Below are 243,793 nucleotides of genomic sequence, written 5' to 3'. Positions count from 1 at the left end.
GACCTGGTAGAAATCTATTGGTCCGACGGCCCGCAGAGTGCACGGCCACACAGATGGTGTGAGCTGGGGGGGGGGCAGTGCCGTGGGCTCGGGGGCGGCGTCCCTGGGCCCCTTATAGACCGGCCACCACTGCCTAACACTTTTCCTGTCCTAGGATGACAGTGCTGCCCACCCACAGAAATAGTATAGTGAGTGAGTATTGTCTCCCTAGAAAAAAAAACTGTGTTACTGGCAGGATCACCAGGTGAAAAAGGACATAAGGACTGGTAAGCAACAATATATTTCATTTTTTGTCCTTGAGTTTCAATATGTTTTAGCCAGTTAACCATTTAAACCTATGAATGTAAGTTTTTCTTTAAATCAACACCGCAAGCCTGCTTTATATTTGGTAGTCATAAATTCCTCTTCGGTGTGCCTTTCTAAAACTTGATTCACTTCATTACTAGGGCTCTAACCCCAGGTTCCAGCCCATCATCTTTCCCCTGTCCAATGAGGTTGTCTTCAATGAAGCACTCTAGTTGGACAGGGGGGTGACTTTTGGCATATTTAAACAAATTTCAGAGGGGCATTAAGTAAAGAGAGTTTTCACATGACATGTACACTTCAAGTGCAATGTAACCTTGTTTACATAATTGTTAATAATGCTGTCACCTTGGGCACAACTTCATTGTGTTAATCTTCCATTCACTCTACTGATGTGAACCATACATTTTATTTTTACCATATGGGGCAAAAATTATAGCAAAAAAAACGTCAACAGCAACAAACAGGTCTGACAGAACAGGATGGGGTGTTGTTGAGGACATGCATAAAATAAAACCGTCAGGATTGGCTCATTACATTTGTTGGAAATTCTTTTTAAAAAAATGCTCCAACAAAACAGAAATGATGACCTTAACCCTTCCAGTGCCAGAGTAGTTGGTGCGAAGATGACCCCCATCCTCCGACTGGGAAAGAGCTCACCACGTTTCCTTCTGCATCTTATACATGTAGGGTCAGGATGGGGGATTTGGCAGCTCTTCGGGAAGCCCAGAACGTAGATTGTTGAGTAAAATTCAGGTTTGTCTAACAAAAGATCGTATGTTTTCAGTTAATATGGGGTGTGTCATGTCTCCTCATTGAGTTTAGGCAAGAGCGGCTTTCTGTAAAAATCCCTGATTTAAGAATCCCAGCTCTTGCAGAGATAAATGTGCTTTTTATCCTCTAATAATATAAAACAGTCCCTAAAAAGGTGAGTTTGTTACTGTGAGGAGAAGGAAGGGATCAGTGCAAACAGGCAGGCAGTAAGAGGGATTGTCTGTTCCCTGGGAGAGATTACTCCATCCATTGACTGTTCGTGACACAAGGAGTGGGGTGTCTGTGATCCAAGTGTGGGCATAGGCCATTGGATGGGTCCTTTCTAGTGCTGGCATGGGTGGAGTCTCACATCCCCATCTAGATCACATTTTCAAACAGTTGCATGGACTTCATGATGTTTTCATCCTGCGGAAAGAAAGGTACACTTGATTGCCAGATTCACTAATTTATGTTCAAAATTGTAAAAATGTACAGTATCTAAATGAACCTTTCTACCATTAAGGAAACCTTGAAAAAATGTTGTGATCTTGGCGAATCAATCCCTGAAATAATTTTAACTTCAGCAACTTATGGTACATTAGTGTGATCATTGAGTTTTAGATATACTGATAAATAAAATAAAAATATTGTCTGGAGTGGAGCATACAATGTAGTAGGATGAATAGCTACAGTTAAAGAAGTTTCCAAGACTGTCAAGCAGCTATAGGCCACCTAGGAACCATTGGCCCTTAGCAACTTCCTGGACCACCCTTATCCTAATCTGCAACTTCTTGAAGGCTTAAATTTATTTTAGGATCTCAAACTAATACACATTGTTATTATTTATATACTGTAGCTCCAAATGCCTTCAACTCTCTTTTCTATAACTCTCACGCCTTTTTTAAAAATCTTTTTGAATAATGATAATGTAACCGCTGTACTAGTATTTACATGGGCCTTTCCTTTTGTCCTGCACTGCAGACTCAGAATAGTGGCATAGGCACTGGAGCCTAAAGCATATCGTTTGGTAAATGCCAATCCTCCAAGTGGTACTTAGTAGCAGTATCTTGCATAGCAAGACAACTAAAGCTAGAACCCTTAAGAATTTCCCAATGAACCCCAGTTTAGAATTCCTGATCTAAACATAAACACCTTTATTTAAGGCAGTTTACATTCCCCGAATCCCCACATCCAGGAAAAGAAACAAAAAGACTGAATTACAGGTGGCCATGGTACTAAACTGTGCAGGGAAATGATATAGAAAACAGTTCTACTGTTTTTAATGGTAAATCTGGCCCTACAAATTACAGTAAGCCCATAGCAACCAGTAAGCTTTGGGTTCACTACTGCCAGATTATTGAAAGATGAACTTTGTTGCTGTAAGATATTGCTTTTTGTTAACCTAATGTGAAATGCGTATGTTTACCATTATCATGTTTAATGCACAGAGAAGCAAAATAATATAGACAAACAGGGCCATAACAATAACCTACCTTTTGGCAAGTCTCCAGAAATTCATCAATGGTCACAACTCCATCATGGTTTCGATCCATCTTCTGTAAAATAGGTGATGTGGAGAGAAAATGACACATTATGTATGGGTTAGGAGGTTTTGTGTCATTTTTAGCAAAGCTATAGACACTTTTTTGTTACAAATAACCTTTAAAACACCTGTCTCCTCCCAGATGTAACATATGAGGTAATTGCTAGTTTTGGGACCAGTGTAGGCCTAGAAATGCCAAATGGACAAAAGTTTGTGGACACCTGGTCATCACATTATAAACTTGTTGGACATTCCATTCTAAAACCATATGTATTATAATGGAGCACCCCCTTTGTGACAGTAACAGCCTCTATTCTAAGAAGGCTTTCCAAACAAATTTGCAGTGTGTCTATGGAAAATTGGTGCCCATTCAGCCCAAAAAGTCTTGGTGATATTAGGTAGTGATGTTGCACAGAGAGACTTGCAATCAATGAGCCATTTCCTTCCAATAGGGTAAAGGTCAGGGCTTTGGGCAGGCCAGTTGAGTACCTCCATACCACACTCATTAAACAATATTTTTATGGACTAGACTTTGTGCATCTGAACTCAGTAATTTAAAGTGATTGTAAAGGTTTTTTTTGCTTTTTAAATAACAAACATGTCATACTTACCTGCTCTGTGCAATAGTTTTGCACAGAGCAACTCCGATCCTCCTATTCTGGGTCCCTCACTGGCGTTCCTGGTTCCTCCTGCCTTTCAAGTACTCCCCTAGCAAGCCACTTGCGGGGGGACTACTTGTGCCCTGCTTGCACCCAAGCTGCACTGTGTGCATCTATTGACACACAAAGTAAAGCTCAGCCCTGCCCCCCGCTCCCTTGTCACTAGAGTTGATTGGCAGCAACAGGTGTCAATGGCTCAACTGCTCTCACTGAGTCCAGTGAGGAAGGAGAGAGAACAGCACAATTGCTCTCTGGTTCAGCACTGGATGGAATTCAGGCTCGGGTAAATATTGGGGGGTAGGCCAGGAAGTGATGATATCCCACATAGTAAACTGAGAAGTGACGCATCATAAACCTGGGGAAGAATAGGAAGGGACTGCTAGTGGCCACAGCATAGGGAACAGATACCCTAGTACTCTTGATGTCAGCAAACAAGCGAATGTACCTTAGTGCAAGGCATAGCACTTATTAATGTGAGTAGGTAACGTGGAAGCGGTTTTATAAAAAAATAACGTTTTTTTAAGTTTGCACACTATGGTCTTTCCTCTATTTCTTCCTTATGTTGTTTGAACCTATATGATTATAACACCAGCAAGAGGAGAGAAAAGGAGTTGTTCCAGGTGGAAAGTGAACAGTGTTTAACCTCTGTGTAACAAGTGTTTTTTAACTTACCTGTAGTCGGTGGTCTGTGTTGGGGGTGGAATATCACTGGAATACTGCGTTATTTGTGAGTTATCACAAGAGCAGTTTTATGGGCTCCATGATATGGACACTGTTTTAACCGGTTCCCACCTGCCATATAATCAAAATGATGGCCGGGTGGGACAGCTCTAGTTCTGGGAGGATGTCACATCAGAGGCCGCCCATCAGTGCTACCTATTAGTGCAGCCTCATCAGTGCCGCCTCATCAGTGCCCATCAGTGCAGCCTATCGGTGCCACCTCATCAGTGTCCATTAGTGCTGACTACTAGTGCCCATCAGTGCAGCCTCATCAGCGCACATAAATAAAGGAGAAAAATTACCTGTTTGCAAAATTTTATAACAGAAACTAAGAAAAACTTTTTTATTTTCTCAATTTTTGGTATTTTTTGTTTGTTTAGTTAAAAAAAAAACAAAAAAAAAACAGTGGTGATTAAATACCACCAAAAAAAAGCTTATAGGTGTGAAACAAATTATAAAAATGTAATATGGTACAATGCTGCATGACCACGTAATTGTCATTCAAAGTGTAACAGCGCTGAAAATTGGCCAGGGCAGGAAGGAGGTAAAAGTACCCAGTAGGCAAGTGGTTAAGGGCATTGAGCCTGAATTTGATGGGGATATCTGCACTACTGCAATTTTTTTGGGGAGTTTTGATAAATGGACACTTTATTTTTGTACTTTATTGTATAATATATATTTATTTTTAAGTTGTATGCACATAGATTTGTATACTTGGACCAATAGCACTGTATAGAATTGTTTAATCTATGTACTAAGTACTTATGTTGCATTTTGGATACAGCAGCTTTTGTGTTAGATTCAAGCACTATTGGATGGTATTAGCGTTTGCACATAAAAGATGCAGAGAATGCATTAAAGTGGTTGTGAACCCTTTATAACCACTTTTTACTACAGGTAAGTCTATAAAAAGGCTTACCTGTAGCGACGTCATCGGCACATGCGCACTGAAGCAATGGCCCGTACGTACTGTACGTTAGTGTGCTGTTACCGGTGGCTCCCGTGAGCATGTGCAGGAGTGACGTCATTACTGCTCTGGCCAATCACAGCGCCTGAGCTGCGATACCCGGAAGTAACTCCGGGAATGATGTCGCCCGCCGGAGCGGTGTACAAGGACTGCTGCAGGGGATTCAATCTAAGGTAAGTAATTCATAATGAGCTAGTATGCTATGCATACTAGCTCATTATGCCTTTGTCTTGCAGTTTTTTTTTGTTTTGTTTTTTGTTAGTGGGTTTACAACCACTTTAAGGTAAAAAACCTTTAGCCAATAGAACTACTTTAAAGAGGTGTTCACATATTTTTGTTCATATACTAGTGTATATACCAGCTGCATATAAAGTCCATTTTTGTCTAATAAATACTTACCAGTCGCCATTAACAAAAGTGAATGATCCGTCACCTTTTTATATAAAGGTATTTTATATATTTAGTATAATAACAAGTTCCCATTAGATGTAAACGCCTAAGCAGAATTCTTATGGTTCTAGTGTTTATTCATGCTTTGCTGTATGTTGTAATATTGTATGCGTTGTATACCCTTGCCTGAAATATCAGCAAATGTTGGCTCTATATAAACAAATAATGATAATAATGCAAGGATGTAGTCAGAAATTGAAACTGGCATATAATGTCCTTTAGTGCTCTGACATGTCCGAGTCAGTGACTGTTTTTACAACATACACTGCTAATTATTGTGTAAAGCAAATCAATGGATGTTTGGTATCTTAATGTCAAATTTACCTGGAAGAATCTTTCCACATGCTCTATTGGTGCATCTTCTCTTAGCATTGGGTAAGTGTACCTCCCCATCATGTCATAGATAGACTTCATTATAGCCAGCATCTCCTAAATGTGGGAAAGACATAATATATCAGATTTAAGGAGGTTAAGGGTTTACTTTTTTAAAGTATATGTGAACTCTCACCTTGTAAGACAACAGTTTAAAATATGAAAGGCGAAACATTTGTGTATACATATAAAAGGTATTTATAAATAATGTTTTTTATATCACATACCCTCCTGTTCTTAGCTGCATAATGGGCTCAGGGAACTAGGAGAGGAGAAACAGCAGTACACTGGTCTTCCCAGTGAATGGCTGTGCCGGGGAGGGGGGGGGTCAGAACAACTCTGCTAATTGGAGGAGAGCAGGCTGAGTTCCCGGCACTGCCAGAAAAGTGATCACACTGTGCTCTTCTGCCCAGTGTGGTCAGTTTTTAACAGGAAAACAGAGGGACTGACAGGATCATCAAGTATTTCACACAAAGGAAGCAATACCAAGAGAACAGGATACATTTTCATACAAGTACATGGTACAGCGGACACGCCATTAAAGTTGTAAGGGCTAAAGGTTTTTTAACCTTCTGTGTGCAATCCCCCCCCCAGCCCCCCAATCCTTACCTAAACTCCCTCTGATCCAGCAATGTTCACGATAGACTCAGCTGTGCCTGGACTCTCCCTCCTCGTTGGCTGAGACAGCAGTGGGAGTCCATTGGCTCCCACTGCTGTCAATCACAGCCAGTGAGCCAATGAGGAGAGACCAGGGGTGGGGTCGAGCCATGGCTCTAAGTGTCTTATGGATGCATAGAGCAGCGGCTTGGGAGCGAGCATGCAGCGGTATCCCCAGGGCAAGCGGCTTTCTCTGGGGCACTGCTAGAGGGGGAGGAGCGTCGGTGAGGAACCCAAAAAGAAGGGGATCGGAGCTGCTCTGTGCAAAACCACTGCACAGAGCAGGTAAGTATAACATTTAAAAAAAAACACAAAAAGCTTTAATACCACTTTAATATGAAATGTTGGGGGTAACATATTCTTTAACCACCTGCTGACCGCTCACAATAAATATACTGCAAGTGGGCAGCAGGTACAGGCACAGTCACGTACTTGTATGTGACTGGCCTTCTTCTGGTTTTGGGGCACGCATGTGAGTGCCCCTTGCCGACCTATGCTGTGATTGGACACAGCATGAGTAGGCAGCAGATTTCAGCCAATGATTTCGGCTGAAAACTGCTGATCGGCCGTGTCCAATCACACACATATTTCTGTGTTTACAAACACACAGAACTCTGTGTGCATAGGAACAGTGATCTGGCTGTTTCTTCTTCCTGAAAAACAAGGAGAAAAAAACTGCCTAATCAGAAAATAAGCACACACATTACACACATTCTTAGGCACGCAGTTAGCACCTTGATTGCCCCTAGATGTTAACCCCTTCCCAGCCAGTGTCATTAGTGCAGTGTCAGTGTAATATTATCACCACTGTAATAGTGTCACTAGCAACATCAGTTAATGGCCCTCCCAGATAGTGTCTGTTAGTGCCAGATTGCCCGCTTCCCTATCGCAGTCGCTGATCACCACCATTACAGTGTAGCATCTATAGCTGCATGAATTACAGTATATATATATATATATATATATATATATATATATATATATATATATATATATATATATGTGTAGCGCTGACAACTGTTGTTTTTAGCCATATGTGTGTTATGCAGTACATAAGTTATTATAGTGCCATCTTGTGGATAATTGAAAAAGGTACAATACTTTTACGTTTCATGATTAAGTGAAGTGACATGGAAGTGATTGATTGTTTACTTCGGAACTTTAGCTGTGACCCACCCACAATGCTCCTGGACAAGAGGAGAACTGAATTGCATTGTGGGAGGATATAAAAGGGTAAGGAGCGGCCATCTTAGCTCTCTTGTTCCTGGGCGCGTGGCCTGCCAGCAGGATTCTGTGGGTGTGTGTGTCCCACAGGGTTGCGGCCTACTTTGAGAAGGAGCGGAGCAGCTTCAAGGATCCTGCCGTCGTATCACAGTGTGCTGGAGCCCCGTGGGGAGGTAACCTAGGACTCCTGGTCGTTAGTGAACGGAACAGTGTGACGGTGGTGCCTCCATACGGATTGAGAACTGCTGAAATGGAGACATCCATCTGCCTGGATCCTGTGTGGTGAGAGGGTTAACACCCGGAAGTTTGTTTAATACTACACACACACACGTAGAACTGTTACAGAGTGTTGCTGGGACTGATAGTCCCACAGAACAAGTTAAGTTGGAAAACAGTACATCTGCATAGACTTCAGTATTCAAGAGCGGATGCTAGATGTTTGTCTTCTTCATATGAGAACACTTAGTCAGTCTGCCGGATTATAACTGCCTTAGTGTATTACCTTACACTGCGCAAAACACCCAAGAGGAACCCCTTGTGGATTACAATTACAAGTTCCTAGCTAGCGAAGACTGAAGACGTCAAGACTATCTTTTTTTTTATTGCAGGGCTCTACATGTATTTACTAAGTATAGTGACTTTACAGTTTAGAGCAAGGGGAGCTCCCTGGTATAGATATATACAATTAGGTATATTTGTGTATGTTACCAATTGTTATAACTATTTACTATACTATTGCACTATGTTGGTGTGATAGTGTAGTCATTGTAATAACCCTTTATATAAATATACTACTTACTCAAAGAAATAAGTTATTTCTGGTTATTATTGAAGTTTGTGTGCAGTGTTGTTATTTATTCTGCAGGTGGAGCTACAGACACCCAGGTAGAGGTAATTATAAATATAAGTGTATATTGTGGGTTAAAGTCAATACTCATATCATTACAACACTGCACTACAGCTGTGCCAAGGGGATTGAACAATTTAAGAAGGGTAAAGAGATAAGAGGACAGGCCCGCTTTAAACCAGCAGCTCCACCGAGAGTTATTGCTACATGTAGGGGCTCGTCCGGGATAACTGTCACTCTGAAATCAAGCACCCCCTTAAGAACCATAGAATGGATCCCCCCCCACTGTGGCACAGTGGTGTGAGGCGGAAGGGACCCGTTTAGAAGTGAGCGTGGCCATGGAACTCTGGGGAGATATCTGGGAGAAAGAACACATTAACCGAGTGGTAAAGACACTATCCCCAGAACAAAGAGCCAAGGTGGTCGCAGTAAGACCCAATCATGAGACCTTCCGCACCTATGCACTATTGGAGTGGAGGAAGGGAGTTCCAGAAAATTTCAAGGGTGCAAGTGTTGAACTCGCTGACAAGACCAAATTTTATCCGAAATAAAAGAAACTTTGACCTCAAAGTGAGTATTCAAGATCTACAACCTGGTGACCGAGTTCTATTAAGGAATTTAGGCATTCCTGGGAAACACAAGCTAGCGAATTGCTTTAGGTCACAGCCATACATTGTTTGTAAACAGCTCCCAGGACTTCCAGTATTTGAAAATAGGCTAGAAGGAAGTACTGGACCAATCAAGACTTGGCATTAGAATCACCTTTTGCCCCTTACTGATGCAGTCAGGATAATCCCCGAGCAGGAGTTATCATCTACATCAGAAGTTGCACAACGGCCTGTAATTAGGTCCCAGTCTGGGCCTTTGACAACTGCAGACAGTGAGGAGAGAGAGATGGACATTAGCTGGTTGTGGTCATCTAATATACCTGAAGCTGAAGAGAGTGTTTCATCACCAACAACCAAAGAGGATAGTGAGGCCCTTAGGCCAGAAGCTTCAGAGTTTGTACCATTGTCCGAAAGAGTTGAGAAGTGTTTATCTCCCACTGAAGTAGAAGAGAATAGTGTCCATCCAGAAATAGAGGACACACCAAAAGAACAAAGGGGAAAGAGGAACATTCGCCCACCCAAGAGACTAACCTATGATACTTTGGGCGAGTGTTCTGAGACAACAAAGGTTACCATCAAAAGGAATGTGGATGAGCCTTGTTCCTCCTCAGTTAATCTGGACAATGAGAGCCCTGTTTCACCCCTTGGCACACCTGTATCTGATACTAAGGTGACAGTTGTGGGTACACAGAGTAGCTTTCCAACACCTGAGAATTGGTGGGAGGCTCCTCTGTCGGTCCTGTGCACTCGTTTAGAGGCTAAGATGTGTAGCAGGAACAAGGTCTTACATATCTTTGGGGACCAAAGATTTAAAGCAGGGGGAGTATGTAGCGCTGACAACTGTTGTTTTTAGCCATATGTGTGTTATGCAGTACATAAGTTGTTATAGTGCCATCTTGTGGATAATTGAAAAGGTACAATACTTTTACGTTTCATGATTAAGTGAAGTGACATGGAAGTGATTGATTGTTTACTTACGAACTTTAGCTGTGACCCACCCACAATGCTCCTGGACAAGAGGAGAACTGAATTGCATTGTGGGAGGATATAAAAGGGTAAGGAACGGCCATCTTAGCTCTCTTGTTCCTGGGACGCGTGGCCTGCCAGCAGGACTCTGTGGGTGTGTGTGCCCCACAGGGTTGCGGCCTACTTTGAGAAGGAGCGGAGTAGCTGCAAGCATCCTGCCGTCGTATCACAGTGTGCTGGAGCAGCAGAAGTGATCATTCCGGAGACCCGTGGGGAGGTAACCGAGGACTCCTGGTCGTTAGTGAATGGAACAGTATGACAGCGTGGTGGTGCCTCCATACGGACTGAGAACTGCTAAAACGGAGACATCCATCTGCCTGGATCCCGTGTGGTGAGAGGGTTAACACCCGGAAGTTTGTTTAATACTATACACACACACACACACTTAGAACTGTTACAGAGTGTTGCTGGGACTGATAGTCCCACAGAACAAGTTAAGTTGGAAAACAGTACATCTGCATAGACTTCAGTATTCAAGAGCGGATGGTAGATGTTTGTCTTCTTCATATGAGAACACTTAGTCATATAGATTCTAACTGCCTTAGTGTATTACCTTACACTGCGCAACACCCAAGAGGAACCCCTTGTGGATTACAGTTAGGCATGTGCATTTCGTTTCGTTCCGAATCGAAATTCGGATGAATTTTTCATTATTCGGAAATTCGGATGCATCCGAATTTCCGAATTACAAAAGTAGAGAATTTAAACGAATCCGAAAAAAAACGAACAAATTCGAAAACATATTCGAATCGAATTCGAAAACATATTAGAATCGAATTCGAAAACATATTAGAAACAAATTCGAAGACAAATTCGAATCGAATTCGAAAACATATTCGAATCGAATTCGAAGACAAATTCGAATCGAATTAGAAAAAAATAGAAAACGTTTTTCTAAAAAAAAACAATAGAATATAAAATAATAAAGCAATAGAATATATATATATATATATATATATATATATATATATATATATATATATATATATATATATATATATATATATATATATATATAATTTTTTTTTTATTATTCTCTTTTTTTTTTTTATGCTTTTCTTTTCTATTATTTTATATTCTATAATAGTCTTTTCAATTCAAATTCATTCTATACGAAATTCGAATTTCGGAACATGGCTTCTCAAGTTTGAATTTCGTATAGAATTAATTCAAATTTGAATAGAAAAGATTAGAACAGAAAATAATAGAAAAGAATAGACTAGAAAAACAATAGAACAGAATAGAAGAAAATATAATATATATATATTATAGTAATAAAAGTAAAAGTGAAATACAGCGCTAAAAATGATAACCAATGGTAAAAGGCACATTAGACATGGTGACCATTACCAATATATACATAGCTGAAACACATGAAGCATAATACCAAAAAATTGAATATTAGACGGGATATAGTTGATGCCCCTGTTGAAGTCCATGTGGACTAAACGCGTCAGACTTGTTGGGGCGGAGAATTCCCCCTCGGGCTTCTGAATGGACAGTTGTGACGTGGACCATAGAGGATAGATCCCCCTCGAGATTCGGGATTTCCAGGACCAACCATCGTCCAACCATCGTCCATTAAGGATCTCAGAACCTGTTTGATTCGGTGTCACCGGCATCCGAATCCACTCCTGCTGGTAAGCGTATTCCATCTATTCACTTCCCATGATCGTACAATTCATGATATACAAGAGAAGATTTCTACATCAGTCCAACATTTGTATTTAGCCTATGTTTGGGACTCTCTTGTATCAGATTCATAGCCATACATTGGGACTTTACTATATCCCGTCTAATATTCAATTTTTTGGTATTATGCTTCATGTGTTTCAGCTATGTATATATTGGTAATGGTCACCATGTCTGATGTGCCTTTTACCATTGGTTATCATTTTTAGCGCTGCATTTCACTTTTACTTCTGTTTATAATATTGGTCATATTTTATGTAGCTGCTTTTCACATTGGGTTAGCGCAGTGTTATTTATATTTTCTTTGATATATATATTATATTTTCTTCTATTCTGTTCTATTGTTTTTCTAGTCTATTCTTTTCTATTATTTTCTATTCTATTCTAATCTTTTATATTCAAATTTGATTTCGGTCTATATGAAATTCGAATTTTGGAAGATGTTTTATATATATATATATATATATATAATTTTTTTCTATTCTGTTTCATTGTTTTTCTATGCTATTATTTTCTATTCTATTCTAAACTTTTCTATTCGAATTTGAATTCATTCTATACGAAATTCGAATTTCGGAAGATGGCTTCTGAAAGTGGAATTTCGTATAGAATGAATTCGAATTTGAATAGAAAAGATTAGAATAGAAAATAATAGACTAGACAAACAATAGAACAGAACAGAATAAAATATAATATATATATTTTATTCTATTCCGTTCTATTGTTTTTCTAGTCTTTTCTCTTCTACTCTATTCATAATCTTTTATATTCAAATTCAAATTCATTTTATAAGAAATTAAAATTTCGGAAGATGGTTATATATATATATATATATATATATATATATATATATATATATATATATATTTTTATTTATTTTATTTTTTTTTATTTTATTTTTTTCTATGCTGGTCTATTGTTTTTCTATTCTTTTCTATTCTTTTCTATTTTATTCTAATCTTTTCTATTTGAATGCGAATTCATTCTATACAAAATTTGAATTTCTGAAAATGGTTATACAGAAACAGAATGAAATAGAATGAAATCGAATTCTAATAGAAAAGACTAGAACAGAAAAACAATAGAACAGAATCGAAAAAAAAAAAAAAAAATATATATATATATATATATATATATATATATATATATATATATATATATATATATAACCATCTTCCGAAATTGGAATTTGGTACAGAATGAATTCAAATAGAAATGATTAGAATAGAACAGAAAATAATATAAAAGAATAGCATAGAAAAACAATAGAACAGAATAGAAAAAAAATATAAAATATTCTATTCTAATCTTTTCTATTTCTACCAAATTCCAATTTTGGAAGATGGTTTATATATATATATATATATATATATATATATATATATATATATATATATATATATATATATATATATATATATATAATATTTCTTTCTATTCTGTTCTACTGTTCTATTGTTTTTCTATTCTATTCTTTTCTATTAGAATTTGATTTCATTCTATTTCTATATAACCATTTTCCGAAATTCGAATTTTGTATAGAATGAATTTGAATTCAAATAGAAAAGATTAGAATATAACAGAAAATAATAGAAAAACAATAGAACAGAATAGAAAAAAATATTTTATATATATATATATATATATATATATATATATATATATATATATATATATATATATATATATATATATATATATAAACCTTCTTCCGAAATTCGAATTTCGTATAAAATGAATTTGAATAGAAAAGATTAGAATAGAAAGAATAGACTAGAAAAACAATAGAACAGAATAGAATAAGATATAATATATATATATTATATTTTATTCTGTTCTGTTCTATTGTTTTTCTAGTCTATTCTTTTCTATTATTTTCTATTCAAATTCAAATTCATTCCATACGAAATTTGAATTTCAGAAGCCATCTTCCGAAATTCGAATTTCGTATAGAATGAATTCAAATTCGAATAGAAAAGTTTAGAATAGAATAAAAAAGAATAGCATAGAAAAACAATGAAACAGAAGAGAAAAAAATATAATATATATTATATTTTATTCTCTTCTGTTCTTTTGTTTTTCTAGTCTATTCTATTTCTATTATTTTCTATTCTAATCTTTTATATTCAAATTCGAATTCATTCTATACGAAATTCTAATTTTAGAAGCCATTAACTGAATTTGAAAAAGTAAATTATATATAACCATTTTGCGAAATTCGAATTTCGCATAGAATTAATTCAAATTTCGAATAGAAAAGTTTAGAATAGAATAGAAAAGAATAGCATAAAAAAACAATGGAACAGAATAGAAAAAAAATATAATATATATATAACCATCTTTCGAAATTGGAATTTGGTACAGAATGAATTCAAATTTGAATAGAAAAGATTAGAATACAATATATTATATTTTTTTCTATTCTGTTCTATTGTTTTTCTATGCTATTCTTTTATATTTTCTATTCTATCCTAATCTTTTCTATTGGAATTCGATTTCATTCTATACGAATTTCAAATTTTGCAAAAATGGTTATATATAATTTACCTTTTCATATTCATTTAATGATTTTTTCGAATGCGGTAGAATTTTTTCGAATTTGACAGTTTTTTTCGAATGTGGTAGAATTTTTTCGAATTTGATAGTTTTTTTCAAATGTGGTAGAATTTTTTCGAATTTGACAGTTTTTTTCGAATGTGGTAGAATTTTTTTCGAATTTGATAGTTTTTTTCGAATACGGTCGAATTTTTTCGAATGCGGACGAATTTTTTTCGAATTCGAATACGAAACTAAACGAATTCCGAAAACGAATGTAACGGATGCAATGAATTTAACTAAACGAATTTAGTTAAATAACGAATCGAAAAGACTGAAGATGTCCAGACCATCTTTTTTTTTTATTGCAGGGCTCTGCATTTATTTACTAAGTATAGTGACGTTAAAGTTTAGAGCAAGGGGAGCTCCCTGGTATAGATATATACAATTAGGTATATTTGTTTATGTTACCAATTGTTATAACTATTTACTATACTATTGCACTACGTTGGTGTGATAGTGTAGTCATTGTAATAACCCTTTATGTAAATATACTACTTACTCAAAGAAAGAAGTTATTTCTGGTTATTATTGAAGTTTGTGTGCAGTGTTGTTATTTCTCCTGCAGGTGGAGCTACAGACACCCAGGTAGAGGTAACTATAAATATAAGTGTATATTGTGGGTTAATGTCAATACTCATATCATTGCAACACTGCACTACAGCTGTGCCAAGGGGATTGAACAATTTGAGAGGGGTAAAGAGATAAGAGGACAGGCCCGCTTTAAACCAGCAGCTCCACCGAGAGTTATTGCTACATATATATCATAGTTTGTACAAACCAATTATTATATTCTTCTTAGGTTTTTATTTTACCAAAGACATGTAGCAGAATACATTTTACTCTAAACTTATGAAGAAATTTATTTTTTTTATTTTTTTATTGGATATGTTTTATAACAGAAAGAAGAAAATAAAGTGTTTTTATTAAATGTTCAGTCTTTTTTTTGTTTATAAAATAAAAAACCCAGTGGAGATCAAATTCCACCATAAGAAAGCTCTATTTGTGTGAAAAAAATGCTATAAATTTTATTTGTGTACAGCAGGGGTGTCCAAACTTTTTTCAAAGAGGGTCAGATTTGATAAAGTGAACATGCGTGAGGGCCGACCATTTTGTCTGACATTCTTTGAATCATTAAAATTAAATGTAAATGAACGAATACACTGCCCAATAAGAATTCTCTTGCCTTTGTGGCTGTGTGTGGTGAAGAGTCCAAGGATGAGCTCGGGCGTGTTATTTGGATATACCGTATTTATCGGCGTATAACACGCACCTTCGCTTTAAGAGGGAAGTTTGAGGAAAAAAAATTACATTTTTTAATAAAGAACTGTGAAGTAAAATAAGGGTCAGTGCCCATCAATGCAGCCTCACCATTGCCATGAATGCAGCCTCACCATTGCCATGAATGCAGCCTCACCATTGCCATGAATGCAGCCTCATCATTGCCACGAATGCAGCCTCACCATTGCCACGATTGCAGCCTCACCATTGCCATGAATGCAACCTCACCATTGCCAGCCATCAGTGCAGCCCATCTGCAGCCTCGGAGGGGACAGGGAGGGGGGCGGGACGAGCGCCAACAGATTACATACAGGAGAATCCCCTGTTCACTCAGTGGCCTCTTAATACAAAGTCCCACCTCCTATGATAGACAGAACAGTCGTCCAATGCCCGCCCAGGAGATGGAACTTCCTATTACAGGGGCCCCCAAGTAAACAGGAGATTCTCCTGTATGTAATCTGTCGGCACTCGTCCTGCCCGCTCCCTGTCCCCTCTGAGGCTGCCAGAACAATAAATGCGGTGCTTGGGGATTCGTTGGGGGGCCACAAAAGATGATCTATACAAATTACCAGTGGGGCCGCATTAAACTGGAACGCGGGCTGCAATTGGCCCGTGGCTGGACTTTGGACATGCCTGGTGTACAGTGTTGCATGTCCGTGCAATTGGCAAATAAATTAGCACAGTGCTGATAAGCAAAAAATACCCTGGTCATGAAGGGGGTAAAACTTTTCGGAGGTCAAGTGGGTAATTCAGCAATGTGTTTATTGATATAAAGTTAGTACACATCCCTTCTTTTATATTCGTTATACATAATTGTTTCTGTGCAGTTGATAAGAAACAGTCTCATGCATGCAATTTCCGAGACTCCCTTAGTGTCTTTCAGGTTTTTGAAGACGTATCCCAAAATGCTTCATTCATGTCCTCACCTGCAGCTATACAGCAGCTACACTTCTATAATAAGCATTTTATTCATATGCCTTAGTTCTGTTTCTAGGAAGCCACACACCTTCCCACTAAGTTCCGCTTCTGCTTTTTCCTTTGTTCTTGTTGATTTAGTTATTTTTTTCTTTTTTTTTATACATAACAGTTTTGATAGATTTTTTTTCCCATATAACAGCAAAAAAGATAAAGTATTAAACAAAGGACTACATATAAAGTTCTTACACAATCAGTAGTCTAATAAGGACACATAGCTAAATCACATGCATTAGTCATAGTGAACACATCAACTAGGAAAAGTAACAATGTGTTGAAGAAAAGAAGCACATCAGCTGATCTAACTACGTGATTTAGTTATCTTATGACCCATGGCTTTGGGCATGTGCCAATGGGCAGATGCTGCTTTCTTCCAGGTGCCACCCACTTGCATCATAACACAATCTGAGATGCTTCTGAGACCATTTACAGTTCATTAACGGGCGCATTTGACCTGTAGTTGACCTTCTTCTGACCTGCATGTGGCCTCCTAAACCACATCCATCTCCTCCAAACTGTTTATGCATTTCCATTGACTTGTTTGAGAGGCAGTACTGATGGGAATGAAAGACCCATCAGCTAGGGCTCTAAACCTCCTCTCCATAAGTAATGAAAAGGTGTACAACCCAATGTTGCTGCATACATGAAGGAGGTATGACCCTAAATGCCTCATGAATGTACAGATATGCAATAAATGTGTGAGTATGTTAGAGTGTCTGTGACTGTAATGCAATTGAGAAACAAAATTAAAGTGTCACTAAACCCACATCATAAAAAAACTATCAATAAATGCTATATGACATGCTGTTCATACTCACTCAGTCACTATGAAATACCTTTTCTGTATTCTACAAAAAACCTGGTTGATCTGGCTGTTCTTTACCCCCCTCCTGTCCATGTCCTCACTGCAGATAGGGATTTTGCAAAGCAGTGTTTGCAATTCTGCACATGCTCAGTTTTCAGTGAGTTTCTTTGCTGAGCATTTCCTCCCTTTCACATCTGAGCAGCTCATGTGACTATAGAGTCACACACGTGGGCAGGGGCAGACTGACCATTGAGCCACTGCCTGAGGGCCCTGGGCCACTAGGGGGCCCCATCAGGGTTGCCAGCTTCAGTAAAACCAGGGACAGTATGTATAAATCTGTGTTTTTTTTACATCTGTCTGTGTATACTGTGTGTACATGTATGTGTATACTGTGTGATTGTATACTGTGTGTGTGTATACTGTGTGGCCCCATAATCTCTGATTGCCTGGGGGCCCCATAATCTCCTATTGCCCGGGGGCCCCATGAGTTATCAGTCTGCCCCTGCATGTGGGTGTATACACAGTGGTAAATGACAGCCCACTCCTTGCCTCCTTCATGCCCACTAAACAGCTAAACACAATGGGGGTGGGATATTATATGTAGATTGATGGAGACATCACCTCCCTATTATTCTAAGACTAGAATTAGAAATCCCTACAGTTTTCTCTCCTCTTCGCCTGCGGTGACAGGACGGGCTGCACGGGTTCTGATTGGTCGGTGCCGCCCATGTGATGGCACCGACCAATTAGAATGCTCCTAAACTTACCTCCTTACAAGGTACGTTTTGGAGATTAAGCTGCAGGGGATTTCTAAGCCCCGGTCCGGTGAGGCGGTGACCCGATGTCTCCTAGCGGGTGATCGCCGCACTCCAGGTCAGTGGGACTCGGGGGAGTTGGGTGAGGAGGGGGTCCTGTGTAAGTTCACCTTACAAATTTTTCTGTAAAGGTGAACTTACCCTTTAAATATTTATTTTTACTCTGTATTCCAAAAAACTGTTTTTTTTTTTTAATTATTTTGAACATGTGACCAGCAGCAGAGGACTAGAAGCTCCTACTGCCACTGCCTACAGACAGGCTATGAAAGAGCTGGGTCATGTGCCAGCTGTATATTGAATAAGAAAAAAGTACAGTGCCATCATCTACATACAGAAATAGAAGGGACAATGTAAATTAAACAGTGTGTTTTTATTATCACTTTAAAGGACCTTGCTATTCTCCCTATAATTATCTCCAACTCATCTTGTATGATGTGTAGTTGTTCAGAATTTAAAAAAAGTACTAAGGCGTATTTTGAGGTATACTAGCATCATCACCTCTGTGGTGTTATTTGGGTGTCTCTGTTCTCATAAATATTTTTTTTATATAGGGAAAACTCTCGCAATCATAAATCACATTGACATAACATGACAAATTTACTCTGCTGATCCATTCAGGCTTAGTAAATCTGCCAAGAAAAGTTTTATTTCATTTTAGGATATTTAAGTTACTTAAAGTGACACTAAATTTGGGTTTAAAAAATATATACTGTTCAAGCATACTAGCACATTTTGCTATTGTCTTGCAAGTTTTTCTTTTTTTGAAGTCTATTTTTTCTATGTTTACTACCACTTTGAGAGCAGATGTTTTTAAGTAGCCTTGCAAGATTTGAAAGCAACCTTTCTTTTGAGTATGTATGCGCTATTCTCTGTGGCTTATTGGGGTAGACATCTGTCACACAAGTCGCACAGATGTCAGCCAAGTCGCACCTAATGTCGCACTGACACGCAGCTTTGAAGTGCAATTTCAAGTTAAGTCACACAATTTCAAAGTCGAATTCGGTGTTAATCAGGGCTTACTCTTGCTCACTCCTGAGATGGACAAGGGATTTTGAACTATGAGACTTGTAGTGTGCATAGACAAGTGCACATGACTGTATATAATGTGCACTGCTCATTCCAAACAAACAGGAATGAGGAGAAATAGCAGAGGTTCAGGAGCTCATGGAGGATGTTACAAAGAGGCAGAAAAACACAGTAAGGCCGACAAACATACATGGTTCGAATCTCAGCCGGTTCCTGATTCAAACTGTCAACTTGGGTACAACCAGCCTGCCAGATTCTCTTGTGATTATTGTTAGCAGCTGCTATAGATGCTAGCAATAATCACTGTCTTCTCTTCCCCTGTCCCCCTACTGGGAGAAGACAATTGCTGATTTGCCTATCAACACTGTCTGTGTTGATGGAGGAATCATGCAAATTTCTTTCCTGCAACCCGTGTTTGCAGGAAAGAAATGTGCACCATGTAAAAAATGTATTACAGGATCATAAAGTAGTGGATGTGTATGGATTATGGAGAATAAAGATGTTGTTTAGTGTCTCTTTAATAGAGATAACAAACAGTAATAGATAGATTTGCATCCTGACATTTCTTTTGCCTCACTTCTGTGGGTGGGAAGAACTGTACAGTATGAACATATCCCCCCAACCTTCCTAGATTAACCGGGAACGTCTTGGGATTTGATGTAAATCCCAGAGTCCCGGCAAATCAACCCTGAGTCCCGGATCGGAGCCCAGTGCCAAAACAAGCTCCAGCACTTGGCTCCAGAGGCTTGTCCAGCAGGCCCGCACTAGCCCGAGCACCAGTAACAGCTGGGGTCCTGCAGGCCGCATCCACTGCTCTTCATGGCAGCTGACATCTCTCATGGCCAGCTGCCTGTCCGGGTAGTGCAGAGCCCCATGAACCAGCCTCCTCCTCCTCCTTGGCTCTGATGTAAATAGACAGGAGGAGGAGGAGGTGGGAGGAGGGACAGGGCTCTGCACCCGCTTATCTGAGGTCTGTGAAAATTTCCATATGTTCATTAATGTACAGACACGTGGTACACAGTGCCCATGTCCGTATCCATGTGTGTATCCCCCCGTGTGCGTCCATGTCCGTGTGTGTGTCCATGTCGTGTGTGAGTGTCTGTCCGTATCCCTGTGTGTGTGCCCATGTCCATGTGTGTATGTGTCCATGTGTCTGTGTCTGTGTCCGTATCCCTGTGTGTGTGTGCGTCTGCCTGTGTGTGTGTGTTGGGGGGGTTTGGAGTGCACACACAACAAAGAACTATCATTGGAATGATTTTGGGAGGGGGGCGAGGATATGTGCTAGGGGTCACTATCAGAGGGAAGGATTTGTGCTAGAAGGGGGGGGTTGGATATGAAATATATCACCCCAGCAAATACCTTCTCCCCTCCAAATCAAAGATATGCTGACAGAGGGGACGATCGTGGCACCTGGGACCCCAGGCACCTGTCAGGGCTGGGCTCAGCCCTCCCTTCTCAGTGCTCAGCTGTCCGTTAATTGCCAGCACTCATCGTTCCACAGTGCCTCACCTGGTGATCATTTCCTGCTTGTCAGCCAGCCCCTTCTGGCTGTTTGAACTGCCTGGTTCATTTCTCCCATGCCTTCAACTTAGTCAACATATCTGAAGATTCTCTGCTGTTTTCCTGTTAAGACTTGCCTTGCTGACATCCCTTCTGGTTCCTGATCCTGTTTGCGGTCTCCAACTATGCTGATCTCTGGCTTCCTGATTTACTGGCTTGCACTGACTACCCGCTTTGATTACCAAACCCTGACTACGTTTTGATTACGTTTACTATTTGTACCATTTTTACCACTATATTAAAAGGTGTAATTTTTACTGCATTTTCTGTCTCCATCTGATTCATGGTTCCTGACAGCACCCCGCAAGAGATGCAGGGCAATTGCCCCAGGTGCCCAAGTTAGTGTCGCTCTGCCAAGCAAGTTAGTGGTATTTGTTCCGGTACTGGGCTCCAGGACTTAGGGCTGGTTCACACCATGGCTTGCATAAGAACGCACTGTGCGTTCTTGTGCAATTCACATGCGATACAGGTGCAGTGCAATTTCAACCCATTTATTTGAATAAACTGAAATTGCGCCAGACTGCACCAAATGTAGTGCATGCACTACTTTAAAAATCGCACAGCAACTGGATCACATGGTATTACTGTACCATGCGATTTGGTGCAGACAAACACACTGCATTTGCAACCTGCGTTTGGGGTGTTAAGTTAACAAGTTTATGTGCTGGGGGGATTTGGAGAGGGGAAACTGGGTGGGAGAGGATTTGTACTAGTTAGGGGGTTGTGCTGGGACAAAGTATTTAGGGCGTGGAAGAGGATTTATTCTGAGAGGGGTACTAGGGGGAGAAGGATTTGTGCTTTAAGGTGGAACTTCGTGTTAGGAGGGGGGATTTGTGTGGGAGAAATGATTTGTACTAAGGGGCATTAAGCGTGCAAATTATTCTTGAATTATTATTTTTTTTAGAGGGGGGGGGGTATTTTTTTTTTAGCTGAAAGGGTAATGTGGTATTGCTTGCAGGATAGGGGGATTTTGACCTCTCCTTACCCCTACTCTGTGCGATCCACACCCCTGACTGCTGCACTCTTTTTCTTTTTACTCCTGACTCTTACTATGCATTACACACTCCTGTCCCCTGCATTCTGTGCATTACACTCACGTCCCCTGCATTCTGTGCATTACATTCCTGTCCCCTGCTTTCTGTGCATTACATACTCCTGTCCCCTGCATTCTGTGCATTACACTCCTGTCCCCTGCATTCTGTGCATTACACTCCTGCCCCCTGCATTCTGTGCAATACATATTTCTGTACCCTGCATTCTGTGCATTACACATCTGCCCCCTGCATTCTGTGCAATACAAACTCCTGTCCTCTGCATTCTGTGCATTACACTTCTGTCACCTGCATTCTGTGCATCATACTCCTATCCCCTGCATTCTGTGCATTACACTCCCATCCCCATGCATTCTGTGCATTACTCTCCTGTCCCCTGCTTTCTGTGCATTACACTCCTGTCCCCTGCATTCTGTGCATTACACACCTGTCCTCTGCATTCTGTGCATTACACTCCCGTCTCCTGCATTCTGTGGATTACACTCCTGTCCCCTACATTCTGTGCGTTACATTCCTGTCCCCTGCTTTCTGTGCATTACATACTCCTGTCCCGCGAATTCTGTGCAATACATATTCCTGTCCCATGCATTCTGTGCATTACATATTCCTGTCCCCTGCATTCTGTGCATTACACTCCTGCTCCCTGCATTCTGTGCATTACACTCACGTCCCCTGCATTCTGTGCATTACACACTCCTGTCCCCTGCATTCTGTGCAATACATACTCCTGTCTCCTGCATTCTGTGCATTACACTTCTGTCACCTGTATTCTGTGCATTACACTCCTGTTCCCTGCATTCTGTGCATCATACTTTACTCCTGTCCCTTGCATTCTGTGCATTACACTCCCACCCCCTGCATTCTGTGCAGTACACTCACGTCCCCTGCATTCTGTGCATTACACACTCCTGTCCCCTGCATTCTGTGCATTACACTCCTGCCCCCTGCATTCTGTGCAATAAATATTCCTGTCCCCTGCATTCTGTGCATTACACTCCTGCCCCCTGCATTCTGTGCCATACATATTCCTGTCCCCTGCATTCTGTGCATTACATACTCCAGCCCCCTGCATTCTGTGCATTACACTCCCGTCCTCTGCATTCTGTGCATTTTTTTTTTTTTAGCTGAAAGGGTAATGTGGTATTGCTTGCGGGATAGGGGGATTTTGACCTCTCCTTACCCCTACTCTGTGCGATCCACACCCCTGACTGCTGCACTCTTTTTCTTTTTACTCCTGACTCTTACTATGCACTACACACGCCTGTCCCCTGCATTATGTGCATTACACTCACGTCCACTACATTCTGTGCGTTACATTCCTGTCCCCTGCTTTCTGTGCATTACATACTCCTGTCCCCCGAATTCTGTGCAATACATATTCCTGTCCCATGCATTCTGTGCATTACATATTCCCGTCCCCAGCATTCTGTGCATTACATATTCCTGTCCCCAGCATTCTGTGCATTACACTCCTGATCCCTGCATTCTGTGCATTACACTCACGTCCCCTGCATTCTGTGCATTACACACTCCTGTCCCCTGCATTCTGTGCATTACACTCCTGCATTCTGTGCAATACATACTCCTGTCCCCTGCATTCTGTGCATTACACTTCTGTCACCTGTATTCTGTGCATTACACTCCTGTCCCCTGCATTCTGTGCATCATACTTTACTCCTGTCCCTTGCATTCTGTGCATTACACTCCCACCCCCTGCATTCTGTGCATTACACTCACGTCCCCTGCATTCTGTGCATTACACACTCCTGTCCCCTGCATTCTGTGCATTACACTCCTGCCCCCTGCATTCTGTGCAATAAATATTTCTGTCCCCTGCATTCTGTGCATTACACTCCTGCCCCCTGCATTCTGTGCAATACATATTCCTGTCCCCTGCATTCTGTGCATTACATACTCCAGCCCCCTGCATTCTGTGCATTACACTCCCGTCCTCTGCATTCTGTGCATTACACGCCCATCCTTTGCATTCTGTGCATTACATACTTCTGTCCCCTGCATTCTGTGCATTACACCCTGTCCCCTGCATTTTGTGCATTACATACTCCTGTCCCCTGCATTCTGTGCATTACACTTCTGTCCCCTACATTCTGTGCATTACACTCCCGTCCCTTGCATTCTGTGCATTACATACTCCTGTCCCCTGCATTCTGTGCAATACATATTCCTGTCCCCTGCATTCTGTGCATTACACTCCTGCCCCCTGCATTCTGTGCAATACATACTCCTATCCCCTGCATTCTGTGAATTACACTTCTGTCACCTGCATTCTGTGCATCATACTCCTATCCCCTGCATTCTGTGCATTACACTCCCATCTCCTGCATTCTGTGCATTACATTCCTGTCCCCTGCTTTCTGTGCATTACACTCCTGTCCCCTGCATTCTGTGCATTACACGCCTGTCCCCTGCATTCTCTGCATTACACTCCCGTCTCCTGCTTTTTGTGCATTACACTCCTGTCCCCTGCATTCTGTGCATTACATTCCTGTCCCCTGCTTTCTGTGCATTACATACTCCTGTCCCCTGCTTTCTGTGCATTACATACTCCTGTCCCCTGCATTCTGTGCAATACATATTCCTGTCCCCTGCATTCTGAGCATTACACTCCTGCCCCCTGCATTCTGTGCAATACATACTCCTGTCCTCTGCATTCTGTGCATTACACTCCTGCCCCCTGCATTCTGTGCATTACACTCACGTCCCCTGCATTCTGTGCATTACACTTCTGTCACCTGCATTCTGTGTATCATACTCCTATCCCCTGCATTCTGTGCTTTACACTCCCATCTCCTGCATTCTGTGCATTACATTTCTGTCCTCTGCTTTCTGTGCATTACACTCCTGTCCCCTGCATTCTGTACATTACATTCCTGTCCCCTGCTTTCTGTGCATTACATACTCCTGCCCCCTGCATTCTGTGCATTACACTCCTGTCCCCTGCATTCTGTGCAATACATATTCCTGTCCCCTGCATTCTGTGCATTGCACTCCTGCCCCCTGCATTCTCTGCAATACATACTCCTGTCCCCTGCATTCTGTGCATTACACTCCTGCCCCCTGCATTCTGTGCATTACACACTCCTGCCCCCTGCATTCTGTGCATTACACACTCCTGTCCCCTGCATTCTGTGCATTACACTTCTGTCACCTGCATTCTGTGCATTACACTCCTGTCCCCTGCATTCTGTGCATCATGCTTTACTCCTGTCCCCTTCATTCTGTGCATTACACTCCCATCCCCTGCATTCTGTGCATAACACTCACGTCGCCTGCATTCTGTGCATTACACACTCCCGTCCCCTGCATTCTGTGCATTACACTCCTGCCCCCAGCATTCTGTGCAATACATATTCCTGTCCCCTGCATTCTGTGCATTACATACTCCTGCCCCCTGCATTCTGTGCATTACACTCCTGTCCTCTGCATTCTGTACATTACATTCCTGTCCCCTGCTTTCTGTGCATTACACACCTGTCCCCTGCATTCTCTGCATTACACTCCCATCTCCTGCATTCTGTGCATTACATTCCTGTCCCCTGCATTCTGTGCATTACATTCCTGTCCCCTGCTTTCTGTGCATTACATACTCCTGTCCCCTGCATTCTTTGCATTACACTCCTGTCCCTTGCATTCTGTGCAATGCATATTCCTGTCCCCTGCATTCTGTGCATTACGCTCCTGCCCCCTGCATTCTGTGCAATACATACTCCTGTCCCCTGCATTCTGTGCATTACACTCCTGTCCCCTGCATTCTGTGCATTACACTTCTGTCACCTGCATTCTGTGCATTACACGCCTGTCCCCTGCATTCTGTGCATCATACTTTACTCCCGTCCCTTGCATTCTGTGCATTACACTCCGGACCCTTGCATTCTGTGCATTACATACTCCCGTCCCCTGCATTCTGTGCATTACACTCCTGTCCCCTGCATTCTGTGCATTACACTCCCGTCCCTTGCATTCTGTGCATTACACTCCTGTCCCATGCATTCTGTGCATTACATACCCCTGTCCCCTGCATTCTGTGCATTACATACTCCTGTCCCCTGCATTCTGTACATTACACTTCTGTCCCCTGCATTCTGTGCATTACACTCCCATCCCTTGCATTCTGTGCATTACACTCCTGTCACTTGCATTCTGTGCATTACACTCCCGTCCCTTGCATTCTGTGCATTACACTCCTGTCCCCTACATTCTTTGCATTACACTCCCGTCCCTTGCATTCTGTGCATTACACTCCTGTCCCCTGCATTCTGTGCATTACACTCCTGTCCCCTGCATTCTGTGCATTGCACTCCTGTCCCCTGCATTCTGTGCATTACACTCACATCCCCTGCATTCTGTGCATTACACACTCCTGTCCCCTGCATTCTGTGCATTACACGCCTGTCCCCTGCATTCTCTGCATTACACTCCCGTCTCCTGCTTTTTGCGCATTACACTCCTGTCCCCTGCATTCTGTGCATTACACTCCTGTCCCCTGCTTTCTGTGCATTACATACTCCTGTCCCCTGCTTTCTGTGCATTACATACTCCTGTCCCCTGCATTCTGTGCAATACATATTCCTGTCCCCTGCATTCCTTTCATTACACTCCTTCCCCCTGCATTCTGTGCAATACATACTCCTGTCCTCTGCATTCTGTGCATTACACTCCTGCCCCCCTGCATTCTGTGCATTACACTCACGTCCCCTGCATTCTGTGCATTACACTTCTGTCACCTGCATTCTGTGTATCATACTCCCATCTCCTGCATTCTGTGCATTACATTTCTGTCCTCTGCTTTCTGTGCATTACACTCCTGTCCCCTGCATTCTGTACATTACATTCCTGTCCCCTGCTTTCTGTGCATTACATACTCCTGTCCCTGCATTCTGTGCATTACACTCCTGTCCCCTGCATTCTGTGCAATACATATTCCTGTCCCCTGCATTCTGTGCATTGCACTCCTGCCCCCTGCATTCTGTGCAATACATACTCCTGTCCCCTGCATTCTGTGCATTACACTCCTGCCCCCTGCTTTCTGTGCATTACACACTCCTGTCCCCTGCATTCTGTGCATTACACTCCCATCCCCTGCATTCTGTGCATTACACTCACGTCCCCTGCATTCTGTGCATTACACACTCCCGTCCCCTGCCTTCTGTGCATTACACTCCTGCCCCCAGCATTCTGTGCAATACATATTCCTGTCCCCTGCATTCTGTGCATTACATACTCCTGCCCCCTGCATTCTGTGCATTACACTCCTGTCCTCTGCATTCTGTACATTACATTCCTGTCCCCTGCTTTCTGTGCATTACACGCCTGTCCCCTGCATTCTCTGCATTACACTCCCATCTCCTGCATTCTGTGCATTACATTCCTGTCCCCTGCATTCTGTGCATTACATACTCCTGTCCCCTGCATTCTGTGCATTACACTCCTGTCCCTTGCATCCTGTGCAATGCATATTCCTGTCCCCTGCATTCTGTGCATTACACTCCTGCCCCCTGCATTCTGTGCAATACATACTCCTGTCCCCTGCATTCTGTGCATTACACTCCTGTCCCCTGCATTCTGTGCATTACACTTCTGTCACCTGCATTCTGTGCATTACACTCCTGTCCCCTGCATTCTGTGCATCATACTTTACTCCCGTCCCTTGCATTCTGTGCATTACACTCCGGACCCTTGCATTCTGTGCATTACATACTCCTGTCCTCTGCATTCTGTGCATTACACTCCTGTCCCCTGCATTCTGTGCATTACACTCCCGCCCCTTGCATTCTGTGCATTACACTCCTGTCCCATGCATTCTGTGCATTACATACCCCCGTCCCCTGCATTCTGTGCATTACATACTCCTGTCCCCTGCATTCTGTACATTACACTTCTGTCCCCTGCATTCTGTGCATTACACTCCCATCCCTTGCATTCTGTGCATTACACTCCCGCCACTTGCATTCTGTGCATTACATTCCCGTCCCTTGCATTCTGTGAATTACACTCCTGTCCCCTGCATTCTTTGCATTACACTCCCGTCCCTTGCATTCTGTGCATTACACTCCTGTCCCCTGCATTCTGTGCATTACACTCCTGTCCCCTGCATTCTGTGCATTACACTCACATCCCCTGCATTCTGTGCATTACACACTCCTGTCCCCTGCATTCTGTGCATTACACTCCTGTCCCCTGAATTCTGTGCAATACATATTCCTGTCCCCTGCATTATGTGCAATACATACTCCTGTCCCCTGCATTCTGTGCATTACACTCCTGTCCCCTGCATTCTGTGCATTACACTCCCGTCCCTTGCATTCTGTGCATTACACTCCTGTCCCCTGCATTCTGTGCATTACACTCCTGTCCCCTGCATTCTGTGCATTACACCCTGTTCCCTGCATTTTGTGCATTATATGATCCTGTCCCCTGCATTCTGTGCATTACACTTCTGTCCCCTGCATTCTGTGCATTACACTCCTGTCCCCTGAAATCTGTGCATTACATACTCCTGTACCCTGCATTCTGTGCATTACACTTCTGTCCCCTGCATTCTGTGCATTACAGTCCCGTCCCTTGCATTCTGTGCATTACATACTCCTGTCCCCTGCATTCTGTGCATTACACTCCTGTCCCCTGCATTCTGTGCATTACACTCCCATCCTTTGCATTCTGTGCATTACACTCCTGTCCCCTGAATTCAGTGCAATACATATTCCTGTCCCCTGCATTCTGTGCATTACACTCCTGTCCCCTGCATTCTGTACATTACACTCCTGTCCCCTGCATTCTGTGCATTACACTCCTGTCCCCTGCATTCTGTGCATTACATACTCCTGTCCCCTGCATTCTGTGCATTACACTCCTGTCCCCTGCATTCTGTGCATTACATTCCTGTCCCCTGCTTTCTGTGCATTACATACTCCTGTCCCCTGAATTCTGTGCATTACACTCCTGTCCCCTGCATTCTGTGCATTACACTCCTGTCCCCTGCATTCTGTGCAATACATATTCCTGTCCCCTGCATTCTGTGCATTACACTCCTGTCCCCTGCCTTCTGTGCAATACATACTCCTGTCCCCTGCATTCTGTGCATTACACTTCTGTGACCTGCATTCTGTGCATTACACTTCTGTGACCTGCATTCTGTGCATTACACTCCTGTCCCCTGCATTCTGTGCATCATACTCCTGTCCCCTGCATTCTGTGCATTACACTCCCATCCCCTGCATTCTGTGCATTACACACACGTCCCCTGCATTCTGTGCATTACACACTCCTGTCCCCTGCATTCTGTGCATTACACTCCTGCCCCCTGCATTCTGTGCAATACATATTCCTGTCCCCTGCATTCTGTGCATTACACTCCTGCCCCCTGCATTCTGTGCAATACATACTCCTGCCCCCTGCATTCTGTGCATTACACGCCTGTCCCCTGCATTCTGTGCATTACACCCTTTCCCCTGCATTCTTATACAAAGGTTTTTACTGAACATATCAATCAACATAGTGATACATATAGATACCGGAGGACACATCATGTATACAAATTTGCATAGATTATAAAGTTGCAAAGAATGGTAATCTAAAATAGCAGGATTTGCACTAGATTCCAAAATTACACTGAGAATCTTGTAAGATCAACATATACACATAGTATAACGAAATGCTAATTTCCACTAATTTTACAAATATATTTGCAGAACTTTATATAACCATTATGATAAAGAAAAAAAGAAAGATAAAAAGAAAGCTAAATGCAAAACATAACTCGTCAATGTGGAATTAAAGAAGGGCGAGATATGTTCGTAAGTTGGTTCTCATCATGTGTCCGAGCCCAGCAGGACGTAGCCTGTAGGCTAGTGAGACCTAGAAAAGGGAAGGTAAAAAGAAGGAATAAGAGGAGAGAGGACCAGAAGAAGGGTAAAAAAGGTGAGTGGGACAAAGAATATAGAGAATAATCAGGGAAAAGAAAAGGGGGGGGGGAGGTCCATGGGGTGAGAGGGGTGGAAACTTACTATAGAGAGAGTAATGCTGAGTCAAAACGGAAGGGTGGGAATATGCCACCCATGGTTGCCAGGTCCAAAGAAATTTATCATGCGTATCTGATAATACGGCCGTCAGTTTTTCATTAACCATGATCTCATTTACACGGTTTTTAACTGCCTCAAAGCTGAGAGTGGGAGTTTTCCAAGCCTTAGCTATTGTTAATTTAGTTGCAGTAAAAATGTGGGATGCCAATTGGCCTTCCGGTTTTAGTAATTTTGTGATCGGTTTTCCCAGGATAGCTTCAAAGGGGTCTCTCTTTATATTAGTATTGAAGAGGTTACGCAGCAATGCATATACTCTAACCCATAGTCTGCATACCTTGGGATGCTGCCACCAAATGTGTGCCATCGTACCCTCCCGAGAACACCCACGAAAACACAGGGGGGAATAGGTTGGGATAAAACTAGCTAATCTGGCCGGGGTGTAATACCATCTATAAAGCACTTTATAGGCATTTTCCAGGAAAAGAACATTCCTGGAGCATTTGGACAATGCAATAGTCATGACCTGCCAATCCTCCGGGTCCAACTGCTTCCCAAATTCCGCCTCCCACTGGAGATGGTATGATCTCAAGGGTGGTCTTTTGGAGTTAATTATAGCTGTATATATTAAAGAAATCAAACCCGAGGATTGAGGTTGTGATCTACAATGGCTTTCAAAGGGGGTTAACGTATAGGGGGTTGGTTGAGATTTTATAAGGGTTTGAAGGAAATGTCGGAGTTGTATATAGCTATAGTGCTCCCTAAGGGGGATATTATGGGAGGAGCGTAAGACTGCAAATGGGATGATCTTGGTAGGGGTAAGCATTGAGTGGATATCTACAAAACCACTCTCGGTCCACCACATAAATTGTAGTGGGTTATCGCAACCAGGAGGAAATAGTGGACACTGAAGAAGTCGAAGTAGGGGGAGGTGGGGAGAGATCAAGCCCGCGGAATATTTGACCGTGTCCCATAACCGAAGAGAGTGGGCCAAACATGGACCAATAGTGGTTGGGTGATAGGCTCGGGGGAGCCAGGGAAGGGAGGCTAATGGTATCGGGTGCAAGTCCATCAGATCAATAGTGGCCCATAGCGGCATTTGTTGTTTCTTATGAAGGTGAGATAGTGGAGCAATAGCAGCTGCCGTATAATAAGTGTGTAGATTGGGAACCGAGAGGCCACCATTGATCCTTCGGGCGTACAACACCTGCCATTTAATCCCAGGTTTTTTAGAACCCTATATAAATTGCATAATTTTACATTGGTATATGCGTAGTACAGAAGAGACCTGGACCGGCAAGACCCGAAAATAATATAGCAGCTTTAGTAGATAGGTCATACGGATGGTTGCAATCCTACCAAACCAGGACAATGGAAGGGTGGACCAGGAAGAGAGCATAGCCGTCAGCTTTCTAAACAATGAAGGAAAGTTAGCTTGATATAGGCCTGAGTATTTTGGGGTGAGCCGAATCCCAAGATAGGGTAATGACTCTAGCCATTGGAAGGGAAATGCAGATTGCAGGGCTCCCAACTCAGAGGAAGAGAGGTTGATTGACATTGCTTTGGATTTAGCGGGATTGACTGATAGGCCTGAAAAGGTGGCAAAAGTATCCAAAAGTGTGAGCAGGTTCGGGAGGGAGATTCTAGGTTTAGTGATGGATATCATCTGCGAATGATGATAACTTATGCGGAATACCCACTACCTCTACCCCCGCTATATCCGGATGAGATCGGATAGCCTCCGCCAAGGGTTCCAATGCCAGGATAAATAAGAGTGGGGAAAGTGGGCAACCTTGACGGGTACCCCTTTTAATAGGGAAGATAGGTGACTCGAACCCACAATATTTCACTTTGGCCTGAGGGGAATCGTAAATAGCTGAAACCCAACGCATAAAGGAAGCGCCAAATCCGTAGCATTTAAGTACCTGTGTCAGATAGGGCCATGACAACATGTCAAAAGCCTTGTTGATATCTAATGACAAAAACATTGTTTCTAGGGACCTATTATGGACTATGTGTTGTATTTGAAGGAGACGCCTGATGGCATCACCAGCCTGTCTCCTTGGGACAAAGCCCACCTGATCCTTTTTTATCAAGCGTGGTAGAAAGGAATTGAGGCAGTTGGCCAGGATTTTGGTTAAGATTTTCATATCGATGTTAATTAATGTGATTGGCCTGAAGTTAGCCCACGATGAATGATCCCTATGAGCTTTAGGGGTCATAACGACGTTGGCCGTCAGCAGGTTGGGTGTAAAGGGGAGACCTTCCTTAACTGGATTATACATATTTGTTAGGTGAGGAGCAATAATATCTGCTAATTTCCGATAATAATGCACTGGAGGACTTCTGAGACTTGTATGTCTCAGTCCATCAGAAATGTGTGGGATTCGGATAGGGAAGGCAGAGATAGATTTGTCAAAAAGGTGTCAAGGCCACGGGTGGATGAGTGATCAGGTGCAGAATACAATTTAGTAAGACGGTACCGGAACTCTTCCAGAACTCGCTGGGGATTGCCAGTAACAGTATTGTGACGAGTACGCAATGTAATGGGAGCAAATTTTGGGGCAAAAGTTTGCAATCTGTTGGCTAGCATTGCATGAGGTTTGTTGGCTTTGATGTACCAATTTTGCCAGGCCCAACGTAGGGTGCGTTCCTCCTCATCTGACAAACACAAATCTAGCTCTGTGCGGGCCTTATCTAGGAGTTTGCGATTAGCGGGGGTGGGGGATTGCTTGAATGTCCTTGCTACTGCTTCCAACTTTGACTCTAGCTCGTGGCGTGCCTGTGCCCTCTCCTTTTTGCGTTTAGATGCCAGGCGGATAACATGGCCTCGTAGAACTACTTTATATGCCTCCCATAATGTGACAGGTGACGAAACAGATCCTGAATTAAAACTAAAGTATTCCAGAGAAGCTTTATGGATGTCATTAAGAATCGCTTTGTAGGACAAGAGGGAGTTATTCATCACCCAGGGGGAGAATTGTGGTTTACTAAGCAGAGAATTACAAACCGCTAGGATGGGGTCGTGATCCGACCATGGGGCCGCCAGGATAGAAATTGATTCTATTAAAGGGAGATGCTTGTGTAGAACGAACATATGATCTATCCTAGAGTGGGAGTGGTGAAGGTGAGAATAGTAGGTGTAATCCCTACCCAGGGGATGAAATTGCTGCCAAATGTCTATTTAATCGTGATATTGCAGTGAATGTGAAAAAGTTTTAGCTGCTGGGGAAGGGAGTTTGTGATCCGAAGGGTAATTGTCTAGGGAGGGCTTCAATGTCACATTTGAGTCACCTGCCAGAAGGAGAGTACCTTTCTGATGGGACCTCAACAGGGCGCAGACATGGGTCAGGAAAGGCCCCGGATTTTTATTTGGGGCATAATAAGTCATAATCGTAACCTCGGTATCTTGAATATTACCCTGTAAAATTAGGTACCTACCATTTGGATCTGCTATTTGTTTACTGCAAGTAAATGGGACTGACTTGCGGAAGGCTATCAGAACACTCCTCTGTTTAGTGGGCCCATTATCCAAGTAAACACGGGGGTAATCCGCCGCAAAATATTTAGGATAAGAGGAGGAAGAAAAATGGGTTTCCTGGAGGCATGCGATATCTATTTTTTGTTGTCTGAGGTATTTGAAAACTTTGATCCGTTTCTGAGGGGAGTTCATGCCCTGAACATTCAAGGACAACCAATTGAGAGTCATTGAAATGGAGGGAAACTCCTATATAGTATTCCAGCCAAACACCCCATGGATCGGGAGGAAGGGAAGAAAGGACATGGAGATATAGAAACAAGAAGAGGGAAGGAGAAGGAAAGCAAGACAAAAAAAATAGGTGTGTTGAGAACTTGAAATAGAGCTAACCTTAAGAGTTTGAATGCATCTTTTTGTGGGTTACAGGGCCCACAGTAGGGTGGGACATTGGCCAAGAGAACCGTCTTAGCCAAGTGCCAACACATGAGGGGGAGCAGTGGTCCGTCGGTACCACCGGCCTATTGCATATCAATAAAGTCAAATACAGTTAATTGTGCACAGAGACTAAAAAAAAATAGAGAAGGTTTCTAATGAAACATTTAGGTAGAACCAGCTTAAACAGCGAAAATCAAATACATATAAAAAACCCTGTGAAGGTATAACTGTATGGAGCCTCCGAACGCCCGGCGATGGCAACCACCAGGCCGCCGCCTCCCAGGAACCAGGGGGACCTGCCCGACCTCACCGCAGCAGCAAATCCGCCAAACTCTCAAACAGAGGCAGAGAGCCATCGTGCAAAAGCAGAAGGCACAACCTGGTTATTAAACCAATAAAAAATACCCTTGCAAGGAATACATTGCCCCCCCCAACATCTTAAGAAAAAAAAAAAAAATTAAATTAAAAAAAAAAAAAAATTTCAGTAGACAGACTTCAGGTTGTCCTTTGTGTGGAGAGGGGTCAAAAGGTCCTGCCAGTGTCCATGCCTCTGGGTTGATCACAAGGATGATGAACAACACCCTCCACCGCCATCTCACAAATGGGGCGGCCTAAAGTAGAGCGTTCAAATATATCTACAGGGCAGGGGACCTAGAACAGAACATGGTGCAAGTAAATCGGGGGGGGCATTCCAAGAAGTTCCCAGATGATCTGGGTAGTAAACTAACGGGTAAATATGAATCCTCGGTTGTGGCATAAAGTCTAGCGATCGGAGATCACAAAAATGTAAACAAAGTACCTTCAACCATTATTGGACTTGTGGAAACGGTGAGCCTGTAGATCCTTCAGCGCCTGGGATCCTGGTTGGGAACGTTGGGAGGATTGTCGAGGAGGCCTAGAAGGTCCCGACCTGGAAGAGGAGGACATTGCGTCCACCGGGGACGAAGGGAGGTCCAACTGCAGATCCTGGAAGTGACGTTTCAAATCAGATGGGGAGGTAGCCTGAAACTGGCGGCCCAAGTGGGAAAAAGACAGTTTAAAGGGGAATCCTCATCTATATTTTATCCCCTGGGTTTGTAGAACCTGTAGGTAAGGTTTGAGGCCTCGCCGCCTGGCTATGGTGACCGGAGATAGATCAGCAAACAACTGGAGGGAATGACCTTGAAAAGAGAGGCTTTGCTGATCCCTTGCCGCTTGCAAAAGTTTCTCTTTAGTACGGTAATAATGAAATTTAATAATAACGTCCCTCGGGGGGGCCATCAGAGGGTTTGGGTGCCAGGGACCTGTGAATACGGTCGAACTCGAGCTTCTCCACTGGGATCTCGGGGGCCAGCTCTTGGAAGATTGTAGTGGCTGTACCTTGTAGATCAGTAATAACCTCTGGAATACCGCGTATGCGCAGATTTTCCCTGCGGCCCTATTCTCAGCGTCCTCCAATTTATCTTTTAGGGCCTCAATCTCAGCTGACATTTTATCCACCTCCTACTCGTGGCTCTCCAGCACCGTAGTAGCCAGGTCCATGCTTTGTTCCAGCTGATTGGTGCGGTGGCCTATCTCTTTAAGGCCCCAGACCAGGTCTGAGGTGAGTTTGCGGGAGGCTGCAGTAATCTCGTCCCTCACTATGCTGCGGAATTTATCCAGCAAATTATCAGAGTCCACAGGGAGAGGACTCTGCAGATCTGTGGGAAATTGATGCAGGCTATCTGCAGGAGACGCTGGATCCTCAGCAGAGAGCTGAGTGGCATCTTCTGACTCCAGAGGCTCAGGTGCCATCTTAGGTTTCGCTCTGCCAGGGCCTGGGAGAGGTTTATGGGGCTGCCGGTTCCTGGGCTTAGTTTTAATGGAGCGGTACATTACCAAACGCTTCCAGAGGTAATCCGGAGCCTGGGGAGGTGTGATAGCCGTGTCCCCGCTCGCTCTGTGCAGTGTCAGGCTGGTTTTCTGGTTCCGTTGTTGTGGAGCAGAGGAATCAGGTAGCCATCTCCGTCGCTCGCGCGCATGCGCCCCCCTGTCCCCTGCATTCTGTGCATTACTCTTCTGTCCCCTGCACTCTGTGCATTACACTCCCGTCCCTGGCATTCTGTGCATTACATACTCCTGCCCCCTGCATTCTGTGCATTACACTCCTGTCCCCTGCATTCTGTGCATTACACTTCCGTCCCTTGCATTCTGTGCTTTACACTCCTGTCCCCTGCATTCTGTGCATTACACTCCCGTCCCCTGCATTCTGTGCATTACACTTCTGTCCCCTGCATTCTGTCCATTACACTCCTGCCCCCTGCATTCTGTGCATTACACTCCTGTCCTCTGAATTCTGTGCAATACATATTCCTGTCGCCTGCATTCTGTGCAATACATACTCCTGCCCCCTGCATTCTGTGCATTAAACTCCCGTCCCTTGCATTCTGTGCATTACATACTCCTGTCCCCTGCATTCTGTGCATTACACTCCCGTCCCCTGCATTCTGTGCATTACATTCCTGTCCCCTGCATTCTGTGCATTACACTCCCGTCCCTTGCATTCTGTGCATTACACTCCCATCCCCTGCATTCTGTGCATTACACTTCTGTCCCCTGCATTCTGTGCATTACACTCCTGTCCCCTGCTTTCTGTGCATTACACTCACGTCCCCTGCATTCTGTGTATTACACACTCCTGTCCCCTGCATTCTGTGCATTACACACCTGTCCCCTGAATTCTGTGCATTACATACTCCTGTACCCTGCATTCTGTGCATTACACTCCCGTCCCCTGCATTCTGTGCATTACACTCCTGTCCCCTGCATTCTGTGCATTACACTCACGTCCCCTGCATTCTGTGCATTACACACTCCTGTCTCCTGCATTCTGTGCATTACACACCTGTCCCCTGAATTCTGTGCATTACATACTCCTGTACCCTGCATTCTGTGCATTACACTTCTGTCCCCTGCATTCTGTGCATTACACTCCCGTCCCTTGCATTCTGTGCATTACATACTCCTGTCCCCTGCATTCTGTGCATTACACTCCTGTCCCCTGCATTCTGTGCATTACACTCCCATCCTTTGCATTCTGTGCATTACACTCCTGTCCCCTGAATTCTGTGCAATACATATTCCTGTCCCCTGCATTCTGTGCATTACACTCCTGTCCCCTGCATTCTGTGCATTACATACTCCTGTCCCCTGCATTCTGTGCATTACATACTTCTGTCCCCTGCATTCTGTGCATTACACTCATGTCCCCTTTATTCTGTGCATTACACTGCCGTCCCATGCATTCTGTGCATTACATACTCCTGTCCTCTGCATTCTGTGCATTACACTCCTGTCCCCTGCATTCTGTGCACTACATTCCTGTCCCCTGCATTCTTTGCACTACACTCCTGTCCCCATGCATCCTGTGCATTACACTCCCGTCCCCTGCATTCTGTGCATTATTACACTCCCATCCCCTGCATTCTGTGCATTACACTCATGTCCTCTGCATTCTGTGAATTACATACTCCTGACCCCTGAATTCAGTGCATTATTCTCCTGTCCCCTGCATTCTGTGCATTACACTCCAGTGCCCTGCATTCTGTGCATTACACTCCCGTCCCCTGCATTCTGTGCATTACACCCTGTCCCCTGTATTCTGTGCATTACATGATCCTGCCCCCTGCATTCTGTGCATTACACTTCTGTCCCCTGCATTCTGTGCATTACAGTCCCGTCCCTTGCATTCTGTGCACTACATACTCCTGACCCCTGCATTCTGTGCATTAGACTCCTGTCCCCTGCATTGTGTGCAATACATACTCCTGAACCCTGCATTTTGTGCATTACACTCCCGTTCCCTGCATTCTGTGCATTACACTCTTGTCCCCTGAATTCTGTGCATTACACTCCCATCCCCTGCATTCCGTGCATTACATACTCCTGTCCCCTGTATTCTGTGCATTAAATACTCCTGTCCCCTGCATTATGTGCATTACATACTCCTGTCCCGTGCATTACATACTTCTGTCCCCTGCATTATGTGCATTATGTACTCCTGGACCCTGCTCTCTATGTGTCATACTCCTAAACCCGGCACTGACTGCAGCCTCTACCCAACCTCTTTGCTCTGCATTACAGACTCCTGCACGATATACACAGTACTGTACATTATATACTTCTCACCAAAGTGTTAATTGTTTCACGCCCTTAAGCCCCTCCCATTGTTAAGAGCTTGGCCACATCCACACATTGCCGCGGTGCACTGCATGCGCCGCAAGTCACTTCCTTCAGGTGTCCCTCATTCTGAAGTTCAAAAGTTGGGAGGTATGTATAAGACATGTCAGATACAACTAGGCATCATGTAGTTCCTATTTTATTCCAAATAGTAAAATATCTAAAAGAAAAAAAAGTAGTTTTATTTATTTATGAAATGCATTGAAAAATAAGCCGACATACCTCCTTGGTGATATATCCATCCTTATTTATATCATAGAGATTAAAAGCCCATTTTAATTTTTCATGGACAGTTCCTCGTAATAGAATAGACAGGCCAACCACAAAATCCTGTAGGTGACACAGGAAGATAAACAAATGTTATTATAAATGTAATATATTTTCTCAAATGTTGGCTGTTGCTCAGGGACGTGCAGTCAGGGGAGGCATGTTCATGCCATGAACATAAAAAACCCCAAAACAAAACAAAAAAAAATGATCAAGCTTCGAGGGCCATAGCTTGGCGACCTGGGGTCACAGAGACCCCAAATGGGGGGGGGATGTAGGTAGCTGAAGTCATACCCCGTCACTGGTCAAAACTTGGGGCTCCTACTAGGACCTATGGTTCCGAAGTTAGGGGGCTCCTTGTGCAGCCTGTCAGAATCTACATACAGAGCGTCCAGTTTAACTACAAGCTGGCAAACGCTGTTTTCAGTAGACTGAGAAGTTGAGCTCACAGTGCCTCTAACTTCTTTTATGCCGCGTACACACGGTCGGACTTTTCGTCTACAAAAGTCCGACAGCCTGTCCGACAGACTTCCGGCGGACTTCCGGCGGACTTTCCGCGGACTTGCAGCAGACTTTCTAACGAACGGACTTGCCTACACACGACCACACAAAAGTCCGACGGATTCGTACGTGATGACGTACACCGGACTAAAATAAGGAAGTTCATAGCCAGTAGCCAATAGGTGCCCTAGCATGGGTTTTTGTCCGTCGGACTAGCACACAGACGAGCGGATTTCGGGGTCCGTCGTAGTTACGACGTAAAGATTTGAAGCATGTTTCAAATCTAAAGTCCGTCGGATTTGAGGCTGAAAAAGTCTGCTGAAAGTCCGGAGAAGCCCACACACGATCGGATTACCAGCCAGCTTTAGTCCGTCGGCGTCCGTTGGACTTTTGTAGACGAAAAGTCCGACCGTGTGTACGCGGCATTAGAGGCACTGAGCTCAATGGAGAGCTTGGAGTCTTGGACCTATGGTAAAGTACCATTGCCCCAAGCTGTCCAATAAAAATGCTGTAGTGGAGGCACGCCTCTCACTGCAGTGTCATAGAAGGGGCATTTACTCACAATCCCATGTTTTTCTCACACAGTTAAGAGGGAAAATGAGAACCTGCTGCTGTTGAAAAGGTACTGTTTTAATCAAGCTAAATCATATATTTATATGCTATATGTTATAATATAATAATTTATTATTTACCTATTTACTGTGAAATTACTGGTTGGAAGTTATAACTTCAAACTTCAATAATTTGTCCATTAAGCCACCTGCTTGAGTACAGATTTTGAAAATATAGTAAATTACCTTAAAAACAATATATAATAATTATTTGCATATTACAAACTTATGGTAATTAAACCCTTGCTACCCAGGCCAATTCTGACACTTCTCTCTCATCATTTTTTTTCTAGAAAATTACTCAGAACCCCAAACACAATATAATTTTTTTTTTTTAGAAGACACCCTAGGAAATAAAATGGTGGTCGTTGCCACTTTTTTTGTCACACGGTATTTGTGCAGTAATTTTTCAAATGCCTTTTTTTTTGGAAAGAAACTATTTCATGAATAAAATAAAATAAAATAAAAAACAAAACACTGAAGTTAGCCTGATTTTTTTGTATAATTAGTATAATAGTTATTTCTGGGTTCGTGGGCTCCAGCGCTGTGATTGCCCGGAGCCACGATGACGTTACTCTACCAGTCATGGCACAGCTGCTAAAGAAATGGCACGAGCAAGCCGTTTCTTCAGTGTGCATGCGCCGATGACGTTAGCGCAAGCGTATATGGTAAATATCTCCTAAACCGTGTAGGTTTAGGAGATATTTACAGTACCTAGAGGTAAGCCTTATTATAGGCTTACCTGTAAGTACAAGTGGTGTAACTAGGTTTACAACCACTTTAATTTATTGTATTTATTTATTATTTATTTAGGATTATTTTTATTTATTTGTGTATTTCTTTTCCATTTGTTTATTCATGTATTATTATTATTATTATCATTATTATTATCATATTATTATTATTATATTATTAGTAGTAATAGTATTTTTTAACACCCTAACCCTAACAAAAATAAATACAAATAAATAAATAACAAAAAGATAATAAATAAAATATTAACCCCTAACCCAAACGCTACTCCCTAACCCCAATCCCAATCCTAATCCTAACCTAGCCTTAACTCTAAACCCTTACTCTAACAAAAAAAAAATGATCGAGCTTCGAGGGTCATAGCTCGGCGACCTGGGGTCACAAAGACCCCAAATGGGGGGGGGGGGTGTAGGTAGCTGTAGGTAGCTGAAGTCATACCCCGTCACTGGTCAAAACTTGGGGCTCCTACTAGGACCTATGGTTCCAGAGTTAGGGGACTCCTTGTGCAGCCTGTCAGAAGCTACATACAGAGCGGCCAGTTTAAATACAAGCTGGCACACGCTGTTTTCAGCAGACTGAGAAGTTGAGCTCACAGTGCCTCTCACTTCTTTTAGAGGCACTGAACTCAATGGAGAGCTTGGAGTCTTGGACCTATGGTAAAGTACCATTGGCCCAAGCTGTCCAATAAAAATGCTGTAATGGAGGCACGGCTCTCACTGCGGTGTTCTTCAGTGTGCATGCGCCAATGACGTCGGCACAAGCGTATATGGTAACCGTGTAGGTTTAGGAGATATTTACAGTACCTAGAGGTAAGCCTTATTATAGGCTTACCTGTAAGTACAAGTGGTGTAACTAGGTTTACAACCACTTTAATTTATTGTATTTATTTATTTATTATTTATTTAGGATTATTTTTATTTATTTGTGTATTTCTTTTCCATTTGTTTATTCATTTATTATTATCATTATTATTAGTAATAATAGTATCTTTTAACACCCTAACCCTAACAAAAATAAATACAAATAAATAAATAATAAAAAGATAATAAATAAAATATTAACCCCTAACCCAAATGCTACTCCCTAACCCTAACCCCAACCCCTAATCCTAACCTAACTTTAACTCTAAACCCTTAGAGTTCATATCTATGCATGTGCAGTTTAAGCGTTTTTGCGGCACATTTTTGAAGCATTTTCATGCTTCTGCTTTTTTTGGTAGGAGGAGACTGATTGTCTACCCTACAAAAATGCAACAAAACACATGTTTATGGATTTTTATGCATTTTTTATGCATTCCATTGAAGTCTATGGAGCCAAAAATGCACTTTGATGCATGTAAAAAAGTCCCTGCACCTTTTCCAAAAACGCACTGTAGGAAACTGCATAGATGTAAACAGGACCCATAGGAAATAATATTAAATGGGTTGTGGTGTGCTTCTGCAGATCTGAAAATGCACTAAAAACACACACATATGTGAATCTAACCTTTTACATAGTGTGCAAATGGAAACCTTCATTCTGTAACCCTTGGATTTATAAATAATTTCAACTTTGAGTGATAATCTGACCACATAAAATATACTAACACAATATGAGTTTAAAAAAATCTAGTATGGCTTTTTAGGTTGTGTACTTCCATGGGCCTGCCCTTGTTTTCCGTTTAGTTACCTCAAACTTGATTGCGCCACTTCTGTCCAGATCAAAGGCGTTAAATAGAAAATGCGCATACATTGTGGCATCTGCAGTTACAAGGAGAAAAAGTTATTAAACGAGTGCATACACTATACAGATATATAATATATATTATACATGTGGCGTCATCCCCGCCTGGCCAATGACAGCAGAGACATTAATGTAAAGTTTTTTTTCTTTGAGTTAATTCATTTTTTAGATCTTTTGTAAACAATTTAAGAAATCTTCATTGTAATTTTCTTTCAAGATCAAATCTATATTATTTTGATCCATTGCCGCAGGACCTTTAAATAGTGCGGGGCTCATAGGCCAGTGCCTACAATTTGGTATTCCAGCACTATATGTAGAAAACAACATTTCTGCTTTCATAGAGTTATGATCTGCGTCCTGGAGGTCAGAGACTTTGTAGAGCTATGGGTGGGATAAAGTCTCCATCCCTTGGTCTTACCTGTTATCTTACTTGTTAACCAGATCTTTTTAAAGTGAAGAAAGAGCCTAACTGTACCTGTTTTTAAATTTCCCGCCTATCCTGTCTAACCTGTATAAAAAAGATCAGTGTTCCACCCTATTTCAATCCCTCCAGTTTGATGACGTGATCCTGCAGCTCCATGTAAAGGAGCACCCAAGAACGGCTGTTAATTCCAGGAGCCATGATGTCACCCATAGGCTTCAATGGCCCAGTTGTTTTTACTCAGTTGTTTTTACTGCTCCTTCCTCTCCCCTGCAGCAGCTGCTCACAAACACAGCAGAGTCAGAGCTGCAGGATCATGTGACCAGAGCGGATTAAAAATAGGTAAGTATGCACTTTTTATTATACAGGTTTCGCTGGATAGATAGGAGGAAGGGGGGGAGACATTTTTAATAATAGGTATAGTTAGGTATTTCTTTCACTTTAACTATCCTTAAGCCGGGTACACATGGGTCGAATGTCGGGAGACAACGGCCGACTAAAAAAGAATGGCCAACACTCGGCCTGTGTGTTTGTCGGTCTGTCCGACATTAACTGGCCGGCCCGGCTTCTGTTGGACGTGCATGCTTGAAAACCAGCAGCCAACTGACTCCCGATAGGGTTTGTTCTGGCGGGGGGGGGGCATCCCCCTGTAAGAACACAACAGCTCAGCTGAACTAATCTCGCGGGGTTGAGCGAAAAAAAGAAATGAATAGTGCGTACCCAGCTTTAGCTCTGCACATGCCTCTTGATATGTGAGATGATTAAGACTCACATTGGGCTCTCTCACTGTTAAAGAAGCAGATGGTGGTGCAGAGTGCATTACGAAAATTGTCCCTGGAAGGTGATATTGAGGCCTACCTCAGCATATGTAAGAGAGATGTAAGAGAGAGTTGTTCAAAGATACTGCCCGAAGAGCAGTGGGCAGATATGCTAGCATCGCTTTTAAAGGCCTACTTTGACATGCAATCTCAGGATGCCAAGGAATATCCTAAGCTCAAAGAAGATATTCTATCAGACTTGGAGTTACCATGGCCATCCGAGTTAAGTATATGTGCTTGTGGACATATGACCTTAGTAACCAGATATATGATTTGTTCCGCCCTACAAGAGGTGCTCATGTCTTTGTAGATGGCGGAAAAAGTGGCCTGCAACCATTACATAATGGTCTTAGATCCCCAAAGTTAGCTGGTGTCCCTTGTAAAGTGACATAATACTGCTACCAAGGACTATTTCCAGGATCTGCCTCCCAAGCTGGTACCCTCTAAAAACAGGGAAACATCAGCCTTGGGTAAGACTTTAATTTTAACAAAGAGGTAAACAGGCTCTTAAAGTAAGGGGGTGAGACACTCATGGGAATGACAAGCCATGGGTTGCCTGTGATATAGTTTGATGAAGTTGTGTTTGTGGTGGCATTTGGGTGGCTTTCTTTGAGAGGCGAGCCATAGCAGAAGTACAAGAAGAATTGCTTAGTTCATTCGTTCTCTTTGGATGAATCACACGGCTGCAGAGGAGAGGAACCCTGTCCACTGTCACAGGGAGGCCCAGGGGATGAGGGGGCTGTTGAATTGTAACATGTTACATTTTACACCCTAAATATGGGTTACTAAATGTTACTAAAGGTGAATCTATCCTTTAAATGCCAAATTTTCATGTGTGACTTGAGTGCCTTGTGCCTTGGGTATCACAGCAGCTGATAGAGATGGAAAAAATGATTACCTTTTCAGAGGTCAGAAGTTAAAAGTCCCTTTAGTACATTAAAAGAAATCTTTTCACCAAAATACACTGTGATCATCTCAGACGTGCTGTTTCACAGTGTCCTTCTTTACCACATCTCACCTTATTGATCTGTCGTTTAAGAAGGAAAGAGCTTTTCGTTTTCTGCTTTCAATAATATCCCAGGCATTATTCCTCACCTCTGCTTATGGCCATTATTCTGAGTTCAAACACAAAAGCAAGCTAGGTCATGCACATTCACATTAATGCATAGAGGTCACTGCCACTATGTTGTCCATTAATGCAAAACAGGGCTATTTACTGTTGTGGGGCAAAGAGCAGACAGTGGCTGATTGTAAGTAGTATTGTGTCACTGAACTTTCATGTCATTTCTGTTAGTATGCTTTAAAGGGAGGTAACATTTTTTTTCATGTCATGTCATATTTTCTATATTGTTTCATTATTTGTTTAAAATTTTTATTTTTACAAATTCACTTTTAATACAGCACCTTTATGATACTTTTTTCTTCATAGCATGCTTATAAAAAACAAACACTGGCTCTGCATTCACTGACTGCAGATTGAAATTGTAGTGAGATACTATCCTTGTTAGCAGTGAGGTGTGTGTGCATCCACTGAGTCATTAACCTGTGTGTATGTGTAATCTTATATCCTGCTATTTATGTCTGTTTACAACACTATTTAAAATACAGTAATACCTCGAATTGCGAGTAACGTGGTTTACAAGCGTTTTGCAATACAAACTATTATTTTTATAAAATCCAGAGAGTTGTTTCGCAAGATGAGCCAGATTCAAGCCTCTGGGGTGTGCAGTACCGCATTTGGCCAGAGGTGCGGGGGCACCGGTGACACTCGAAGCCACTCAGAGCCGATCTGAGACGCTCGGAGCCACTCCGAAACACTCCTTTCCTGAGTGTCTCAGAGCATCTCCGAGTGTCTCCGAGTTCAGCAGAGCGGCTCTGATCGGTCTGCAAGTGTATCCAGGCGCCCCCGACCTCTGGCCACATGTGGTACTGCATACAATAGCAGTGGCTGTGGAACGGATTATCTGAGTTTCCATTATTTCCTATAGGAAAACTTGCTTTGATATAAGAGTGCTTTGGATTACAAGCATTCTTCTGGAACAAATTATGCTCGAAATCCAAGGTACCACTGTACAGTAACAAGTCAGCCTGGTGATTTATGTTGCCCCTGGCCTCCACCTGCTGGCTGCAAGTGGTAATTGCAAAATACCCACGTGGGGGGGGGGATCTTTCTATTCAAATCTGCCCATTTATAGGGGTAATGAAGACAGTATTGTCAGATAAAGTACACAGAAAACAAGGAACAAATCTAGGGATCAAAACAACTCCTTACAGTAATCAGTTGTAACAGCCAAACTAAACTAGACCAATCCTCTTTAATCAAATAGAGATACAACTAATAATGTGTCAATCAGCACTTACAGAGAGCTTCAGTCACACTATTTAGAATAAAATCTACCTTTAGCTTATCTGCACAGTGCTGCACGTGTATCAGAAGGAGCCCAGTATTATGAGCTCAGGAAAGACTGAGTTTGAGAAAGTACAGTGCCTTGAAAAAGTATTCATACCCCTTGACATTTTCCACATTTTGTCATGTTACAACCAACAACTTAAATGTATTTTGTTGGGATTTTATGTGATAGACCAAAACAAAATGGCACATAATTGTGAAGTGGAAGGAAAATGATAAATGTTTTTCAAATTTTTTTACAAATAAATATGTGAAAAGTATGGCGTGCATTTGTATTCAGCCCCCCTGAGTCAACACTTTGTAGAACCACCTTTCACTGCAATTACAGCTGCAAGTCTTTTTGGGGTATGTCTCTACCAGCTTTGCACATCTTCTTTGCAAAATAGCTTAAGCTCTGTCATATTGGATGGAGAGCGTCTGTGAACAGCAATTTTCAAGTCTTAACACAGATTCTCAATTGGATTTAGGTCTGGACTTTGACTGGGCCATTCTAACACATGAATATGCTTTGATCCAAGTAGCTCTGGCTGTATGTTTAGGGTCGTTGTCCTGCTGGAAGTTGAACCTCCACTCCAGTCTCAAGTCTTTTGCAGACTCTTAACAGGTTTTCTTCTAAGATTGCCCGGTATTTGGCTCCATCCATCTTCCCATCAACTCTGACCAGCTTCCCTGTTGTATCCCCCCAACATAATGCTGCCACCACCATGTTTCACAGTGAGGATGGTATGTTGAGGGTGATGTGCAGTGTTAGTTTTCCGCCACGCATAGCATTTTGCTTTTAGGCCAAAAAGTTAAATTTTGGTCTCATCTGACCGTAGCACCTTCTTCCACATGTTTGCTTTGTCCCCCACATGGCTTCTCACAAACTGCAAATGGGACATCTTGTGGCTTTCTTCAACAATGGCTTTCTTCTTGCCACTCTTCCATAAAGGCCAGATTTGTGGAGTGCACGACTAATAGTTGTCCTGTGGACAGATTCTCCCACCTGAGCTGTGGATCTCAGCAGCTCCTCCAGAGTTAACATGGGCCTTTTGGCTGCTTCTCTGATTAGTGCTCTCCTTGCCCGGGGTGGCAGTTTAGGTAGACAGCCATGTCTTGGTAGGTTTGCAGTTGTGCCATACTCTTTCCATTTTTGAATGATGGATTGAACAGTGCTCCGTGAGATGTTCAAAGCTTGGGATATTGTTTTACAACCTAACCCTGCTCTAAACTTCTCCACAACTTTATCCCTGACCTGTCTGGTGTTTTCCTTGGCATTCATGATGATGCTGTTTGTTCACTAAGGTTCTCTAACAAACCTCTGAGGGCTTCACAGAACAGCTTTATTTATACTGAGATTAAATTACACACAGGTGGACTCTATTTATTAATAAGGTGACTTCTGAAGGCAATTGGTTTCACTAGATTTTAGTTAGGGGTATCAGAGTAAAAGGGGCTGAATAAAAATGCATGCCACACTTTTCAGGTATTTATTTGTAAAAAAATTGGAAAACCATTTATCATTGTCATGTCCAACTTTGTGTTGGTCTATCACATAAAATCCCAATAAAATACATTTACAATTTTGGTTGTAAGATGACCAAATGTGGAAAATTTCAAGGGGTATGAGTACTTTTTCAAGACACTGTATGTATGACATTCATACTGATATGTCCGTTAGTAAATTAGTTCTGCACGAAGAGGCTAACAGGGTGAGCAGTGTGGTGGAGAGATAGGTCCTTACACATGGGCATCATCTGTTCTGTCACACTTTTGAATTCGGTTTACATCAGTTTATCCATCTTCCATTTAGTTCTGTGCCATTTACATACGTTTTAGCGAACTGCGGACTGCGGAAAAAATGGAACTTACTGGAAGCAGACCAAAAACTGATGTAAATGGACGTTGTCCATTTATATCTGTTTGCCCAAAGGAATGAGGAAATGGACAAATGGAATTCCCATGTGAAAGGGTTCCAAGGGGTTTTGAGCCTGTGTGTACAGTTTTTTGTCAAACAAGCATGCTGGAAAACCAGCATCTGATCAGTGCTCGCAGCCACTTGTGTTAGTATGGTGATCTGTAACTTTTTTTTCATTCAGCCTGCTGGGTTGAACAAAAAAAAAAAACATATGGTGTGTACCCTGCATAAGATTACGGAGTAGTGGCTATTGGTGTTAGCAGATAGTAAGTCATTCTTGACTTTTAGGAAGGCAGTTGCTCTGGAATATTGTTGGCAAAAGCCAAACTGAAAGTGGTCAAGAAGGTTGTTATCAGTGAGGTGGTAGCTCAGGTGGTTATAGACTATGGAAGCAGGGAGATGGATCCTAGATTGTTCAGACTGGTAGGGTCCATAGTAAACTTTTTTTGTGATGGGGTTGATCAGTGCATGTCTTAAAAGGTTGAGTCAAATGCCAGTACAGAAGGAGAGATTGAGGATTTAAGGTGGTAGTAAACTCCGACCCACCTCAGCTGAAATTTTTAGAAGGAGTTATAGTAAATCATTGTAAAACAATTGCACAGCAAATTCAAGCCCCATCGCATGTTTCTTACTTTTATTTTGTGTGTTATTTTCCTATGCTCATTTCCGGGTGCAGCCGCCGCCATCATAAATATTGTCTTCAGGGTCTGATGCGCTCCGGACTTCCGCCCTTTCTTCTTTCCCCGGTCTATAAACTAGCACATGCGCAGTAAATATTTAGCCAAGCCTCGTTTTAGTTGTGAAATTACCATGGCAACCATGTCCCCACGAATCAGAGCCGGCCTGCTTATGCTCACATGTGTGAATGGGAACTAAGGCTTACGGGATCTCAAAGCTGCCGCTGGAAAAAGGAAATTACGTAGCCCTGGCATATTAATGCAGGACTTACGGCAGGAAGAGCATGCCAGAAAAAATCAGACAAAATGCGCATGCGACGTTGATGTCATTGAAAAGAAAATGACGGATTACATGAAAACTAACAAGGTAGGAAGGATTCTACACAGAGCAATAAGTTAACTGCTTAATAATGCTTTAGATCAGTGGTCTCCAAACTGCGGCCCTGGGGCTGGATGCGGCCCTTTACTTGCTCTTATCCGGCTCTTGGGGCACTATTCCTCCGACTGATTTGAGACTCTATTCTGCCATCTGACACCAACAAATGGGCACCATTTCTCCCACTGACACCAATGATGAGGCACTATTCCTCCCAGTGATACCAACGATGGGACATTATTCCTCCCCCCAATACCAAATGTGGCGATGTTTACTTCCACTGATGCCAGGAAAAATTCCACACTAGCCACAATCCAGCCCTCCTAAAGTCTGAAGGACCATAAACTGGTCCTTTGTTTAGAAAGTTTGGAGACCCCTGCTTTAGATGGTGGAAAATTGACAGGATAGGTCAGGCATGTCCAATAGCGGCCCACGTTCCGGTTTCGGACGGCCCGCCTGGTAATTTTGACATATATCTTTTGTGGCTCCCAAGGAACCCCCGAGCATCGGGGGCCACGAAAGATAGATATGCTGGCTGCCTTGGAGGGGGCGGGATGAGTTCTGTGCATACAGGAGGGGAGTATTTACTGTTTACACGGCGTCCTGTGTAAAAGGAAGTCCCATCTCCTGCGCTGCTGAATTGTTTTGTCCATCATAGGAGGCGGGACTTTCAATTAAAGAGGCCGCCGATAAAAACAGGAGTTTCTCCTGTATGTCTGTTGGCGCTCGTCCCGCCCCCTCCCTGTCTCCTCCAAGGCTGCAGATGGACATGAATCAGGCTGCACTGACAGCAATGGTGAGTCTGCATTCATGTCAATGGAGTGGGTGCTGCATTCATGGCAATACGGTGGGTGCTGCATTCATGGTAATACAGTGGGTGCTCTATTCATGGCAATACGGTGGGGGCTGCATTCATGAGGATGGAGTGGGGGCTGCATTCATGGCAATGGAGTGGGGGCTGCATTCATGGCAATGGAGTGGGGGCTGCATTCATGGCAAAACGGTGGGTGCTGCATTCATGGCACTTGTGAGGCTGCAGATGGGCACTGATTAGGCTGCATTGATGGGCACTGACCCTTATTTTGCTTCACAGTTCTTTATTTAAATTTAAGATTTTTTTCCTGAAACTTCCTTTTTAAAGATAAGGTGCGTGTTATAAGCTGATAAATACGGTATATCCAAATAACACGCCCAAGCTCATCTATTCACCACCCACAGCACAAAGGCAAGAGAATTCTTGTTGGGCAGTGTATTAGTGCTTGGACGAACACACTTAGACCAAATTTTAATGGTTTAAAGAATGTCAGGCAAAATGGTCGGCCCTCAAGCATGTTCACTTCATCAAATCTGGCCCTCTTTGAAAAAAGTTTGGACACCCCTTGGCTAGGTTTTCTACCACCTTAAGTTAGAAAGTGTAGAAAACAGCAAGAGGATGGATGTAGTAGATATGAGAGATGATCGAGGTCCAGGGGGAAAATCTGTTTCCTCCTGGTTTTGAAAATGGGACCTTTCGCATGATAGGTGAATGTGATGGTCACTACACTATGGAAACTCTATGATGGGCTCTTCTAATGTGTAACAACTTTATATGGGATATGTGACTTTACTGTCACAGGAAGTAACAAAGGCTAAGTTCACCTTTTGGAGCACCTGTATTTAGGGTGTAACTCGAAACATGCTATCACTTACAGACTCTTCAGATCAATGTCCAACTTGACAGTGTCAGAACCTTTATGCCAACTCGGCAATAATGTAAGCATGTTCTCAAATTTGAGAACATGCTCCAAGTGAGTCACCAGGCCCTTCTGAGAGAGAAGCCTTCTTCCTGGCTCTCTCCAGCGAGGGTCCTACCCTGGGTCTCTTCAGTACACGTTAGGCCCCAAAACAGGTATTGGACCTAACAGCAGAGCTCTCTGCAGCAGCACCGTCCTAGGCCTCAGTCCAGGGGAAGAGAGAAAGCACATGGCCTGTCCCAAATTTTTAGATCCACCCCCAGCATGCACCAGTGGCATAAACCTCCTACTGGATTGGCAGATGGAAATATATATATTAGTAAGTTAGTTTTATTTGTGAATTCTCATACTATGAGCATTGACAGCTACTAGCAACAGTGAGAGGCAATTTAAGCTTAGGGAAAAACCAGGTGAAAAACTATACAATCAGTCTGAACTAACTACAGGCCAGCCAAACATTTAGTTGACATAGTAGCCTCTGTTTAGGACAAGGGGCTACAAGAAAAATAATGATTATTTCGATACAATGGCACCAGAAAGTGGCTGGGATACATTAGTCAACAAGTGAACATGTTGTCCCAAAAGCTGATATGTTGAAAGCAGAAAAATGGGCAAGCGTAAGGATTTGAGTGAGTTTGACAAGGGCCAAATTGTAATGGCTAGATGACTGGGTCACAGCAACAACAAAACTGTAGTTCTCGTGGGATTTTCCCAGTCTGCAGTGGTCAGGATCTACCAAAAGTGATCCAGGGAAAGAAACCGGTGAACTTGTAACAGAGCCTTGGGTGGCTAAGGCTCATTAATGCACATGTGGAGCAAAGGTTGGCCCATGTAGTCCGATCCAATAGAAGAGCTACTATAGCTTTAACTGCTGAAAAAGTACATGCTAGTTCTGATAGAAAGGTATCAGAACACACAGTGCATTGCAGTTTGTTCTAGCTTAGCCGTAGACCTGTCAGAGTGCCCATGTGGACCTTTGTCCACAACCAAATGTGCCTACAATGGGCATGTGAGTGTCAGAACTGGACCACCAGGAAGAAGGTAGCCTGGTCTGATGAATTCAAGAATGGTTTCAGGAACACAATGCGTTTGATGTTTTGACTTCCAATGAAGCCTCTGTGGGGTGTGTTGGAAAAACAAGTCTGATCCATGGAAACACCACCTCACATCTTAATGATATAAAAGATGATATAGACTTAATTTGCGTACAGTGCTGCAAGACCGAGCAATTACCAGTTAAAGTAGCACAGTGCTGAATAGCAAAAAATGCCCTTGTCATGAAGGGGGTAAAACCTTTCAGAGGTCAAGTGTTTAAAGGGCTTGTTGTGGGATTTTTTAATATGTTGTTGAGAATAACCAAAACCAAGAAACATTTTTAGACTCATGTCAACCCCCCCCCCCCCCCCGGCAAAGCTTTTTCTTTTCAGTTTTGAAAAGAGTTAGGTTAGATCCTCCTGGTCTTCTGTCAGATGTTTATTGCTGCTCAAATCCCTGCTGGACAGATTATCCCTTCACTACCTGTCTTGGTGACACACATACATGAATCACAGCAAACATAACATTCACCACTGTTGTCTCGTGGAGATTTTTCCTTAAAGTGCCACAACAAAAAATGTAAGATATTGCAGCTTACTAATCCTTAGATGTGGTGGCTGCATTCTTGTTTTTTTTTAGGCATTTTCCCCTCTGTTTTCACCTGGTGATCTGCTTGGTAACACACCTCCTGTATTAGAGTGCCTACACTGTGGATGAAGGAGCACAGGGGGCACATTTGAACAGCAGCATTTGCAATCTGGGGGGGGGGGGGGGGATAGGAGTGTTAGATGTACAGTACCAGCAGACAAATTGAAGCCAAACTCCGGCTAATACTTTATAATCAGTTACAGAAAACTGCTCTTATCCTTTTGTATAAAGATTTTACATACATAAATGAAAGCTGATCATGGAAAGCACCCCTGTCAAAGTTAAATGGTTTATCTCATCTGTGTAATTGATACATTCTGCTGGCAGCGTATTTTTTGAAAAACAACAGAATTTCTGGCAGGATCACCAGATGAAAATAGAAGAAAGAAAGCCTAGAAAAGAAAACTAATGCAAGCCATTGGAAAACTGCAATATAATAAATGTTTGCTTTTGGATTTAACCACTTGACCTTCATGACCGGCCATTTTTTGTGATACGGCACTACGTTAATTTAGCTGACAACTGCGCAAGTTGTGCGACACTGTAGTAAAATTGATGTCCTTTTTTTCCCCACAAATAGAGCTTTTTTTTGGTGGTATTTGATTACCTCTGCGGTTTTTATTTTTTGCGCTATAAACGACCAACATTTTGAAAAAAAATTATATATATTTTTTTACTTTCTGCTATAAAACACATCCAAAAAAAAAAAAATCTAATTTCTTTATCAATTTAGGCTAATATGTATTCTGTATACATATTTTTGGTAAAATAAAATCTCAATAAGCGTATATTGATTGGTTTCCACAAAAGTTGTAGTGTCTACAAACTACGTCATATATTTATGGATTTTTATTTATTAATTTTTTACTAGTAATGGCAGCAATCAGCGACTTATAGGGACTGTGATATTGCGGCAGACATTTGGACACTAACTGACACTTTTGGCTCTTTTTTGGGGACCAGTGACACTAATACAGTGATCAGTGCTAAAAATATGCACTGTCACTGTACTAATGACATTGGCTGGGAAGGGGTTAACATCAGGGGCGATCAAAGGGTTAACTGTGCCTAGCCAGGGCTTCTGTACTGTGTGATAGGTGCTTTTACTAGGGGAAGGCATCGATCCCTGCTCCTGCTTTGCAGGAACACAGGATTAATCCCTTCTCTACTGACAGAACGGCGATCTGCCTTGTTTACATAGGCAGATCACCGCTCTGGCTCTCTGCCTAATGATCGGCGGGTGCTGGCGGGCATCAAGTCCACGCCACCCACAGATCAGCTCCCGCTGCATATAATCACAGTGGGAGCGAGACGCTGGTGGCCCAAAGGCACGCCCCAGACCTGGAAGTGCAGGATCACGTACCAGGTGCATGATCCTGCGTAGCAGTGCCACCATGCCACTGTATATGTCATATATATGGTCAGCAAGCGGTTAATATCACTTTAATTCCTACCTGATGATGTGATGTAAACGACCATTACTGCAGGTTAGGAGACATCTCACCATCGGTGCCACAATGCAGCAACAAATGACAGAGGTTCTAACCCTTCCCTACTCTGTCCACAGCTAAAATGCAATATTTTGCCTGAATTTTGACTTTGAATGCAATCAAATGAGATTTACACAGACATTACTAGCTGACCATGCCAAAAAAGGCACAAGTCACCAAATAATGTTGTCTTAAGATGAGCTAATCATGAGATAGAAGAACAGGAAATGCTTTGTATGAATTAAAGTGGTTCTAAAGACAGAAGGTTTTTTATCTTAATGCATTCTATGCATTAAGATAAAAAACCTTCTGTGTGCAGCAGCCCCCCTCAGCCCCCTTAATACTTACCTGAGTCCCATTTCGATCCAGCGATGTTGTACAAGAGACTCAGCTGTCCGAGACTCTCCCTCCTCATTGGCTGAGACACAGCAGCGGACACCATAGGCTCCTGCTGCTGTCAATCAAAGTCAGTGAGACAATAAGGAGAGAGAGGGGGCGGGGCCGAGCCGCAGCTCCGTGTGTGAATGCACACACGGAGCAGCGGCTCGGGTGTCCCCATAGCAAGCTGCTTGCTGTGGGGGCACTCGGCAGGAGGGAGGGGCCAGCAGCGTCGGCAAGGCACCCGAGAAGTGGAGGATCGGGGCCGCTCTGTGCCAAACCACTATAACGGAGCAGGTGAGTATAACATGTTTGTTATTTTTAACCAAAAAAGTCTTTAGTATCACTTAAATTTCTAATAATCTATAAACTATAGTATCCAAAAATTTTATATAAAACTTTATATAAAACAGAAACAATAGAAATTCACTGACCTCCTTGAGGAAAAAACTGAGCATATATGAGCTTGAATGTATCCTCATCTACCAATCCACTGGGGCACTCCTAAAAAAAAATAACAGAAAAAAGAGGCTACATTTATTATTTTTGTCACAGAAGGAATATTAGGAAAGTAGAACTAATTCAAATACCCCAATATAAAGACACACAGGCCACAGGATTCCAATGTAGGTGAAAACGCACACACTCCAATGACCACCAACATAATGGGGCACTTAATCCTGACTGCTGCAATTACAGTCTTGATCCTTGCTCTATGACTGCTGTATGTTCTACATATAGTATAGTATAGTCCTGAACACTGCACTCTTTATACTACATACAGTAGTTCTCACTGTTGCATTGTATACACTCTGGCCATACATTATACAATTTTCTTACTCATTTTTCTTTAGATTTACCTTCAATTATGTAGTGCAAGGGTGGGCCTGCCTGATTGAAATGCAAGTGTTTAGGTTTGACCTCATATTATAAGGTTTTGGTGAATCTAAAGGAAAATTGTACACAAAAATTGTATAATGTATGGCCAGCCATAGTGTTGTACATTACGTGTTCCTAACCTGTGCACTGTATAAACTATGTAGTCCTGGCCACTGCACTGTATGTAACATATTTATTGACTTGCTACCAAAAAGCTTGATTTTGGTCTCATCTGACCACAACACTTTCACCCAGTTCTCCTATGAATCATTCAGATGTTCATTAGCAAATTTCAGACGGGCCTGTACATCTGCTTTTTTGAGCAGAGGGACCTTGCGGGCGCTGGAGGATTTCATTCCTTCACTGCATAGTGTGTTACCAATTGTTTTATTGGTAACTAAGGTCCCAGCTACCTTGAGATCATTGACAAGATTCTCTTGTGTATTTCTGGGCCAATTCCTCACCGTTCCCATGATCATTGAAACTCCACGAAGTGAGATCTTGCATGGAGCCCCAGACCGAGGGAGATTGAGTGTTATTTTGTGTTTCTCCCATTTGCGAATAATTGCACCAACTGTTGTCACCCTCTCACCAAGCTTCTTGGCGATGGCCTCATAGCCCATTCCAGCCTTGTGAAGGTCTACTGACATCCTTGGACAGGACATCCTTTGGTCTTGGCCATGGTGGAGAGATTGGAATCTGATTGATTGCTTCTGTGGACAGGTGTCTTTTATACAGGTAACAAGCTGAGATTAGGAGCACTACCTTTAAGAGAGTGCTCCTAATCTCAGCTCATTACCTGAATAGAAGACACCCGGGAGCCAGAAATCTTGCTGATTGATAGGGGGATCAAATACTTGATTCACTCATTAAAATGCAAATCAATTTATAACTTTTTTGAAATGCATTTTTCTGGATATTTTTGTTGCTATTCTGTCTCTGACTGTTAAAATAAACCTACCATTAAAATTATAGACTGATAATTTCTTTGTCATTGGGCAAACGTACAAAATCAGCAGGGGTTCAAATACTTTTTCCCTCACTGTATGGCAAATAGCTTTAGGTCTACTTATCCATTCCTCTTTAAGTCACTCCCACTGTTAGGCATGTTCCACGCCCACCATTTGCCATGGCATGCTACACACAGTGTCTTGGGTCTTTTACAATCCTAACAATGTCATTGTAAAAGCTAAAGGCATTTTACATTAATGCATTCTCTGCATTAAAGTGGATGTAAACCCCCCAATTTTTTTTTTTTTTTTTTTATATCATACTGACATCATATAAGATTTCCTATCATTTGAGCCCAGTCTTGCCACACAGACGGACAGAAGTTAATCCATCTCTGAGCAATCCTCTTTTATTGTTCAGTGAGAAAAATCTTGACAAACTGAGAAAAACTTTGTCAAATCCTCCTCCTTGCTGTGAGTGACAGGTGATTTACATATCTCGTGCACTAGCCTAAGACACAGGCATTATTTTTTAATTCCCTCCCCCACTCCTTTCTTCAGCAGCTCTGCCAGGATTGGCTGTTCCACACCTCAGCATTATTTGGCATGCTGAAGTCATGTGGTTACTTTCCTGTCTTTTCACTGGATGTTAGAGATCATAGCAGAAGTTCAGCAGAAGTTCAATGTTAGAAATACACAGGAGAAAAATGCATATTGACAAGGGGAGTGTAGAGGTGGGCGGGGAGTCTACTGACATCACGACTCCACCCACCGAGCTCCAGACAACAAACCCACCCACAGAATCTGCAGTTTTTCGGGTCTAATAACAGACAGAGGGGAGACATTTGACAGGTATAGATACATGCAGGAGGCATGTATATCCTTATAGATAACCCCCATGGCAGTAGTTTAGAAAGGATGACATTGGGTTTACATCCACTTTAAGGTAAAAAACCTTCCATGTTCAGTTCCCCCAGACCCCTCCTCTCCCTAAAATATTTACTTATCTACCTATCTAATACTTTCTTATTTTGATCCAGCGGTGTGCCTGAGAGTGGTTGTTGGTCGGACACTTTGGTTTACATGGACGTCACTTCCGGTTTTTACTGGAAGTGCGTCATTAACATGGGGGAATATCCGGTGCTGATCCAGCTTTGGCTCCTTGTCAGTGATGTACACGCTGGACGTAGGGTGCATAAATAGCCCCCTGTGTGGTGTTTTGTGTTGGCGTTGCCATTTTTAGATTCCAGGACGATCCGGTGGCACTTGTTGCGAGTCTGGCTGCATACAGGGGTGAGTGTTGTAATGTACTTCATGGGTTATACATCTTTCTGATCCTATTGCTATATATAACCCGGTCGGTTTGCTTTCTATTTATAACTTCTTGTTTTTGGAGTGGTTTATTTTCCCCTTTCAATATAGCTGGTGTTTTTGGTTGACCCATCCAGGATTGACCCAATCTTGGATGGATTGTGACTATTATCCTCTTCTTTTACATTATCCTGGCTTACAGGGTTTAAACTGGACTACCCTTACGTGTTTTACTTGGTAAGTTTTTTTTTCTTTGTTTTTTTTGGGGGATATTTGTACAGTATGTATCACTTTTCTCTTCATTTTCTGGGCCAGTGTATTATATATATATTTTTTTGTTTCTCCTACTATTTGGATGGATATCATCCGGTTCATATGATTACTGAGAACTAGCCTCCCCATCATTTTCCTGTGTTATTCGTCATCTTGGGGCGAGTGTCCTATACAGGGGCGTAACTGCCACCATAGTGACCCATGCGGGCGCTATGGGGCCCGCAGCCAAGTGGGGCCCAGTGAGGATGAGAGCACCGCCGGCACAGTCTCCCAGCCAGGGGAAGAGAGAGGAGAGGAAGAGGCAAGCTGTGACCTGTGCCCAATGCAGCGTGACCTGTGCCTAATACAGCGTTATCTGTGCCCAATACAGCCTGGTCTGCCTGTGCCCCATACAGCCTCACCTGTGCAGAGGAAGAGGCAAGCCACCCGGATCAGCAGAGAGCTGAATTGCCCGATGTAATAGCTTTCATTAGAACTTCCAGTGTTCCCGGGGCTCACGTCACATAGCTCCACCTCTTGGCCCGGCGCCTTTGATAGACAGAACGCCAATCCAATGCGGGACGTGTGATGTCATCAAAGGCATCAGGCCAAGAGGTGGGGCTATGTGACGATGAGCCCCGGGAAGACGGGAAATTCAAATGAAAGCTATTACAGCGGGCAATCCCGCTCTCTGCTGATCCGGGTGGCTTGCCTCTTCCTCTGCATAGGTGAGGCTGTATGGGGCACAGGCAATGCTGTATTGGGCACAGGTCACGCTGCATCGGGCACAGGTCACACTGTATGGGGCACAGGTCACGCTGCATTGGGCACAGGTCACGCTGCATTGGGCACAGGTCACGTTGTATGGGGCACAGGTCACGCTGTATGGGGCACAGGTCACGCTGCATTGGGCACAGGTCACGCTGTATGGGGCACAGGTCACATTGTATGGGGCACAGGTCACGCTGCATTGGGCACAGGTCACGCTGTATGAGGCACAGATCACACTGTATGGGGCACAGGTCACGCTGTATGGGGCACAGGTCACGCTGCATTGGGCACAGGTCACGCTGTATGGGGCACAGGTCACGCTGCATTGGGCACAGGTCACGATGCATTGGGCACAGGTCATGCTGCATTGGGCACAGGTCACACTGTATGGGGCACAGGTCACGCTGTATGGGGCACAGGTCACGCTGTATGGGGCACAGGTCATGCTGCATTGGGCACAGGTCATGCTGCATTGGGCACAGGTCACGTTGCATTGGGCACAGGTCACGTTTTTTGGGGCACAGGTCACGCTGCATTGTGCACAGGTCACGCTGCATTGTGCACAGGTCACGCTGCATTGGGCACAGGTCACGCTGCATTGTGCACAGGTCACGCTATATGTGGCACAGGTCACGCTGCATTGACACTAGGGCAGCTGTGGGGGGGGGGGGGCTGTTTGCAGGTGGGCCCCATACAACATTTTGCTATGGGGCCCTGCTATTTCTAGTTACGCCCCTGGTCCTATAGTATTATGTGCTCTGATTTTCTGCCACTGTCCCCCCAATCTATTGATCCTGCATGCTATCTCCAGAGACGCTCATATGTATTTTCCTTTACCTCTTGCTTTCTTTTCTTTTTTTTCCCCCCTCTCATTTTTGTGGGTTTTGTTGGTGTTATAGTATATTTTGTTTTCAGTCTTATTTTTGGTTATTATATGAAATGTATACAGCAATCTTCAGGCATACCATGTAAAATAATGTACTGTTTGTATCATTTATTAGTTAATACATTGTGAATATCAAGTGGATCCTGAAGAAGCCCAATTTGGGTGAAACGCATCATCGCCTTTGACTCTGTTGGTTGTATAACAAACATGGCAGCATTTTTCATGGTTTTAGATTGTACTCTCAGATTTTTGTCTGTGTATAATAAATATTGTTGTTTTTAAGCATATTGTTTTTTGTGTGCTATTTTGCCAGTCACGTAAAACAATTCCCCACATACCTGTATCTCTCTTTGTGGGAGAGTCGGGGACATTTTGTTATTTCAACTAGAAGCACTACTCTCTCTCATTTCACAGGATTCCGAGGCAGCAACAGAAGCCATTGGCTTCCGCTGCTTTCAATCAAATGCTATAAGAAAGGGAGCAGGGGCAGGGCTGAACCAGGCTGTGTGTCTATAGACGCACACAGCCTGGCTCTGGACCAAGCCTGCACAAGTGCCCCCATTGTATGAGGCTTGCTATGGGGGCACATGGAACGGAGGAGAGCGATGGTGGGGATCATAGAAGAGGAGGTTTAAAAAACCATTGCACAGATCAGGTAAGTATAACACCTATATTATTTTAGGAAAAAAATTATGTGATTACATTTAGAATCAAAATGGTAAGTATTTAAAATCTTGTGATTGTTTTTTTTTTTGTACATAACTCCCAGTGCTCTTACATCCCGTCCTCCATCAGTCATAAGCAGCTAAAGACTGCTGCTCTCTGTGTGAGATCAGCAGTCCCTCTGCAGAGGTCCAACCAACATGCTCCCGGATTAGTCAGACCTTTCAGCTATTTCGAAAGTGGTCACATTACAAAAAAATTACAGATCGATCATTTTTTTTCATATTTTCATAAGCACATACTCTTATAAGGTAGATAGTCTCTGCTTCCACAATAAATATTGCCATCTCTGATGCTCACATTTTTAAATCCTCGGTAGAGAGACTGAAGTTCCTTCTTTGTAAATTTGGTGACAGCCTGCAGCTGTTCCAGTCCTTCTGGCTGGTGACGCACCGTTGTTAACTCCAGTTCACTGTCACTGCTATCTGCAAGACATGAACATATTGTCACTCCTATTATATTTGATTGTAACAATAATCCATACATTTATATATTTATATATATATATTATATATAGTGTATGTCTGTCTTCATGTCTGTCTCTCTCTTTATTAATATTATATGAAATATATACAATATATATATATATATATATATATATATATATATATATATATATATATATATATATAATATGAAAGTGGATTATTGCACTGTACATATATTTATGGACTATTGTAATATATATATTATAATATAATATATTCTAGTAAATATATATTTTTGGCATATTACACAATGCTTAAAGCCATTCTTACTAGTCTGTAGCCAGGACAGAGAAAGTACAAAGACATGGGGAAGCATGGACTGTGTATTTCAAGAAATAAACCTCACTGCTTCAACATTTTTTGTATAGATTCTTTATTTAGGGAAGGCAGCAAGAGGAACATACAACTGTGTTAAAGTAATACCAAACACGCACCATTTAATTTAGATTATCCCTTCTCTTGCTGTATTGGATGATGGCACTGTAACTATTTAAAATATAATATAAAAATAAAGAAAATCTAGGTAACTTTTTTCCTAATCGATGCACAGCTGTTATATGAACCAGCTCTTTCCCACCCTGTCTGCTGGGAAACAGGGGCAGCAGGAGCTTCTAGTTCTCCGCTGCTGGTCACATATTCAAAATACAAAAGATACAAAAAAAAATCAGCCTTTGAAATACAGAGTAAAAATAAATAATTAATATCAATAAACTGTTTATTTTAAATTGTCATACAAATATATATTTGAAATTAAACTTTTATTATTTTTTGGCAATAGAATGGGGTTGGCGGCTTTCTGCCTGTCACAGACTGTGTCACGCCCCTCCAGCCTGTGTCTTAGAATAAGTGGGAGGTGACTTACCAGAGTGTATACGCCCACATGTGTGAATCTATAGTCACATGGGCTGCTTAGATGATAGGGAGGAAATACTCAGGACAGAAAATACACTAAAAACTGAGCATGTGCACTAGCTGCCAACACTGCTCTGCAAAATCCTCAACTGCAGTGGGGACTTGGACCAGAAGGGGAGATAGAGAATAGCAGAATCAGCTAGGTGTTTTGCAGAATACAGAAAACAAAGTATGTATGAACAGCATGTAATACAGCATTTTTTGATAGATTTTAATGATGCGGATTTAATGACACTTTAAAGCATGAAAATTGATTCTTAGCACAACTAGCAATTTAATCAATACTCTACATTTTCACCATATGTATGTACAGTGCCTTGAAAAGGTATTCATACCCTTGAAATGCTCCACATTTTGTCATGTTACAACCAAAAAATGTAAATGTATTTTATTGGGATTTTATGTGATAGACCAACACAGAGTGGCACATAATTGTGAAGTGGAAAGGAAATTATAAATGGTTTTCAATTTTTTAACAAATACTCTAAATATTTGAAAAGTGTGGCGTGCATTTGTATTCAACCCCCTTTACTCTGATACCCCTGAGCCTCGGTTCACACCAGAGGCGGCACGACTTGCAGGTCGCCTCACCGAGGCGACCTGCACACGACTGCCGGGGCGACTTGCAGGACGACTTCTGTATAGAAGTCTATGCAAGTCGCCCCCAAAGTAGTGCAGGAACCTTTCTTCTAAGTCGGAGCGACTTGCGTCGCTCCGATTAGAACGGTTCCATAGCACAGAACGGGAGGCGACTTGTCAGGCGGCTAGGTCGCCTGACAAGTCGCCCCCGTGTGAACCGAGCCTAACTAAAATCTAGTGGAACCAATTGCCTTCAGAAGTCACCTAATTAGTAAAAAGAGTCCACCTGTGTGTAATTTAATCTCAGTATAAATGCAGCTGTTCTGTGAAGCCATCAGATGTTTGTTGGAGAACCTTAGTGAACAAACAGCATTATGAAGGCCAAGGAACACACCAGACAGCTCTGGGATAAAGTTGTGGAGAATTTGAAAGCAGCGTTAGGTTTAGAAAAATATCCCAAGCTGTGAACATCTCACAGAGCATTGTTCAATCCATCATCCGAAAACGGAAAGAGTATGGCACAACTGCAAATCTACCAAGACATGGCCGTCTACCTAAACTGACAGGCCGGGCAAGGAGAGCATTAATCAGAGAAGCAGCCAAGAGGCCCATGGTAACTTTGGAGTAGCTGCAGAGATCCACAGCTCATTTGGGAGAATCTGTCCGCATGTCAACTATTAGTCGTGCACTCCACAAATCTGGGCTTTATGGAAGAGTGGCAAGAAGAAAGCCATTGTGGAAAGAAAGCCATAAGAAGTCCAGTTTGCGAGAAGCCATGTGGGGGACACAGCAAACATGTGGAAGAAGGTGCTCTGGTCAGATGAGATCAAAATGTAACTTTTTGGCCTAAAAGCAAAATGCTATGTGTGACGGAAAACTAACACTGCACATCACTCTGAACACACCATCCCCATCGTGAAACATGGTGGTAGCAGCATCATGTTGTGGGGATGCTTTTCTTCAGCAGGGACTTGGAAGCTGGTCAGAGTTGATGGGAAGATGGATGGAGCCATATACAGGGCAATCTTAGAAGAAAACCTGTTAAAGCCTGCAAAAGACTTGAGGCCGGGGCGGAGGTTTACCTTTCAGCAGGACAATGACCCTAAACATACAGCCAGAGCTACAATGGAATGGTTTAGATCAAAGCATATTCATGTGTTAGAATGGCCCAAAGTCCAGATCTAAATCCAATTGAGAATGTGTGCCAAGACTTGAAAATTGCTGTTCCCAGATGCTCTCCATCCAATCTGACAGAGCTTGAGCTATTTTGCAAAGAGGAATGGGCAAAATTTTCACTCTCTAGATGTGCAAAGCTGGTAGAGACATACCCAGAAAGACTTGCAGCTGTAATTGCAGTGAAAGTAATACTGACACATAATCACACACATAGGTTGGACTTGATGGACTTGTGTCTTTTTTCAACCTCGCCTATTATGTAACTATGTAACTATGTGGTTCTACAAAGTATTGACTCATGGGGGCTGAATACAAATGCACGCCACACTTTTCACATATTTATTTGTAAAAAAATTTAAAAAACATTTCTCATTTTCCTTCCACTTCACAATTATGTGCTACTTTGTGTTGGTCTATCACATAAAATCACAATAAAATACATTTACGTTTTTGCTTGTAACATGACAAAATGTGGAAAATGTCAAGGGGTATGAATATTTTTTTTAAGGCACTGTATTATCTAACCATGATGTACTCCAACATTTTGATGGGTGGGTTGAATAGTGAGCTATTCATTAATGAGTATAGAGTAAAGACCCTGAAGACCACCATTATGGGGCTCAACACTCTAGAATCCTAGTCTGACATGTTAAAATAGTCAAATAGCTTTTGAGCGGCAAAAAAAGAGAACACTGGCTTATTTGTATAATCAAAAAAAAAGAGGACAGGGCCACTTGTCATGCATGCACCAGAAAAATGTAATCACCACAGTTATAATAACACTGTTTTTTTTTTTTTGCTTGTGTGAGGAAGCATCTGTAGGTACACTTCACAAACACAAGAAGGAAATTCAAACTTCATGCAATCGGTGGCTTGATTAAACTTGAACCCAGACCTCTTCAGCCCTTCTAGACAAAAGTGGTCTCCACAGGACTTAGATTCCATACTGTTCCCTGGTGTTTTTTAGTTCAACCACTTCAGCTAAAATAAAATAGTATAGGTGTTTTCTTGACCCGTCATTTTGGACACCTTTGGAAAACGAAATGTGTCCTCCTTTAATTTTATATAAATAATATTGTAGTATGACATGTAATTTGTAATGTATTGTGCTTGTTTATCGCTTGTAATTTGAAAATAGGTCAAGTGTTTGATTGTTATATAGCATGTATAGGACATCATTTTCATAGCCTATCTGTAATAGGTGCATTGCAGTGTTATTTCATATCAGTTATGCAGTGCAGCTCAGACATGGTTCTGGTATCATATATGCCTGTGAGTGTACTATGTCTGTTAAACTGAGTAACTTTGCTTAGTACATAAGTGGTATTTGTTTTGCTAGAGATCCATTTACTACTTTAGTTCTCTTCTAGTGCACCCTATAATGCATCAAATTACCTCTGAGCCAACATACTCATCCCAGCTGTCCTATAATCTTTCCATTTCATGGCATGTCATGTCTGGCACAATTTATTATCAAGCTTACACTATGTTTATTCCTAGCATCTTCAACCTCATTAAAGGTATTTGTTTCCATCGCACATATGGGGATTTTGTTCCCAAGTGATTTGTATTAACATGCTGAGTAAACACTGATGTAAAGTTGTATCTATTTGTTTGCGATATTATAATATATGCTTTTATAGCACAGTCACATGCCACTTTATTGTACAGAGCAGAGCCATTTTTAAGGCAGGGCAAAAGGGGCAGCTACCCTGGACCCCATCATTGTTGTGGGGCCCAAAGAGCCTGCCTTATACTTATACTTGCCAACTATCCCAGTTTAAATTCCCTTATCCCTTGAAGTTTTAGTCCCGTGCTGTGTCCCGATATCTCAGTGTGCTGCTACTAATGCTTCCCAGATCTGCCCTATTGTTGTGTACAGATGACTCACCTGCAGCCACTGTGTTTACATGTAAATAACCTGCATTGATATGTAAATAAAGGTGGCATTCATATGTAAATAGCCACGGACCAGTGGCATTTATATATAAATAAAGGCGGCATTCATATGTATATCATATCCACCATCACCTATACTGAATGCTGCCCACTGGGGAGGTAAAGGGGCATGTATAAAAGTCCTGCCTGCAACTGTGGTCAGTAAGCCTAACATCAGCCTGTTCTGCAAAGCTAGGCAAACTGGTGGTGGGGGGGTAACCTCTAGCAACCAGTCAATAAGCGGTAATGATGCACTGTAACCTCTGGCAACCAATCGCAATCGCTGCCTGATCTGATTCAGTAAATTGATTTTGAGTCTAGCTGCTATTTATTGTATATCTCAGAGCAGGTGGAGAGTGAAATTGCATGGGGGGGTCCAGGGTCCAATCAATATTAAAGACGGCCCTGGTACAGAGTGTGCACATCAGTCCTTGCCCCAAGGGATTAAGGGCGGCAAAGGGGCAAATACCCTCTGGGCCAATCCTACTCAAGCAAATAAAGCTCTGGCAATGATTGGGTGAAATGGCTGCCTTGTGTGTTTAAAAGACAGCAGAAGTCCAGGGCAAAAGTTATAAAGTATGTAAAAAAAATTCTAAATAAAATGCAAGCAAGAAACCAAACCATGTACATATACCGTTTATTGTTTCATTCTTGCACTTTGTTGAATGTGATTTATTTAATGGTGCACTGTGTTTGTTATCTTTTGTAGATTTTAATGACGCAGTTGCGAATATTCCACAGTTTATCTCCCATCATTGCTATACTTTTGATTTATAAAGAAGGACAAACACCCACAGCTTTTACAATTGTTTCTAGATAAATAGACATATGCTTCTTTTACAGGATTTGAAGGTCAGTTCTACAAAAAGCAATCTTATAAACCCTCTTTCCTCATATGAGCATCCAAAGTGTTGAGATAAAAATAGGAAGCAGACAACTAAATATTTGATGGTTAAAGTAAACCTGCCATAAGAGAAATGCAGGAGCCGACATTGCTGTTTTTCTGCTGAAAATGCTAGTTGCCTGGCCTTTATGCTGAGTCATTGACTTTGATATATGTTAAGTCATTAACGCAGAATAAGTATACAAGTCAGGTAAGTCAAAGGAAAAAAAGCATTTTTAGAGTGAGAGAGGTTAACAATAGTAGCCTTCATGTTTCTCTCAAGGCAGGCTTCATTTAAAAAATGTGTAAAGGAATTTAAATATGTAGAATCCAGTTTACACGAGGAGAAAGTCAGTAAACCTATAAGCAAAAGCCAATTTCAGCCCCCACGTGAATTTTTTTTATATATATATATTTTTTATATTTTTTATGTGTAAATATTTTTATTCTTTATATTTCAACGGATGTACCAGGTTGAGCATCAATTAAAAGGTAATGGATACATTAAGAGGAACATTTTTGTTTGGTATATTTGTTATGTTTCTAAAGCTCACTAACTGTAGAGCGCTGCGTTTTGTGTAGATAAAACGGGGTTAGGGGGAGAAGAGGAAGGGAAAGTCTCAAAAGTTTCCATAGGGCTGAAATCTGGAGGTAGAGATAAAGGGTTTCCTCAATGATGGTGTTAGAAAATGTTAAAAACAAACATAGGGGGTGGAATACAAAAGCAGTAGCAATGGTTTAATGAGCCCATTGGGTATTGGGAAGGAGAATAGAGAGCCTCTAAGGGGTATACCTAGATTTTGGGCTGGAGTATAAAAGTAAGATGGGGATAGAATGGGTGTTAGGTCTTCTAGACCTTCCTATGTATATTTTATGCTTTTTATGACTTGTCAAACAGGGTCCTTTTATCACTTCTTCTCTAGCATTTGGCATTCAGAAAGTACTGCTCTCTGCATCATTGCACTGCAATTACAGGGCCTATGCTGATGCAGCTAGTACCACTTCCTGAGGGAGGAGTTCCACATTTTACTGTTCTAACAGTAAAGAACCCTGTCCTCAATAAATAGCTCTGGACTGGCCCAGATGCACCTGATCTGACTTCGGGAATATGCTGTGTGGGCTTTTTCAGATTAACTGACTCTTCTGTCACAAGAATCGGTTTATCAAGTGTATCATCCTGCTTCAAGGTCGCTGGCTTTAATGACTTGGCTGTCAAACCCCAGGACTTGAGGGACAGGGACTTTTCTAACTCAGTGAGCCCCATAATGTTAAAAGCCAGAAAACCCATTATGTAAATGAACATGGAAGCCATACCTGGCTTGGTGCAAGGAAAGACACTTTTATCCCAACCTTATCCTAACTTTTTTACAATCAGACCCGGATCAACGGCTACTCATTCTCTGATTAAAGCGGGGGTCCACCTATCTATCGTTTTTTTTTTTTTTTTTTTAGTTCATTCACAAACTTTTCTTCTCAGCATTACATACTCACATATTGTGTGTAATATGTCCGCCTGTGTCAGATTTCGTCGGAAAGAATAACTTATATTATTCACTGCAGGCGGTTTCCATCTTCATTGTGGGCATTTGAAGCCCACAAGCATTTATTTCCTGGATGCGGTGAATGCTGTGCTCCCAGCATTCACCGCTCGTTCCCACACATGCTCAGTGGCATCCTGGGAAGCCTGAGACTAGCTCCCAGGAGACTGTGCGGAGTCTGGGAGAGGCTAGAAACACCCCTACTCCCACGGGAGGAGAACCAGGAAGTGCAAAGAAGAATAGAAAAATAAAAGGTAATTACTGCGATTTACATTTTTTTAAACGGCATGTCAGCATCTAGGCAAGGAAGAGAATACATACAGATATTGTTCAAAATTTGGGTGGAACCCCGCTTTAAGACCTTTGTACAGGGGTTTTCTTACATAGCACCCCTTGCGTGCACACCTGTGGTATATGAATTTTGTTTTCTTGGCATATCCAGGATATTCAACTTTCTAAGCTAACTCACAAGGTTGTTTCCTTGGTGCCATCACCTCTGCAATGTGTGTGTCTGAACTAGAGGCTTTGTGGCCTTCCACAATGACAAGGAAGCATTGAGAACTAGCGCCGTCTTCCTTCCCAAGGTGGTTTGGGCCTTTCACCTTAACCAGGACATTGTGCTCCTGTCCTTCTGTCTGACCCCAGTACATCACAAGGAGATTTATCTTCATTGCCTGGATGCAGTTCAAACTCAGGTGTGCATGTGTATTTCCCAGCTACTGCCTCTAATGGAAGACTGACTCTCCCTTTGTCATTCCTGAGGGTCTCAGTGAGCCTGCGTTTCATTCCACCATTTCTCCATGGCTTGAAAAAGCATCATTTATGCTTATCCATCAAATTCCATCTATTTTGTCTCTACTGCAAAAAGCACTTATCTACATCCTTGCAAACTTCATTGCAGTAGCAATCCTGGCATCTGCTGGTTGCGGGGATGAATTAACTGCACATGCATGGGATTTGTATTATTCTGCCCCAGCCAATCAGGATAGATTGGCGCAAATTGGATCTTTTTTTTTTGCTGTCTCTGGATCAACTGTGGGTATAGAAGGTATATGGTGGTTTTCTAATTATTTATTTAAATTTTGGCATTAACTGAACTAGATGGACTTGTGTCTTTTTTTAAACTGACTAATTATGTAACTACAGTGCCTTGAAAAAGTATTCATACCCCATTGAAATGTTCCACATTTTGTTACAACAAAAAACCTAAATGTATTTTATTGGGATTTTATGTGATAGACCAACATAAAGTGGCACATGATTGTGAAATGGAAGGAAAATGATAGGAAGGAAAATGATAAATGGTTTTCAAAATATTTTACAAAAAAAAAAAAAAAGTGTGATGTGCATTTGTATTCAGCCCACTTTACTCTGATACCCCTAACTAAAATCTAGTGGAACCAATTGCCTTCAGAAGTCACCTAATTAGTAAATAGAGCCCACCTGTGTGTAATTTAATCCCAGTATAAATACAGCTGTTCTGTGAAGCCCTCAGAGGTTTGTTAGAGAACCTTAGCAAACAAACAGCATCATGAAAGCCAAGGAACACACAAGACAGGTCAGGGATAAAGTTGTGGGGAAGTTTAAAGCAGGGTTAGGTTATAAAAAAATAGCCCAAGCTTTGAACATCTTCACAGAACAGCTGTATTTATACTGGGATTAAATTACACATAGGTAGGGCTCTATTTACTAATTAGGTGTTCAATCCATCATGCAAAAATGCACAGAGTATGGCACAACTGCAAACCTACCAAGATATAGCCATCCACCTAAACTGACAGGCCGGGCAAGGAGAGCATTACAGCGGTAGTAAACTACGACCCTCCTCAGCTGAATTTTTTACAAGGAGTTATAGTAAATCATTGTAAACAATTGCACAGCAAATTCAAGCCCCTTCACATTTTTCTTACTTTTATTTTGTGTGTTTTATTCCTATGCTCATTTCCAGGTGCAGCCGCCATCATAAATATTGTCTTTGGCATCCGATACGCTCCGGACTTCCGCCCTTTCTTCTTTCCCCGGTCTATAGACTCACACATGTGCAGTGAATATTTAGCCAAGCCTCATTTTCGTGGCAGGATTACCACCAAACTTGTCCCCCCGAATCAGAGCCGACATGCTTATGCTCACGTGTGTGAATGGGAACTAAGTTTCATGGGATCTCAGGGCTGCCACTGGAAAAAGTAAATTACGTAGCCCTGGCATATTAATGCAGGACTTACGGCAGGAAGATTACATGAAAACTAACAAAGTAGGAAGGATTCTACACAGAGCAATAAGTAAACTGCTTAATAATGCTTTAGATGGCAGAAAATTGACAGGTTAGGTTTACTACCACTTTATTCAGAAAAAGCAGCCAAGATGCCCATGGTAACTCTGGAGGTTGCTGCAGAGATCCACAGCTCAGGTGGGAGAATCTGTCCACAGGACAACTATTAGTAGTGCACTCCACAAATCTGGACTTTATGGAGGAGTGGCAAGAGGAAAGCCATTGTTGAAAGAAAGCCATAAGAAGTCCCATTTGCAGTTTGCGAGAAGCCATGTGGGGGACACAACTAACATATGGAAGAAGGTGCTCTGATCAGATGAGACCAAAATGTAACTTTTTGTCCTAAAAGCAAAACGCTATGTGTGGCAGAAAACTAACACAGCACATCACCCTGAACACACCATCCCCACCGTGAAACATAGTGGTAGTAGCATCATAATGTGGGGATGCTTTTCTTCAGCAGGGACAGGGAAGCTGAAGGGAGTTGATGGGAATGGAGCTAAATACAGGGCAATCTTAGAAGAAAAATTGTTATGCCGCGTACACACGAGCAGAATGTCCAACAGAAAAAGTCAGATGGAAGCTTTTCATTGTCTATTCTGATTGTGTGTATACCTCATTGGACTTTTTCTTTTGAAAATTCTGACGGACCTAGAAATGGAACATGTTATAAATATTTCCAACGGAACCAATTCCTTTCGAGTAACCTGCTCGTCTGTATGCTGTTCCGACGGACCAAAAACGACACATGCTCTGAAGCAAGTATGAGACGGAAGCTATTGGCTACTGGCTATTGCACTTCCTTTTTCTAGTCCCGTCGTACATGTTGTACGTTACCGCGTTCTGGACGGTCGGACTTTGGTGTGGCCATGTGTAGGCAAGACCGCTTGAGCGGAATTCCGTCGGAGTTCCGTCGGAGAAACCTTCGGAGTTTATTCCGACGGCAAAACCGGTCGTGTGTACAGGGCATTAGAGTCTGCAAAAGATTTGAGACTGGGGCAGAGGTTCACCTTCCAGCAGGACAAGGACCCTAAACATACAGCCAGAGCTACAATGGAATGGTTTAGATTGAAGCATATTCATGTGTTAGAATGGCCCAAAGTCCAGACCTAAATCCAATTGAGAATCTGTGGCAAGACTTGCTGTTCACAGATGCTCTCCATCCAATCTGACAGAGCGTGAGCTATTTTCCTTCTACTTCACAATTATGTGCCACTTTATGCTGGTCTATCACATAAAATCCCAATAAAATACATTTACGTTTTTGGTTGTAACATGACAAAATGTGGAAAATTTCAAGGGATATGAATACTTTTACAAGGCAGTGTATGTAACAGTGTTATCTCTCTGCCAAAATGCTGCATGAAGAATATCATATACGAAATTGATCACAGAGATAGGGATACATACCATATAGTATGTGTATAAATTACTGTGCTACCAATGTGAGAAAAAGCTGCTGACACAACAATAAGACTAATTGTATAAAGATGTGAACAAAATGTGTAGCGCTAATAAGGCATATAAGCCCCAACTATAAACCTAGGGAACAATGAACATTGACCCCAAGGGTTGTGCAAACATTATGATGGTGATAAAGCCAAAAAGTTAAATGAGTCATACAGGCATGGATGGAACCTTGGATTGCAGGTTACAATCTCCTTGAGTAGACAAGCTGGAAGCACACACCCACACACACACGTCTCAAAAAAAGTTGGGACAAGGCAACAAAAAGCTGGCAAAGTAAGTGGTACTAACAAGAAAGAGCAACATTTTACAAAAAACTAGGTTGATTGGCAACAGGTCAGTATGATTGGGTATAAAAAGAGCATCTTAGAAAGTGTCTCAGAAGTAAAAATGGGCAGAGGTTCACCAATCTGTGAAAAGCTGTGTCTAAAAATTGTCAAACAATTTCAGAAAAATGTTCCTCGATGTAAATTTGCAATGACTTTATATAAATCATCATTATCAGTACATAATATCATCAAAAGATTCTGAGAATTTGGAGAAATCTCTTTGCGTAAGGGACATGGCCAAAACGTTATTTTGGATGCCGCAGCCTGTCATCTTTGGGCCCCCAGAAAACAAGCATTATTCTGTGATAGACATCATTTCATGGGCTCAGGAATACATAAAAAAACACTGTCTGTGAACACAGTTCACTGCGCCATCCAAAAATGCAAGTTAAAGCTCTGTCTGCAAAGAATAAGCCATATCTGGATATGAGCCAGAAACGCAGCTGTCTTCTTTGGGCCAAAGCTCATAAAAAATAGTCTGCTGCAAACTGTTCCATGGTCAGAGGAATCGAAATTTGACATTCTTTTTGACAATTATGGGTGCTACGTCCTGCGGACTGAAGAGGAGAGGGACCTTCCGGCTTGTTATCAGTGCTCAGTTCAAAAGCATACATCTGTGATGGTACGGGGGTGCATTAGAAGACATGGAATGGGCAGCTTAAACATCTAGAAAGCCACCATCAATGCTGAAAGATATATCCAAGTTTTAGAGCAGCATATGCTACCATCCAGGCGATGTCTGTTTCAGGAAAGGCCTTGCATATTTCAGCAGTACAATGCTTAACCGCATACTGCATGGTTTCAGTAGAAGTGTCCAGGTGCTTAACTGGCCTGCATGCTCATGCTGTCCAGACCTTTTACCAATTGTAAATATTTGGCGCATCTTGATATGAAAAATACGACAAAACGACCCAGGACTGTTGAGCAATTAGAATTCTATATCAGGAAAGAACGGGACAACATTCCTCTCCCAAACCTCCAGCAACTGTCTCCTCAGTTCCCAGTAGGGCCGCTGATAAGGCAGACGTCTGGTAGAAGGAGTATCGAAAACACCTCCCTCGCTGCTAGAGGCAGTTCCACCTATAACAGGCATACCTCATCAACAGGCTGCTTTTTACACTTTCGTTACTCTAGGTAACCACGTGTGTCTTCACATTACTCCACTTCACACTGACGTCTTCATACCACAAAGTGCTAAGAACTACATGGTGAACCATATGTGTGCCAGTTACTTACAATACACCTCTTTAGTAGCTTGAGACCAGGTAAGGACAATGTATTAATGCTTTACTTGGAGAAAGTGCAAAAATAGACATTTCACAGTCCGACAGGCAAGATGTGATACTTTCCTAATTCTCTAACTATAACTATGGGCCTGTATACTGCCCCGCCATGCCTGCAAATGTGTAGTCCAGTAATCGTAGTCCTCTCCAGTTCTGGTATGTTCATGGGGAACCCCAAGTTAAGTTTCTACTTATGGGCGGCAGTGAGCGTCAGTCTCCTGCTTCTATGGGTCTCATCTTCCGTCTCCCTCCCCTACGGGTCTCTCAATCCACCGCAGTGCTGGAACTCTATCAAACACGGCAGATTTTCCCTTCCCCAACTATCTCTGGGGTATGACCTCTCTCACTGGACCGATGTTCAGAACACATGGACTGGACCTAGAGCAAAACCCACCAAAAAGACCAAGGAACCCCCATAGAATTAACTCCTACCTTTCTGGTCGGGACAGCACCTAACTAACTGGTTCAGCCTGCCCACGCTTACCTTGTGTGCCAATTTACCAACAGCTGAATCTCAAATGAGCGATCATTACCAAACAACCAGACAGATAACTCAAACAATGAGTGGACTCGCACCTGAACATACCCACAGTGTCTAGCCATGTACATTGACTTTTACTGAACTAAAACAGGGAGATAGGAGATAGTACATTACCAAATGTGGATGTCTTCCTGGCCACAAACTGATCCCCCAGAGACAGTATCCTCTTTAATTCAATATCACCCTGTAACATGGATAAGTACCTGCGTATAGAACATATAACCTGAATAAACTCCATACTATACCAGGTCACAAAAGATATCAATTGGGAATAACACATCTTGCATCTCCTCTTACTCCTACTACTATAATCTTGATCAGCTCTAGAGATGTACTTAGTTGACTGATATGCCTTTTTTATAATTGACTTATTGTAGTCCCTTTAAAGCAGTTGTAAACCGCAGGTAATTAAAAAAAAAAAGATTCCGTGCAAGGCAATGTCATAATGATAATAGACTTACCTGAGAATGAAGCCCTCCAGTACCGCAATGTCACCACTGAGACGGCTGATATCTTCCCCCATCTTCCTTCTGGGTTCGCTGCCTCCGACTACATGAGTGGCTGGGGGCGCAATGACATCACTCCCACACATGCGCATGGGAGCCCATGTTTCCGGCATAGGCTCTGAAGATCCAGCACTGTAAGCCAGACCTTCAGAGCGCATGCGCCGATAATGTCATTGGTTGCATGCCCTCTGAATATCTCCTAAACTGTGCAAGTTTAGGAGATATTTACAGTACCTACAAGTAAACCTTATTATGGGCTTGTCTGTAGGTACAAGTGGTAGTACAGAGCTTACTACCACTTTAACTCAAAACCTTCCAGTGATGAACAGTTACACCGAGCGCCAATAAGTTGGCATTTAGGTAAGGCTTTCTTAAAATGGGCTTTATGGCAACTATTAACCTGGAGAAGAAAATTTCTTGACTTTGGCTTACAGTAAGCCTGTACATCGGTCCTCAAAACACCCACACGGAGTTCAATCTAAATAAGCGCTTCTTGCCCAGCCACAGTACATCTATGGTTGCGTGGGACAAGCGATGTTCTAGCTGTCATTCATGACACTATTGTTTACTACTGTGATCTCTGTGATTAGTCACTACGATCACATGGTACCAGGGCCAGTCACAGCAGTCCTGTACCATGTGATAGCTGTGGCCAATCATAGCTATCATAGTAGTACCTAGTAACATCATGGCTGTATAAGCAATCACAGTATAAACACATTTTAAAAATCCTAATCAACCCCCCCACGCAGAGCAGTACAGTGTCATTATGGTGACAGTATGTAACAAACTAAAATTGTAAAAAAAAATATACAAATATACATAACTTCTCCGCAGGATGTGGAAACCTTGCAAGAAGATCTGAACAAATTAATGGGGTGGGCAACTACATGGCAAATGAGGTTTAATGTAGAAAAATTTAAAATAATGCATTTGGGTGGCAAAAATATGAATGCAACCTATACACTAGGGGGAGAACCTCTGGGGGGAATCTAGGATGGAAAAGGACCTGGGGGTCCTAGTAGATGATAGGCTCAGCAATGGCATGCCATGCCAAGCTGCTGCTAACAAAACAGAATATTGGCATGCATTAAAAAAGGGATTAACTCCAGGGATAAAGCGATAATTCTCCCGCTCTACAAGACTCTGGTCCAGCCGCACCTGGAGTATGCTGTCCAGTTCGGGGCACCAGTTCTCAGCAAGGATGTACTGGAAATGGAGCGAGTATAAAGAAGATCAACAAAGCTAATAAAGGGTCTGGAGGATTTTAGTTAAGAAGAAAGGTTGCGAGCACTGAACTTATTCTCTCTGGAGAAGAGACGCTTGAGAGGGGATATGATTTCAATTTACAAATACCATACTGGTGACCCCACAATAGGGATACAACTTTTTCGCGGAAGGGGGTTTAACAAGATACGTGGCCACTCATTAAAATTAGAAGAAAAGAGGTTTAATCTTAAACTACGTAGAGGGTTCTTTACTGTAAGAGCGGCAAGGATATGGAATTCCCTTCCACAGGCGGTAGTCTCAGCGGGGGGCATCAATAGTTTCAAAAAACTATTAGATAAGCACCTGAACGACCACAACATACAGGGATATACAAGGTAATACTGTGACATATAATCACACACATAGGTTGGACTTGATGGACTTTTTCAACCTTACCTACTATGTAACTATGTAACTACTCCTTTCAACCATAGCAGAAAGAACTCGCTGCACCCAGGGCAGCCGCACCTTCTGCCCAGCCCTTGTCCTGGCCCTGCCTAGTGTCCCTGATCACTGCCACACCAGTTCCAGTGCCCCTGGTCACTGCCACACCAATTCCAGTGCCGCTTATCACAGCCACACCAGTCCCAGTGTCCCCGATAAGTACTGCACCAGCCCCAGTGTCCCTGATCACCACCACACCTGTTCCAGTGCCCCTGATCACCACCACACCTGTCCCAGTTGCCCTGATCACTGCTACACCAGTCCCAGTTTTCCTGATCACTGCCACACCAGTTCCAGTGCCCCTGATCACAGCCACACCAGTCTGAATTGCCCTGATCACTGCCACACCAGTCCCAGTGTCCCGATCACTACCACACCAGTCCCAGTGTCCCTGATCACTGCCACACCAGTCATCACCAGTGTCCCCATAAGGATTTGTTACATTTGCGATGCTCTCTGAAGAGCCATTTGTGTTCAGATGGCTCTTTAGAGAGCAGGCAGTGAGAAGGTGTTGTATCGCCTCCTTACCACCTGCTTTAATTCCTTGAACCCCTCACAAACACCCTCATTCACTTTTATGGGTCACAATCAGCGGGCATACAGCGGTAAAATTCCTGCCAAAGCTGTAAAGCAAAGTATTGCAGACGTGCCATGTGTATACCCCCCGGCCGCTGCCTCCGCAGCTAAAGGAGGGAGCAATTGGGAGATGGTAAAACCAATGCTCAACCATAATGTTTTACACCTCCCCCCAACCTCATGTTTAAATGAGCCCTAATAGTGCAGTCAGTCACAATTCTATCACCACCACACCAGCCACAGTGTTGCCAGACCAGTGTAGCTAGAACCCATGTTCGTAGTTGCCACCATTCCAGACCAAAACAGCAAGCAGTTTTGCTGAATACCACTACACCAGTCCCAGTGTCACCAGCACAGTATATGCCAACAACAGTGTTCCTTATCACTGCCAAACCAGTTGCAGTGTCCCCATACCAGTGTGTCCCTGAACATAAATGGTGTCCCTGATTGTCACCACACCAGTCCCAGTGTCACCACTCATCAGTAAATCAGCAGCAGTTTCCGGATTGCTGCCACACCAGTACCCAGTATCACCAGTTTAGTGTAAGCCAGCAACAGTGTTCCTGATCGCCACTACACAAGTCCCACTGTCCCTTGTGGACAACTGTGCTCCTTGATCCACAGGGAGTTCTTTTGCTCTGCCTTTCTTCATCCTCTTGTACTTTCTAGCCAGTGAACATAGCATTCCTGGGAGCAGCCAAGTACAAGTAGGATAGGCATGCTTGGCTTATAGGAACTGGGACTGCTATAGGTGATGCTACACTAAGCTATATTCCCTGACCACTTGTACAGAGGTGACCATTACAGTTCATTGATTTTGACACAATTGATTGATTTGTGTGATACACAAGATTCAATATCTGAAAAAGTCGCTCATATGTGGCATCACCATACTCTGGAGGAGTATTAGAATATGTTTTGGGTTGTAATTCCAAGTATGACCACGTTAGTTATGAGAAATATCTTAATAAATTCATAGCTTTGTGTAAAAAAAAAAAAAAATAATTTTCATTCTCTTTACGCATTTTTCAAAAACTTGTGGTTGAAAATGTTGTCTTTAAAAGACTCACCATGCCTCTTAGAAAATACCTTGTGGTGTTTACTTTCCAAAATGTGGTCATTTTGTGGGTATTTTTTACTGCCCTGGTACTCCAGGGACTCCAAAAATGTGATAGGTAGTCCCCTAGAAAGCCTGAAGATGCTCTATGGATTTTGAGCCTCTCTATGTGGTTAGGCTGTGAAAAAAGTATCAAACATGTGGTATTGCCATACTCAAGAGGAGTAGCAGAATGTGTATGTATGCCTATGCTGTAGGTTAGAAATATCTTAGTAATTTACATTTTTGTGTAATAAAATACATTTTCATTTTCTTTCCAAAAACTTGTGGCAAAAAATATATTTTTAACCGCTTGCCGCCCACCTGCTGTGATATGACGGCGAGGCGGCGCGGCTCTCATTCTGGGAGGGCGTCATATGACGCCCTCGCCTTCCCTACCCACCAGGGGGCGCGCGCGCCGCTGACGGCAATCGCGCGCGCCCGCCGTGTCACTGGGCACCCGATGCGCGTGCCCGGCGGCCGCGATGTCCGCTGGGCACACGCGACTGCCCGGTAACACGGCAGGACGTGGATCTGTGTGTGTAAACACACAGATCCACGTCCTGTCAGAGAGGAGAGATGACCGATCTGTGTTCTCAGTACAGAGCAACACAGATCGGTCTCCTCCCCTTGTCAGTCCCCTCCCCCCTCAGTTAGAAACATTCCCTAGGAACACAGTTAACCCCTCGATCACCCCCTAGTGTTAACCCCTTCCCTGCCAGTCACATTTATACAGTAATCAGTGCATTTTTATAGCACGGATCGCTGTATAAATGTGAATGGTCCCAAAAATGTGTCAAAAGTGTCCGATGTGTCCGCAATATCACAGTCACAATAAAAATCGCAGATCGCCGCCAAAATAATAAAAATGCTATAAATCTATCCCCTATTTTGTAGACGCTATAACTTTTGCGCAAACCAATCAATATACGCTTATTGCGATTTTTTTTTTACCATAAATATGTAGAAATATAAGTATCGGCCTAAACTGAGGAAAAAATTTGTTTAAAAAAAAAAAATGGATATTTATTATAACAAAAAGTAAAAAATATTGTGTTTTTTTCAAACTTGTCCCTTTGTTTATAGTGCAAAAAATAAAAAACGCAGATGTGATCAAATACCACCAAAAGAAAGCTCTATTTGTGGGAAAAAATAATAAAAATTTCATTTGGGTACAGTGTTGTATGACCGCGCAATTGTCATTCAAAGTGTGACAGCGCTGAAAGCTGAAAAATGGCTTGGGCAGGAAGGGGGTTAAAATGCACTGTAATGAGATGGTTAAAAGACTCACTATGCCTTTGTGAAAATACCTTGAAATGTTTTCTTTCAAAAATTGGGTCATTTTGTAGGTATTTTCACTGTCCTGGTGTGCTTCAGGACCTCCAAAAATGTGATAGGTAGTAGGTGTAGAAGTATTCCTCTGTGTGTGAGAAATTACAACTTTGTGAAAAAAAAATTGCTTCAATTTCTTCATTTTACCAAAAAATGTGACAAAAACTACAAATTCAATAAAACTCATAATGCCCCTTACTAATTTGGACTTCCCAAAAAGGTAATGGGGGGGGGGGGGGTATTGGTGCTGTCCTGGCATTTTAAGACCTAAAGTAATGAGATAGGCAGAAAGTACATCAGGTTGATCCATTTTCCAACATACAGTATCTCACAAAAGTGAGTACACCCCTCTCATTTTTGTAAATATTTGTTTATATCTTGTCATGTGACAACACTGAAGAAATTACACTTTTCTACAATGTAAAGTAGTGAGTGTACAGTTTGTATAACAGTGTAAATTTTCTGTCCCCTCAAAATAACTTAACACAAAGCCATTCATGTCTAAACCACTGGCAACAAAAGTGAGTACACCCCTAAGTGAAAATGTCCAAATTGGGGCCAAAGTGTCAATATTTAATCTGAGTGGAACCTGTCCTGTTAAACCGCTGTATGGTCTTAGCCACTGTGCTGCAGCTCAGTTTCAGGGTCTTGGCAATCTTCTTATAGCCTAGGCCATCTTTATGTACAGCAACAATTCTTTTTTTTCAGATCCTCAGAGAGTTCTTTGCCATGAGGTGCCATGTTGAACTTCCAGTGACCAGTATGAGAGAGTGAGAGTGATAACACTAAATTTAACACACTTGCTCCCCATTCACACCTGAGACCTTGTAACACTAACGAATCACATGAAAAAGAAAGGAAAAATGGCTATTTGGGCCCAATTTGGACATTTTCACTTAGGGGTGTACTCGCTTTTGTTGCCAGCGGTTTGGACATTATCAATATACAGAGAAAAGAATGTAATAAAATCTCTTTAGAGGTTAGTATCTCCAAAGACGTGGTTCTCTTCCCACTACTCCATGTACAGCTTGGCATAGGTGGGCACATACTTGGCAACCATTGAGGAGCCGTATTGTGACAGACCTAGTCAGGATAAAGGCTTTTGGAGGGGACTGAATGCTAGCCTCTTGCCTACCAATCATGGGCCCTGGCATTTGGGGGAACGGTGCTCTTTGTGAGCTGTATGCCTGGGGACCCTTGAGGTGGTGTTTCTTTGGATTCAGGTCCATATCCCCCCAAGACACACACAGACTCTGGGAACCCTGTATATACCATATTATAAATAGTGACCGATTCATAATGTTAAAGCTCATAGAAGATGCTGATGTCATCAACTACAGCCACCTGTCTGTTGTCTGCTATAATGTGTTTATTGTAAGTAAGGCTAGTGTGGGCTCTGAGAGTCTTTCACCCATTGTTGTTTGTGTTAATTAACTCTGCTATTGTGAGAAGGTTTTCTGTGTTTCTATTTATGATAATGTTGATTGTGTCTTCTGAGCTAAAAAACGGCAAGTTTGTCCTAAAGGTCATGCCTCTGAGTCACCTATTCTGGGTAAATGATTTAGTAAACTAGCTCATGTTAATTAGGTTTCTGGTTACAGGTGTATTGTTAGAGTAATATAAGCAGGAGGTAGGAACCTCCTCTTCTACTGTATATAAGACTGTATTCTGGTTCTAATAAAGAAGAGTCCATGTTCAGCAATCAAATGAGTATCATCTTGTTTGTTGTTGATAGCGGTTGGAATATCTGATATCTATATTCAGACTGGGAGGACATGGTATATGACGAAAGCACTCAAGCGGAGTGTAGGGACGTTCCGTTACACATATCTTTGGAGATATCTTTGGAGATATTAGATAGTGTTGTAGGGCCCTCAGCCTTAAGCTTAAGATGGAACAGAGGAACACAGGATCTGTGATGAAGCCTGTATTAGATGAAACTTTAGAAGGGGCAGTCTTGGGGGGGGGGGGGGCACTGCATTGTGCTCTGTTGGAATTTAATGAAGTTGGGTGTGACCTGTCATCGATGTGCAACTTCCTGCTTTCCGATACAGTAGTTAATGTGCATGTAAAGGCAAAACTTTCCTTTTTAAATTAAAGCAGGGAAGGGTTAAAACCTCCGTCAAGTTATGTTGTTGGTGCCTGTATCCCACTTGTGAGATTTCTGCTTACTTCCTGTAATGGAGACACAACAGGAAATTCCCATCTTAGAGATATGTCATAGGAACATTTTCAAAATCCAAAATTTTGGATTTCCCATCACTTTCTGTTAATGTCACAAAGGTGACAGCAATAAAAACTTGACACCACTTTAACTGAAACGAAAAAAAAATATGCTTTTACACACACTTTAAAATTTGGCTTTACAAAAATACCCACTATGGTGTCCCACATGCAACATAGTGTGCTAAACCTACCTGCCAGCTAGGGCTTCCTTTATGTTTAAACAATGAAGTCCACAACTGCATTAAGAAGAAACCTCTTGAAGTCTTCAGTTATTGTAGGAACAGAGCTGCCGTTGGAACCAGCGCTTCCTAGTGCCTTTGGAGGAAGAGCTGTCCTGTTCTTTTGGGCCACACATGCACAGTGTGTACTTTTGTTGGGGCAGCCACTGAGCTCATCACATGTGACAGGAGAGAATACACACAGTGCATTTGTGGGGGGCACTGGTGCCAAGGCTGCTCCATTCCTCAGGAATGATCCATTTCCCGCTGCAAAAGATTTGAAGAAGCCTTTTATAAATGTGGTCGTGGACTTTAAAGCCCCAACTGGTAGGTAGAATTAGCATACTATATTTATATGGGGAGTAGCTCGAGCTGATACAGCAAATACAGCTGTCTTCTGGGCACTGTACTGCGTGATTGGCCCTCTGCATACTAGCCACAGGGGTCACTCATTTGGCGCAGCTGCTCTTCTGAGAATGCATTGCATTTTTCTCAAAGAATGTACGTTGTTCTTTGGTTGGGCAAGGTGGAAATCGACATCACTGCCCCTCCTCTCCACTTCGTCCAATGAAAATAAATCTGACTTGTATCTTAGGGCAAACTTCTGGAAAAATTAGTGCGCCGATCACACAAACAGGAAATAAATGCCTCCAGGTTGTCATATTACATTGAATTTTACACAAAATGACAGTGATGCAGATTGAAAGGAAATTGGAATTTATAATAACATTAAATTACAACATGGCTTGTATCTCAATTGTATATGCTATATTATTTTTTTTATTCTGTATATTTTTTCTCAAAAAAATGTAGTTACTCTTTAGTGTTAAAAATTACCTTTCCATTTCAATCTGCAGCGCTGTAATTTTCTGTAAAAGTAAATACAATATGGCAACCTAGAGATGTTATATAGATGGTGCACAGATCGCCTCCAAAAATGTAATTTCCTGCTTATACAGTATACTGTATGTCTTTGCTTATGTTGGGGTATGTATTTGGCTGGATGTACTATATGTGTGCTTATGGGGGACTGTATATTTGTGAGCATGCATACATAGGGTGAAGCACTTTAACTGCTTCAGCCCCAGACCATTTGGCTGGCCAAAGACCAGAGCACTTTTTGTGATTCGGCACTGCATCGCTTTAACTGACAATTGTGCGGTCGTGCGACGTGGCTCCCAAACAAAATTGACGTCCTTTTTCCCCACAAATAGAGCTTTCTTTTGGTGGTATTTGATTACCTCTGCGGTTTTTATTCTTTGCGCTATAAACAAAGAAAGAGTGACAATTTTGAAAAAACACATTATTTTTTATTTTTTGCTATAATAAATATCCCCAAAAAATATATAAAAAAACATTTTTTTCCTCAGTTTAGGCCGATACGTATTCTTCTACATATTTTTGGTAAAGAAAAAATCACAATACGCTTATATTGATTGATTTGCGCAAAAGTTATAGCATCTACAAAATAGGGGATAGTTTAATAGCATTTTTAATAATATTTTTTTTTTACTAGTAATGGTGGCGATCAGCTATTTTTATCGTGGCTGCGACATTATAGCGGACATGTCGGACAATTTTGACACATTTTTGGGACCATTGATTACTGTAAAAATGTCACTGGCAGTGAAGGGATTAATGTGTGTCCTAGTTTGTGTTCTAACTGAGGGGGGATGGGTACTGTGCAAGGAAACTAACAGATCGCTGTTCATACTCTGTATGAACAGACGATCTGTCAGTTCTCCCCTCAGAGAACCGGAAACTGTGTGTTTACACACACAGTTCCGGGTTCTCCGTGTACCCCGAGCGATCGCGGGAGCCCGGTGCTGGTCGAGACCGCCGGGCACTCGCATCAGCTCGGGGAGCGAGCGGGGGGCCACAGGGCAAAGCGACGTTACATAACGTCGTTTCGCCCAGCCGTGCCAATCTTCCGCAGTACAACTGCGGCGGCTGGTCGGCATGTGGTTAAGCAAGTTTATTGAAGCACGTGTGCACTTTATTTTTCACAGTGTTGGAGCATACACAAGACGATTTGTTCACATATGATTATTATGGACATTTTTGATGGTTTATTTTATTGTGTGCTTTATTAATCAGGTACACATTGTATATTATTAATGTGATATTTGATTTTTGTATTGTTTCCTTTGCGCCCTTTATATATATTATTCTTGCATTGTTATTAGTTCCCACTAATTTTAGGTGCAGCATTGGTATATAATCTATAAATAGTTTTTTTGTATTGTGGCGCCGACACCCCACACTTTCCCCCATGCACACATAGATGAATGGAGGTAAATATGTAAATGTGGATATATGACAGTACGAGTGGGTGATTATATGGAGTTGATTTACTAAAGGCAAATAGACTGTTCACTTTGCAAAGTGTAGTTGCACTCTGTAAGTGCAGCTGCTCCTGAGCTTAGTAAAGGAGGTAAAGATTCACTTTGCAAAGAATACCCATTTACATGCAAGCAAAATAAATGAAAACAGCATTTTTGCTTGCACATAATTGGATGATAGAAGTCAACAGAACTTCTGCTCATTTATTAAGCTCTGGAGCAACTGCACTTTGCAAAGTGCACAGTCTATTTAGTAAATCAACCTCATTGTGTGTATGCATTTCTCTGTATGTAACCAAGTTCATTGATGTGAATGTGTATAGAAGCTTTCATGTATGTTAATGTGTCTCAAATCAGTACATTTATGTTTGTATATTGTATGTACTGTATAATTGGATGTGTTGCTGTACAGATTCACAAATAAATATTAGGATGTGTACAGGTAGGTATGTATACATGTATGTATAGGTGTATGTATGGACCTAGAAAGGCTTTTTATTTTTACTTTCTTCTTAATGAGCTGTAACATTGCATTATGATTGTAACTTAAGAAATATCTGTAACTCATAATCACTGCTTATCTCTCCCACCTTTATATAATAATGACTTTCTAATGGCTTACTAATGTACATAAGTTTACTTTTTTTCAACTCCTATTTTTCCATTAATGTGCACTTGTACAATAGTTTGTAATAGAAATCATAACACTGAGAAGAAGGATGGCGGGGGAATGTCCCTGTTCTCTTAGTAATAAAAGTTTCAGTGTACATAGAAGTGTCTTGTTTATTGCAGGGTATGCATTAAGGTACGGTATGTGCTGTCTTTGGAACCACTTTAATATAGGGTGGCATAATCCAATATGAGGGCATAAATAGGATGTAAAATGGGTGTCATGGTGTACATAGCCCAGTAGAGTAATCAGAGAGCATATAGCTGTATCCACTCGTCATTATAGATCAGCCCCTAAGTCTTTGAGTAGAAGGCTGGAGCTGTGAAAAGAACAACCAATACGTGCAGCCATATTTCTTTCCTTCCACTCTCTGACGGTGGGATTAGAGGATAGGAAGCACTCTGATGACAGCAATGCAAGTCATGGGATGGCCAGTAATTCTCCATATAACACAAATCTTACAAATGTGCATATACTGTATATATACTGTATATCACACACACAAGAATACACACATATGCACTACAGGATTGCCCCTGTCTTCCCCAATATTATTCTTATTACTGCCCCCTATTCATTAGCCCCCAATAGTATTACATTAAATATAGAGGCACATCAGGACTAACTATCATCAACCCTAATATGAGCTACTGCTGTGCTGTACCCAAATGGAACTGAGCCTGCGTGCACTGCTATAAGCTAGCTAAATAAGACAAGCGGCAGTGAAGACCAACTAGAAAGCAGCAGTGCTGTCAACCACTCGGGGAACCACCCCTGCATGACAAATAGTCACATGACTGTTGGGGGCACACCTAGCAATCAATAGGATTCATTTGCATTATGCACTATACATATATTATATTTCAAAAAGTATTGGGGCGCCTGCCTTTACATGCACATGAACTTTAATGACATCCCAGTCTTAGTCCTAAGGGTTCAATATTGAGTTGGCCCAACCTTTGCAGCTAAAACAGCTTCAACTTTTCTCGGAAGGCTGTCCACAAGGTTTAGGAGTTTGTCATTGGGAATGTTTGACCATGCTTCCATGAGCACATTTGTGAGGTCAGGCACTGATGTTGGACGAGAAGACCTGACTCATCGTCTCCACTCTAATTCATCCCAAAGGTGTTCTATTGGGTTGAGGTCAGGACTCTATACAGGACAGTCAAGTTCCTCCAGCCCAAGCTCACTCATCCATGTCTTTATGGACCTTACTTGTGCACTGGTGCACAGTCATGTTTTAACAGGAAGGGGCCATCCCCAAACTGTTACCACAAAGTTGGGAGCATGAAATTGTTAATAATGTCTTGGTATACTGACGCCTTAAGAGTTCCCTTCACTGGAACTAAGAGGCCAAGCCCAACCCCTGAAAACAACCCCACACTATAATCCCCCCTCCACCAAATGATTTGGACCAGTACACAAAGCAGGGTCCATGAAGACATGGATGAGCAAGTCTGGGGTGGAGGAACTTGACTGGCCTGCACAGAGTCCTGATCTGAACCCGATAGAACACATTTGGGATAAATTAGATTAGAGACTGACCTCACAAATGTGCTTCTGGAAGAATGGTCAAACATTCCTATAGACACACTCCTAAATCTTGTGGACAGCCTTCCCAGAAGAGTTGAAGCTGTTATAGCTACAAAGGGTGGGCCAACTAAATATTAAACCCTAATGCCCTGTACACACGGTCGGACATTGATCGGACAAATTCGACAACTAAATCCATGGATTTTTTCTGACGGATGTTGGCTCGAACTTGTCTTGCATACACACGGTCACACAAAGTTGTCGGAAAATCTGATCGCTCTGAACGTTGTGACGTAAACCACGTACATCGGACTATAAACAGAGCAGTAGCCAATAGCTTTCGTTTCTTAATTTATTCTGAGAATGCGTGGCACTTTGTGTGTCGGATTTGTGTACACACAATCGGAATTTCCGACAACGGATTTTGTTGTCGGAAAATTTTATAGCAAGCTCTCAAACTTTGTGTGTCGGAAATTCCTATGGAAAATGTGTGATGGAGCCTACACACAGTCGGAATTTCCGACAACAAGGTCCTATCACACATTTTCCATCGGAAAATCCTATCGTGTGTACAGGGCATAAGACCGGGATGCCATTAAAGTTCATGTGCGTGTAAAGGCAGGTGTCCCAATACTTTTGGTGATATGGTGTATGTTAACATTAGCACAAACATCACAAGCGTACAAGGTACAGACAAGATTTTGCGTAAAATTACATGCCCGGGTGCATGAGAACTTACTTTGCCTGACTTATCCACTGCCTGAATTTACATAGTAGGCACTAATGCATGGTTATCTGCCACTAAAGAAATTTTGAGAGAGACATATGACTGCTATTTTCAGCTGTCCTTAAGGCAACTAGAAATCATTATAGCCTAGTGAATTTAATTTTAATTTGATTTGAATATTAAATTTGATAGGCAGCATCTTTCCCAGCAATTCCACCAACCTCTAAAAACAAACCACACTCCAAAACACTTATTTTCTAGCAGCACTCTTGGGGCTTGGGTCAGTGGGCAAATGCAGCACAATTTCAGGTACATCTGAGTTTAGATTGAGATGCTTCTAAGTTCATTCACAGATGAATTTGACCAGCAGTCGACCTTTTAAGCTGCTTCAAGGTGCTTTTGCATTCCCATTGATTCGCATGGAGGGAAATACAGTTCTGAAGCAAACAATGGTGTGTGTCTACGTAGGCCCTCACCCCCTGCATTACATTGGGCTCAGAGGCTTCCAGTAATCCCCAGATATGTTAATGTATATTTGCATGTAGCGGTACATGTCAATAACTATTGTTTTGTAATGATATCAGGTGTATGGTCCATTAATTGTTTTCATACTGGCTTGGGCAAAACACAAATAAACCCAAGGCTCACTGTGAATCTTTTGCATGGGGTCGACCAGATTTCCCGCAATTGCTTGGCGAGACCTACAGACAGTACCACTCAGAGACACTCTGGAAGTAATCCAGCCTGGCTTAACCAGAACCTAGGACCTCTACATCCAGCCCATTCTCTCTGTCAAATATGATCTCAACTAGTCCCTAGACAAAATAAACACGCTCAAGAGTAGTTCCCCTCTAGTAAAGAATATATCCATGCTCAAGAGTAGTTCCCCAATAGTATATAATAAACAGAGGTCTCAATGAGTTCCTTAAAACAGTTACTAAACTACTAGGTAACAACAATCGTACATAAAAAGACAGCACAAGCTTGAACAAGTTACATATGTTATAGCTGTTCCTTACCAGGACAGTGAGTGTGAAAGTAAGACCTGCACCCACATGGTTTAGTCATTATTTTCCCACCTTTCCTCAATTAAGGAAAACATGCAGCCTTATGTCCCAGCAGGGAGTTGCCAGGCGAAGGGAAGCATGTATTATGGTGTCCTGAACCTACATGGTAAAGGGTCCCAACACAGACAAGTAAACTCTGAACTTCAGACTGCTTCCAGTCCCCAGGTCTCCTTCCAGTCCTCCTATATCTTCTCTTCTGATTCCAGGACACTCAAGAGAGGATCCCTTGTTTTAAAAGGGGCTTTTATCTTAAACGGGCCTACACCCTGACATACTATCTACTACCAGGTTAGCCCTCAACTGCCTCTCATTCTATACCCTCTTTTTCAGTCCAAAAGGGAGAAGGTTTGGTCTGTAAAAGATTTAGAAGTCACTACATGGGGGGACTATGCTGTCAATCAGCCTGTATTGGTGGTAGGAGAAAGGGATAAGTGCTAATATCACTGGACAGATCCAATTCCTGTACACACTGTTAGGCATTGTAGCAAATGAAGTGTCAGAATCACTGCCATTTTATTATGCTTCCACCAGTACAGCCCAGATTAGGACCAAACTTTAGTACCTGATCTATCAAGAATGCTGGCTTCAGAGCAATAACACAAAGTCCAAGGTGCATTGTATAGGGCTAAGTATTGCTACACATGAGAAGAAAAACAATGTTGTTTTGCCTTAATATTTTAATTAAAATGAAGAACATTATGCAGTAACCCAAAGCAGCCAATCAGATTTTAGCCTTTACCAATCCATGAAATGTTTTTTTTTTCATTAGTTGCTGAACTTTGCAAGTAATGGCCAGTATTTCCATCATGTGTTGGGATTACCCTTGTGTGAACAGCCCCCTCGCTCTGCATGATACTCTAACATCCCCTGTATTATTGTGCTGACTGCAAAGTGTCATCTTTCAGCATGCCCTCCCTGCAAGATCTCTACTTTCCTGCAAATCCTAACCCCTCCTAAAAATAGACCCGGCTGCCGGCTGGGAATAGGCATATGCTGCAAATGCAGGCTCAGGATAGAGTTTCTTTTGTAAAATGACGCATTGTTAGAGGAGGTATTAATATTGAGGGATACCCTGTGGGAATTAACTGCTTCCTCTCCATGTACTGTTTATCCTTCTATTGTATAGGCTGAGAAAATAAACTCTGCTGTAAAACTTGCAGAGTCTTTTTTAAACAAAGCTGCCACATGCCAGTATGTGGACCAGCAATAAGTTGGGCTCAGTACTAGTATAAAATAGGGTTCATAAAACATCACGTCTGGATAATAATACCATCAAGCACAAATCTAAAATGAAATACATGGAAGGACTACATGAATACCAAGAATTAGAAATGTATTAAATCTCTGCTTCGACACACACACTGGGTTATCATGTGTCTATGTAACTATGTAACATCACGTCTAAAGTTAAAAAGAAAAACATCTTATTTTTTGTTAAGTAACTAGAGGCAAAGTGGCATACATGGAGATACAGAACAGCTGGAATTGTAGATTCGTTGGTTGTACAATGACTGCATGAAAACTGGAGAGTGCAAAATCTGATGCAACTCTGCATAGAAACCAATCAGCTTCCAGGTTTTATTGGCAAAGCTTAAAGTGATACTAAAGCTTTTTTTTTTTTTTAAATAACAAACATATCATACTTACCTCCGCTGTGCAGCTCCTTTTGCACAGAGTGGCCCCAAACATACTCTTCTGGGGTCCCTTGGTGGCTCTCGTGGCTCCTCCCTGCATTAGATAACTCTCTAGGAGAAGCGCTTTCCTGAGGGGGTTACCTTTCAGGCGCGCTCCCGAGTCATTCATTCGGCATCCATAGAAGCCGAATGTATGACTCGGCCCCGCCCCCCAGCGCCCAGGTCATTGGATTTGATTGACAGCAGCGGGAGCCAATTGCTGCGCTGCTATCAATCTATCCAATCAAAGCTGGGACTCCGTGGAGAGAAGGACGGCACGTCCCCGCCGAAGAAGATGAAGGGGCTCAGGTAAGTAAAATAGGGGGGCTAGGGGGCCGTTGACTGCCAAGTGTTTTTTCACCTTAATGCATAGGATACATTAAGGTGAAAAAACACGTACCTTTACAATCCCTTTAATTGAACAAGCTGATGTTAGAAGCTGATTGGCTACCCTTCATAGCTGCACCAGGTTCTAAGTGCTCCTGTTTTAGAAAAATCTACCCCCATGTGTCATTGTATCCCAGTTCTGTCCTTCCCCATACAATCTGGAAGTTCAGCGCAGAAAAAAGTTAGTTCAAGTTTTTTGAAAATCAGAACCCACATTTCTGGCTATATCTGGTTAAAATCCAGCAGCTATATGAATAGTTATGGGGCAGTGAACAAATAAGATTGTGTATGGAAGCCTTTTCCCATACAACAGTGATAAAAAAAAAGTCCAGACTATTCTGTATTGCGCAAAAAAAAAAAAATATAAACAATAGTACCTCTATAGATCTGACAATTTACATGCACTATACGAGCTATGAAATGGAAAGACTAAGAAAATAAGCATTACGTATCTCTGCTGTAAAACTGTGTTTTTACAGTAGGTGCTGACTTGCCAATAAGAGGAAATGGAACACCAGAACAGAAGACTCAGTACCAGGACATTGTGTGCTCTAAAGTACAAACATTTGAAGAAAAAAAAGTCTGTTTAACATTTGTGTGTAAAACAGGAATAAATACTATTATAGTATAGCAGAAAATATGCAGTAAATGCAAAAACAATAGCACTCCTAATATGCTTGAGATGTATTCCGTCTCATCTAATCAGCTAAAAAAAGTACCTTCTGTCACCCACCTGCCCCCGTATTTCAATTGTTATATACTTGTTTTGTCTGGGGGACAAGAAATATGCATCATTACATATCTTATTCTGTCTGCAGTCCCATAAAGTTGGTTTTCTGCACCACTCGATCAGTAATGACCTCTCCAATGTCATGACGTACAAAGTCACGAGTCCAATCGTGACTCGTTATACACGCTAATATCAGGCTGCTTTATAGCTGCTGTTTATATATGGATATATGGCCCAATAATTACAAATGTTGTGACCAATTAAAGCATAGCTAGGTGTTATGATTAAGCACAAAGTTTGTGTGAATTGCGTCACCTAGCAACAGCTCCCAAATGTCCTTGCCGGGGCCCTTCCCTCTGAGCCGAGTTTTTATTTATTTTTTTTATCCATTTTTTTTTTAATATTATTTTTTTAATAATTTTTTTACCATTTTTTAGGAGAGCCGTTGGAGCTTTGGTGAGATATCAGGGGTGTAAACAGACCTCTGATGTTCCACCTTTTACAAAGAGAAAGGAGATTGAGGACAAGGCCCTCAATCTCCTTCTCTGCAGCCCCAGCTGCAGAGAATGAATAGGCAAGAATGCCTTTGTACAAAGGTACCCCTTCATTCACAAACTGATGCATTCAATAATGAATGGACAGAGTCAGTGATCGGTGTGGATCACTGACTCTCCATTCAGAAAAGGAAGAAGCTGATAAAATACACATTTACCAGCCCCTTCCCCGCTCTCCATTCTGACAGATCCCCCCGCAGCAGCAGGCAGGAGAGGGCAGGGGGGAACCCGGCAGAGCTGCGGGGGACAGGGGGGGGCAGAAAAGAGCACAGAGGCTGGAGAGCAAGGGGGGGCAGAAGCAACCTGGACAGGAGGAGCGACCCCTATACAGTAACTCACAAAAGTGAGTACACCCCTCACATTTTTGTAAATATTTTATTTTATCTTTTCATGTGACAACACTAAAGAAATTACACTTTTCTATGTAAAGTAGTGAGTGTACAGCTTGTATAACAGTGTAAATTTGCTGTCCTGTCAAATCAACTCAACACACAGCCATTAATGTCTAAACCACTGGCAACAAAAGTGAGTACACCCCTAAGTGAAAATGTCCAAATTAGGTCCAATTAGCCATTTTCCATCCCTAGTGTCATGTGACTCGTTAGTGTTACAAGGTCTCAGGTGTGAATGGGGAGTAGGTGTGTTAAATTTGGTCTCACTCTCTCATACTGGATTACTGGAACCATGTCCTGTGGTCTGATGATTCCAAAATAAACGTATTTGTTTCAGAAGGTGTCAAGCGTGTGTGGCAGCAACCAGGTGAGGAGCACAAAGACAAGTGTGTTTTGCCTACAGTCAAGCATGGTGGTGGGAGTGTCATGGTCTGGAGCTGCATGAGTGCTGCTGGCAATGGGGAGCTACAGTTCATTGAGGGAACTATGAATGCCAACATGTAATGTGACATACTGAAGCAGAGCACGATCCCCTCTCTTCGGAGACTGGGCCGCAGGGCAGTATTCCAACATGATAACGACCCCAAACACACCTCCAAGATGACCACTGCCTTGCTAAAGAAGCTGAAGGTAAAGGTGATGGACTGGCCAAGCATGTCTCCAGACCTAAACCCTATTGAGCATCTGTTAGGCATCCTCAAACAGAAGGTGGAGGAGCACAAGGTCTCTAACATCCACCAGCTCCGCAATGTCATCATGCAGGAGTGGAAGAGGACTCCAGTGGCAACCTGTGAAGCTCTGGTGAACTCCTTACCCAAGAGGGTTAAGGCAGTGCTGGAAAATAATGGTGGCCACCCAATATATTGACACTTTGGGACCAATTTGGACATTTTCACTTAGGGGTGTACTCACTTTTGTTGCCAGCGGTTTGAACATTAATGGCTGTGTTGCGTTCTTTTTGAGGGGACAGCAAATTTACACCGTTATACAAGCTGTACACTCACTACTTTACATTGTGGCAAAGGGTCATTTCTTCAGTGTTGTCACTTGAAAAGATATAATTAAATATTTACAAAAATGTAAGGGGTGTACTCACTTTTGTGAGATACTGTAGGTACGTCCCCGATAGCTAGGTTCCCGTCCCTGATAGCTGATTAGGTAGACAAGGGTTTAGAGTTTATGCTGCCTGTGTCCCACTGGGCAGATTTCTCTTCACTTCCTGTCCTGAAGATGAGATAGAAAATAAGAAGTATTCTCTCCAAAGTGAACCAAATTCCTGTTCTAGTGCATTGTCACAGGAACAGGTGTCCCCTAAGGAGGAGTTTCTCCTTACATTCTGTCTCTGCGACAATGGTCACCAAGGCAAAGCCATAAAAACAAGCAATAAAAACTTGACTAAGGATCTAACCCTGCCCAACTCTATCCAAAACTAAAAATTGTTTTACTTCTATATACACTGTAAGATATAAGCAGTAGCAGGCATGGATGAGAATTAAAATAACTTGTTATCATTTGCCATTCTCAACCTGCCTATAGTAAGCCGAAATGATATGTACATATAGCCAAAATCTGCCAAATCCAAACCCTGAGCACCAGAGCTGGTCTTCTCATTCATATAAGCAATAAAAGTAGTCTGACATCTTTACAGTTGTACAGAGACAGTATACATAGGTACATATTTTTCAGACAAGGAATCGTCTTTTTCCTGAATCTTTGCCATACATTAGATTAGCGTCACCTTTATAAAAGGTATGTAATGTTTTTTTATAGTGCTTACATCTGAACGCACAGAAATGTTTTTTGCCATTCTAGATCAAGTTTGAAAAGTAATATATTCTGAAAAGGTCAATCCATCGAAAATTATTTTAGTTTTTGGTAGATGCTGGAAAGGTAAACCACCTGATAATTTATTTTATCGCTCAATGACCGTATTAGTGAGATTTCTGTGCTTCAGTTCCTGGGCGTTCATACCTTGTGTGTCCATTATTAGGGTGTTTCCACATTCCTTACTGGACTTTATATTAAATAGAATACAACAGAGGTGCTTACAACATGCAAAGATGGTCAAAAGCACGCTTAACTTCCAGGTGGAAAGGAAAAAAGTTGGGCACAAGTGTTGGCGTATGCAAGACATGTAAGATGGCAGGGGTGACTCAGCCTTCCAGGCATTTTTTGTTTTACTAAAATATAAATTTGTGTGGACTGACCCTTTAAATAACCAGGTAATTTAAAACCAGGGAGTCACTGATGTCTGCATTGTGTAACAAGTTTATTCTCTTTGCTATTGCTCACCATTGCTGTATTGTTTTTTCATAAACTCTATATGGGTAATATTTATGGACACCTGGCTATCACACCTACATGAGCTTTTTCGATATCCCATTTTAAACCAATAGACAAGAATATGCCCCCCCCCTTTGACAGTAACAGCCTCCGCCTTTCTGGGAAGGCGCAATTTTGGATTGTGGCCAGAGTTGGGGTCAGGGCTCTGTTCAGGCTTATCAAACTTGTCATACTATGTCTTCATGGACCTGGCATTGTGCACTTGAGCACAATCATGCTGGAACTGAAAGGGGTATCCCTCAAACTTTTGTCACACATTTGAAAGTGCACAATTATTCTACCATGGGTGAAAAAAAAGCATTTGAATAATTTATAATAGCAAGTGAAACCTTACATGTAATGACAAAATAACAGTCATGTGGCTAGCCATTGTTATAGCAAATAACTTAGGAACAGTGTAGCAAACTAGCTTTTTTTTCTCTTGTGTAAAATATATGTTCTCTAGTACATCCTTATTTTTGCTTTTCTCACAAAATCTATCATTACAGAGATTATGACTGAAAATTCGCAGATTGGCTCTACCAACTGATTCAGTATTTAAAGGATACTGCATGAAACTCCAACAAGTGATTAGTGGAGATATGAAAGTGAAGGTAAATCATGAAAACAACTGCTCCTCTACTCTAATACCTGAAAGTCCTGGTGTGACCAAGATCCAGGTGCGGATAGCTCCTATATATACAGAATATCTTTATAAGGTGGCATGCTCAAAGATATCAATAGAAATCTGTAACACCTAAAAATATGGACTTATGGGACCTGAAATTCTCCTAGAGCCTGGACCAGAGAAAAGAGAACAAAGGTTAGAGTGTAGACTACCCATTGCATCAATGGACGGAACAATTAGTTCTGTTGTTACTAAGGCAATCAAAGGTCACCCGAAGACTACAGTTTGCTAGGTCTTTCAGACTTAAGGTGACCTCTTACACACTAGTGGCAGGCTCAGGAATATGTAAAGCTGAATATACGGGAACTATTAATCTTTCATAGATGATTCTGCACACTTGTAATAGCTGCAAACTGACCATTTAGATTTCTCCATTAGCCCAATCATAATTGCTTCTCTTTAAGCATCTCTAAATGCACAGTTGTTTTGCTTCAATGTGATCTATTTATAACAGAACTTTTCTGCCCATTTTTCTTTTGAGAATAGATTAAACCAGCAGCAGTCTTTAGACCTATCCTAAATATCAGCATAGTCACTCTTTTCCAACACAATCTGCAGATTCTTACAGTCAGCACTGGTGAAAAAAAACGAAATAAAAACTATTAGGAATGTTATTAATAAACAACAGACGCTTTAGGGTGGTTTTCCATGGTGGAGGAAGGATCGGGACCTCCTTTGATCCCCTGAGCATTGACCATTGGCAGGGTGGTTCCTGCTCTGCTCCACCACTGTCCTGGTCATTCAGCGATACTTTGTCAACTGGAGCTGCTGGCCTTTATTGATGTGTCTAACAGTTAGGGGTTTCCTACAAAAAAACAGCTTTATGTAATAAGATTAAATAAGATGTATTTTTTGTTTTTATATTTTTATATTTTCGGCAATATGATTTCTCATTAAGAAAATAAGAAACGTTTCCGTTCTGAATTCAGAAGTTACAAACATAACATATTTTATACTAATGCTAATGACTGTCATTACGCAAGTTTATAACATATTATCCTACTAGAAAGAAAGTTCACCACGTTTGCTCTGTTTGGGATGTGAACTTAGTAAATTATTTTTTTTTCCGAAACAAGGTATAGATCCAGATATACTCTGTAATATACAACCTGTGATGTAGGTTTTGTTGATCAATAATTACACATTGTTTAATGTGCATCAGATGTATCTTTTACACACGGATCTTATTTTGCATTGAGTAATTCTTGTGCTCTGCAGTTGGGCCTCATTTAAAGCACAGTATAAACTGTGTCCTGAATTCATCCACTCTGCTGATTCACATCCCTCATCCACACAGATTGATCTACATAAAAAGCTTTAAGACAGATGCCAGCTCTCAGTGTTTCCTGTCTCTTCCATTTAGAAGTTATTATTTAAGTGCAAGGGAGAAAAACAACTTATTCGGTTTTCTGGCATCACATGTTCTTAAAACGTAATTTACAAAAAAGCATTTATGTTTTTTTCAGTGCAAAATTATTTATACATATAGCAAAGCAAATTAACTACAAGCTCTAAAACTATTATAGTTATTGTTGCAGAGTATATTTATTAGTTCAGGGAAATAAACATATGCATGCTATAGTATATTTGCAAGGGTAATGTAAATGATGCAGTTTATTACCTTCCATTGACATGGGTTCCAGAATCCCAAATTGCTTGAGGACAGCTATAAACAGTACAATAACCACAGCAATGGCAAATAGCTCCATACCATGGATCCCCATGGCTGGCCAGCTTCCCCCAGCACGGGGTCCTTGGCACTGGGCATGCAAATCACGCTGGTCTCCAGCTCTTCTGATGCACAAGTAAAAATCCTCTATGAGAAATACGGTATTATGGCTCCAGAGTTGACCAATGCAAAAATTCCAGGTGGAGAAGAAAGGTTCTAGGGTGGGTACTAAGACCCCCCAAACTTCCAGGTTGTAAGCGAATTGCGCCAGAGTGCCAAGCTTACAACTTTATCAACTGTGCTAATTACTTCAGGTCAGCATTTCTGTGCTTGGGTGAACTTGCATTAGCCACTGAAAAGCTCCTCAAGTGATCAGAAGTGGTCAGTTTTGCTAGGTTATAGACAGGCTACAGGGCATCACTATCTACAGTGTTGTGCAGTAGGAGTCAGCTCAACAACGTCCCATTGGACGCTGAATAACTAGCTGGCTCTGATCAACTTCTCCCCCTCCCTTCCCTATGCATCCCTCTCTCTGATGTGGGATGGGGTGGAGAACAGAGGAGTACCACTCTCCCGTTACTTGCATTGATTGAGATAAAGGTTTCCATAGAGACAACGGAGTGATGGTCTTTAGACAGAAAAAGACTTACCTCAGCAAGCCCGCGGTTTTGAAAAGTGAGCTGCAGAATTTTTCAGCTTTGCACGTGAAGTAATGTGTATGAGAAGAGGTGGTAAAGGAGAGAGGGAGAGAGAGAGAGAGAGAGAGAGAGAGAAGGAGGGAGGAAGAAACAAATCTGTTCTGCTCTTTTCTAAGGTCAAATGCAGCTAGTGATGTAAGCAGGACATATTGTATTCAAATTAATAAAATACTCAGGCATGTCCTGCAGTACTACTCTTTGATAGAATCTCTTTTATTCTTTTTACTGTTACAATTTAAAATGTTATTGTATTTCATTTTAATTGCATTTGTTTCTTGAACCAGTGCAGTTCTACTGTGCACAAACTCAAAGAGATTCATAAACTGGTATGTTTGAAAGCAGTATCAAAAGGAAACTCTCATGTACAGAAGAGTTTCAAAATTAACATTATTCCTTACAAATTGGCACCACAAGATTTGTTCCTGGATCCATTAAGCATTCTTTTATAGATATTGCATATTTAGTAATGCCGCGTACACACGATTAGAATTTCCGTCAAAAAAAAACTTGGATGGTTTTTCCAACAAAATTCCGCTCAAGCTTGCCTTGCATACACACGGTCAATCATAAGTTCTCTGAACTTTCGACCATCAAGAACGCGGTGACGTACAACACTATGACGAGACAAGAAAATTAAGTTCAATGCTTCCGAGCATGCGTCGAATTGTTTCCGAGCATGCGTGATTTTTTGCGCATCCAAATTGCATACAGACGAACGCATTTTCGGATAGGAACTTTTCCCGACTGAAAAATAGAAAACATGCTCCCAATCTTTTTTCTGGCTGGAGTTCCGCCAGCAATAGACCAATGGAGCATACACACGGTCGCATTTTCCGACAAAAAGCTTGCATCAGAGTTTTGCTGGCGGCATTTCCAATCGTGTGTACGCGGCATAAGTTGTCCATGGCAGCCCATAGTGACCTGCCTATGGGATAGTGGGATGGTAGGAATGCCTTGAGTTGTAGACCAATGCAGGTGAGTGTTCTGAGGTTAGATTTGTTATGGGGCTCACCAAAATGAATAGCTGAAAACTCTAGGAACTTATTAAGAACACATTCTGTCAACTGTTATGCCGTGTACACACAATCACATTTTCCGATGGGAAATGTTGGATGTGAGCTTGTTGGTGGTAAGTCTGACCGTGTGTATGCTCCTTTGGACATTTGTTGTCGGACTTTCCGCCAACAAATGCTGGCTAACAGGTTCTCAAATTTTCCGCCAACAAATGTTTGTTGTTGGACTTTCCGATTGTGTGTACACAAGTCCGTCCCACAAAAGTCCACGCATGCTCGGAATCAAGAACGAGCCTTGTCAAACTAGCATTCGTAATGGAGATATCACGTACGTTTTGTACGTCATTATGTTCATAATTGTTGGCCAACATTTGTGTGACTGTGTGTATGCAAGACAAGTTGAAGCCAACACCCTTCGAACAAAAATCCACGTTTTTTTTGTTGGAAAGTCCGATCGTGTGTACGGGACATTAGGGTACAACATTAGTCAAGCAACTTGTTATATATAACAGGCAGCATTCATGAAAACATGTAATGGGTTTTTAATATTATTATTTTTTTTAAACGGAGATGGCTTACATAGGATAAAACAATATTTTCCAACACATGCTGATTTCCTGATCACTAGGCTGTTGGAAGAAAAACATTGTCACTGTGCTTGATGCACACACATGAGTGGTTTAGGGTGTTTTTACACATAAGATGGAACCTTTAGTTAAACTTGCATTCAATCTATTATTTGCTGTGTTTGTAGATGAACTTAGGTCTACAACAGCAAGCCTAAGCTAAGTTTCATCCTAGACTTGCCATTTGCTCTGGCCTTTCTTCAAAAGCTGGTAGGGGGTCAGATGGGGAATTTTAATGGGCATAAGACTGGGTATTTAACTTTAGTCCACTTTTTAAAAGCCTTGATATGCATACCCAGAATCTAGCCTGTTTGCCCATGAACCAGGTATAGCTGTACATCACCAGTCCATTCCACTGATTAACAAAACCTTCTGTATTAATTGTTACTGAAATACCAGTTGCCAGGCGATTTGGATGTATACACAAATAGTCAGAAAGGAAGATAGGATATAGAGTAAGTAAACAGGAAGGCAAATTACATAGAATTAACTCTTGTGACATCAGATCATGACAGATGAAAGCTGTAATACATGTTGCTAAACCCAGGACCCTGCATTCACTATATCTGGTCTCCCACAGTACACAGTACATGGAAATTAGATTATTTTATTAAATATAAACTGCTAAATACCTTTTCTCATTAGCAGTATATAGCAGTCTTGACTTCTATCAGTGTCTGGTTAAAGCTTGTAGGAGGAGTTTTCATTCTACTCTGACTGTCCTATGAGGCTGAAGGACCCCTGCCTTTCTGTCTGGACAGTGCTGATTGGCTCTGTGCTGATCACATGCACCCCCCGAAGAAAAAAAAAACTCTCCAACAATTTACACCAAACTGAGCATGTGCAGAGTGACTCCAAAGGCTCTGTCTTATCAGGAGCTGGATTGAGGACAGTGGAAGAAGGGGAGGATAGGGGAGGATCAATGAAGACAGGATCAAACACTCTTTTTTACACAATGCAGAGGATTAACACCTTAGGCTCAACAGTGAGTATAACAAGCATGCTTTACTGCATATACAGACTGATTTTACTGTTGTGGGTTTTGTAACATTATAAACTGGCCAAATAGAACCAGTGCAGTTTCGGAAAAACAGCATGTCAAGTCTAAACAATGAAAAAGCTCAATTCACGTGATACATCAAGAGTTTCTCTTAGTCTCTAGTATGTAAGCTGTTGGCTGGCATTATTTTGTGGAAGGCAGCAGACAAAACAGTTTTCAGAGTGTGACAGTGGACTCTATATTAGCTACTCACTTTCTGCAGTATGCAAGGACAGGATGTAGAAGCTAGGATCAGCATGAATACCCCAGTGTCTACAACTTTAAAAAAGAAATCACCAGTTTCAGGCCCCACATCTCTATGCTGACAGATTGCTCTTTTGGCAAATTAGGAGATTTTTCTGACTGAAATATAATTACAACTTTTTCTGGATAGTATTAGGAGGTCACTAATTGAGATCACATCTAGAGTTGTGGAGAACTACATGTAGGCAGGTAGCCTACTGTATAGTTAGTTAGCACCCAGCTGCCCAGGTATTTGCTGCCTTTTCCTGCTGTGTTCACAGGCTTTTTCTAGGGTCCAGCCTCCCTCCCATGTTCTATAAAAGGGAAGAATTCTGCATTCTAAGGGGGCTCTGGGGAACGCTTTGGAAAAACGCACGGGTAACATATGTGACTAGAGACTTGCTGGGACCTGTGGTCCACTTTGGAACACAGATTCACCGGAAGACCCCAACAACATGGAATTCTCTGTTGAAGCATTGCTATGCATTGACTTTTCTCTAAGAGACTTCACCTGTGCAGGCAATCTGGGGAAGCCATCATTAGGTTTAGTTAGGAACAAGACATTATTGCATGTTTTAGATGTTGCCAATAAGAATGAGGCTGCAGTTTGAGTCGAACGTAAGTTAAACTCGAACATCAAGTGTTAGGTGACAGGTTCTCCGGTAGCAAGGGGGTCAGTGCTTTAACTCTAGCTGTCCATCTCTGCTGGTAATCGGGAGTGGACTAGCGTTACAGAGATCTATGGCCTGTTCAGTTGGTACGGGAAGAGAACAGTTAAGTGAGAGCATGGATGAGGTTCACACTATGTGCTCGGCGGGACCTCATTCTGTTACTGGGAGTGAGGTAACAGAGGTATGCTGACTGGTGGAGTGGGCAGAGGCTCAGCCTGTCCCTCTGAATGCAACACATACCGCAGGTAATAACAGAAGTCTATGGCTCAGTGCAGGTAACCTGCAGGTGCACCTACGGATCAGTTTGAAAGCAGCCCAGAGTAACTAGTGCAGAATTATTTATTTATTTATTATTTATTTCAGGTACTTATATAGCGCCATCAATTTACGCAGCGCTTTACATATATATATTATACATTCACATCAGTCCCTATACCCTCAAGGAGCTTACAATCTAAGGTCCCTAACTCACATTCATACCTATACTAGGGCCAATTTAGACAGGATCCAATTAACCTACCAGCATGTCTTTGGAGTGTGGGAGGAAACCGGAGTACCCGGAGGAAACCCACGCAGACACAGGGAGAACATGCAAACTCCAGGCAGGTAGTGTCGTGGTCGGGATTCGAACCAGCAACCCTTCTTACTGCTAGGCGAGAGTGCTACCCACTGCGCCACTGAATTAGAACAGATATGCCCATTGCTATGTGAGTTTAACTTTTAAAAACACTCTTCACTTCAGGAGTTACCCTACAGGTATTGTCGGCTGTTGCTGTCTCAGGTGGAGTGCATTTGGTATCACTCTGCCTGTGACAGGAGTCGGCGCTATACAGGAAGCATCAGCTCTGCTCTGTACTACAGCCGCTTGCTTCCTCTATGGCCAGCTTAATTCCCAACATTGATACTCTGGGATGGCAGGTCAGGAACCCAGGATCTGTACTTGCTGACCTGCCATCCTAGAGCAGGAAGTCACGGGCCACATCAGAGGGCTCAGGAATCAGTTCAGGGATCAGTTGGGCACCCCTGGTGTAGGGCATGGGGCGAAGCAGCTTAAGGAGGAACTCCGTTCTTTGTGTACTGCACACATGTGGTTCATCTCTGAGTTGGGAGGCTACCTTAAATGTTTCAGAAAAATATCCAAAATTACCGCGCTTCCCAATAAATTAAGCTGCAGTTCTAGTTGTAGGCATACAAAAATACATAAATCAAAATAATCAAAAGAACCGCGCTACAAAATTAATTATATAAATATGAGTAAAATGTAAAGATTAATGGAAAATAATCAATAAGTGTGACCAAACAATATTATAAATCCAAAACGGTGTATTAATAAGTCCCAACCAAGTCGTGGAAAAATGAAAATCAACAGTGACTTGAAAATACAAAAATAATAATAAATGACGATGACTTAAAAATAATGACTCAAGAAAGTTGGATCCCTGAGGCCAAATAAGTGCACCAATGGTGATTAATAAAAGTTCATCAATAAGCACCCAGTGAAAAATCCGCCACCTGTAAAAATGCGCGCTTACCAAAGGCAAGCTTTATATCAGCTTATATGTGGAATTCCACTCAGTGGGGACAACACCTTCCATCTCTTCACAGAGGGAGAACAACAGGAACTCTCCGTCCGGTGAATCAAAATGGTCAGCAGGGGGAACCCAGAGAGATAAAAGATACAATCTCCATAGTGTGAATTACCTTAAATGTTTGACTTTTTTATTCTGTATTGCATTCAAATTCACATTTTAAAACACATTGTCTTTGGGGATTCCATGGAGCTCCTGTAAGCTCTGCCATTTGGAATGGACAAACTCAGTCCTCCACATGAATATAGGCCTATTCAGGAACAATATTCAATTGCTGCTCTCAAAGGTTTAGGTTTTAGTGTAAGAAGAGGATCATATAACATAAAAGGGCCAGTATGACTTTTAATGAAAGCAACTGACCTCCCGTATTCTTCCTCCTGCACCACCACAGGATTCCAAGTAAGATCTATAGGAGATTAATTTTGCCTCTACTGATCACAGCTGTGAAAAGCTGCATCCCACTGCTCTGAAAGCAGACACAGCCACCGTTGGTGGCTGTCTGGTTAAAAAAAGTAGCCGATATTGATGTGATGGAGGACTTGGTGGCCACAGAGAAGGGCCTTCGAGAGAAGTGTAAAAAAAAAAAAATGGTTTTATTGGCACGAGTGTGTTTATGCTGAGGAACATGCAGAGTTGGTGACTTAATCCCCCTTGGTGTGGGAATAAATGTGTGGGCTCCTCAGGCCTGGAAGGAGTGACTGGCGGGTGGTCCCCCCTCCTTCCCCCCCTCAACCCCCTCTTTCTTCTCTTTTCTTATTCTCTTTTGCTGTTAGGCCCTTAGGGTCATTCCCGCTCTTTATACATCACAATAAAACAGTAAATACCGTCTAAAATGCAGTCCGGGATGCAGGGACTTCCTAGACCCTAAAGTACATTATCTTTCCTGTAGTTACTTGTTATTTATATACATCAGTGTTTGGGTTTCTGTATTACCGTATGCCTTATTTAAATAAACAATTGGAAAAAAATGCTAGTTATTAATACTCACCCTTCTTGCTGTTTTCCCCGTGCCTCACAATTTAATATTTCTAAAAATGTTGTATTCTTGGCTCTACCCTAAGTTCTGCAGTTCTACTTGCCAGCTCTATATCAATACTGTATCCTGTAGCGGCATAGGGTCCGGCAGGAGAAACCACAGAGTGTTGTGGAGGAACAGGAAATTGATACTCCCAGAAATTTTCGATTCTGAAGATTCTTCAGCTGGTGATTCCTCTTCAATACAGTGGAGATTGGTGGTGTCAGCAAAAATGAGACTAAGCTATCTTTGCAATGGGTCATTTATTTCATATTTTTATTTTAGCCTAAGAAGTCCTTGTTTAAGTTAACCTGTCTGGATAAAAATATACAAGCTGTAATTTCTTGACTTGGATTTGAAGGTGCTAGCTTTGGGCTTTCATTATTATCCTTGCATCAGTACTTGGTGAGTCACTGAACAAGAACTAAACAATATACAGCCAGATAAGCGTTGGAACAAGCTTGATCATGATCAGTCACTCCACAAGGCAAGGATAAGGATGACAGCCTTAGCTGCACCTTCAGAAATAAATTAGCAACCATGTTTCTCTCTTGACAGGCCCCTTTAATGAATTCCTTTTTTTTTCTTATTCCCCACTAAACATTGCTGGTGTTTGTGCCTTTCTAATACTCTCTTTATAGTTTGCGTTATATTTATGACTTCCTTTTTTCCTTGCTCAAAGTCTCTTGGTCATCCCGCTCGTCTTTCCCCTCACCATCATATATTTTTTGCCTTCTCTGAATTTCTCTCTCAGCAATTCTGCCAGTGCTGTTATCTGAGCCCCAGAATGAGAGCTAAGATACAGCGGAGATTGATTCCTCTTTCTTTCAATGTAAAATATTAAAGATGTTTAAATGGATAAAAGCTCTAGACAGTGGAATCTATTCTGCATTATACAAATAGGATCCCTGCTCCATTAAAAGCAATACCTTATGTCTAAATGCTGAGAAAGGGAAATAGTTTGTAGGGGACACTACTGTTTACACATTACACAGCATGATAATACAAGTGATTTATATGAGGAAGCAGAGTGGGAGTGGGAGTGGGAGTATGGGTATAAGAGTAAAAGCTTCTTGGGGCAGCAGAAAAACAAACAATGCAGAGGGTAAAAAAGATAATGTGGATGGATATTGTAGATAAATATTAACTTTGTAGGTAAACTACTTAAACACACGATTTCTGTATGTGGTCACACTACAAATTAGAACTAGATCAAAATTAGATTACAAAATTTTCTTTATTTTTGTCCCTCTGTCTAACTCTGGATATTGATAGATTCAGTGACAGAACTGTAGAGATAATTGGGTGCAGGGGGTGTTGAAAGTAGTCATTAGACTCTATAGTTCAAGAAACAAGATCTCTCCATTACCTTGTCTGATGCCCTGTACAGGTGAAAAGCAACCATGTATATTGGATGGACCTTTTGCCACCTTACATAGCTAAGTCAAGCCAGGCTTGCACCAAAAAGCATCATCATTCAGGTTTGCCTAGAACAGCATGCATACAGCACTGACTATGGCCAATAAACCCAATCAGATAAGAGGGTGATGGAAATGGGCATCCTTTATGGTACTTCATGAAGTGGTTTCTTTTGAAAGTCAACATGTAGGCAGGTTGCCTACAGGGGGAATGTTTTATGTTAGCAAATAAGAGAGGCTACCCACACTTGGGAAGGGGGTAAACTTGTCTCTGCAGTTTCCAGTCATTTTGAGCTCTGCCCTCTCCCCTGTGCTGTAAATAAAAGAGGAAAAGGCTCTGCACACAGAGAGTTGCTGCATGGGAAGAAGACACAGACAAGCCTGAAGATGTAATCTCCACCTAGGAGAAGGACTGCTGCACCTTGCTGTCCGCTAAAGGCACTGGGTTTTCTGGAGGACATCCAAGCCATGGAGAATACCATCATGGACTATCACCTCATGGAGGTATGCCTGGGCAGCCACACAACCGTAGTTAGGATTAGGAATTTGACTTTTTCATGTTGGATTGTAATGTTGAAGTATCTTCAGTAAAGTTACATTAACTGTTCCAAGCCTGGTCTGAAGTTCTTCAAAAGGGTACATGTTGGTTCTGGTGTATCTACAAGGGAGTGAAGAACGGTACGGGAGAGAAGAAGTTGACAAGTGCACACATGAGGTCCACGCTATGTACACGGCCGGACCCCATTCTGTTACTGGGAGTGAGGTAACAGAGGTACGCTGGATTGGTGGTGCGTGGGCACAGGCTCAGCTTACAGTGCGTAGTGCCATGGGAAAAGACTGAGTTTTTTTCAGAGGAACTCTGCAGTTTAAATACTGCACACAGTGAAGGCTCATCTTTAAGTCGGGGAACTGCCTTAATGTTAGATTCTTCACATGACCACAGTTTCCGCCTGGTCCTGGGCATTGATGAACGTGCACCACATGAAAGGTACCCCCATGTGCAGGAGGAGCAGGCCCCACCCCCAAGCATTTATGTTATAGCTGAAAACAAAGTTTCCATTTTTTTAAATCCTGCCCATGAAGAAAGGTGCAATATACATTACTGGACCAAATGAAGTTTAGTTTTTTAGTAGAGAGGGGTTACATCCTTGGTCAGGTTTTTAATTATTATCTGTTCTCCCGTTTGGGAGATTCTCTTCCACTAGGAACTGTCTGTGTGAGGGGAACTAAGCTGAAATTTCATCAACAGGTACAATAACAGCAGTGCAGACCCCAAAAGAGCTTCTATATCAAGATAAAACTTTTTTATTTAATTTTTATCTCCGTTTCAGAGATTTTCCCTCAATTAGTGTCCTGATAAAACTAATGGAAATCATCTTCTGAGCTAGGGAAAAAAATGGACATTCACCACTGTAAATGAAAAGAACATCTGAATGTAATCTGAACAGTCTTTTATTGAATCAGACTGCAGTTCTCCTTCCTAATTAATTTTTGACCCGACATATGTTTGGTAGACCAGTATGAAATTCTTGTAGCATTGGGTACAGTGTTGCCAACCGCCCGTATTTTTACGGGCAGCCCGTAAAAACAGGGCATTTTTTACCGCCCGTAATTGTCCGTAGCACGGGAAAAGTGCCAGTAAAAATGGCTGTGACCAGCTCAGCTTGGAATTGCGCATGCGCAATTCCCGGAGATGCCCGAGAGCCAGCTGCCGAGACAATCCGATCTGCACCTCGGAGAATTGCTCCGCCCACCACCGCCTCTCAGCCAATCAGCATCACTGTAACCAGCCCTCCTCCTGCAGCCCACCACATTTGACAAGAAGATGTGGCCAGCCGAAAGTGTGGCTGTGCTGTATTGAGGCGGGTGGGAGTCTGCTCTGCTCCCTGCACTTCATATTACCAGCCCAGGCAATGGCATCACCCTCGCTTGTTCTCCTGGCCACACTGTGACAGAGGAGAGGCACGGCTGTGGGCTGCATGTTCTAGAGAGCCTGCTTCTCCTCTGTCAGGACCGGAGCAGCTGTGAGTCTGTGACAAGGAGTGAGCCAGAGCAGGCTCTCTGTGATGTCCTCCCCCCGCCCCTCCTCCCCCTTCTCCGGTCAGCAGAACGAGCACGGAGATCAAGGACACACAGACAGGGCTGTGTGCATTCTTCCTCACCCTTCTACCAGCAGTGGGGGTGGACAGTAATGTACAGTAACCGAATGCTGGAGAGTAATGTACAGTAACCGAATGGTGGGCAGTATTGTACAGTAACCGAATGGTGGGCAGTATTGTACAGTAACCAAATGCTGGAGAGTAATGTACAGTAACCAAATGGTGGGCAGTATTGTACAGTAACCAAATGGTGGGCAGTATTGTACAGTAACCAAATGCTGGAGAGTAATGTACAGTAACCGAATGGTGGACAGTAATGTACAGTAACCGAATGCTGGAGAGTAATGTACAGTAACCGAATGGTGGGCAGTAATGTACAGTAACCGAATGGTGGGCAGTAATGTACAGTAACCGAATGCTGGAGAGTAATGTACAGTAACTGAATGTGGGAGCATTCTCTCTCTCTCTCTCGTTCTCTTTGGGGACAAAAATTAAGGGGAAATCTCTCCAGTTTGACATAGGTGACAAAATACTGATGGGTTACAATAATCCGCCTTTACGATACTCAAAATAAGAAATATGTTTTTCGACCTAATATCTACCTTAAATCACATTGCTAATTGCACATGTAACTTGTTTGTTGCCTAAACACTGAAATTCACACTTAAAACTGTAATTTTTTACACTTTTGGAAGTGCCAGTAAAAACGTGGCGGTGCCAGTAAATTTTAGGTGTTGTGCCAGTAAATTTCAATCTGGTAGGTTGGCAACACTGATTGGGTATTGCACAAAGGCCTTTTTTAGGTCAGGCAAAAAAGCAATCAGTATCTGAGAAAGAAATGATAGGGAAACTTAGACTTCAGTGGAGACAGGAGCACATAATGATGTCTCCAGTGTGCTCTTTGAAATAGTGAAGATGTGCCAGCAGGTTGCATGAGCACCCTCAAACATCTGTAAGAGGGTGGGAAGAAGAAGATGTAAAGGATCAATTTGTAATTGGGCTGTGGAAAGTGAGAAGCTTCCAGAGGTTTGGTACAGGCGGGGATGGCAATTCATGCCCTTTTCTTACATGCATTAAATGACACTGCAACATTATCAGCCAGTAGAATATAGCAGGAAAACTGAGCGGGGTGTAGTGGGAAGGGCAGAAGCTTTGTGTCACCAGCCATAACATTTATACATTTTTTTCTGATATTAATTTGGGCTTAGTGATCTTGCTCAGCTAGACGAAAAGCTTTACAGTGGTGTTGACAAAATGAGGTTACCTGTCTGTGACAGGGACATGCGGTGAGGTCAGTAGCTGGTGAGGCACTGGTTAGTATCAGAGCCAGATACACACAGGTTACATACGCCGTTATGGTTAGAGCGAGAGCAATAATTCTAGCACTAGACCTCCTCTGTAACTCTAAACATGTAACCTGTAAAAAAATGTAAAGTGTCTCCTATGGAGATTTACTGTATAAGTACTGAAGTTTGGCACCATTCCACAAGTATGTGCAATTTTAAAGTGAGACATGTTAGGTATCTATTTACTCGGCGTAACATCATCTTTCACAGTTTTTTTTTTAATTCATGAAACTGTTTTTTCCCCCAAAAAAACACGTTTAAAAAAAAATGTATGCGTAACTACCATGACATAAAAAGTTGCAACGACCACCATTTTATTCCATAGGGTGTCTGCTAAAAAATATATATAATGTTTGGGGGTTCTGAGTAATTTTCTATAAAAAAAAAATGTTTACAAGTAGGAGAGAAGTGTCAGAATTGGCCTGGGTGTCAAGGGGTTAATTACCATAAGTAATATAAAAATAATTATTATATATTTTTTTTAAGGTAATTTACTATATTTTTAAAATCTGTATTCCAAGCAGGTGGCTTAACGGACAAATTACTGAAGTTTGAAGTTATAACTTCCAACCAGTAATTTCACAGTAAATAGATAAATAATAAATTATTATGTTATAACATATAGCATATAAATATATAATTTAACTTGAATATAACAGTACCTTTTCAGCAGGCAGCAGATTCTCATTCTCCCTCTTAACTGTGTGAGAAAAACATGGGATTGTGGTTAAATCTTATACACATAAACACGTTATTTCCTTCTGTTTAAAAGGGCTGGGCTGGAAGGGAGCATTTGTCTTTTAGACACATGCCCCCTTCTATGACACTGCAGTGAGAGGCGTGCCTCCAATGCACCTTTTTTTTTGGACAGCTGGGAACAATGATACGTTGCCATTGGTCCATGACTCCAAGCAGTTTATTGAGCTCAGTGCCTCTGACAAGAAATGAGAGGCACTGTGAGCTCAACCTCTCAGTCTACTGCAGAGTGTGTCAGCTTGTATTTAAAGTGGCCGCTCTGTATTTAGCTTCTGACAGGCTGCGCAAGCAGCCCCATACCTCTGGAATCATAGGAGCCCCAAATTTTTACCAGTGGTGGGGTAGCACTTGGGCTACACACCCCTAAGTATGTATCTATGACCCCAGGTCGCAGAGGTATGAACCTCAAAGCTCAATTTTGTTATTTATTTATTTTTAATGTTCATGGCCCTGCCTCACCTGCCTCCCCTGACTGCGCGTCCCTGGTCTGTGAAGCTTTTCATTTATACAGTGAGGTTTGAATGGCTATTAAAGGTAACCATCCTCACCTGTGATCTGTTTGCTTGTAATTAGTGTGTGTGTATAAAAGGTTAATGAGTTTCTGGACTCCTGACAGACCCTTGCATCTTTCATCCAGTGCTGCACTGACGTTTCTGGAGTCTGAGTCATGGGGAAAGCAATATAATTGTCAAAGGATCTGCGGGAAAAGGTAGTTGAACTGTATCAAACAGGAAAGGGATTTAAAAAGATATCCAAGAAATTGAGAATGCCAATAATCAGTGTTCAAACTCTAATCAAGTGGAAAATGAAAGGTTCTGTTGAAACCAAACCACGGTCAGGTAGACCAACTAAAATTTCAGCCACAACTGTCAGGAAAATTGTTTGGGATGCAAAGAAAAACCCACAAATAACTTCAGGTGAAATACAGGACTCTCTGAAAACATGTGGTGTGGCTGTTTCAAGATGCACAATAAGGAGGCACTTGAAGAAAGATGGTCGAGTCGCCAGAAGAAAGCCATTACTAAGCAAATGCCACAAAGTATCCCACTTACAATATACCAAAGAGCACAGAGACAAGCCTCAAACCTTCTGGCACAAAGTCATTTGGAGTGATAAGACCAAAATTGAGATTTTTGGCCACAATCATAAACACTACATTTGGAGAGTAGTCAACAAGGCCTATGATGAAAGGTACACCATTCCTACTTTGAAACACGGATGTCGAACGGTGATGTTTTGGGGATGGGTGAGCTACAAAGGCACAGGAAATTTGATCAAAATTCATGGCAAGATGAATGCAGTTTGTTATCAAAAAAATACTGGAGGAACATTTGCATTCATCAGCCAGGAAGCTGCGCATGGGATGTACTTGGACATTTCAACATGACAATGATCCAAAACACAAGGCCAAGTTGATCTGTCATTGGCTACAGCAGAATAAAGTGAAGGTTCTGGAGTGGCCATCTTAGTTTCTTGACCTCAATATCAAGGAGCCACACTGGGGAGATCTCAAATGTGCAGTTCATGCAATACAGACCAATAATTTACAGGAACTGGAGGCATTTTGCCAAGAGGAATGGGCAGCTTTACCATCTGAGAAGATAAAGAGTCTCATCCACAAATACCACAAAAGACTTCAAGCTGTCATTGATGTTAAAGGGGGCAATACACGGTATTAAGAACTGGGGTATGTAAACTTTTAATCAGGGTCATTTGGGTAGTTTCTGTTGTCATTATGATTTAAAAAGAGTAAACACAGTTGATTGATAATAGATGACTTCAGCCAAACACTAACCATGAGTGAAAGAAATGTTTTTGTGTTATCATTCATATTCTCTGAAAAATAAGAAATCATAAATTCTGCCAGGGTATGTAAACATATGAGCACAACTGTGTATATATATATATATATATATATATATATATATATATATATATATATATATATATATTACTGAGCAACAGTTTTAGGCAGGTGTGAAAAATGCTGTAAATAATGCTTTCAGAAATAGAAGTGTTAATTGTTTATTTTTATAAATGAACAAAATAGACAGTAAATGAACAGAAGAGCAATCCAAATCAATAATTGATGTGACTACACTTTGCCTTCAAAACAGCATAAATTCTTCAAGATACACTTGCACACGGTTTTGGAGGGAAGTCGGAAGGTAGGTTGTTCCAAATATCTTGGAGAATTAACTACAGATCCTCTATGGATGTAGGCTGCCTCAAATCCTTCTGTCTCTTCATGTAATCCCAGGCAGTCGATGATGTTGAGATCAGGGATCTGTGAGTGCCATCACCAACACAGGACCAGGACTTTGGGGCCAATCACACGCCTCCCTGATGGTATAGCATGATCATGAAGTATTTTACTATTGAGGACACCATTGATCCTCAGCAAATCTGCAACTCCGTGTGCAGAAATGCAGTCTCTAACTTGCAAGAAACCTCTTTGTTTCACTGTTGTCTGCAGACACTTATTATTGTACTGCACTCCAGCCCTTCAACAAACAAACAGCCTCCTGCTACAGCCAAATATTTCACAGTTTGGCTTATCAGTCCGGAGCACCTGCTGCCAAGTTTTGCATCCCAGTTCCTATTTTTTTTGTGCATAGTTGAATCCACGAAGACCACTTCTGGCAAGATTGCGCCAGACCGTAGATGGGTTTATCTGGGTCCCACTGGTTTCTGCCAGTTTTGTGCTGATGACACTGCTGGATATCTTCTGATGCAAAAGGGAAGTAAGCATGATGTGTCTTTCATCTGCTGCATTAAGTGTCCTTGGCCGACCACTGCGTCTACAGTCCCCAACATTGCCTGTTTATTTGTGCTTCTTCAAAAGAGCTTGAACAGCACATCTTGAAACCCCAATCTGCTTTGAAGTCTTTGGCTAGGGGAGACCCTGCTGATGCAGTATAACTACCTTGTGTCTTGCTTCTGTGTTCAGTCTTGCCATGGTGTATGACCTGTGACACAAAACTGTCTTCCACAATCTCACCTTAGTAGCAGAGTTTGGCTGTTCCTCACCCAGTTTTAAGCCTCCTACACAGCTGTTTCTGTTTCAGTTAAAGCGGAAGTAAACCCATCCATAAAACAGCTTCACTTCCGGCACATGCCGGAAATGTAACACTCCCATTGGTTGTGCTCTCAACCAAACTGTCAAACCATCCAATGGCTGGTGTCATAACTGATTACTTGTACAGCATCATGGCAGTTGTAGATTAAACAGAGGCAAAGATGGCAGCTTCCTTGGCTGAAAACGATAGGGGGGTTTACTTTTACTTTAATGACTGTGCTTCAACCTACATATAAAAATTGATGATCATTAACATCTACTTACCTGACTCAGCTCTGCACTGCCACCAGCCCTTCCATCGCTGCAGAAGTTTACACAGGATGTGGAAACAGAGGCTCTTTTCTTTATATGATGTGCATGTTTCTATCAACTATCTTGTAAGTTTTTATCACCGATGTTTTAATAAATGCTTTTAATCTACTGCACTTAGATGGCGCTTACCTTTTTTCTGTGTTGGTATAATTGGTCAATCATACACCTGATTCAAGAAGCCAGTTAACCTATTAGGAGTTAAAATAAGTCTGGGTTTTAGGATAAAGACCTAGGATTTTTTGAGGTCCTAAAATATAAGGTCAGTATAGGGACATTTATTTCCTATGTGGGAAACACAGCATAATTAGGGATTACCCTTATCCAATGGATTATATTAACCGCAGAACTCTCTAGAGAGCACGTATTATAATAACTGACAACAATCTATCTGATCTGACATAGGCAGGAAATTCCCATCACTGACTAACTGGGTAAATCTATACAAGCCTACACGTGTAACAGTGAAAGCAAATGGCTAAAAAAAATACTTTGTTTTATACCTTTTTATTTTTAACAAAGCCCTAAATAGCAGTAAAACACTTTAATAAGGTAGAACAAAAAAGAATGGCTATTGCACAATAAAACGATCATAAATCATCTTTCATTTGTCTTTTTATACAAGACTGCTGGGAGATAAAATGTAATTGGCTGCTATACATCACTGCTCCTTGCACTGCAGATTATGTCCATGGTGTGGGGTAAGAGAAGGAAAAACAAGGAGTTGGAGGGTGGGGGAAAGAAGGTGAAGGGCAATAGGGAACACTGGGAGCAGTGTGGGAAGAAAAGTTTCTGCAATATGTTATTAAATAAAAACCGGTGTGTGAATTAATTAAATCCTTTGAACTTAAATGACATGTTGTCTCTCCTTTGAATTCTCTTACTGTAATAATCTCTGCTACCTGGCTTGAAAATCCCTTACGTTAGTCTAGCATCCTTTTTGCTAAATCATTAACTACATGCCCTGATTTCTAATTATATAAATGTTTCCTGCACGTCTCCTCTTAATATAATCTCTGCTCCTTTACTTGTCCTACAAAAGGAATATGATACATCTGATTCTTTATCCCTGCACAGCTACAGGGAGAGAGAGTTCAAGAAACCACAGTTTGAGGTCATTTAGCCAATCATTTATGCAGTTATTTTGGGACTGCTAAGTGATGAGTAGCCCTTTAAATATTCTGGATAATTCACTGATAAGCATGGTATGGGTAGGCACAGTAGATTGGACCACAGATCAATGACAATGGATGGATAATTAGGGTGGTGAAGAAGGAGGAGGCCGATGTCCATTAATAAAATGAGAGGTACTTTCTGCATAGGTCTATGGCAGACGCATTTCCAGCAATGAGCACATAAACATTACAGGGGAATCCCGCAGTTTAGGCCCTTAAATTATTATTAATCATTTGAATGTCTCAGAGTGTGTTAATTAAGGAAACATCATTGTTACAGCCATGGGATCTCCCTAAAATGTCTCCTTTTTTAAGTGCATCTGATCTAGATTTTCTGGGGGACTCTGTTAATATTTTTCATTTAGTTCTATTATTTACCTCCTTAAAAAGATCCATGGGTGTCAATTTTTTTTTTTTTCAGACAGGTCCCTTTGGTAAGGCAGCAAGGGTTTGTGTCGATTGGCAAGTGTAATGCTTTTAAGAGCATTACTCTTACTTGTCTTTCAGATCAGTTTGAGATGCTTCTGAGATTATTCAAATTTTTTTAAAAGGTGCATCTGACCCCCTTCTGATCCACAATTGACCTTCTTTTAAGCTGCATCAACCTGTTTCAAGCTGCTTTTTCATTCCTGTTCAATTGTATGGGGAAAGAAGCAGTTCTGACACAAACAAAAGCCTGGTTACACAGGCTCTAATGACAGTAAGATGTATTAGCCAATAGCAACCAATTAGAAATCGCCATTCAATGGTTTACTACAGTAAACTGATATTCTATCTGATATTCTATAGGTTGCTACTAGTGAGTCTTTCTTTTATGGGTTGTTTTACAGGTTGTTTTTTTAAGAAAAGCAGTTACAATTTGTTATGCATTTAAAATATACACGCTTTTACAAAGTTTAGACCAGCTCGTATTAAAAAAGGATGAACTATGCATATGCTGTACCCGCGGTATCCCCGTGGAAGCTGGAAATCACTAAAGTAGACACCACTTTTCTTCATGGTCTTGTTCTGAGTGGCAGCCCTGCCGCATTCTTTCTGAACATAGCAGGTTGGTCGCTCTGCACATGTGCCATTGCGAAACTGTGTTCCATCTTCTGAAGTAATGCAAGGTGTTCACTGATTGGAAGATGACCCCCCGCCTCTCCACCTTGTCCAATCAGAGAACGCTTTGCATTAATTCAGAAAATGCTGAATAGTGTTAGTGCCAAGCAGCCAACATCCTGTTTTGGGAATGCAGCAGGGCTGCCACTCAACACAGGATGCTGAAGCTAGTGGAGATCACTGAAGTATCGGTATTTAGCGGTATCTACTTCAGTGATTTCCAGCTTTCAGGGAGATCTGGCAGGTATACTATATGCATAGTTAGATTGATCCGAACTGGATCAATGTAACTATGTATAAAATATCCATACCTGGAATTCTTCTTTAAGTTTGTGGGGAGGTGCAGTGGGGTGCGGCGGCAGTAAGTTTGGTTGCACATACAGAACTGTATTGGCGTTAAAGTTCAACAAAGCACAACTACCTAGTGGGAAGACAACCTGACTGGGCGCACTGACAGAATGTTGTAGCAAAGTTTGTAACAGTAGGTCTCAAGGTGAAACAGCGTCAGTCTCGAGGGATGGAATGCAGCCTTGCAGGTTTAGGCCAAAACCAGGAGGCTTCCGAGAAGGATGGCATATCCCTGCTCTTTCCCTACTCAACTGGAACCTCTCCCTGCCGCTAATACTGTCCCTGAGAGACTAGTGACCTTTCCCTACACTACCCACATCCAGAATTCTCACCAAGCCTGGGAGCCATGGTCTTAAATAGACTTTGCCTGACCCAAGATGATCACCAGAGTCACATGGGACGGCAGCATCCAATCAGATAGCTCCCCCAGTGACTGAGTAAACCATAGATGAACCATGTTCCTCTTGACTTTCCTTCCAATTGCAATGCCACTGTGATTGAGAGCCACCTGCAGTAGGGAAAGTAGACTGCACCTGCCTACAAGCTTATTACTGTTTTTTCTGCTAAATCCTCCAGTGCAGTATTCGCAGGATGTTTTGTACACATTTTTGTGGCCTCCATTAGCATTGGTAGCAGGAAGGTGGGCAAACCTGTACACAGGGACCGAATATAAATACTCATTGACTAAAGTTTTCAGTTTTGAAACCATTACCATTCAGTAATGACACTGCAAATCAAAATACATTTAAGTATCTGCCCTATGAGCAGCTTAGTGTGAGCATACATATGAATTGTCAGCTGTGATGGCTGGGGCCGGGCCCGGCGACATCACGCGCCAATTGGCATTATGGGTGGCGCTGGGCAGGAGCCCCATATGTATGGGGAAAATTGCGTATTTCCTCTGCTGCTGCAGCCCTGAGACAGATCCTCTCTGGAGATAGATGCCTTTTTGAAGGGTAGGTAATAAGGTTTTTTCTTCATGGACCTGTGATATCGCTATACCTACTGTGGCCACAACCTGTAACAATGGTATATTTTTGCCTTTAGGGAGGGGTATATGAGACACATGCTGGCTACCAGTTTGATTGTTTTCAAGTTCTGCATCCCAAGCTCTGTTCTTGCATTCTCATTTGCATGCTTCCACTTACTCTATCAGGTGAGCAGTGTATGCAGATGTCTTTATTATTGCTGACATTATGTACATGTAGCAAGTTACATATGTGCACTATATCTAATATGGTATTGGACAATGCACATTCCTGGCCATATATTATGTGTCAGATACCGTACATTCTTTGCTATGTGTATTTGATTATGTATCTTAGGCTTCATGTACATGGCCTGCTGGATCTGTGTAGTATGTGTTTTCTAAAACAATACACACTTTTTGTCTATCTATTCCGGATATAGCTGATAAGATATTATGATGTAGGAATCCGTTAAAGCTATAGATATATCCATATTCTGCCACTCATCCCCTATAAGGTAAATTATGTAGTCATCACTTTATGTAACCTGGAAGTTGCAGCCCATGAATGGTATTTACATACAGATGGTATTTACTATATTTTTGCAGCTTACTACTGCTGGATAGAATTCACATACCATGATCAAGTTCTACTCTGAGAGGATCTGTCTCAGATGACGTGAATCTGTTACTACGGTGTGTTACAATTTATACCCATATAAAAACCGTTTGCACATGCTCAGGTTTTCTATCACTTCAATTTATCATCTTTACCTCTCCCCTGCTAGACGGAAGACTATGTACCCCCTAATGTAAGACTCCCATATTCGCCGGGAATGACTTGTACTCCCATTTGGGTTTCCCGCAGTTGATAGCATTCTGGGTAAGATAGCATGCACGGGATTCTGCCATACGGTATCTCACAAAAGTGAGTACACCCCTCACATTTTTGTAAATATTTTATTTATCTTTTCATGTGGCAACACTGAAGAATTGACACTTTTCTACAATGTAGTAGTAAAGTAGTGAGTATACAGTTTCTATAAAGGTGTAAATTTGCTGTCCCCTCAAAATAACTCAACACACAGCCATTAATGTCTAAACCTCTGGCAACAAAAGTGAGTACAAGTCAAGTTACCTAAGTGAAAATGTCCATATTGGGCATAATTTGCCATTTTCCCTCCCGGTGTCATGGCACTCGTTAGTGTTACAAGGTCTCAGGTGTGAATTGGGAGCATGTGTGTAAAATGTACTTACATACTGGTCACTGGAAGTTCAACATGGCACCTCATGGCAAAGAACTCTCTGAGGATCTGAAAAAAAGAATTGTTGCTCTACATAAAGATGGCCTAGGCTATAAGAAGATTGTCAAGATCCTGAAACTGAGCTGCAGCACGGTGGCCAAGATTATACAGCGGTTTAACAGAACAAGTTCCACTCAGAACAGGCCTCGCCATGGTCAACCAAAGAAGTTGAGTGCACGTGCCCAGCGTCATATCCAGAGGTTGTCTTTGGGAAATAGACGTATGAGTGCTGCCAGCATTGCTGCAGAGGTTGAAGGGGTTTGGAGTCAGCCTGTCAGTGCTCAGACCATATGCCACACACGGCATCAAATTGGCCTGCGTGGCTGTTGTCTCAGAAGGAAGCCTCTTCTAAAGATGATGCACAAGAAAGCCTGCAAAGAGTTTGCTGAGGACAAGTAGACTAAGGCAGGGTTTCTCAACTCCAGTCCTCAAGGCGCCCCAACAGGTCATGTTTTCAGGATTTCCCTCAGATGAAATGGCCGTGGTAATTACTAAGGAAGTGAAACTAATCAAATCACCTGTGCAAAATAATGGAGAGCCTGAAAACATGACCTGTTGGGGCGCCTTGAGGACTGGAGTTGAGAAACACAGGACTAAGGACATGAATTACTGGAACCATGTCCTGTGGTCTGATGAAACCAAAATAAATGTATTTGGTTCAGATGGTGTCAAGCGTGTGTGGTGGCAACCAGGTGAGGAGTACAAAGACAAGTTTGTCTTGACTACAGTCAAGCATGAGGGTGGGAATGTCATGGTCTGGGGCTGCATGAGTGTTGCTGGCACTGGGGAGCTACAGTTCATTGAGGGAACCATGAATGCCAACATGTACTGTGACATACTGAAGCAGAGCATGATCCCCTCCCTTCCGAGACTGGGCCGCAAGGCAGTATTCCAACATTATAATGACCCCAAACACACCTCCAAAACAACCACTGCCTTGCTAAACAAGCTGAGGGAAAAGGTGATGGACTGGCCAAGCATGTCTCCAGACCTAAACCCGATTGAGCATCTGTGGGACATCCTCAAACAGAAGGGGGAGGAGCACAAGGTCTCCAACATCCACCAGCTCCGTGATGTCATCATGGAGGAGTGGAAGAGGACTCCAGTGGCAATCTGTGAAGCCCTGGAGAACTGCATGCCCAAGAGGGTTAAGGCAGTGCTGGAAAATAATGGTGGACACACAAAATATTGACACTTTGGGCCCAGTTTGGACATTTTCACTTAGGGGTGTACTCACTTTTGTTGCCAGCGGTTTAGACATTTCTGGCTGTGTGTTCAGTTATTTTGAAGGGACAGCAAATTTACACTGTTATACAAGCTGTACACTTACTACATTGTAGCAAAGTGTAATTTCTTCAGTATTGTCACATAAAAAGGTATAATAAAATATTTACAAAAATGTGAGGGGTGTACTCACTTTTGTGAGATACTGTATATGTATTCTACATTATATTAGAACCATGCAATAAATTTTCTCTTTTCTATTTTTTTTATTATAGCATTAAAATGATGATGTTTGCTCTATAATACTATTGTACTACAAGCTCCTGAAGAAGCGGTGGTGTTCCCTGCGAAACATGTTGAGTGCCCAATATACAGGTGGTATATATTTTAGTTGACAACTGTCATCTTCTACCGTCTTCCAGGCCAGCCTATACGTTTTAGATGCTCTGTATGTTTTTAAAGATACGTTTGAAATTTGTACGATACCATGAAAGTCAATAATAGCCTCAAACCATTTCCTCTTCCTGTCAGCTGTGATGGTTTGTTTAATGTATTTTGCATAAAGATAAAAACTAGCTTCAACTAACAAAAACATTGGGGAAATCCACTTTATCTAGATTTGCAAACACTTGCAAAACAATCGTTCATGTATAAGACCACTCTAATGCTTTGTAATCTCTGAACAAAGCAGAACTTTAGTTAATATGGGCCTCTTGCCATATTGTTCAAGTAAGCACATCATACCTACATATTATAGCACACTTACCTCCTAAAGTGCTGTCCTTTGGTGATGCAACATCTGTTCTGTCCCTCGTTGCTCAATGGCCACCACTGACATCTTGTCCTGGTCTGTTTCTGGGTTTGAAGTCTTCTGTCTTCTGCATTGGCCAGTATGAGTGTACTGCCCCAACAGGGCATAGAATTTATATAGATTGTTTCCCTGAACCATTTTTCCATGGACGTTTAAGTTTAGTTCATATGCTGCCATCTAGTGACCTTTTATGGTAATGCACCTGTTTTACATGTCTTTTCTTTGATGTATGACACACTTCCTTTGTATGTAATGCTCCACCCTTCTTGCTGTGTTTTGTACTTTCCATGTCATCAATGCATCTACAAGCTACATGTAGCAGGGCACATGTATTCTGCATAGTAAGCTACAGACAATATCATCTTTTGACCGCATAAATACTACAACCTATTCATCTGTTTGTATCCTGTCATCTGCTGTAACCTGATGTTCAGAATAAAAGCATCTTGTGGATGGGATCGGTATTTGGTGAGTTCAAACTATCTGATGAGGATTGTCCTCAGTGATTATATCTTATACAGGCCAGGCATAGAGGTCTCACAAGGGATAGTCGCTTCACAACAATCAGAGTCAGAATAGTCAAAAGATGTATAGAATTCCCAGAGCCTGCTGTATATATGTGTGCACCTGATCTGCAATCAAGCTCAGTGCTATCCGCCATCTTGTGAAGCACATGGTCGCATGAGTTTACTTCACCTCATGTGAATGTTAAGAAACTGTTTCTCTACATTGAACTGCGTTACCCCAACTGTCTAAGCTGCCGTTCGTCTTCTTAAAGAGACGGTACCATTTTTTGCAAAAACGTGACAAATGTCTAGACAAGTCTCCGAAAACCCTTTTGTGGCTGAACCAACGCAGATTCATCATGCCTCTGAACCCGCAGATGTACAGGGAGCTGATTCTGAAGTTATTGCCAAACAGAGTGTAAGACCCAAACGTACAATAAAACCTACACAGAAACTCAGAGAAAACTATGAAACCACTAGAGAAGAGTTCTCCAGCAATCTGTCAGACTTATGGGACAGAACTTCACACTGCATGTTAGTTTTGTCACACTTTAATGATCAACCAGCTGAACTAAGAGACTCTATAGATCGCTTATCTGCCGCGTACGAACGCTAAATACACAGCTTTCTTGCAGGACTGTAATATAGAGGACTCCTCAGCAGAACTGACCAGAGCTGATGCACTAAACCAACAAGGGGATCTCTTAGTGCAAAAAGCGCAGTGTAAGGCAGAACTCCGCATTGCTCAACTGCAGGAGACCAGATCTCACAGATCCACATCAACCAAGCACACTGCACGTTCTTCTAGATCCTCTTGCTCCAGAAGTTCAACATTAAGCCATAAGAAATAGAGGCCCGCGCTCATGTGGAATCAAAAAGAGTGCAAAGCTCCTTTACCAGAAAGGAAGCAGAAGTAGAAACACAAAAGGCAACTCGCCATGCAAAGATGGTAACTCACCAAGCAGAGATGGAAGCTCACCAAGCAGGGATGAAAGCTCAACAAGCAGAGATGGAAGCTCAACAAGCAGAGGCAGATTCCAAAATAAAGATTCTGCAAATGGAAAAGGAAGAAGCAGCTGCCCTAGCAAGGCTGAGATTTCTCGAACAAGCGATGGGGGAAAGTGCTAACTCAGACTGGTCCATACCAGCGGAACTGCAAGCCCCAGTTGAACGCACCAGTGAATATGTACTAAAGCATAATACTTGCAATGATACAGAGTTATCTCCTGTACGTCTTACTAACAACACTGTTCTGACTCTCAACACAGACACCTCTCAGCTCCAAATGCCTAAGCCTCTTCAAGTCTACAACACAAGGGCATCTATGCAACAAACCGCATCACCTCTTGCTGACAACAAGGTGATTTCTAGTGACAAGCCGCAGCTCAAGCCACAGCCAGCACAAGCCTTAGGGACTACACCACGCTCTTGCAACATCATTTCATCGTGGTAAACCTCACCCTACTTCACCAGAGAACTTTCACACTCGAGGGGTTCCACAAGTTACTTTGGCACCGAAGAGTGAGAGATCAGACTTGAATGACTTTGCCAGATATATGGTACGCCATGAGCTCATTAACACTGCCCTGTCAAAGTTCGATGACGGTCCGGAGAGCTACAGGGCCTGGAGATCAACCTTCAAAGCTGCTATTGCTGATCTCAACCTTACTACCAAGAAGGAGCTTGATTTACTCATAAAGTGGCTGGGGCCAGAATCTGCAGATCGTGTTAAAAGACTGAGAACAGTGCACATTGACCACCCAGATGCAGGTCTTGTTGCTGCGTAGGCAAGACTTGAGCAAGCCTATGGTAGTTCTGAAGCCATAGAAAGCGCTCTATTCAAGAGACTGCAAAACTTCCCAAAAATAGGGAACAAAGAAAATCGCAAGCTCCAAGATCTGAGTGATCTTCTCATGGAGCTGGAGTTGGCAAAGACAAACCTGCGTCTACCTGGACTAAGCTTCCTGGACACTGCTCATGGCGGCAATCCAGTGGTGTCTAAACTGCCATACGGCCTGCAAAAGAAATGGGCACAACAGGGCTCAGGGTACAAAAGAGACTATAACGTATCTTTTCCTCCATTCGCAAATTTTTGCAGGTTCATCAATGATCAAGTCTGGATGAGAAACGATCCCAGCTTCAGCTTCATTGAACCCAACTTGCCTGCTTCATCATCTTCATCAAGGTATGATAACATAGCAGCTAAACGTAGAGACTTTAATAGAGCAATATCTGTTAAAAGGACAGACATCTCACACCCGTATCCTCTCCTGCTCACCACAGCGATTCGGGTGACAGAGATAAAGACCCTAATCGTCAGTGCCCTATTCACAAGAAGCCTCACCCCCTAAAGAAATGTCGTGGGCTTAGGGCAAAGACGTTACAAGAGCGCAGGGAGATTCTTCAGAAACTTGGAATATGCTACAGGTGCTGTGCTTGTTATGGACATTTTGCTAAAGACTGTAAAGTTGTCATCAAGTGCACAGAATGCAGTAGCGACAGACATGTTACAGGTATGCATCCGGGCCCACCCTCAGACAATTCACAGCAACCTCCTACCTCCGGTCCTGTCTCAAGTCATGGCGGGGAGCAACAAGGTCATGCTCCAGCTACAGCTAACGTTTCTTCTTCATGCACAGAAGTCTGTGGAGAAGGCTTAGAACACAAATACTGTGCTAAGATATGCCTAGTCAAGATATACCCAAAGGGTCAACCTAAGGAAGCTATTAGGATGTATGCCATAATAGATGAACAGAGCAACAGATCCCTGATTAAGCCTAAATTCTTTGAGATCTTTGGTATAGAGGGACACGCATCACCGTATACTCTCAGAACCTGTTTTGGCCGTGAAGAGACCTTTGGCAGAAGGGCCGATGGATTCATGGTCTCTCATATCAATAAGGGAGAGGGCATACCCCTACCAACATTAGTCAAGTGTGACCAGATACCAGACGAAAGGGAAGAAATTCCTACTCAAGAGGCTGCATATCACCATGTTCACTTGAGGCACCTTGTTAATGAAATTCCTGCAATGGACAAGAATGCTGAAATTTTGATCTTGCTAGGAAGAGGCATTCTCAGAGTATGCAAGCAGTGCAATGGACCTGATGATGCCCCCTACGCACAAAAACTTGATCTAGGCTGGGTAATCGTGGGCGTTTGGATACAATGCGTACGTCATCCAAGATCCACTCCTTCAAAACGTACATGTTAGGAAACGGACATGCATCCCACTTCAAACAGTGCCTTCTCCATTATGAAGTAAAAGAGAAGCCTCTTGACATCATCCAAGTACCTGATGTCACTCCTAACCTTTGTGAAGACAACCTAGGTACCACAGTGTTTTGTACTACAAGCTATGACAACAAAATAGCCTTGTCAGTCGAAGACAGAGCATTCATCAAAATAATGGACAAACAATTCTTCCAGGATGAGTCTAACAGCTGGGTTGAATTACCTCTTCGTGCTGCAAGGGTTAAACTCCCAACCAATCGTGAACAGCCTCTATCCAGATTCAACTCACTTCAACGAACACTAAAGAACAGGCCTGAAATGAAGGACCATTTCATCGCCTTTATGAAAAGGATCTTTGGCAATGATCACGCCGAAACGACTCCATTACCAATAGACCAGCTTTCAAAGTGGGAGTCCTGGAAACAATCTCTACATGCCTTAGATGGAATCCATATACCACGCTGCTATACTTTTGCCTCCCTTGCCACAAGTAAAAGGAAAGAGCTTCACATCTTCTCAGATGCATCTACTGAGGCCATAGCAGCTGTCGCTTACCTCAAGGTAAGAGATTCTTCTAATCAAGCCCACATAGGGTTTCTGTTTGGGAAAGCTAAGTTAGCACCTAAGCCTGAATACACGATTCCCAGGCTTGAACTTTGTGGGACTGTGCTAGCTGTAGAAATAGCAGATTTCATACTGCGTGAGCTAGACATTCAGATAGATGACATCACATTCTACACAGACAGCAAAGTTGTTCTGGGCTACATATACAACCAGGCTAAACGTTTCTATGTCTATGTCAGCAACCATGTAGAGAGACTCAGGAAATCATCTAAACCTGAACAATGGCATTATGTTCCATCTGAAATTAACCCTGCAGTTCATGCCACCAGGCCAGTGTCTGCAAGTGTCTTTGCAAATTCTTCTTGGTTAACAGGGCCTGAATTCCTGCTGGATCATCCAGAAGAAACCACAGCTGAAGTCTTCAGTCTTCTAGAACCTGACAAGGATCCAGAGATTTGTCCTGAAGTTAAAACCCTTGTCACCAGAACTGAAAAAAGGCTCGCTTGGGCTGTCAACGTGTTGAACTTTTCTCCAAGTGGAGAAGGCTTGTACACACCATCGCAAGGTTAGTTAATATTTCAGATTGCTTCCACACAAAGCCCACAGGTGCTCACTGTCAAGGTTGGCACGTGTGCCAAAAGCTTCTTTTTGCAAAAGACATTGCTGAAGGTGAACTGATCATAATACAGTGTACAACAGAGTGTCTTTGGCTCAGAAATTAAATGTATCTATGACAAGAGGGACATTGCAAAAAACAGACCGATTGCCAACCTGAATCCATTCATTGACAATCATGGTATGTTAAGGGTTGGTGGACGTTTAAACAAGGCTGAGTTAAGTGAGCAAGAACAGAATCCTCTCATTATACCTGCTCGCCATCACATCAACACTTTGCTCATATGGCACTACTATGAAGGGGTTAAGCACCAAGGTAGACACTTCACAGAGGGTGCCAAAAGAGCTGCAGGCCTTTGGATTATAGGAGCAAAGAGACAGATCACAGCTACACTGCACAGGTGTGTTCAGTGTCACAAACTGAGAGGGAAACACCAGCAACAGCAAATGTCAGATTTGCCAGTTGGCAGGTTAAGTACTGACCCACCTTTCACTCATGTTGGTCTGGATGTCTTTGAGCCATGGATGGTAACAGCCCACAGAACTCAAGGTGGCCAAGAAAATAGCAAACGATGGGCAGTGCTGTTCACTTGTTCACTTGTATGAGTGTGCGTGCAGTACATATTGAAGTAATAGAATCTATGGATGCTTCAAATGTCATCAATGCTTTAAGACGATTCCTAGCCATCAGAAGACCAGTCAAGACACTGATCTGACTGTGAACTAATTTTGTTGGAGCCTGTCGAGAGTTACAGCACTACTCTAGGCCAATCCAAGACTTTTTAGCTGAAAAAAGGCTGTACATGGATTTTCAATCCTCCTCATTCTTCCCACATGGGTGGCTCATGGGAGAGAATGATAGGTATCACACGTAAAATATTGGACTCTAGGCTTATGGACTTTAACTCCACAAGACTTACCCACGAGATTCTAACCACCTTCCTGGCAGAAGCATCTGCCATAATCAATTCAAGACCAATTGTTCCAGTGTCCAAAGATCCAGAGACCCCAACTATCCTTACCCCAGCTACTCTTCTTACCTTTGGCTTGGGTCTGTTCCTGTTCCACCTGCAAACTTTAAAGCAGGAAATCTGTGCTATGACCAGTGGAAGCGAGTACAACACCTTGCCATGCATTATATGCATGTTCTTTTTAAGTCTTTCAGGTCTTTAAGACATCTAGCAAATTACACTGTTTGTTATTTACCATGCCAGACGGGGAGTGTGCTGCCCCAACAGGGCATAGAATTTATATAGATTGTTTCCCTGAACCATTTTTCCATGGACATTTAAGTTTAGTTCACATGCTGCCATCTAGTGACCTTTGATGGTAATGCATCTGTTTTACATGTCTTTTCTTTGATGTATGACAAACTTCCTTTGTATGTAATGCTCCACCCTTCTTCTTGTGTTTTGTACTTCCTGTGTCATCAATGCATCTACAAGCCACATGTAGCAGGGCACATATATTCTGCATAGTAAGCTACAGACAATATCATCTTTTGACCGCATAAGTACTACAACCTATTCATCTGCTTGTATCCTGTCATCTGCTGTAACCTGATGTTCAGAATAAAAGCATCTTGTGGATGGAATTTGGTATTTGGTCAAACTACCTGATGAGGATTGTCCTCAGTGATTATATCTTATACAGGCCAGGCATAGAGGTCTCACAAGGGATAGTTGCTTCACAACAATCGGAGTAAGAATAATGAGTCAAAATGTGTTGCACTTCAATAACTTTTATTATAAAGCTTGGTTAAATCTTTTTATTGTTTCTGCATTGGCCAACCAGGGATGACTTAACTGCCTTGCAAGGGCTTCATTTTGTTCTAATTTTAACTCCTGGAATCTTACAAATGCTGGGATTGTACCCTGAGTTGTACATGCACTGTAGTTAGTGTGCAAAGAGGAATATTATAAACAAGCAATGAAAGAGGTTTTTATTGCAGAAGAGACATGGATGGGTTGATTTACAAAAGGCAAATAGACTGCTCACTTTCCAAGTGAAGTTGCAGTTTGCAAGAGAGTTTAGTGGAGGTGAAGCTCTGCTGACTTGCATCATACAATCAGGTGCAAGCAAAAATACTGTTTTTTTTCTTGTATGTAATTGGGTATTTTTTGTGAAGTGAAATCTCACCTCATTTACTAAACTTTCAACGTACATATTCCCTTGCAAAGTGAACAGCCTATGTGCTTTTAGTAATTCAAGCCCATACAATTTTTAACGTTAAGTATCCTGAATGTAGAGGATATAACTGGCTTTCCTAAGATTCAGAGTAAGCTGTGTCACAAGGTTCTAACAACACCATATTATTTGATGATGAATTAGAACTTAAAGTGGATGTAAACCTGATTCATGAAAATTGAGCTGGGCACATATATCTGCAGTGTTTTGTTATCTCTCTTCAAAGCACTATGTCCCGTAGTTGTCTCCTGCTCCATTCTCCTGTTATCAGCCTGATAACTCCTGACAAGTCCCCCTGTCACATATGATAAAAGCAGCCGGAATTTTGTGTTGAGGAGGATGCTATAAATAGATTAGCACAGAGCTGAACGATTCAACAAACAAAGCTGAAAGTCTCTACTTATGAGGAGAGGGGGTGTGTGCCTTTCCTTCAATCAGCTGTCTTGGCTGTATGCCCAGGCTTCACTGCAGTGTTAACCAGGAAGAGAAAATCTACTAACATGATGTGCACTTTCTAAACAGTATATAAAGGTGAAGACAGCAGATATACACATAAAACTTATGTAGGGAGATTTGTTTAATCTCCGTGCATCATCTGAGGCTGTTCACTTCACTGGGTATATGGAGGGTTTAGATCCACTTTAAACGCCAACACCTGCCTAGCTCCAACTTACCATTACTTTCGCCTAACTGGCATTACTGATACTGGAGATTACAATCAGTTACAAATTGTATGTCAAAGTGATCATTGTATCCAAAGATATAGGCTGCTGAACTTTTCTGCAAATGTGGTCATTTAGACCCCTTTCACACTGAGACGTTTTTCAAGTGCTAAAGGGCTAAAAATAGTGCCTGTAAAGCGCCTGAAAAATGCCTCCCCTGCCACCCCGATGTGAAAGCCTGAATGCTTTCACACTGGGGCGCTGCGCTGGCAGGACGTTAAAAAAAGTCCTGCAAGCAGCATCTTTGGGGTATACACCGCTCCTGCACCACCCCTGCCCATTGAAATGAATGGGCACCACTGCCAAAGCGCCTGCAAATCGCTTCGGCAGCGGCGTTACATGGACGCATTTAACCCTTTCTTTGGTCACTAGCGGGGGTTAAAAGTGCCCCACTAGCGGCCGAATAGCGACGCTAAAACGGCGGTAAAGCTCTGTTACAGTGGCAATGGGGGTTATTTACTAAAGGCAAAACCACTTTGCACTACAAGTGCACTTGTAGTGCAAAGTGGATTTGCCTTTAGTAAATACCCCCCGTTGCCACTGTAACTACACCAACTTACTAAAAAAACTGGTATTGAGCATTGAAAGAAGAAGCCACACATTGTTGAGAGTAAAACATTTTACTCAAAGCACATTCACATGTGCGTTATAAAAGGGTTTTTTAACAAACCAACATCTTTAGTGTATAACCACTTCAGTCCCGGACCATTTGGCTGGCAAAAGACCAGAGCACTTTTTGCGATTCGACACTGCGTCACTTTAACTGACAATTGCGCGGTCGTGCGATGTGGCTCCCAAACAAAATTAACGTCCTTTTTTCCCCACAAATAGAGCTTTCTTATGGTGGTATTTGATCACCTCTGCGGTTTTTATTTTTTGTGCTATAAAAAAAAATATCAACAATTTTGAAAAAAACGCATTATTTTTTACTTTTAGCTATAATACATATCCCCAAAAAATATATAAAAAAAAACATTTTTCCTCAGTTTAGGCCAGTACATATTCTTCTACATATTTTTGGTAAAAAAAAATCGCAATTGATTGGTTTACGCAAAAGTTATAGCATCTACAAAATAGGGGATAGTTTTATGGCATTTATATTAATAAATTTTTTTTACTAGTAATGGCGGCGATCAGCGATTTTTATCGTGACTGCGACATTATGGCGCACAGATCGGACACTTTGGCGCTATTTTGGGACCATTCACATTTATACAGTGATCAGTGCGGTTAAAAATGCATTGATTTCTGTGTAAATGTGACTGGCAGTTAAGGGGTTAACCACTAGGGGGCGCTGTAGGGGTTAAGTGTGTCCTAGGGAGTGATTCTAACTGTGGGGGGGATGGGCTGTGTGTGACATGACACTGATCACCACTCCAGATTTCAGGGAGCTGTGATCAGTGTCCTTGTCACTAGGCAGAACAGGGAAATGCTTGTTTACATTAGCATTTCCCCGTTCTTCCTCCGTGAGACGATCGTGGGTATCCCCACGGACATCGAGTCCGCGGGACCTGCGATCACACTCACGGAGCTCGCGGCGGGCGCGCACGCCCGCAAGCCGCTTCTTGAAGGGCAACGTACAGGTGCGTTACTATGCCTCTACGTGCCCTTCTGCCGACATATATCAACGTGAGCCGGTCGGCAAGCGGTTAACATGTATGTTTGACAGTATATAGCCTTTTTGGTGGCTAAACAGGCATGTTTAAAACCAGAACATGCACATCCCCAACTCAAGAACTTACAAAGTTCAACTTTGCTAAAGTGAAGGCCATATGAGATATTAGTATGTCAAAACTGTGTTGATTTTGCCTTCATCAGATGGGGTGATCTCACAACTGTAAAAGCCAAATTTTGAAGATGCATACAAATTGTGACTCAAAATTTGCATTTCCCTCATGATCCCATGCCTAAAATGTGTGTATTTTTCCTACATCTATTTTGCTAAAGTCACAAAACACACAATGGGGGTTATTTACGAAAGGATACTCCACTTTGCACTACAAGTGCAAAGTGCACCTGAAATTGCACTGAAAGTGCACTTGGAAGTGCAGTCCCTGTAAATCTGAGGGGTAGATCTGAAATGAGGGGAAGCTCTGCTGATTTTAAAATCCAATCATGTGCAAGCTAAAATGCTGTTTTTTATTTTCCTTGCATGTCCCCCTCGGATCTACAGCGACTGCACTTCCAAGTGCACTTTCAAGTGCACTTTGCACTTGTAGTTTGCACTTGTAGTGCAAAGTCGATTTGCCTTTCTAAATAACCCCCAGTGTGTCAACATGTGCTGTCATCATGGGATATCAATGTACACGTTTTGTGGGTGCAACCACTTCCTCCGAACTAAAGTAGGTGAGAGGAAGGGGTTGCACCCCTGAAACACGTCCATTGATCCCCCATGATGGGAGCTAGCACATATTGACACACTGGGCCTTATTTCAGAAAGGACAATCTACTTTGCCCTACAAGTCCACTTTCAAGTGCATTTCAATTGCACTTGTAGTGCGAAGTGGTTTTGCTTTTTTAAATAAGCCACAGTGTGTCAACATGTGCTAGCTCCCATCATGGGGGATCAATGAACGTGTTTCGGGGGTGCAACCTCTATCTCTCACCTACTTTAGTTTGGAGGAAGGGGTTGTACCCACAAAACGCGTACATTGATATCCCATGATGGCAGATAGCACATGTTGACACACTGTGTGCATCTTCAAAATTTGGCTTTGCAATTACTTTAAAACTTTAAAAAAAGTATAATAACGACAAAATTTGCATTTTTTTGGGATTAGTTTTTGCCCAAAACATCAATGATGTTGGTCAGGCTTTTTTGAACATCATTGATATTTTGCTTGACCTTTTCTGAATCCAGATTGCACACCATGATCTCACTGATGAGTACTTGTGCACTTGCACTGTTGAAGTGAGTTTCTTCTTCCACAACATCCACATCACCTAAAAAGAAAAAAACACACCATTTATTATACAGTAAATATGCAGGCATCCATCTATTACCTCAAGCTGTGGTCTCAGACACTGACCTGTTGTGGACACCATTTCGACCACTTCCTGAACCTCTGCATCCACATCCATAGTTTCAAACACATCTAGACAACAATGTAATAAACGTCTTTTAATACAAATAGGGATGAACAAATGTAGTTAACCTGCATCTGCCAAAAACGTTGTATTAGTGGTCGAACGAACGATGTTTAATACGAACGATTACTGTGCCCACGAACCTCAAACTTGACATTTTAAACTGTACAACAGTAAAGAAATGCACATGGACCAGCACGAAAGTAATAATAATAATATGAACACACGACAAATACTTTTTTTGCAGCACTTTCCTGATCCTTCTGTACTGATCCTTCTCCCTCAATTTCAGGTCTGACCAGCGTTTCCTCAATAGCTCCTTGGATCTTCGTACCCCAAAAGTCCTGTGCAGACTTCTCACAACTTTAGTCATGATCTTGGCCTTACTCACATTTGGGTTTCTGTATGGTCCATGATTCCCATCATAGTCTGTCCTCTTCAAGATGTCCACCATCGCCACCATCTCTTCAAAGGACATATTTGAGGCCTTATATCTCTGCCTTATTCCAGGCTTTCCTCGTCTTTGCTGAGAACAGCACACACCTACTGTGTCTTCGCCATGTGCTTTCCCACTGCCCCAAAAGAGAAGAGGCGGGGAATACACTAGAAAGAAGGACAGGGGCGGAGTTTGGCGCATGCGCAGTGTATATAGAGCATAACATGTGGGCGATGTACGTACGATTTGTGAGTGGAGAGCAGAGGATCATTAGCGCTGATCGTTCAAACAAAAATACAATTGTAACTTGGGGCATCAGTGGTTAGTGGCCTATACTGCTTAGAGATTGAGGCCTATATTGGGACAAGATTAGGAGAGTTTAGCCTGACATTAGGGTTTGTCTTGTGTTGTATCTTGCAGATAAAATGGAGGATAAATTCACAGACCCTGACTTCCTGCCCAACTTCATAGACAAGTACAGAGAGCAGCCATGTCTCTGGCAAGTCCAATGCAGGGACTATTCGAACAAGCAAAAGAGGAAGGCAGCGCTGGATAAACTGTTGGAATTGGTGAAGCCTGTGTATCCCACAGCAGACATCAACTATTTGAAGGCCAAAATTTGTAGCCTGAGGAGCACATATAAAAAGGTCCAGGATTCCATGAGATCCGGAGCAGCAGCAAATGACGTATATGTCCCCAGGCTGTGGTACTATGACAGACTGCGTTTTTTGTCCGACCAGACGGAACCCAGGCCATCACTATCGACACTTCCTTCAACACTTCCTTCCACATCAGCTGAGGCTCCTAAAGTCCCAGCTGGGCCTTCCACCCAGGAAGGAGCCCAGCTTGACCCAGGTATAGCATTGTTGAACATATTTCTTGTCAAAAATTGAATGATGTTAACTAGATGTTATTGATCACTAATTTCAAATTTAACAAAGTGGTTTACATATCAATAGACAATAGTAGCCAAAAATAATTGGGACAAGAATGAAAAATTCTGGGGTCAGAATGATAGTCTTTTCTATTTGTTAACATTCAATTTGCAACAGTCATGAGCTCAAAATTGGGTGTGATTGATGCCCAAAAACCTAAAACTATGTACCATTTTCATACACAGGAAAGTCTGAGCCAGGAGGAGGCTGTGGAAAGCAGCCTGACGGAATCCCAGTTTCCGCCCCTCCGCCCTCCAACCAAAAGGACCAGAAAGGCAAGGAATCTTGAGGAGTCCGTGGCTGCTTTCTTAGAACAGGCTAATGCGGCACTTAACATGACCCCTGGTGGCCACGAGGCATTTGGATGTGTCATTGCAAGGAAACTAGAACACATGGAGAAGGGCCAAGGCATGATCTGTGAAGAAATAATTTTGTAGGCCCTAAACAAGTAGACGAGGGGCGAACTCACAACTCAAACAGACCTGTGTAAGTTGGACAATACTCCTCCACCACCTCCGGCAATACCACCAATAGGGATGAGCTTCATGTTCGAGTCGAACCCATGTTCGACTCGAACATCGGCTGTTCGATCGTTCGCCGAATTGCGAACGATATGGGCTGTGATGCGCCACACATCGCAGTGCATTGCTGGCTGATGATTGGCCAAGCATACACTATGACCCGCATGCTTGGCCAATCACAGCACCGTCTGTAGAGAGAGCTGTAATTGGCCAAAGCCAGGGTGGCTTTGGCCAATTATGGCTCAGGGGGTTTAGAACACGTCCCACACTATATAAGGCCGCCTGCACGGCAGCCCTGTGTAGTAGACATGTGCATTTGTTTTCGTTCAAATGCATTTTCGTTCAAATTTCAGGTATTTTCGTTATTGTTTTAACAAGCGATAACGAAAGTGCAGAGTCCGAAATGCTTTATTTTCGTTTTCATTGCTACAACAGTTCGATATAGATAGGAGATTCGACATGATGATGACAATAACAATCTGTGTCCATCAAACCTATGGTCGAATGTGCCTAACCTTAACTCTATTAGTCCAAGATTATTCTACATAGAGAGAAAAGATTCGACATAGAGAGGAAAGATTCGACGTAGGGGAGGAAAGATTTGACGTAGGGGAGAAAAGATTCGACGTAGGGGAGAAAAGATTCAACGTAGGGGAGAAAAGATTAATAAAAATAATGATGATGATGAATGTTATTGGCTGATTGTAACCAAAGAGGAGGAGCAGTAAAATAGCTAGAACTAAGTACACACGTACTTTGGCTTATGGTGTCTGTTGAAAGTTCTAAGAAGATTCGATGGAGCAGGTAAACTATACGGTGTCGTACAGTTTAGGTGCTCCGTCGAATCTTCTTTGAACATTCGACAGACAGCATAAGCCTTCAATGACAGATTCGACCTTAATTTGGATTTTCGGACAAATGCAATTTTTAACGAAAAATAAATAAATAAAAACGAATTTCGGGAGTAACTAAATAAATTTATTTTTCAGACGAAAACTAAATTCCAAAACGAAATATTTCAGTGTGCACATGTCTACTGTGTAGTGTGTTCCGGCTTGACAGAGAGCTAGACAGAGAGAGAGACAGTGTCATTTGACTTAAGTTAGATAGATTAGGCAGGACAGTCAGTCAGTTAGCTGCACTTACAGTGTATTGTGTATATATATGCATCCCAGGTGTTGTATATATATATATATATATATATACACACACTGTATTCAGTTTAGCTAGATCCGTTCCTGTTATCTTCCTACTGACAGGCAGGCTTGTGTTGTTACAGTATTTAGAGCTACCTGAAGAAAATTGCTGATGTTCTTTTGATCCTATTAGTACCACAGTCAGGCAGCTAGAATATTTACAGTTAGTGTAGTGCGTCCTCCTCAAAGTGTTCAGCTAAAGCTACAAGTTAGTTTAGTGTGACCTCTGCACAGTGTTCAGCTAAATCTAAAAGTTAGTGTAGTGCGTCCTCCTCACAGTGTTCAGCTAAAGCTACAAGTTAGTTTAGTGTGACCTCTGTACATTGTTCAGCTAAAGCTACAAGTTAGTGTAGTGCGTCCTCCTCACAGTGTTCAGCTAAAGCTACAAGTTAGTGTAGTGCGTCCTCTGAACAGTGTTCAGCTAAAGCTACAAGTTAGTGTAGTGCACAGTGTTCAGCTAAAGCTACAAGTTAGTGTAGTGCATCCTCCTCACAGTGTTCAGCTAAAGCTACAAGTTAGTTTAGTGTGCCCTCCTCACAGTGTTCAGCTAAAACTACAAGTTAGTGTAGTGCGTCCTCTGAACAGTGTTCAGCTAAAGCTACAAGTTAGTGTAGTGCGACCTCTGCACAGTGTTCAGCTAAAGTTACAAGTTAGTGTAGTGTGTCCTCTGAACAGTGCTCAGCTAAAGCTACAAGTTATAGTGCGTCCTCACAGTGTTCAGCTAAAGCTACAAGTTAGTTTAGTGTGACCTCTGCACAGTGTTCAGCCAAAGCTACAAGTTAGTGTAGTGCGTCCTCCTCACAGTGTTCAGCTAAAGCCACAAGTTAGTGTAGTGCGTCCTCTGAACTGTGTTCAACTAAAGCTACAAGTTAGTTTAGTGTGACCTCCTCACAGTGTTCAGCTAAAACTACAAGTTAGTGTAGTGCGTCCTCTGAACCGTGTTCAGCTAAAGCTACAAGTTAGTTTAGTGTGACCTCCTCACAGTGTTCAGCTAAAGCTAAAATTTTGTGTAGTGCGACCTCTGCACAGTGTTCAGCTAAAGCTACAAGTTAGTGTAGTGCGTCCTCTGAACAGTGTTCAGCTAAAGCTACAAGTTAGTTTAGTGTGACCTCCTCACAGTGTTCAGCTAAAGCTAAAATTTTGTGTAGTGCGACCTCTGCACAGTGTTCAGCTAAAGCTACAAGTTAGTGTAGTGCGTCCTCTGAACAGTGTTCAGCTAAAGCTACAACTTAGTGTAGTGTGTCCTCCTCACAGTGTTCAGCTAAAGCTACAAGTTAGTTTATTGTGACCTCTGCACAGTGTTCAGCTAAAGCTACAAGTTAGTGTAGTGCATCCTCCTCACAGTGTTCAGCTAAAGCTACAAGGTAGTGTAGTGCGTCCTCTGAACAGTGTTCAGCTAAAGCTACAAGTTAGTGTGGTGCACAGTGTTCAGCTAAAGCTACAAGTTAGTGTAGTGCGTCCTCCTCACAGTGTTCAGCTAAAGCTACAAGTTAGTGTAGTGTGTCCTCTGAACAGTGTTCAGCTAAAGCTACAAGTTAGTGTAGCGCGTCCTCCTCACAGTGTTCAGCTAAAGCTACAAGTTAGTGTAGTGCGTCCTCTGAACAGTGTTCAGCTAAAGCTACAAGTTAGTTTAGTGTGACTTCTGCACAGTGTTCAGCTAAAGCTACAAGTTAGTGTAGTGCGTCCTCCTCACAGTGTTCAGCTAAAGCTACAAGTTAGTGTAGTGCGTCCTCTGAACTGTGTTCAGCTAAAGCTACAAGTTAGTTTAGTGTGACCTCCTCACAGTGTTCAACTAAAGCTACAAGTTAGTGTTGTATGACCTCTGCACAGTGTTCAGCTAAAGCTACAAGTTAGTGTAATGTGTCCTCCTCACAGTGTTCAGCTAAAGCTACAAGTTAGTGTAATGCGTCCTCCTCACAGTGTTCAGATAAAGCTACAAGTTAGTGCAGTGTGTCCTCTGAACAGTGTTCAGCTAAAGCTACAAGTTAGTTTAGTGTGACCTCTGCACAGTGTTCAGCTAAAGCTACAATTTAGTGTAGTGCGTCCACCTCACAGTGTTCAGCTAAAGCTACAAGTTAGTGTAGTGCGTCCTCTGAACAGTGTTCAGCTAAAGCTACAAGTTAGTTTAGTGCGTCCTCCTCACAGTGTTCAGCTAAAGCCACAAGTTAGTGTAGTGCGTCCTCTGAACTGTGTTCAACTAAAGCTACAAGTTAGTTTAGTGTGACCTCCTCACAGTGTTCAGCTAAAACTACAAGTTAGTGTAGTGCGTCCTCTGAACCGTGTTCAGCTAAAGCTACAAGTTAGTTTAGTGTGACCTCCTCACAGTGTTCAGCTAAAGCTAAAATTTTGTGTAGTGCGACCTCTGCACAGTGTTCAGCTAAAGCTACAAGTTAGTGTAGTGCGTCCTCTGAACAGTGTTCAGCTAAAGCTACAACTTAGTGTAGTGTGTCCTCCTCACAGTGTTCAGCTAAAGCTACAAGTTAGTTTATTGTGACCTCTGCACAGTGTTCAGCTAAAGCTACAAGTTAGTGTAGTGCATCCTCCTCACAGTGTTCAGCTAAAGCTACAAGGTAGTGTAGTGCGTCCTCTGAACAGTGTTCAGCTAAAGCTACAAGTTAGTGTGGTGCACAGTGTTCAGCTAAAGCTACAAGTTAGTGTAGTGCGTCCTCCTCACAGTGTTCAGCTAAAGCTACAAGTTAGTGTAGTGTGTCCTCTGAACAGTGTTCAGCTAAAGCTACAAGTTAGTGTAGCGCGTCCTCCTCACAGTGTTCAGCTAAAGCTACAAGTTAGTGTAGTGCGTCCTCTGAACAGTGTTCAGCTAAAGCTACAAGTTAGTTTAGTGTGACTTCTGCACAGTGTTCAGCTAAAGCTACAAGTTAGTGTAGTGCGTCCTCCTCACAGTGTTCAGCTAAAGCTACAAGTTAGTGTAGTGCGTCCTCTGAACTGTGTTCAGCTAAAGCTACAAGTTAGTTTAGTGTGACCTCCTCACAGTGTTCAGCTAAAGCTACAAGTTAGTGTTGTATGACCTCTGCACAGTGTTCAGCTAAAGCTACAAGTTAGTGTAATGTGTCCTCCTCACAGTGTTCAGCTAAAGCTACAAGTTAGTGTAATGCGTCCTCCTCACAGTGTTCAGATAAAGCTACAAGTTAGTGCAGTGTGTCCTCTGAACAGTGTTCAGCTAAAGCTACAAGTTAGTTTAGTGTGACCTCTGCACAGTGTTCAGCTAAAGCTACAATTTAGTGTAGTGCGTCCACCTCACAGTGTTCAGCTAAAGCTACAAGTTAGTGTAGTGCGTCCTCTGAACAGTGTTCAGCTAAAGCTACAAGTTAGTTTAGTGTGACCTCTGCACAGTGTTCAGCTAAAGCTACAAGTTAGTGTTGTGCGTCCTCCTCACAGTGTTCAGCTAAAGCTACAAGTTAGTGTAGTGCACAGTGTTCAGCTAAAGCTACAAGTTAGTGTAGTGCGTCCTCCTCACAGTGTTCAGCTAAGGCTACAATTTAGGGTAGTGCGACCTCTGCACAGTGTTCAGCTAAAGCTACAAGTTAGTGTAGTGCGTCCTCTGAACAGTGTTCAGCTAAAGCTACAAGTTAGTGTAGTGCGACCTCTGCACAGTGTTCAGCTAAAGCTACAAGTTAGTGTAGTGCACAGTGTTCAGCTAAAGCTACAAGTTAGTGTTGTGCATCCTTCTCACAGTGTTTAGCTAAAGCTACAAGTTAGTGTAGTGCACAGTGTTCAGTTAAAACTACAAGTTAGTGTAGTGCTTCCTCCTCACAGTGTTCAGCTAAAGCTACAAGTTAGTGTAGTGCGTCCTCCTGACAGTGTTCAGCTAAAGCTACAAGTTAGTGCAGTGCGTCCTCTGAACAGTGTTCAGCTAAAGCTACAAGTTAGTGTAGTGCGACCTCTGCACAGTGTTCAGCTAAAGCTACAAATTAGTGTAGTGCAACCTCTGCACAGTGTTCAGCTAAAGATACAAGTTAGTGTAGTGCACAGTGTTCAGCTAAAGCTACAAGTTAGTGTTGTGCGTCCTTCTCACAGTGTTCAGCTAAAGCTACAAGTTAGTGTAGTGCACAGTGTTCAGCTAAAACTACAAGTTAGTGTAGTGCTTCCTCCTCACAGTGTTCAGCTAAAGCTACAAGTTAGTGTAGTGCGTCCTCTGAACAGTGTTCAGCTAAAGCTACAAGTTAGTGTAGTGCGTCCTCTGAACAGTGTTCAGCTAAAGCTACAAGTTAGTGTACTGTGACCTCTGCACAGTGTTCAGCTAAAGCTACAAGTTAGTGTAGTGCGTCCTCCTCACAGTGTTCAGCTAAAGCTACAAGTTAGTATAGTGCACAGTGTTCAGCTAAAGCTACAAGTTAGTGTAGTGCGTCCTCCTCACAATGTTCAGCTAAAGCTTCAAGTTAGTGTAGTGCGACCTCTGCACAGTGTTCAGCTAAAGCTACAAGTTAGTGTAGTGCGTCCTCTGAACAGTGTTCAGCTAAAGCTACAAGTTAGTATAGTGCACAGTGTTCAGCTAAAGCTACAAGTTAGTGTAGTGCGTCCTCCTCACAGTGTTCAGCTAAAGCTACAAGTTAGTGTAGTGCGACCTCTGCACAGTGTTCAGCTAAAGCTACAAGTTAGTGTAGTGCATCCTCTGAACAGTGTTCAGCTAAAGCTACAAGTTAGTGTAGTGCGACTTCTGCACAGTGTTCAGCTAAAGCTACAAGTTAGTGTAGTGCAACCTCTGCACAGTGTTCAGCTAAAGATACAAGTTAGTGTAGTGCACAGTGTTCAGCTAAAGCTACAAGTTAGTGTTGTGCGTCCTTCTCACAGTGTTCAGCTAAAGCTACAAGTTAGTGTAGTGCACAGTGTTCAGCTAAAACTACAAGTTAGTGTAGTGCTTCCTCCTCACAGTGTTCAGCTAAAGCTACAAGTTAGTGTAGTGCGTCCTCTGAACAGTGTTCAGCTAAAGCTACAAGTTAGTGTAGTGCGTCCTCTGGACAGTGTTCAGCTAAAGCTACAAGTTAGTGTACTGTGGCCTCTGCACAGTGTTCAGCTAAAGCTACAAGTTAGTGTAGTGCGTCCTCCTCACAATGTTCAGCTAAAGCTACAAGTTAGTATAGTGCACAGTGTTCAGCTAAAGCTACAAGTTAGTGAAGTGCGTCCTCCTCACAGTGTTCAGCTAAAGCTACAAGTTAGTATAGCGCACAGTGTTCAGCTAAAGATACAAGTTAGTGTAGTGCGTCCTCACAGTGTTCAGCTAAAGCTACAAGTTAGTGTAGTGCGACCTCTGCACAGTGTTCAGCTAAAGCTACAAGTTAGTGTAGTGCACAGTGTTCAGCTAAATCTACAAGTTAGTGTAGTGCGTCCTTCTCACAGTGTTCAGCTAAAGCTACAAGTTAGTGTAGTGCATAGTGTTCAGGTAAAACTACAAGTTAGTGTAGTGCTTCCTCCTCAAAGTGTTCAGCTAAAGCTACAAGTTAGTGTAGTGCGTCCTCCTCACAGTGTTCAGGTAAAGCTACAAGTTAGTGTAGTGCATCCTCTGAACAGTGTTCAGCTAAAGCTACAAGTTAGTATAGTGCACAGTGTTCAGCTAAAGCTACAAGTTAGTGTAGTGCGTCCTCTGAACAGTGTTCAGCTAAAGCTACAAGTTAGTGTAGTGCGTCCTCTGAACAGTGTTCAGCTAAAGCTACAAGTTAGTGTAGTGCGACCTCTGCACAGTGTTCAGCTAAAGCTACAAGTTAGTGTAGTGCACAGTGTTCAGCTAAAACTACAAGCTAGTGTAGTGCTTCCTCCTCACAGTGTTCAGCTAAAGCTACAAGTTAGTGTAGTGCATCCTCCTCACAGTGTTCAGCTAAAGCTATAAGTTAGTGTAGTGTGACCTCTGCACAGTGTTCAGCTAAAGCTACAAGTTAATGTAGTGCGTCCTCTGAACAGTGTTCAGCTAAAGCTACAAGTTAGTGTAGTGCGACCTCTGCACAGTGTTCAGCTAAAGCTACAAGTTAGTGTAGTGCGACCTCTGCACAGTGTTCAGCTAAAGCTACAAGTTAGTGTAGTGCACAGTGTTCAGCTAAAACTACAAGTTAGTGTAGTGCGTCCTCCTCACAGTGTTCAGCTAAAGCTACAAGTTAGTGTAGTGCATCCTCCTCACAGTGTTCAGCTAAAGCTACAAGTTAGTGTAATGCGTCCTCCTCACAGTGTTCAGCTAAAGCTACAAGTTAGTGTAGTGCGACCTCTGCACAGTGTTCAGCTAAAGCTACAAGTTAGTGTAGTGCACAGTGTTCAGCTAAAACTACAAGTTAGTGTAGTGCATCCTCCTCACAGTGTTCAGCTAAAGCTACAAGTTAGTGAGGTGCACAGTGTTCATCTAAAACTACAAGTTAGTGTAGTGCGTCCTCCTCACAGTGTTCAGCTAAAACTACAAGTTAGTGTAGTGCGTCCTCCTCACAGTGTTCAGCTAAAGCTACAAGTTAGTGTAGTACATCCTCCTCACAGTGTTCAGCTAAAGCTACAAATTAGTGTAGTGCGTCCTCCTCACAGTGTTCAGCTAAAGCTACAAATTAGTGTAGTGCGACCTCTGCACAATGTTCAGCTAAAGCTACAAGTTAGTGTAGTGCGACCTCTGCACAGTTTTCAGCTAAAGCTACCTGTAGAAGGTTGGTGGTGTTTTCCTGATCCTATCACTACCGCATGCAGCTACATTATTTACACGTTAGTCTAGTGCGTCCTCTTCACAGTGTTCAGCTAAAGCTATCTGTAGAAGGTTGGTGGTGTTTTCCTGATCCTATCACTACCGCAAGCAGCTACATTATTTTAACGTTAGTGTAGTGCATACTCTGTACAGTGTTCAGCTAAAGCTATCTGTAGAAGGTTGGTGGTGTTTTCCTGATCCTATCACTACCGCAGACAGCTACATTATTTACACGTTAGTCTAGTGCGACCTCTGCACAGTGTTCAGATAAAGCTATCTGTAGAAGGTTGGTGGTGTTTTCCTGATCCTATCACTACCGCAGGCAGCTACATTTTTTTAACGTTAGTGTAGTGCGTTCTCTTCACAGTGTTCAGCTAAAGCTACAAGTTAGTGTAGTGTGACCTCTGCACAGTGTTCAGCTAAAGCTACAAGTTAATGTAAACCATAAACAATACCGCGCTAACATAAAGGTAGTTCTACTAATGATTAGCAGAGTGAAATAAATATTAAGCTGCAATCTTATCGTGAGGCGTGCACACAAACATAAGAAGAAAAAATCAAAAAAAGACTGCGCTAAGACAAAAGGCAACAATCATGTGATATGACTAATCAGAACATATGAATATGTTTAAAATTGAGTTTTTCAAAATTAATATTTATGAATAAAAAACACCAGAGCTTTCTTAAAAAAGTGACTGAAAATATATAATAACCAAATAAAGATATAAAAAGTCCCAAATGAAGGTAAGAAAAAGTGACTGGCGTCACAAAAACACACAGTCGCTGGAGCCAAGGTAAATGCAAACAAAGATCTTGGACATGTAACGCAATCCTTGGAGCCAAGGTAGATGTATTCAGTGTACATAGACGTAAAAGGTAGATGTATTCAGTGTACATAGACGTAAAACACCCAGTGAAAAATCCTCCACCTAATAAGATGTCCGCTTACCAGAGGTAAGCTGTGAATCAGCTTAGTATTAACCTCTCCACAGGGAAGATCAGCTCCTCAGGTCTCCAACCAAGGAAGGGGGTGGGCAGGATCTTACGATGTGTTTAGCTCAATCCACACAGTAGGAGGACCCACTTTGTTTCTGTGAAGCTCTGAGGTCCCGGTGACCAAGCAATGGTCACCGGGACCTCAGAGCTTCACAGAAACAAAGTGGGTCCTCCTACTGTGTGGATTGAGCTAAACACATCGTAAGATCCTGCCCACCCCCTTCCTTGGTTGGAGACCTGAGGAGCTGATCTTCCCTGTGGAGAGGTTAATACTAAGCTGATTCACAGCTTACCTCTGGTAAGCGGACATCTTATTAGGTGGAGGATTTTTCACTGGGTGTTTTACGTCTATGTACACTGAATACATCTACCTTTTACGTCTATGTACACTGAATACATCTACCTTGGCTCCAAGGATTGCGTTACATGTCCAAGATCATTGTTTGCATTTACCTTGGCTCCAGGGACTGTGTGTTTTTGTGACGCCAGTCACTTTTTCTTACCTTCATTTGGGACTTTTTATATCTTTATTTGGTTATTATATATTTTCAGTCACTTTTTTAAGAAAGCTCTGGTGTTTTTTATTCATAAATATTAATTTTGAAAAACTCAATTTTAAACATATTCATATGTTCTGATTAGTCATATCACATGATTGTTGCCTTTTGTCTTAGCGCAGTCTTTTTTTGATTTTTTCTACAAGTTAATGTAGTGCGTCCTCTGAACAGTGTTCAGCTAAAGCTACAAGTTAGTGTAGTGCGACCTCTGCACAGTGTTCAGCTAAAGCTACAGGTTAGTGTAGTGCGACCTCTGCACAGTGTTCAGCTAAAGCTACAAGTTAGTGTAGTGCACAGTGTTCAGCTAAAACTACAAGTTAGTGTAGTGCGTCCTCCTCACAGTGTTCAGCTAAAGCTACAAGTTAGTGTAGTGCATCCTCCTCACAGTGTTCAGCTAAAGCTACAAGTTAGTGTAATGCGTCCTCCTCACAGTGTTCAGCTAAAGCTACAAGTTAGTGTAGTGCGACCTCTGCACAGTGTTCAGCTAAAGCTACAAGTTAGTGTAGTGCACAGTGTTCAGCTAAAACTACAAGTTAGTGTAGTGCATCCTCCTCACAGTGTTCAGCTAAAGCTACAAGTTAGTGTAGTGCACAGTGTTCAGCTAAAACTACAAGTTAGTGTAGTGCGTCCTCCTCACAGTGTTCAGCTAAAGCTACAAGTTAGTGTAGTGCATCCTCCTCACAGTGTTCAGCTAAAGCTACAAGTTAGTGTAATGCGTCCTCCTCACAGTGTTCAGCTAAAGCTACAAGTTAGTGTAGTGCGACCTCTGCACAGTGTTCAGCTAAAGCTACAAGTTAGTGTAGTGCACAGTGTTCAGCTAAAACTACAAGTTAGTGTAGTGCATCCTCCTCACAGTGTTCAGCTAAAGCTACAAGTTAGTGTAGTGCACAGTGTTCAACTAAAACTACAAGTTAGTGTAGTGCGTCCTCCTCACAGTGTTCAGCTAAAACTACAAGTTAGTGTAGTGTGCCCTCCTCACAGTGTTCAGCTAAAGCTACAAGTTAGTGTAGTACATCCTCCTCACAATGTTCAGCTAAAGCTACAAATTAGTGTAGTGCGTCCTCCTCACAGTGTTCAGCTAAAGCTACAAGTTAGTGTAGTGCGACCTCCGCACAATGTTCAGCTAAAAGCTACAAGTTAGTGTAGTGCGACCTCTGCACAGTTTTCAGCTAAAGCTACCTGTAGAAGGTTGGTGGTGTTTTCCTGATCCTATCACTACCGCATGCAGCTACATTATTTACACGTTAGTCTAGTGCGTCCTCTTCACAGTGTTCAGCTAAAGCTATCTGTAGAAGGTTGGTGGTGTTTTCCTGATCCTATCACTACCGCAAGCAGCTACATTATTTTAACGTTAGTGTAGTTCATCCTCTGTACAGTGTTCAGCTAAAGCTATCTGTAGAAGGTTGGTGGTGTTTTCCTGATCCTATCACTACCGCAGACAGCTACATTATTTACACGTTAGTCTAGTGCGACCTCTGCACAGTGTTCAGATAAAGCTATCTGTAGAAGGTTGGTGGTGTTTTCCTGATCCTATCACTACCGCAGGCAGCTACATTTTTTTAACGTTAGTGTAGTGCGTTCTCTTCACAGTGTTCAGCTAAAGCTATCTGTAGAAGGTTGGTGGTGTTTTCCTGATCCTATCACTACCGCAGGCAGCTACATTATTTTAACGTTAGTGTAGTGCGTCCTCTTCACAGTGTTCAGCTAAAGCTATCTGTAGAAGGTTGGTGGTGTTTTCCTGATCCTATTACTACCGCAGGCAGCTACATTATTTTAACGTTAGTGTAGTGCGTCCTCTTCACAGTGTTCAGCTAAAGCTATCTGTAGAAGGTTGGTGGTGTTTTCCTGATCCTATCACTACCGCAGGCAGCTACATTATTTTAACTTTGGTGTAGTGCCTCCTCTGCACAGTGTTCAGCTAAAGCTACAAGTTAGTGTAGTGCGACCTCTGCACAGTGTTCATCTAAAGCTATCTGTAGAAGATTGGCGGTGTTCTCATACTACAGGCAGGCAGTTGATTTTGCTAGCTGCAGTATCAGTATATATATATATATATATATATATATATATATATATATATATATATCCCAGCTTAGTGCAGCTACATCTTACTGCAGGCCATTAGTATGTCTGGAAGGCCAACAAGGAGAGGCAGACAGTCACAAGCCAATAAAAGAGGGCAAGCAGGCTTTGTGTCTCCAGGCAACAGTGCTGGTCATGGAGACGGTGCATCCTCATCAGCACATGGCCGTGGGACACGCTTGGCCTTTTTTTCGGCAGCTGGCCTTGTTGAGCCGCAACATGCGGAAGACTTGGTCGAGTGGATGACCAAGCCGTCCTTATCCTCCTCATCCTCTCTCACCCATGCTCAGGGTACTTTGTCTGGCAAAGCAGCTGCCAACGCGGCCTCTTCCCTCGGCTCAATGCCATCAGTGACTCCTTCCCTAGCCCCACCATGTCCTCCTGAGGAGTCCCTCGAACTGTTTGACCACAGTGTTGGGTACATGCTCCAGGAGGATGCCCAGCGTTTAGAAGGCTCTAATGATGATACTGAGCTAGATGAAGGCAGTAACGTGAGCACAGACAGAGGGGGTGCCCAAGAAAGAAAACAATCTGGCAGTCATGCTCCCTCTGCTGCAGCATACTGCCAGGTTTTCTCCAGTGATGAGGAGGGAGGGGATGATGAGGTCACTGACTCAAGTGGGTGCCTGATAGGAGGAGGAGGAGGCACATCACCAACAAGGCAGGATGCCCTCCAGAGGCCAGCCTAAGGGCAGCACACTGACTGCATCACACCGCAAAGCTCTGCATGTGCAGAGCGCTGCTGTCTCTGTGCGTTATTCCAAAAGTTCTTTGGTGTGGGCCTTTTTTGAGACGAGTGCATCAGATTGCACTGCTGCTATTTGCAACATATGTCTCAAGCGTATCTCCTGTGGCCAAAACATCTCCCGCTTGGGCACCACATGCTTGACCAGACATATGTTGACCTGCCATGGCAAGCGTATCTAAAACACCCACACCAAAGAACAAAGAGGACCTCTCCTTGCTCCTCATCAGCTGAGATCTCCAACCCCACTATACCTTCAGTCCTCTCTGAGACCTGCACTGAGAGGAATGAAGGTGTAGAATTAGGTGTGTCACAGCCAAGGACTTGTGGGCAATCTGCTTTCGGTACACCGACGTCAGATTGTACCAGGCAAATTTCCCTGCCCCAGCTGCTGCCCCGCCGAGAGAAGTTCACTCCTAGCCATCCACATGCCCAGCGGTTGAATTCTAGCTTGGCACAATTGCTAGAACTTCAACTGCTACCTTTTCAGTTGGTAGACTCTGCCCCCTTCCGTGAGTTTGTGGAATGTGCGGTTCCTCAGTGGCAGGTACCCAAACGCCACTTTTTCTCACGGAAGGCGATTCCGGCTCTCTACTGGCATGTGGAAGGCAATGTCTTGGCCTCGCTGGACAGGGTGGTCAGCGGTAAGGTGCATATTACTGCTGACTCATGGACCAGCAGGCATGGACAGGGACGTTACCTAAGTTTCACGGCACATTGGGTCACTCTGCTGGCAGCTGGGAAGGATGCAGGACAAGGTGCAGTAGTGTTGGAGGTTGTTCCGCCACCAGGACTCCAAAATGCCACTACTAATGATTGTCACACACCTCTCTCCTCCACCCCCTCCTCTTCTTCTTCCTCGATGGCCTCTTCCTGTGCTTTGTACTCAGAACCAGCGGTGCTCCGTAGGCGTTCAAGGGGCTATACAAGTACACAGGCCAAAAGATGCGATGCAGTGCTTGAGCTTGGGTGTGCTTGGGAGACAGGAGCCACACTGGGGCAGAGGTTCTGTCAGCTCTGCAGGGGCAGGTTCAGAGGTGGTTGACGCCACGCCAACTTAAGGCAGGAATGGTGGTTTGCGACAATGGCACCAACCTCCTCTCCGCCCTCCGACAGGGACAACTGACCCATGTGCCCTGTTTGGCTCACGTCTTTAACTTGGTGGTGCAGCGGTTCTTGGGCAGGTACCCGGGCTTACAGGATGTCCTGAGGCAGGCCAGGAAAGTCTGTGTGCATTTCCGCCGGTCATATAATGCTAGTGCTCGGCTGGCAGATCTCCAAAAGGAGTTTAACCTGCACAAGAACTACCTAGTCTGTGACATGCCCACCAGGTGGAACTCAACGTTGGCCATGCTGCAGTGGCTGCACACATAGCAGAGGGCCATCAATGAGTACCTGTGCGACTATGGCACCAGGACAGGGTCAGGGGAGCTTGTTTTTTTTTCCCCACGCCAGTGGGCTATGATCAGGGATGCATGTACTGTCCTGTCACCATTTGAGGAGGCCACGAGGATGGTGAGCAGTGACAGTGCATGCATCAGTGACACTGTCCCCCTTGTCCACCTGTTGGAGCACACGCTGCGTGGAATAATGGACAGGGCACTTGAGGCAGAACAGAGGCAGGAAGAGAAGGACTTCCTTAGCTCTCAAGGCCCCCTTTATCCAGACAGTGTTCCTGCGTGCCCGCCGATCACACAGGAAGAGGACGAGGAGGATTGTGTCAGTATGGAGGTGGAGCCTGGCACTCAGCATCATCAGCAGTCTTTAAGGGATCAGTCCCAAGAAACACATGGACTTGTACATGGCTGGGAGGAGGTGGCTGTGGACCATGTCGTCCTTAGTGACTCAGAGGACTATTACAGCAAACCTACGCTGCATAGCCTCCCTGATCCTGCAAAGCCTGCGTAAGGATCCTCGTATTCGTGGTATCAAGGAGAAGGACCAATACTGGCTGGCAACCCTCCTTGATCCACGTTACAAGGGTAAGGTTGCGGACCTTATCTTGCTGTCGCAGGGGGAGCAGAGGATGAAACATCTTCGGGAGGCCTTGCAGAAAGGCCTGTGCAATGCGTTCCCAGAGACTGGGAGGTTACAAACTCCTGTTTCTGGACAACGTGTTGCTGAGGCTTCGGTCAGTCAAAGAAGGAGCGGTGGAGAAGGTGGCCGTCTGACCGAAGCGTTCAGACAATTTTCTAGTCCGCAGCCCCAAGGTATGATCGGTTCCAGCAACCATTGCCAGTGTCTGTTTTACATGGTGCAGGAATACCTAGGGGCAAGATCTGACTTGGACACCTTTCCCACTGAAAATCCTCTGGGTTACTGGGTCTTGAGGATGGATCACTGGCCAGAGCTTGCACAGTATGCAATTGAGCTACTGGCCTGTCCTGCATCCAGCGTTCTTTCGGAACGCACATTCAGTGCTGCTGGAGGCTTTGTAACCGATCACAGGGTGCATCTGTCCACCGACTCAGTCGATCGACTGACCTTTATAAAAATGAATCAGTCTTGGATCACATCCAGCTACCAAGCACCTGGTGCTGATGTAACCGAATAATTTTTTTTGAAATGTCAGATCCCTTCAAAGACTGCCTATGCTGATGCTGAGTGACTATCCTCTTATGCTGAGTAATTATCCTCTTCCTCCTCAATGATCATGCTGATAGCTTGTAAGAACATTTTTGGTTCTGGGCGCCGCCACCAGTGCCTAAGGCCCAATTTTTCAGCCCCTGTTTAACAGGGGCATGTAATTACAATTTTTGATGCAATTTTTTTCAGCAGGGCTAGTTCCTGCGCTCCAACTAGGGTATCTGTGAGGGGTTGCAGTGTTGTGGCACCAGCACCAGTGACTAAGGCCCAACAGGGGCATGTAATTACAATTTTTGATGCAATACTTTGCAGCAGGGCTCTTTCCTGCGTTCCAACTAGAGTATCTGTGAGGGGTTGCAGTGTTGTGGCACCAGCACCAGTGCCTAAGGCCCAATTTTTCAGCCCCTGTTCAACAGGGACATGTAATTACAATTCTTGATTGAATATTTCACAGCAGGGCCTGTTTCTGCGTGCACCAAGATTAACTGTGAGGATTACAGTGTTGTGGCACCAGCACCACCACCACCAACACCACCAAAGGCCCAATTTTTCAGCCCCTGTTCAACAGGGGCATGTAATTACAATTCTTGATCTAATATTTCACAGCAGGGCCCTGTGAGGGCTTACAGTGTTGAGGCCACAACAACACCTAAGGCCCAAATTTCTGCTGAGTATATAGGGCAGGCCCCTACTTTCAAACATCCAACTTACAAATGACTCCTACTTGCAAACGGAAGGAGACAACAGGAAGTGAGATGAAATCTACCCCATAGGAAGGGAAAATCTCTCCTGTAAGAGTTAATATGGGAAAAACTTTTCTCCTTTCCACTGATGCTTTATCTCCAATCCTTGTTTCACTAAAAACCCCAAATTTTCAAAAAACATTTGTCATTGGGACAAAAAGTGAGGTGAAATCTTCTGAAGAGGAGCACAGACAGCAAAACAAATGTCACAGGGGTGATAACCGTTCCCTAAGTTTTCCAAAAAGCTTAAAAACAGATTTTTTGGCTGGTGCTACACTTTAAAAATGTACCAGTTCAAAATTACAAACAGATTCTACTTAACAACAAACCTACAGTCCCTGTCTTGTTTGCACCGCCTGTATACTGCTGTTCAGAGTATATAGGGCCTGGGGGCCCCACGCCTTTCCTTTTTTTAATTTGGGTGCGGGGTTCCCCTTAATATCCATACAGGACCCAAAGGGCCTGGTAATGGACTGGAGGGTACCCATGTCGTTTGTCTCACTGATTTTCATCCATATTGCCAGGACCCGACATTACATTAAAGCAGTTTTAAATTACTTTTTTTCCTTTAAAAATGTCATTTTGTGCAGGGACTGTTCTAAGCACAGGAAACACGCGACACTTTACAGGCATACTATAGACACCCCCCAGGTACGATATTTAAAGGAATATTTCATTTTTTTTTACTTTAAGCATCATTAAAATCACTGCTCCCGAAAAAAACACGGCCGTTTTTAAAAGTTTTTTTTGCATTAACACATGTCCCCTGGGGCAGGACCCGGGTCCCCAAACCCTTTTTAGGACAATACCATGAAAATTAGCCTTTAAAATTAGCACTTTTGATTTCGAACGTTCGAGTTCCATAGATGTCAATGGGGTTCTAACGTTCGTGCAAATTTTGGTCCGTTCGCAGGTTCTGGTGCGAACCGAACCGGGGGGTGTTCGGCTCATCCCTAACCACCAACACCACAGCCACCCAACCCACCACAGGAGCATGGAAGGAAGCATGGAAGGAAGTGTTGAGAGCGATGGCCTGGGTTTGGTGTGGTCTGGCAGAAAACGCAGGCTGTTGTAAGACCACAGCCTCGGGACATATATGTCATCTTCTGCTGCTCCCGATCTCTCGGATTCCTGGATCGTATTGTGCTCCCTATTAAATAGACTCCTCAGGTTACCAATTTTGACAGTCAAATAATTGATGTCTGCCCTGGAGTACAAAGGCTTCACCAATTCCAACTGTTTCTCCAGCATTACCTTCCTCTTTATTTTGTTATGACCTTGTGCTCCCTATTAAATTTCAAATTTTTGTTTAGATAAATACTTGGCTACGTGTTTTACTTCAAAAAGGATAGTTTGTTTGAGAGTAGGCAGGTACATTTCAAAAATACAATGTGAAATTAACAAGGGACACCAACATAGTTGTATCTTTGAGGTTAAAAAATACAAGATAATAATGGTGTTGTGGTAACTTGACACACAAAATGAAAAAAAAAATTATGGAGACTGCTAGAAAAAAAAAAAGTTTATTCTGGAGATCACGAGAAAAAAATTAAAATAAGATTATTCTGGAGATCACAAGAAAAAAAAATTATGGAGATCACTAGAAAAAAAAAAAAGAGTATTTTGGAGATCACGAGAAAAAAAAACAACAAAAACAAATATTATTCAGGAGATCACTATAAAGAATAAAAAATATGTTTGTCAGAACTCTGTGAATATCTGCAACAAAGCAATTTCATTATTATAGCATTATAAAGAAGACGAGAATACGCTGCATTGAGAGATTTCATAATTTGCCGCGTGATAAATGTGATATCTCCATTACGAATGCTAGTTTTACAAGACTGATCGCTTCCGGCTCGTACTTGATTCCGAGTATGCATGAACTTTTGTGCGCGGACTTGTGTACACATGATCAGACTTTCTGACACCAAAGTTTTGTTGGCGGAAAATTTGGGAACCTGCTAGCCAACATTTGTTGGCGGAAAGTCCGACAGCAAATGTTTCATGGAGCATACACACGGTCGGACTTTCAGCCAACAAGCTCACATCCAACATTTCCCACCGGAAAATCCAACTGTGTGTATGTGGCATAAGTCTGTTAACGTGTTGCACATTTGTAGACTTGCAGAGCACTAGAAGTTCTAGTCGATGCTTTTCCAAATCGTAGCAAATTTGCATGGTAAGTCTTTTGCAACCGGTGAGTCTACACTCTACAGCAAGAGCTCTGCAAGTCTATAGCATGAAAATTCAGCCACAGTGACCCCTGTGGTGGGATGACTATTGCACAACATAACTGAACCAGAACTTGTAGCTGACTTGAAGAATGTTTGCAAAGAAAGTTTACCTGGAGTCATGCAATGCGGACTTACTGCAATTGTGCAACAAAATTGTAAAGCCTGGCAAGTCTAGCAATAGCTTAGCAAGCAATTTCCAAACTTACAGCTCAATTGCTTGCTATCCGAGAATTCTGTGGCCAGGCTGGTTTCCAGGAAAATATATATCGTAAGTCTGAGAATTTTGGGACCTCCAGACTCTCAAACCCTATTTGCAGTACCGACCCACAATTGGTGCACTTTGCATAGAGCAGAGCATAGAACATACAAATTAAATGGCATATTTTCACACACAAAAAGAGAAGTGGCACTATGCAATATTACCATAAGCCATAGACATTTCTTCATATAATTAAAATTGGGGCCATGCAATTCGTAAACAGAAAAAATTGGGATTGGCACAGACTATAACAACAACTGTGTTTTCTGTCTATGGTAGAAACTATAGTATACTGAGACTTGGTTGTTGAACTTTGTGAGAATATAGCTTAGTGCTCTTTAATGACAGGATCTCCTTTTTGGGCAGTAGGGGAAGTAGTGAGGGACGGATATAGAGTTGGAGAGTGGGGAGGACAATCTGCCTGCTCTGCCATTTCATACTCTGTATTTTAAAACAATTAGTGTTGTGAATTATTAAAGACAAAAGAGGCCTGCCTGTAATAAACTATGAGTAAGCAAGTGCCTTATCGCTGTGGTAAGCAGTAGCCAAATCAATAAATCCACCTGATTTAGGCCTCATTTTAATGGCTGTAAATATTTTCATTTTATCGTTGTGTATTTGGCTCTATCACTGGGCTGGGGCCAGCCGTGTACTTAGCACTGTCATCAGCACTGAGATCAATAATCATGGCAGAACAGGAGATAGAAAGTCACGTACAGCATCAACATGTAAGCATGGGTTCTGATCGATCTATCTATCTAACTATCTATCTATCTATCTATCTATCTATCTATCTATCTATCTATCTATCTATCTATCTATCTATCTATCTATCTATCTATCTATCTATCTATCTATCTATCTATCTATCATTCTGTCTGTCATGTTTGTGTATCTGTCTGAAGCTATCTTTCTCTTCTGCCCATATACTACCTATCTAATCAGAATTGAATTTGCAGAAAGCTAGATTTCACTTTAAGGATAATTTGCCCTCACTTTTTGAACTGATAATGGGTACCACAGAGACAGTAAGCAATGAGCGGTCTCTCATGTGGACATACAACATGAGATAAGAAATTCTGTACATAAGTAAAAGAAGATATTTGTTTTTTGAGTTGGCCATGAAATACTATTTTCACTATTTTTAGACGTCGATACTTGCTACATTGTGTGATAATGGCCATGATTTGTCAAAAATGGAATAACACATAATAATGTGTAACTATGGCTAAATCAAAAATGGCATATGTGATACAGTCTGTCACTAGAATTACCAAAGCAGTCTTAGTTAGAGCACCCCCCCCCCCATAGCTTATTACCTGATGATCTGGACAGTAAGTTTGAGACAAACTATTTGCCACTGAAAGGGATGCTTACAATGGTCAGTGTTTATTCATTTATATAAAACATTTATCCCTACCAAAAAACAAAACAAACTATTGCTGTAACTGCCTGATAAGTGTTAGCTGGAGTTCAGCTTATAATTGTTAATCTGTATGTAAAGTTCATATACATATTCTGGTTCATCTATCACCTTGTCACAGTCGAGCACTAGAAACGGCCAATACTGAAACTCCACAAACTGAAGTAATAGCAATTAGAAAACATAGCCTTTGAGAGCAACTAAGGGAATATCTTGGATGGGTTCAAATGGAAATTTCTGCAATACAGAAAGTACCAACTTGAGGTCCCAGGGAGTCAACAGAGTCTTAACCAGTGGAAAAGTACATGTGACCCCTTGTACAAAAGGTACACACCAAGAAATGAGAAGCAATAGGTCTCTGAAAGAGAACCCGTCAAGGCCAAAATCTGACCCTTGACTGTACTCAAGGCCAGTCCCTGATTGGCGAAACATCAGGGTGTAGTCCATGACATACTTATAAGGATGAAGTCCCTGAGATTCACACTAGGCAAAATAAGTCCTGTGGTAATCTTCCTGACACCAGCAGAGTAGAAATGACCGAATCAGAGACTCTCCTGTCTCTTAGGACCCTAGCTTTAACAGTCATGCCGTTAAAACCAGTAACGGAAAAGCAGGATGGAAAATTGGACCTTGTGACAGGAGGTTGGATCAGTCTGGAAGGGTCCATGGTTTGTCAACAGACAAGTTTACAATGTTAGAGTACCATGTTCTCCAGGGCCAGGCTGGGGTGATCAGAATCGCCAGATTGCCTTCCACTGGAATCCTGCAAAGCAGATGAGGTAGATACTGTAACGATGGAAAGGTATGCATTATGAAGAACTGATCCCACGACACCACCAGAGCATCTACTTCTGCACGGTGGTCCCTAATTCTGCATATGAATCTGTCTAGCTTCACATTGAACTTGGATGCCAGAAGATGAACATTCAGGGTTCCCCACCTTCTGCAGAGTTTTTCAAACACTTCTGGGTGAACAGCCCACTCCCCTGAAGTCAGTCGTTGACAGCTGAGAACCTGACTATTTTCCATGTTGGGAATGTGGATGGCGGATAGTGCGGAGACATGAAGTTCCACCCAAGACAGGATGAGATCCTCTTCCTCCTGAGCAGCCAGATATCTGGTGCCTTTCTTATGATGTGTGTACATCTTCACTGTGGTGTTCGATTAAATGCTTAGAGCAGTGGTTCTCAGCTCCTGTACTCAGGACCCACTAACAGGTCAGGTTTGCAAGATAACTGAAATACATCACAGGTGATACATTTGCTGCTCAGTGATTGCCGTATTTCAGTCTGCAATGCCCCCAGGTAATACTTAAAATGTGGCCTGTTAGTGGGTCCTGAGGATAAGAGTTGAGAACCACTTTCTTAGAGAGAGGCCATTCAGCTGCACCAACCAATGCAGCAGTATAAGATGAATAGCCCTCAATTCCAGGATCTTGATGGACACACACCCACTGGACACTCATTCTGGGGTGAAACCACTTCAGGGAGTCCAACATCTATGTTCCCTTGTACCATGTTGACAAGACACTCAATCAGAAGGGCCTGGAATGAAACTGGGCAAACTGAATTCCCTCAGAAGTGATTACGATTTATCCCACAACCCTCATGCAAAGTGAAATCAAGGGATTTATCAAAGTTTGAAGCAACTCCACCTGAGTTCTCATAGCAAGGCGTTTGTCGTGGGGTAGGAGCACTCTCGACTAAATAGTTTCCACTATTCAGCCTAAATATTTCAACCTTTGGGTTGGTACTATGGCTGACTTCTGGAAACCATCCAAACCTTTCCAGAATCTGCACCATTTAACCCCTTGCCGTCCGCCTCACGCCTATATACGTCGGCAAAGTGGCACATTCCTGCAAATCGCCATACGGGTACTTGGGCTCCTTTAACCACTTTAATACCAGGCACTTAGACCCAGGCCAATTTTCAGCTTTCAGCGCTGTTGCAATTTGAAAGACAATTGCGCGGTCATGCTACACTGTACCCAAACAATTTTTTTATCATTTTGTTCACACAAATAGAGCTTTCTTTTGGTGGTATTTGATCACCTCTGCAGTTTTTATTTTTTGCGCAACAAATAAAAAAAGACCGAAAATTTTGAAAAAAAAAAGTTTTTCTTTGTTTCTTTTAAAAATGTTTGTAAATAAGTACGTTTTCTTCTTCAATCACAGGCACTGATATGGCTGCACTGACGGGCACTGATACGGCGGCACTGATGGGCACCGATGAGGTGGCACTGATGAGGTGGCACTGATGGGCACTGATGATGGGCACTGATAGGCGGCACTGATGGGCACTGATAGGTGGCACTGATGGGCACTGATAGGTGGCACTGGTATGCGGCACTGATGGGCACTACATTACTAGTACTAGCATTTTAAAAAGTGCACAATGAACACCAAAGCAAGGGGGCACACTGAACAACTCATTTTTCAGTCAGCGCACCCCACACTGTATATGCTACATAGTACTGACCTCTTCACTCTATAGGTTATGTTGTATATTGCACAATGAAGGGGTACAATGATTGCTATGCTGCTTGGGGTTATTTGTTGTGCAATTTTGGGGGTTATTTTAATGAGCACTGTTGGGAGATAATTACTCTAATGTGTGGGTTAATTATTGTGTAATGTTGGTATATAATTATTGTGCATTGCTGGAAATTAATTATTGTGCAGTGCTGGGGGATAATTGCTGTACAATGCTAGGGGATAATTGTTGTGCTATGCTGAGGGTTAACTATTGTGCAGTGTTGGTGTTTAAAGAGGAAGTAAACCCTGATGGGTTTTACTTCCTCTTTTGCTCCCTGCAAAGCCAAAGCCTGCAAATTAAAAGCATAAAGGGCTAGTATGCATCACATACTAGCCCATTATGTGACACTTACCTGCAAACGAATCCATCGCTGTCCCCTGTGCAAGCTGTGTCCATCTTCGCCCCTCTTTCTTCCGGGGGCCGTGGACTCCGGCTCTGTCAGTATAGGCAAGCGCTGGGGAAGAAACGGCATGGGGGTCCGTTTCTTCACAGCGCATGTGCCGATTACATCAACGGTGCACTGCTAGTGAAATATCTCCTAAACGGCGCACGTTTAGGAGATATTTCCACTACCTATAGGTAAGCCTTATTCTAGGCTTACCTATAGTTAAAAGTCAGGAGGGAGGGTTTACAACCACTTTAATTATTGTGCAGTTCTGGGTTAATTGTTGTGCAATGCTGGGGGCTAATTAATGTGCTTTGCTGGGAGGTACTGGGGGTTATTGCTGAATTATCATTGCTGACCTTGACATTTACTGGGAATTATCATTGCTGGCCCTTTACTTACTAGGGGTTGTCATTACTGGCCCAGACATTTGCTGGGAGTTATCATTGTTGGCCCCAAAGGAGCTTATTTTACTCCCACATTCTCTTTAGTGTACCTCCATTTTTGTCTATACAAAGAGGGAAAAGTGGCACACTACAAGCCCACTTTAGTCATACCCACTTTTGGCTACACTGCCTTGTGCTGTCAGCACCAGCACAGGATCAGCACAGAACCCCCCAAAAATTGTCTGGAGCCACCTCTAGATCTAGTACTCTGAGCTTTTTGATTTTTGTCTGCGCACGTATCTGTAGGTGGGTTTGGTCCCTTGTATGCATGTCTATGTATCCTCTCTTATCAGCAGCATATTCATTTTAAGCTTCCAGCTTGGTAGTTCTGGTTTGTCAGGTTAGCAACTAAAAATGTTGATAAAACATTGGTTTATCATATATGCTTTCTTACTTTTTTCTTTTTCAGAGACTGTTTTGCTGTAATTCTGAGCTGCATCTGTAGCAGTATTTTGTACTTTGGCTGTAGCTGGGCCCATAACCTGTTGGAAAGCTGCTGCAAATTGTATTGCACTGTACAAGGATTAAACATAACACATACTACCACCTAGTGGCAGAACTAGTATTTACAGTAAAATATATAAGAATAAGGTTGTTGCACCTAAGTCTGTACAAACAGCATGTTCACGCATATACTTTAAGTGCTACTGATGCTGGAGCAATTAAGACCAATGCCTCTAGATTCATTAAAGAGATTGCTGCCATTATTAATTCATTACTTTTTTATTTTGCAATATTAGGACCTAATTCACAAAACGTTTTCTTCTGAGAAAAAACAAAGCATAGTTGTCAGCCTCTCTATGTTGTTTACAAAAATATTTAAGAAATGGTGCCTCCCCAAAAATACCAGACAACCAAACCAAAAAGAAGGCAGGAATTTGAGGTTGCAGGAAGGAAATCTGCACAATTCCACCATCAACACAGACAGTGCTGACAGGGAAATCACTCCTGCCAAGCCTGGGCTGTTTTCAGTTAATGCCACAACTGCCCCCCCCCTCCCCTAGTTTATTAGAATCATGCATGGTAATATGCATATAACAGCAAAGAATCTTAGTGGCAGAAAGCATACTTTATGTAAATAGGGGTTGACCTAATGAAGATGTGAACCTTCTGCTCATGAAACATCCATGAAGTATTTAAAGTAGTGCTAAACACTCAGCATTTATTTACTTAATGCACTGTTATTAAAGAGGAACTGCAGTCTGCTCACATAATTTGTAATAAAAACATCTTTGCCATTCTGAAGCTTCCCTCCAACCACTTTGCATATTATTTTATACATACAATACTGCGATTCTTTACTTGCCAAATATGCTGTAGAAATCTTCCTCCTCTGAGTCTGGCTGCAACCATTTTAACTGTGGGCAGCTGAAGCTGCTGCCTGTTCACTTCCTGGATTTACACAGACACACCTCCAGCTCTGCAGCTCTCATTGGCCCTCTTATGACTCATCCCCCCTCCCTTCCTGGCAAACTCTCACGAGAGTGAGAGAGAGAGCTGTGCATGATGTCGTAAGCCTAGGCTTTTTTCCAGACAAGAAACAGGAAGTGGGCTGTATAAAGTATTTACTGGCAGAAAAAAAAGTGTTTTACTATCCAAAGTTAAAACAACAAGGGCATAAGATGTAATAGATGGAAAGATGGAAAAATGACTGAAGGTCTACTTTAAGTAGTGACACGTGCCCAGTACATCTTAACGAGGTTGTATACCCTCCTGTATGCTTTGTAGCTAGAGTTAAGCCTAGAATAAGGCTTACCTCTAGGTACTGTAAGTATATTGTAAACATGCACCGTTTAGGAGATATTTACTGCACCGATGATGTCATTGGCCCATGCACTCTGAAGGAACGGCCACCTGTGCCGCTTCTTCAGGAGCGCATGCCATGAACGGCAGCTCCTGCCCGCACATGCGGGAGTGACGTCACGCGGCTCCGGGCGGTCACACAGCCGGAGTCCACGGCCCCTGAAGGAAGACGGACGAAGATGGATGCGGCCTGCATTGGGACGACGCTGGCTTCATTTGCAGGTAAGTGTCACATAATGTGCTAGTATGCGATGCAGAGGTCATCTCTGTCCTCCCTAAACTCCACCCCTTCTAACCCCAAAGAAAACTTTTCACTCAAAATTGGAGTTAAATGGCTGTAAGGCCTTTTATTATAAAAGAAAAAAATAAAAATAAATAAATAACCAACCATAACTTTATATATTTAATAAGGTCCTTGAAGGTACCATGTAAAAAAAACTAAGTAATGCCCCTAGCCGAAAAACACAGCCACAAGGGCAATCCCAGCTGACCTCAGACACCTTACTACTATTAATTGACCGGACCAACTAGAAGACACCATTCCTAAGATGGGTTCCCACTTTTTTCCCAAAACACCAGATTTCAACCACCTTCAAGAATGCTATACTTCCCCCACTATCCTAATCCCGGCTACCATAACCATAGCCAAATCAATCAGGGCGGGAGGGAGCGGACGTTAATCCGACAACTTCTACTCTCCAACTAGATCTGTAACACTACTCCCTGCAAACCTTCCTCCTATACTACTTCCCATCCACATATGACCACATATTTTTCTTAAATGTAGCAACCAATGTCATGTAAATAGTATGCTTTTGAAAGCCAATCATGTAACTACTTTCTACTTTCCTCACTCTTTTTTTAAACACTTAACTCCACACTACCTGGTTCCCCTTCCACTCTGTCATGTCTGCCCTGCACTCAATTCATTTTGTTCCTACCCCTAGGCTTGCCTATACTGTCACTGTAAAAGGATGTGTAAGGCCTCATGCACACTGAATGTTTTTAAAGCTGCTGTTGTTGGTTTCAGGCATTTTTTCTACTGTCAGTAAACTCCCCAGCATGTTATCCTATGTGTCCATAGGCTTTTATCAGTGTTTTTTGGCAAAGGTGTTTTTTGGCTGAAACACCCCCCACCCACCCCCACCCCACCCCCCAGAACTAGTGGGTTTTCAGAGGAGTTTTTCAGCTATAAAAACACTCTAATGCCCTGTACACACGGTCGGACATTGATCGGACATTCCAACAACAAAATCCATGCATTTTTTCTGACGGATGTTGGCTCAAACTTGTCTTGCATACACACGGTCACACAAAGTTGTCGGAAAATCCGATCATTCTGAACGCGGTGACGTAAAACACGTACATCGGGACTATAAATGGGGCAGTAGCCAATAGCTTTCATCTCTTTATTTATTCTGAGTATGCGTGGCACTTTGTGTGTCGGATTTGTGTACACACGATCGGAAATTCCAACAACGGATTTTGTTGTCGGAAAATTTTATAGCCTGCTCTCAAACTTTGTGTGTCGGAAAATCAGATGGAAAATGTGTGATGGAGCCCACACACGGTCGGAATTTCCGACAACAAGGTCCTATCACATATTTTCCGTCAGAAAATCCGACCGTGTGTACGGGGTATTACTCTGATAAAAGCTTAAAAATGATGAAAAATGCATAAAACGCGGTTACTCTGCATCTATCAGTGTTTTTGAGCCATAAGCTTTTGTGGGAGTATAGATTTGCTAAAAAAAAAGCTAAAGAACGCTACAGCTATAAATGCTTAAAACCACTAAAAAACTGAAAAACCCTAGTGCAAAAATGCTGCAAAACTCATTCTACAGCTACATCTTTCTACAGCTTAACACTACTGGCGTTTTTATAGCGTTCAGTGTGCTTGAGGCCTAAGATGTAAGATGTGTAGAGTATGCTGTCCAGTTCTGGGCACCAGTCCTCAGGAAGGATGTACTGGAAATGGAGAGAGTACAGAGAAGGGCAACAAAGCTAATAAAGGGTCTGGAGGATGTTAGTTATGAGGAAAGGTTGCAAGCACTGAACTTATTCTCTCTGGAGAAGAGACGCTTGAGAGAGGATAGGATTTCAATTTTCAAATACCATACTGGTGACCCCACAATAAGGATAAAACTTTTTTGCAGAAGGGAGTTTAACAAGACACGTGGCCACTCATTAAAATTAGAAGAAAAGAGGTTTAACCTTAAACTACATAGAGGGTTCTTTACTTTAAGAGGAACAAGGATGTGGAATTCCCTTCCACAGGGGGTGGAGCATCAATAGTTTCAAGAAACTATTAGATAAGACCCTGAATGACCACAACATACAGGGATATACAATGTAATACTGACATATAATCACACACATAGGTTGGACTTAATGGACTTGTGTCTTTTTTCGACCTCACTTACTATGCAACTATGTAAGATGTGTCAGTTATGACATAATCTGTCAAATCCTGTTCTATTGGTGCAAGAATGTCAGTCACTGAGTTGTCAGTGTGAGAATTTTGACATCCTCTTGTGCCATGCATGACCGAAAAGAATGGTAACATGCATCATCTCTGCTGCATACTGTAGGCCAGCCATCCCCTGTTGCTAATGTCCATACACAGATGATGTAGGGACTGATCAGAGGAACAAATGCCCCATTATGTTGTGCACTACTCGGCTTTGTGATGGTGGATTTACAATTCAAATCAAGCATCTCTGTGTAATAACACTACATGGTGATAATGGGAATTTAAATCCTGTAGATGATAAATCCAATAGTACAGCTGGCTGCTACTGAAACACTAGGGAATTTCCACTTGTAAATACTTCAATCCTCTAAGGGTTCAAAGCAGTGTACTGATGGTTCTATCTTGATTGCAGCAGACACCGTTATGGTCACCAGTTGACCCCCCCCCCCCCCCCCCAACCTTCCTATTGATAAATTCTGAATCCCTGCTCAGAACATGTGTGCAAAACATGAGTTTTATACTGCAGTTTACATTAGATGTGACAGCTGCATTCGTTTTCTTTTTTTTTTCCCTTCTGTTTTCACCTGGTAATCTGGCCAGTAACACATCTCCTCTGTTACAGTGCTCCCACTCTGTATTAAGGAGCACAGGGGCACCTTAGATGGATTGGCAGATTGTTAGATGGATTAGCAGATTTTTATGGACTAACAAATTGAAATCAGACTCCAGATAACACTCTTTAAAGCGGTTGTTCACTCTGGATTTTTTTTTTTTTAAGTCAGCAAGTACTGTAGCTGCTGACTTTTAATAAAATGACACTTACCTGTTCAGGGATCAGCGATGTTCTCACCCTGGCTAGTTCTTCACTAGCCTTCAGGTTTCTTGGCGACGACATCCTAACAGTGGGAAGCTGTCTATGCCGCTTTCGGCTTCACAGCTGGCTGCCCACTGCACATGTGCCAGCTACACTACTATTTGTGAATGGTCCCACAGTCTTCTGGGACGTGTCACAGAAGACTTAGTGGAAGTAGGGGGGTAGGAGAACTTATGCTCTGATCACCTAGGAAGTGGGAATGGGTATCTGTCAAAACTAGATACCCGCTCACCACCCCAAAAAATGTCATGTCAAATATGGGAAAGAAGGGGTGCAGGAAAACTTAAAGCAGAACTTCCCTTTTGGGTGGAGTTCCGCTTTATGCAGTTACAGCAACAGTTTTTTCCTTTTGAGATAAAAGTTTTACTTAAATAAATACAAACTGATCATTGTAATCACTGGTGTCAGTAGTAAATGGTTTGTCTCAAAACTCTAACGGCTAGATCTGCAGGACAGCTTGTTCTGATGAAAAATAACAGACTTACTGGCTGAATCATCGTGTGAGAATTAAGGAAAGAAAGCCTAAAAGAGAAAACAAATGCAGCCATCACATCTAAGAATTGGTAAGCTGCAATATAAGAAATGTTTGCTTTTGGGCTTATCTCCACATTTATTCTGACTTTGCGGATCTGCATGCTTTTTTTAGGACAGTGACTGAGAAAGTATTGAAGCCAGACAATTAAATAACTAGCATTTTAAGAAGGAGGTAAGGGATGGCAGCATTTATATGTCAGGACAGGTTTCCTTAAACCAGTAAATTCATCTCATGTCTTATTCCCTGTACACACGGTCGGACATTGATCGGATATTCCGACAACAAAATCCATGGATTTTTTCCGACGAATGTTGGCTCAAACTTGTCTTGCATACACACGGTCGCACAAAGTTGTCGTAAAATCCGATCAGTCTGAACGTGGTGACGTAAAACACATACGTCGGGACTATAAACGGGGCAGTAGCCAATGGCATTGTTCTCTTAATTTATTCTGAGCATGCGTGGCACTTTGTGCGTCGGATTTGTGTACACACGATCGGAATTTCCGACAACGGATTTTGTTGTCGGAAAATTTTATAGCCTGCTCTCAAACCTTGTGTGTCGGAAATTCCGATGGAAAAAGTCTGATGGAGCCCACACACGATCGGAATTTCCGACAACACAATCTGATCGCACTTTTTCCGTCGGAAAACCGTGTGTACAGGGCATAAGGGTCTCTGTTAGTATTTAGTATGTGTAAGTGCTGATATATCATGGCAGCAGATATACACAAATACACTCCAGAAGATAGTTGTAATAGAAAAACAGAAATGTCACCTGCTGCCCGATGTCTCTCCTGGGTTGTCCTCTGTAGAAGGCTCATCCTTCTCTTCTGATTTCTGTGCACTTTCATGAGGCTCATGCTTGCCCCCATCAGTTCCTGCAACTCTGCTTAGTATGATCTCTGGGTAGAAGCCACTTTCTAGGTTGTTACATGCGAGACTCTTACATTTATAGGCCTTCCCCTTTGAAAATGCTAACACCTTCCTCTTTCACGCAGAGATCTGAAAACACCTTTGTGTTTTTCTTCTTTCTTCTATAACTTCAAAAGGCCGGAGAACTTCAAAGGACAATTCTGTCACATGGACTGGCCTGAGCTCTCCACTGTATTATTATTTTTTTTATTACCATGTACTATTGTACTATTGTGTGCAAAATAGTGGACACGCTGCAAGATTTTAAGGGGTTCACATAAGGAACCCAGCATTTCTAAATGGCAGTACATGCAATACCTTTTTCATTTTGCTTAGAAATAAATGAACAAAAGTAAAAGGACAGGGGTGCCAGATGTAGCAGCTATTATGTTGAGGATCACTACAGAGTTCCAACTCTAAACATTTGACCGCACAAATAATTTGTAAAGGGATCCACCCACTCCTGCTGCTTAATGTAGCATATTTGGGCTATGCATCACTCGCTTTTCTCCTGCCAGCTGGAAATACTGATAAAAACACAATGGGCGTTCCTGCATTCATAGTGTTTACTTTCCTTTATTCATCCTTTCATCAGTGACAACTTTAGCCAATTCCACTAGCTATAAATGTGTATATAGACTACACTGCCAAAAATGTGAATCAAGATTATTAAAATTTTTACCACATATAAATGTGCAAAAAAAATAAATAAATGAACAGCACCAAAAAATATAACTAATGCCCAATCTATCAATAAGTCCCATTCAAATGATAGTTACTTAAAAAACAAAAGGTAAGTGAACAGGTGCTGGTACATTGGTAACAGATAAGCACCTAACCACTTCCAGGTACTCCAGGTGACCCCACATGGGTGTAAACTCACCACAATGGATGGACCTTCTATTACTAGATATGTCTCACTGCGCTTTTTTTGGTTGTATCCAGTGTGTGGACCCAACTTGACCATTCATATGCACCAGGATATGATTCCTTCCAATGCCATACACCACCACTCAAAAAACAGTATCAGGGAAAAGGTTCATTGCGCAAACCAGCTGACTTTTTTAAACCATATAAAACCTTACAATTGCACTGCACTCACGTGTATATGTTCTTAAGGACTAGCACTAGATACTGTACATACAGGGCTTATGGTTAAGATGGCTGCAGCCACCCTAAAACCGGAAGCTGGCTTTCACTCCAGGGATGAGATGTAACACAATAGCTGGGGAACATTGCCTCAACTAGTTTCATCTGTAATTGGATGTCTTAGGGAAGCTTAGTCTCGGGACAGTGGCAATCATCTTAATCATAAGCGCTATTTAATATTACAGAGCAACTAACACCACCTTTGATACTTCGTAATAATTGAAGCCACCTAGCTTGATGAGACCAACATAAACTTATTGCATTCAGATGGTGTCAAGCGTGTGTAGTGGCAACCAGGTGAGGAGTACAAAGATAAGTCTGTCTTGCCTACAGTCAAGCATGATGGTGGGAGTGTCATGGTCTGGGGCTGCATGAGTGCTGCCGGCACTGGGGAGCTACAGTTCATTGAGGGAACCATGAATGCCAACATTTACTGTGACATACTGAAGCAGAGCATGATCCCCTTCCTTTGGAGACTGTGCCGCAGGGCAGTATTCCAGCATGATAACGACCCCAAACACACCTCCAAGACTATTACTGCCTTGCTAAAGAAGCTGAGGGTAAAAATGATGGACTGGCTATTAGCATGTCTCCAGACATAAACCCTATTGAGCATCTGTGGGGCAGGTAGAGAAGCGCAAGGTCTCTAACATCCACCAGCTCCGTGATGTTGTCATGGAGGAGTGGAAGAGGACTCCAGTGGCAACCTGTGAAGCTCTGGTGAACTCCATGCCCAAGAGGGTTAAGGCCCCATTCACACTAGCGCGTTTTTTTATGCATTTTGCATTTTGCAGAAATGCACGGGAATTTTTTAACATGGGTTCCTATGGAACATGTTCACATCAATGCTTTTTTGTATCTCTGCGTTTTTGGAAAGGGTCGGGGACTTTTTTTCATGCAAAAAGCAGCGTTTTGCATGTAATGGTTTTCAATGGACAAGCATCAAAAACGCAAGTGCACCGTTTTTGCAGCGTTTTTGATGCGTTTTTGGTGCGTTTTTGGTGCGTTTTTGCCGTTTTTTTTTTTTTTTTTTTTTAATTTATTTTTTTTTGTAATTTTTTTTAAGACTGTAAAAAAAAAAGAAAAAAAAAAAAAAAACGCAAAACGCAAATCGCGGCAAAAACGCGGCAAAAACGCCGCAAAAACGCGGCAAAAACGCGGCTCAAAAACGTGGCAAGCATGAAAAAAAAACCTCCAAAAACACTCAAAAGCAACATGCATAGGTGTGAATCGAGCCTTAGGCAGTGCTCGAAAATAATGGTGGCCACACAAAATATTGAGGCTTTGGGCCCAATTTGGACATTTTCACTTAGGGGTGTACTCACTTTTGTTGCCAACACTTTAGACATTAATGGCTGTGTGTTGAGTTATTTTGAGGGGACAGCAAATTTACACTGTTATACAAGCTGTACACTCACTACTATACATTGTAGCAAAGTGTCATTTCTTCAGTGTTGTCACACGAAAATATATAATAAAATAATTACAAAAATGTGAGGGGGTGCACTCACTTTTGTGAGATACTGTATATATAGCATACCTGTATGTCAATACAGGTAAGCCATACATACAGTATTTAATTTTTTTTGTTGTTTATATGTATATGCTGCGCTGATTTATTTAGTCCTGTTGTACATTCAATACCCAGAGGACCATGAATCCCTTTGTTCCCCAACAAGATGTTTTTTCCAAGCTGGATTATAGAATATTTTATTGTATTTTTAAATACAGTTCTTCAATAACTATTAGCATTAAAAGCTCTGAGAACACCAAGAAATGAATAATACAGAGAAATAGGGACCAGATCGATATTGACAGATAAGGAGATTTCCTGGAACAAACAATTCCAGGCAATGGTTAAATAAAACTATCATAGACCCTGGGTTGTAAGTCAAGTTGTGGGCCTCTTAGAACCAATCAAGCAACAGAAGTAACTGTAATCCTATATCTACTTATTGTATAAGTTATGTATAAGATGATCCTAAAATCTAGCCTCTCATTCAGTGTTATGTAAACCCCAAGGACTACTTCTATCAAACTTCAGGGTACTTCTGTTTTATATACTAAATTCTACATTAGTATAGGAAACAATACATAACATATAAAGCAAAGTCAGTGTAAGAGCTATTTAAAAGGTCAGTACATCCAAAACTGATATTTTAGTTTTTTGTAAAAGTTAAAACCTCACATTCTTTATATAATTCGGTTACTCTATTGGTGAGATTTCTGCACTTCAGAGGTCATTGCTGTCACACTTTCTGTTTCCATGAGGACTTTCCACAGTTCTTGTTGGACTATTAATAATTGTATATTATGGTGAATATGACCAGAGCTAGAACACACAAAGGTGGATGGGAAAACTAAGAACCTTCAGTAGGACAGGAACAATCAGGAATTTCGACAGGGCATTAGTGAGATCTCTGCAAATGAGTTCCTGGATCTACATACCTGCTGTGGCTATAATGAGGTGCTGCTACTGTCTGCATTGGACTTTTGTATACTACTGAAAATGAAAGAGGATCTGAAACAATGGAAGGTGAGTGGGAACATCAACAATTTCCATCGGATCAAGTTTGAAATAGGCCATAATGCCGCGTACACGCGATCGGAAATTCAGCCAGCAAAAGACCGATGTGAGCTTTTGGTCAGAAAATGCGACCGTGTGTATGCTCCATTGGACTTTTGCTAGCGGAATTGCGATCGTCTGTACAAATTCCGACGCGCAAAATTCCTACGCATGCTCGGAAACAATTCGACGCATGCTCAGAAGCATTGAATTCATTTTCATTTTCTTGGCTCGTTGTAGTGTTGTACGTCACCGTGTTCTTGACGGTCAAAAGTTCAGGGAACTTTTGTGTGACCGTGTGTATGCAAGGCAAGCTTGAGCAGAATTCCGTCGGAAAAACCATCCAAGTTTTTTCCAACGGAAAATCCGCTTGTGTGTAGGCGGCATTACACTTTCATAGTGCTTGTGACCAATGGGTGCAGCTGGGAAATCACAGAAGAAAAACGGCTGCCAGAGAGATAATTAACCCACTGGAGTCTACACAGACTGAAAATGTAAAATTTGTGTCATCTAAAGTCTCTTAAAGAGAAGTAAGGGTTTTTTTTTTTTCCAGTATCATACTTACCTAGGTGGATGCTGCATCTGTCCCCTGCCGCCTCTGCACTGAGAGCCGAGCGATCGAACATCACCAAAGGCTCTGTTCTCACAGCTCCCCAAGCAGAGAGCCGCTGACTGTCAATCAGCAGCTCTCCGCTCTGCCCCCCCCCCCGCTCACTGGAGCGCTGAGCTGTGGAGGAGGCAGAGCAGCAGTCTCAGGCTCTCAGCGGCTCGCTGAGAGGCTGAGATGGGTATCAGTCCAGAGTCCAGGCATCTGGCGGATCCAGACTTTACTGTCGTGATGACGCGGAGCCTGTACTGATTCCTGTGAAGTCAGCGTCTCTGCTGAAAACCGGTCACAGGAGTGCAAAACGAATTGCACTCCTGTGACCCGTAGGAGAAGCCCAGCCAAACGAGCTCAGGCTGGACTTTAAAGGAGAAATGCAGAAAGTGAAAAAACATAAACGCATACATACTCACCTATATGGCTGCAACATCAGTCCAATGCTGTAGCTGCCCCTGCGGCTCTAAGCCTGAGAACTTAGTAAACACATGACCACTGATCACTCTTGGGTGCGCACTGAGGACAGAGTGGTTACTGCCAGTCACCAATGTGTGCTCTGCCAGTCACCACTTTGTGCTCTGCCCCTCCAGTGCTCACTTTTTAAAGTATAACAAGAGGTTAAACTTTTTACAATTTTGGATAGACTGGAGAGGGTTTGGATCACCTGTCATGTTTTTATTGCTGTCTGTTGCCGCATTAGGGAGGTTCAGCCTCTCTATTTGTCCTGGTGACCATTATTACTGAAAGTGAAAGAAAATCTCAACTTTTAGGTTGTCATCAGAACAGGAACAGATGGGAAATCTTCCAAGGATTACATTAGTTCCCACTGCTTGTTTTTGATATGGGACAGGAAGTGGAGGTAAATCTCCCCAATCGGACACAGATGTCAAAAAACTGACAGGAGTTATAAACCTCTCTAACTGTATGCATTTTTTTTTTTAATTGCCTTTAGTTTGCCTTTTACCAAAATATCATACTTCAGTAAACCTATCGTTCAGCTTAAAATTATTGCTTTTATCTTGAAAAGCTACTTTAATGGAATGGCAGTGGTGAAAAAAAGCACTTGTGGGTTTAGTAGGTTAGCCACCTGTCCGGGATTCACCTGGATAGTTTGGGTTTGGAGCCTTGCATCCGGGTTTCAGACTGCCTGAAACCCGGACACATTGTTCAGACTGGACTAGGGCTTCCCAGCAGGGTTGCTGGCTGCAGTTGTCTAAGCTGAGAGTGTCTGTTACACTCTCTTTCACACTGCCCAAAGCCAACACTAACAATCCCCCCCCCCAAACACACACACAGACGGGAAAGGAGAGAGGGCTCAATCTGCACCTCTTACTCCTGCCCCTACACCTCTGTGTCTGCCCACACTCCATTCCTTGGCACTGTGCCTCAGTGGGGGCTGGAAAATTGAAGTACACCAGCCTCAGATACACCTGGATGAGAGGTGCTGACTGCCAAGGGGTGAGTGAGCTCACCATCCATCCCTGTCTGTGACTGAAGTCTCCCCCCTTCTCCTGCCTCTGAGAGAGTACACTAAGGTAAATCAGGGTTCTCAGAGCACCCCTTACATCAGAGTTCCCCTTTACACCAAAGGGCACAGTGTTCCCCCTTACATCAAAGTCCTCTCCGTACATCAGAGTTCTCAGTGTTCCCCCTTAATTCAGGGTTCCCAGAGAATCCCTTATGTTAGAGTCCCCAGAGTTCTCCCTTACATCAGAGTCTGCAGAGTTCCCCCTTACAGTGAAAGGGAACTCTGCAAGTTCAGATGTAAAAGGGGAACTCTGTGGACTCTGATGTAAAGGGGAACTCTGTGGACTCCGATGTAAAGGGGAACTCTGTGGACTCTGATGTAAAGGGGAACTCTTGTTATTAACTTCATATGATTAGAAATGTTATTTAATAGCACAATATATGTATAGTTTGTACTATAAAAAAAAATTGCTATGCGCCGCTAAAGTGTTCGGGTTTGACTTGAAGAAAAGGTGGCAGCCCTAGGGTTTAGCCAATCATGCCTACATATTCTATGCTATAACGTATCCCTCTTTCTCACCTCAGAAAGTTGGGAGGCATGCATACCTAATTGGCAAACAGCATTTCTAGCTCATTGCAGCTATAACTTTCATGAGCTGGTGCCTCAAGGCCAACCTCTTTAACATTACACTAAACACTATCATTTATTTAACATGTTGATAATGTTTAACTTCATTGCCCAGCAGAGCGCACGGTGGGGAGACAATAAAACTCAAATGTCTGCACATTACTTTCACCCAGTGGAGGTGGCAGCGCTACATTATTTAACCCAGTTAGAGCATCCAGCCTTGTCAAACGCTATTCACTGTGTGCAATAGCTTCCAGGTAAAAGCCATTACAGGACGTGGAAATGTGATCAGTGCAGCAGTTCTACACCATATTGTTTTATACAACACTGCATACAGAGATAGGTAAATGTATCCATGGACATTAGGTGATGGTTGATGATGTCATGACCAGGCAATAACTGACATGTCTACAGGCCATTTCAGACCGTGGCCTGTAGACACTTTGGTCAATGGAGCGTGAGGAAAAAGTCTGCTGAACAGTTTGGATCATTTTGGCTGACAGATATAACATGGTTGGTAGGAATTCAAAGAAGTCACTTTTTAGAAAATAAAATAATAAATGAACATTTTTTTGCAGGTAAAAAAAATGTGCATTTATTGTTTATTTTTTGGAGCCTGTGAAGCATCTGCTGGTCGCTGGTGCCATGCAGGTCTCTTGCAAATCTGTCAGCGTATCTGTGTGCCTGTACATCCCATATGGGCAAGCAGAAAGTTCATTGAGGACTACAAACTGACAGCCACAAAGGATGTTGGGGCTTGTAGTTCTTTCACACACAGAGCTGCATGAATGAATGACGCGGCTGTCTGGGTAAACTTAGGCCTCATGCCCACGGACGTTTTTACAGCCACTTTTTTGAGCATTTTTTGCAGCTTAAAAACGCCTCTCCATCTTAGCCTATTGCCTCATGCCCACCATGGCATTTTTGAGCTGTAAGTGCCATAGGCATTTTTAAGCTCCAAATAAAAAAACAGGACCAGTGAGTTCTAAGGCTCCAGCGCTAGAGCTGTAAAAATGCCAGACACCGGTAAAAGGTGTTAAACGCGATTTAACGAGGCTTAACGTTGTATTTGTATACACAGCGTTATGCACCGTCCCACGTTTCTCTGTCTCTATTCAAAATCAATGGTTCCCTACGGGAGCCCATTGATTTGAGTAGAAGTCTCACCAGAAGTTGGATCAAGATGATCCGACTTGCGGTGCGATTTGTATGCTGAGAATCTTGAAGGGGAACCCTGACAAAATTTTTCGTGAGGTTCCCCCCAAGATTCATACCAGACCCTGGCATGAATGCAGATGCAGCCCGGCAGGTCAGGAAAGGGGGGGGGGGGGGGAGAGCGAGCGCCCTCCCCCCTCCTCCTGGACCATACCAGGCCACATGCCCTCAACATGGGGGGTGGGTGCTTTGGATCAGAGGGGGCCCCTGCGCCCCCCCCCCCCCACCCAAAAGCACCTTGTCCCCATGTTGATGAGAACAAGGGTCTCTTCCCGACAACCCTTGCCTGGTGGTTGTCGGGGTTTGCGGGCAGGGACTTATAGTGATCTGGAAGCCCACTTTAACAAAGGGCCATCCAGATCACGGCCCCCCACCTTAGGTGAATGAGTATGGGGTATATCGTACCCCTACCCATTCACTGAAATAAAAAAGTGTCAAAAATAAACACACTACACAGGTTTTTAAAGTATTTTAAAACCACACCACCATTATCCTGTAGTTTTTAAGATCAAAGATACAACTATGTTGGTGTCCCTTGTCAATTTTACATTGTATTTTTTAAATGTAATTGCCTACTTCCAAACTGTCATTTGAAGTAAAGCACATAGCCAAGTATTATTCTACACAATTTTTTTTATTCTGCATTAAAAAAAGAAAACAAATAAAATTAGACATGCTATCTGCCATTAGAACTTACCAAAAAAGTGAAACTTGTCTTGCATACACACGGCACACAATTGTTGCCCAAAAATCACGAACGTAGTGACGTACTATATGGTTTTTCAGCTCTTTACCGCCACCCTTTGGGCTCCTTCTGCTAATTTCGTGTTAGTAGAAGTTTGGTGAGTGTTGATTCGCGCTTTTCATTTCGTGCTTTTCAGTCAACCAGACTCGTTGCAGAATCGGAGATGATAACGTGTTATTTATTATTGGCCTTGGAGTTATTGTTTGACATAATTTTTTTGGTTGAATAATGATTTGATTTGAATAATGATTTGATTTGGTATATTTTCTATATTTTTGGATGCATAGAATTCACTTTTTAGTTAAGTTCTAATGGCAGATAGCATGTCTAATTTTATTTGTTTTCTTTTTTTTAATGCAGAATAAAAAAATTGTGGAGAATAATACTGGGCTATGTGTTTTACTACAAATGACAGTTTAGGAGTAGGCAGTTACATTTAAAAAAAATACAATGCAAAATTGACAAGGGACACCAACATAGTTGTATCTTTGATCTTAAAAACTACGGGATAATGGTGTTGTGGTAACTTGCAATAACTGCATCAGTACCACCAGCAAAGCAGCTTCATTATTATCCCAATAAAGAAGAAGAAAATGAGCGCTGCATTTCGAGATTTCATAATTTACCACGTCACAAATTTTAATTCTCCATTGCGAACATTAGTTTACAAGACCGACCGCTTCTGGCTCGTCCTTGCTTCAGAGCATGTGTGTTTGTACTTTGAACTTTTGTCAGACGGACTTGTGTACACACGCTAGGAAAATTCAACAACAGACATTTGTCAGTGGAAAATTTTAAAACCTGCTATCCAACATTTGTCCACGGAAAATCTAACAACAATTGTCCGATGGAGCATACACACGGTCGGATTTTCCGCCAACAGCCTGTCATCACACATTTCCCGTCGGAAAATCCGATCGTGTGTAGGAGGCTTTAGAGAGTACTTGCAATCTCTACACTTAACTACTCTTTCCCAGTCTAAATTTGGAGTTCTTGGAGAAGGATTTTACGGCTGAGGAAATAGAGGCGGCTATTCGTTCATTTTCCAGTGGTAAAACACCTGGGCCAGACGGCCTCCCTGGTGAATGGTACAGAGCGTATGCAACCTTAATTGCACCTAAACTATTGCAGCTATACGCTGATTGCAAAGAACGCTTATCCTTAACCTCTTCTATGAGCCAGGCACATATTGTTCTCATCCCCAAACCTGGTCTTATAGGCAGATTTCCTTGCTAAATTATGACTTCAAGATATTGACCAAGATTCTGGCCACCAGGTTACAGAAGATTCTTCCATCAGCAGTCAATATCAATCAAACTGGTTTCGTACAAGGGAAGTCAGTGGATATTAATTTACGCAAGGTTTTCACACATATACATTTGCCTCCATCTGAGACCTCCAGCGGAGTACTGGTCGCATTAGACATCGAGAAGGCATTCGACTTGGTGGCCTGGTCTTATATGTTATTCGTTCTGGAAACTATGGAATTTGGGATAGAATTTCGCAGATGGATTGACATCTTGTATAGGTCCCCAATGGCGCAGATTAAACTGGGCGGTGCCCTCTCGTCCCCCTTCGCCATTGGATGGGGGATGAGACAGGGTTGCCCACTGTCACCAGCCCTCTTTGCTTTGGTGATGGAGCCACTTGCTTCTGCCATTAGACAGTTTAACATAGTCAGGAGCTTCTAGGTCAGCTCCATACTTGAAAAACTGGCTATGTATGCTGACGACCCTCTAAATGATCCAGGTCCTTCCCTTCAGGAGACCCTGGACATTCTTTCTGATTTCACTGCTCAGGTCTTAAAGTTAACTGGGATAAGTGCCAAATATTGCCAATTGACAATGCAGCAAGATCCCAGGTGGACCCCACTCTTCCCTTGGTATGGACAGGTCAGATTAAATATCTTGGTATCCAGATCTCTCAATCCCCTGCAGACTACTACATGCAAAATTTAGCTCCATTGGTGCAAACTATGAATAAGTAATAATAATAAAAAAATGTATTCAAGATGAAGCTATTGCCTGTTTTTCTTTATGTTCTTAGATATTCCTCGGTGTGGATACCCAAAAAAGTGTTCCGCTTAATAAATACAACTTTGCTCTCTTTTCTCTGGGGCACGAGCCAGCCAAGATTCAAGCTGACGGTGCTACAGAGGCCCTGGAGCGAGGGGGGGTCTGGCTTGTCCAGATCTGTACAAATATTATTTGACTGGCCAGTTGACACACGCGCACAATTGGCTGATATCAGACGAGTCCAATGCAGGGGTGGTTTTGGAAGCAGCTTGTCTGGGCTCCTATGAGGCACTGCGGAATGTACTTTACCGTTGAATTTGAGCGCCTTATCCCCTGACACTGGCTAGGAAGGCTGTCCTGAAAGCATGGTGTGTGGCTCTTTCCTTGCGCCCTGTCCCCTCTGGACATATCTCACCACATAACCCCCTCTAGCTCAACCCGGCTTTACCAGAGTTTATGTCCATACCTGACCCGAATGTCTGGGCACTAAATATGTGGATCAGATATGCACGGGGTGGTCATCTTCGGACTTTTGACGAGTTGAAGCAAAAGTATGATTTATCAAACTTGCATCTGTTTAGATTTCTGCAACTTAGGTATGCTTTTAATACTCAGTTCGAGAACTTGCAAGTGGCTTTCTATACTTCGAATCTGGAGGACTTGCTCAGAGACAAATATATGGTTAAGCCTTTGCCACTATATACAGTGCATTACTACCTAATGTACATGAGGGACTTGAAACCCTCAGGGCTAGATGGGGCGAGGACTTCCCTACAATGGATTCAGAGGATTGGGAGGAGGTGTGCACATACCCCTTCTCACAATTGTTCTCCACAAGGGACAGATTGATTCAATTTAAAATTATACATAGAGTGTATTTCACACCCGCACGACTATATAAAATATACCCAAATATTCCAGATTCCTGTTGCCTATGTGCCGCACCCAGGGCCGGCCCACGACATTGTGCTGCCTGGTACCAAGAATGAAATGCTGCCCCACCCCCCCCAAAAAAAATCACGCCCACCAAAATGCCCCCACATCCATTATTTTATATCATAATAATTAAAGAGGACCTGTCATGGCAGTATACATGTATATAGGAGTATAAAGAGGACCTGTCATGGCTCTATACATGTATATGAGTATAAAGAGGACCTGTCATGGCTCTATACATGTATATAGGAGTATAAAGAGAACCTGTCATGGCTCTATACATGTATATAGGCGTATAAAGAGGACCTGTCATGGCACTATACATGTATATAGGAGTATAGAGAGGACATGTCATGTTTTTTTTACATGTATAGGAGTATAAAGAGGACCTCTCATGGCTCTATACATGTATATAGGAGTATAAAGAGGACCTGTCATGGCTCTATACATGTATGCAGGAGTATAAAGAGGACCTGTCATGGATCTATACATGTATATAAAAGAATAAAGAGGACCAGTCATGGCTCTATACATGTATATAGGAGAATAAAGAGGACCTGTCATGGCTCTATACATGTATATAGGAGAATAAACAGGACCTGTCATGGCTCTATACATGTATATAGGAGTATAAAGAGGACCTGTCATGGCTCTATACATGTACATAGGAGTATAAAGAGGGCCTGTCATGGCTCTATACATGTATATAGGGGAATAAAGAGGACCTGTCATCGCTCTATACATGTATATAGGAGTGTAAAGAGGACCTGTCATTAGACAATACATGTATATAGGAGTATAAAAGGACCTGTCAGGGCTCTATACATGTGTATAGGAGTGTAAAAGGACGTGTCATGGCTCAATACATGTATGTAGAAATATAAGAGGACCTGTCATGGTTGTTTACATGTATAAGAGTATAAAGAGGACCTGTCATGGCTCTATACATGTATATAGGAGAATAAAGAGGACCTGTCATGGCTCTATACATGTATAAAGGAGTATAAAGAGGACCGGTCATTGCACTATACGTGTATATACAGGTGTAAAGAAGACCCCTCATGGCTCTATACATGTATATAGGGGTAGAAAGAGAACCTGTCATGGCTTTATACATGTATAGGAGTATAAAGAGGACCTGTCATGACTCTATACATGTATATAGGAGTATAAAGAGGACCTGTCATGGCTCTATACATGTATATAGGAGAATAAAGAGGACCTGAAATCGCTCTATACATGAATATAGGAGTATAAAGAGGACCTGTCATGGCTCTATACATGTATGTAGGAGTTTAAAAGGACCTGTGCATGGCCGGCAGCTGCGTCAGCCAGCCACCCACGATCGCTCCACAGAGAGCCAGATCTGTCAATGTAAACAGACAGATCCCCATTCTGACAGGGGAAGAGAGACAGATCTGCTGTTCCTAGTGATTAGGAACAGAGATCTCTCTCCTCCTCCAGTCAGTACCACCCCCCCCCCCCATTGGAAACACCTCCCAGGGAACACGTTTAACCCCTTCCCTGCCAGTGACATTTGCACAGTCATCAGAGCATTTTTATAGCACAGATCGCTGTATAAATGTCAGTGGTCCCCAAAAATGTGTCAAAAGTGTCCGATCTGTCCACCGCAATGTCACAGTCTTGCTAAAAATCGCAGATCGCCACCATTACTAGTAAAAAAAAAAATAATAATTAAGATGCCATAAATCTATCCCCTATTTTGTAGATGCTAAAACTTTTGTGCAAACTAATCAATGTACGCTTATTGCGTTTTTTTTTACCAAACATATGTAGAAGAATACATATTGGCCTAAACTGATGAAGAATTTTTTTTGGGGGGGATATTTATTATAGCAAAAAGTAAAAAAATATTGTTTTGTTTTTTTTTCCAAATTGTCGCTCTTTTTTTGTTTATAGTGGAAAAAAGAAAAACCGCAGAAGTGATCAAATACCACCAAAAGAAAGCTCTATTTGTGGGGAAAAAAAGGACATAAATTTTGTTTGTGTACAACATTACACGCCTGCGCAATTGTCAGTTAAATCGATGCAGTGCCGTATCACAAAAAAGAATGATTGAAGTGCATTATTTCTATTATTACATTGTTATATAAAATAAAATAGTTCAACTCACCATAATGCAGAATCAGTGGAAGTCCTGAGCGTGTCACTTGTCAACGTCACCTGCCACCAGATGCGGATTGTCACTTATCACGACGTCACCTGCCACACATTGCAGCTTGACACTTGCCACAATGTCACCTGCCACACGTTGCGGATTGTCACTTGCCACAACGTCACCTGCTACACATTGCGGATTGTCACTTGCAACAATGTCACCTGCCACACATTGCAGATTGTCACTTGCCACACATTGCGGATTGTTACTTGCCACGATGTCACCTGCCACACATTGCGGATTGTCACTTGCCACGACATCACCTGCCACACATTGTGGATTGTCACTTGCCACAACGTCACCTGCTACACATTGTGGATTGTCACTTGCCACGATGTCACCGGCTACACATTGCAGATTGTCACTTGCCACGATGTCACCTGCCACACATTGCAGATTGTCACTTGCCACAACGTCACCTGCCACATTTTGCAGATTGTCACTTGCCACAACATCACCTGCCACACTTTGCTGATTGTCACTTGCTGTGTCTCAGAGTGAAGGCAGGCAGCAGAGAGATGAAGTAATCTCTCTGCTGCCCGCGGCTGCACAGTGAGGGCGGAACTGCAGTGATGCACGGTAGGCGGTGAGAGTTGATGTCATCTCTCTGCTCCCCCGCCGGCCCACTGATTGGCCAGCACCTGCCGACTGGCCCACCCGCTCACTCAGCCACCGACCCTCCCGCTGACTAATCCACTGTTCTGCCCGCACGCTCCTGTCACCTTGGCGTCGGGCTCCTCCATGCTCCACCTCGGCGCCGTGGGATAAGTAGCGGAGCGTCAGAACGGGCTGGCTGGCGGGTGGAAATTTGCCGCCCCCCTGAAAGTGCCGCCTGGGACCAATGGTACTTCATGCATGTTTTCTGGATCTGTCCACAAGTAAATTCCTTTTGGAATGAGGTCACCACATTTATTCTAACAGTTACCGTTAGCCAAGTCCCGCTGAAGGTGGAGGCGTGCCTGTTGGAACTTGTAGAACCTCTGGCCAATCGCCGGGTGGTCCGAACCCTTCTAGGATTACTACTATATTATGCCGGCAAGGCCATTGTTCTCAAGTGGAAATCCCATATTGCACCATCCACTAGTTTCTGGAAACATTTAATTAATGCAGCTATACCATTGTACAAGGCCACTTATCTGTCTAGGAGCTCATCCACGACAGTGCCTGACCTCACAAATGCGCTTCTGGAAGAATGGTCAAACATTCCCATAGACACACTCCTAAACCTTGTGGACAGCCTGACAGAGGTTCTGATCTTTACCCATCATCCTTACAGCTAAAAAAAAAAAAAAAAGGTTTGGCTGGAGTTGGGCTTTAAACCTAAGTCTCTGGGCTTGATTTACTAAAGAATAAAAGAAGAAAAGACTGTGCACTTTGCAAAGTGCAGTTGTTCCAGAGCTTAGTAAATGAGCAGAAGCTCTGCTAACCTCCATCATCCAACCATGTGCAAGCAAAAAGGCAGTTTTTTTTATTTTCCTTGCATGTGATTGAGTACTCCTTGCAAAGTGAAGCCTTACATCATTTACTAAGCTCTGGAGCAACTGCACTTTGCAAAGTGCACAGTCTATTTGTCTTTAGTAAATCAACCCCTCTGTGTCTGAGAGAGTCAGTACTATTTCATGACAGTAATGCATTATAAAATTTAAATGAAATTAATGAAATTTTACCTCAGAAGCACTTTATGGAACAGTTAAGCTAAGCTACTCAATATAAGTTATTAATGCAATGCTTATGTTAAAATAATTTTTATGTGACTTTCATATTTTGTAAATGCTTGACATGTAAATTTTGGAGTTGCATTTAAAGTGGATGTAAACCCAACGTCATCCTTTCTAAACTACTGCCATAGGGGTTATCTATAAGGATATACATGCCTCCTGCATGTATCTTTACCTGTCAAATGTCTCCCCTCTGTCTGTTATTAGACCCGAAAAACTGCATATTCTGTGGGTCTGTTGTCTGGAGCTTGGTGGGTGGAGTCGTGATGTCATTAGACTCCCCGCCCACCTCTACACTCCCCTTGTCAACATGCATTTTCTCCTGTGTATTTCTTACACTGAACTTCTGCTATGATCTCTAACATCCATTGAAAAGACAGGAAAGTAACCACATGACTTCAGCATGCCAAATCGTGCTGAGGTGTGGAACAGCCAATCCTTGCAGAGTTGCTGAAAAGTGGGGGTGGGAATTAAAAAATAATGCATGTCTTAGGCTAGTGCATGAGATATGTAAATCACCTGTCACTCACAGCAAGGAGGAGGATTTGACAAAGTTTTTCTCAGTTTGTCAAGTTTTATCTCACTGAACAATAAAAGAGGATTGCTCAGAGATGGATTAACTCTGTGTGGCAAGACTGGGCTCAAATGATAGGAAGTCTTATACTCTACATTATGACATCAAAAAAAAAAAAAAAAAAAAATTTCGGGTTTACATCCACTTTAACTTAGAGATTTGTAGACTGACCACTAGAGGGAGCTTTGTATTTGCAACTGTTTGAGACACAGTGGGGGTTATTTACTAAAACTGAAGAGTGCAATATCTGGTGCAGCTCTGCATTGAAACCAATCAGCTTCCAGGTTTTATTACCAAAGCTTAAAGGGGTTATAAACCTTTGTGTTTTTTCACCTTAATTGCATAGGAAAAAACACCCAGGCAACCACAGCCCCCCCAGCCTCCCCATTGCTTCTCCTAGGGGGTTATCTGATGCGGGGAGGAGCCGCGAGAGCCGCCGGGGGACCCCAGAAGAGGATGATCGGGGGCCACCCTGTAAAAAATGAGATGTACAATGGAGGTATGACATGTTTGTTATTTAAAAAAAATAAAAAAATAAAAAACAACACTTTACAATCACTTTAATTGAACAAGCTGAGGTTAAAAGCTGATCGGCTGCCATGCTCAGCTGTGCCAGATTCTGAGTGCACCAGCTTTAGTAAATCTCCTCCAGTATATACCATACAGGGAGTGCATTGTTTTTAAGTCATGTCAACCATGTTTACAGATTGGCCATTGTTTTAAATGGTGTTAGATGACATCCCTTTTTTCATGTATCAACAAGCATTATGGGGTTGGTTTACTAATGGCAAATAGACTTTGGGGGTTATTTACGAAAGGCAAATCCACTTTGCACTGCAAGTGCACATGGAAGTGCAGTCACTCTAAATCTAAGGGGTAGATCTGAAATGAGGGGAAGCTCTGCTGATTTTATCATCCAATCATGTGCAAGCTAAAATGCCGTTTTTTATTTTCCTTGCATGACCCCCTCAGATCTACAGTGACTTTACTTCCAAGTGCACTTTCAAGTGCACTTGCAGTACAAAGTGGATTTTCCTTTGGTAAATAACCCCCAATGTACTTTGCAAAGTGCAGTTGCCCCAGCGCTTAGTAAATGAGCAGAAGCTCTACTGACTTCCATCATCCAATCACGTGCAAGCAAAAATGCTGTTTGTGTGTTCAGTCAGTTTAGTGCAGTCAGTGTAGTGTAGTGTTGTGATGAATAACACAGTGTAGTGGTTCCACTGAAATGTTGGTGTGTCACCCCACTGATCGTTTTTTTCTTGTTTACTTTTTTTTGCAGCATCAGGTTTACCTCCTGGTGGGTTCCTTTAAAAGGGGGGGTGGCAAACAATGCACCCACAGACACCCCCCCTGGTTGGGTCACCCGCAACCAACTCCCCCATTGGTCGGTCGGTCGATCCTGCGCTTACCCGAGGCGACGGGCGGCGGCTTCTCGTGTGTCTCCTCATGCAGGCGTGCGTCTCCTCCTTCCTCCTCTCTCCTCCTCCCTCCTCCTCTTAGGCCAATAGGATCGTTTCTCCTTTCGGCCAATCAGGAAACAGGTTTTAAGACCCGCTTCCTGAGTGGCCGGGAGGAGAATCAGTGTGACAATAGCGAATGTTCATTTGCTGTTGCAGGAGGCATTAAAACAAAGTTGGAGTAAACTTCCATACATGATTTTTACCTAAGGCTTACCTATAGCTACTGTAAATATCTCCTAAACGTGCACCGCATAGGAGATATTTACTGTACATGGAGCTGGTGACGTCACCGGTGAATGCGCTCTGAAGGAACGACACATCCTGTGCCGTAAATGGCGGTTCCCGCGCGCATGCGGCCACTCACACTGCCGGAGTCCGCGAACCTGGAAGGAAGACCGGTTGAAGATGGAAGTGCCTTCAGGAGTAACAACACGCCGCTGGAGGACTTCATTCTAAGGAGTTTCACTAATGTGCTAGTATGCAATGCATTCTAGCACATTATGACATTGCCTTGCAAGTTAAAAAAAAAAAAAAGCAGTTTACTACCGCTTTAATATGCAATGCAGCACCTGCAACAAGAAATGTGTGCCTGTAATCCCACACTTCACTATTTTATGCTAACAGGACAATTAATGACAGCTATTCTCAACCAGGGTTTCTTGAGACCCTGAGGTTCCTCTGAAAGTTGCTAAGTGTTCCTTGAGCTGTAGCTGATAAACTTTCCATTTGATGGTGCCTGCATAGTTCCAGGCCCAACAGTAACTGGCAGAGCCAGCTGCATTACACCAATGATATTTTCAGCTGTCCTTAAACTGGAGGTAAACTCCACTTTTGAACTTGTACCTACAGGTAAGCCTATAATAAGGACTCATGCACACAGGATATTTTTACAGCTGCTGTTAGTGGCATCTGATGTTTTTTTAACTGCTTCTAAATGCCCCTCTATGTTAGCCTATGTGTCCATGCACACATAAACTGTCAGAGGCAATTGGCATAAGCATTTAGGGACAGTAGAATAAAACGTAAGTCTGTGCATTCAGGAGCCGAGGCTGTTGAGTAGGGATGAGCCGAACACCCCCCTGTTCGGTTCGCACCAGAACTTGCGAACAGGTAAAAAATTTGTTCGAACATGCGAACACCGTTAAAGTCTATGGGACACGAACATGAATAATCAAAAGTGCTAATTTTAAAGGCTTATATGCAAGTTATTGTCATAAAAAGTGTTTGGGGACCTGGGTCCTGCCCCAGGGGACATGGATCAATGCAAAAAAAAGTTTTAAAAACGGCTGTTTTTTCGGGAGCAGTGATTTTAATAATGCTTAAAGTGAAACAATAAAAGTGTAATATCCCTTTAAATTTCGTACCTGGGGGGTGTCTATAGTATGCCTGTAAAGGGGCGCATGTTTCCCGTGTTTAGAACAGTCTGACAGCAAAATGACATTTCAAAGGAAAAAAGTCATTTAAAACTACTCGCGGCTATTAATGAATTGCCGGTCCGACAATACACATAAAAATTCATTGATAAAAACGGCATGGGAATTCCCCACAGGGGAACCCCGAACCAAAATTAAAAAAAAAAAAATGACGTGGGGGGTCCCACTAAATTCCATACCAGGCCTTTTAGGTCTGGTATGGATATTAAGGAAAACCCCGGCCAAAATTTTTTAAAAAAATGGCGTGGGGTCCCCCTCAAAATCTATACCAGACCCTTCAGGTCTGGTATGGATTTTAAGGGGAACCCCGCGCCAAAATTAAAAAAAAAAAATGGCGTGGGGTCCCCCAAAAAATCCATACCAGACCCTTATACGAGCACGCAACCTGGCAGGCTGCAGGAAAAGAGAGGGGGAAGACAGAGCGCCCCCCCTCCTGAACCGTACCAGGCCACATGCCCTCAATATTGGGAGGGTGCTTTGGGGTAGCCCCCCAAAACACCTTGTCCCCATGTTGATGAGGACAAGGGCCTCATCCCCACAACCCTGGCTGGTGGTTGTGGGGGTCTGCGGGCGGGGGGCTTATCGGAATCTGGAAGCCCCCTTTAACAAGGGGACCCCCAGATCCCGGCCCTCCCCCCCTGTGTGAAATGGTAAGGGGGTACAAAAGTACCCCTACCATTTCACTAAAAAAGTGTCAAAAATTTAAAAAATGACAAGAGACAGTTTTTGACAATTCCTTTATTTAAATGCTTCTTCTTTCTTCTTTCTTCTATCTTCTATCTTCCTTCGGTTTCTTCCTCCATCTTCTTCTTCTTCTGATTCTTCTGGTTCTTCCTCCGGTGTTCTTGTCCGGCATCTTCCTCCCCGGCGTCGGCGTCTTCTTCCCTTCTTCTCCGGGCCGCTCCGCATCCATGATGGCATGGAGGGTGGCTCCCGCTGTGTGCCGCTTCTCTCTTCATCTTCTTCTCTTCATCTTCTTCTCTTCATCTTCTTGTCTTCATCTTCTTTTCGGGCCGCTCCGCATCCATGATGGCATGGAGGGAGGCTCCCGCTGTGTGACTCTTCTCCTCTTCTGATGGTTCTTAAAAAACGGGGGGGCCACCCGGTGACTCCGCCCCCCTCTGACGCATGGTGACTCGACGGGACTTCCCTGTGGCGTCACAGGGAATGCCACAGGGATGTCCCGTCAAGTCCCCGTGCGTCAGAGGGGGGCGGGTCACCGGGAGGCCCTGCCCCCCGTTATTTAAGAACCGTCAGAAGAGGAGAAGCATCAAACAGTGGGAGCCTCCCTCTATGCCATTATGGATGCGGAGCGGCCCGAAAAGAAGATGAAGACAAGAAGATGAAGAGAAGAAGATGAAGAGAAGAAGATGAAGAGAGAAGCGTCACACAGCGGGAGCCTCCCTCCATGCCATCATGGATGCGGAGCGGCCCGGAGAAGAAAGGAAGAAGACGCCGACGCCGCAGAGGAAGATGCCGGACGAGAACACCGGAGGAAGAACCAGAAGAACCAGAAGAAGAAGATGGAGGAAGAAACCAAAGGAAGATAGAAGATAGAAGAAAGAAGAAAGAAGAAGCATTTAAATAAAGGAATTGTCAAAAACTTTCTCTTGTCATTTTTAAAATTTTTTACACTTTTTTAGTGAAATGGTAGGGGTACTCCCTTACCATTTCACACAGGAGGGAGGGCCGGGATCTGGGGGTCCCCTTGTTAAAGGGGGCTTCCAGATTCCGATAAGCCCCCCACCCGCAGACCCCCACAACCACCGGCCAGGGTTGTGAGGATGAGGCCCTTGTCCTCATCAACATGGGGACAAGGTGTTTTGGGGGGCTACCCCAAAGCATCCTCCCAATGTTGAGGGCATGTGGCCTGGTACGGTTCAGGAGGGGGAGGTGCTCTCTCATCCCCCCTCTTTTCCTGAGGCCTGCCAGGTTGCGTGCTTGGATAAGGGTCTGGTATGGATTTTTGAGGGACCCCACGCCATTTTTTAAAAAAATTTTGGCGCAGGGTTCCCCTTAAAATCCATACCAGACCTGAAGGGTCTGGTATAGATTTTGAGGGGGACTCCACGACATTTTTTTTTTTTGGCCGGGGTTCCCCTTAATAACCATACCAGACCTGAAGGGCCTGATATGGAATTTAGGGGGACCCCCCACCGTCATTTTTTTTTTTCAGTTCTGGTTCGGGGTTCCCCTGTGGGGAATTCCCATGCCGTTTTTATCAATTAACTTTTATGTGTATTGTCGGACCGGCAATTCATTAATAGCCGCGAGTAGTTTAAATGACTTTTTTTCCTTTGAAATGTCATTTTGCTGTCAGACTGTTCTAAACATGGGAAACATGCGCCCCTTTACAGGCATTCTATAGACACCCCTCAGGTACGAAATTTAAAGGGATATTACACTTTTATTTTTTCACTTTAAGCATTATTAAAATCACTGCTCCCGAAAAAACGGCCGTTTTTAAAACTTTTTTTTGCATTGATTCATGTCCCCTGGGGCAGGACCTGGGTCCCCAAACACTTTTTATGACAATACCATGAATATAAGCCTTTAAAATTAGCACTTTTGATTTCTCCCAATGATTTTTAAAGGGTGTTCCGCGGCATTCGAATTTGCCGCGAACACCCCTAATAGTTCGTTGTTCGTCGAACTTGCGAACAGCCGATGTTCGAGACGAATGTTCGAAGCTCATCCCTACTGTTGAGCTGTTAAAAACATCTGACACTGCTAAAAGCATTTTTTTAAACATGTCAAAATCAGTGGTTCCCTATGAGAGCCCATTGATTTAAATAGAAGTCGCACCAGAAGTCGGATCATGATGATCCGACTTGCAGTGTGACTTGTGCACTGAGGATCTTGAAGATACCCCCAAAATTCATACCAGACACTTATCCGAGCATGCAGCCCGGCAGGTCAGGAAAAGGGGGGGGGGACAGCACCCCACCCCAAAGAACCTTGTCCCCATGTTGATGGGGTCAAGGGCCTCTTCCCGACAACCCTGGCCAGCCCCCACCCTATGTGAATGATTATGAGGTACATCATACCCCTACCTATTAACCCCCAAAAAAGTGTCAAAAATAAAAACAGGAGATAGGTTTTTGACAGGTTTCTCAGCGCACAAGTCGCACTACAACTTCTATTCAAATAATGGGCTCTCGTAGGGAACCATTGATTTTGAATAGAGGCAGAGAAACGCTGCTAAATGCGAGCACGGCTAAACGTGCATTAACGCCAATATGATAAGCTACTAAAAGCACCTTTTTACAGCTGGTGGTGTGTCCTTTTCCTAATAGGTGTCCCTCGCTTCCATCGCTAAAATTTGGGAGGAATGGACATGCAGCAGAGAATGAATAGCCACACTCAAGCCTTTTAATTTGAATACTTCTGCATGGGCTTAGCTGTTATGAGCATGAATATCACATAAACAATACTCTCATTTCATAAATATGCTTACTGATTTTGTAGATTTTCAGTGATATGTTTTGTGTCCATTATAAATAGACAGAGATTAGTGGACCTGTTTTTTAGGTTAGAAAATGGCTCACCAAACCTCAATAATAGACCTTATGTTCAAGTAGGAATGTTATCACATGTACCCATTGGTGTAATCCGAACACATATATTAAAGCAGTGTTAAACCTCAAACCAAAAATGTAATGGACAGGTAAAGTTACTTAGCATACAGCATTTTTTTTGTTTCTAGAGACTTGTCCCTTCACAACACTATACTAAAATCTTAGCAGACTTTTTGCTTTAGGAAAAGCCTTGAACTAACCAACACATCCTATGGCGCCACCTGCTGCCAATTAGGAAGTATAACATCACACTCAAGAAGGCTCTATTTGAAGGTTCTTAGATTTTGGCTTATTATTATATAGTAACATTTGCATATCTGTTTCTCTTGAATCTTCTAAAATATGTAAAACATAACCTGCAGTGGGAAAATACGTAGGCTTACATTACTGAACTGTAATTTGAGAACGGTAGTTGCCAGGCTGTTAAGCCAATTCACTGAGCAGAACAGGTTGAAGTTTAGAAGATCTGACATTGCTCTGACTTCACTAGCTGCATTCTTATTTATTGTCAGTTATTTACAAAGCACCAAGGCCATAGACAGCTGGGCAGCTAGTATTTTCAAAAGGAGGTTGTAAACCGATTCATGAAATTTGAGCTGGGCACATATATCTGTAGTGTTTTTTTTTATCTCTCTCCAAAGCACTAAGTCCCACGTGTTTCTTCTGTTTCATAGCTGTTATCAGTCTGATAACTTCTGACAAGTTCTCAGAGATTGGAGATAAAAGTAGCCTGAAGTTTGTGTTGTGGGAGGTTGCTATAGATAGATTAACAGAGAGCTGCTCAATTCACAGCAGAGCTCTGCACATTACTTCCTTCTTTTGCCAATGCGGAGAGGGGGTGTGTGCTTTTTCTCCAATCAGCTGTCTTGGCTGTATGTCAATAATCCACTCCCAGTGCTGAACTGGAAGAGAAAATCTGTAACAAAATGTGCATTTTCTAAAGGATATATAAAGCTGAAGACAGCAGATATACATGTAAAACGTATGTAGGGAGATTTGTTTGTGTATCATCGTCACTGGGTATATGTGAGGGGTTACATCCACTTTAAGTTACATTACAGTTTTTCTCAATAAATCTACTTGCCCACGCAGGCCAAAGTGACAGTGTCTCTGGCAAAGGCCCTCTCCAACTCCTGATACTCACCTTACCAGTGATCCCCCATTTTTGGGTATGGGGGATCATGTGACATGACATTCTTAGCTGTACCAATTGCTAGACCTAAAAACTGTCACATGACTGAAGGACTGATGCCATTATCTCCCTGGTCTCCAACACTGCTGATTTCAGTGCCAGTTGCAATGGAGGAAGAAGCAAGGCTAGGGAGAGCTGGCAAGATGAATAGAATAGGGCTGGGTGAAGGCACTTTGCAGAGACACTGTCACATTTCCATGAAGGAGTGTTTCACATTTAAAGTGGTTGTAAACCCTTACATATACCCAGTGAAGTGACTGGCCTCAGGTAATATACAGAGATGAAACAAATCCTCCTACATAAGGTGCGCCTGTTTATCTGCAATATTCTCTTCTCTCTCCCCCCCCCCTTCACACAGCACACAAGAACAGAGCTGAGGCTGTCAATCACAGGCTGTGTGCTGGAGCGCCGTCCCCTGTCACCTTATTTTCTCTTGGTGTCAGGAAAACTTGTCAGAAGTGATTCATGCAGATAGCAGAGGAACGAGGCAGCAGAGAAAAATGACACCTAATGTTCTAGATAGGGACGAGCACACACTATAGAGGGATATGCTTTGTTCATATTTGATGTCTGAGGTTTACAACCACTTAAACTACATACAAACGTTACTTTTTTTAGCTTTGTAATCACTGTCCTGTTTATATTTCTATATGTGTCTCCACCTGTAGAGAGATTTTCCCCCACTTCCTGTCCCTGTAGTGCCTGTAGAAGAAATTGGGGGATCGGTTGTTACCAGGACAGGAGGGCACAGATGGCAATGAAAACATTGTCAGAAGGTCTAACCCATGAGTGCTCAATCTGTGGCCCTCCAGCTGTTGCGGAACTACAAGTCCTATGAGGCATTGCAAGGCTGACAGTTACAAGCACGACTCCCAAAGGCAGAAGCATGATGGGGCTTGTAGTTCCCCAACAGCTGGAGGGCCAAAGGTTGAGCACCCATGGTCTAACCCTTCTGCATTCCATCAAAAATGTGCTTTTGTTTTGTCTGCGTCCCAGATGCAGAGATTTTTTAAAACTGTAATTCAAGAGATTTTCTAACACTTTCTGGTCTGAAAGAAAATGAGCGTAAAGCTTCCCTGTAGTAAAATCTTCCCTTCTCCAGACAGCAATACAAACCTGACAGAGGCTCTAACCATTCTCTGCTTTATCTAAACAAAAAAAATGTTTCCGCTGGAGCTTAGCTTTAAGGCTCAGTTCACACTGCCAGGGCCTGAAAGTGGTACCAGGTGACTTTCTGGTGATTTGCTAGCGGCTTGAGTATAGACTTAATGCGACTTTGAAGCGACTTTGACACAACTTTCAGGGAATGCCTGGGTAATCTTCCTGTAATATCGGATCCAAATCAATATAGACGAGGATCCGACTTGGAGGCGACTTCCATTAAAGTCTATGGGCACAAGTAGGATAGAAGTCACCTTGAAGTAGAACAGGAACCTTTTTTTAAAGTTGGAGCAACTTCAGTAGTGCTAATTAACACAGTTCTCATTGACTAAGATGGGATTTCACATGTCATGCGACTTGGGGTCTCACAAGTCGAAACCCTTAAGCGTTGGAGGTTCTAAATATAAAATAATTGCTATTGGACTTGGTTATTAGTGGAAAATTAGTGGTTAGAAGATGTACTGTTCCCATGGTCCTTTGGGGCCCACCCAGAATCTGATTTAATGATATGTATCTGGTTTCACTTTCTCCCTCTTTAACCCAATTGTGCATCAATAAAGTATGTTTAGCATTAAGAAGTAGAAATCATGTTCACAAACCTGATTGTGTTATGTTTTCATGTTATTATTTTTGAGTAGAGCGGGGGTCTCCAAACTTTCTAAACAAAGGGCCAGTTTACTGTCCTTTAGGCTTCGGGGGGCCACACTGTAACCCGTTGGAGTAGAGATTACCCCAGCATCTGAGGGAGTAGAAAATGCCCCAGACTTGGTGATCAGTGGAAGTAAAAAAAAAACCATAACGCCTATAAAGAATAGTGCCCCATCATTGGTATCAGTGGGAGTAATAGGACCCCATTATTGGTGTCAGTGGGAGTAATAGGACCCCATTATTGGGGGAATTATGCCCTATCATTCGTATAAATGGGAGGAATTATACCCCCCCCCCCCGTTTGTGTCAACTGACAATGCCTTATTGTTGGTGTGAGTGGAAGGAAACAGTGCCCCAAGGGCCAGATAAAATCAAGAAAGGGCCACATCCGGCCCCAGGGCCGCAGTTTGGAGACCACTGGAGTAGACCCTGACTGACATTTGTGCATCAGAGCCCATGAGACATTTAGCTCTACCATTTTATTTGACACTTTATATTCCAAACATATTTCTTTTTTATGTAATCAACTAGAAAAACACAAGATTAGGAAAAGATGGTTGAAATGACATTTGGTATATCAGCTCTATCATGCATAGTTAACCAATACTTAAGAATAAATGTCAGGTTTAAGGGACAAATACTGAACAGCTGATAAATAAAGAGGTTTTTGGTTTAAAGAGACATTCGCGTTATTGGGATGAGCCTTAGAATATTCATGTCACCAAAGCTCCACCTTGTGGCTACTGTAGGGTGCTGCCGCTATTTTGAGATCTATAAGAATGTATGCACATCCTGTGTTACAATTTGGGGCGATATACACGGTTCAACAGGTTTGCCTTAACTGACCATCTAAAGGCCCATTGGGTCTTCTTATGCAGAGGCTGGCCAATGCTTGCTCAAACCTTGTATTTATTTTTATGATAAAGACAAAGAATAATGCACACTTAGTACATCTCAGCTTGCTCATAAAATGGATGATAATAGCACATGATGTGTTGTTATTACAGCTTGTTCTCCTGTAGATATAAATGCAGATTGAATGAACACTGTGCATATATACAGCATCCCTCACACTATGCATTGGATGCATTCTAATATGCTAAATATGTAGAAACACCCACAAACACTTCATATTTGCATTACAAATGCATATGATATATTTTCTGTTTCAATAAGTACAGTGGGGAAAATAATTATTTGATCCCCTGCAGATTTTGTACATTTGCCCACTTACATAGAAATGAAGGGCCTATAATTTTTATCATAGGTGTAGTTTAAATGATAGAGACAGAATATCAACAAAAAATCCAGAAAAAACGCAAGATACAAATGTTATAAAATGAGTTGCAGTTCAGTGAGGACAATAAGTATTTGATCCCCAAGCAAAACATGACTTAATAATTGGTGGAGAAACCCTTGTTGGCAAGCACAGAGGTAAGACAATTCTTGTAGTTGGTTACTAGGTTTGCGCACATTTCAGGGGAGATTTTGGTATACTCTTTTTTACAAATCTTTTCTAAATCCTTAAGGTTTCTTGGCTGTCACTTGGCAACTGGAAGTTTCAGCTCCCTTCATACATTTTCTATAGGATTAAGGCCTGGAGACTGGCTAGGCCACTCCATGACCTTAATGTGCTTCTTCTTGAGCCACTCCTTTATTGCCTTGGCAGTATGTTTTGGGTCATTGTCATGCTGAAAGACTGATCCATGACCCATCTTCAGTGTTCTGGCTGAAGGAAAAAGGTTCTCATCCAAGATTTTACAATACTTAGCCCTGTCCATTGGCCCCTCAATGCAGCAAAGTCAATCTGTACCTGTAGCAGAGAAACAGCCCCAAAGCATCATGTTTCCACCTCCATGCTTGACTGTAGGGATGTGTTCTTAGGGTTATAGTCAGCATTTTTCTTCCTCCAAACATGGATAATCCCCCTCCTCAAGAAGGCACATGTACAGTCATGCCAATGAACATCTAAATGATTCAGAGAAGGATTGGGAGAAAGTTCTGTGGTCAGATGAGACCAAAATTGAGCTCTTTGGCATTAACTCGACTCACTGTGTTTGGAGGAAGAAAAATTCTGACTATGACCATAAGAACACCATCCCTACAGTCAAGCATAGAGGTGGAAACATGATGCTTTGGGGCTGTTTCTATGCTGAAGGAACAGGCTGACTTTGCCACATTAAGGGGCCAATGGATGGGGCCATGTATAGTAAAATTTTGCATGAAAACGGTCTTCCCTCAGCCAGAGCACTGAAGATGGGTTGTGGATGGGTCTTCCAGCAGGACAATGACCTAAAACATACCGCCAAGACAACAAAGGAGTGGCATAAAAAGAAGCACATTTATGTCATGGAGTAGCCTAGTCAGTCACCAGACCCTAATCCTATAGAAAATGTATGGAGGGAGCCAGTGGCGTTGTTAGGTGGGTGCGGGGGGTGCGGGTAGCACCCGGGTGACACCCGCCAGAGGGGTGACACCCGTAGGTAGCGGCACGCACTGTTAACACTGCCCGCTGCCCTGATCTGTGCCTCAGGTCTTGCGCTGTGTCCCTCAGCGCAGCGGACTGAAGCCGCCTCCCCCTCCTCTCTGTTTACATCCACACAAGAGGAGGAGGAGCCCGAAGGGACACACACCGCTGTGTGTATATATACAGCATCCCTCACACTACTGCGCTGTTCTGAGGTCTGTAAACTTTATGTATATGTGGGTGGATATGTGCAGGGGGTGTTTATACTAATGGGGGGTCTGCACTGAGGGGGGATTCTATACTAATGGGGGGTCTGCACTGAGGGGGGATTCTATACTAATGGGGGGTCTGCACTGAGGGGGGATTCTATACTAATGGGGGGTCTGCACTGAGGGGGGATTCTATACTAATGGGGGCTCTGCACTGAGGGGGGATTCTATACTAATGGGGGTTGGCACTGAGGGGGGATTTTATACTTATGGGGGGTTTGCACTGAGGGGGGGTTCTATACTAATGGGGGTTGGCACTGAGGGGGGGATTTTATACTTATGGGGGTCTGCACTGAGGGGGGATTCTATACTGATGGGGGAGTCTGCACTGAGGGGGGATTCTATACTAATGGGGGGTCTGCACTGAGGGGGGATTCTATACTAATGGGGGGTCTGCACTGAGGGGGATTCTATACTAATGGGGGGTCTGCACTGAGGGGGGATTCTATACTAAATGGGGGTCAGCACTGAGGGGGGTCAGCACTGAGGGGGGGTGTATGTACTGATGGGGGGTCTGCACTGAGGTGGGAGGTTGATACTGATGGAGGGGGGTCTGCAGACTCTGCACTGAGGGAGGGTGTCTGTACTGATGGGGGTGTCTGCAATAAGGGATGGGAGTCTGTACGTCTATACTGAGAAAGGGGGTCTGCACTGAGCGGGGGTCTGTACTGATGGAGGGGGGTCTGTACTGAGGGAGGGGAGTCTGTACTTAGTGGGGGGGTCTATATTGATGGAAGGGGGTCTGTGCTGAGGGAGGGGGGCTATATTGATGGAGTAGGGTCTGTAGTTAGTGGAGGGGGGTCTATACTGAGGTAGTTGGTGGAGTAGGGGGTGACACCAATTTTTTCGGCACCGGGTGACACCAACCCTAGTGACGCCACTGGAGGGAGCTGAAACTTCCAGTAGCCAAGAAACAGCCAAGAAACCTTAGGGATTTAGAGAAGATCTGTAAAGAAGAGTGGACCAAAATCCCTCCTGAGATGTGTGCAAACCTGGTCACCAAGTTCTGATGGGGACATCTGATGTAAAGGTGGGCTCTTATGGGGACATCTGATGGAAAAGAAGACTCTGATGGGGACACCTGATGTAGAGAGGGACTTTGATGAGGACACCTGATGTATAGGGGGATGCTGATGGGGACACATGTTGTAAAGGGGCATCTGATGTAAAAGGGGGCTATGATGAGGACACCTTATGTTAAGTGGTTTTATTTTCTTTTACTTGAAATGTGGATATGGTTAGCCTACTGTGATGGGCACAGTGAGGCTGCAATTAATGGGCACAGTGAGGCTGAAATTGATCGGCACAGTGAGGCTGCAATTAATAAGCACAGTGAGGCTGAAATTTATGGGCACAGTGAGGCTGCATATGATGGGCACAGTGAGGCTGCAATTGCGGGGCACAGTGAGGCTGAAATTGAGGGGCACAGTGAGGCTGCATATGATGGGTACAGTTTTATCTAGCAGCAATGATACATAATCACCTGACAAATGGCTATTTACAGTCCTGCATTACTAACAGTTTAATTTTTCAGTTTGTTTGCCCCCCCCCCCCCCAAAAAAATTTTGAGCACCAGCCACCATTGACCATTGACAAGAAATGTCTTACCTCTGTGCTTGCCAACAAGGGTTTCTCCACCAAGTCTTAAGTCATGTTTTGCTTGGGGTTTAAATACTTATTTTACTCACTGAACTGCAGCTCAAATTATAATATTTGTATCATGAGTTTTTTTTTTTTTTTTTTGGTTGAGGACACCTGATTTATAGGGGGATGCTGATGGGGACACCTGTTGTAAAGGGGGGCTCTGATTGGGACACCTGATGTAAAAGGGGCACTTGTTGTAAAGGGGGTCTCTATCATTTAAAATACACCTATGATAAAAATTATAGACCCCTTACTTTTTTGTAAGTGGGCAAACTTACAAAATCTGTAAGGGATCAAATCATTATTTTACCCACTGTATATTCAATATTTTAGTACAAGTAGATGCCAATTGAATATACAAATATTGGGCCGTGCATATATTATTACAGTCATGTAGAGTGGAACGTTATATAATATACAGTATATGCTATATTTTTAACATATATTTTCAACATGTGCAAGTGAATCATGAAATTTAGATTTGACAATAAGTGCTTGAACATAGGAAAAGCTAACTGGCTACATTTGTAAAAGTCAGAAATTCAACAGAAGGTCTGTGTTACATTATATTACAATACAATAATGTTACAATACATCAAAATCAGATATTAATTTTGGTACATTTTTATTACCTGGACCTTGTGGTGATGTACTGGAAAGTATCCACTTAACCAGGCAGCACTTCATCAGAGTTCTGCGGGTGAGACGTGGCCTTTGCCACTTCACTCCATCCTTCTTCTCAGGGGAAGTTTGCCCAGGGTCTCCAAGCAAACTGCCATCATTCTCCTTAATGTCATCTTGCTGCACATAGACATAAAGATACTGCATGTCAGCTGGTATTGCAAGTGATATTATATCATTTATATTTACACATCTGTCATGTAGGCCTCATTCACAAAAGGCGTACAATACCGTATGCCTGTGCAGGGCCATATTTCCCCACACGGGGATGCACCGGTGTGCTTCCCTGTGTGGGAAGTCCCAGTAATTCTCTCCTGCCTCCATGTTGCTAAACAAACCTATGACACCACTCTCATCAAAGCTCTTTCATCCATTTTTCATCAGCTCTTTTTTATGGTTAATTCCCTACTTCACCCCCCTCTGCCTTCACCTACTAGCGCACTTAACCCCTTCATGCCTAAGCCTTTTTCTGACACCTGTTGCTAACAAGTTAAAATCTGTATTTTTTGCTAGAAAATTACTAAGAACCCCCAAACATTATATGGATATATATTTTAACAGAGACCCTAGAGAATAAAATGTCAATCCTTGCAATATTTTATGTCATACTGTATTTGCACAGCGGTCTTTCAAATGCAATTTTTTTGGAAGAAATACACTTTCATGAGTATAAAAGAAAAAAACAGTAAAGTTATCCCAATTTTTTTGTATAATGTGAAAGATGATGTTAAGCCGAGTAAATAGATACCTAACATGTCATGCTTTAACCACTTCAGTCCTGGAAAGATTTACCCTCTTAATGACCAGGCCATTTTTTGCGATACGGCACTGTGTGGTTTTAACTGACAATTGCGCGTTGTGCGACATTGTAACCAAACAAAATTGATGTCCTTTTTTTCCCAACAAATAGAGCTTTCTTTGGGTGGTATTTGATCACCTCTGCTGTTTTTATTTTTAGTGCTATAAACAAAAAAAGGCAGACAATTAAAAAAAAAAAAAAAAAATATATATATATATATACTGTATATATATATATATATATATATATATATATATATATATATATATATATGTATATATATATATATATATATATATATATATATATATATATATATATATATATATATATGTATATATATATATATGTATATATATATATATATATATATATATGAAGTTGATAGCCAATAGCTGCCCTAGCGTCGGTTTTTGTCCGTCGGACTAGCATACAGACGAGCGGATTTCTGGCTCCGGCGGAGTTACGACGTAAAGATTTGAAGCCTGTTCCAAATCTAAAGTCTGTCAGATTTGCGACTGGAAAAGTCCGCTGAAGGTCCGGTGAAGCCCACACACGATCGGATTGTCCACCAGATTTGGTCCGTTGGCGTCCGTCAGACCAGTCTGGACGAGAAGTCCGACCGTGTTTACGCCCCATTAGACCTTTACACTGACTTTGACACAGTCAACCATTCCTCTTCCTTTTTCTGTTGGGGTACCACAAGGCTCCTCCTTGGGCCCCTCCTATTCTCTCTATACACCTCTTCTCTGGGCCAGATGATGACCTCCCATGTCTTCCAATATCACCTCTACGCTCATGACACCCAAATCTATCTTTCTACTCCCCAGCTCACCCCTCGATCTCATGTGTAACAAAATTACTGAGCAACTTATCAGTATGGACGTCACACCATTATCTCAAACTCAATCTGTGTACAACTGTGCTTGTAATATTTCCTACTCCCAGATCCCCCCTTATGACTTTACTATTGAAATCAATAGCACAATTATTTATCCCTCCACATATGGAAGGTTGCTAGGTATAATCATAGACTCTGACCTTTCCTTCAACCCCTTATCCAATCACTGCCCTACACCAGTATGTCCGATTAGCTCCTACGCTGTCTGCCTTTAGGCAATTCCTGAAAACACATTTATTCAGGGAAGGCTACCCCACCTTCACCTAAAAAAACTGTACTTAGGCCCCTCCATCAAGTCCTCCCCCAAAGCTATTATCTCTTGTACCACTTTCCCCTCCCTTTAGATTGTAAGCTCCATGAAATTGCAAACTGTTGGCGCTATATAAATCCTGTGAGTTCAGGGTGTGTGTCCCTGAACTCACCCTGTATGCATTTGGGGACACGCACCTGCACTAACATGGATGTCATATAAGGACACAGCAGCTGAACAGACATAACCAATAGAAATTAATGGGACTTCCCGCATGGAGATGCATGGAACACCTGTGCATCCCCATGCAGGTAAACATGGCCAAGTGCAGGCGTACAGTATTGTATGCCCTGTGTGGACAAGGCCCACACATACAGTTTAAACAAGCCTTACTATAAGGGTATAGGGAATCAATGTAATGTAAACTCGAGCAGTTATACCATATGACAGATGCACCATAATAACCAATAACTTTACTGAACCTGTGCAACTCATAAAGTTTTGACTAATACAGAAGGTAATCAGTAATAACTATGAATAGGGCCAGTGTCAGGAGGCTTTGAGCTTGTGTAGATGGCAGCTGTTGCCAGTCCATAAGGGGTGCAGGGGCGCCACCCCGTAATCTCAATGCGCTGGCCCCTAATTTCCATAGAGTTCTTTGAGGTTTTTTTTAAGTACGTGCTTAGAGCCGGTGGCTCTAATTGGCTTCAAAAAAGTTGGGCTCAGGGCGCAGAGCACAACCCCACCCACTTGTGACACTAGCAAATCAACATTCGCTATTGTCTTCCTGCTTCTCTTCCTGACCAATCAGGACAGGAAGCTCGTCCTAAGACCAGATTGGCCAGGAGGAGAAGTGACCGGATTGGCCAGGAGGAGAAGCCACCCGCGACCTGCATGGGGTAAGTGGGGGGCTGGCGAGAGGGTTAGGGGGGGAGACGAGCATCAGCGGGGAAACCCATTGACAGCTGATGACTAATCAGTTGTTAAGGACACTGTGGCCATCTTCCCGGCCCCGCTCCTTAACAACCAGCTTATACTGCGCCCTGATTGGGCAAAGCTTTGTCCAATCAGAGCGCAAAATGCACTGTGCAGCACGCAGTGCATTGAAGGGCATTCAGCGGGGCGAACACCCGCCAAACACCCTGCAAATTTGGGTGTTGGATGAACGGGCAAAACAGCCAATGTGCGGCCGACCTCATGCTCGGGCCAACCCATTCGCCCCAACACTAGTAGTAATTGTATATGTTATATTATTTTTTTAGTTGCTATTACGTGGAGTTACCTTTTAACTGGTGAGTGTTATTTTTTACAGAAACACAGAGAAAAATATTTTAGAGGAAGGGTGGGAAAGGAGGATTAAGCATTTCTGAAAAGATTGACTCTCAGAGTGTGTTTAAAAAATAGGATTGTTTTACATGACGGGTCAAATTTATAACACATGACCATTATCATAGATACCTGTATAAAAAATCCAGACAGAGGGCAATCTAGGCAAACAGTTTGATTAAAAACAAAATGCAATATTAGATGCAAGGGAGAAAACAGTAGAATCAAATGATAGCAAGAGGAGGAAGCCTTCTTGCAGTTTGCTCAGTGAGGTGTAAAAGTTCATGTGTGCATCGGAAAACCAGGCCAAGCTCCTCCCTGCTGTCACTGCTCATTACCTTTCCACTAGTCACGTAGAGAGAAACAGCATTTATAAGGAACAAGCCTTTTATCCCTTGAGAAGAAAGAGTTAATTTTTCATCAGGCTCATAGTATGAATATTTCAGGTAGTTAAGCCTAAGACATGTTTGTCTCAGTCCCACGAGTATGTCTGCATGCAAAGGGTAAATAAGGGCTAATTTATAAGATTGTTCTCAATCTGCTTTATAGATGAAGTCAGGAGTCATCCTACTTAAAGGGGCTTTCCATTAAGACGAAGAACCCTGTAACTATGCTTTTGCACAAAACAGGAGATATATTTTGATATTTTGATGTACAGGTGATCCTGAGGATGCAACGGGTTTGTTTAGTAATAATGACATGTTGAGTACATTTTTTTTCTTTGAGCTGTGAGACCCTCCAAGGGAGCCGTGCTACCATAGAAGTCCACACAACCCAAACCAAGGTCATGAGTTTGGTTGGGATTTTCAGTATGAATCTTGCCTTTAGGATGCATTGGGGCAGAATTGTCTGGTTCAGTGAATTATCTCCTGTAGTCGTGTGTATCCTGAAGTAAGGGCCAGTTCACAGCAGAACGCGGTGCAGAAAACCCAGCATTCTGTGCGCATTTCCTGCACCGTAGTCATAAGGCACTGGTTATTTTTTTTTTGCATTCTTTTATTTAAGAGATTTAAAGTATTACAATGCAAAGAAAACACATGAGAAGCACTCACTACAAACAGTAAATACAAACCAATATATGAATAATAAAAAAATAAATAATAATAATAGAAATTAATTAAACAAAAAAAATCCTTTCCCCTATCATAGTATGGACAAAGAGATTTGAAAATGCTGTGTTATAATAAATATTACATGACATATTACACAATGAATAATGAGGTAATAGCATGTATAATCGTGGAGAAAAAAAAATAGGTAGCATAGTGATGATTATTATTCATATATAGTATATGGTATAAGACCAGAAAAAACAAAGGGGGGGGGGGGGGTTGGAGGGGGGTGGTAGAGAGGGTGTTAGGGAGATTAGTACCCCTGATCTAATCGGGGAGAATAATTGGTTCATAGATATAAAGATTTTATATAGGCGATGAAACAATATTTACCCTAAGGGCTCCATGAAGAGGAAGGGAAAGAGTTAAGGCCCATACACACGATCGGATTTTCTGACGGGAAATGTTGGATGTCAGGCTGTTGGCGGAAAATCCGACTGTGTGTATGCTCCATTGGACAATTGGTGATGAACTTTGCGCTAAACAAAAGTCCAAAGTACAAACACGCATGCTCGGAAGCAGAAGCGGTCGGTCTTGTAAACTAGTGTTCCTAATGGAGAATTAACATTCGTGACATGGCAAATTATGAAATCTCCAAATGCAGCGCACAATTCTCTTCTTCTTTAATGGGATAATAATGAAGCTGCTTTGCTGGTGATACTGATGGAGTTATTGCAAACTAATTTTCAAAGGCTTTTTTTTTTATAGTGATATCAAGAATACAACACCATAGTAGTTTTTAAGGTCAAAGATACAACTATGTTGGTGTCCCTTGTCAATTTTACATAGTATTTTTTAAAATGTAACTGCCTACTCCCAAACTGTCATTTGAAGTAAAACACATGGCCAGGTATCATTCTACACATTTTTTTATTCTGCATTAAAAAAATAACATTAGACATGTTATATGCCAATAGAACTTAACCAAAAAGTGCATTTTATGCATCCAAAAATATAGAAATATACCAAATCAAATCATTATTCAACCAAAAAAATAATGTCAAAGCAATAAATGTCCAGTTCAATAATAAATAACACGTTATCTCCTTTGATTCCGCAACATGGCTGGTTGTCGAACGGCTGTTCAGAAACAAACTGAAAAGCGCAAAACTCAAAAGCGCTAAATGATAAATGCAAAAAGAAAAGCGCGAATCAACACTCACCAAACTTCTACTAACACGAAATTAGCAGAAGGAGCCCAGAGGGTGGCGCTAAAGAGCTGAATAACCACATAGTACGTGACTACGTTCGTAATTGTTGGCCAACATTTGTGTGATCATATGTATGCAAGACAAGTTTGCCCTTCGGGCAAAATTCCACGGTTTTGTTGTCGGAAAGTCCGATCGCGTGTACGAGGCTTTAGGATATGGATGAATTCTTCAGAATGGGAGTAGTCCTTCCAGGGGTGACCATATATTGCTAAATTTAATTGTTGTTCATTTAAGAAGACTTGTAAGATTTTCCATATGTTTTATTTCCTGAACTCGATGGCACCATTGCCGTATAGTAGGCAGTGAAGAGGATTTCCAAAGAGCTGGAATGCAGCTGGCAGTAAAAACAGACAGTTGTCTTGTGTTTCTTACCAACCACCTCCAAAGTTACATGGTGGATAGAGGGGTGAATCCACATTGCCATGGCCATGATGCTTCGCTTCACTGTGCAGCAATTATAACTTGGCATATTGAAGTCAACAGCAACCATGTGCCAAACAGGGCTATGGTAGTTGTGATGTGCTAGTTCAAAGTAAAGTCCCCTATGGCATTGGTACTTCAACCCCCGGGCCGAGGACTGGTGCTGGTCTGTGGCCTGATGATGACCGAGCCGCACAACAGGAGGTGAGCGGCGACTGCGGTCCACATAAGGCTATCACAGACCGTGGTTCCTGCTCACCTCCTTCTGTGCGGCCATGCCTGAGTGTCTTCTCCCGACTCCTTCGCCCGCCCCACCGACAATGTCATCCTATCAGCATGGCAGGGGGTGGGAGGAGCTGCCGATTGTAATGGAGAGCTCCTCCCACTCTCTGACCTGCTAATAGAATAACATCATCAGCAGGGCAGGCGGAGGAGCCGAGAGAGGACACATGGACTGATAACAGCCCCTGCCCTGTCAAAAGGTAGGAGTCCTGTGCAGGGGAGGCAGAAACTGGAATGAGGAAGGGTCCTGTTAGAGGGGAAAGGGGGGATAGACTGCAGGGGCACTGTGATGGATGAGGTTATAATTGCTAGGGGCACTTAATATAAAGGGGATTGTGAAGGAGCACTGTAATCCTTACGGTGCAGGCCCCTTTATATCACAGTGCCCCCTTTACAGTGCAGTCCCCTTTACATCACAGCTCCCCTTTAAAGAAGTTCCACAGTATCCTCAGTTCCCCATCACATCACAGTCCCCCTTTACATTACAGTACCCCTTTACATTACAGTACCCCTTTACAGAGCAGTCCCGGTTACATTAAGGTAAAGGGGCACTGTGATGTAAAGGGGACTGCACTGTAAAGGGGCACTGTAATGTAAAGGGGGGCTGTAATGTGAAGGGGAACTGAGGACACCTGGGCTGCTTTAAAGGGGAACTTAAATGTAAAGGGGGACGGTGGTCACTGATATAAAGCGGGGACTGTGCAGTGAATGGGGGGCTGAGGACGGAGTGACTCCATGTATATCCCATCCCCCGACCTATCCACCAACAACACCCCCCCCCCGCATTTAGGAGGCAGCAGCGATCTCTCTTTTTTTTGCAGTAAAGTCTGCAGCTTGTGTGAAAAGGGACTAAATCCTCTCTTCTAAACGCTGTCCCTAAAAGAGTCTCTGAAATTAATGTGTATCTAAAGCAGTCCATACACAGAGCCAATTTCTTTCCTGCAATCACGGGCTTGACAGGGTAATCCCTCCCGCCTAGCCATTGTATTCTTCTGGTGATTGAAGCTGTCCGTGTTGGGAAAAAACAATGATTATTACTAGCGGCTATGTTAGCCGCAGCGATAATCGGATGCAAGGCTGGTTGTACCTAATCAACTTGGTACATTCAGCCTGTCCATACATGATTTAAACCGATTATGGCTGGTCTAAAGCCCAAACATTTTCTTTTATTTTGAGTAAGAAAGGGTTAGCCACCCTGTCAGATTTATATTGTCGTTTGTGTCCCTGATTGGAAGATTTACTTTTGTCTGTTTGTCTTAGTGACCATTGTCTACGGAAGTGAAAGTGGGGAAAAATCCACAATTTTTAATTTTCACTGAAATAGGTATAGAGGGTATAGGTATAGAGGGGAACTCTTCCAATAGGTATAAGTGTTGCTGTAATAACTGCCAGAGGATTACTCTTACTTTGCAGAGATTTTCTTTCACTTCCTGTTATATTTACAGGGCATGGAGGGACATATCTGCACTAGGGCACAGGTTTTAACCTCCCCTACAGTCAGGAACTATAAAGCAGACACAGACAGAAAGTGCAGTGAAAAATCACACCTTTAATGAAATGGCAAAAATAACACAGTTCAGGAACGTAGTAAAAAGACAGAAGCAAGGGTTTGAATGCCGGCGCAGGTAATCAGACGAGGCGGGGTCAGGAAACCAGAAGTCAGCATAGTCAGGAGCAAAAATCAGGAACAGGATTTGGAAGGGAATTCAGCCAGGCCAAGTCATACACAGGAGCACCAGAAGGAAACACTTAGAAATCATAGACCATGCAAAGGCAAGGAGGAAATGTACTAAGCTGCTTAAATAGCAACAGGGGGGCTGGCTGTAGGCTGGACTTGGGAGGCAGGTTAACAGTAACCAGGTGTGTCACTGAGGTAACAACGAGTAGCTGGTAATTAACCAACAGCTGAAAAAAGAAAAGATCTACTTGTTACGTAGCTGGAGCCCAGCCCTGACACCTACTCTTTCCAAATCATGTCGAGAGCCCAAGAACATAGAGTTTGTGTGAGAGCATTGTACACTTTGGGGAAACTGGCTTAAAAACCCTCTATGATGAACCAGGTACGTCTTAAGATGGCCACACATGTATAGATTTCTTTTGTTTAGTCTGTGGGCTGAATGAAAGAATTTTAACAAATTCTCCCATCTACATGTGGATAGATGAATAACCACTGATGGGCAATTTTATTCTGACAGCCGGCATTGCTGGCTGTCAGAATACTCAAAAAGTGCCTGCATTTGATTGGATGCAGGCACTGTTTGGTTGATAATTTTCCAACAGGCTGCTTTGACAAAAGTTGATTAAACAATGGACTTTTGTTGAATGGACCAGCTACTGCTTGAATCTTGGCTGAGCAAGCAGGAATGGCCAAAATGTGAGTGATATATGGCCAACTTAACGTAGAAGACTCATGAGGTTTGCAGAAAGTCTTCTGCTTTTTCAACAACTGTTATCAACATTGGCAGAAGGGTCCAATGTTGTTTAGTAGGGCTGCAACACAATGCTACACAATGCTAAAAGACAATCTGATACAGTATCAGATTGTCTTTTGTTCTACAATAAAGTTTACTCCAAAGACTTGCAGCACAACAAGCCAGGTTTGCAGCACTGCACCCTAATCCTGCAGAAGGGCTGAATGCCTAAAGTGCTTTGTCTTGAATATAGGAAAACAGGGCCATTTTATACAGATTATATAACCTACTTACTAAAATCTCATACGAGCTTTAACATGTAAAAGCAGAAATGTGTCTTGAAAACAAAAAATTGTATGCAACATTTTTTTTATACAAAAGAGGCATACTATGCCAATACACGGTATACTAATCTGCACATTGTTTTGCTTTGTCTTTTAGGTTCTTTGCAGTGAACCCAAGGAAGAAATTAAACCTCAATAGTGTATTAATGTGCTTTTATTAAACAAAATGCTGTACCCACAAGCTATTACAATCATAGGAACACAAAACAAGACTGACATATATACATACAACAAGCATGTACAAACACTACCTATCTATACAATAGGAATATGCTAAAAGTTACTTAGCAGAGGTTATAGCGACTTCCACAATCTCTGTAGGCAACCATGACCCTGGCTGTACTCTAATGATTGCAGGAAATCAGGTGATAGTGTCATCATCAGGTGTAGTTTCTTCTGGCACGGGCCTTCCTTGTTCTTATGTCATTATAGAACCCTGGTTGCCTGCGGAGCTTTTGAACCCGCCATAACCTGAGCTAAGTAGCTTTTAGCATATTCCTATTGTAGGTAGTGTTTGTGCATGTTTGTTGTATGTACAGAATATCTGTCAGTCTTGTATTGTATTCCTATAATTGTAATAGTAACACGTGCTTGCATTGCTCAGCGCACAATTCTGGCATCTGTTGGGTACCGAGATGAATTAACTCCCATGTGCATTCAATTATCATCATCCAGCCTCAACCCCAAACCCAAAAGGGGCTTTAACATACAACTTAATTTCAAAAGTCATTTTCAGTGTTTCTAAATCCGAGGGGGTTTGTAAAAATAACAGCAGGTGAACCTTCATTGAATGCCCTCATTCAGGCACTTTCTGTTATAGGGTGATCACACTGATTCCCAGTTGTGCCCCTTTGTTATCACACGAGCATCTGATGGAGACTATAATGCCCTGTACACACGGTCAGATTTTCTGACGGAAAAAGTGCGATCGGATTGTGTTGTCGGAAATTCCGATCGTGTGTGGGGTCCATCATACTTTTTCCGTCTGAATTTCCGACACACAAAGTTTGAGAGCAGGATAAAAAAACAACAAAATCCGATCGGTTAAATTCCGATCGTGTGTACACAAATCCGACGCACAAAGTGCCATGCATGCTCAGAATAAATTAAGAGATGAAAGCTATTGGCTACTGCCCCGTTTATAGTTCCGATGTACGTGTTTTACGTCACCGCGTTCAGAGTGATCGGATTTTCCGACAACTTTGTGCGACTATGTGCATGCAAGACTAGTTTGAGCCAACATCCGTCGGAAAAAATCCATGGATTTTGTTGTCGGAATGTCCGATCAATGTCCGATTGTGTGTACAGGGCATTAGTGTTAATTTCAACATGATCAGGCATTCTGTCAGGGAATCCCTATGAGATGTCTGGTGCGAAGATATGCACATGATATTTCTCACAGAACGGTTACCAAGTGTGTGCGCATGCGTGCAAGAATGAGCACTTGCTCAAACACACATGCACAATTCCTGTTGGTGCCAGGCAGGTTATTTAAAGGATGCTCATGCCTATTTTCTGTGCTGACTGATCTTCAGCTGTTCTGTGTCCTGCATTTAGTCTGTATGATTCCCTTGTTGCTGACCCGGCTTGCTCCTGACCTGATCTTGGATTCTGCTTCTGGCCTGTCGCTAATTCCTGACCTGACTTTGTTCCTGACTTCGGCTTTGCTCATGATTTGGTACCTCACTGCCTGCCTGTTGATGGCCCTGGTTATTCCTGTGACCACGCTTCTGTCTCTGATCCTGGCCTCCTGTCCTGCTCAAGTGCCTGCCTGGCTGTCTGCTGTACCAACTCTGTGCACCGCATAGTGTTCCTGCCTCAAGTCTGCTGAGAGCCCTGACAAGCCACACGTCCTGACATAGCAGGGTAAGCAGAGTGCCCCTTTAACCTGGGCTAGACTTCTGAGCTACTGTTCTTAAACCACTGGTTGCCAGTCTTCTTGGGACCGCATCTCCTGCTGCCAGGTCTCCCATCAATCTCTGCTGGCACCCGTGTTCCTCCTGTCTCTTGGTACTCTCTGTTCCACTTCCAGTGGGGCCTGGGCTGGAGATACAAGAGAGGCTGACCTCATGATTTCAGGCTCCTCTCAGGTACGTGACACATTCAGGTACGTGCATTCCCCAATAACAACAAAAAAAGTACACTTTTTGTTTTACAGCGCACAATGTAAAGAGTATGAACATGAAATGAAATATGATTTCAATTTCAAGTGTAAAACTGCGTAGACAAGTCTCTATCTGACAATATGTGCTTATTAGCCGTACTGTACTGCCATATCTCTAACTCATATCACTTGGTGCTGTCTTGTTGTTCCCTATAAATAATAGAACAATCATTTTTTTTAGCTCTTATGCAGCTGCTTGAAGTATTTGTAGAAAAGGATGATTAAAACAGACAATGTAGTTTTCTCCTCCAGCAAGTCAAATTAAATGGGAAATCAATCTAAGAAGAACATTCTAACATTCTTGGTAAAGAAAGTATTGATTCTTGAAGCATGAATTCTGGATTGTAGACAACCACAAAAAAGACCGGCCTCGTCTGTCAACATGTCTCTAATAAGAACTTGTATTATCCCGCAGCAACCAATCAGATTCCAACTTGAATCCTCCAGCAGTCATTATCATTGCAGATTTGAAAATAACTGGTTGCTGCGGGGTATTGCAGACAAGTCTTAATAACAAGGAGAAATCATGAAACTTCACATTCCCTATAAACCAATAGGGGACATGTTAGCATTGCCAAATGACATTAGAGTGTAAGTGAAAACAAAGCACTTTCTTTCTATGAATAGGAAACTACTACTCCTGAACCTTCCCATATGAACTACACTATATTGCCAAACGTATTGGAACGCCTGCCTTTACGCACACACTTTAATGGCATCCCAGTCTTAGTCCGTAAGGTTCAATATTGATTTGACCCACCCTTTGCAGCTATAACAGCTTGATCTCTTCTGGGAAGGCTGTTCACAAGGTTTAGGAGTGTGTCTATAATTAGTCTGAAACATGTAAGGTGTCTACGCCAGTGTGTAAGACAGCTAGCCCACCAGTATGTATGGGCAGTATGTGCCAGACATACATAATGCGTTGTTTTGGGTATTATGTATCATCAGGGCTTTTTTTCCTCAAAGAATAGGTGCAGGTACTCTTCCCTTGCACTTCACCCCTTGTCTTCGACCCCTATCCACCTCCAAGCACCGTCCTTTGGTTCCACCCCCTACCCGCCTCCCAGTTCTGCCCCTTTTGGAGGATACAGAACCAAGTATCATTTTGTGATACTAAATAATTTGTGTGGAATTTGTAAATGATATCAAGAAAAGCAGTAAAAATAGATCCCTGCAGTCAAATAGCCCCCCCCAGCAACAATAGACCCTAGAGCAACAAAAGACCCCCCCCCCACAAAAGAAAAATACTCCAGCAACAATGGATCCACCCAGCAACAGTGGACGCCCCCTGCAACAAAATACCTCCCCAGCAGCAATAAATAAGCCTCAGCAACAATAGATCCATACCAGCAACAATAGTTCTCCCAGCAGCCAGCATCAATAGACCATCCAGCAGCCAGTAACAATGGACCCCTTCCTCCAAAGTAGATCACAACCAGCAACAATAGATCCCGCAGCGGCAACAATAGACCTCCCCAGCAACAACTGACCCCCCCGCAACAGTAGATCTCCCCCCAAAGGCAGTAGGTCCCCCAGCAGCCAGCAACAACAGACCCTCCAGCACACCCCAGCACCCCTTGCCATTACATATCTTCAGTGCTGAAGGTGCCGGAACTGCGTTCCCCCGCATTCCCACTGAAAAAAAGCCCTGTGAATCATGACCTTCTATTCATAATTGCATTAATACTATATGATCCTCATTGTTGATTTGTACGATTTTACCAACATTTTGGTCTGCCTGTCAAAACATCCATGAGGGGTTTTACCGTGCTTTACACACCAGGTATTTTTTGTTCATCGTTCACACAGTAAGCTTGTTCATTTGTCAATAGAAGCACTGGGTGTTGAATGATTTTTTGATAAAATAAACATTATATTTTTGAGATGAGGTGAATACACCTGAAAGTGTCACAGCTGGCAAAACATGATATTAATTTGATATTTTCACAGCGCAATTTAGTATGTTTTTTCATTTTAATAGGGTTTTGCAGCGCTGGTTGTAATCATTTATTGATTATGTACAGCAGTACTACTACAGCTGATGACAGATCGGCAGCCTCTATCTGTAAAAAACAAAATGTCACTTTTACAGAAATACAACATACTGTATCCACAACTTAGAGTACAGCTTTAAGACATCCCCCAAGCATGTTATTTAACCGCTTCCCGACCGCCTTACACAGATATACTGTGACAGAAGGGCACGTACAGGCAGATTAACGTACCTGTACGTTGCTCTATAAGAGGTGGCTTGTGGGCACGCCCGCCGGGAGCTCTGTGAGTGTGATCACGGTTCCCACAGACTCGATGTCCGCGGGGATATCCACGATCGTCTCGTGGAGAGGAAGAACGGGGAAATGCTAATGTAAACAAGCATTTCCCTGTTCTGCCTAATGACACTGACACTGATCACCGCTCCCTGTAATCGGGAGCGGTGATCAGTGTCGTTTCACACGTAGCCCACCCCCTCCACAGTTAGAATCACTCCCTAGGACACACTTAGCCCCTACAGCGCCACCTAGTGGTTAACCCCTTCACTGCCAGTCACATTTACACAGTATTCAATGCATTTTTAATCGGACTGATCGCTGTATAAATGTGAATGGTCCCAAAATAGCGCCAAAAGTGTCTGATCTGTCCGCCATAATGTCACAGTCGCAATAAAAAATCGCCGATCACCGCCATTACTAGTAAAAAAAAAAATTAATAAATAATAAAAATGCCATAAAACTATCCCCTATTGTGTAGACGCTATAACTTTTGCGCAAACCAATCAATAAACGCTTTTTGCGATTTTTTTTACCAAAAATATGTAGAAGAATACGTATCACCTAAACTGAGGAAAAAAAAAGTTTTTTAATATATTTTTTATAGCTAAAAGTAAAAAATATTGTTTTTTTTTTCAAAATTGTCTGTCTTTTTTTGTTTATAGCGCAAAAAATAAAAACTGCAGAGGTGATCAATTACCACCAAAGAAAGCTCTATTTGTGGGAAAAAAAGGACATCAATTTTGTTTGGGAGCCACGTCGCACGACCGCGCAATTGTCAGTTAAAGTGACGCAGTGCCTTATCACAAAAAGGGCTCTGGTCTTTGGCCAGCCAAATGGTCCGGGACTTAAGTGGGTAAAAGATTTAAATATTTTCAGTGTCACCCTTTAAGTAACATTAAAGGACACTCTTCCCAATAAATGGTTATTTTAAAAAAAGTTTCTTTACATTGGTACGTATCCCTATGCCACTGCCCATGCACATTTTAACAAGGTTTGCAAAATGGCCTTGAAATATTGCATTTAAAAATGTTTTAATAGCTTTCTTGCTGGCTGTAGTTTTGTCACACCTACCACATTATCATCTGGAGATGGTAAGGTCCCTTCCTCATGGGGTGGGCTCTGTTGGAGTCCACCTGCTCAGCGGGGAATCTGTCTGCTGATTCCCGCTGAGCAGGCGGATGGCTGGTCTGTGCCCACTCCACTAATGCAGAGTGGACACAGAATGGCCCATTTTACACTATGGGCAGTTGGATGTAATTGGACTGCCTGTCCATTTACACCCAACTGCCATCTGATCGATCAGACATATGGGGAACAAATCCCCATCTGTTTTAAGCGGATAGGATCGGATGTCGGCAGGTGTCAACGGACACATGTCAGTTGATACTTGCCGCTCCATACTGGAGACTGGAGGGTCCAATCGAGTCTGCTTGAAAATATGTTAGGCAAACCTGATCGATCTGCTAGTGTGAAAGGGGCCTAATACATATTGCCACTGCCACAAAGTTTGGTTCATGGTTTAGAAAAAATTGATACTACATGTTGCGTATGTCCGGCAGAATCACCATCATACGTGACGCAATCAAGTAATTAGGACCACACCACCACCATCCTGCAGCCACGTGTTATGCATGCAGTTGTGGTGCAGTGCTGTGGACCTTTACGGGTTAAAATAGGTGTTCAGTGTAAACAAGCCCTAACAGTGCTACGTACCTGGGAGATTTCGTATTTTGTTTCCCAACAGAAGCAAAACAACACCATAAAAAGAAAGTTCCTTTCACAGTAAAAGCTGAAGTTTTTCTAAAACCAATATAGGGTTATATTCTATCACCATTTTCAATACAAATACTGCTTGGTGCAGCTAGGTTTCAAAAAACAGCTTACATTTGGGACAGAGCTTTAGTGCTGTTGGTTATATATAGGACACTTTTTCTTTTTAATACTGGATTAACAATGCACTCTGATCAACATGAAGCGCAGTGAGAATAAATGCACAAAGGCTGCAAGAGGGATTGAGAGAATTGGGTCTATTCATCAAAGGTTCTAATTTATCTCATGCAGGATAAATAAGACTTATTATTATCTTATTCTATGCAGCTTGTTCATCAAAGTGTTTAAAATAGCTCCCATTTTCATGCAAGATAAAAAAAAAATAACCTTTAAGGAAGAAGGAAATGAAGAAAGAATGTGAGCTCTACAGGGAGAGATAATAAACACTAGAGAATGAGGTTGAGAAGAAGTGACACCAAGGGAAGGAGACTCACAGGAAGCACGGAGAAGTCAAAAGAGGAAACAATGAAGGCAAGAGGACACCCAAGGCTGTAATTGAGGGCATAGAGCCATACACATAGACAGTATGTATGATGATTCATTTTTACACCCTTTTATCAACAATCAGATGATGTGCTCACTGCTTATCATCAAGAAAATTGACTGGATAGAAGGCACCTCCGGGAGCTTGTACTTACCTTCAACTTACCACCCTGTTCACCAGCTGAAAACCCAAGAATAATCCAGCATTTGTAGTTATGGAGGAGCATGTGACTATATCCACTAACTATGCTGCATTGCATGCCTTAGTGACCATTTGCAGTCCCAGCATGCAGCGGTAATGGCAGAGTCATTAGCACTGTGTAAGTTTTGACCAAGAGCTGAGGCTTACACAATCGGTATTTGGAGGGCTCAGGTGAGCAAATAGGGTGGCAAATGATTTAGTGAAATGTAAGTATAAGAAATGCAGGGTGTCTGCTATCCAGTGAGCTGCCCCGAAGGAGCAAATTACTAATTTTGATTAAAAAAAAAAAAACATTACTAGGGGTACATCATTATGATGCTCTGGGAGTTGGAAGGGCTTGGTGAGCTTTCCACTATCAGGAATTTCTGAAACTCTGCCATCTAGGTGCCTGCACTTTGTATTTGCAGCAGCTTTATTTGGATTTGCTCTAAGCAAAATTCTCCATTTGGACTTTACATCCCACTAGTGAAGATGGCATTCTTGCTTCTGCTACTTAGAGTCTTATGCGTGCTCCCAGCAGGCTCCTGAGTATGCCAAATGGAAGTAGATATACCTTTGCCTTTTAAGAAGTCAATATTTGCATGGAAATTTTAACAGATACCAGTAATACTCAGCAAAAGCAATCCCTCTCTGGCCAGTCCCCACTCTGCAATGCAACATGCAAGTGCTGCAGTGGATATAGGGCTAATATGGGGCAAAAATATACAAGTTAAGCCACTTTAAACATGTGTAGGGATCTATTGCCCTCTACTTTCTGAACTTGTAAATGCCTGTAACAATATTATGTATACACTTCCTGCCCCTGGGTCGTTGGCTTTGAAACTCTGGAAGAGGGAAGTGGGGAGAGAGAGAAAGAGAGAAAGACTCAACAACATATCCTACATAGTTACATAGTAGGTGAGGTAAAAAAAAGACAGAAGTCCATCAAGTCCAACCTATGTGTGTGAATATATGTCAGTATTACCTTGTATATCCCTGTATGTTGTGGTCGTTCAGGTGCTTATCTAATAGTTTCTTGAAATTATCGATGCCACCAGCTGAGACCACCGCCTGTCGAAAGGGAATTCCACAGCCTTGCCACTCTTACAGTAAAGAACCCTCTACGTAGTTTAAGGTTAAACCTCTTTTCTTCTAATTTTAATGAGTGACCACGAGTCTTGTTAAACTCCCTTCCGCAAAAAAGTTTTAAACCTATTGTGGGGTCACCAGTACAGTATTTGTAAATTTAAACTGAACTGTTTAGATTGAACTGTTTACCCCATACTCCAGGTCGTTTATGAACAAATGAAACAGGATTGGTCCCAGCACAGAACCCTGGGGGACCCCACTACCCACCCCTGACCATTCCGAGTACTCCCCATTTATCACCACCCTCTGAACTCGCCCTTGTAGCCAGTTTTCAATCCATGTACTCACCCTGTGGTCCATGCCAACAGACCTTATTTGGTACAGTAAACATTTATGGGGAACTGTGTCAAATGCTTTTGCAAAATCCAGATACACCACGTCTACGGGCCTTCTGTTATCTAGATGGCAATTCACCTCCTCATAGAAGGTTAATGGATTGGTTTGGCAAGAACGATTCTTCATGAATCCATGCTGATTACTGCTAATGATACCGTTCTTATTACTAAAATTTTGTATATAGTCCCTTATCATCCCCTCCAAGAGTTTACATACTATTGATGTTAGGATAACTGGTCTGTAATTCCCAGGGATGTATTTTGGGACCTTTTTAAATATTGGTGCTACATTGGCTTTTCTCCAATCAGTTGGTACCATTCCAGGCAGTAGACTGTCAGTAAAAATTAGGAACAATGGTCTGGCAATTACTTGACTGAGTTCCCTAAGTACCCTCGGGTGCAAGCCATCTGGTCCCGGTGATTTATTAAAGTTAAGTTTCCCAAGTCTAATTTTAATTCTGTTGTCTGTTAACCATGGAGGTGCTTCCTGTGATGTGTCATGAGGATAAACACTGCAGTTTTGGTTACTAAAGCCCCCTGACATGGATATCCTGTCCATGTTACTAAATCCTGGACCAGAAGAGACTACTATACACTACTAGGGCGGGACTAAAGCGCAGAGTAGATAGGCTGACTCTGAGTTCCAGTCCAGACTGGTTGGACAACATTTAAAGGATACCTATGTGACTGTTGATCTTGTCTTCAGGTCTTTGACACAAAGACACAAACAATTTCAAGGAAGGGAATCCCATTTGTTCACAAAAACCCTGTTCTGGGTGGAAGCACTGCCAATTTTATTATCAAACCCACTCTTAATTCACCCTAATGAGGGTTCTGGTTCTCTTATTTACCTACAGGTTTAGGACCATATCCTGTTTGGGGAAAGCCATTTTGGATAACCCCCCAAAAAAGGACTACATGTATTGTAATGTACGTGAACTAAAAATCCACGTTTTTGTTCAAAGTTTGCTAGAAATGATGTATAGTAATGTACAGAGGGTTCATTCAGAATTTTTAGCGTTAACTCGTTAAGTGTTTCACCTCTTTAGCACCTGATGGGTTATATATATGTATAAGCTATTTGGATTTGGTGTCTATTTGCCCCCTGTTGGCACTATTTCCACTGGAGCATTTGCATTTTGCAGCTGGCCAGCTTGAACATGTTTTGCAATGTATGTGAACTAAAAGTTCCTGTTTTTGGGCAAAGTTGCTAGAAAGGGTATATAGCAGTGTGAAGAGTTTATTCAGAATTTCTATGGTATGTGTTGTAACATACAAGCATACAAGCTGGAAAGAGTAATCATGCATCCAGTAGGAGGAGCAGGCAAACATAGAATACCTGCAGCAGCTGGGGGGGCATCAAAGCAGCACCATTTAAAAACATGGGACCCGGGAAAGGTATGTATATAGGCTCTTGTCTTAAAGGCTAGGCTTATTTTTAACAAGTTACCCTTTTTTGACATGGTCATTTTAGACACCTGCTTTACATATTTCATATTTTCTAATTAGGTTATATTCAGGCTTGATTCTAAAAATTAAAAAGTGCACAGGGTCTCAGAAGGTACCTCAGCAGTTTCTTACACATTTTCCTTTTTCTGCTAACCACTCAAAAATCTAGTCTTAGTAACTTAGAGCTTAGTAACTCAAGCTGAAATTTACACACACAAATGAAGACATCAGAGTAGTGATCCTTTACCAGACAACTCCATCTGAGAACTTCACATCTATCTATCTATCTATCTATCTATCTATCTATCTATCTATCTATCTATCTATCTATCTATCTATCTATCTATCTATCATCTATCGCTCTATACAATATATCTATATCAGGTTTAATGCTTAGTGCAACAAGTCAGAGAGTCAGAGGAAGTTCTGAAAACTAAATTCACTATTGAGCCATGTGACATGAAAGCATCTAGTATGTCTTTGTATCCTGAAATTCCTTTAGATATAGAGCCTTTTTGGGTCCCAATGCAACTTCCTCAAGTATCATTCACCTCCATACATGTATTAGCTATGCCTGAATTCATAGAAATGCTTCCCCAGGGACAAATAGCTTTTGCCTTTGTTCTCTTCCTAGGAGTTATCTTAACATATCTTCTCACTTGGGGTTCATAAGATGTAATGGTACTTATGTGCTTGTTTAAGTCTTATGCCCCGTACACACGGTCGTATTTTCCAACGGAAAATGTGTGATAGGACCTTGTTGTCGGAAATTCCGACTGTGTGTAGGCTCCATCACACATTTTCCATCGGATTTTCCGACGCACAAAGTTTGAGAGCAGGCTATAAAATTTTCCGACAACAAAATCCGTTGTCGGAAATTCCAATCGTGTGTACACAAATCCGACGGACAAAGTGCCACGCATGCTCAGAATAAATAAAGAGATGAAAGCTATTGGCCACTGCCCCGTTTATAGTCCCGACGTACGTGTTTTACGTCACCGCGTTCAGAATGATCGGATTTTCCGACAACTTTGTGTGACCGTGTGTATGCAAGATAAGTTTGAGCCAACATCCGTCGGAAAAAATCCTAGGATTTTGTTGTCGGAATGTCCGAACAAAGTCCGACCGTGTGTACGGGGCATAACTGCACCATCTAGGATGTTTGACCAATAAAGAGCTAGCCACAGGACTGTTTAATCAATATCACACCACACTACTATAACTCATGTATTAACCTTTAATTGAGTAGGAAAATAAATGCAGTAAATAGAGTGAAGCCCCAGAACATAATTTTTAATGTATAATGCATATACTGTGAATTCCGCTGTAATTGATGAGTAGGGGTGCGCAAATGTGTATTGGTTTGGTTTGTGGGGGATTTGTCAAACCCGTCATGAAGTCTGAAAAATACAAGCCTAAATCTGAGCCCCACTGAAAATATGGATCTTGAAAATAAATGCAAACAAAGGGCACAGACAGCTGGGCACTGCCATAGCAGATATGGACCAATGAAAAAACAAAACAGTACTGCTGGAAGAGGGTCCCCCTCTTAATGCAACTTTAGGGACTACATGATAAAAACACCAATTCTTTCACTTGCATGTTTGGGAGATGTTTTTAAGCTGTATGTGGTGTTACAGAACAGTACGATTCTCACAGACACTGTCAGAAAAAACATATTCTGGCATAATACATTTTGTATGTGTAATTGATTTGTTTTTTTGTTTTCTTTTTGCTTTTACATGCTTTGCTAAAATACAGCACAAACACACCCATCTGATTCATTACAGCATGAAAAAAAATGTTTTAGATTTAAATTTTATCCAGCAACAGTAGGTCTAAATTGAATGATGGAAGCAGCAGCCACACCCAATCTAAAAGCTATAAGAAAGTGTACTCTTAAAAAATAAAATAAAGCTAAAGTCTTTAACATCATACCAATTGGCCAGTGGAAAAAACAGTTTCTTAGTATAGTTTGTGAGCTTTTTTTTCACAGTGCAACACTGAATTGTCATAAAAGTTAAAAAAAAAAAAACATCATAACAAAAACACAACTCCACATTCCCCAAACTCCCTGTTATCCCCCCAAAAATTCTAAATATAGACTTTAAGTTTGTGTTTGGTACAAATGGGCAGTACACAAATGCTTAACTAGGCAGAAAATAGGAATAGCTCTGCAGTGTGGGCCTTTATTAACATACAGTATCTGTTCTGGACAGCACTATTGTGGTCTGTAGCCTCTGCCTGCAGATTATCAGCTGTGGTGAAAGTACCAGCCATCTAAGTTCCACAGGCATGAGGACACACATGACTTGGCACCAGAGAGCTTGGTAAGAGCAGCACCTCACCTGGACAAGTTGGTGGCAAAAGGCGTGCACTCCTCCTCAAGAACACACTTTCTTTTACAGTGATGCCATAGCACTGTTTTTCTCCTCCTCCTTCTGAAGGGGCGCATAGAAGCCACTTTCTTTGAGAGTGCTACCAATGCGCCCTTTTACTCCTACTCAAAGCTGCATAGCAGCAACAATATATTTAGTTCTTTGCACTGCAACTGCTCCAATATAATCTAGCAGGAAGTTGGTGAAACTTTTCCTCATCCTCATCATGGGTACAGAGCAGTCACTTATTTTTATTGTGCTGTTCATGTACCCATTTTTTTGCTTCTTAAATGTGCATCTTTTGTGCACCTTTTTATTAGAGGCTGCTAATGCGACCATTTTCTCCCTCTCAAAGATGCAAAGAAACCATTTTTGGGCCCTTTTCTCCTCCTCCTCAAGGACACATATATTAACAATTTTATCAGACTTCTAATGTGTACTTTTTCTCCTCCTCAGGGGTGCATAGTAAGCACTTTTTGGGGGGACTGCTATTGTGCCCTTTTTTGTGGCCTGCGCTACACCACAGTAGCATGTACGAGACACCATTATTTTGTCCAGAAGGTCAAACCTGTAGGCAATGCCTTGCTCTCCACCAGCATGTGGAATGCCACAAGGCAGCAGAAGGCAAAGGATATGGGATGTTAGCTATTAGAAGGGAAAGGAATGTTGGGGTGCTAGCAGGGAAGGCGAGGACATTTTTTGGGAAGGCTTTAAGGATGATGTTTCACCCCTACATGATATAGAGGGAAAAGCTGGGGGATCCACTGCTACCTGCCCAGAGAAAGTCCAAAATTACAGACTCTGAGTAGGCAGTGTGACTGTATCACTCACACTGTAGGCATAGCTGCAGGAGGAAAATCTTCCACAGTGGGGCTTTTGCATCAAAACATTATGTATTTCTCACCCTATTGCTATAGATTCTGTAGGTACAGTGCCATGAAAAAGTATTCATACCCCCTGAAATTTTCCACATTTTGTCATGTTACAACCAAAAACATAAATGTATTTTATTGGGATTTTATGTGATAGACCAACACAAATTGACACATAATTGTGAAGTGGAAGGAAAAGGATAAATGGTTTTCAATATTTTTTTACAAATAAATATCTGAAAAGTGTGGCGCGCATTTGTCTCCAGCCCCATTTACTCTGATACCCCTAACTTAAATCTAGTGGAACCAATTGCCTTCAGAAGTCACCTAATTAGTAAATAGAGTCCACCTGTGTGTAATTTAATCTCAGTATAATTACAGCTGTTCTGTGAAGCCCTCAGAGGTTTTTTAGAGAACCTTAGTGAACAAACAGCATCTTGAAGACCAAGGAACACACCAGGCAGGTCAGCAATAAAGTTGTGGATAAGTTTAAAGCAGGGTTAGGTTATAAAAAAATATCCCAAGCTTTGAACATCTCACATAGCACTGAAAGAGTATGGCACAACTGCAAACCTACCAAGAAATGGTTGTTCACCTAAACTGACAGGCTGGGCAAGGAGAGCATTAATCAGAGAAGCAGCCAAGAGGCCCATGGTAACTCTGGAGGAGCTATAGAGTTCCACAGCTCGGGTGGGAGAACAGAACAACTATTAGTTGTGCACTCCACAAATCTGGCCTTGATGGAAGAGTAGCTAGAAGAAAGCCATTGTTGGAAGAAAGGCATAAGAAATCCCGTTTGCAGTTTGCAAGAAGCCATGTGGGGCACACAGCAAACATGTGGAAGAATGTGCTCCGTTCAGATGTGACCAAAATTGAACTTTTTGGCCTAAAAGCAAAACGCTATGTGTGGCAGAAAACTAACACTGCACATCATCCTAAACACACCATCCCCACTGTGAAACATGGTGGTGGCAGCATCATGTCGTGGGGATGCTTTTCTTCAGCAGGGACAGGGAAGCTGGTCAGAGTTGATGAGAAGATAAATGGAGCCAAATACAGGGCAATCTTAGAATAAGACTGTTTAGAGTCTGCAACACACTTGAGACTGGGGAGGAGGTTCACCTTCCAACAGGACAATGGCCCTAAACATACAGCCAGAGCTACAATGGAATGGTTTAGATCAAAGCATATTCATGTGTTAGAATGGCCCAGTCAAAGTCCAGACCAAAATCTAATTGAGAATCTGTGGCAAGATTCTCCTACGTGACTATGCTCTCCATTCAATCTGACAGAGCTTAAGCTATTTTGCAAAGAAGAATGGGCAAAAATGTCACTCTCTAGATGTGCAAAGCTGGTAGAGACATACCAAAAAAGACTTGCAGCTGTAATTGCAGCGAAAGGTGGTTCTACAAAGTATTGACTGAATACAGTTGGTTCTTCCAAATTTTGGCTGAATACAAATACATTATTATTTGTAAAAAGTGTGGAAACTATTTATCATTTTCCTTCCACTTCACAATTATGTGCCACTTTGTGTTGGTCTATCACATAAAATCCCAATAAAAAACATTTACTGTACGTTATAAGAAACTTAGTAATAGTTTTAATTTTATTAATTGTGGTAGTTTATATATTTCTGTTAAAATGACCCTCGGGCCTTACCATATGTATCATCTAATTTCTTTCTGTTTGGTGAAAACTGGTTTTAACTAGTTTCTGAGTCAATATGGGTTGGAAACAAAGACTGGTTAAGCTCTCCCAGGACTCCGAGGGACAGAATGCCTGTGGAAAGAGGACTGTCTCTTCCAGGAATTTCAAATGAAATCACGGGATCCCCTGGACTTGAATGATGTTGTATTTATCTATTTTTATCATCTGTAATACATCTTTAGATCAAGCTACGTAAATACTTTTTATTAATTTACTACTTTGAAGTTGTTTGAATTATTGCACCACATCCACATATCTGAAAGGTTAAACATAGGAACCTGGAAGTAATAAAGTTTAAACCTTGATTACAAAAACAGTAAGTCCTAGCTCTAAATCCCACTTTGTCCCAATGAGCTCCTTGTAAGATAGGTTCACCAGCTCAGACATTGGTCTTGCAGAGCTGATGGCTACAAGGAGCTCTCCTGGTGATATCTGCAAATGGTTCTCTAAAGAGAAGTAGCTTTTCAAAGTGCCCTAAACTGCATCCGTGGCCTTTTCTTACAATGTGAAGGATATTGGTAGTACAGTAGAAATGGTGGACACAAATGCCTAAAAAGAGTTGGAAGTCTCACTCAAGGAACACAATGAAAGTGAACAGAAAGTAGCAATTAACACATACAACAGAGTTTAAAGCAGATCAATGAAGATATTTCTCTTATTGAAGCCCGTGCTATAGCCGAAAGACGGCTACAGTGCAGGCTTAAATTGCCGGGAGGCCGTACATGGATGTCCTCTCGTGCTCACGCGCTTTGTGATCACCAAGTCCAATCCTGGCCCTTTATCACGTGGTCAGCTGTCAGCCAATGACAGCTGATCACATGATGTAAACAGAAGCCGGTAGCCAGAGAAAACAACAAGCCGACTATCTGCTTCTGGAAAAGGGACATCTGTCCCATACAGTGCTGCTAACCATTGCCCACCGGTGCTCCTAACCAGTGCCCACCAGTGCTCCTACCTGTGCCCTCCAGTGCTCCTACCTGTGCCCTCCAGGGCTCTTACCATTGCCCACCAGTGCCACCTATCAGTGCCCATCAGTGCTGCCAATCAGTGCCTATCAGTGCCTCATCATCAGTGCCACCTATCAGTGCTGCCTATCAGTGCCACCTACCAGTGCCTATCAGTGCCACTTATCTTTGCCCATCAGTGCCACCTATCATTGCCCATCAGTGCCCTTCAGTGCCGCCTATCAGTGCCACCTTTCAGTGCCCTTCAGTGCCACCTATCAGTGCCCATCAGTGCCCTTCAGTGCCGCCTATCAGTGCCACCTTTCAGTGCCCTTCAGTGCCACCTATCAGTGCAGCCTCATCAGTGCCTCCTGATCAGTGCCCACCAGTGCCCATCAGTGCCACCTATCAGTGCCCATCAGTGCCTATCAGTGCAGCTGATCAATACTCATCAGTGCAGCCTCATCAGCGCACATCAGTAAAGGAGAAAAATAACCTGTTTGCAAAATGTTATAACAAACTATGAAAACTGTTTTTTTATTCTTTAAAATTTTCGGTCTTTTTTTGTTCGTTTAGCAAAAAATAAAAACTTGGTGGTCATTAAATACCACCAAAACAAAGCTCTATTTGTGTGAAAAAAATGATAAAAATTTCATTTGGGTACTGTGTTGCATGACTGCACAATTGTCATTCAAAGAGCGACAGCACTGAAAGCTGAAAATAGGCCTGGGCAGGAAGGGGGTGTATGTACTGAAGGAAAGTCTGGTTGCCATTGTGCAGTGTACATACATTGATAAATAAGTCTTGGGGCAACTCTTAATGGACTTACTGAGTACACAGAGCTAATGGGTTACAAAACAACCACATTAAAATGTACATTTTCCAGGTACTGACGTGTCAGTAGATATTTTGCAGATTCCACAAACAATGTGCAGGGGGAAACCATATGGAATTTTCAACGGAACGAAATGACTATAAAACTCTTTGATATTAAAACTGTAAATCTAGCCTGATAATAAAATATTGTAATCTGTCAACAGATTTGATATCATTTAATAGTAGAGTTTATGGGCACCTGGGCACACTTCCCAGTCTTTTCGGTGGAAAAGCAAGGTCGTAAATATGACTGGGAACAGACACGGTATACTGGTGCTGGATGCAAGTCCCTGCATAGATTCCTGGAAACTGTCTGAGCATTGCAGGATTTACGTATTCGTGTGATGTCAGGAACAAATTTGTTTATCTTACTATATATTGCAAAGACTTCTTTGCTTGCCCAGGTAAAGCTTCAGTTCATTCACTGTATACAATATTTTTGTTCCAAGCATGTTTAAATTTACTGTACTTAGGGCTCTTTCACAGAGGTAGCAGTGTCTACTGCCCTCTGAAAAACGATCTGCAGTGGATCGCTTTTCAGAGGGTGGTAGAGCAGTGGCTGTCAGGAGTTTAGGAGGTGATTCTATCGCCTTATGAATGTCTTCTTTTTTCTGTAATAAATTACCACACTTCAGTGAACTTCAAGGGCATGTTGATGATGCTGCCTGACAAACTCTGCAAGTCAATTTAAAATTTCCACGGCCATGGAGCAAAGCATGTGTACATGTCTGTTTTTACCACCCTCTGGCCGCTCATTTGCAAGAGACCTTATTGTTGACTGATTTACTACCTCTGCTTTCTATGGAAAATTCTGCCATCTTCAACTGTATTCACAACATTAAAGTGAGTGTAAAGTCTCATTAAAAAAAATAAAAAATAAAAAACGTGTTATATTTATCTCCTCTGTGCAGTTGGTTTTGCACAGAGCAGTCCGGATCCTCCTCTTCTTGAGTCCCTCTTTGCTGCTCCTGGCCCCTCCCTCCTGTCGAGTGCCCCCACAGCAAGCAGCTTGTTTTTAGTTTTTTTTTATTAGTGAGATATGCTAAACTGCACGCAATGGGATTTATTTACAAAAACCGGAGAGTGAAAAACCAGCTTTCATTTTTAATTTTTTTTGTCAAAGATTAATTGAACAAGCTGAATTAGAAGCTGATTGGCTACCATACACAGCTGCACCAGATTTTGCACTCTCCAATTTTAGTAAATCAACCCCAGTATCATAAATAAGGTCCAACTAAAGAGCTATATAGAGGAATTGGGACCTTCTTCCTTCTGCTAGTGATCCCCCACTATCTGAAATAAGCACCCCAAATCCTTTTCCTCTGGAGTTCAGACCAACAGTGTACCCCTAATATTGCACTCTATCATAAAATTCTGTTTCTCTAATTACATTATTTTGCATTGAGAAACATTGAACTGAAGTTTCCATTGCTTCCACCAATCTTCCAACGCGTATATTCATTATTTAGGTTTACATGTAGCCAGGGCTTTTTTTCTCAGAGAATAGGTGCAAGAACTCCCCCCTTCTGAGTTCTACCTTGTCTCTGCGAACGACCCTCCACTGACACTGTCCCCCTACCCACCTCCCAGTACTACCCCAAGTATCATTTTATGGTGCTAAATAATTTGGATGGAATTTGTTCTTGCCTAATAATCAGAAAAGCAGTAAAATAGATCCCAATAGACCCCACCCCAGCAACAATAGATCCCTCACACAACAAATGACTTCCCCAGCACCAATGGACCCCACCCCAGCAACAATTGACCCCCACCCCAGCAAAATAGATTCCTCACGCAACATCAATAGGTCCCCCCAGCAACAATAGACACCACCCCAGCAACAAAAGTTCCGCTACACAACAATAGACCTTGCCCCCACAAACACACAACAACAATGGACCACCAACAACAAAATACCACCCCCAGCAACAAAAGATCACCCCAGCAACAATGGACCCCCCCAGCAGCAACAACAGACCTCCCAGCGACCAGCATCAATAGACCCTCCAGCAGCCAGTAACAATAGATCCCCCACCAGAAACATTATACCCTCACACAAAAACAGATCCCCGCCAGTGACAATGAATCTCCTAGCAGCCAGCATCAATACCCTCCAGCACACCCCGGAACCCCTTGCTATTACATACATGCTGGAGGTGCCGGAACTGCGTTCCCCCACGTTCCCGCTGAAAAAAACCCCTGCATGTAGCATCCAGCATTTTTAAAGCCCAACTCAGGTCACCTTCCTTGCTAAAAAAAATTCTATACACCAGTTGGGCTGATGTTATCAACTGCATTCTTGGTAGGGTACAAGGAACCAGATTTAGGGTTGTTTCTGACAGGTTTTTATTCCCTTCAAGAGGGTTTTCCATTCCTATACATGTCTATGAGAATGCAAAACCCACGTAAAACATGTCAAATGCAGGTCATAAGGAGGTCAACTGTGGGTCAAATGCACCTTCAGGCGAATTCTGAATGATCTCAGAAGTGCCTCAAACTAGGGGCGTAACTACCACCATAGCGACCCATGCGGGCGCTTTGGGGCCCGCAGCCAAGTGGGGCCCAGTGAGGATGAGAGCACCGCCGGCACAGTCTCCCAGCCAGGGGAAGAGAGAGGAGAGGAAGAGGCAAGCTGTGACCTGTGCCCAATGCAGCGTGACCTGTGCCCAATACAGCGTTGCCTGTGTCCAATACAGCCTGGTCTGCCTGTGCCCCATACAGCCTCACCTGTGCAGAGGAAGAGGCAAGCCACCCGGATCAGCAGAGAGCTGAATTGCCCAATGTAATAGCTTTCATTAGAACTTCCAGTGTTCCCGGGGCTCACGTCACATAGCTCTACCTCTTGGCCCGGCGCCTTTGATAGACAGAACGCCAATCCAATGCGGGACGTGTGACGTCATCAAAGGCATCAGGCAAAGAGGTGGGGCTATGTGACGATGAGCCCCGGGAAGACGGGAAATTCAAATGAAAGCTATTACAGCGGGCAATCCCGCTCTCTGCTGATCCGGGTGGCTTGCCACTTCCTCTGCATAGGTGAGGCTGTATGGGGCACAGGCAGACCAGGCTGTATTGGGCACAGGCAATGCTGTATTGGGCACAGGTCACGCTGCATGGGGCACAGGTCACGCTGTATGGGGCACAGGTCACGCTGCATTGGGCACAGGTCATGCTGCATTGGGCACAGGTCACGTTGTATGGGGCACAGGTCACGCTGTATGGGGCACAGGTCACGCTGCATTGGGCACAGGTCACGCTGCATTGAGCACAGGTCACGCTGCATTGGGCACAGGTCACGCTGTATGGGGCACAGGTCACATTGTATGGGGCACAGGTCACGCTGCATTGGGCACAGGTCACGCTGCATTGGGCACAGGTCACGCTGCATTGGCACAGGTCACGCTGTATGGGGCACAGGTCACGCTGCATTGGGCACAGGTCACGCTGTATGGGGCACAGGTCACGCTGCATTGGGCACAGGTCATGATGCATTGGGCACAGGTCATGCTGCATTGGGCACACGTCACACTGTATGTGGCACAGGTCACGCTGTATGGGGCACAGGTCACGCTGTATGGGGCACAGGTCATGCTGCATTGGGCACAGGTCACGCTGCATTGGGCACAGGTCACGCTGTATGGGGCACAGGTCACGCTGTATGGGGCACAGGTCACGCTGTATGGGGCACAGGTCACGCTGTATGGGGCACAGGTCATGCTGCATTGGGCACAGGTCACGCTGCATTGGGCACAGGTCATGCTGTATGGGGCACAGGTCACGCTGCATTGGGCACAGGTCACGCTGCATTGTGCACAGGTCACGCTATATGTGGCACAGGTCACGCTGCATTGACACTAGGGCAGCTGTGGGGGGGGGGGGCTGTTTGCAGGTGGGCCCCATACAACATTTTGCTATGGGACCCTGCTATTTCTAGTTAGGCCCCTGCCTCAAACTAACGTCAAACTGATGCCGCTGACACAAGCCCAAAGACCGTTGACACAGACCCTTATAAAAGCAAAAGTATTTCATGCTAAAAGTGATTCATAAGTAAAGGGCTAATAGGAGTGAAAATTTAGGAGGTGCCTGACCAAGGGTCAGAACTACCTGCCAAGCGTCTCCTTTTGTTGCTTGTGACAATCCAGTCTAATGGCTGCAGGTAATAACAAATAAAACTTACAGCAGCCTCAAAAGCCAGCACATTCAGATAAGTCTGAAGACTAAACCCATAAAACCAAGGGGCCCCTTTATATGGCAGCAGTATGGCCTTACCACTTGTAAAGCTACTGTGGCACATTGATACAGCACAGCTGTGAGCTTAATAAATGCACTTTGCTTGCTATGGGACTCTAAAGCAATAGGCAACCACTGCCCCATTTATTATTATTAATGAATGGAAAAAAGTCTGTGCCAGGAAGAAGCGGAAACCTGACTTGACTTGAAATAGTACATCTTGAGCCCCGGTTCAAGCTGATGCCATGTTGGAAATGCAGCAATTCCTGTGCATGTTCTGTGATCTGCTGCGGGTATCAATGGAAAGTTAACAACACTCCAAAAGCAGGTTGCAAAAGAAGGGTGCTTGCTTGAACCAGATTGCAAGGGCAGTGCCGGGACAAGGTCATCTAGAGCCCAGGGCGAACATGTGAAACTACGCCCCCCCCCCAAGATGTATGAGCATTATGTGTCAGCAAAAATCCCCCCACAAAAACACTGAGCATTAATCTTCATGCTTACCCCCAAGCATAAATTCCCTCCCCCCAGCACAAATATTTGCCCCCCCATACCCCCATAGTGCCCCAGCTTAAATGCCCCCCCAAAAACAATTCACCCCTCCTAGTACACATCTTCCCCCCACTTCAAATTCCCCCCTAGCACTAATCCCCCCCCCCAATCTCCCAACATGCACACATCTTCTTCCCTCCATCCCACCTCCCAACACAAAACCCCCCTAAATCACCACTCTTAGCACCCCCCAAATTTTCCCTCCTAGAACAATACTTACCTCCTGCTTCCCCCCAAATTCCCCCTTCCATCACAAATCCCAACCCATCTCCTTGTGGCAATCCCCCCACCTCACATGATACCAGAGTGCCCAGGGGAGCCGCCTCTCCTGCCCGCCCCTTGTTCTGGCCCTGTGCATGGGTATAAACACCCATGCGATCCGGTTCCAGTGCGATTTAAAAAAAACAGCCTGCACCTTTTTGATGCGGATGCGGTGCGATTTGAGCCATCCAATATGAATGTGGTGCCATTCCTATGCAATTCACGTGCTGTTCACAGTGTGAACCTAGGCTTAATCTTGTAAAAATGTCCATTTTTATTCAAGACTATCGCATCAAAGTTTCAGTGGTGGCATAGCTAGTTATGTGATCTGCGAACATCTCAATATAATGGATGTTTGAATAAAACTAGACTTTTTGATATTTAAAGTGTCCTGGTGACATATTATACTTCTTCACATCATTCCAGTTGGTGACTGCTACCCTCATCAGCTTGGTTCAATCTAGTATGGCGTATGATGGCGACATACAACTGATGATCTGAAACATGTGATAGGGCGTTCTTCCCACCTACAAGTGTTTCTGCAGAACATACTGCAGCAGAACGCCAAATCCACACTGCACTCTGTGTTTTCTAAAGTACAAGCACATTGTAGAGTAATTACCATGACAGCTTGCGAAGAGCAGATACCGCTCTCCATCATAAATAAACCCCATATAGTGATACTGTAAACACTGTGTCATAGAAGGAATGATAACAGTCTACTATAATTTAAATATAAAGCATCTATGTAAGTAAAATATTTGATAACACTGAAAATATTTTTTTCTTAGGCTCTGTACACATCTAGGCATCCGGGATCATGGGTGGAATCGCCGCGGTTCTGCCTGCGATCCCGAATCACTGCAAATTGCGGGACGCCCTTGCAATCCCCGTCACTTTCAATGGCACCCCGATCGCGGCATGAAGTTCCAGAACTTCTTTTGGGCAACAGGCGTACTGTGATTCTGTTTGCGTGATTTTACAGCGATTAGTCAGGCGACAATCGTGGTGAAATCGTGCCGTGATCGGGGTGACACTGGAAGTGGCGGGGTTCGCAAGGGCATCCCGTGATTTGTCGTGACTCGGGATCGCGGGCAATGCCACCCGCAATCCAGGACACCTAGATGTGAACGGAGCCTTAATGAGGTGAAAAGATAGTTTCACTTCATTCTCCTCTATATATTTTATTTTGTTTACATAAGGGGGTTGATTTACTAAAACTGGGGAGTAAAAAAATCTGGTGCATCTCTGCATAGAAACCAATCAGCTTCCAGGTTTTTGCCAAAGCTTAATTGAACAAGCTGAAGTTAGAAGCTGATTGGCTGCCATACACAGCTGCACCAGGTTTTGCACTCTCCACTTTTAGTAAATCAACCCCTATGGTATTTTGATACTGTTGCCTGTTCACATGTACATTATAATACATTGTTGCTGACCGATCTTTGCCCCCTGCCTCCTATGCCACATATGTAGGAATAGACGCTAAAAAGAGGTTATAACCTGCTCTGTCCATTTAGTGATGTACAGAGGGAAGCTCTATTGAACATAATTGGGTCGATCGATGTACATACAGAGAGACAGGTGTCCAAAACAGAACAATCGTAAATGACTATATGAGTAATGTGTGCTTCTTAGTTACTGCAATGGTCTTTTCACTGGCTTCTAGCTCATTATTTATTTGCACAGTGAATGTTCAACTTAATTATTGATTCAGTTGTAAAATTGCCTTTGATTGTCTATTGATAGTTTGAATGACATTGTGCACTGCTTGCAGTAATTGGACAGTTACGTACATGGATGTTATTACACCACGCTCTTAAGAATTCTTTTAGAGCACTTGAGCTTGTTTTAGCTATTCAGAGGCAGCTTAAAATGTTAAAAATATCTGTAATTTTTTTTTAAATAAATTACTAAAAGCGATATTGTTATAAAGAGCTTTATAGAGAAGGTATGGTTATTTTTCATTTATTGTAAACAGGCACGAGAAATAATCCTCCTAGGGGGTATCCCCTACATCGTTGCCAGAGGGCATCTTTACCTGTTTATCGTGGTGTGGCTTGTTAGGGATGAGCTGGTCATTAACCACTTGACCTCCGGAAGGTTTACCCCCACTACATGACCAGGCCTTTTTTGGGATACGACACTGCATTACTTTAACTGACAATTGTGTGGTCCTGCAACGCTGTACCCAAATATAATTTAAGTCTTTTTTAAGTCTTTTTTTTTCTTACAAATAGAGCTTTATTTTGGTGGTACTTGATCACCACTGGGTGTACTGTGTTAGGTGATTTTACTAAGGGAAGATATTGATTTGGTTCCCTACTTTACAGGAACACAAAATCCATCCCTTCACCCCTGTTAGAACTGAGATCTGCCTTGTTTGCAACTCTTCTGGGAATACTGCCAGCAAGGTTTAGGAGTGTGTCTATGGGAATGTTTGACCATTCTTCCAGAAGCGCATTGGTGAGGTTAGGCACTGATGTGGACGAGAAGGCCTGGCTCACAGTCCCTGCTCTAATTCATCTCAAAGATGTTCTATCGGTTGAGGTCAGGCCAGTCAAGTTCCTCCACCCCAAACTCCCTCATTCATGTCTTTATGGACCTTGCTTTGTGCACTGGTCTAAATCATTTGGTGGAGGGTGGACTATTATGTGGGGTTGTTTTTCAGGCGTTGGGCTTGAAGTTCCAGTGAAGAAAACTCTTAAGGTGTCAGCATACCAGACATTTTGAACAAATTCATGCTCCCAACTTTGTGGGAACAGTTTGGGGATGACCCCTTCCTGTTCCAACATGACTGCGCACCAGTGCACAAAGCAAGATCCATAAAGACATGGATGAGTGAGTTTAGGAACTTGACCGGCCTGTACAGAGTCCTGACTTCAATCCGATAGAACACCTGTGGGAGAATTAGAGCGGAGACTGTGAGCCAGGCCTTCTCGTCCACATCAGTCCCGGACCTCACAAATGCACTTCTGGAAGAATGTTCAAACATTACCATAGACCAGGAATCTTCAAACTACGGCCCTCCAGCTGTTGCGGAACTACACATCCCATGAGGCATTGTAACACTCTGACATTCACAGACATGACTAGGCATGATGGGAATTGTAGTCCCTAAAACAACTGGAGGGCCGTAGTTTGAAGACCCCTGCCATAGACACACTCCTAAACCTTCTGAACAGCCTTATCAGAAGAGCTGAAGCTATTATAACTGCAAAAGGTGAGTAAACCCTTCTGACTAAGACGTCATTAAAGTGCATGTGCATGTAAAGGTAGGCATCCCAATACTTTTGGTAATATAGGGTATATGGGTATATGGGCTTTGTTTGCGTTTGAGCTGCCTTTCTTTTCCTAACATGTCAATGAGAATACAAAAGTAACCGGGAAGCAGCGTGAAGCAACTCCTTGAGCAACTGAGAGGAGATCAAAGCAACTTCGATACCAATTAAAGCAACACAGATGCAGGTTTTCTTTAGAATTTCTATCATTCCCCCCCCCAAAAAAAAAAAACACCTGAAGTTGCTCCCATTACCCATTTGGCTGAATGCTTTGCCCTTCTGACTCTGAGACATGCAAAGCCATGAAACTTTGAGGTAGTGTTGGGACTTGCTGCTACTCCTTTTTCCCCCACTATACCATTTGACCATCACCACGATGAGGTGCCACTGATTCAGCCGTAATGACAAGAGGTTTGTGGGAGCTGCTGTAGGTAGGTGTTGGCATGGCTAAGTTCCGGCACTTTATACCTTCCACAGTTTTTCCTGCGATCAAAGGGGGTTATAAGTGAAAAAAGGAGTGGAAATTTTGAAAAAAAAATATTTTCTACTTTTTGTTTTAAAGGAAATCCAATAAAATCTAATTTTGTCATCAATTTAAGCCAAAATGTATTCTGCTAAAAATCCAGTTAAGTGTATAATAATTGGTTTGTGTGATCACGGACAGATACACGCAGATGATCATGTACAGATGTGCGCAGATGATCACGGACATATGTGTGCAGATGATCATTGAGACATATGATTTTACTGTTACATATGTGGGGGACAGGTGTTTTTACTGTGTGGGGGCAGTGTTTTGGGGACACTATGTTGGGGACATTGTGTGTTTGCATTGTGTGGGGCCAGTGATCAGTGTGTAAAAAGCTGTAAAAACAGCTCATACTCATTGATCACGGGCTGGCTGCAGCGATCTGCTCTCCTCTCCTCACTGACAACTTCCATGTGAGGAGAGGAGAGCGAATGCCTAGCAATCAGCTCTGTATTTACATCACATGACAGCTGTGATTGGACACAGCCGTCATGTGATCAGGAGTGCCAATCACAGAGCCCTCCTGTCGATCGGAGATGAGCCCTGTCCAGGTGACAAGAGCGTATCAGGATTGCGCTGATGGGCGGGCACGCGCGCGCGATCCCCCTCCTTCTGAGGGACGTTCCTGAACGTCCACTCCGAAGAAGGAAGCACCCACCCGGCCGTATATGTGCAGTGGTGGGAGGTGGTTAAAGGCCAAACAAACTGCTTGTGCTGCAGCTGTAGTGCGTGAATTGTTAATATTTAACAATATGGAAGTTTTACAGCAGAGCAAGTATTACGGCAAGGATTTGTACTATTGGTCAGTTATTTAACTTGTGCAAATGATCATTTTCTAACTTCAGCTTTTTCAGTTAAAGTGCTACTAAAACCACAACAGTAAAATCAGTCTGTATATGCAGTAAAGCATGCTTGTTATACTCACTGTGGAACCTAAGGAGTTAATCCTCTGCATTGTGTAAAAAGACTGCTGGATCTTGTATGCACAGATCCTCCCCTCCCTACACTGCCCCTGTTGACAAGTCCGGATAAGGCAGAGTCTTTGGAGTCAGGCGGCACATGCTCAATTTGCTGTGTATTGCTAGAGAGTTTTTTTTTTAGGGAGGATGCATGTTATCAGCACAGGGACAATCTGCACTGTCCAGATATGTTCAAACAGAGAGTCAGGAGACCTGCAGCCTGATAGGACAGTCAGTGCAGTATGAAAACACATCCTACAAGTTTCACCAGGAACTGATTGCATTTCCATGTTCTGTGTACTGTGGGAGACCAGATAAAGTGAATGCAGGGTCCTGGGTTTAGTAAAACTTTAAGCTTTGACAAAAAACTGGAAGCTGATTGGTTTCTATGCAGAACTGCACCAGATTTTTCATTCTCCAGTTTTAGTAAATCAACACCAAGGGGTTGATTTACTAAAGTCAAATAGACTGTGCACTTTTCAAAGTGCAGTTGCACTCAGCAAGTGCAGTTGCTCCAGAGCTTACTAAATGAGGTAAAGCTTCAGTTTTCAAAGAGTATCCAATCACGTGCAAGGAAAAAGAAAAAACAGCATTTTTGCTTGCACATGATTGGATTATGGAAGTCAGTAGAGCTTCTGCTTATTTACTAAGCTCTGGAGCAGCTGCACTTGCAGAGTGCAACGGCACTTTGCAAAGTGTACAACTTTTGTGCCTTTAATAAATCAACCCCCAAGTCTCAAAGTCTGTATGCACTAACCTGTAAAGTTGGTGTTTGCCTTGCTTTTGCCTTGAAGTCGGTGTGTGTTATTTGCAAAGCTTGGCTTCGGGCATTTTCTTTGAATCTCTATTATTTTTTAGTGTGGTTAAATTACTTTGTGTTGTGTTTTCTCAATACAGTGTTATCCTGTTTTATCTTTGATACGGGTCAACACAGGAGAACTGAATAATAAATGTCTTTGAAGATGCACTTTATATGTCTACGCTGTGTGACGAGCATCTCATATGAATTTTTCTTGCGATTAACCTTTGCAGAATCTAGCAAATCAAAATCAGAGAAACAAGAACACATTATGAACACAATAAAACACAGTGCATACAAACACAATATTAACCCCTTGAAAGGATGTTGTAAAAATGCTCTTCTGTTGAGTTGTATTTGTATTGTTTTGTTCACATGTTTGATAATTGGAACTGAATGTCAGTGCGTAGGTGTCCCCACATTAAGAGTATGCTAAAATTAACAAAACAATAGAAGCTACCAGACCCAGATTCATAATAAAGCAAGAGGGAAAGTTTAGGAGTAGAAGGGAAAGGAAGCCTACACCTTGTCTGAGTATTTTGAAGAATATTAAAAAGAGTGGTAACCCTAAAAAAAAAAAAAAAAAAAAAAAAAAAAAAAAGATCCTGTTCTTTTAAAGCATGTTAAATAGCATAGAGCTTGTGCTGTGTAATTTATATTCCCTTTATATGCTGTAAAATACCTGGTTAATCCTGCCTGTTCCTGTGTCCCCTATGGGAACTGACCACGGTAATCATGGCTGCTGACCCATGATACCGTGGTCAGTTTACATGCCTCTGTCATCCTGCTGTGTTAGAGTCCCTTCCCCTCTCTACCTGCCTGTCAGTTCCTAGTGTGTGAACGATCTTCAAACCCGCCCCTCCCCTCCTGACGCTATTTTGTATGGCAGTAAAGTCAGTGTCATTATAACAAGGTATAGTACAGAGTGTCAGAGTTTTTTTTAAATGATGCTGCTAAATACCTTATTTCAGAGAGCCGCTGTGCGGTCACTTGACCTCCCTTCTCTCTCCTCCTCCAAGCTAAGGACTTCAGTGGGAGGGGCTGAGCGGATAGCACAGCGTTCACGTGACCTCCCAGCTGATGTTAAAAGGGAATCTCAGCTCCTCCCGCTGTAGTCCTTAGTTCGGGGAGGAGAGTGGTGGGAGGTCATGTGTCTGCACAGTGGTGCTCTGAAATAAGGTATTTTAGCAGCACCATTTTAAAAAAACATTGACGCTGTGTATTATACCTTGTTATAACAGAGGGGCTGGCAGTAATGGTACTCACTGACTACAACCACTTCAAGTGACTATCCTTATTTTCTTTTATATATACTATACACATACACAGTTTACAAAAACTTTTTGGGGATTTCTTATCATTTATGGCTATAGTAAAGGTACCATAAATGAGTTATGCCGCGTACACACGGTCGGACTTTCTGACGGGAAATGTTCGATGTGAGCTTGTTGTCAGAAAGTCCGACCGTGTGTATGCTCCATCGAACATTTGCTGTCAGAATTTCCGCCTACAAATGTTTGAGAGCAGATTCTCAAATTTTCAGCCAACTTCACTTTGTTGTCGGAACTTCTGATCGTGTGTACACAAGTCCGTCGCATACAAGTTCACGCATGCTCGGAATCCAGCAGAAGGAGCCGCACTGACTATTGAACTTCCTTTTCCTTGGCACGTCCTACGTCTTGTACGTCACCGCGTTCTCATGTTCAGAATTTTGGGACAACATCTGTGTGACCGTGTGTATGCAAGACAAGTTTGAGCCAACATCCTTCGGAAAAAAATCCACGGTTTTGTTGGCGGAATGTCCGATCGTGTGTATGGGGCATTAGGGTTCACTATCGATACCAATAGTCGTGAAAGATAGCTGACCCAGAGCTGTCCAATTGCACAGTGATTTATGCAGGCGGCACTAATGTTTCATAAATAAACTTAAATATACAGTAATCAATGTTTTGTATATACAGTATTTGTTAAGGAAACTTCTACATGACTTCTATGAAAGCATTGCGTGTTCTGCATCAGAAGAGGAACTATCTTTCAGTGGAAGATTAGAGGGGCAGATGGGACCCCTTTACACGTAGATACGGCTCTGCTGGTTAGTGCTAAAATGAGTGCTGTCCTGTGAAAAATATGTTTTCTAAAATAAAAAAATATACAATTTTTATTATTACATGTCAAGGATAATTATACATGCACAAAAGGCCCCTCTCCATGCAGCTTCTCCCTAGCATGGCTTTGCTAATAATTTGCGAAAAAGCTACAACAGATTTGTAAAAGTATAGCGCATGTATGAGGATGAGCATGAGGTCCCAATGGAATCTGGAATTCCCTTATTTATAAGGGCCGTCTGTAGACTTGCAGAGTTGCTCCTGAAATAGAAGACACATCTACTTTGACCACGTACCTTCCTGCAGGCAGTGAGTCCATACCCTGCCTTCTTTGAGCAGTAAGTCTTCGGCAAAGCCTTGAACACCCACGTCCATGTCGTGCACTATACTAATGTAGCACCCTCCTAGTTAAGTTGCTAATAGATTTAGGTAAATTACGTTTTTGGCTCCTCTGTAGCCAGTGGAGCACTATTTGATTATTACTACTAGACAGTGTCCTCAGTTGAAATTTGCACTAATTCTGGAGTATCCCAAGGTAAGTATTTAGTGTCTTCCATTGCAGGAGCAATGTTCTGAATTTTTTTTTTTTGGAAAGCAATAGAGTCGCTTTCATTGGAAGAGATTTCTGTAGCTACAGTATGCTATTTCAGGTTAACTAAAAAATGAAAATGAAATTAAATAATTTTATAAATCACCCATGCTGTGGTTTACTACAATCTTGTAGATATATAGGGATATGGAGAGGTCCTCATCAACTATCCATTTTATTGGAAATTCTCTTTAGACAGAAGGGTTTTTTCTTTTTTTATATTCTGTTACTTTTGCTTATTAGTATATAAAATGCTATTGATCCATATACATTTTTGAACTCCTATATATTTTTGGCACTTTCTGGGAAATTTATATTATAATGGAGACAGCAGAAAAAGACATAATTGGTGAAATATTGTAAATTTCGTATACATTGCTGCTGATCTGCTGACTGATTCCATTTTTGTACAGAACACCCATGACAGCCAGCAAAATGTTTTAAAAAGTGCCCGAGGACACAGAACAGTAAGGAACTACAAAATATACTGTATAGTATATGGGTACATTTAAGGAAATGAAGAATGCATTGCACTGATACCAGTATTGGTGTCAATACTAGGCATTTGCATGAATACTTGTACTTGTGCAAATGTTCCGATACCTTCAGACTCAGTTCAGATATGTGTGGTATGATTTAAAAGCCTGGTCTTGTGCAATTTCATTCACCGTTTCAGGTGCAATTCCAATGGGAATTGTAGTGTATGAGATTAAAAATTGTACCTGAACCAGACTAAAATCACACAGGACTCTTTGTTAAGTCACACTACGGCCAGCCTGCACATATGTGAACAGGCTGTAAAAGCTCACTGAAACGCACATGAACACTGATATGAAACTGATGTCACTGCAAGTGAAATCTGTGTGGTTTCCCATCAGTTTCCATGCATGTATGGTGTTAACAAGCCCTAAAAAACTGTCACATGACATTAAAAATAGGTATCCGTAATTGGCATCTGCGAATACTTGAGAAAAAAGTATTGGTACTCGTACTCGGTCTTAAAAAAGTATCGGTGCATCCCTACTCACCACCATAAAAGGGCTCTTTTATCTGGGTATGTTCCATAATATGGAAAGAAATCAATTACAGCACATTCAGCTACAGCCCTCTGGCATCTGTATGTAATCTGCTGCCAGCTGATGAATGTGAGCTGGCTGGAGGAAATCTGGAAAACTACTGGATGTCCAACCCACCTGCCACAATCTAGACTAAGCTGTACTAAACATAGTATTGACGTTTAAAGAAAAAATCCATATGACCCTTCTCTGTAGTCAATGGAATATTCAACTGTCACCTCATGTTACTTTTATCCCCTTCTTTTTAACATGTTCCCAACTAAGATGAGAACTGCAGGATCAAAAATGTGAACCGCTTTTATACTGGATAAAGTCCATCCATCCGAGCTGTTGGCAACAACAAAGAGGACTTTTAACATGCTTTTATTCCTTAGGGGACTCAATAAACAGTCAGTATAAATAAACAGTGTGGCTGTTGGGTGTTGAAAATACCGGTATTTGTATTGCCTTTCTAAATAGGTATTGTTTTAACGTGGTTTTCAATACATCCATTTATGGAACACCCTGGATTAAAGAGACATGACCCCATGCCCATATAAGGAAGAGTGATAGCATCTTAAAGTGCACCTCTTGACCAATTTATACTAGCCTTTACCTATTACACTTCCACTGCTCCATCTTCTATTGTAACCAATACATAGAACCCAGTGCTTCCAGGTGTGGGAGAGCAAATGACCTCCTCCCATGATGGATTACTTGGGAATAGTGGACAGAACACTGTCACATGACTGAGTGGGTGATGACACCTTGTATGTTGTGATGTAAGAATGAATGGCAGATAAATATAACTAGTTGAGGGGTTGACTTTAAGGTGACTCTGTTACTTTGCTCTGAATAGGCAAAGTGAAAGGGTCTGTTAATTGCAGTAGTTCTAAAAATTTAGAACTGCATTATGGTACTGTTCATCTGCAGATGATCTCCAGAACTGAACACCATCATTGTACCTGCTGGTTGAAGTGAATAATAAGAAGGATAAAGCTGAAGCATATCCTTTAGGTAGCCTAAATAATACAAGGCCTTGAAATTGAGTGGACTGCTCTTTTATGGGGCTACTTTAGCAACTAAAAAAAAATCAGCATTATGGAAAATTGAGTATGTTAACCTCTGGCGGAGACCGTTAATTGCAAAGGCTCTGTAGGGAGGGGGCTTCAGAATTTTACTTAAACAGAAGAAATATGATGCACGTCAGCATGGAGCATAACCAAAATACAGCAGAATTCAACACTATACCTATCCTCTCATGGTTTGATAAATTCAGGAAACCAATACAGCTTTGTTATACCAGATGTTTTTATTGCACAGTGGACACCATACAAACATGGGATTCCTAATATGTTATTCAGCTATTACCGGTTAAGAGAAATGTATTACCAAGCAAATGATCTGACTGTTATTTAAGTAAAATGTCACAAACCATGTCACAAACCTTTCTATTAATGCAGAGGTATCATCAGCTGACATTATGTGCCAATCCAGACTTCTAGGAACGCCTCCTAAAGCAGAATGTGATGGGCTTCAATGCCACTCTCAAAGGAAAAGGCAAAACTTGCGTGTAATTTCAGCTGCTTTTATCTGTGCTGAATTTTTGGCTATGTGGTTCTCATTGAAGGTCACCTCTGCATTTTTTTAATCTTGTGCATATTTGGAATTTTCCAGGTTAGTTATAGGCTTAGTTTAAGGCCATATACTGTATGCCATCATAGCAAACACAAATAACTTTGACAATAAATATCTGGAAAACGTAAAAACATTTTTTAATATTATTAAGATAAAGGTGATCTGATGCTGCACTTTACATTGGATTTTTCAAATTTGCTCTGAATGTATTTGTTTGTATTAGGCATTCCTGTGTGGCGATCTGATAAAGTGGATAAGTGGGCAACAGGAGCATCTAGATAAAAATGACAGTACTATCCAACATTTTCCTTGAGCAGGAGTTGCATCTATTTAAAAAAAGACTTATGAGCTCTGAGCACTTTTCTATGTGTTGGATACCACTAGACGGCAAAATTATAGTCTTACAAAAGAAAAGATTTTATACTCACCTCTCCAGTGGCCCATGTCTTCTACATTCATATAGTACATTCATACAGTGCTGCATCCTCTGTAGGTCTCTTTGGCGTTCAACACTTCTGGGAGCGTCGGAGGTTTGTGTCCCCCACTGTGCATTGTGTTTCCATGCTCTGACCTCTATGACATTACCGAGTGCAGCATGGATGGATTGACGGTATCCGACAATTCATACTGCAGATATCTAACACTCCCAGAAGCTTTGAACACTGAAGAAAATGATGGAGGCTGCAGGGTTGGAACTGAGATAAGGTAGGGCATATGGGCACTTGGAAAGGTAAGTAAAGGAACTCTGCTTTTGCGGGACATATTCAACTGAAAATGTTTGCAGTCTGCCAGACTTGCTTTAAAGCTGACCGCTGGGCATAGCTCTGCTCCAATCAGGGCTTGGGTTAGTTTAAAGAAAATCCTAAAGTGGTTCTAAAGCTAGAGATTTTTTTTTACCTCAATGCATTCCCTGCATTGAGGTAAACAAATGTCCCAGTGGAAGTATTGCCCTCTCACCCCTCCTTATATTTACCTGAGTCCTCTCTTGATTCAGCACTGTGTCCATGTGCAGCGGCGCTGGTCTCTCTCTCCTCACAGGACACAGAAGCAGCAGCAGAAGCCACTGGCTCCTGCTGCTGTCAATTAAATCCTTTGAGCAGAGAATGGGGGACAAACACAGCCCAGATCGGGAGAAAACCGCAGAAAGTGGCTTCCTATGGTGGCGCGCTGAGAAGAGGAGGAGCCTGTTGTGCTAGCGGGGGATTCTTAAAGAGGAGGTTCAGGGCTGCTCTGTGCAAAACCATTGCACAAAGCAGGTAAGTACAAGTTTATTATTTAAAAACTTTTACATCATGTTTAAGTGACGTGCGGAGTCCTGAGTCTTTACTTTTTCATTGCAGAGGAGAAACGTCCACATCACTGCCTGAGTAATATGGGCAATGCCAATTTACTGCTATGAAGCAGGGTTGTCAGTCTACTAGATTGTAAGCTCTAACGAGCAGGGCCCTCTGATCCCCCCTGTATTGATTTGTATTGTAAGTGCACTGTCTGCCCTCATGTTGTAAAGCGCTGCGTAAACTGCTGGCGCCATAGGCGTGCGCAGGGGTTGTGACAGGTGTGCCTGGGCACACGCTAATCACCCCATGCAGCATAGATTCCCCCTGCTGATATTTCACAAAAGCACCCCAACAGGCCTCTTGAAAAAATTGTAAAAAATTATTTAAAAAAATAAAATAATAAAAATAAAAATCTACTGACATTGTCCACTGCCCTACTAACACCGCTCATGTTTTAATACATTTTAAAATGTTTTTTACCTTTATTACTAAGTGTGTGTGTGTGTGTGTATACAGTATGTATATACAGATTTCATATATATAAATACACACACGTACGTGTTTATACTTTGGGGTGCACACCCTAATGCAAAAGGCTGCGTACACCAATGACTGGCGCTATATAAATCCTGTATAATAATAATACACAGTGTGATGGTTTTACAAGGACAAACAGTTGGTATGGCCATAGAGATATAGATAGAGGATGTAGGGGCGTAACAAAATGCTTCAAGAAGAAGTTTTTTTTTTAAGTGGTTGTAAACCCTTACAAATACCCAATGAAGTTACAAACCTCAGGTGATACACAGAGATTAAACAAATCCTCCTACATAAATTGTACCTGTTTATCTGCAGTCGTCTCTCTTCTACAGCTGTTCAAAATTCAGAATTTATAAAGCTTTTCTGAGGTGTGAGAAAAAAGGGGACAGAGACCTGAAGTTACACTCTGCAGAGCTCAGTGAGGAGAGCTCCGAGAGCCCTCTTTCACACAGCACACAGGGACAGAGCTGAGACTGTCAATCAGCTTGAGCTCCCTCCTCTGTCACCTTTTTTCTCTTGGTGTCAGGAATACTCATTGGGAGTGATTTATGCTGATAGCAGAGGAACAGAGCAGCAGACAGAAATTGCACCTAGGGGTTGATTTACTAAAGGAAAATCCACTCTGCACTACAAGTGCACTTGGAAGTGCAGTCGCTGTAAATCTGAGGGGAAGATCTGAAATGAGGGGAAGCTCTGCTGATTTTATCATCCAATCATGTACAAGCAAAAATGCTGTTTTTTATTTTCCTTGCATGTCCCTCTCAGATCTACAATGACTGCACTTCCAAGTGCACTTCCAAGTGCACTTGCAGTGCAAGTGCAAAGTGGATTTGCCTTTAGTAAATAACACCCCCCGGCTCTTAACTGAGACAAGTACACACTATAAAGAGATATGCTTTGTTCGTATTGTGTATCTGAGATTTACAACCACTTTAAAGACATTGCATGGGTGAAAAGGCAATGGGGGGGAGAGCTTTAACCTCCCTGGCGGTATTCCCGAGTCTGGCTCGGGGTGGAATTTTAGAACCAAAAGCGGTAACCCCGAGCCAGACTCGGGATCGCATCGCAGGATCCAGGAAGAGCTTACTTACCTTGTCTCCTGGATCCTGCGATGTCTCCCCGCAGTGTGAGCGGCTCGTCCTCCGCTCGATTCATCACTGAGCCGAGCTCCGTTCCCTGTGAGCGTTGTGACGCATGGGGACGGAGAACGGCGCCAAATTCAAAAAGTGAAACACACACAATACATATACAGTACACTGTAATCTTAGATTACATTACTGTATGAAATTATTTCACCTCCCTTTTGTCCCTAGTGGTTTCTCCAGTGCCCTGCATGCAGTTTTATATTATATATACTGTTCTTTCTGCCTGGAAACTGGAGATTGTCCATAGCAACCAAAACTGTCCCTTTACATCAAAAGTGGTTTTAGACCAGCTAGAAAACAGCGATAATAAATTAGAACACTTGCAGAATTGAGTGCTAGTGATTTGTGGGGAGATCCGTCATCAAACACTGAAAAGTAATGACAGCGACAATTCTGCAACTGAGCAAATTTTAGTGTTTTTGATTTGATTACATTATTGAATAATTTTTATTATTATTATATTATTATTTGGTATAATTATTTATAGTTATTTATTATATTATAATTTATGCATTTGTGTTTCAAACTTTATCATACCCGGGATGTCTACTAGACTCTGGTTTGGACAGATTTAAGTGAGTTATTCCTAAGAATTACAGGCCTACAATATAAAACGACAAATTTCTATGCAAAATAATTGTACCGCTTTCAGCATCAAAAATATGAAATAATCATACCGCCAGGTAGGTTCACATCTATCTGTAAAAACATATTTGCCTATTTTACTGTGTCTTTTAATGTGTGTTGAATAACATTGCTTTTTATGCATTGTTTTGCAATTCTTTACATTGCATGCATTAAATGCAAAGGTGTGAGTGGAACCTAATTCCACCCAAAACTATTGTTTCATTTTGGATAAAGTGAGGAAGGCTTAGAACCCCTGTCAGGTTCTTACCACAATGTGCTGCTCTGTAACAGAGATTTCTCCATGTTTACTATCATGGTGAGAACATTTTCATCAGTTATCTGAATATCTGGAACAGGGACAGAAACAGCAATAAAAGAAAACTAGCAATGAAGAGAAAACCAGCACACAGAGAAGTAGATTCTGAAGTAGGATTTACTGAAGTCCCATATCAGCAAAAAAGTTACTGATATATAACCCCTGCATTGCTGAATTTTGTATGGTACCAACCTAATATTTTGCACCCACCCTTGCACAAGGTCACCCTATGGGTGTCTGTACAGTATGGTTTGACGAATTCTTCGCAATAAGATCCAGAATTTTTATTTCTGTCTGTGTTGCTGTTGGAGATCTCTCCCTCACTTCCTGTTTGTTGGAACCATTGTCATTGTGACAGTAAATGATTGGAAGACTCTCTAATGAAGCCCCAAAAAGCAGTAAGAACTTTACAAGGGTTCTAATCTTCACCGCTCTATCCAAAACTTTGGCTGGACATACACTTTAAACAGGCAGATCCTTACCAGTCAAAAATCAGGAGATCGGTATGGGGTTATGTACTTCAAAAATCCCTTTTAAAGATTTTGAATTTTCAATGAAAATCCCCAATTTGCTTCCTGCTGCATGTTATGACGCACAGTAATTCTCTCTTCAGGAGCTCCCCAGTAATCAGATACACACAGAGATAATATACGGAGAGGTCAGTGGCAGATCAGGGGTTTTCATTCACACTTGGCGCTGCTTATAATTTGATTGCGGTTAATTATTTGAACAGGAAACGACTTGCACTGCTAGAAAACTTGTTTTTCTTTGCTCGCTGATACACGCATACACATTTATATACTAGGCTCTAATACAGTCTGTTAAACATGACACCATGTCCATTTAAAAAGTTACTCCACTTTCTCCTTGTTTCACCGTAAAATTTGTTACAGCCCTTGGTGCCGTGGTGTGCTTTTTTCCTTTTGATAAAGTATTTGTGGAATCAAAATGTGGCTCCACATCTGTGTGGCATTTTTACTTTGCAAAGTGTGTGTTAGTGAATGTTGGGTTCTAGGGTCCCCCCACAGCTCCCAGGACAGACTTCCTTGGTCATTTCCACCATGAAGTACTGTTATTTTTATCTGAAGCTGATTTGTAAGTATGTTTTTTAATAGCTGCCACTTTGGGTTGACATGTTTCTTTAATAGTTGGCACTATGGGCTGATATCAACCCTTTGGGCAAACACATATGCAATCTCATTACTACCTTACAATTTAATTTATTGTTTCTACTTTATAGGTATTCTGTCAGAAGCATCCGCTTCTGATGAAGTGAATTAATATTCACAAAATGAGTTGAGATTTGTGATGCGTCCTTATGTCCACTGGATTTATGTTAACGTATCTTTATAAGCAACAACATGGGATAGATGTGGAATTGTAACTATGAATTTGTTATGACACTACCTTGTATGTTTAGAATATTACCAAAATATAAATCAGTTTCTCATTTTTAATTAATTTATTTTCTACATTTGTTACAAGATATTTCATTCATTGTTTGCTTCCTAATAAAAGGTTATTTTTTTGTCCTTCTGTTGCTGGCATACCTTATTTTTATTATTATTATTATACAGAATTATTTAGCACCAACAGTTTACGTAGCGCTTTACAATAAAAATAGGGGCAGTACAATTACAATACAGTTCAATACTGAAGGAATAGGAGGGCCCTGCTCATGGAGCTTACAATCTAAAGGGAGGGGGAGGTGATACAAAAGGTAATAGCTGCGGGGGATGATCTGATGGAGGGGACTCAAGTACAATTCTTAGGTGGAGGTGGGGTAGGATTCCCTGAATAAGTGAGTTTTCAAGGACTTCCTAAAGGCAGACAGGGTAGGAGCTGACTGGGCATACTGGGGCAGGGAGTTGCAGAGGATGGGAGAGGCTCTGGAGAAGTCCTGGAGGGAAGCATGGGAGGAAGTAACAAGGGAGCTAGAGAGCAGGAGGTCCTGGGAGGAGCGGAGAGGATGATTTGGACAATATCTGCAGATGAGGTTGGTGATGTACCTGGGGGCAATGTTGTGGATGACCTTATATGTTATGGTTAGTATTTTGAATGTTATATGATAAGGTAGTAGAAGCCAATGAAGAGATTGGCAGAGAAGGGCAGCAGTCACGGATTGGTTAGTGAGGTGTATGAATCTGGCAGCAGCATTCATGATAGACTGAAGTGGGGTAGCCTGTGTAAAGGTAGGCCAGTGAGGGGGAGTCCCGTGGGCAGAGGAATTTTTTTTTTTGCATTAAATTATAACGGATGGATATACATTATTTTGTGTACTGTATCTCATTAAGGTTTCCGTTTATGAAGCAGTGAAATATATTCACTCCTTCATTCTCCGGCATTCTCAGAGGTGATCATTCTCCTCTGATTGCCAGTTTATGAAGCTTTGTAGATCGACTATTTATGTTAATAAAATAAATAGTCCCCCTACATCATATATATACATACACACACATTATATATATATACATGTATATACACACACATTGGGGGTTATTTACGAAAGGCAAAGCCACTTTGCACTACAAGTGCAAACTGCAAGTGCAAAGTGCACTTGAAAGTGCACTGAAAGTGCACTTGGAAGTGCAGTCACTGTAGATCCAAGGGGGACCTGCAAGGAAAATAAAAACTGCATTTTAGCTTGCACATGATTGGATGATAAAATCAGCAGAGCTTCCCCTCATTTCAGATCTACCCCTCAGATTTACAGCGACTGCACTTCCAAGTGCACTTTCAGTGCAATTTAAGTGCACTTTGCAATTGTAGTTTGCACTTGTAGTGCAAAGTGGATTTGCCTTTCGTAAATAACCCCCATTTTATATATATATATATATATATATATATATATATATATATAGATAGACATGAATATGACAGGGGAACATGGTTACTGTCTTGGGGGGTCTGAACGAGGTTGAAAAAAATTAAAAATCTTCCTCCTTCCCCCTCAGATCCCCCCAGATTCTCTCTTCACTCCCCCATTCTCCACCTCTGAGCTGGTGAATCGCGGAGGAAGAATTCTGACTCAGATGGCCAGTGAAGTGCTGAGATCGCAGCTTCATAAACTGGCCGTTTCTGTGTCAGTCAATGAGGATTCTCAGTGTGCGGAGATCATCGGCAGGAGAACATGTTCAAACATGTTCTCCCCCAATTATCTCTGTTTCATAAACCGTTTATGAGCTGAGATCAGTAGCGATACTCGGGATCCTTGCTGTTCACAGTTTCATAAAGAGACACCTAAACATGTTGAATGCTAGTGAGCTGTGTTCACTTTGAATTCACAGTTGGGCTAATAAAGAAACCTGTTTTAAGTTTCTGTCACACGTGACTGGGTACTCAAAGTGAACACAGCTTCATTCTAATTCACAAACCTTCACTTTACAAAGTAAACATTCACTATGCTAGGTGAACATCCTTTATTCCTTTGGTAAATCAGCCTTTTTTTTAATTGAAAAGTGTTCAGATTGCAAGTGAACAGACTATTGTCTATAAGGACATCCTATAGTCAACTGCAGACAAATTTAGGACAAAATGGTAGACAAACCCTGAGAAACAAAAGTGTAATTTGGAAATGGTTAGTTGTTGCAATAAAATAAAAAACTTGGCAATGACATGTCACAAGCCAGGATTTCGTTAACCTTTCCCAATGAATGTTTTTATTGACTAATGGTAAAACATACACCCAACAACAGAAATTAGCACGGTATGATTTCCAGGGTTCCTAAAGATCAAGTAACAGATCTCCTCACTCATTTTTTTTTTTTTTTTGTAATTCCTTTTCACTCATTTTGTGTATACAGTAGAACGTGATGTTACTGTAAGTCATAGCAAGGGACAATTCAGCGAGGAGCAGCACAGCTGCTGACTGAAGGCAATCTGCATCCCTCTGATCTTCACAGAATGGATTCAATGGGAATGCATTTAATGAATTAAGCCCGCAGGAAGCGGTATTAATTTCACATTGACCATGGTTTTCTTCCCCGGTTTATGCACAAGGGGAAGGAGAATGGGACAGATATTGATTGCCAAAAAAAAAAGTACAATTCTAGAGGGAAATGAAAGTGAGAAGAAAAGGAAAGAGCAGGCAAAGAAGCCCAGGACAAGAGGCAGACCGAGGAAACGGAAGACACTGTAAGCAATATACATCTCCAGCTAAAAAGATAAGTAGTGGACCCCTGCCCCATACACTGTCACCCCCTCTCTTACCTGCATCTTGACTTGAGACGGAGTTGAGCAGGGATGCTGCAAATCTGTGAATGTGTGACAATAGCAACACTGAGCAGTGTCTCCTCTCTCCTCCCAACCCTCTTATCAGAGTCTCCAGGAAAAAAAAAAAGCCTCTTTTGTATTAACCGTTTCATCTCCATCCTCCTTGGACCATTCTTTCTCATCCTCCTCCTGTAATCTTCTTCCTCTAGAACAGAGTGAGTTTTTGCCAATGAAAGGCAAACCTTGATGTGTATTATTTTTTACTTAGACCAACTATGAAATAAGTACTGTACATCTGAATCGGGTTGTTCTGAACAAAACAAACATTTTTCATTTCTCAATTTCTTATACTTATTTTTCCTTTAATAGTCAATAAATATCACTAACCAAAAGTACTGGAAAATTTCATTTTTTTCTTATCATTAGATGGTTCAGTTTATTTATTTGACCTATTTATTTTACAACAACAAAAACTGTGCATCGGCCATGCAAACAAACTTGCAATCTAATGGTGGCCATACTGGCATTTATAAATGATGCTGATATGAATAATCAATAGACATGTGCATTCGTTTTCGTCCGAATGCATTTTTGTCCGAATTTCAGGTATTTTCGTTATCGTTTTAACAAACGATAACGAAAGTGCAGAATCCGAAAAACGAAAGATCTGACATAAACAAATGCTTTATTTTCATTTTCGTTGCTACAACAGTTCGATATAGATAGAAGATTCAACATGATGATGACAATAACAATCTGTGTCCATCAAACCTGTGGTCGAATGTGCCTAACCTTAACTCTATTAGTCCAAGGTTATCCTACATAGAGAGAAAAGATTCGACGTAGGGGAGAAAAGATTCGACATAGAGAGAAAAGATTTGACGTAGGGGAGAAAAGATAAATAAAAATAATGATGATGAATGTTATTGGCTGATTGTAACCAAAGAGGAGGAGCAGTAAAATAGCTAGAACTAAGTACACACGTACTTTGGCTTATGGTGTCTGTTGAAAGTTCTAAGAAGATTCGACGGAGCAGTTAAACTATACGGCGTCGTACAGTTTAGCTGCTCCGTTGAATCTTCTTTGAACATTCGACAGACAGCATAAGCCTTCAATGACAGATTCGCCCCAAATTTGGATTTTCAGACGAATGCAATTTTTAACGAAAAATGAAATAAATAAAAACAAATTTCGGGAGTAACTAAATACATTTATTTTTCGGACGAAAATGAAATTCCAAAATGAAATATTTCAGTGTGCACATGTCTAATAATCAATATACAGTATAGTTGGCAACCCATTTAAACGATATGCTACACATGGGGAAATGCATATTCATTTTGATCAATGTATAGAAAGTACGATTGTAGGTTATCAATTACATTCCCGTTTTCAACATGCAATTTCATAATATATTGAAATACCAAAGCATCTCTGTCCCACTGATCAATCATTACCTTCCCTGGCTGATCGACTCAGTTTGATTAAGTCAGATTTAAATTGAGTCCTCATTGATTGGAAGGGAAGTTATTCCTAATCAATTTATTGCCAATTTGATTTATTTTGATAAAATTGCACATTGATTGGAAAATAAAATCGAACCACATACGACCACCATAAGGGGGCCATCATATGGGTGCAGCTACACTAATGGGTCACTGTGGTTCCAACCTTATTAAAATAACAGTATAGTTTACTTATCACTGTTTAGAATAAAATCACTGACAAAGCAACCTACCATTATTAGTATTTAATATTAAATGGCAATTTTAAAGAGAAGCACAGGTTTTGCAGCTTTTGGTCCCTAGGTGAAATCTCATCTTGGACCCTATCTGCATGGAGTTTGTTTGGTCTGTCTACTTGGGTTTCCTACCACAATTCAAAGTTCTACTAGTAGTTATTTGACTTCCAAATAACTAATAATTGACTTAAAATTGCTGATTGTGATGCTAGACTTTGAGCTTGCTTGAGGAGAATTGATTTATGTACTAATGCCATCATACTTTAAATAAAGGAAAGTATCTGTTGCCCAGAAGTGAATGTCAGATTCCTGCTTCTAGGTTGCACTGGAAGACTGATACATATATGAAATATAGGTTCTCCCAATTTTCTACACTTTTGTAATAGTAGAGGTGTACTCTCTAATAAAGGGTAGATGCTTTGTTCTCATTTTATTTATTGAAAAAAATATTATATATTTATATATTTTTTATAATTTTGTTTTTATGAAGAAGTTTTTCAAAACATAGGAAATTTAGAATGCAGTTTTACAAATCATACAAAGAAATATGCATAGTTAAAGCATTAATGAAGACAATAATAAGCAAGAACAAAGAGAAAGTGACAAACAGTGTCAGGCCAAACATATTCATAGTACAGTAACAGTAAAAGTAAATACTCTAAGTAAGTAATAAATACTCTAAAAAATGAGAGAGTGGGAATAGTAAGACAATGGCAAAAACATTATGTGATATTATACAAAGAGTGAGTAGGATAGAATGAATGAATATATATTTATATTTGCATCTAAACCTTATTTGTATATGTAGTTGCATGTAGGAGCCAAATTTTCTAGTCAATGCTCTAATGTTTAGTAGCCACAGAGACTTCTCCAGCTGTTTTGACCACAAATGTAATACTTAAAGGAACTGCAGTCTGCTCATATAATTTGTAATAAAACCATCTTTGCCATTCTGAAGCTTCCCTCCAACCACTTTGCAAATTATTTTATATATACTTTGATTCTGTACCAAATATGCTGCAGAAATTTCCCTCCACTAAGTCTGGCTGCAACCATTTTAACTGTGGGCAGCTGAAGCTGCTGTCTGTCCACTTCCTGGATTTACACAGACACACAGAGGCACACCTCCATCTCTGCAGCCCTGCAGCTCTCATTGGCCCTCCTATGACTCACCCCCCTCCCTTTCTGGCAAACTCTCATGAGAGTTAGAGAGAGAGTTGTGCATGATATCATAAGCCTAGGCTAAGACAAGAAAGAGGAAGTGGGCTGTATAAGTTATTTACTGGCAAAAAAAAAAAAATGTTTTACTATCCAAAGTTAAAACAATGAGGGCAGAAGATTTAATAGATGAAAAGATGAAAAAATTACTGAAGGTCCGCTTTAAACTCTTCAAATAAAGATTTATTCTTCTAAATAGA

The 243,793-nt window shown here is 42.3% G+C and overlaps 1 protein-coding gene across 2 annotated transcripts; it reads right to left on the bottom strand.

Moving 5' to 3' along the window:
* Positions 1–693: 693 nt before the first annotated feature.
* On the bottom strand, positions 694–240,788 carry KCNIP3 (potassium voltage-gated channel interacting protein 3). 2 transcript variants are annotated; one of them, XM_073622052.1, is made up of 9 exons: positions 240,632–240,788; positions 190,783–190,951; positions 59,886–60,010; positions 54,248–54,317; positions 41,877–41,947; positions 38,299–38,406; positions 5,720–5,824; positions 2,550–2,612; positions 694–1,482 (listed from the first exon to the last, which is right to left on the bottom strand). In XM_073622052.1, the coding sequence occupies exons 1-9, from the start codon at positions 240,635–240,637 to the stop codon at positions 1,435–1,437; spliced, it is 765 nt and encodes a 254-aa protein (XP_073478153.1). In that variant the 5' UTR covers positions 240,638–240,788; the 3' UTR covers positions 694–1,434. The 2 variants fall into 2 exon arrangements, with proteins under 2 accessions (XP_073478153.1, XP_073478154.1); XM_073622053.1 differs by lacking the exons at positions 190,783–190,951; positions 240,632–240,788 and adding an exon at positions 160,366–160,530.
* Positions 240,789–243,793: the final 3,005 nt, after the last annotated feature.

This window comes from Aquarana catesbeiana, linkage group LG03 (genome assembly GCF_042186555.1).
Source record: "Aquarana catesbeiana isolate 2022-GZ linkage group LG03, ASM4218655v1, whole genome shotgun sequence".
Lineage (NCBI taxonomy): Eukaryota > Metazoa > Chordata > Amphibia > Anura > Ranidae > Aquarana > Aquarana catesbeiana.
The sequence above is the reverse complement of the archived record's forward strand: the minus strand, read 5'-3'. Positions and strand labels throughout refer to the sequence as shown.

Bases quoted from the DNA above. Each gene is read 5' to 3' on its own strand.
- KCNIP3 (XM_073622052.1), bottom strand. The intron at 54,318-59,885 runs GTGAGCATCAGA...ATTTTTTTTTAG, and splicing joins TCTACCGAGGATTTAAAAAT to GAGTGCCCCAGTGGATTGGT. The intron at 1,483-2,549 runs GTAGGTTATTGT...TTCTTTCCGCAG, and splicing joins TTCTGGAGACTTGCCAAAAG to GATGAAAACATCATGAAGTC.